The following is a 276,635-nucleotide window of genomic DNA, read 5'->3' as shown; positions in this document are numbered from 1 at the left end:
GAGTTAGAATCCTCCCAGAAAAATGAACAGCCAGAGATAACACGTTGTCCTCTTATCCCATGCTTGAAAACACACGAAAAGGGGCAGGCTGCTGCAAAATTCAAGCTTTGTACAGCGACCAGAAACAGCTGCTGGTCAGACGCCTAATATTCCCTGTCTGAGAGTCAGTGCCGTGTGTGTGTGTGTGTGCAGGAGTGTGTCTGTGACGCTCTTTGAGCTCCTGAATGAACGAGAGAGAGAGAGAGAGAGACAGAGAGAGAGAGAGAAAGAGAGAGAGAGGGAGTAGGGTGAGAGAGAGAGAGAGAGAGAGAGAGAGAGAGAGGCTTAAAGTAGATCACTGGGTGGAAAGGAAGTTAGACGGATGAAGAGAAAGTCAACAACAGCTTATTTCATTGGAGTAAGCCTCACAACATAGAAAAGTAGAAATAGAGGGAACAAGGATACTCCTTCAACATCCATCCCTCCCTCCATTCACCTTCATTCATTTGTTTTTTGCCGCATGTTTCTTGTGTAATATAGAGAAGAGAAGAGAAGAGAAGAGAAGAGAAGAGAAGAGAAGAGAAGCATTTACTAACACAGGAGATGGGGGGTTGATGTAGGGACTATAGCTGAAAATAGCCTGCCAGGGAGGAGGAGGAGCTCAAGATAAAAATAGACGAATAGAGAGAGAGAGAGAGAGAGAGAGAGAGAGAGAGAGCAGTAAGCCTACAGCTCTGGGTGGGGTGGAGGGGGCTGAGGGGGGGGTTGGGTAGGGAGGGGGGGGGAGGGTGCAGCGTTCAGCGCTGTCATGTTTCTGCACTGCACTGCCCAGAGATCACCTGTCAATCAAGCAGCGTGGGCGGGGACTGTGCCCTCTTATTCCGGTGATTTCGTGTTGATGCTTTTTGAGTTTGTGTAGGTGGAGATCATCCATATTTTAACCATGCTGGCTGTGACTGCTCATGATTCTACCTTGTCCTGTCTGTGTGCTATGTAGGATAAAATGCAACAGCCATGCTCTCGTTCCACTTTTTTCCTTGTGACACTAGGGATGGCAATGCTGGTCTGTCGGTCCACCACACTGGTTAGAACACAAATATCTCAACATCTCTTTACAGGATTTGGCTTGTCTTCTAGCACCACTAGAAGGTGAATGTTTTCACACTATCCATACTTGGTGGAATGGCACAACATGTTGACCAGGCATTGATGTTCCCTTTCACCAAACCTAATAAGGACATGGCCACAATCCTTTATCCCAATATGGATCATTTTAGTCAGTGGATGTTTAGGGGGGAGATAGCAGGTCAACAATAAATGCCACATCATCATCTGAAAGCTGTGAACCTGAAGATTAATTTGAGATGCAGCTCAGCAATGTGTGCCAAGTTGTTCTGGTCAAAAATATCGAATAAAAATGACTTAATAAATTATTTATTTATTTATTTATTGAAACCTATTATGGTGTATAAAGGGTCATAGCATTAGTGGGTGGCTTTCTTAAGTCCATTTCCATGTTCAACTACGGCCCATAAATTGTTGCAGCAATTTTTAGGTTGACACCATTTGTTACACACATTTGGTTCTGAATAATGCAATCGTATTCATACCAAGAATGGATAAAAATGGTCAGTAAATACAACAAAAGTATGGTCATGTAGTATGATTGCATCAAATATTCATAGTAATCAAAGTGTGCCAGGCAATCTGTGTTATCTGGGGGTGTATATGGCTAACCCATATATTATAACACAAACCATTGTGTTAATCCATCCTATACCTGTTTAATGTGGCTAAGAAAAAAAGCATGTTGTGTCGGTTAATGACAGCAGATGGTCTGCACTCCGAATATGCCTGTAGTGGGGACCAGCGTGTGGTAAAATTGATTTCTTTTGGTCCCTGTCCAACATTTTGAGGCCACACCACATCCAAACAACAGAAGTAGTTCCCTGTTTAGGTAAGTGCACTCATTGGACTGTTAGCACAACAGCATCACAGGATAAGAATGTAAACCATCGTTAGCATACCGTATTTAGTGCAGTGAAACACAGTGCTGCCACTGATTTTTGACACCACAGTAGAAACAACATTGAAAATACGATACACATGTTATGTTGTTATGATGATATATATCGTCATATTGCACAGCCCTAAATGAACATACTAAACAACTTTATAGTTCTTAAACATCAGCATGTGAACACGGTCACTGTGACAATATCATCATTTAGTTCAAAGCACCAGTGTGCTCTACAGCAGGTAAATACTGCACCATTGACTTTAGACCAGGTTGTAAATGTTCAACAGCATGTTTGCTTTCTGCTGCCTCAAGATTGCAATTTGAGAACAATGGACCTCATTTTAACACCAACCAGGGGTGTACCACATTTGCCACATACTCTTAAACTGGCTATGACAGTTGAGAAAGGGATATTTTTCTTTTTCATTAAATAGGGGAAAACAAACCTCTGAAATATTAGAGGAATTTACAGTAGAGTTTGACTGAAAATTGGCCCTGCCAATATATCAGCCAAAGTTATTGCAAAGCTTATTGCGGATATATCAGAACTAATAGAGATTTCAGTTACAAGTAATTACAATATAATAATGACAACTTTGAGAAACAGTGTCTCCATTACATAGTTTCTCCACCAGAGCACTGGTAAGTTGATTTTTACATTTGCTGAGAAAAATAAACCTAATGGATCCACATCAAGATTGTATCTTTATGTTTTGGCCAATATGTTGGTACCGGATTGTTGTTTTTTTTTAATCTATTTTCAATATTGCTTAACAAATACAGCATTGATCAGGCTATAATTCAGTGTCAGCACATGAGACATGACAGTTTTTTAATTCTAAATTTGAGAATTTTTTTTCGGTTGGGACCAAAAGGTATAATGGCCTTATACATATAACAAATTGAATAGAAATTCCAAAAATAAAATATTTGAAGACAAAACAACCAGTTAGCTGATGGTAAAGACTGGCAACAGGGGGAGCAGCTATCTTGGCTGCATCCAAAGGCAATAAAATCCACCTGCAAGCAACTCTGAAGAAGCTGTGTTTAATGTGTGCAAAATGTGTTCAAACCAACAAGAAGATTGGCAGAAGTAACTGCACCTGGCCAAAAAATAGTCCAATACATAACCCCCAGTAAAATCTCAATGTGTTATTTTTAAACTTGTGTGCACTTAACAAGAAATGTGAAGGAAAATCTCAAAAATACTGCTTTATAACCAAACCACTGCTCACTTTTCTCACTTGGCTGTCAGTGTGGATATTATTAATTGAAACTGCTTGCTGCTATTTATAGTATTTGTTTGTTCCATTCAGCGGCTAAGTGAAGCTGTGCTTTAAGGAATAGGTTCCAGTGTTATAATGGAGTGAAATGGTATGTCGCTGACTGCTGGAGTGCATGGATTACATAAAACAAAAGGTCAGAACGAATCAGCCTTTATGCAACCAAATCGAATATTTAAAAAAATGCTTGAATGGCCCCAGTACAGATCCTGTAGATCATCTTAAGACATTTCTTGTATTTTCAGTAAGGTGGATGATTTTAACTCCTCTGTATCAGCTGCTTAGCTCTGGGCTGATCACCACTGCTGTAATGACAGTTTCCTTTCCAGGAATGATAATATTTCATTGAATCATTTTATCATCACCTTCATTCCACCTCCTCCTCGTCACCCTCATCGTCCTCACCTCCTGTGTAAACAGGTCTGTGTGTCCTCAAGCAGATTCAGGGCTGCCTCAGTATGACTCACAAGAGACTTAATACATAGAAAGATGAGAAAATGTAAATACTGAAAACTAATTTGCAATGTCTTGTATTTTTTTTACATTGATTTGAGCTGTTCCATTGCTTTTCTGTTATCCAGTACTATGATTACATTTTAAAGACTTGTTCTGTTATCTTGCATCCTCCTTTCAAATCACTTTGTCAGAAAGAGAGAAAGATAGGAATGCGACTGACCAGGCAACATGTCTCACATCTTAATGGTCTCACATACTAAAAACATCAGCTAAAGGTGTGTGTGTGTGTGTGTGTGTGTGTATGTGTGTGTGTGTGTGTGTGTGTGTGTGTACTGCAGTAGCTCAGCGGATGACTCATCTCTGCGTTTCTATTTGAGGCGCATCAACCCCTGGAGTCACACTGCTGTCTGTGAGTCTGTGTGTGCGCGTGTGTATATGTGTGTGTGCTATGTACTATATCTGTATCCATGACAACCAAATTACAGTCAGTCATTCAACCAGTCACTCAATCTGAGACAAAGGTGTCAAGAAATACCAACAGAGGCCATACAGGTGTCTTGACTGTGCGCGCACACACACACACACACACACACACACACACACACACACACACACACACCAGGCTGTTCTCGTTATAGATGCAAAAACTGTATAAATGCATAAATATCCCATGTAATCGTGAGCCGTTGATGCAGTATAAAGACACAGAAAGTCCGTTTAGGGCAGGCTGGAGGGGTGGTAGATGGGCTGAACAAACCCTGGACCTGTGTTTGTTTTCTGTTTAAAAGTAAAAGTCAAGGTTGTTATTTCCACAATTAATTTCCGTTCATAAATATATATCACGTCCTATGTCACATTATACACCACCTAAATCACCAGCTTAGCTGCTTCTACTAGTTACATACTGAATGAGTTATTTTATTCCTTGTTCCTAACCTTAACCAAGCAGTTTTGAAGCCAAAACCTAACCAAGTACTTTTGTTTCACAACATTTACAAGCGACGGTGACGTCACATGTAAAAAGCAGTGACCATTTTACAACACTCAATAGAAAAGTGATATTTGGGTAATAACTTTGGTGATCCCTTTACTTTTCATCCAGCGCCATTGAAAGTAGTGGCGTTAAGTAGTGAAGTTAATAGTTAAAACCCTGTGGACAAGGCCAATGCTATCATCAAGTTTAATGTTTATCCATTGACTGCGTAAAATTTGTATAGTATCCATGACATCACCCACGGTTTTCTTAAGAGATATAATGAAGCTCAGTTTGGGTGGCTCTGGCTGTTGCCATCTTGGCATTGCATAACTCCCAGCTAATTAAAAAATGGGCAAAGAGGTCGAATGGGCCTGTGCAGAATGAAGTCTAATTGATGACACCCTGCTGTCACTCACAGTGGCCACATCCTTAATTATGGATAACATTACACCTTAGTAAAATTGTATTTAATTTTGTACCAGGCTTATTTCTGCTGTAAAGTTGGGCATTTCAACATGTGGGTCGATGGAGATTGAGACTGTAGACTATAAAGCACTTTGCAAGCTAGACAACCGCTAAATGAATAAAAATGTATTAACCCAATGCTTCATCCACACACTCTTGTCATAGCGTAAGAAAGCACATTGTCATTGCCAACTGTGTTCGGCTCATTTTTTGTAAACAGTCTGGCATGACAGGATGCAAACTAACTAGCCAGCCATCCACTAGTTTGCGAGCTTTCATGCCCAACATGCTGGGTCTAATGGTCCCTCTACTCCCCACTACCAGTAAACTACATGGCCAGGATGAGAGCGGATGGGCAGGTTACTAGCTAGCTAAATAGCCAATAAACAGTAAACATCACTCGTTGTTGAGGCTGCATCGCGGCTTTCATCACATGTAAATCGCCATGGTTTCATCTGAAATGGGTTGGAAAAATGATACCTGTTCCACTACAAAAGGCTGGCCTCTGGTGGTGTTTGCTCAATGCTACAAAACATCACCCCAATACAGCATCTCACCCAAGCATTTCACACACACACACAGACACACACGCACACACACACACAAGTAATATACAGTATGACGATACATCTGATACATTCTGTTATTGACTTCAGTTGGGCGAGCCATCAATCGGCTGGAAAGTGCTGCTAGAAATCTTCAAATATGTCAGTCCTTCTCAGACTATTTACCCCCGCCAGTAAAATGAGCCGCTGGCTCAATAAATGTCTCTTTATATAATTGACTGAGCTGACAAGTGCAACAGCAATTCTTACAACTTAAGTAACCCAACTCCAAGAAAAAAAAGGCTAAGCTTACACTGCTCATATGGGTTCATCTGGGAGGTCAAAACCTTGCCACAGTAAATACAGAGACCACATGATAGCATATAATGTATTAGTATAGTGTATACACCCAGCCCCAGCCAACACAGACCATTTACATGCTTCTTGAAATTTGACGGCCGAGGCATCTAAACTAGCAGTGTCCTGTCTCAAGCCAGTCCTAAATGTCTTAAATAACATTACCACTAAAATCACACTAGCCACTCAAGTCACACCAGTTCCTGTATTAACCACTTCAGGACTTCAGGAGCTAGAAAGACAGATTGATGTAGACTTACCTGAGGTGTGTGATGAATTCATGAAGGTTGAAACAGGACTTCCAACCAAAATCCTTTCACTGTGTGTATGCGTGTGTTAAAGTGGGTCCTCGGAGTCGGCCATGTGTTAGAGGACAGGCAATGGACAGCAATGTTGGCTTTTCTGCAAGAGAGAAAAAATACATTTTTCAGCACTTGCTATTCACCTGTTTGTTTTAATCTGCCTTTTGTACAAATGACGAACTGACTGCTTATTAAACCCCTCCCCCAAACAGCTATTGTCCAATCATGATTTGGCAACTGGAACCAGGCAAAGCAGGCCTGTCAAGCTTTTAGATTTGACCCCGTGTTGAAGCAGTGATAGTTGTTAGAATTTGTGTAGAATTTAGCACCTTGTGGTTATAAGCTGCACTTCATAATTAGTGTATGAATTATTGAGTTATGGCTTAAAATGCGTTTTGTGAGGTCGCAAGTGACCTTGATCTTTACCTTTCAAAATCCAATCTGTTCATCTTTTATTCTAAAAGAGCGTTTATGTCAAATTTGAAGAAATTCCCTGAAGGTGGTCCTGAGATATCGTGCTTACATTATTGGAACAGACGGACGGTTATACGGGCGGACAAACAACCTGACTATGTAATAAATAATGCCTTCAGCGAGGGTCATAAAAGACACAAAAGCAAAGGTTTAAACACATGGATTAGTGGGATTACCTGCTCTAGCATTTTTAACTACTACTGTAGCAACTAACTAGCCTTTTTCCAGCCAGTAACCAGCTGTACTTTAAGACCACACAACATTTAATTCTTTGTGGGGTTAAAACTTTCCTTTTTAAAAAGCCCCGGTCTTGATAGCACATCCTATTTTCTATTGGTTTTGTAGTATTTTATGGAAATGGATCCAAGATGCTACTATGTCAGAGTTGAGGTTAATGTTAGCATCTCTGTTTTGCTCTTTATTGGATTTGTTTTACACTCCAGTATCACCAATATCATCCATTGGTCCTCATCCTAAGAGCCTGTTCTCTTGTAGTGTTAAAAGTGAAGCATACCAAACCTCTTTTTCAAACCGTTTTTTCAAAGTAAGCTAAGCAGCCAAACAAGAAGCTTACCCTCGCTTCATTTTTTTTATTCATACAAGGGTAGATATTAGGGAAGGGTTTATAAATACTGTGATTATTGCTGCTAAGCCAGAATGTGTTTCCACTATAATGTGTGTCCTTACAAGAAGAAACAAGCCTGTTGAATAACCTATTGTAGAGAACTTCTTGAGAATGTCCAATATTCAAATATTCTCATCTTTCTGTGTGTCTGTCCAACCTATTATTTATATATTGTTTTGCTTTTTGAATAAATCATGCTACCCTGAATTGTGATAGCCTTTAGATTTAGTGCACTTTTGTTTCTTTAAATGAAGGCGTGTTTGTATTGACATGTCAGAGCAGAAAAGTGCATATAGAACTAATGAGATTAATGAAGATTCTGTCCCAGCATTTAGTGCAATGCAGCAGTCACTGTTTGGCTAGTCCAAAATGTTTGCTTTGAAAAAGGTCTATTAAAGTTAACTTTAACTTTATCGCTTGTGGTCTCCTTTGGTCTTGTCATTTTGAGAGCTATAGTAGACCTCAAGTGATGTCATTGTGGCATTCTGTGACAGATTGTGACAGCTATCGTTTATTTTCATTCTCAATAGATCTGTTGAATATTTTCTCGATTAATCAATTAGTTGTTTGGTCTATAAAATGGTGAAAAAATGGTGAAAAATCTAAAAATCAATGTTTCCCAAAGTCCAATATGTCTCCAATATATTTAGTTTACTGTCATAGAGGAGTAAACAAACCAGAAATATTTCCATTGAAGCTGGAGTAAGAGAATTTAGACTTTTTCTGAAAAAAGTACTCAAAACTATTATAAAATCAAAATAGCAATTATTTGTAAATGACAACTTATAGATTCATCATTGCAGCTCAATGCAATTCACCTGATCCCCTAGCTGGGGATCAATAATGTCATTTTAACTTGTCTGCCTTTTTGTATCCTATTTTTATATCCTGATCCTGCAGCCACTTGCATATTTTACCAGTATTTGGCAAGTGGCTGGAGCTAATTCCCAACCCTGTTTCTCACTGGTCTGCATTTATGAATGATTCCTCCATGTGTTTCGCGTGAACCGATATTGTGTTTAAACAGGAATTACATCACATAAAAAAAAAATAATAATAAAAAAACACAAGCTGCACCCTGTTGCTTACTGTGGCTCCCTGGTCTTCTGGCGCCACCAGCTGGTCTTTTACAGTACACTGTATGTGTATATAAGTGAGTGAGTGAGTGAGTGGGAGCGAGAGAGCGAGAGAGCGAGAGAGAGAGAGAGAGAGAACAGAAAGACGTCACGCACTCCGACATCCTGAATTATAGTCTCGAAAGAATATCTCCAGGCCTTTATGTGTGTCTGTGTGTCACAGGTGAGGCTCAGGCTACTTAGCTGTAATGTGATTTAAAGGAACATGTTTAGTTCCGTCTCTCCCACACACACACACACACACACTAATTTGGTCTTCACACCACACACATACACGCACACAGAAACACACAGCAGCAACAGCAGGTCTGTCTGGGGTCTGCTGGCTCTGAGCCCAAACTCAGATCCGAGTCATTTAAAGCTCTTACTGTGGGTGGATTCTGGATTCTTTACCACCATCATCATCATTGTCTTGTCACCACTGGCCACTAGATTTAAAATGGTTTTAATAAACTGGATAACATGAACAGTTCAACATCCATTATCAGTAATCGCTTATCCAAACTCAGGTCACGGGGGGCTGGAGCCGATCCCATTGGGTGAGAGGCAGGTACACCCTGGACAGGTCACCAGACTATCGCTGGGCATAGAGTGCAACAAACCAAATCAATTACTGATATGGCTGCCAATATAGTGAAGTTTTGGGTTGTAATTAGGGCTGGACGATATATCTATATATAAAAATATATTGATATATTTTTCAATGTGATATGGAATTATACCATATCACATATATCGATATAGTTTAAAAAAAAGTTCCTTTCTTTATATATAAATGCTGCCCTTACTAGGGTTTGTCATATTTAGTTCTTTTGTAATGTTCGTTATTCTTTTCTCATATATAATATATTTACTTCAGAAAAAAGATTGGCCTATTTTATTTCATAGGCTATTTTTATTTAAGATTTTTTTTTTATTTAAATGTGCACTTTGATTTTTTTTTTTTTTTTAATAAAGGTACTCCTGTTTTTATACAGTATTTATGTGCACCTAAATAAACGGTTTACGTTAATAAAACTACTTGTGACATGTCATATTTGGCTTTGACTTTGACTGAACATTTGCTCTCAGTTTGCGATAAAAATATTGGGATATATATCATATATAGATAATCAGCCTAAATATATCGGGATATGACTTCTGGTCCATAACGCCCAGCCCTTGTTGGAATGAATATTGGCTATGACTGTTCAGAAGGCTGCTTTCTTAAACAAATAACTTTATTATACATTATACATGTATCACATTGTGAACTATTTTATATACTGAAGACCGGTTTCAGTGAATTGCTAACAATTTTAACCTTTTACATTCCGCCCCCTATTAGAGGCCTAAAAGGGCCATATGGCCAAAATCTTCTATCCAGATATTGGTAATTTCACATCTCAATAACGATATATATCATGACATAGCATATTTTGTGCACAGGTGAATTTGGTTTAATAAGGTTAAACTGAAGGATAATCTGGTTTAGAGTTGAAACAAGATTGACAAGATACAAACTGATTATCTTGTTGGTTAGACAAAACAAACAATCAGAAGAAAAAACTGAAAAAAAACTTATTTGGCTATAGGAAATTGAGACAGGCGTTTTTCAACACTTTTTTTTCAACACCATTTTATGGACCAAAGTATTAACTACTATTAAGTATTAGTTATTGTAATTATCAGCAGATTCATAAATAATAAAAAAAATCATCAGTAGCAGCCCTAGACCAGTAAGTTAAATAAATAATGCACCAAGAAAGAAAGAAAAAACTGAATATTAAAATGCATGATCCAAAACTACTACAAAATTTACTTTATTATTTTACAGTTTTTTTCTTCGTTTTTTTTCCCACATTAACTGAAAATGCCATTAAAAAAAGGGAATTACTTTTATTACAAATATTAACCATAAAATGGATGATGAAATTTGTAAATTAATATAATAGGACATTATACATTTTTTACGGTATAATTCAATTGCTTAATGGTCTTGATATTAAATTACAATGCATTCTATGTTAAAAAAAATACAAATAAATATTGTTGAATGTAAAATTAAGGCAACTTTCTGTTTTCTTACAGTATGAAATTTAAGGGGAAAAAAATCATTAAATAATCACTTACGTCATATTAAAGTAAAAAAAAAAAAACTTTAGTTATTCTAAAGATATATATATATATATATATATATATATATATATATATATATATATATATATATGTGTGTGAATACAAATATTAACTGTATATCATCCATATTTTTAAATTAATTATCTTTAAAATAACTTACATTTGTTTACTGTTATTTGACGCAAGGTGTAAGTGCAAGTAAAAACAATAACTTTTACATTACATTACATCTATAATAAGCCTTGGTCCAGCTGGTCTGTCTATTTTTGTCATTTGCTGCCTTTACAGTATGTGGCTCTAATCCAACTCACCAAACTCTCTAAAGAAGTGACAGGAAGTCCGTGTCACACTGTCAGGGCTGAGATAATGGGATGAAATGCTGTGGGTGTGTGCATGTTTGTGTACTTCTCTGTGTCGGTACTTAGGTTGTGGAGCTAACTAGCTGTGACAGACTAACCTGCTGGCCAACTACCCCATTACCCTAATGACATGCACACACAAAGACACACACACACACACACACACACACACACACACACACACACACACACACAAAGAAAGACAAGAGGAGAGAAAGAGAACGCCTGTTTGAAAATAGAACAGCTACCACTTGAGTCACGTGTGTCTCAATTTTGCCAAAGCATCAAGAAATATAAAATCTCTCACTCTCTCTGCTGCCTCCTCCTCCTCTTCACACCAAAACTTCCTAAAATACCTGGCCCCTCCCATTCTGGAGAGGAGCAGGAAGTGTTGCCTGGCAACCAGGGAGCTGGCTGCCGTGGCAACAGTTCACCTGAGCACCTCTTCCATAAACAAACAGCAAGTGTGAGCGAGTGAGAGTGAAAGAACGGGTGTCATAGTCAGTCTCTTATTGGTATTTGTTTATAGTCTCGTGTTTCTTGCTCGATCTCACTGATTTTCTGTCACACGCATACACACTCAACTGCTCAACCATGACTATGTATAACATCAGCCCCCTCTCTCTCTCTCTCTCTCTTTCTCTGTCCTCCAGCAGGCTCAAGGAGAAAGGAGAGAAATCTGCATAGTCCAACACAAACATTAGCTGTCCCTATAGACATGACATCAAGACTGCATATGAAAGATTACTGTATATGTAGACAACTGTATATGTCACAACTGAGTAATGGATGTATTTTTATGAGGAGTTGCAAGAAAAGTAGATGGAGAAAGGGTGGGGAAAAGTATTTCTGCTACACCGAGTTTTGCTTTTTGTGAAGATTTTCCTCTAATCTTTGCATTACTGTGGTAAAGTAGACTGATTGTACTGAATTGACTGTTCGCAAAAGCTCCGCCCCCCCCTTAGTTACTGTTGCTATGTCCGTCAAGCTTCCAGGACCGTCAGCAGCCATGGAGTGGTTTTAGTTTTAGTTTTTTTTTTTTTAGTAATACCTCCACGAGGTAGGCTGCCCATTCACAAAATGCTACAAAGATTAAAATAAAATAAATTCATAATGGCCTGTTGGGATGTTCAACATATATACATTACAGGGGTGTACGTTAACTTCTTTTTCCCATAGCACAAGTGCTACAGAGGTTGATAGTTTTGTAGCACAATCCACAAAACCTCTAGCATTGGTATGTAAAAGAAATTGTCACTCCTACAAATAACATGAAATATCCATTCCAGTATTCTGCAGCAGCAAATAAAATAAGACGACAGTGTCTAATGTTTGGATGGATTCTGTGTTTTTGTGTTTGAGTATTTGGTTAAAACAGATCATTTTTTTATCTGGTGTAAAGTTTCTTTTTTAAGAGCTTGTCAGCAACCGGTTATATTTACACTTAATATACAAATTTTCTCTCTAAATAAGTGCAGTACAGTCAATCTAATGCCAATGAAAAAATTAATAAATGAAAAAAAAAGATTTAAAAAATCATCCAATTGGGGGCAGTAAAAACAAATACTTCAAACCTAATTAATGACATGTTATTACCTTTTACATTTATGTCAAACTAAATGAGGATGAATGAGTTTTTGGTTAGAAGCCTGATATAAGGTCTGTAGTTAAAACAAGCTGAAGAGAGAAAGCGTTTTGTTGTACGACATAAAATACATTAGTAAATACCCCACTTGAGAATTTTGGAGTTTTTATGTGTCCTTAAAATGGCGGTTGCTAACAAGTGGCTAAATGAGACTACCGTGGTTGTCTGGGAGGTTAAACTTTGTCTGTTATCTGTATTTTGAATTTGTATTTCTGTACTGTTGATAAATGTACTTGTAGTCACTGTAAATGAGGGAAACCTCAGTGCCTTATGACTTTAAATAAAGTGTTTAAAAGTCTTCACGCCAGACATGGACGGGAACTCTCTCACTAGTCTGCCTCTTGTAGATTTATTAATATGTTAATAAACAATTAATTAGGCTACAGTTTTGCTAGCCTGTCAAAACTGCTGGTTAGCTTGTCGGAGCTGTGATGTTTAAATCATGCAACCGTGGTGGAATTTCCATCCATCCATCCATTTTCCTCCGCTTATCCGGGGCCGGGACGCGGGGGCAGCAGGATAAGCAGGGCATTCCAGACGTTCCTCTCCCCAGCCACATAGCATAATGTTAGCTTTTTACTTTCATCTGAGTTATCAATCACGCTATTCATTCCTTGTGTCTATCCTGGCCATGAAGTGGTCCCGTCCCATCGATTGGGGGACTCGACTGGAAGTCAACTGGACACTCAACTGGAAGATAATTGGGTATCTTCCTCCCAGCATTTGCATTGCATGTGGGTTTACTGCTATAGATAAATAACCTACATCGGTGTGGGAAAAACTGTGTTTAACTAAATATAATTGTTGCAGAGTAATTTTACATAGTTGAAAATGTGTCAAGGGGGACATTAAAGAATATTCAACATTATTGAGCAGTATTATACATTATACATACAATGTATTACATTGTTATGAAATAATGACTGAAAAAAATAGCTAACACAATTTTTAAATTACCCCAAGCCTTGTTTTCTGATTTACATGATCTATAAAAAATATATATATATTGTCAGATAACATCATAAAATGCTGACGGATACCAATATGTCTGATATAAGCCAATGTCAGCAGATAAAATCGTCTCTCCAATATATCAAGTACTGAGTTGAAAGCACTACAAAAACAACTACTTTCGAGACAAAGAACTTATATAACCAAGAATAGAATACAATACAATAGAATAGAACAGAGCAAAACATAAAAGAATAGAACAGAACAGAACAGAATAGAGTAGAACAGAGCAGAGCAAAACATAATAGAATAGAACAGAATAGAACAGAACAGAACAAAATAGAACAGAATAGAATAGAACAAAATAGAACAGAATAGAATAGAACAGAACAAAATAGAACAGAATAGAATAGAACAGAACAAAATAGAATAGAACAGAACAAAATAGAACAGAATAGAATAGAACAAAATAGAAAAGAATAGAATAAAACAGAACAGAACAAAACAGAACAGAATACAACAGAATAGAATAGAACTGAACACAATAGACCAGAATAGAATAGAGCAGAATAGAACAGAACAGAACGAAATACAACAAAATAGAATAGAACAGAACACAAAAGAATAGAATAGAATAGAACAGAATAGAACAGAGCAGAATAGAATAGAATAGAATAGAACTGAGCAAAATAGAACAGAATAGAATACAACAGAATAGAATAGAACAGAACACAATAGAACAGAACACAATAGAATAGAACAGAACAGAATAGAACAGAACACAATAGAAGAGAAGAGAAGAGAAGAGAAGAGAACAAATAGAACACAATAGAAGAGAATAGAACAGAACATAAAAAAAGTAGAATAGAATTGAATAGGCATCACATAAAAAATGAAGTATTGGATGTGAGAGTCAGTGGCATGGCCTTTAAAGCTTTTACTAATGGAGTGACCCTTGACCTGTGAGGTCTGATCTCTGGGCTTTAGTAAAAAAAAACCTGTGCATGACAGAGCTGCATAATCCCTTTTCACTGTCCATACAGGCAGAATATCACCAGCTGGAATGATGTGGGTTCAGGCCCTTCAGGGAGGAGGACCATGGGTGTATTATTAAAGGAGGACTGGATATAATGTTTTGAAGATGATGCCCCATTCTCTCCTAAGAAAGTTCCTCAAATAAAACGTTCAGGCTTCTAAATTTTCGAGCTCATACAGTCCTTCTCTGGTTAAATCAACCGAGTGAGAGAAATATGTGGATGATTTACATATGTTCAATAATCTGATGCACTAAAAGGAAGGAGAGAAGGAAGTATCTTGAAATTTAAAGAAGGAAGGACAAAGGTAAATTGCAGGATTGCAGGGAGAAGGAGGAGGGAAAGAATGGTGTGGCGAAAACTTCTATAACAGCTGTCAGAACTATAAGAGATTGTATCCATTCATCAACTGATACATCACAAATATGTAAACTGTAAACTGCAGTGGCAGCTCCCTACAATTCCCAATTATTTAATGCAAGCTTACTTACTTACTTTCTATTGCTTTTGTCAACAATGTGTAGGAGTTGTTTCATAACATTAGTGGCCAATAAAACAAGTTTGGCAGCTAACACTGCTAAGTTAACTAACATGAGATAGACGGTAACACTGTCTAAGGGCTGTGGTGGCCCCAGAGAATAAAAACTAACTCAATCTACTAACTGTGGTGTTATGTGAAATATAATGTTAGTTGCTCTGTTACTGTGTTTTGGCGTATGATTTTATTAACCCTGTGTGTGTGGTTCATTCAGTGACTGCTTGAAAACATGTGGTAGGTTTCCTTATAAAAAGCCTTCAAATTTAGTAATATACATTTTAAATACATACTTATATGTCTTTACTATCTCTGCTAGCCATGTTTGTAAGTTATTACTGGCAACCACAGTTTAGTTAATTAGTCAATAGGTGGTGTAGTGGTTTGCCCTCTTGCCTGACAGCAAGAGGTCGCTGGTTTGACTTCGGCTTGCGGCTCTTCTGTGTGGTGTTTGCATGTTGTCAGGGACCATGTGTCTTTTTAAAGAATTTGGAAAATGTGACCAACAGTTTTCAGGGCATAAAACTTTGTTTGTTAAATCTTTACAAAGCAACACTTGAGACAAGACACTTCAGTGCTGAAAAAATAATTAAGTCTAATTGAATCATGGAATTGGAGAATCATCACACCTGTAGTTAATACTAGTCATTATTAGACATACATTTTATGCTGAAATTTATCATCACCTTGCTTCTGTCACTGTCAGCAGGCACCAACAGACATGATTTGCCCCCACAGTAATGGCGCCGCTGCCAGTGAGCAGAACTAGCTAGTAGAAGAACTCAAATAGAGATTCGATTTAGTGCAAATTCAGACAGAATTTCTTGAAAATTGTTGGGGAAAAATGTAAAATAGGAGTTCCCATTTAATTCTGTTAAATGTAATAATTGCAGAAAAAGAGGGCACAACAAGATGACTTATTAATCAAGCATCAGTCAAATCTCAAATTATGGAAAACACTGTAGAAATATGGCATTGATGTTTGTTTCATGTATAAATTTTGTGGAAGTTTACCCTTCCCCCATCACGCCACATAGAGTGGATGATTCACACATGCTTTATGTGCATCATTATGTATCTGTTAGTCGGTTTTAACAGCAATTGTCACATTTTGTTTGAATCGATACACTGACTTTTACACCTCAGCCAAATAATACTGTGACTTTTAATCTGCTGTCAGAAAGATTCAACACCTGCTGTAAAGAGCTGAGAATAAAAACCACCAACAGCAACCAAAGTCTGCAGACAGACAGCCTCAGAACACTAATGAAAAAATATTTTTCTCTCAATTTTGGCTTTCTAGCCACAATAAACTGACAACATTTCAAAATAACTCTCCCATATATGACTGATCTGTAGCATGGAGGCAGAAAACAGTTTTTTTCCCCCCACTTTTACTTATCAACACACACACGCTATCTAAATATCATACACTAAAGGCAGAGTCATGCCGGCAACGTTTCTTCTCTGTGTAAAAGGGGCATGAGTTACTGCTTGGGAGCCAAACCTTTACAATGCTGGGTGCCCAAAAGTATCTGACACCAAAGTTAGCCCTGACTGCTTTTGTCACATTTGAAAAGACTTTTTAGCACATTTTGTTAACAGATGGGTTTAACATATTGCAAGGGAGGAATGGTAAGAGACAAAGGCAAATCTACAGTGAACTTGTCCGATTGCAAACCACAAAACATTAAAAAGAGATGGAGGGATGAGACATATATACAACCAGTCCTATTTTAAAGCAACATTGTCAACCTCACAAAACTGAAAGGGACTTACAAAATGATAGGAGTGCAGCTACATCTTGTGCATAAGAATCTAGCCTTGTTTAATGGGAATGTCACTTGTAAGTACAGGTACAGGGTACCTACCAGCCTCTTTAGGTCAATTTGTATCATGCTGAATTACAATCAATGCACAAAAACATTACAGACAGAATGTTAAAGGGACAGTACACCACAAAATCAAAATTATGTCCTTCTTTGATTGTTTTGGCGTGAGTAAACGAATGTAGGAGATATCAGCTGTAGAGATCGATAGGTTTGCCTTCTCTCAAATATAATGGAACTAGATTGCACTTTGCTTGTGGTGGCCAAAAAAATACATTTTTAAAAAATAGTAATGTCTCTTCCCAGGTATCATGACCAGTTCATCAATATAAACCACAAACCAAAAAGTCCTTAAAACAATACGACATCATATGTTGTTTGATGCTTGCCTCAAGTACGACCCAAAGGTGAAATTTTAGAAATACCGTCTTTACCGGTTGCAGGAGATCAACGCAGCCTCATAGGTAAACATAATGTCCTCTGTTTTAAACACCCACATTAACGTTGTGAAACGGCCGCAGTGCAGTTTCTGAAGGTTAAGGCCAAAAATACTTCCCTTAGTTGAGGGCAAAAAAGCTCAGCATTAGGCATTATAAAAGATTGTTAAAAAAGTAAAATTAATGCAAGCTAATGCCTGAACTAAGTTGTTGAGTAGCTGACGCACGGAAGTTAAGTCATGTTACCTCAAATAACATCCTTTACCTTTGTTTTCCCACATGACACAAATGCTGGTCTCTAAATACAAACGAAAACATGGGTCAGGATAAGCTTGTGTAAATGACACATGGGGTCGTATTTTTGGGGATGAGTTTCATGGATACTAGAAAAATATATTTTCTACATGAAACTGCTCACAAACAAGGTCTGTTGATTATCTTTAGTAACTGGATCAGAATTGCTTACAATTACATTGCTGATGGGTTTTTACAAACCTATCATTTTTGGTGCCATATAGTTACATTATATATAAGGGCAGTACCCACCCTTGTTTTGTCCAATTTCTTATGGTTATTATCAAGAATATCATGGAAAATGGCTATATATCAGCTCTTACATTAAACTCTTATGAGCTATTTTTGTTGTTATTATTATTATTATTTATATTGTCCATTCAAGTGTACCTTTAGTTGTAAGACATTAAAATGAACAAGAAAGAGTGGTCTAATATATTTTTTTCATGACTGTATATATATATATATATATATATATATATATATATATATATATATATATATATAATTGATTTGGGGGTAAACTGACCATGACTATACAAAAGCAGGCAATTCAGGTAGGTGTCATGAGCCAGACAACATGAAGTTTAACAGCAAAATATACAACACTATGCAAGATATTTCTAGGCTGGGGGATAACATGGAGCATAATGTACTACAGTAAGAGTTTCTCGTGCTGATCAGTAGGAAAAGGTTGCTGTCCTTGCTGACAATGCAACTACTTTAATGCCAGACACCTTCAAGATTAGCTATGTGTGAGCAATGTAATAAGGAGCTTCATGTAAGTGTAGACTTGACGAGGTAGAGTGTAACATAATACTATTGATTTATGGCCACCTTTCAAGCTCTCAGAGGATGAGTTATGGTAATCTATGCTGCTACTAGTAGTAGCTGTTGTATTACTGGTTACTTGGGTGGATATTACCATGGTAGCCACTGGCTTATTATTCTCTATCCACTGCTTCACTTTGTAGTTGCTGTTCGTTGTACTCTAGTTAGCTGCTAGCTATTAAGTTTAACTCCCGGTCAATAACTTCCGGCAGACAGGTAAGTGTTGTGTGAAAGCAAGTATGCTGTAAAGTGTTACCTGTTTGGTAACTTAGCTAGTTAGCAGTGTGTGTCAGGTGTTTGTTAGCTAGCTATAGCAGCATGATTAATGTGTATAAGTTAGCCACTGTCACGTTAACTTATCGTAGAAGTCTAGGCAATGGCTTGGCAAGCACAACATGTCACCGCACTGCAAACCATTCTCTAAGAAACATTTAACTGTCTGTCCGTATATCCTTCTTGGACGGTCACGCACACGTACACACGCACGCACACTTTCTCTCATAAAGCCCACGGTACCGTGGATGTCGGTGGGTCCTCCTGGAACGCGTATTAGCGCAGAGGTCGCTTCTTCCCCGGCTTCAGTTTCCGCCGAGGCTCGGTGTGTCCTTCCGCGGAGCTCCTCTGCGCTTTTGATTCACAATTCAACGTGTAATTTAACAAGCGGGACGCGTTTCACCTCCTATCGTTTCACCTCCTCCATATTTACAGTCTGCCTCTCTCCCTCCCTCTCTCTCTCTCCCTCTCTCTTTCTCTCGCTCTCTCTCTCCCACCACCAACAACAACATTATTGACGTCCTCCTCTTGCCACGTGACCAGTCTGCTGTGGCTAAAAATAGACCCAATAGAAAGCAATGGAGGCAGACAGACAGGGCAGAGATAGACAGGCAGGCAGGCACGCAGGCAGACAGACACAACATTTAGTTGATCTTACCTTACTACTTCACCTTACTTTCTCATGTTACCTACCCATTTGGTGCCTCAGTACACAATAGAGTTGGCCTAACTGCTTAGTGTCGGACCTAAAGATAACACAAGCCCACTTGGAGTTGACACAAGACTGACACTTGAAGACACTTTTCCCAAGCTGTGCAATAGCCTACTGCTGAAACAATTGGTTGATTAGTCATCTGGCCAAAAAAAACCCAAACACAACACTTTCAATAACGCAATAAGTTGACTCTCATCCTATATATACAGTAATGGGAAAAAAACATTAGACCACCCTTGTTTTCTTCATTTTATTGTTCATTTTCGATGCCTGATACAACTAAAGGTGCATTTGTTTGGACAAATATAATGATAACAACAAAACTAGCTCAAAATAGTTTAATTTAAGAGCTGATATCTAGCCATTTTCCATGATTTTCTTGATAATTATTTTAGTTATTATCAAGAAAACCACTTTCAACTGCTGTTCACATGGAACCCTTCTCCACTTTGGCCTTCAAAGTTCTTGTTTGAATATTTGCTACTACCACCCACATCTGCACCACGCTAAATATGGTCGATCTTATGCAACGAAAAACAAAATAAGTGTTGACAGCGTCCAAATAACTCTAAATTAAATATTTATGACTCAGAATGTGTTCCCCATTCTAAAGTGAGTTTTGCTTGGATACTAATTCATTTGTTGTTTGACACTTGTTAACCCACACAGTTTCCCTATTCTAAAGTTTCACACTTAGTCATCCATTATAGCACTCAACTATTGCAAACAAAGTGATGGGTTACACCTTGGGAAAAAAATGGAGGACGTCTATTGAGATGCATAGGTTCTACTTCCATGCAGTGGTAGAAGAACAAAGCCAGCACAAGTAAAAATATCAATCTTATTAATGGACCACTTCAAAGACTTTCAAACTGAATAATAATTATTTCATTTTTAGAATGAATTTTAGAATGAATTAATATATATAGCTTATGAATTGAAACTGAAACTGAGAATATATATATGGAATCTTGAGAATATATATATATATAAGTGTGTGTGTGTGTGTGTGTGTGTGTGAGTGTGTGTGTGTGTGTATATAAACTTGAAATATATATATATAGAAAAGTGAAAATATATATTGAAACCTGAGAATATATATTGAAAGTCTGAGAATATAGAAACCTGAGAATATATATAGAAACCTGAGAATATATATTGAAAGTCTGAGAATACATATAGAAACCTGAGAATATATATAGAAACCTGAGAAGATATAACATGACAACAAGTCTGAGGACATATATTTATTTATGAGAATATATATAGAAACATAAGAATATATATTTAAAACCTAAAATAATATACATTTAAACCTGAGAATATATATAGAAAGTCTGAAAATATAAAATATATATAGAAACCTGAGAATATATATTAAAGCCTGAGAATATTAATAGAAACATGGGGGGGGGGGGGGGGGGGGGGGCGCACAGTGCACAGGCTTGGGGGGATGTTGATTAGCATTTAGCTTAAATATATATACATATATATATATATATATATGAGTGTTGCAGTGATTAGCACTTTCGCTTTACAGTGGGAGGGTCGCCGGTTCAACTCCGGCCTGCAGCTCTTCTGTGTGAGTTTGCATGTTCTCCCCGTGTCAGTGTGGGTTCTCTCTGGGTACTCCGGCTTCCTCCCACAGTCCAAAAACATGCAGTTTAGGTTTAATTGGTGAGTCTAAATTGTCCGTAGGAGTGAATGAGAGCGTAAATGGTTGTCTGTCTCTATGTGTCAGCCCTGTGATAGTCTGGAGACCTGTCCAGGCTGTACCCCGCCTCTCGCCCAATGTCAGCTGGGATCGGCTCAAACCCCCACACAACCCAGGTTCAGATAAGTGGTTAAAGATAATGGATGCATGAAGATCATCACTGACTTACTAGTGTGGCTGTAGCTGACTCTAAGTCTTATTCTATTATATAATTTTAGCATTTTCAACATTTAGATGGGCATGAATTTGAGCCCCCTGTATCATCGAGAAACTGTGATGACAGCAACTCACAGAGAGTCAGAAGGTGTAAACTGAGTAACAAACAGTCTTTGCTAATAAACAAAAATGCAAATGACATTGCAAAAAAACATTGTGGAACAGAGTCGAGCATAACAGAACTGCATGTGGTGGGACTTTGGCTTCATTTGGGAATAAGCCTATGGGGTTTGTTAAAATGAGGTACAAAAATATTTTTAATCATGATGCATACAGGGAAGATAACTGTTAAGGAATTTACAGTAACAAGGTTTAAGATGGGAAAAGAGGCAAAATCTTACTTTCATTCATCATTGTTTACAATATAAGGAGAGGAGAGGAAAAGAGAGGAGAGGAGGAATCATAAAGCTATAAATATCTTCACTCTTAGCACAATGTGACTGCAAAACAGATAGATGAGGAGGTGGAGGGAGCAGAAAAGATGGAGATTGGGAAAATGAGGGAGGGAAGAAGGTAAGAGAATGCGGCAGAGAAGGGAGGTTGGAGAAAAAAAGACGAAGGAAATAAGGAGAGAAGCAGGGAGAGAGATGGAGGGAAGAGGGGAGGGAAGTCAGGGAATAGGAGGATGGGGAAATGGAAAAATGGAGTAGCAGGGAGGGTAGAGAAACCCATGCACGAACAGAGGGAAAGAACAAGCTAGAAAAGATAGAGAGAGCGGGAGGTGGTATCAAAGGACGGAGAGTGAGAGACAGAAATAGAGAGAAAGAAAGAGCTATTCTGGTAATGATGTTGTTGCCATGGAGACGCTGTCCTCAGTCAGACTACTCCACAGGTGCCTCGTGGGTATTTTTAAAGGACGTTAGTGATTGGTGGAGGTCTTTGGAACAGAGGACTATTGATTGGTTGACATAGGTGAAGGTCAAAGGTCATCCTTTCACTCTCCAAATGCTTTCTCATCCCCTCCCTCTTTTCTATTTCCTCCTTCCATTGCTTGTTAATCTCTGATCATAAAATGAATTCAAACAAAGCTTATCAAATTGTTTCTTGATAATGATTTTGGTTATTATCAAGAAAACCATGGAAATGTCTAGATATCAGCTGTTAAACTAATCTCTTATTGGCTATTTTGTTGTTATCATTATATTTGTCCAAACAAATGTACCTTTAGTTTTACCAGGCATTAAATGAACAAGAAACTGAAGAAAACAATGGTCTAATAATTTTTCCCATGACTGTATCTTACATGTTACACACTGTCCTCTGTTTAAAGGGAAAGGTCTCTGTAACCTTCAATGTTCAATAACTCTTTATAATGAAGTCCGTGGTTTATAGTGTAATTTTGCAACAACTCCTCTTAAATAACAGCATTATAGCTTTGCATAAATTAAAACATCAAATAAGTACCAGTTTGTGTATAGGAACAAGGGAGAATTAATTGGGAATTTTAGAGGAAAGGGAAAAAAGTGAGACTGTAAATATTTTAGTAAGAACTGTGTACGGGGTATTTTAGAGGAAAGGAGAAATTATTTATACTATAAATATTTTGTAAGTCCTTGGTACTTTTTTGGAGGGATTCCTCAAAGAGCTGACCACGATAACATCCTGTGGTACCCTACTTTTTAGTTATTGTGGCTAAACATATGCCACAGTTGTGCATAACTATTAGATTAATAAATAGTAATACTAATAGATAAAACACAATAAAAACAAATTATTTTGCTCATGGCAGTTGTGAATGTCATTTCTTACCTTCTGCAGGCAAGCTCCACACATTAGGGAGTGAATATGCCTTCTACTTATTTTCTTCTTTGTCTCCTACTTCACTGTATGATTTGTAATTAAAGTTGAGAAATGGGTCTCTACTATCAAAGGGCCATTGGTCAGAGTAATAGACTGTATTAAAACCAGTGGTGGAAAGTAACTAAGTACATTTACTCAAGTACTGTACTTAAGTAAAATTCTAAGGTACTTGTACTTTAATGAGTATTTCTATTTTACGTAACTTTATACTTCTACTCCACTACATTTAAGGCAAATATTGTACTTTTCACTACTTTTACTCTACATTTAGCTGACAGCTTTAGTTACTTTACAGGTCAAAATTTAACATAAAAAACATGATCAATTAAAAGTTATTATATATTTTTTTTAAATCAAAACTCATAACCATATCTTAAGTAGTTGAAAACACTTAGAACACTTCTTACATCAATACAAAAAATCTCATAATATGTTGAGAATATACAAAACAAACAAGTGGGTCCATTCTGCATAACGAGTACTTATACTTTTAATATTTTAAAATAAGTACATTTTGATGCTGATACTTTTGTACTTTTACTTCAGTAAGTTTTGAATGCAGGACTTTTACTTGTAGTGGCATTAGTACTTTTACTTAAGTAAAGGATCTGAATACTTCTTCCACCACTGATTAAAACAACAAAATCACTGTGATGTCACCTCTTGGTTTGTGGATTCCTGTTTTAAGCATTTTGGGCTCAGCCATCTTGCCATACTGCATGCACAAGGAGCGTCTCAGAGGCAAGGAAGGATCCTCAAATGGCTTAATTTGAAGAATACTACGTCATCAACATCCACCAAAGGATTGTTCCGATGTCAAGGATCCTTAGAATTCTACCGAGTCCTTCTTTCAATGACTTTCCAAGAATGCCTTTGTGTATCCTCAGCGCGCTTTGTGCACCCATAATGCTTTGCTCAAAATAGTCTGAGTTTTAAAGATGGCGACCGATATTACAGAACACATCTCCAAGGAAAGTTATACGCTGTGAAACCCAGTATCAGCCCAAATTCAGCCAGGATGAGTGGAAAATCCTGGATTAATCCACTTTGTAGCTTTTGCTGGCTTAATTGTGTGGAGATTCATTGTTTATGCTTGCCCAAATGTTCAATTTATTTTTTTCTGACCTCTCCATGTCGTTGGCCATGGCAGAAACCTACTCCTGCAAGCAGACTGACACTGATGTTCCCTTTCTGTTTCTCCCTCCATTTCAACTAAGATGTCTGCCTGCACAATAAAACCGCTTCAGATTATCCAAAATGCGGCGGCGCGCCTGGTCTACAACCAGCCAAGAAGGTCACATGTCACACCGCTGCTCATTGAGCTCCACTGGCTACCTGTTGCTGCCCGCGTCAAATTAAAATCTCTAATGCTTTGCCTACAAAGTTGTCTCCTGCTCCTACCTACCTGAACGCCCTGATTCAGACATATGCTACCTCACGACCGTTGCACTCTTCCAATGAACGGCGCCTGGCTCTGCCCCCCATTGGTCCAAGACAATCCAGACTCTTTGCATTTCTTGTTCCCCGCTGGTGGAACACACTACCAGTTCCTACCAGAGCAGGGGCATCCCTCTCTACCTTTAAAAAACTCCTGAATACCCAGCTCTTCAGAGAGCATCTTCTCTCCTAGAACCACACGATAATTCTACTCCTCAAAGAATTGTCACTAGCACTTATTGATGCACTAATAGCTCTTATTGCACTATACCTTGATTGTTTGCTTTTATTCTTCCTGTAAGTTGCTTTGGATAAAAGCGTCTGCTAAATGACTAAATGTAAATGTAAATGTTGAAAAGCACTGTTGCCAAAAACACATCTATGTCGTGCACTTGTTTTGAAATTGTACAGCTGAATTGAACCTGCAATACACTGTGACGCACACCTGCACACTCACAAACCCGTTCCCTTTCCCATCGGTTGAAAAAGCAAAAGTGTCTCTGATCAGCTCACGCTGGCTCTCGTCGCATACACGTTTACCATGTGTAGTCCAGGCAAATGACAACAAACATGTCAGACTATTTCCATCAGTCAGACATTCAAGTTGCCCTAGCAGCTCTGATAACTATCCAGGAGTCATTTCAGCAGTTAAGCAGAATTATCACAGATAATATAACAGAACAGACATGGCACATTAATTATTATAGGACAATATTTTCTATTTCTATTCTATTTCGCACTACTAGGAAGAGAAGTACGAGAAGAGAAGTGTCTATGCATGCGTGAGCTCTTGGTGGTGTTGTGTGGCAGTGCTTCACAGTACCAGCTAGCCACCTGGTGTGCATACTGCATCGAATTTCACAGACTTTTGTGTCACAGTATGCACGCAGATTTCCCCCTAAAATGCTCTTCTAAACACAGAATAAAAAGTAAGAACGCAACGCCACTTTTGCGTTTATTGTCCAGATCGTCTCTATCTAAACAGGACCTGAGTCTTGCCTCTCCTCTGTAGGACCAGACGCAGGACCTGTCCTATCAAGGCTTTGAGACCTACAGAATGGATTGGGAGCCAGATAGAATAGGCTAACACTAGGGCTAGCTAGCTAGCTAGCTTGGTTAGCAAGGGGCGATTGTTTAATTCAAAGTCAAAGTAAACAGATGACTCCTCCATGTCAGTTTGTCCAACTAAACACTGAACAGTTCTAAGATGAAAACACGCAGTTCGTTGTGATAGAATCTTATCAGTCATGGGACCATAGTTTACCCTCCAGAGACCCAGCAATTCATATTTGACCTCTGTGGGGACATGATACAGAGTATAACTGAGGTCTTTATTCAATACATACACCATACATGCAGTCTATTTGAGTCCTAATGTAAGCTACTGTGTAAAGCACCCATGGCTTTCTCAAAGAGTGTATTAGGAGAAGAAGACACAGGGTCAGATGATGTTTTATTCTTGGGGTTTAGCATATTTAGCTGTAATGTTGGAGGGTTACAGCAGGTGGCGCCAGAAATAAAAAGATGAGCCTTAAGCCTTTTGGCAGGTGCAGGCCAGATTTTACTGCGCATGTGTTGCATCCCAATAATGTGACATAATTAGACCCTGTGTCTAGTGAAGTGACAACGAAGCTTCATGAACCATTTTCTTTATTTTCTGAGGCCACTAGATGGCGCTCTTTGTTCAACAAAGGGCTGAAAACCCACTCAATTATCATTTCTAGAGACGTTTTTAACCCAAGGTGCCATCTCGTGGGGTCAAAAAATAAAGCAAATGGTTCACAAAGCTTCGTTGTCGCTTCACTACCCATGTCTTCTCCTCTATCTACACTCCTCGGGCTTTCTATCAATGTAACAAACATGGGGGGTGACCAACAGAACATATCTTCTGTCTTCCTAAATATTGGGGGAATTGACACATTTTATGACTGAGAGACAAGAGAGAGAAGTGATAAAATGTATATAGATATAGTATTCCTAAGGATGTTGTGTTTTTATTTAAACTTAATAACTATAATGTTCAGTTTTTAGAAGTATTATGTTAATTTTAAGGCTTTCAAAATAAACATTTTAACCCAGGTCTTTGTGAGGGACAGTATGACTACATACTATAGTAAACAGGGAATTGATTGAGGCAAAAAATACAGTTGCAAGAAAAATGTATCTGAACCCTTTGAAATGACCTGGTTTTCTGCATTGATATGTCATAAAATGTGAGCTGATCTGCATCTAAGTCCCAGATATAGATAAAGACAAACCGTTATAATATTTCATGTTTTTATTGAACACATCCATTAAACATGCATAGTGCTGCTGGAAAAAGTAAGATATAGATGCAGATCAGGTCACATTTCATGACAAATAAATGCAGAAAACTAGGTAATTTCAGAGGGTTCACATACTTTTTCTTGCAACAGAACTTTTTGAAAATGATTGAGGGAGATTCAGATTATTAATCTTGAGTTCAAACATGCACACACATGCACACACACACACACACACACACACACACACACACACACACACACACACATACAGTGAATAACCAGTTGAAAGTGTGCACAATACCTTTATTTCATTTTTAAAATAGATGTACTCTACTGTAATGTGCTTTTCATGGAAAAGATTGTCCACTACAAAGCCAGTATTTCCTAGTTGTACAAAGAACATGCATTTTCTTTCAATTCACATCAGCTGAGTCTGTCATCAGTGTTTTCACATGCAGCAGACACCTGTTTTTAGCAAAAATGTTCAAAAAACTCTCCATGTCGTTGGCCATGGCAGAAGCCTACTCCTGCAAGCAGACTGACACTGATGTTCCCTTTCTGAAATTTGTTCAATTACACACCGTTCCTGTTCCATCCTGAAATCAGTGTTTCTTTAATTGTGACCTCATGCTGCACCAGTGGGTGGATATAAAATCTCAGACTAATAGAAGCGTCACAGGTTCAAACCTACGCAGGTGGAAACGTGTCCACTCCAGTCACACTGAAGAAGGGCCAGAGGCTGGAGGTAGAGAAAGTGGGCTTACTGGTGTCATTAAAAGTGATAAGACAATAAAAGAGGTAGACAGCGAGAGAAAGAGAGAGAGAGAGAGAGAGAGAGTAAGAGAGAGAGAGAGAGAGAGAGAGAGAGAGAGAGAATGATGATGAACGAATAACATGTCAATATGTAGCACTCGCACACACAGCAAAAGGAGCAGTGGTGAGTCAGCCTCAGTGAGTCACAGGAGAAATCAGAAATGTCAGACAGAAAAAGAAACACACACACACACACACACACACACACATGCGAGGCTATGGCCACCAGTTTCTGACATTAATGAAGATAGCCTTGCCAACTGTTCTCTTTTCACCTTGTGAGTTACAGTCTGAGGGGAAGGCTTGACTCACAAACACTCACACAGACAGAAACCTGTGAGTTTCCTGTCCCCCAGCTTCTCAAACCAGAAACACAAATCCATTTTCCAAACATGCTTCTGCCTATTTACATTAAAATCACACTGTAGCAGCACATTTTTTAGAAATCAAATCAAATTGTAACAGCAACTTACAGACTTTAGACGAGCATCTGATTGTGAAAGGAAGCTCCCCTGCTGTGTTGCACTTGTGACCCTGAACAATCCCAAATAGGTCCTCGAGCCACAGGGTGAACACCACTGATCCCCTGCTGCACTGAGTGTCGCACTTTATCCTGAGCATGAACTGAATAATATGAGGCTGCAGCGCCCTCAAGAGGAGAGGAAGGAAGGATGCAGGGATGGTGCTACATTACTCACTTAACGCATCTGCCTTTACAAGATTCCTTTACCTGGGTAAATGTACTTAGTTATTGTAATGATGCAGAAGTTATTCCTACTTTATTAGACTTTTTACTTTTTACTAGAAATTCACATGATAGCACCAGTGACAAGTTATGATGCAGATTCAAAAGTTATTCTTAACCAGCCGTCTGAAGCCCAAGCATTTTCCCCCTCATTTTTTCAAACTGTTCAAAAAGCCTCTTATCTGATCCAGATAACAATGCATTTTTTGTTTTTTTGTTTTTTTTGATGATTTTAGGAAACCATTGCAAAATGGCAGCAATGAGTCTAAGCTTAGCAGAAATCACCACTTTAATTTTAACAATGTCAACACATCAGGCGTTGATGATTTCCTAAATTTTAAATTTCGGTAACACTTTATATTAGGGAACACATATTTAACATTAATTAGTTGCTTATAAGCATGCAAATAAGTAACATATTGGCTCTTAATTAGTCATTATTAAGTAGTTATTAATGCCTTATTTTGCATGGCCTTATTATACAACCAGTAAGCCATTAACTAAGAGTTTTCCCTCAATAACCTCAGAATTATTGCTTATTGCTAGTAAGTAAGGAAGGTGTTGTATATGAGTTATGATCCTAATATGCTTTACTTTGTATGGACTTTATACGTCTCGACATAGCAGTGAATGAAACCATCGAAATGGCAAATAGCCACCTTCTCCAGACCTTTGACGTGACTGGTGGCTCCTTTTGGATGATTGGATGAGGATTGGTAGATTGTAATGTCAATCATTACTCCACAAAGTGACCCACTTTTGTAGAACCGCTATATAGAGACTTATAAAGTCCATACAAAGTAAAGCATATTAAGATCATAACTCATATACAACAACTTCCTTACTTACTACTAATAAGCAATAAGTCTGAGGTTATTGAGGGAAAACTCTTAGTTAATGGCTTACTGGTTGTACAATAAGGCCATGCAGAATAAAGCATTAATAACTACTTAATAATGACTCATTAAGAGCTAATATGTTACTTAATAAGCAACTAATTCATGTTGAATATGTTTTCCCTAATATAAAGCGTTACCTAAATTTCTATCTAAAAATTTAATTTTATTGTGTGTTTGTTACAAGACAATAAAAAGCAAATTACCTTGACTAGTTAAAATGGCACTTGTGATCCATGTCATAAGGCATTTCAGCATGATAAATAAAACTTCTTGTTCATGGAACTTTTGGTGTTTTATTTCTCACAGTTTTCTCCAATTTCTTCTTATTTACGTATAGCACTTTGCTTGAACATGAAGAGTTTGAAGAGGCTGATTTGGTGAATGCTATCTGTAGTGAAGGCTCTTATTTTTTCATGCTTCCCACAATCCTACCTCACTTCCTTTCCTCATCACACCTGAGCACTCCCTCTTAAGTCTTGCACACTCTTTTCAATTTTCACACTTTGTTTCTTTACTACTAAGTTGGACTGAGAAATGTATTTATCATTTAGAGATTTCATTTATGACATCAATGTCTAATGTTTGTTTTTTTCAGCTCCAATCTATATGTGTCCATATGTATGTCCTTATACTGTAGATGCCTATCAATGGTGGAAAGTAACTAAGTACATTTACTCAGGTACTGTACTTAAGAACAATTTTGAGGTACTTGTACTTTACTTCAGTATTTCCATTTTATTTAACTTTTTACTTCTACATAACTACATTTTAGGTAAATGTTGTAGTTCTTACTCCATTAAGCTGACAGCTTTAGTTACTTTTCAGGTCGAACATAAAAATGAAAATGATACATTTAAAGTGATTAGACTTTGTATTTATTTATTAAATCTTATAACAGTATATTAAGTAATTAAATGAGCCCTGACTTTACAAAATGAAAACACTGCTTACATAAAGACATCAATACAAATAATGTAATAATATATTTAGAATATATAAAACAGTCTGAGTTGGTCCATTCTGCATAAGAAATACTTTTACTTTTTTGTTACTTTAAGTACATTTTGATGCCGATACTTGTACTTTTACTTCAGTATGTTCTAAATGCAGGACTTTTACTTGTAGTGGAGTAATTTCACAGTGTGGTATTAGTACTTTTACTTAAATAAAGGATCTGAATACTTTTTACACCACTGATGCCTATGATGAGAATCATTGCCCTCTGAACCGCCAACTTGACATTATTCACTCAAGGTTTGGTTGGAAAATGTGCTAATACATTGCACATAAGGGAGTTACACTGTGCAGGCCTTTATTTATATTTTCATCGACATCCATTGAAGCTAATATGAAAAAAAGTAATTTAAAACTCATTCATGAGGTACTCAATATCCACTTAATCTCCTTTATTTTGGGATTCAGTAACAGGATGCCCCTCTCATCTCCCCTATGTGTCATTTTAAAATATGTGAGAAAATAATGAGAAAGAAGTGTTTTAAAAATAAAGTGTGTGCTGGAGATTTAAATGATCAATGAAGTCATGCTGTTGCACTTCCTGTAGATACACACAACGTCTCCCTTATCTCACTTACACTTACTGCTGTGGTTAAATAAGCAAAGCCCTGCCTATTAAAACAACAAAACATAAGCTGAGCCTGTCTGCACAAACATGGATGCCACTTGGGTAATTGCAATCATGCAAAACCACACCCAGCTGCAAAACCTGATGCGTGTTTGTTCTTTAATATCATTAATCATCATTAATCTTAAATTAGTTATTCCTTGAGAACAGACAGATTGTGTTAGCAAATCATGTGCAAATCATGGTGTTATGAATGTGCTGCAATCCACTCCTTGTTAAATCGCCCCATTGTGTTTTGGGGTATTTATATTTAAATTCAGGAATGCATGCATGATGTCCACAAAGCAATTTCAGAAAACAAATAAAGCCACACCTTTTGTTTGCGTTATGCAAGAGGTTGCATTAGTCATGTGAGTCATGTGTATCCTTGTTAGATATCTTGGATTAGCCTGGATTGAATATTTATTTATTTCCATTTCATTTCCCACAGCTCTGTACAGCACTTAACTTAATTAAACTTAATAACTTATAACTTAATGTTTGATGTCATTTGCTGTTTATAATGTTTTTAGCTTGTTTTTTAGCTGCAGGTTTAGTGTGGCAGGTGTACCTTGCTCTCATTTGTGGTGTGGAAATATATATATATATATATATATATATATATATTTTTTTTTTTTTTTTTTTTTTTTTTATTGTATTATTATTATTTTTTTGCATTGTTGTTTCAGGTTTGTCATGGTCCTTGATGGGATGTGGTGTGATGCCGGCTGCTGATCAAATTTCCTTCGGGATAATAAAGTCAAAGTTGAGTTGAGGTTATACAGTCATGGAAAAAAAATATTAGACCACCCTTGTTTTCTTCAATTTCTTGTTCATTTAATGCTTGGTACAACTAAAGGTACATTTGTTTGGACTAATATAATGATAACAACAAAAATAGCTGATAAGAGTTTAATTTAAGAGCTGATATCAAGACATTTTCCATGGTTTTCTTGATAATAACCAAAATCATTATCAAGAAAACCATGGAAAATGGCTAGATATCAGCTACCAGGTATTAAAACGAACAAGAAATTGAAGAAAATAACGGTCTAACATTTTTTTCCCATGATTGTATATGTGCATAACACTGCCCCTTCTTTAAATATTATTAGGAAAGTAACATGCCACGGACATAAACAGAGAACCCCATGTAATTATCCTTCTTACATTAGGGATAATCCAGCTCCATCACACTGTTTAATAAGGTGGAAAATTGAATGGAATGTTAATAGTAATTAGTGGATTCCATAATCAGGTAGAAATAGTCAAAGTAGTAGAAGTATTCGTCGTACAGTAACATTTTAACAGTAGCAGAAGCAGGTATGCCAGTATGAGGGATGGTTATCACTGGGGGACCCCTGTTGGTACCCCCAAAGTTAATAAAACAACAAAAGAGTGCCTGTAAATGGAGGAAACATTATGAAATGCCAACCAGGGTGATTTGGTGCTTTTTAAGTTGCCTCACAGTTGAATAAACATGAGTTGACTGTAATGTCAGTGATAGCAGCATGGATAGTTAGATTGATGAAGAATTTTCTCAGCCGATTGATAACAAATGTTCGTATAAAATATAGACCTTATTGATGGCTAAATGACAATTAACCTAGCATAGGACGGCCAGTATTTTTGGTTAGACGAGTTACTTTCAGCTGAATGTGTTTTAGCAGCTAAAATTCATATCCTAAACCGCTTATTCACACTCGGGTAACGGGGGGCTGGAGCCGATCCCAGCTGACATTGGGCGAGAGGCAGGTACACCCTGGACAGGTCTCCAGACTATCACAGGGCTGAAACATAGTAGAGACAGACAATCACACTCTCCTACGGGCAATTTAGAGTCGCCAATTAAACCTAAGTGCATGTTTTTGGGCCGTGGGAGGAAACTGGAGGACCCAGTGAGAACCCACGCTGACACGGGGAGAACATGCAAACTCCACACAGAAGAGCCGCAGGCCGGAGTCGAACCGATGACCATCTTGCTGTGAGGCAACCAACGTCTAGCCCACAGCTAAAATTGATAGAAAAGTTGCTATGGGTAAAATTAGATGCTTTTATGAGGACAGCCACATATCCTGTTAGTATCTACAACAGCTGCCATTAGGCTTTCAGCTGAGTGTCATCTGTTAGCGCGGTAACTTTCCCAAAACACTGGTCAACACTGGTCGGCTGTCCTAGTAAGAGCAACCCATTTTATATTTCACAATAACGCCACTGTTAGTTAACTGAGTTGATTCGGTGGGTCAGCTGCAGCCCCTAAAAAAGCGCAGTGCGACACTTTGTGCCGTGTCATCTCAACGTCATGAGTGTATCAGCTGATGGAAAATGTGATATAAAACAGCAGATGCAGAGATCTGCATTTCACTGTTTATTATCTACGCATTAGGCAAGGACATCGTGGAACAATAGTTTTTGGGGAATTGTTTGCTTCAGTTAATTGTAGCCTACTTTTTAAGATTTTTTTGGGCATTTTATAGCTTTATTGATAGAGAGATATTTAGAGTGAAAGGGTTCGAACCCGGGCCGCCAGCTCACGACTGAGCGAGGACTGAGCCTCTATGGTATGCGCTCTACCAGGTGTGCTACCGGAAATGCATCATTTAGTTGTACTTTTTACATTATCAGTCAAATAGCTAAGGCGCGTTAAGCTAGCTAGTAACGTTTAACATATAGTAAATTTAAAAGTAGGAAATTATACATTCCTCAGGACAGCTTGGATTAATTAATGTCATATTGTTGGGAGACACAATTGCAGTAAGAGCAAACTGGCCAACCACGACACCTCCAAAATATTGAGGATTCCATAGCCATAGTGGGGGTTTTCTGGAGGGGGTCATTAACCAGAAATTTGAGTTTCAGGGGTATTTCCTGCATCCTAGTGACTTTTAAAGAATGAAAATAACAAAATAATAAGTACACACTGCAACAGCATTTTTATTGTTAAAGACTTTTAATTCTCAGAAAATACAGCATTTCCTTTGAAGCTTTCAGTGAGAAAGGGGAACTCCTCCTAGTCTACGCTGATTGGATACGGTTGAGGCGGCGATTTTGCGCATGCGTGATTCATTTGCTGATGCAAACTGGACGCTGAGGGGTTAACATCTCCTACTCTGACTGCAGCTGGGAGAGACTGCTGCGGGAGGACTGGGCCGCTTGTGAGTGCTTTGGGATGGTGCCTGCTACTCCTCAAGGAGAGTAGGAACGAGTCTTCAAAAGTCTCCAATAACACCATAAAAAGTTGCTAGATTTGTTGCTAGTAGCTTTTTTGAAAAAGAGTCGCTAGAGGGGTCTGAAGAGTTGCTAAATATCACAACAAATGGCGCTAAGTCGGCAACACTGTTTGCCGCATCGGTCTGTTGTCACGTTCGAACTCCATTGGTTAGCCGCTACCACAGTACCTGTATGGGAACAGAGGCCGAGGGGAACTAACTAGTGGGCGGAGCCAAAACACTCAGCCGCTTTCCAAAACGTACTCAGGAAGTACTTGGTGGAAACACGCCTTCTGATGACTGAGACTTTTTTTTTTTTGGTTCACGATATCTCAGACTTGCATTCTGGTGCATGATGAATAGGACTTGCACATTGATGACTCTGATTGGATGTATGTTTTGGGCTTTTACACTGGGAGAGGGCAATGAAAGCGGGGTCTCCCTGGAAAATCAGGGGAGCTGGCTTGTATGGGTAAGTGCAACTTGAGTACTTCCATGGATTTGTTTATAGGCTGGCCTTCATGCAAAAAACCTTCTGCACACTGGTGCCCCACCTGCAGCTGGTGCCCTTTTTTCTTCTCTTTTTTTCCACCCCTGCCTCTCAGATCACCAGAGTCTGTTGCTAGTTACAGTGGCATATAGTGGTAACTGTGTGGTAGTTATAATGGTATGCAGTATTTGGAACATTATTTCAGGTGCTCATTGTCCCCCCTCTAATGAGCAGACTTGATGCACTGACAGTCACTGCCATCCTCCTTTTCCTCTCCACGTCTCATCCCTCCTCCACACCCCACTCCAGTGTTGTCACGGCAACAAACCTTTGGAGCTGTTAGTCATCAATCCAGGCAGTCTACCCCCACCCCTCTTCCCCGATGTTATTGTGACGTATCACGAGTCAAACTCAATGGTTCATTTCCATCATTAGATGTGTCTATTCTTGAAAATTCTTAAATCTGAGTTTCACTGCGAGATAGTCATTTTTATATAAGATTATAATGGTATTAGGCACATTAACACTGCATTTTGTTATTCCCTACTCATAGTCCCTCTGTCACATGGGTTGGGCTTGTTCAGGAGGGCATCCAAAACACACACACACCCACATACACGCACACGCCCACAGTGTGCACGGTCAGAGGGAGAAGGAAGGCGGATCTGTGAATCCAGACTCCAGGACTTCCTCGGCAGAGCAGAGCAGAGCCGACAGCGCAGTAAGTACTTTCTACTTTATTATTCCTGTTCCCATCTGGAAGCTGCCCTTTTAATGCTATTATCGTCATCAGAGCACAAGTTAAACAATATCATTCAGAGTCAAATATAGTGTAAATTCCTCACAGTGGCAGTCAGGTAACAGGTGACAGCGAAAACAAGCCTATAATCTTCCTGTAATTTTCTATAATATCCCTGGAGTTGTGGCAGTGTGTGTGTGAGGTAATAACATTATGATGAGTGGGGAGCGGCGGGAGTGATAATTGTCTTTAGTGAGCTTATAATGATGACTTTCAGCGGCCAGTAAGTGCCGTTTCGAAGAGGCTGCGATAATGAGGCGCGCAGGCAGGAAAGCTGTTTGATTTTTGTTCATTTCTGCTCGTGTCCTCAAGTTACTCCCGTCAGCGCGGTGCGACACTTCCTGCCGTGTTATCTCAACGTCATGAGTGTATCGGCTGATGGAAAGCGCGATAAAAGCAGCAGCAGATGCAGGTTTATTGTTTATTGTTAAAAAAGATCCCCATTAGCTGTCACCAAAAGTGGGACGAGCTAGTCTTCCTGGGGTCCACAAGACAAAACAAAAATCACTTAACAATTAAACATTGTAGACATTATTATATACGTCATCAGAAATCATTCCGAATAAGTTATAACATTCATATCTATTACATTAATTCTCACTTTCATACAGTAAATATGTTAATTCACTACTCACAAATTTAAATAGTGCATTCTCAAGTAATAATTAAAAGACACTTTACAATTCAGTTCACATATATTCAGTGGGCAATTATTCCAATAACTGATAGCACGATAAATAACTGTTCTCTTTAAGGCATTTGATTTTGGACATGGTAACATCATCTGACCACCATTAGCTGACCTTGTCACATAAGAATGAACCTGATCACATCTGACAATTTGGTTATATAAGAAAACAGGTTGAAAACTAAATAATGCAGGTGATCTGCGTATTACTGTTTATTATCTACGCAAGGCAAGGACGTATTAGAAAGATGGTTTTGTGGGATTATTTGCTCCAGTTAAATTTACTTTTGCCATCATCAGTCAGCCAGTCAAATTTGATTTGCAGTTTGAAGTGAATAAGCAGTAAATATACATCCATCCTTGTTTTCTTCAATTTATTGTTCATTTTAATGCCTGGTACAACTAAAAGTACATTTGTTTGGACAAATATAATGATAACAACAAAAATAGCTCATAAGAGTTTAATTTATTTTAAAGAGTTTAATTTCAGAGCTGATATCTAGCCATTTGCATGGTTTTCTTGATAATGATTTTGGTTATTATCAAGAAAACCATGGAAAACAGCCAGATATCAGCTTTTAAATTGAACTCTTATGAGCTATTTTTGTTGTTATCATTATTTTAGTCCAAACAAATGTACCTTTAGTTTTACCAGAACACTTTTGAGGTACTCTACTTGCCCTTGCTCTTGTAAATTGAATGAAAGCATGTTCTGATTAGATGAGAATAGAAAGATTAGACATTTTGGAGATTTTTATAAGAAAGAATCTGCATTTTTCAGCAGAATTCAGCTGTCGTGCAAGGGTACTAATGTTCTGTAAAACTTATTGTCAATAAAATTGGGCTTACTGAATGCACGAGAGTCTTAGCTTTCCAATCATATCCAATTTATGCAATATCAAGACTGTTTGGGGGCCTTGATATGCAGAAATATTCAAATGCAAAATGGGAATGGGAAATGGCACATTTATACTGTTCCTCTATTTGGTATTTCTGAAAAGGAGAGAGTGGTGGGTAGCTATCTAATTTTCATTCATATATCTTGAGGTCAGAGGTCAAGAGACCCCTTTAAAAATGACCATCTCAGTTTTTTGTTGTTTTTTAAAATGTTGAAAATGTTAATTATTTAGCCCCCTTGCCTGACAACATATCATGACATGGTTGTTACAAATATGTGGGTCTTCTAGTTTCATATGATTATGAAATTAGTATATTCACAGTATTGAATATGATCCCGCCACAGAAAGTTGGCTGAGCGGAGTCGAAGAGGTTAACTCAAATATTTCCATCTTATGCTACTCTCTACTTCATCAAGAGCGATGTTGTAAATTGTGAATAGAGAATGATAACAGTGCTTATGTATACATAGACGGGGGCGGCTGTTTGTCAGTTGGTAGAGCGGGTTGCCCCCCAACCGAAGGGTTGGTGGTTCGATCCCTGACCGTCGCAGCCTACATGTCGAAGTATCCTTGAGCAAGATACTGAACCCCAAATTGCTCCCGATGCTGCGTTCATCGGTGTGTGAATGAATTCCCAATGGTGGCAAGTGGCAAAGCGTTTTGAGTGGTCGCAAAGTGACTAGAAAAGCGCTATATAAGTGCAGGTCCATTTACCATATTAATAATAAACATTTTTATGTAGCACCTTTTAAAACAGAGTTTATAAAGGGTTTTAACAAACCAAAGACTACAGTAGAAAGACATGCAGAGCAACAGAAAGCCAAACGGTACTGCCAAACAAAAGCAAGATAGATAATTAGAAGGTAAAATTAAAACAAGATCTCTTCAGTCATTGTCCAGCAGTGAGTGTTGACCTGTAAACAACAATCTGATGGCCATGGGAGCAGGGATCTCCGGAGTAACTGGATCTTGTTGTTGTGGTGCTCCTGTGTTTGTCTGAAAGGAAGAAACCCAGAAAATGTAGTTAGACTGGAGAAACTATGCTAGACACCCTGATGAACGTGTTCTGTTGGTTTTCTGGTTAAAGAGATTTAAAAACGGTTGAACTGACCAAAATGCAAATACAAAATTCAATCGGGGAAAATAGGTGACATAGGGTTAAATTTCTGTTAAAGATACCACATTACTTTGCCATGTGAGCGTCTTTCCTAATTCAATACTTTTTCATTTAGCCAATCTGTAACCTTTCTGGTTGACTTTCTCAGATCATGGATGAGGCTGCTCCACGTCCTGCTCGCTCCATGTTTCCGTGGCTGGTGGGGGCGTCACAAGTGCTGGGCCTGGCATCGGTGGTGCTGACTGGAGTTTGGATGGGTCACTACCAGGGGGGTTTCGCCTGGGATGGGTCAGCACAGGAGTTTAATCTGCACCCTCTGTGCATGGTGCTGGGGCTGGTGTTCCTGCACGGCGATGGTGAGTCCACACTGATCAGTGCAACAATTAACCTATTTTAACTTAGACCTAGATCATACTCACTAGGTGAACTACAGTCATGGAAAAAAATATTAGACCATCCTTGTTTTCTTCAGTTTCAAATATAATGATCACAACATCATTGTAGACATTTTCCCTGGTATTCTTGATAATGGTTTTGGTTGTCATCAAGAAAAACATGGAAAATGGCTAGATATCAGAGCTCAGCTATCTTTGTTGTTATCATTATATTTATCCAAACAAATACGTTTAGTTTTAAAACCTTTAGTTGTACCAGGTATTAAAATGAACAAGAAATTAAAGAAAACAATGGTCTTATAATTTTTTTTCATGAGTATGTCTGCTAGATGTGTCAGAAATTATGCTTCTGTGTGGTGGGATTTTAATTCCAGTTTATTTTCTTATTCTATACTTCAACAGTTTAATCATCCCATAACTCATTTTCAGAACGTATGGACATCTTGTGGTCATCTTGTGTAACATTACCACAGATTTATAATATTGTATGATTTTGTCAACATACTTTCAACCATATCCCTTTGGTTTGGTTAGCCTTACATTTAGTTAGCATGTAAGCATGTTAATGCTACGTTAGCAATAATCTTAACATTAATCTTAATGCAAGGCTGAAACTTTGTTCTGTTTTGTTCATTTTGTATTGGCCTCCAAAAGCATTAGGGGCTAGCAGGTAATGCAGGATGACCAGCAATGCACAAAATGGTTGGAAAGCGTTGATACAAATGTAGTTGAAAAACAGGAAAAGGGATTTTATGAAAGGTTAAGTGCTGCAAAGTCACGAAAGCTGTTTGAGACTGCTGTTTAATGCCTTTTTATACAATGTTGTCTTTTTTTAATTACCAATTTTTTTATTGCGACACCAACATGTTACAGACAATCCAACAGCTTACATACAACAGTTTGAACCAGCTCTTTCCACTCCTCTCCACACAGATAGAGCATCCTTAATCAGAGAGAAGATACTTTAAATTAGATATTAAAAAATCCACATTAAAATTGTGTAGCACCAATTAATGCCATTGATATAATAATAATATAATGGCATAATAATGTAAATACACCCCTTGAAAGAACAGTTAACTTTTTATTGTGTGTGTATTTGGTGGAGGAACTGCTTATGCCCCACCCACAGTGAAACTCAGACACAGAGCAGAGGAGAGGAAGCAGCATTACTAGAAATCACAGCAAAATGTGTCTCAGTATACTTTTTTTGTAAGGTCTAACGAATTGTGGAGGTGTGACTAGCACAGCTGATCTCATGATGAATCTTGAAAGCCAAAATGTCCCTGACAAATCAACCCTGACGTCAGACACATCATGTGCAGCATCATCAGGAGACAGAGATACAACCTCACAATGAGGTTCACAAATCAGTCAACCTAACATTACCTAATGTTATCTGCTGTTAGCCCTGTATCAACATCACCCAGATGAGCTAGCTAGCTTGTTGGCTAGCCAACACAATTCATCAACCATCATTAAGCTAATGGTGAGCTGGCCAAACACAAAGCACTCAATACTCTGTTCAGCACGTTTTATTAGCACATTCGTATTCCATACACCGCAAAATCCCGAATGGCTCTTTTACAGTACAACAAAGTCCCGTACACCGCTCAACTTATATCTGTTGTAGTTCCCAGCATTGATTCTTTAGTAAGCCTCAATGTGGCCCTATCTTCCTGCCCTATACCTCACATCAGGACAGACCCCACTGGCCCACACATTCCCCCTCAGTCAAGGTGTTATCAGAGTTGAGAAGAGTGAGTTCCCCGGGAAGGCTTGTGTCTTGAATACCAAGTAGGTCGCCGCCTACTTCCCACCATGTCCCACCATGCAGGAAACACCAAATTTCCTTCACACCAGCCAACAATGAGTCCAATTACATTTGCTTTCATGAATTAACTGGCACATTTGTAGAACGATGTGCAGAAAATAGAGATCTTCAAACTTCGGCCGCAGGCTGCAGGAGCTTATCTAACCTCTGGCTCTGTCACCAAAAAAAAACTCCAAGCACAGCAGAGATAGCTTTCCAGGTGTGTGATTGAGAATTCGGCAATTGGATAAAGTGCAACTTTAAAAAAAAAAGTCCAAACCCTGCATTCTATGTAGACGTTGCATGTAAACACAACAGGTAACATCATGGAATATATGGACATGATCTCGGTAACTTTTGCTGAGCTCTATAAGTCCATATTGTAATCACTGTGACAGGCCTATGTGTATCCTTGACTCTTGCTGATGAAATTTCCGGATAGGATATCTCCAAAGCTATCGAATACTTGTAAAAAGGGTTGGGCGATGTCTAACGAATTGGTATATGGATAATGATATTGTAAGTGCAAGTGAACAGAAAACCCACACGGAGATTATTTTAAATGTTTTGTTTATGCTTATTATATCGTTTTAGTTGTATTAGTTGTTTCATTAGGTTTTATTTGTTTTCAGTCCAGTCAACTGTTAAAATTTGTGAGCAATCTGTGTGAGTGTAACTCAAACCAAACAGTAACTGTTTTAGAATTCTTTATGGGCTGGAAGAGTCAATAGCATTTCTATTCACTGTTGTTTTCCCCATCCATCCAAAGATGCACTTTATGGCTTCATCCATTGATCAGCATTGACAAAATATGTTGTAAACGAGCTTCGTCTTTGATCTCAATTCAAACCTGATTTCTTTTTAAGTTTGGATTTAAATTTTGTTTCATATTTATTCTCATTATTGTTGTCCCAAGATTTTCCTTGTTTGTCAGTGTTTCAGTTCATTTCATCAAAAAAAACACAAAAAAAACAACAGAAAAAATATTGTTGGTACATAATTTCAAGGGTTGATTGTAAAAAAAAAAATATAAATCCACCATTAGGAATCTATCATCTTATTATTTATTTCACCAGACACAAGTGCATAACTTAGACTGTAAAATACTGCATACTTAAAAGTCTGAATTAGTTTGAATGTATCTTCTACTTTTCTGTTCTACAATGCTGTGACAGCCCGTATATAGAACTGTCCTCTCTGCCTATCCTACCACATGGCTGACAGCACTGACATCTCACATTAACCCGGCTGGTCTTATCAGTTCGTAGTCATGGTAATGGTAAGCAATTTTCAGATTACATTTTGCAAATTCAGTAAAAAACTGGAAGCAGACGTCAGCATAACATGGATTTTGCAGTCACCCTGTCTGTGTCTGTGCTTCTAAGTGTGGGCATGTGTGTCTTAGCCTCCAGCGCTGTGCTGCTGACCTGTTGCATTAAGCTAACACTAGCCAGACACACATCAACCTTCCACCCCCCTACCTCCACCACCACCACCCAGCAAGTTTGATTTAAACAGAGAGCACAAGATATGGTTTGAATCATAAAAGCTCTCAGTTTGTGCGTGACGGAGCGGCACAGCAGGGATTTGATCCAGTGACACAAGAAATGCCAGTCAGCAAACAGAGCAGCATTTTTTTTTGTTAGCTTTAGAGCAGAAAGGTTCCTCTGAATTATTATTATTATTTTTTTAGCATTTTTTATTGCAATGTCCTAAAATAAAATAAAAATGAAATCCACAAATGAGTCAATAATTATAAGTGATTATTAGGCTATTCGAATGCTTTCACAGCTCCTCTGTGGATTGTGAAAATCCCTTTCTTACAGTGATGAAAGCCAATTTAGGTTTGTTGGTGTTTTTAGTGCAGTATGAGTAATTTTACTAAAGTAAATGGCCTGAGTACTAGAGGTGGGGTGAATAATCAGCATAGTATCCGATATTTTGCGTGGCGATATTATATCGATTCAAGGCCGTCAAGTATCGATATTTAGCGTTCCGGCAACCGGCATGCTGTCAGTATTTTTGCTGTAGCGGGTTCACTTTTAGGAATATACTGGAGATACTGGTATCATATGAAATGATGATGATATAGTGTTGGGAAGTTGTTGAAATAACACTGCAAAGTTAGGCTATTTTTCATGTTTTATTCAAAAAATTTCAGAGTAGTGAAGCTTAAAGTTGAGGAAAGTTTGATAAAATGCTGCAGTTGTTGTCGTCCATACATCTTTGGTATCAGTTCAGTTCAGTTTGACTGAATACTTTGTTGGTCAGTCTGTGGGTTTGACTCTCATTGTGGAGAAATAAAAAGACCGAAGTGAGATGAACAGATTGAGAATTTTCTCTTATTTATCCTGTTAACCTCTGTCATATTGTATGTGTGTTTAATACGTTTTGGACGAGTTGATGGCAAATTTTGTTGTACTAGTACTTGTTACTCTGTGCAATGACAATAAAGGCTTCTGATTGTGATTTTTTGACAAAACAATTCTTGATTGAATTTAATTCTGTGGACACACATTTGCAGTTAAACAGTTAAATTGCAATATATTGTATCACAATACTCACCTTATGGCAAAATACTGAAAATCGCAATAATATTGTGTCGTGACTCAAATATCGGGATAAAATCTTATCGTGGGGCCTCTGATGATTCACACCTCTACTGAGTACTTCCTCAGTGCAATACCATGAAGAGACGTGCTTTAATAACACATCATATAAACTAGTTCATTTGAAACAAAGCCCGGCCTAATCATGTAGTGTGCAATCCTCCAACTTAAAAATGACTGAGTGATGATTAGAGTAATGTTCAGCTCATATGTGAAAGCTTTAGGCAATAGTTAAGTTTTGGTAAAGCAGCTTGGCTTATGGTCTGCTTAGATGAAGTCTCTACAGCTGTTCTTCATGATGTATTGCTGCTGTCTCGCTGGTGATGTCTGTGGTCCCAGAAATAAAGACAAAGTGAGACGTTGTTGTTTTACAGCCTCTCTGCTCCATGCTCGCAGCCCTGTGTGCTTTTGCTAATGAGAGTAACCAGATTAGTTCAACTGCTTCACAGCTGTCTGTTACAGAGCTAGATCGCATTAGAGCGATAAAAGCAAAGGTCAGCCGGACATCACACGGGGCTAGTAAGAGATAGAAACACCCTGGGGGGCACCAACATAAATACACTTATACAAAGCTCATTTTCTTGTAATTAAATCTGTTTGTTGCCACAGGCTGCACATCCAATCTGTTTTCCACACTTAAATCTGCATCTTTATATTTTAACAGTGGACAAAAAGCTGTCTTAAAACCTCACATGATTGTCACATAATCAATGTATTGGAATTAGATGCACCGTGCTCACTCTGAAAGGAACAAATGGCACTTCACAGTGAAAATAATGTGACGCTGCTTCGTGGGAATGGTATAAAGCTGCCTGCTGGCACACGTGGCTGATTTAGGATTAAACTCAGCACAATTAGCAATTGTGTTCAGCTCAACCTTTTGCTTCACACATTGGTTCAGCATATATCTAGCATTTTTACAAAAAGTATAGACTATAAACTATAGACATTGTTGAGTAGATGACACAGTGTCCGTGTCTCCTAGAATACATGTTTCATTGTTTTTATACAGTGTTTTCTTCTGTAATATTTTTTAAATAAAAAGTATCTTTTTATTTAATTTCTTTTATTACTTTTATTTTTTATTTATTGGCATTTTAATAATTTTTGTTCTCATACAAAATTTTTGTCAGGCTATTTACTATATCAATCCAGAAACAACTGTTTTATTTTTATTATGATATTTTTCAAAAATGCATTACTTCAGTTTACATAGATTTTTTAGTTGCATATTTCTTGATTTTTATATTCCATTATCTTCATATTGATGTAATACTAATATATTTACTTATATTCATTTATTCATTCATTTATGTCTGATTGTGGATATAAAACTGGTTATTGTATGATCAGAATCATCTATCCCTCCTTGAACTTTTTTTTCTTGGTGATAAAAATCTTTTTTTTTTTGCATTACTCTTGTATTTTTGTTTTATAAAGAAAATTTTATTTCTACAGTTTGACATGTATTGTTACCCTCTCCCTCTCTCTCTCTCTCTCTCTCCTCCCTCTCTCTCTCCCTCTCTCTTTCTCCCTCTCTCTCTCCCCCTCTCTCTCTCCAGCCATCCTGGTCTACAGAGTATTTCGATATGAGTCCAAGAGGAATGTAAAGATGCTGCACGGCATCATTCACCTGCTGGCACTCATCCTCAGCATCATAGGTGAGAGAGAAACAATGCTTTTTTGGTCAACTGAGTCAAGGCCACCAGACACCTTTGACATAAACAATAATTTTACCCAGCTGTTGATCCATCCATACCTTGATCTGTTAGTTTGTTTGTCTTATTGTGTGACTTTCGCTCTTGGTTTCCGTTCGGGGGCCTCAATATGCAGAAATATTCAAATTCAATAGGGAGAAGAACATTTATACTGTTCCCCTGTTCGGCATTTCTGTAAAGGAGAGAGTTGGGGGTACCTGTATAATTTTCATTCATCTTGAGGTCAGAGGCCAAGAACCCCTTTAATAATGACCATGCCAGTTTTTTTTTTGTTTTGTTGTTTTTTGATTGTTTTATTTTTATTTTGGAGCATTATTTAGCCCCCTTTCCTGACAACATACCATGACATGGTTGGTAGGTACCAGTACTAGCGTCTGTGCCGGTACTCTGCTCCTTGCATGGTGTGTTCACTTGTGTGTAAAAAAAAAAGAAAAAGGATGGGTTAAATGCAGAGGTTGAATTTCCCCATTGGGAAATTGGGATTAATAAAGTAATCTTTCTTCTTCTTCTTCTTCTGTAATCAGTAATGTAGACAATGGATAAGGTGATGAAAAAAAATATTAGACCATTGTTTTCTTTAATTTCTTGTTTATTTTAATTCCTGGTACAACCAAAGGTACATTTGTTTGGACAAATATAGTGATAACAACAAAAATAGAACATAAGAGTTTAATTGAAGAGCTAATATCTAGCCATTTTCCATGGTTTACTTGATAATAACCAAAATCATTATCAAGAAAACCATGGACCAAAACCACTGTATATGTAGTAACGTCATCATCTAGAAATCTACGACAGGCCATGTGGAACAACATTTTTGGATGACAAAGTGGCTCATGACATTAAAACATATATACTTTTATACTGTGAAGGTTTGGAACTTCAAACAAAAAGAACACTACTGGGAAGCTACAGAATTAGAAAATAAGTAAATGAACAGATGAAAAAAGAAAAATAATGGATTTAATACCCATTTCTGTGTGTGTGTGTGTGTGTGTGTGTGTGTGTGTAGGTTTTGTAGCTGTATTTGACTTCCACAGAACAGCAAAGATCCCAGACATGTACTCTCTACACAGCTGGTGCGGCATGGCTACCTTAGTCTTATTCTGCATACAGGTACACACACACAAACACACACACACACACACACACACACACACACACACCCATACCACAGCTTAAGTGTAATGTGGATCAAACACTAAATTTTTCATCCCCCCATTTCTCCCAGTGGGTGATGGGTTTGCTGTTCTTCCTGTTTCCTGTTGCATCGTCATGGTTACGAGCCACGTACCTCCCCATCCATGTGTTCTGCGGTCTGGTTCTGCTCGTTATGGCTGTAGGGACCTGCCTGCTCGGCATCACAGAGAAACTCCTCTTCAGCATCATGTATGTCTGTCTGACTGTCTGTCTGTCTCTGTCTGTATCTGCCTGTTTTATATTCATCTACTTTCTCGTCATTGTTCAAATAAGCAAAAGCAAAAACTGGTATCAACATTTTTAGTTTTGGCTTTGGAGCTAAGGAGGTGACATGAATGTAATTTTTTTAATGAAGCATGTGCGTTTTATAACTAGTATGTGTGCTTTTGTAATTTGCACGCCTGCTTTACTAAATCGTACACATGGTTTATTATGTCACACGCACGATATAAGTAAATCGCATGCGCACTTTACTCAATCATACACGTGCTACATGGAAGTCCCAAGTGTGCTTTACTAAATGGCACATGCACTTTAACAGTGGTGGAAAGTAACATTTACTCAAGTACCGTGCTTAAGTACAATTTTGAGGTACTTGTACTTTACTTGAGTATTTCCATTTTATGTAACTTTATGCTTCTACCCCACTACATTTTGAGGTTAATATTCTAATTTGTACTCCACTACATTTAGCTGACAGCTTTAGTTACTTTTCAGGTCGAGATTTCACATGAAAAAACATGATAAATCTAAAGTCATTAGACTATTTTCTAAAATTAAATCTTATTGCAGTAAATTAAGTAATTAAATGAGCCCTGTCTTAACAATTTAATTCATTAAAACACTGCTTACATAAATGCATCAATACAATTAGTCTAATCATTTATTTAGAATATATAGAAGAGTCTGAGTGGGTCCATTCTGCATGACGAGTACTTTTACTTTTGATACTTTAAGTACATTTTGATGCTCATACTTTTGTACTTTTACTTTAGTGTGTTTGCAGGACTGTTACTTGTAGTGGAGTAATTTCACAGTGTGGTATAAGTACGTTTACTTAAGTAAGGGATCTGAATACTTTTTCCACCACTGCAATTGACTTTGCATACACATCTTATTAAGCATGCACACGGCTTTAAGTTAAGTGATAACACTGTATATTATTCATTCATATTATTCATTCATAGGCTTATATTCCTCTCCAGTATTTTGGATAAACTGGAATTAGGCAATATTTCTTCTTCTTCTTCATGTGCAACATCTGATTTGGTTAGATTGTGTGTTCTTGTCTCTGTACCTTTGAATCCCTGGTGATTCGTAACCTATCTATGAAAGGATTCAGGTGTGTGCCCTGTCCTCCTTTTGGCAGTATTTTACAGAAACATTTTTCTTTTCCTCATCCTTCACCCTTTTGGTGGCACTTGTTGTTTTCCACAGCACTATGGAATACTGAATGGTTGAGATTGTTGCATCCTTTAACCTCAGTGTGAACATTTTGTCCTGTATCAGTTAATAACCGTGTGTGAGCATTTATAACTTTATAAAAAAATTAACATCCCTGTCACCTCCTTGCTCTGTAAAATTGCGATGACTGGAATGTCCTCATTGTGTCTGTCTGTCTCTGTCTCTCTGGGCCCAGGCCAACCTACTCCCTGTTCGCCCCAGAAGGGGTGCTGGCCAACGTCTTGGGGCTGGTGCTGGTGTGTTTCGGGGTGCTGCTGGGCTACTTGATCACCAGGGAGGAGTACAGACGTCCACCAAACCCAGAGGAAGAGTCTCTGTCCGTCCACTTCAAGACCCTGACTGAGGGGGGGTCACCCTCCACGCCTTGACCTCAATGTGACGTCCTCCCTTAATGAATGGAAGAAACCTAGTAATCGTAACAATGCAGTGAAATGCTGCCTTGTCGAAAAATGCTACCTTCTGTGTTTTCTTGTGTTTCCGTAAGTATTATAACAGCTTTATGTATGTTTCGGATTGCAAACAAGAGTGACTGACTGTTAAAGTTGGGGAGCATATTTTGATACTCTATTATTATATCTTTATTTCAGGGTCTTAAATAGTATAGACCAATATCCCCCATCAAATAATGTCTCCACGATAGTAATTCATGAAAAATAAAGTTTTTTTCTTCAATTACTCAATTTTAATTGTCCTGTGCACATCTAATCTGCATTGCATATTTTCTGCCACTTTAGTTATTTTAACTTTGTATGCATATCCACATCCTTGGCACAAATAATAATATAAATATATGCGTATCTTACTGGACTCTGTATTGGCAGGTACGTAATATTAAAAGGACTCCAAAAGTCACAACCAATCTCAAACACTATGCTCACATTTGACCAGTGGTGGAAAATTATTTAGATCCCTTACTTAAGTAAAAGTACTAATACAACACTGTGAAATTACTCCACTACAAGTAAAAGTCCTGCATTCAAAACTTAAGTAAAAGTACAAAATTATCAGCATCAAAACCATTGTTTTATATATTAATTAATATATTAATGGATTATTATTATTGATGCATTAATGTCAGCAGCGGTCTAATTTTCTCAAGGTAGGATTATTTTACCTTCTTAACATACTGTTATGAGGTTTAATTTCAACAAATGTCAGATCACTTTACATTTATGTTTATGTTAAAATCTCAGCCTGCAAAGTAACTAAAGCTGTCAGCTAAATGTAGTGGAGTAAAAAGTACAATAATCACATTGTAGTGGAGTAGAAGTATAAAGTTACTAGAAATTGGAATACTCAAGTAAAGTACAACTTCATCAACATTGTACTTAAGTACAGTACTTAAGTTAATGTACTGAATTACTTTCCACCACTACATTTGACCATCTCCTTAATCTGCTAGAAGTGCCATAATGTCCGAAGTATTCCCATTAGACATGTTATGTCAACTGACTAAGTGACTACCCATAAATAATTTTTTATTAAACTGACGGATATGCTGTACATCCAGTCAGAACAGTACTGTTTAACCACAAACATATAATACATAAAGATAATATATTCCATTTGTCCTAAACGGTTTGTATTTAAATGTCATGTTAAAATATTTGTTCAGTGTGTATTCAGATGTATGTGATCAGAGTTTGGTTATGCAGCTGATGCATTTTCACTTAATCTTGTGTGAAATCATATCGAACATGTAGCTTTTTGGCTGGACTTCAGGACTCTGCACTAGTGCCTATATATATTTTACTGAAAAATTACTGGAAATTGTTTGTCCTATGTACTTGATGGTGTGATCTTTGAAAGAAAATCTCATTGAAATAACCTGAAATAAATAAATATGTGTGAAATGGCTGAGTTTGGTTTGGTTTAGTTGTGTTTTTCATCTGAATTAAACCTTATATTTACTTCTACGTGTTAACAATTGTCTTTAGAAATTGTGTGCAATTGCTGAGACCCAGAGTGTCTAACAATTGCTGTAGTTAACCACAATTTGTGAATGTAATATTTCTGACTTCTGCTGCTTTATACTTCTGCTACATTCCATTGGGCAACACTACTTTTTACTCTACATTTATGTCACAGTTATAATTATGTTATTTTTGCTGGATTTTATACACAAAACTAAGGATCAACAACTAAAATTATATATTTTTTAAGCCAAAATTGCAAAACTAAACATAAAGTAGTTAGTTAGTCCCACCACAACCAGTTGTAACAATAAAGTATTAGTTTGACATTTAGCGAAATATGCTTATTATCCAAGAGTTAGATGAGATAATTAATAGCACTCTGATTAACAACTGTCTGTTAAATATGAAGCTACAGCCAGCAGCGCTTTAGCCCTAATTTAGTCTAGCAAAGCCAGACCAGTATTTTTCCTTCATTTTACCACTACTTTTGCTGAAGTGAAAGTATTTTTCAAGAACTAAAGGAGAGTGGATATTTGAATTTGTTAGTTGGCCAGGGACATGATTACAAAAAAATGCAAATGATTCTGCAACTTTATAAGATGGTAATACAGTATTTTGTATGCTAAGGACAGGTTGTTATATTTAGACCTCCAGGTCTGAGCAGTAAGGCAAACCAGGAAGTGCCTTAATTTCAAAAGGGGGCACTGCCGGCTGCTGCAAAAGTATGTTGGTCCATTCATTTCAATACAAAATGAGAAAACTTCTCACTTGATTAATTACCTCAGAAAAAGTTCTCATGACAATGCTAAAGTCTCAATCGCGAGTTTCAAATATTGTTCAAGACAATATGATGGTAATGGTGTAAATAATGGCCCCATTTAGAGGAAAATAGATGATAAAGAATCATGTGATTTGGGGCGTGGCTACCTTTGACAGGCCACTAACAAGGCGAGCTGTCATCAGGGGAGAAGAAAAACAATGCATATCCACGCCACTTTGTACTTTTTAACAGCCATGAACGTTAGTCGTTGTCTGTGTTTTCGTCCGGTTTCATCTCATAACTTTGACCCTTCACACTGTATTTTCACTAATTGACAGTTTATTTACACATTATGTTCATTTAAAAATGTCTTGTTCAGAGTTTGGTTGGACTAATAGACACTCTGAAGAGTCGCTGTTCATTTTTTCAGGTAAGTAAAGTTGTTTTTTCCTAGCCAAAATTAGCACTCCAGTTAATGCTACAGTTTATGTTGTCACGTTAACAGCAGCGACTTCACTCAGTCAGGTTGCTGGTGTACAGTGTGTGTAGTGTAGTGTCGCTTGTCCACAGTCCAAATATGGTCTGCTCCCAGTTTCCGAAAACAAGATGGTGACATACGAAAAGAAAGATGGCGATAAGTGCAACGCCGAACTTGATTCTTCAAACGTGCAGTCCACAAACCAATGGGTGACGTCACGGTTACGTCAATCATTTATGTACAGTCTATGGTTTCATCGCCCCCAAGTGGCAGATAAATAAATATTGCATCTTTAAGTTGTTTTTCCAATTAGTGCATGACCACAAATATAAAAAATGAAGTACCCATTATCAGGTTAGTCCTATACTGTATGGCAGAAACACACCCATAACAGAGAAAGAGAGAGATCTTACTTTCATTCAGCTTTATTCCTTTTTGTAATGTTCACATGAGCTGACACATTCATGTTGTTTTAAATGTTAAATAATGATGTTCTTCTTATTGTTGTAACCATCCCGGGTTTTAAATATTAACTTATCTTACACAAGCCCACAGGAAACCACTAGTCGATGACCCCTCGTCTGTGGTTCTTTTGAACTTTCGGCTCAGGACCCCCAGGCAGGGGGGTCACATCCTACATGTACAGCACAACACATTGTTTTATTGTCAGAGAACACAGCGGTCATCTGTCTCACCTAGGATTTAAAGCAACATAGATGAATGATGGCAAGCTGTTTCCACATTTTCAAATTTTAAAACTAGTCTTGAACGTCCAATCAACTTGCTAATGAAATTTCATCACTCTAACTGGCCAGAATTAGATACCATACCCAGCAGTCTGGGTATATTGCCACATCTCCTCACAGCTGGAAACTCCTGAGCAGTAAGAAATAAGGGCAGTGGTCACAGACTGTTCCGTGATAGAGAGGTCAGAGGTTTCATCAACAACTCTGAAACCAAGCTGCTGATTCATTAGAAACATAAAAAGAAATGTACAAAAAACAGGCATTTATGTGCATAAAATACATTTAAAAAAAAATAAAAAGCTAAGTCCCACTTTGTGAATCCTGTCTGTTAGTTGCACCCCATCTGGACAAACACCCCTGGCATTGATTGTTAGCTAAACCCCCTGTCTGTTACAGCTTGATTTTATTTTATATTTCTAATATCTTAATCAGTGGGTCCTTAATTTCAGATGGAGGTAGATAAAAGCATTTTCCACAGACAACTCTAGCTTTTGCCATCTGAAATGAGAACTTTTCCTGGCTAATTTTATGAGCTGTAGCTAGCTAATCAAGCTAACATTAGCTCCACCTGACTTCTTAATGTTACGAATCTTGAAAAAAGGGCATTATAAATATGCACTTGATGGCTACGTATACATGACATGGTGCTTTAAAAAAAAGAAGGCAAATTTTGGTTTAGTTTTTAACCAGACAAACTAATGTAGTTGGTTCATAAAATGCTCCTTTGCTTTGGAAGCAACACTGGATTACTACTGAAGGAGTAAATACCAAGGCATGTTGCTAATGTTAGCGCAGATAAACACTGTTAAATCCATTCTTTAGGGGGCGATCACACAGAGATGCGTCACTGCAGCTGTTAGAAATAGAATCATTAGTCCAAAAACATTTGGAAAGTTTAAAGGGTTATAGAGGGTTTTCATGATGCGTCATCAGCACATCATCAGACCAGAAGTTACCATGTCGGAGGTACTCCGCACCACAGCAAAGCACAGGCACTGAAGTAGATCTGAACGTCACCAAGGAAAATGGTTAAACATTGCCGTGTTTTAGGTTGTGCCAATAGGTCAGACTGAGAAAAAGATTTGTAATATTATCAACTTCCAAAAGTTATTAAAACCAGGGAGAGGAATGCCAGAAGTTATCAGAGGAAAGGAGGCAAAGCTCACTTACTCTTGTCAGGTCAGTGAAATATTGACTGCAGTGGCTCATAACTAATTTTCTAGTGTAATAATATTTTTAATAGTAAATAGTAAAACAATTATTGCTTTCATTTTATTTTATTTTTTTACTGTTTGCTTATTGTACTGTAAAGCACTTTGGTCGGACACTGGCTATTTTAAATGTGCTGAATAAATAAAGCTGATATTGACTTTGACAAAATATAATTCATATCAAGCTACCGCATGTGGCATGAATGACTTAATGTTATTCTGATTGTTATTAAAATGTAGAGCTCAAATATACTGTATTTCATCGATCCAAGAAGAGCGAAGAGGAGCCAACTTCTAGGGATCTGCACCACCAATAAACAGTAATTTCTCAAAATATTGCGCATTTTCTTGTGGTCGAAGTTCTTCCCTATATTTGTATCATGGACGCGTTTTGATGAGCTTTTCTGTTGTTTAGACATGGCTACATTCACTTAAAGTATCCAAAGTGCACAATTCTCTATTGTACCCCGTTCAGTTGTTAACACAGAGTGCCTCCAATATGGCCGCGCATCCGGGTTACCGTTCAGAATGTGATGTTGGTGAAAACCCTCTATCAAAGTTGCCGAACTGGCTCAGCCACTGTAAGTCTCTCAATCGCTTGCTCTATAGGCCTCAACTTTTGCCTCCAACACTTATCTAGTTCTCATCTTATATCCATAGGAGTAACGTCGTGCCTAGTCTGTTTAGCAGGGCTGTTCTCTCAGCTCACTACTGTAGCTAGCTAGCATATAGCATAGCATTATATACTCATCGGAGAGATTCACCTGCTGCGCGTACAACTCCAGGTTTGGTTCACTGATTAGTATTTAAATAATGGACCTTGAAACACATAGTTCATTGTGTTATATTTGAATAATTATAAGAAGGCAGTAGCCAATGTGTGTAGCTGCACTGTAGCTTTTCTCTTTCTCACTGGCCTGAGACAGCGCAGTGTGTTCTCACATTATGTTATTCTATTTAGGCTTTGTAGCTCATAGATATGCGTCTGTAACAACAACACACACACACACATTTTGTATCACAATCTTCAAACGAGCTAGCATCTTCAACTTGGACAGCTGTTGGCCTGTCCATGTCATTGGTAACTGGCCAATAGAATTCGGTTAAGTCCAACTTCTGTACAAGATGAAATGTGAATTATTACAGAGATCAGGGCTCATTCTGACTGGGATCCTGCAAAGCGATGTCAGTCTGAGACCAGCGCTGCATAACTTTAACTTTTTAATGTCAAATATGACTGAGAACTTGAGAACTTGACAGGTTATGCTGGGCTGAGTTACAGTTGCTGATCTCCGATTGGACAATCACTGTTTTGGAGGGAGGGGTTTAGCAAATGGTCAGTTGGCTTTTATTAATATACTAACAGTACAAGAAGCCAATAGCAAGCTCATGGGGTATGTAAGCACATGTAAAGGGCACAGAGTTGGGATCCTTGTGGTTTGCATAAATTAGAACCTTTAAGACTACAGAATACAAAAGGCTTTTATAGAAAAAAAAAGAAATCTACCTGAAGCAAAAAAACCCAACAACAACAACCTTCATCTTTACAGGATGTTCATCGTAGATTAATGCCATCATCCACAAGCAGGAGATGTTAACCAAAAGCTGAACAAAGAAAAGAAAGGTTCCACTCCTGTGTTCTGTGTAAAAAAAAATCAAAACAAACATATAAAGGAAAATCCAAAAGGAATATACAGTTTTAAGAGAAACAATATTTGTACAGCTTAATACAGATATAACTTAAAAAAGATAAATATCCCTTTTTATATACAGCAAGCCAGTGCTTATTCAATAACAGCATCATCCTAGTTTCTCAAACTATGGCTTGGGACCGGGTCACTGACCAGCATCTGACTGGCACAAGTCTTAGAGCCTGGATCCTGCAGTGATTGTATCCAGGTCTTCGGCTGTATCATGTAAGCGATTCAGACTAGAGAGGAAAATCTTCATTAAAGGCAGCAGACAAAAGTGATCGTGGTGGTTTTGTGTCTCCCCTCTGACTTTATGTCACCATGTAGAGTTGCCTATGTGAACTTGGCAGAATAACTCTAGAGCAGTGCATTGTGGGCATTCAGAGACTTCAGTTTTGAAATGTACTCTAAGTCAGAGTTGAACAGGGAGGGAAGGGAGGATTTTTTGTGCTCCCTGATTCCTTTTGCTTATCCCAAATCTTCCTCTTCCTTATTGTGCTTTGTAACGGCAGGAGCTGTCTCATGTTGACTCTCCTCCTTCCCTTATTCCATTCGTCCTTGCTACTTTTCTTTGTCTATGGCTGGTTTATTGACAGACCTGACCTGTAACAGGAATTATGTTCCAACTCAAACGTATATGTTGAACTCTTCTGAACAATAAAGGAGTCATTGGGTATCAGTCTTTCCAAAACCGACAATCCAACAAGCATGGATGCTTCACACAGCCATTAGCCAGCTCTGCTGAAGTGAAAACGTAGGCAGGATTGAAACTTCTTCTCTCTCAAGCTCTCTTTTTCTTCACACAACATTTTCAATCACTTTTGGAGTTTATAACTGCATAAGTGCAACCATACACCATGAATGTCTTCGAGGAAGGTGCGTGATGTTACCCCCCTGTACCAACGTTTATTGCGCCTCGCCCCTCTGAACGTCTTACAAACTACATGTCGTACATTTCAAGCATAACCTGGAATAATAATTCCATAGCCCCGGTGAATATTGGAATATATGAGTGCACTCTTCTTTTTAACCACTCTTTATTAACACTCTTCCCTTGTCTTTGACCTCTACACCTTTCTCTATACATTGGACTCTACAAAGGGTCTTTTTGGTTTGACAGGAGAGGTAGGACCTGTCTGTCGGTCACTAGGTCTGTCTGAGCAGCTGTGGATCACCGGCAGCGTTCGAGCCAGCTTCACATCCAGGTAAGAGGGATTCTGACTGGCAACTTCACCCTGAGGATAGTAGTCCAGCTGGTTGTCGTTGTGGGCGTTGTTGTTGCTGCGGTTGTGGTAGGCGATGGAGGACGGCTGGGGGGGACCAAAGCCTCCTTGGTTGGTGGGGGTTTTGCTCGGTGAGGTGACAACCGTGTCCACTGAAGACACGGCCCAGGAGCGAGAAGGGCTGAGACAGGACGCAGAACTGGAAGGAGCTTGTTGTTGGAACTGCTGGTGCACCCTTGTGGTTCTGTCGCTAACGCCCATAAAAGGAGTGTTCCGAGATGAGCGTCCTCCCTCTCCGGGATAAGTCCCGCCTCCTACCATGCACATTTCTGACTGGGGAGAGGAGATCAGGTAGAGGTCATCATGGTAACCAGTCACCCCTCCCACAGAGGCCAGATCTGAAGGTAAATCCATGTGCTGTGCCGAGGCCGAGGTCCTGAAGCCTGGGCCCTGATTGGCTGGCTGCCCACCGGCAAGGCTGCTGCTGCTGCTGGAGAAACGGACGCTGATACTCTGGGAGTGGACAAGAGGCCGGGGGGGAGGAGCAGGGGAAGAGGTTGGGTGGGTACTGTGTGGGCGTCGTAGTCCTCCCTGATGGTGGTACTGATAATCGGCGCTATCGGGAGGCCTCATTGGCGCCTCGGTAACTTCCATGGGATAGTAGGCTGCTTTGGATTGGTTGCGACTGAACTGACGAGCCTGACCAAATCGATTCATCCCTGCCCTATCCCCTGCTCCTTCTCTCCCATAGGCAGATCCAGCTCTTGCCTGGCAAACAAAGTCAACATCTTCCTCATCTAGTGGATATGAAGATCCAGAGCTCAGACCAGCCTGGACCTGCAGACTAGGCCTGATATCTAGGGGATTCGGACAAATGCCTTCCCCAAGCTCAGCCAGTTCTTGTGGCAGTTGGCCAAACTGTGAGTAGACAGAACTAGCCAAAATCATGCTGGAGTGGGCCGAGGAACTGGGCTGACAGGTTCTGACGACCTGGACCTTGGCTGGTTGGAGCCACTGGCCTTGGAAGGATCTTTGATTGGACAGATGGTGGTGCTGCTGTGTTCCCTGGTTCTGGTCTGACATGGACTGCAGATGTTGGTGCAGAGCTCCACTTCCTGACAGCGTGGGCATACTTTCCGACACTGGGCTGGGTCGCTGCGGAGGACTGTAATGGTGGTAGGAGGAGGATGGAGGAGGAGGCGCAGAGTGACTGGGAGAAGAGGAGGAGGGGGAGTGGGTTGGGCTGGGGAGGTGGCGATACAGGTGAGTCGGGGAGAGGGAGGAGGGTGAAGGCACCCCAGGGCGGCAGTGGATGTCAAGACTTTGAACCACAGGTTGAGGGTTGAAGGAGGAGGAGTGAAGAGGAGCATCTCCTTCCCTATAACTCTCCTCCTCCTCTTCCTCCTCCTCCTCTTCTTCAGTAAGCCCCTCCCTGTCCTGCACCTGCAGACAACCTGAATCTCTGCACCTGGCCTCGTTGATGGACATGGCCACATTTTGTTGATAAACAGGATGTAACGAAGCAGGGGGAGAGTCTTGTTGTTGTTGTGCCACCTGCCGACACTCCTCCTTGACCCGGGACAGCAGGCGCTGGATCTCCCGGTTGGATGGGCATAGGCGGCTGGCCTCAATCAGGTCCTCCATAGCTGCATGGAACTGTCTGAATGGTGACAGAGTGAAAGCAAAAAACTGAATAAAGTTTTACAAAGGGAGATTGCTGCAATGATAGATGCAGGGAAGTTGCTGTCTGCGAGCACATAAAAAGAGTAATAATGGAATTCATGATGTCTTAGATAGTTTCTCTCATCCTGCCAGTGCTCCCAACTCAGTCTTCAGTCCCACACTGCTTCTACCAGCTGGTTCATATCATTTGTTTTCAAAAGGTGTTGACTCAAAAGAATAACTACACCCAGGATGCCATCTAGCTACTTCTGCAAGTTTTCTGTGTGACTATAGTACAATGCAGTGGTGGGCCGTCAGGGCCAGCAAGGCCTTCTCTGCTGGCCTAACATAACCAGAAATCATGATCATAATTATGATAAAGGTTAATTTAATTTTTAATTTTCTTTCCCTAAATAACTAAAAGTATTCATATTCTCTTCATGTCATATTATGCTCCTTCCAGTGCTGTTGTTTTTAGGTTAGAGTTTTTATCCAATCAGAATTCAGCTATCTTATGTTGCCAGGCTGTATGAAATCTGCCCGGGCCTTCAGAATCAACAATGCGGGCGTCTGTGCACTGTAAGTGAACGGGCAAATACAGTTGATAGATAGTTGCGATAGCCAATCAGATCACGAGTTGTGTCAGTAAGGCCCTCTAGCTGGCCTCACGTTGAACGTGACATTTACGCGTCCTGTGATTGGATATGGATACTTACTAGTTTGAGCCACGGCAGGGCTATGCAGATCAACAGAGTCACACCCGGCCGGGACTGTTAACGGCATGTAAATAATCTGGCGCATTGGCGCAGCTGTGTGGTTGTACTCAAAGCAACAGGTCACAGAAAGTCGTGATACGTCACGTTTTGACATGAAAACATTTTTTTACAAAGAGACTTGTGTCGCTGTCGCCAAAGTATGGCCGTCTTGTTAGTGTCTTTCTGATATTAAACTGCGATTTTGCAATGTATTGTACAATCTTGTTAAAGCTTGCATATTCTTTGTGGACTCATTTAATAAAACTTTTTGGAAAGATAATTTTAAAGACCCTTTTATTTTTAAGTTTTGACAGTAGCATATCAGATATGTCCATATAGCCCATTTTGTAAACAACTGAGATGATGCAATGCCTAGTAGTGCAAGTGTGTTTCTAACTACTCTCCAGTCCTGGTGTTATAAATGCTGGCAAAATGAAAGGTATTTATTGACTAAGTTGGACATCACTGAAGGCCTAAGTGTGAAATGCACCGCCCGCCACTGGTACAATGATAAGTTAAGAGTAGACCACAGAGCTCAGTGCAGCAATGTTTTTCCCCAATAAAAGATTTACTGTAGGCACATACACTCACCAGCCACTTTATTGTGTACACCTGTTCAACTGCTCATTAACACAAATATCTAATCAGCCAATCACATGGCAGCAACTCAATGCATTTAGGCATATAGACATGGTGAAGACGATCAGCATGGTTGTCATGGTTGTCGGTCTGAGTATTTCACAAACTGCTGATCTACTGGGATTTTCCACACAGAGCCATCTCTAGGGTTTACAGAGAATGGTCTGAAAAGAGAAACTACCCAGTGAGCCTTGATGCCTTGTTACTGGCAGAAGTCAGAGGAGAATGGTCAGACTGGTTCCAGATGATAGAAAGGCAACAATAACTCAAATAACCACTCGTTACAACCAAGGTATACAGAAGAGCATCTCTGAACACACAACATGTCCAACCTTGAAGCAGATGGGCTACAACAGCAGAATATCGCAGGAGGTGCCTGTTTATTATGTACACCTTGCTAGCTAATAAAGTGGCTGGTGAGTGTATGTTGCAAAAGAATGTCAGCATTCGGTTCTTACCTAAGAATACATCTTTAATAAGAAAACTTTGGTGAATGTCAGAATCTTAAAAATTGCTTAAGTGGGTTTTAAGAAGAAATTTCGAATGGCTGGTGAATGAGGGCCAGTCTTGACAATGCTGGAGGCCCCAACACAGAGGATGCTGATAGGGGTTCTTTTGCTCACAGACAGAACGGTTATCAAAGAATCTGGGGGTGATCACACTATGCCGGGTTGCTACACGTTAATGACTTTAAGCTGGACATTGCTAAAAAAGCCACTATGGTTATATTAATGCATAATTCATTTCAAGGATACCCTTCATGATTTCTTTATGGTAAGTTTGTTCAATTAAACCACTTGTCCCTTATGTCCGTATAGTTACCTGCGTCCACGTTTGGCGCGGGCTCGGGCATAAAAGGCTTCATAGGATTTAGATTTCAGCTCTAGCGCCTTGGTGGCAAACTCTTCAGCGAGGCCAAAATCCTGCAGGCAAATAAAAATAATTAATATCGGTAAGTCAAGACCGAGGACAGCAGACAGAATGACAAATTAGGTTGTGATTATTCCAATGTGTGCCTGTGTGAGTAGGAGAGATAGAAAGACTCACGTTCATCTTGCGGTGACAGCGAGACAGGTTGAGCAGCACACACACTCTCAGCTGTCGGAACGTCTTCAGCTCGTCCCCCGGAAACTTCTGGAGAGCTGACTGATAGGAGTGAGCAGCTTCCCTCTCTTTACCTTGCTACAAGTCCAAACACACGGAATACTTAATAGATGTGCATGCACCTTGTTGTGTGCGTCTGATTAAGTTGGTCTCTGCTTGTGCGGTTTACCTTGTACAGTCGGTCTCCCTCTTGGATCAGTTTACTGAGTAGAACCATCAAGATGTCTGGTTTAGAGGTCGCCATGGCCCAGGTTGCTGGTCCTACACACAAACACACATAAACACACACGTTTTATTACCACCGCAAAGTAGATTAATCCCATTTTCCTGTTTGTGTGTTAGCAGTTTTTCCACTGAAATGTTTGGTAGTCATGATTTTTTTAACCATTACTCATATATTTAAAGGAACATTTCAACAGTTTGGGAAAGACGTGTATTTGCTTTTAAATATCAATAAGTCACCATAAAAGTTGGTAGATATTTATATAGATATAAAATATTCCTTCGAGAAAAAAAAACATGGCTCTAAGACTATCTATCTATTCTTAATGCAAAGACCCATTTTATACCAAAATACCAGCAACTCTCTCTGCACTGCCTCATTTACATCCAACCTCATTAGGCCTATATTAGTCCTTCTGTATTTTTTTTCTATATTATATATGTCATATACCACTTATATATTTAAATATATTTATTCATTGATGTTCATACCACTACATGCAACAACTTATTTAACCTATTTAACATGCTAAAATATATTTTCTCCAATGTGCAATATCTGTAAAATGCAAGTACTTTCAGGAAAATAAACAAACACAAAACATATATTTTAATAATAAATGCCAAACAGCGGAATTGTATGAATGAATTTACCATCTGTTTAGTCCTCTTCTTCTACCTGTACACTGTGCGCTCTACACCGGGCACCATAATCACATACAGCTGGGCAAAGTGCATTTCACTTTGTCAGCAAAATACCAAATGTTGGCATGCTGCCTCCGTTGGTCATTGCACCTCCTGTGAAACCCTCTGACTCTCAAAACACACAAGAGCATGTTTTCTTTTCTTTTTTTTTAAATCACCAAAACTAATTAATTTTTAATTTATCACAGCCAGAAACTGCAAAAAACAAAACAAAACAACAGGCAGTATCATCAGACTGTCAACCCTCTGTTGCTCCTTGAATGTATTATATGTGACGCTTGTGCTTTTGTCAAAAAAGTAACAAAACAGAAGCTTAAAGTTGAGAAATTGAGACTTTGAAAAGACTTTATTCTACTCTTTTATTTCTTCAAAAATAAAGCAACTGCACCTACCACATTCAGTGTCATAAAATGTATTCTATGCTCCGACTCACGAATGACTCAGCTAAAAGAAACTGTCACATGACATTAATTCTGTAGGTAAAAGTTGTCGTAATGTAAAAAGTCCAATATGTCCTTTATTTTGCTTCATCTCTTTTTAATGTACTATGCACCGATTGGGCCGAGCACCCATAATTTTGTTGTACACTGTGCAATAACAATAAAGACTATTCTATTCTAAAATGTTGTTAATAAAGAATCCATTTTATTATTGTTTATTTTTTTATTTGAAAAATTAATATTGAAAGAAATTTGACTTTTAAAAAATAATTTTTTAATGGTATTGTTTCCATAGAAGTGCAATCCTTAGGGTGTAAAATATGCGAGGCCAAAAAACAAAAAAACAAAATGCCCCGAAACTACTCAAAATGAGCATATGAACTATTTAGGGCACAAATAAAGTAATTAAAAACCATGCCCTTATTTTTCTGATTAAAAAACAAACAAACATGAATAATGGGAATAGCATTACTGAGTCATGTCTCTACCTATCTTGGCTCCCTTTCTGAGCAAAGCGATGACTGCTGAGGTGTTTCTGCAGCCGACGGCCCGATCCAAAGGACGCATCCCACTGCAGTCCACATGCTCCACCGACGCACCATGGTCCACCAGGTGCTGCACCTGAAAAGGAAAATGTTGGTTTGTTGATTTATTTTCTAAAAAGGGAAGGACTTTTGTCACCAGCTTGTTAACCATAAAGTGCTAATAGAAGAAGAAGATAGAAGAAGAAGATTACTTTATTAATCCCACAATGGGGAAATTCAACCTCTGCATTTAACCCATCCTTTTTAACACACAAGTGAACACACCATGCAAGGTAGCTTGGCTAACACCAGACTAATCACAAATGAGATTAGTCTGGAAACCAGCCGTTCATTTCTCCGTAGAGGAGGCGTGGTTTACGATCCTCCGGAGCCATTTATTGGGCGCTTAGAATGTCTATCAAAAGCGTCTGTAGGTAGCTCTTAGCCAATCGTATCAGTTATACCAGATGACGTAGTAGAGCGACAGAAATGGATGTTTGTTGTGTGTGTCTGTGAGAGTGTTGCTTGCTGCTTTGCTTCTCCAGTTCTCGCTTTCTGCAAGATTATTTATTTTCACGCTTTATTCCCCCTCATGTCATTCAGCCACACACATCCACTGATTTTATGGGCAATAAACAAGCTGCTGCGGGTCTCTCGTCGGCTCCGCTGTCCCCCGGCTCGTAGCGAGATCACCGGCATTACGGTAGCGGGGCTAATAGCTTATAGCCCCGCTACCGTAACGCCGTAACAGTAGCGTAACGCTACCGCTATTAGCCCCGCTACCGTAACGCCGGTGATCTCGCTACGAGCCGGGGGACATTGGAGCCACCGAGAGACCTTTCGCCTTTCACTCTAAACTATTTAAAACACCATCTACAGCTAAAGAAAGTTTCGCGTCTGCTGCAGCCATGTTGGATCCGTAAGAAAACTACAAGCTTCCGTCTTCCAAGTAGTACGTCATCGTCTTGCCGTCCCTCCCCGTTATGTGATTGGATCCCTAAAACAGGGCTAAGAAACCTCTCTGGTTGCCAGACTGCCTGGAGGTTCGAAATTAAATTAATTAAAGTGGGCAGCACATACTACATACTACTACACATACTGCGCACATTACTAAGAACAGTATGTGCCCATTCAGCTTAGGATAAAATAAAGCATCTGTTTTACACACCACTTCTGGGTCGCCGCGGAAAGCAGCCAGATCCAGAGGAGTCCGTCCACTGCGGTCAGCGTGAGTTGTGGCTGCACCTCGGTCCACCAGCTCTCTGACCAATGGGAGCTGGCCTTTCAGACACGCCCAGCTCAGCGGTGTTAAGCCTTCTCTGTCAGTCTGGTCAAGAGAGGCTCCTGGAAAAATAGAAAGAGGCCAAGAGGGTCAAAGATAAAGTCAGGGTCAGAGGTCTTTATGAGATATTAGATCTAGATATTAGATTTATTACAAAATCCATTCATTTATACAAATCAAATCTGTTTTTTAAATCATGGCTAGGTTTCAAATAAAAGCAAGTACAAAGGCCAGTCACGAATAAAGAGGGTGAAATACATCACATGGTAAAATATAAAGTACATTTACAATCAGTATAGTACACCAACCTCTCTGCTGTTCTGTATGTTATTAACATAAATATTGTTTTCATTCATTAGTTATGTCCAAATCATTCTTTCCCCTTTGTTTTTTTAAATTTAACTATTAAGCTACTTTCAATGAAAATCCTTCTGGGCCCAATGGCGTCACATGACAGACCCAGAAATTGTAACTGTCACTAAAATGTCAAAACATTTTTAAAATTTGGTATACAAAATACATATTTTTTTTACAATTAAAAAAAGTAAGAATCGCTTAAGGCCTGCAGCCATTTATTCATTATCCCTAACCGCTTATTCAAACTCAGGTCATGGGGGCTGGAGCCGATCCCAGCTGTCTTTGGGTGAGAGGAGGGGTACACCCTGACACCAGACTATCACAGGACAGACACACAGAGACAGAAGAGAAACCATTCATACTCTCATTCACTCCTACGGGCAATTTAGAGTCACCAATTAAATCCATGTGCATGTTTGTGGACTGTGGGAGGAAGCCGGAGTACCCGGTGAGAACCCACACTGACACGGAGAAAACATGCAAACTCCACACAAAAGAGCCGTAGGCCGGATTCCAACCGGCGACCCTCTTGCTAACCACTACACCAGTAGTTCTCAACCTTTTTGAGTCGCGACCCCCAATTTAACATGCATGTTGTCCGCGACCCCCGCTCACTGAACACAATCTCACGCGCACAGTTCAGATCACCCAAAAAAAGAAACAAAATGACCAGAAAAAGGAAACAAAATGACCAAAAAAAGACTCAAAATGACCACAAAATGACCAAAAAAGTCACAAAATGACCAGAAAAGACACAAAATGACCAAAAAAGACTCAAAATGACCAAACAAAGACACAAAATGACCCAAAAAAGACACAAAATGACCCAAAAAAGAAACAAAATTACCCAAAGAAGACACAAAATGACCCAAAAAAGACACAAAATGACCCAAAAAGACACAAAATTACCCAAAAAAGGAAACAAAATGACCAAAAAAAGACTCAAAATGACCACAAAATGACCAAAAGAGTCACAAAATGACCAAGAAGACACTAAATGACCAAAAAGACACTAAATGACCAAAAAAGACTCAAAATGACCAAAAAAAGACACAAAATGACCCAAAAAAGGAAACAAAATGACCAAAAAAAGACTCAAAATGACCACAAAATGACCAAAAAAGTCACAAAATGACCAGAAAAGACACAAAATGACCAAGAAGACACTAAATGACCAAAAAGACACAAAATGACCAAAAAAGACTCAAAATGACCAAAAAAAGACACAAAATGACCCAAAAAAGACACAAAATGACCCAAAAAAGACACAAAATGACCAAAAAAAGACACAAAATGACACAAAAAAGAAACAAAATGACCAAAAAAAGAAACAAAATGACCAAAAAAAGACACAAAATGACACAAAAAAGAAACAAAATGACCAAAAAAAGACATTAAATGACCAAAAAGACTAAAACACATGAACACTTTAACACAGTGGAGACAGAGCTGACTTCCAAAATGATTTGGCGACCCCCAGAAATCATCTCGCGACCCCAATTGGGGTCCCGACCCCAAGGTTGAGAATAGCTGCACTACACAACCGCGTAGCCCTCGGCCTGCAGAAATGGGAAATGAAAATTCTCTTCCTAAGCCACTGGACAGCATGTGTCCCCAGAGCCACAGGTACAAACCCTTGTCAAGCAAGTTCACGGAATGCTGATTAAGCTCTTTGTGGTGTCTGGTGTCTGTGGTGACTCGCTCATTCTGGCACATTGGAACTTACTTACTGCTCTTGGACAGGCCGGTCTTTTTTATAGTGACTCTGATAGGGATTATTTGCAAATAAAGACCAGAAGTCAGTGCTGCTGGGGGTGGGCAGACGTGACAAGCTCACCATCAGGTGTTATAAAAATACTGTCATTACTCTCACTGCTAAATGGGGGGACAAAAATACAAAAATGTAAATACAATAATTGGAAATTCCTGAATAATTATAATCTGTTGGACCCCACAAAAGTGCCTTCAAGTCCTCATTCAACCCTCTTTGTCCAAAATGACACTATTATCAAGCTCTAAAAACAGACATTCTCATCCGATTTTCAATTTTTAGATGGCCCCAGAAGGGATCATGTGTGATGAACACTTCTGTCAGGAAAGTAAACAGATCAAAGCTTAAAATAGAGCTATATCATCATTTCATTCTATAACCCAGATACCAAAAACTTTGCAGAATGCTCAAACTGGGAAACATTTGTCCTGTGTAAATATATACACTCATTCTGAATGTGATGCATTCAGTTTAATAACATTTTACATTTAATCCAAACTTCTTTGGAATCAGACTCCATTTCATCCTTATTTTTGTTTTATCAAAGAAATTCAGCTTGCATTTTGTATTTCTTCAATGGCATTACAACTGCACAAAATTACAATTGTGTTACACTGTAGAGGGAACTCCAACACTGCATGTTTCCGTTCCCTCTACTTCAAATTCTGCTTGAACATAATTTCTTGAGTGCCAATAAACAGGTGATTACCGTGATCCAGTAGCAGCTGCGCGGTGGTCATGTGTCCCTCTGAGGCTGCCGTCATCAGAGCAGTTCGACCCTGCTGGTCGACCATGTTCACCTCCACCCCGTGACTCAACAGGAGCGCCACCACCTGAAACAAACAGAGACCAAGGTTATTATAGTTAACGAAAACTAACGAAATAACGAAAACTAGAATTGAAAAAACATTTTCGTTAACTGAAATAAAAATAAAAAAAGGAGTTTTTAAAAAAACCATAACTAACTGAAACTGTATTGTGTGGTTACAAAACTAACTAAAACTAACTAAAATTATAGTGAAAATGTCCTTAGTTTTCGTCTTTGACAACTTTTTTCATACGTAAAACTTTTTGGTTGATTTGAAATCTATTTCATCTATCTGGTTTTATGACTTAATAAATTTATTGGGGCTGAGATGGATCAGACAAAGGAAATAAAGTAAACATTTATTGTGACTTATTGAATCTGGCACCCAAAAAATACCCCATTACAAAAAACTAAAACTAATAAAAACTAAACTAAAACTAAGCATTTTCCAAAAAATAAAACTAATCAAAACTAGCAAACCCACTCTAAAAACTAATTAAAACTAACTGAATTTGAAAACAAAAATTGACAACGAAATTAAAACTAAAACTAATGAAAAATCCAAAACTATTATAACCTTGACGGAGACAGGAGCTCAACATTTCTGCAGCAGGAGCCAAACTAAAATTTGTTTCCCCTATATATATATATATGTGTGTGTGTGTGTGTGTGTGTGTGTGTGTGTTCCACCGTACCTGCCAGTGGCCACGTCTCACAGCGCTGAAGAGGGGTGCCACACCCCGCCTGTTGCCTTGCTCAACAGAAGCGCCCTGATCCAACAGCAGCCTGCACACAGCCAGCCTGCCACTTCCTGCTGCTGCTGTCAGGGCTGACAAACACACACAGACATGTGAAAACAGGTGTCCTCACAAGAACATGTTTACAAATTCACACTGTTTAATGTATTGTACACTACCATATGAAAAAATATGACAAATAATTCCAAAAAAATATAGAAGACTTCTATCCCAGAGCCCTGAATCTCATTGCAGAATGAACTTGCAACCTTTTAAAAAAAAAAATTAAACTAGAATAAGGCCAAACTTATTTGATCTATATAATAGTTTTGTTATTAGCTGGAGCTGTATCTGAATCAGACAAAAAGATAATAATAAATGCTATTAGTAATGTTGGTAGGCTAATTTAAACTTAATAGGCTGCGTTCTTCTTTGTAAGGCTCAAATAAAACTCAAACTGTTCTTTTGGCCAACAATGGCTCTTTGGTGGGAAAAGGCCTGGTCAGACCGAGGCTATTGTGTTTTGAGGAGATTGATAATGTAGTGGTCATTTTTCCTCCACTAGAGATCAGTGATGTGTAGCACAGCAGCCACCGACTGATTCCAACAAGACTAAGTCAAAACCTACAATATGGCTGACTGCATTTGGTCAATGTGATTTTGTGGGGAATGAATCATGAATCACAGAAATAGTTAATGGTAGTGTCTATGACGTGAATATTTTGGATATAAGTAGTTGGCATGCTTTTGTCCCTTACAGCCAGTCCCCACAGGACATGTTTTTTTGTTTTTTTTTTAACGTCTTACAGATCAAATAGAATTCCATCATATTAAACATATCAATACCCACTGACTGTGAGAGACAGAGACCCCCCTCCTGTGAGAGATTAGTCTGGACACCAGCCGTTCATTGCTCCGTAGAGGAGGCGTGGTTTACGATCCTCCGGAGCCGTTTATTGGGCGCTTAGAATGTCTATCAAAAGCGTCTGTAGGTAGCTCTTAGCCAATCGTATCAGTTATACCAGATGACGTAGTAGAGCGACAGAAATTGATGTTTGTTGTGTGTGTGTCTGTGAGAGAGTGTTGTTTGCTGCTTTGCTTCTCCAGTTCTCGCTTTCTGCAAGATTATTTATTTTCACGCTTTATTCCCCCTCATGTCATTCAGCCACACACATCCACTGATTTTATGGGCAATAAACAAGCTGCTGCGGGTCTCTCGTCAGCTCCGCTGTCCCCCGGCTCGTAGCAAGATCACCGGCGTTACGGCGTCTACCAATTAGTAATAATAAGTAAATAATTGGTAGATTAGTAGATTAGACTTTTCCCAAATCCTGTCAGAAGCAAGGCTAAAACATCCTTTTTCGTGGTGAAACAGGAGTGTAAAGTCAAACGTTGTTCTTCTTTTAAAATCAACTTTCGCTCTAAACTATTTAAAACACCATCTACAGCTAAAGAGAGTTTCGCGTCTGCTGCAGCCATGTTGGATCTGTAAGAAAACTACAAAACTACAAGCTTCCGTCTGCCGAGTAATACACGTCATCGTCTTGCCGTCCCTCCCCGCTCTGTGATTGGATCCCTAAAACAGGGCTAAGAAACGGCCCTGACTGGATTGCCAGACTGCATGGAGGTTCGAAATGAAATTCGAGCGTGCAAGTCAGTATGGGTATACCCAGGCTAGGTAAACGCTGTACATGGCCGTGAATATATTAATGCATAGTATTCTTGCAGCTCTAACACGTGGGTGTAGTTGTTGTAGTAAGTTGTTGTAGTACCTGTTTCTCCCCAAAGACTGTCAGGTGTGTTGATCTCAGGTCTCTCCTCCTCTTCTTCGTCCTCCTCTGGAAGATCCAGGAGGTACGACACGATCTACATACAACACAGTAACAAATGTCACAAACACATTATGAATAGAATTCATGGTTTATTGACACAAAATGTTCATGTTAATATTTGTGTGTGTGTGTTGTGTGTGTAGCTGACCTCTGTGTGGCCCATGCTGGCTGCTGCGATGAGAGCTTGCTGCACCGCCTGGCACCTGCTCGCCCCCCTTTGGCCGCAGCAGGAAGAGCAGCTCCAGTCTGCACGCTTTAGCAGGAAGCGCAGCACCTCGAGGTGGCCCCGCTGAGCCGCGTGGACAAACACACACCGTCCTGAGCTGTCTACATGACCCACCTGAGGACAGGGAAAAAAGTTTTAGGGCAGTACGCTGTGCACCTGGGACACTACAAAGCAGAGGCAATGGAGAACAGTATGCAGTGCCACCACACTTTAGCCTCATCTAAATGCCCACACAAGTATATAACTCATATTTATTATTTAGTGCTATAAAGGTTCTGACAGCCACATGCCAGTAACTATTATATGGACATTTTAAATTACACAAAAGAAAGTAATATGCATATGTATGTGTGTTTATACTAGGCGCCTCTCTGGGTTTATTACTTTATTTTATAAAACAGATTGTTTTAGTCCTTGACTCTGATTGGCTGAACAATGTTCAAAGCCATTGTAAAATACTCTATAAACACACAGCTGTGACCGCTTTCATTTCAGCATTACTGAACCAAGGACTAGAACAGTCAGAAGTGACTGAAAATAATACTGGTGGCAAGTGACAACAGGGAGAAAGTGAGGATAATGGCTGCAATAGTAGATATATACAATATGTGGCTATAATGTATGAGTGTGCTTTTTTTTAAAAACTTCCTCTTAACATTTAAGGTTTAACAGAGAGAGTCCAAGAGGGTAAACTTCCTTAGCTTCATGTTACCAGTGCTGGAAGAACTATTCAGATCTCTCACTTAACCCATAAGAACCCAGACTCAGTTATCCTTAAAGGAAAATTATGGGACTATACCACAGACCAAGTGGACCACATAGAACACATGTATGATGTTTAAAAAAAAAAAAAATTCTACTCCTAAATGTCAAAGATCTCTGATGTGACATAAACGGCGTTTATGATATTTCTTATTTTAAAATAAAAAAAACTAGACACATTTTCTGCTCACAGAAACACAAATTTGCCGTTTTCTTTGCATCTCCACAACATATATCAAAATTGTGACATTAATAGTGCTGTTTAACAATAAATTACTTGTCAGATTTGTTTAGTAACAAAATAAGAATAAATCAATAATAAATAAAAACCAATAACCATGTGCCTTTTTGTTTGCATCTCCATAACATATATCAAAATTGTGACTTTTTTTTTTTTTATTTGTTCAGGAAATATTTGTTCAGGAAATATGGTCAGAACAAGTTAGATGCAATACAGGACATCATATTAACGGATTAGAATTGTTAAATAAGTTTAAACTTAGCCTTGTAACAAAAAATATGTTTTTTGAAATTAGCTACTTTTTTCACATTTCTGTTTCCAGTCACAGCCACATTTTGGAGAAGTCACTTCTTGTCAAAGTCACATGACCACCACACCAGGGTGTTGAGTATACGTCACTTAGGGATTTAATGAGTTAATGTGAAGCATTAAAAGCTGAAAATGGGAGATTTCAAGTGTTTGTTACACGGGTGTCACCATGGGTTCTTATGGGTTAAGTAAAAGTACTAATACAACACTGTGAAATTACTCAACTACTAGTAAAAGTCCTGCATTCAAAACTTACTAATACTGTAATTTCTTTCTTTTTTTTTATCTCAATATGTTTTTATTAATTGTTTGCTGGCAAACCTGTTTATCTGAATTTTAACACTATTATTGTCTGTATACTTATTATTATTATTTGTTGTTGGAGATAAAAGGGCTGGGGAATTAATTGAGTTGAGAGAGTTGATTCTAAACTCTTGGTGACGGCGGCATTCTCAATACGACCACTGGATGGCACCAACATATCCTTTTCTTTAGATTCTGCATAGGGTGGTTTTAAATCTTGAGTCACAAAATCAACGACAGGCAGACAGCTACCTTCGCTGTGTGCTGACTCAGCATGGAGACAATGTCCATATGTCCAGCTGCAGCAGCGAATCCTAGCGCAGTCAAACCATCCTGTGACTGAGCATCCACCTAGAAAAACAACACAAAAGCCACAAGTTTGGTTCCAGAAAATAGGCACAATGTTCTCATGAATTCAGGAAGTGATAAGATAAGATAAGATAAGATAAGATAAGATAAGATAAGATAAGATTTATTCATCCCTAAGGAAATTCTGGTTCCACATTGCTCTAAAGTTACAAAAACAATTACAAAAACAATTAAAATATAGGATAGCATAAGACAACAATGTACAAAATAGGTAACAATAACAATATATAATAAAAATATAAATATGACAGTATAAAAATAAAAATAAAAAAATAAATACAATTTAAAAAATAATAATAACAATAAATAAATAAAATAAAAACAAAATAAACTGAATAAATAAAAGAAATAATATTAAATAAATAAATAAAAATAATATCAATATATCAATATCACATATCAATTTGTCAGTGACTTTTTACCTGAGCTCCAAGGTCGAGCAGCAGTGCCACAGCATCACTGTGGCCCAGGTGAGCGTGGACCCCCAACAGGGGGGCATTGTTGAGGACATCGCTACGGGAATCCACATCAGCCCCGCCCAAAATCAGCAGCCTGCTCACCTGGACAGGTAGGAAGCCAAGTTACAGTCCACCTGTGTTAGCAAGTGTGTTGCAGATGTGTGTGAGCAAAATTTTACCTTGATGTTGGGGGTGTAGAGGTTGCGCAGCGACGAGAGGGCAGGGCTCAGACCCTCTGTGCTGTAGGACAGCCACAGCCCCTGGAGAACTGAGGAGGAAACCCCTAGCTTCTTACTGAGACCCTGGAGACGAGAATCCATGCCACAGAAACAAGAAATCAGACAGGTAGATATACAGTGTATGGATATTGTCTGTATCAGTAAATCAAGTGGTTAATTTATATGTGAACTTTTCTTTACTACACATCACCAGCAGCTCCTCATCTAATAGCTCACTGCGGCTGCTCATCACTCAATGTATCATTTCAAACTGATCCACTGTTAAAAAAATGCTGATTAGCTTAATATGAAGCTATAGCAATATGTTCGGTTTGCATCAGCAGTAACTTAATGCTTCATTTTTTTACATGGCTACTTTAAAACTTATCATTATGCCCCTTTTTTTTATAGAGATGGGGTTGTGGTAGATTAGGCATGGTAGATTTTTAGGGGGAGATAGCAGGTCAACAATAAATGCAACATAGAAGTGGTATACATCATCTGAAAGCTGTGAGGATTGATTTGAGATTCAGCTCAACTAAAATCAAATCACCACTAAAAAGGACTCAAGTAATCAATTAGTTGAACCTGTTAGGGTGTAAAAGGCTTTAGAGCATTTATGTATGGCTTTGAAGTCCATTCTCATGTTCATCTATGTCTCAAGTTGTTGCAGCAATGTTTGGGTTGATCCCGTTTGTTACACATTTGGTGCTGAATTAGGCAATTGTTTTAAATTCAAGAATGGATCTAAGAATGGATCTAAATGATAAAAAAAACAGAATATTACATCAATGCAACAAGACCTTTGGAACAACATAGAAAAATCCATGCTGCCCATAAAATTGGGCTCATTGAATCTACAAGAGTCTCAGCTTTCTAGTGATGCCCAATTTATGCAAGCCTTTTTTTTTGTTCTGAGCTAAAAGGGATGTTTCCTTCTTATGGTATCAAACTTTTGTGATCCCTGCACCATCACAACTCCTCATGTTGGCACCCTGTCTAAACTCACCAATACTAAGCCTGACTGACTGTGTGTGCGTGTGTTAACCTTGTAGATGTGAGCCTTTAGGATGTGATGTCCGAGCTCCAGTGTCTGCTGTCGATTCAACTTTCCTTCCTGTCTGCAGAGCCAGAAGGCCAGCAGAGTGTGACCGCTCCTAGAGACAAGCAGATAGCTAAAGTGAGAACTCTTGTTCTTCTGCTGTCTTTTCCACTCTCACTCTCTCACTGTCCGTCGGCGTACCTGGGGTCGCAGAGGAACCTGTCGTCCTGACCCTCCTCTCTCCACATCAGCCACTCCCTGAAGGAGGCGTGGTTCAGCATCCTGCTGCCGTCGCTCCGCCGCAGCAGGAAAGAGGAGAGCTGCTCCAGACGGTGAACAAACTCTCCCCAGTGCAGCGTTCCTCCAGTCAGAGCGCCCGCGTTCACCACCTCGAATAGCTGGAGGGGGACAGGAACAGTCACAGCTTAAGTGTATTCATATTCCATTTGAAATATGTACCAACAAAACCATGTGTCAGACCAACTTCAACACCCACCAGACTTCTACAGACATGTTTACCATGTACCCCACCTTGTCTTATCATGGTAGCATTCATTCATTAGTGTAAAACAACAAAGGTTTAGTTTGTAGCTTTTTATAAAAATGCCTTTTTGACAATAGTACATGAGACAAGTAATCTGTAAAAAAATCAGGTTCCTCTTCCTTCTTCAAAAGTGGACACTGACGTATACAGACTTGAGACATCGGCAGACATCAGCAAGAAAAAAACTGTGCGACCCTGACACTCAGTATATTTAACGTTTAACGTAATCAGTGGTGGAATGTAACTAAGTACATTAACTCAAGTACAATTGTAAGATACTTGAACTTTACTAGACTATTTCCATTTTATGTAACTTTATTCGTCTACTTCACTACATTTTGTGGCAATGTTGCACTTTTTACTCCACGACATTTAGCTGAGAGCTTTAGTTACTTTATGGGTCAAGATTTAACATGAAGTTTGCGAAAACTAAAATGCTGCTTGCATAAATGCATCAATAGTCATAATCCTATAATTTAATTGGAATATATAAAACAATCTGAGCGGGTCCATTCTGCATAATTGGTACTTTTACTTTTGATACTTTAAGTACATTTTGATGCTGATCCTTTTGTAGTTTTACTTCAGTAAGTTTTAAATGGAGGACTTTAATGTGTGGTGGAGTAATTTAACAGTATGGTATTAGCACTTTTACTTAAGTAAGGGATCTGAGGTTTTTTTTTCCACTACTGAACGTGGTGCATTTTGTCACTAATTCAAATATCCAAAGTCAGTTTTAAGCTAACTATATTTCTGTAAGTTAAGCTAAAACATTTGACACTATGTAACTCGGATTGTAGTGAAATCTGGATGATTCACAAAATTATACAGTATTAAGTGCCTTAGCCTTCACATACTGCAAACATTAGATTGCTAAGAAGAAGAAGAAGAAGTCAAAAAGCAAGCAGTAATTGATGCTGTGTTCGAGACTCCTTCTGACTCTGATTAGATGTTTTCATTCAAATGCCATTAGGAACACTGGGACAGATTATCTGTCTCATAAGGCATGTTTCCATTGGGTACTTTTCCCTCTAGTGAGCCGCTATGGGTGTGGCTTGGGAGGGGATCCGCCCAAGATCCGCCCAACTTCACTGGTTAGCGGCTCAGAAGTACCTGCCTCGGGCTAGGTAAATTTTTTCAGCTGCTACTGAGCTGCTAACTAGTCAACACTGATTGGATACGGTTGAGGCAGCGGTTTCGCGCATATCTGATTCGTTTGCAGACTGGTGAAACTGGATGCATCTCCCGCTCTGCTGACTGCAGCTGGAGAGACTGCTGCGGGAGGACTGGGCCGCTTGTGAGTGCTTTGGGACGGCGCCTGCTACACGTTAAGAAGAGTAGGAACGAGTCTCCAAAAGTCTCCAATAACTCCAGAAAAAGTTCCTAGATTTGTCGCTAGTCGCTTTTTTGAAAAAGACTTGCTAGAGGAGTCTGAATAGTCGCTAAATATAGCAACAAAGTTACTAAGTTGGCAGCACTGCTTTGCTGCGTCAGTCTGTTGTCTCATTTGAACTTCGTTGGTTAGCCGCTACAATAGTACCTGTATGGGAACAGAGGCCGAGGGGAACTAACTGGTGGGCGGAGCCAAAACACTCAGCTGCTTTCCAAAAAGTACTCAAAAAATTCTCTGTGGAAACACGCCTTTATATTACTGTCATGGTTCCGGAAAAAATGGACAACAGCGGTGTGTACCTGCTGGTCGGTCAGTGGGTGCAGCGACGCCACAGTGACGTTGAGCAGTGGCAGAACTCTCTGGAAAGACGACTGGGTGGGAAACCGCATGTTGAGCTGCAGCAGATAGACTTCTGCCAGACTCACAGGGACCACCTAGACACACACAAACACAAATTTGCAGTCTTTCTACACACTGTATATCAAACTGCATACAGGAGACAATTAACAATGAATTACTACATTGAAATGAATAAAGTGAAAAAACTCAATTGGCAGATTAATTGCATTCGGAACCTAACCATCAAATGACTTTAATTCTCTCTGGAGAGTGTTAATAACGAATCAACTAACATTTCAACTCTTTTTCTTTTTCAAATCTTTTACGTGTTATTCTTCAAATAACAGGTCAACTGCTTTCAGTTTAGCAGCTGTCATTGCTTACATACAAACTGACACTATTTTCAGTGCAAACACTTCAGCTATCTTTAGCATGAACTGAGATTTCAATAACATTTGTTGTTTATGACTCAAATGATGTTTCAATTACTTTCATCAATTTGAATAACAGTTCAACTGATTTCTGTGCTTTTTTTAATTAAGTGCTGACTTGGTTGCTTAGATATGGACTGACTTTTAATTTGCGTTCATCTCTTTGTCAGCTGTCAGTTTGCCTGCTTTTAGCTCTTACTCTTCATCTGCTGAAAGTGTTTTCATGCAAGCTCACAAATCAACCTCTGACAGGGCTTAATCATAATAGAAAGACATCCACTGACACTTCAAACCCTTTCAGTGGTTCAACTTAAACTGCCTCTTCAACTGCTTTTAATGCTTAAGCTGCAACTCAGCTCACATGATATTTTCTCTGAGTATGCCAGATTTAGCTATTTCCAGTTTAGAAGTAACAAATTGAAAAAGAAAGTAAATAACCAAAAAACGCATAAAAAGTAGGCAACTATCTATTACAACTGAAAGCCTGACTAACATAATTTCTAACCAACTTACATCCTTCTTCACCACTTCCTCACCTTGAAGCTAGAACTCTTTAGAACAAGGTATCCTCCCTCTATCAGGTCCAAGGTCAGTTTCAGATAAAGGTATGAGCCCCTGCTGAGGCTCTTGAGGTGGCTGATCAGCTTGGCCAGTGCCGTGTTATCAAGTCGACCATTGCTCAGCGACACGTTGCTCTGGATCTCTGAACTACTGTGGATACGCTGCATCAGGTAACCCTGAGAAAAAAATAAACCCAAACAGATTTAAATTTACAGATAGATGGAGAGACAGACGGATAAACAGAGACAGACTGTGTGCATGTTACCTGCAGGTCCTGGTCTATGTTGTTGTTTTCTTCCATCTTGTCGAGAGAGATGCAGTGGAAAGGTAGAGAGCGAGTGATGTCCTGATTGAAAAAACAACAACAACACAGAAACAGGTATGGTTCAGCAAGCTCTCCTCTTTGATTTGTGTTTAGCTTTGTGTGTGTGTGTGTGTGTGTGTGTACCTGCTGGCCGGTCCTGACAGTGGTAATGACCTTCAACCAGGTAGGAAATTTCTGGACGTTTCGGGATAGGAAGGAAGTCAGTGTGTCACCGTAGTCCGGCCGGTGGAACTCTGCCTCGTTCAGCCCATCGATCAGTATAATAAGTCCCGCCCCCTCTATGTGCAACTTCCTCTCTGGGGAGAAAAAACAAACAAACAAAAGAAGCATTATGGAACAGGGCAGATTAAGTTGTGTCCATGGCTTTACAGAGGAAGGCTAACAGAATGCAGTACCTCTGTAGAGAGCGTCCAGCGGTTCTAGTATTCCTCTCTGGAGGGCGGAGCTCGGATCCTGGATGCAGGAACGCAGACTAAGGGTGCTCTGTAGCTGTTGTGATCGGTGCAGCAACTCCCGATAGGCCGACAGCTGAGGGGCGTCACTAAGCATGGCCGCCATGTTGTGAACAAACTCCGGAACGAGACATGTGTGACAGTTATCAGCCTGACAGAAATGATATGAGACCACCTGCAAAGACAAACAGGAGGAAAATGATTTGAGGAAAAAATATACATGTGTGAGGAAGCATCAACTCCCTCACTAGCTGTTGCTTAAACCCCCTTTTTTTTTCTTTAACAAAAGTGCACAGACTCATACACAGTTTTCTTTGTTTCCTTTATTTTGTATAAAATCGTTAGATGAAAAATTTAGAGATACAAATTATTTATTTTGCATAAAGCTCAGTTTTAAGTTAAAGCCATAACCTGTCCTTTGAGTCCTTTGTGGAGATAAAACAAACAAACCCAAAATACCTTAGAATTAGTCAATTCTAACTAATAAAAAACAAATTTTTTATTGTTGTAGTTAAATGTTTCATGTTAAATGTTTAAATATCAAGTGTCAATTTACAGCTATATGCCAATGTACTAGTTAATTACATACATAGTACACAATACACACTTCTATTGTTTCATTGATAATAAAACAATTGATTCCATCTGGCTGCTTGTTTTAAGTATGTGAAAAGGTAAAATTATGTCAAAGTTATGATTTCTTAGTTATGCTTGAGATAAGAAAATATTACTTTGAAATAGCAGTTTTATACTTGTAAGTGTTGATGAAACAGCTTTGTAACTTTTGATATTATAGTTTCAAGCATGTATTTACTCAGTATAGGTCATAAAATCTCAGTAACATGCTGTAATATCTTATTGAGATAATTAAGGACCAAAACACTTAAAACAAGTGAAACAGTCTAACAAAAAATAAGCATATATCCCCTTGATCTAAGATATTTAATCTTACTTAGATTTCAGTTTTTGCAGAGGCTGATAGAGGGAGAGCGGCGTCTGAACCGTTTGAGCTGTGACCAGTTTTTTTTTAAACTCATATCTTACTTTGTCTTGTTCTATTTTTTTTTAGACTAAAGATTAAAGTCTGAATTATTTTTCAGCATAACTCCTGGCTATTGTGATGATTTTTTGTCCTCCCCAAGTCTCACTATGTTTCCCTGCACCTCACATTGCAACAACATGCTTTCTTATATTATTCTATGCTCTCTTCTTGCAGAGAGTTAAATAAGAAGAATGATATCACATTTTATATCTATACAGTAATTCTGTAGCTGGAGCTAGCAGCAAGTCGGCTTAGTTAATTTTCAAAGTCAGTCGGGTAAGTAGTAGAAAGTAGAAAGTTATTCATGCCAAAAGTGAACAAATAATAATAGCTATGCGTTTCCTGCACAGATCGAGGTAACAGATCGATTGCAATGTATTGGAAAAAGATCAACAAACACATTGGATTAAACAAATGCTTATAACCTTTCCTTTAGAAAGAGTGACATATATACAAAAGAGAAAACAGTATATGTTTGAAAAAAATTGGGGACTATTTATAGTTTTTGTGAAAGGTATGGATTTATTTGATGATGAAAAAGGGGAATGTATAAATATATAAATATCTGTCTAGGCCTTAGTGTGTGTTTTGACTGGCGAGGCACTCAATTTTTTGTTTGTTGTTGGTGTATCCTGTATATATAAGTAGAAGACAATCCTAATGAATAAATTGTTATTGTTGTCCTTGAAGTGAATCTATTTAATTACTTTAAATGACTAATTAAATCTACATTAAGAAAAGTGGGGATCCTACGTACCTGCCCTGCGAGCCTCCTCAGGGCCTCCTCCTGTCTCCTCCTCATCTCCGGAGTCCCTGGACAACTTCCTCCCCCTCCTTCATCTCCCCCTCCTCCTCTTCTCAGGGAGTCGTGGGAGAAAGAAGCAGCCTCTGCCACTGGAGTGAGGGCTAGATGTAAAGGAATTTCACACACTTTAAATTTCAGTTAAGATGTAAAGACGCTCTCTACATTTCTGTGGCTGCTGCATTCTTAATTCTACTACATTTGTATTGCTTTTGTGTATTTTTTGTATGATTTAATGGGGGTTTTGGCAGTTGGCTCCACTGTGTTGCTGGTTGTGAGTCTGGTGGATTTTATTGGGTTCTGCATGATGACTCAGCTGTCTCTTATAGAATGATTAAGGTTGTCTCCGTGGCTGGAATAACTCACTGGGGGTCCCTTGGCAAGTATGTGAAATGGGCTCCTGCCAACAATTTATATATGGCCCCTTCAAGTGTCTACCGAGTGCCGGGTATACTCTATAAAATAAAGCTAACAATAAAACATTTCTAAAACGACACCTTTTTATTCCATTTTCTCATTTATTATTTCTTATTTAAGTGCATGAGCACATATTATTACAGATGTCCAGTCTAAACTGACTGTAAATAAAAGCTATTTAACTGTTATTGAATAATGGAGATAGAAGAGGACTTTTGAATCAGAAGGTGCAATCTGAGTTGCATTGGGCTATTTTGCATGAACTGGAGCTGGCTCTATAATGAGAGGAAGTTCTAGCAGCAAGTGGACAATAATAACTTATTTGTTCTCTCGTTTGAATGTGCACTGCCCCTAAGCTGCGAGGAAATCAATGTGCATTGCAATAAGCCACATGAGCCTGCCATGCCTGTGACCACCAAGCATGCCAAGGCAGATGGCCTTGTCATGGGACAGGAACTAAGTATTTTATATATCTGAAATCAGAAAAAGGGTTATTGTACAGTGTACAAAAAAACTTTTTGGTTTGTTTTTCAGGGTAATTATTTCTGTTTTAATGTGTAATTTTTTTTCGTTTTTCTGACACATTTTTTTCATGGTAAATTAAAATAGAAAAATTGACAGCTCGATTACAAATTCCACGTGATCGACCAAATTCTTAACGACCGTTAATCGATCATCGATTAATTATTCCCATCTCTATTTCCGACAGTAAAAACAACATAGGTAACTTGATAACCTCTCACTCTGCTTACGTTTAGGCATGGTCTGGTTGCTGGTAGTGGTTTGCGACGTGCCGTTTCCGTGGCAACTAAGCGCCACCAGACGGGAAATGATCGCTGTTTTGCCAAAGCCCATGTTGCCAATGATCACCACCCCTCGAGTGTTTGATGGGTCACCGCTGCGAAGGCAAGCATCCACCTCCTGGAAGAGCCACTCCCTGCCAGTAAACAGCCAATCAGACGAGAGACCGGGAACTTCAAAGTGGAGGCGCTTCAGGTTGAGAGAGGGAGTGAAACGAACTGCAAGAGAAGAGAGGAGGAGGACAGGAGTGTTGTAAAAATAGTGTCTTATGTCTGAAAAACATGTATGTATTGGTAAGCATTTACCTCTGTGGTCCTGTTGACTACGACTCCCAGAATTCTGTCTGGGCATTCTGAGGGACGTTCTGGAAGGGATGTGCCTCTGCTGCTCATCCAGATAGGCTAGATCTTCAAGGTGAGCAGAACTAGTGGCTAGAGAGAGACAGAGAGAGAGAGAGAGAGAGAGAGAGAGAGAGAGAGAGAGAGAGAGAGAGAGAGAGAGAGGTTTTGGATATGCATGAAAATTCTTTGGTTGAGTCATAAGTACACAAGATGTTATCTTTGTACAGGTACATAAAATACACCAATATGTATAAAAACATGCATACATGGGCAAAATAAAAGATATATATACAGTGCAAAAGCCTGTTTTGATAACGGACGCTTTTATTTTGAAAGGATAAAAAGGGACTTCCTGTCAATAGTAACACTTACTCAAGTGAGATTATACTGTAAAGATAATGTCAAGGAGTTCAATATATTCTGGTTAAATTTTGAAATAATTCAGCAGATATGATCCATTGTTTTGTTCCAGTGTGTCTGATTGGCTTTTTTTCTCACCAGTATTGTAGAATTTAGACCCATCACCCATGCAAAACTGACTGAAAAAAAAGATGTTTGTTAAGTTGAATTAAAAAAATAATCTTCAAATAATTTAAACTAATAGAGTACGACCAATACAGATCACGATACTGTCAATACACGATTTTAAGATACTGATATTGATATCAAAAAGTGTTTAAAACTGGTGATGATTTAATTTTTTGCATAATCATATAACATAACAACATTTCCGATATATAACTATTTTTGTGTGCAGCAAAAATAGTACATTAGATAGTAGAGGTGTATGAAAGTGATTTTTGTCTTTCTGCAAAGCTAAGCTAAACTGACAGTCACCCAACTTTTGTTCTTTAAGTAATAATTAAATAGAGTTAGACGAGAAGATTGATAACAATCAGGTCTGTATGATCAGTGTAAAGCTACAGCCAAGAGTCGTTCACCCTACATTTAAACAAAGTTGTGGTTTTGGGGTGTAATGTGCCTGACTAGTTCCTGGCCTTGAGCAGTGACTTCCAGGCCTCTCTGATGGTTGCCCAGCAACATCTTATTGTTGACAATTTTTTCCAAAGAAGCTTGCAGTGGTGGAATGTAACTAAGTACATTTACTCAAGGAATGTACTTAAGTACAATTTAGAGATACTTGTACTTTACTTGAGTATTTCCATTTTATGTAACTTTATACTCTACTTCACTAGATAAAGAGGTAAATATTATACTTTTTACTCCACTACATTTAAAGCTGACAGCTTTACTTACTTTACAGTAACATAAAAAAAATGATACATTTAAAGTGATTAGAGATTTTATTTAATTAAACCTCATAACAGTATATTAAATAGTTAAATGAGCCCTATCGTTACAAAATGAAAACACAGCTTACATAAATGCATCAATACAAATAATGCAATAACATATTTATAACATATAAAACAATCTGAGTGGATAATCTGCATTATGAGCACTTTTACTTTTGATACTTTAAGTACATTTTGATGCTGATACTTTTGTACTTTTACTTCAGTAAGTTTTGAATGCAGCACTTTTACTTGAGAAAATTTCACAGTGTGGTATTAGTACTTTTACTGAAGTAAGGGATCTGAATACTTCTTCCACCACTGTTAGCTTGCAATTTGCTGATGTTATTGGTTGTGTCCAGAAGTCGTCCAAACAAGATAATTTCTGAAGCCTGAATAACAATATCTAATATGACCACAAAAATCCAGGTTTTGAAACACTAAAAGGTTAATGCAGATATGTGGTTAAATATTAAGATATCCTTCATTTTCTTCATTTTCAATATCCTCTATTGTTAATGAAGTGAAGAGCAGGCAGGATTTATGGGATATTGTCCGAGGAGTGCAGTGTCGTGTAGTTCACCACAGCCACTACAAATCCGATTTGAAAGCTAACAAAGCATGGATAAATGTTGTTAAAACTCTGACTTCTCAACTCCCTACAAAAACAGACAGAAACCTACCCTAAGTTTGATCCAATCAATCCAGTTTCACTCCTCTAACGCCACAGTGCTGCTCAGGGCTGGCTGTGCCTCGTATCCTGTGTCTATATACGCGGGTGTGTTTTTTAGAAACGTCATACATGTCACTTCCTTCCTTTTGATTTTTTATGAGACACGGAGAAAGGAAAAGAGGAAAGGGAGGATGAGATGTGAACACGCTGCCCCGGCATTGTCTTTTGTTGTTTTTCTTCTACATGGAGCTTATTATTGCCTTGTTTAGGAAGAATTTCTTTAAATCTGGACAAAGCTGAGTTTTACCCTCCTGTTGTGTTGCGGGTCAAATTGATCCATTTCAAAGTTTAAAAATCTAAAATCTAAAAAAAATAGTTAAAAGTATTTTTTCGGGATGAAACTTCTTCTGCTTGGCTTAAATAGTGTAATCAAAATATCAAATGAAAATGGTTCATTTCACATATTTGCATGTTTATATTACATAGATACTGTTGAATGGTCAATCTGACCCTGAACAGAAGAGGTGACTCCTGTAAATGTATCAACTCACTCCATAAAAGAAAAAAATTAAAAATAGTGTAAGTTTTTTCCAGTGTACATTAAAAATGTGAGAAAAGAAAAGAATGGTAAAGAACACCATTGCACTAAATATTGACTGAGGTGGTAAATAATGGAGTTAATCATGAAACACTTTTGGAAAATTAAACATGCCCCGGGTCAAATTGAACCAGTAACATTACTGCTTCACCCCCTGGAATCTGTTAGTAACGAAAGTGAAATTAAATTTGAGTGTAGTTTTTATGCAATGCCTGTATAACTGTCACTCATTAGGCTGTTAATGTGCTACACTTGTCTGTTTTGCAGGAATGGAGGTATAACTATCATGAAAGCAAGGGCATGTTTTCTCACTATCACAAATGAACTCACTATAGTTGAGAAAGAGTGATGTATTTCCTTCCTAACAGGAAAGAGTGTGTGGGAGCGCACTGCAGGACTGGAAACCCCTTGAGACACACACACACACACACACACACACACACACACACACACACACACACACACAGATCATCCATATGGCACTTACCAGCGACAGAATTAGGGCGGGGCATGAGGTAGAGAGGGATGGAGTGGGTGGAGCCTGATGAGCGGGCGGAGCCAGGGCCTCGGTCTGGGTGGAGTTTGTTGAGGCTGTAAGTGGAGGAGGCCATCATGTCCTCCACCCTGTACAGGAAGCCGTCATTGGCGCTTCCTGCTGCTATCATACTGGAAGAGGAAGTGGAAGCCACCACCTGCCGCCCCCCCTGCTGCCAGAGATTGAGGCTGCTGCCACGGTAACCGTCGCCGGGATACTTGCAGCCGTCATCCCGCTCTGCTGCTGACTCAGCAGAATAGCTGGTCAACGTGGCTGAAAGAAGGAGAGAGGGAGTTAAGGATTTAAGCAATAAAAGTTTGGAAGACGAGCTCTCGCTACAGTATGTCACCTATGATGCCGCTGTCTCTGCTCTCCAGTGTTGAGGTGGGGGAGGTGACGGTGGCGTTGCTGGAGGATGCGTGTTTGTTGCTGATGCCCTCCCCTCCAGCAGGAGGCTGCAGTGTGGAGCAGGGGGAGGTGCTGCTACTGGCCAGACTGGAGGAAGGAGAGATCCTCTGTAGGGAAGAGAACAGATTGTATTCGTATAGTCAGTGTGTGCAGTAACGGCTTTTATTATGCAGGTATACAGAAAAAAAAGCATGTTTACATTTTGAAAGAAACAGAAGGAATATATATGACATATTAAAAACAAATAATGTTTTTACAATGTTCTGCCCTCTGTACAATGGGCTCATCGGCACAAATTTTGATGACACATGAATTTTTCTATGGTGTTCCAAATGTCTTGGTATATCGATGTAATATTTTGGCCATTTTTATCCATTCTCAATATTAAAAAAAAACAAAAACGAATTCAGCACCAAATGTGTGGAAGAAATGGTATCGGCCTAAAAACAAGTTATGGGACATAGTTGAGCATGGGCATGGACTTGAAGGGGACTGAATGGGAGAAACAGTATAACAAGAATACTTTACAGAAAAATTACAATATGGTTGAATCCACTTCTGAAATATGAATTGTCTTCATTGCACCAAACCTTTTCTGTTTAAAAATGTTTTGCAAGTTCGGCAGCACTGAAAACAAGCCACTTGTAAGTGAGTAATTACCTGTCCATCATCCTGGGTGTGGTACGGGGAACCTGGCTCTCCACCCATTATCTTTTCCCCCAGCAGGAAGCCCAGTCTGGTCATCAGAGCATCGGCCGCCTCATCAACTGAGGGCGGGGGTCCAAGCTCCTCATCCTCAACTGGACAGCAAAAGAGTGAAGAAAAGGGGAAAGATTTCATTTAATTTCCCTTCAAGACCTCAAAATGTACCATCTGAGCGTGTACCAAATAAAATATTCTGTAATAACAACTAGTATTGTACAGTAACTGATTTTTTAAAAACATAGATTAGTATTATTGATGTTTTTCCCTTACTTAAGAATATTTCACTGAGTGCCCTTACATTCTAATCAATAACAAAAACATTTAAGTAACAATACAATAAAGGGACACAGGCAGACAGACAGACAGACAGACAGACAGACAGACAGACAGACAGACAGACAGACAGATGAAACAAAAACCCCAAAACTTGCAAGGCCCATGACTGTCACTTTGGACAGAGCTAAGCTAGCTGTTTCCAGACTTTAAGCTAAGCTAACCAGCATCTTCATATCACACAGATCACCATAATTGAAAGTGCTATCAATCAACCTTAAACAGAAGCTTTGCCAAGTGTATTGGTGCAACTCTCATTATATAAGTGTATAAGTGCCATCTTTGGGTCCAATATCCAGTTCTTAAACATGAAGAAGAGTCATGGGACAGTAAACAAAATATTTTTTCTATGTAATGGACAATTTGGTGTGTTTCACATAAAGTTAATTCCAGTAGCGAACAAAACTTGCTGCTGCAGCTGAGCCGTTCTTGGATCTGTCCATCAAATGAAAATATGCTATAAAGCTGAGAGGAGACCATGAAAACAGAACAAATTGCAAAAAAAATAAAAAAATACTTGAGATGCACATGCACGCGCACACACACACACACACACACACACACACACAAGCATGAACTCTGAAGAGAATGTGTGTGGAAGTAATTGATCTCCATATTAATATATTCACTATCATGATATAAATACGCTATGGGTAGACACACAGACATACATATGTATGCGTGTGTGTGTGTGTGTGTGTGTGTGTGTATAAATACACACACAGAGAGTAAGCCACAGCATGAAAGCTCATACTCTCTGTCTCTCTCTCTGGCAGTCTATAATTACAGCTATAAATTGCTGACTCTTGGACTAAATACTAGAGAAGCACACACACACACACACACACACACACACACACACACACACACACACACACACACACACACACACACACACAGCAAATAAAACCAACGCAATACAAAAAGCAGTGGGAAGTGTGTACATACGCACATACATGCACATGTGTGTGGTCAGTCAATGACAGGGTGTGTGAGTCTTTTTTAGGAGAAGAAAAATAAAATGGAAAGATCAGATACAGAGAGCACAGACTTTTCCATTTCTGCCTATTTACTCTACTTTCTGATTCCTTCTGTCCTTCTTTCCTTCCCCACCTCACAACAACGATAAATGCCTTTGAGGACTGGACAACACGCTGTACAACCTTGTTTGTTTAAGCATACCTGACTTCCTCTCTCTCTCTAGTTTGTTTTCAGCTCTGAAAATAGTTGAGCGGGATACAGCACTACAAAATTCTGAGTGAAAAATCGGCTGAGACAAAGGAATATGACATATGAAAAAATGTGTTGTTTGCAACAAAGGCATGTTATTTTTACACATGCATACGTGGAAAGGACTCTTCAGTGAATTTGCTCATCAATTTGTAGACCAAGCATGTTGAGCTGAAGTGCTGACCTTGTAGAGATCAGAGAAAAAGCGAGTATGGCCACGTTCAAATGAGATCAGGCGGTGTGGCGACTAGCAGCAGGGTTGTGTCATTTAAATAGCCTATTTGTGTGACGTCATGTTGTTAACTGTAGCCCTACAATGTATCACAAGTAGACTTTAGATGTCAGAGTAATGGGTTCCACCAGAGCATTTTTAAGATCCCGACATTTTGAAGCGCACTTGAAGGCAGCTTTATTAAATCTATAGCAGTTATAGGCAAGAAAAGACAGAGGGACTGGAGCTTGCTGCAGGAAACATAGTAGTGAGGATAAGTGCTAGTGTTTCTTTTTTGTACCCTGGTAGTTTTTCAGTTTTCAGCCCCTCTCATGGCAGGCAGGGATGTATACTATACTCTCTTATTGACTCGCTGGTTACATGATCAGATCCGGTCTGAACGCAGTCTAAACCTGGCAAGACGGCTAGCTCGACTCATCCGTTAGAGCCATTTTTGACTGGCTGCTTAAAGTATGATACAGCTTAACTTAATAGCATCTAGTAATCGGGAGGTTCCCCGATTCCAAGGTTCCAACCTTCAAACACCTTGCATGTTTGAAACAGTGGTGGGAATTTTTATTTATTTTATTTTTATCCCACGATTTTGTAACCCATTTATTTATCACCGAATTGCCTATATCATGATCCTGGGCGCCCTGTCAGTCTGGGGAGAGCTTCATGCTTCTTCCGAGACATGAGCAGTTAGCAGACCGCTTCTTGTCACCTGACAGGGGGAGTTTCCCCTGTAGCGTGTGGGAGGATCACGTTATTCCCACCGGTTCCTCTACCTCCCACCAACCAGATGGAGGCACTATAGGGACCAGAATCATTGCATGTTTTTGTGGGTGGGGGGGGGGGGGGGGGGGGGGGGGGGGGGAATGGGGGTAATGGGAACCTCAGGGGAACATGCAAACTCCACACAGAAAGGCCCTTTTGCTGACACCGACCAGCCCCACAGGCGTCCTGGCGGGAATCAAACCCAAACCCTTCTAGCTGTGCGGCGAGAGCGCTACCAACTGCGCCACCGTGCCCCCCTCAGATCCCTTATTTAAGTAAAAGTACTAATGCCACACTGTGAAATTACTCCACTACAATAAAAAGTCCTGCATTCAAAACTTACTGAAGTGAAAGTACAAAAGTATCAGCATCAAAATGTACTTAAAGTATCAAAAGTAAAAGTATTTCCTATGCAGAATGGACCCACTCGGATATTCCAAATATATTATTGGATTATTAATATTGATGCATTTATCAATGACGTTAAGGGCGGGCTCATTTAACTACTTAATACACTGGTATGTGGTTTAATTTATAAACCTGTGTTATCCCTTTAAATTGATATATTTCTTCATATTAAATCTCGACCTGAAAAGTTACTAAAGCTGTCAGCTAAATGTCGTAGAGTAAAAAGTACAATATTTGCCTCAAAATGAAGTGGAGTAGAAGTACAAAGTTAAATAAAATGGAAATACTCAAGTAAAGTACAAATATGTCCAAATTGTACAGTGTATGGTACTTGAGTTAATGTACTTTGTTATATACAAGCACTGGTTTGGAATCAAGTCTGGCAGCATCTGATACCTACATATGAATGTATGTGTAAAAAGTAAAAAAATAGTGGCTACTCATGGTATTGCAGCAAGAAATCCCCCTGTGGCTCAAAAGGCATTTTCCCCATTGACCACAGCAGTAAAAGAGATGTCGGTTGACAGGACACCTCAAGCACAACAGTCTATCATGACCCGGTTTTGTATTTGTAACTCTTTCCTCCAACCAAGAAAAGCAATTTTAAAATCAGTGACGTTATGAAATATCATGGGCCAGCGGTTGAAACTGTACTCGGTATATTCACTGGGCAACATAAAGTGGAAGGAAACCCGGAAGCCAGAAAAGTATTTTTTTCTGAAAATACGAACCAGGAAAGCAACTCTCATTGGACTAAATAGGCACCATCTTTGGGTCCAGCATCTGGTTCTTATACGTGAAGAAGAATCATGGGACAGTAAACAAAATCATTTTATCATCTCTGCTGGAATGTAATGACAGGTCATTAACATCAAGTCTGACTCTCCACATCATCAATCAATCTATTTCAGCCTTCAAGCTGCCAGGTATAGCTTGAGAATGTTGTTTTTGTATTTTTTGTTAAAAAGAGATATTTTATTGAAGTATCCCTTTCAATGAATAAATGGTTAAAGTACAGTGAAGAATGTCAGATACTTTTATCTAGTTTTCTGTGCTTCAACCAACAAGCAAACAAAAAACCTGACACTTGGATATTTCGTTGTGACAATGAAGGCCACACAGGTCCAACTATGAAAAGGTAGAATTTACTATCTAAGAAGGTATTTGACCATAATGGTAGACTGCTACTCCTAACACTGTCTTCACTTTAATGTCAGATGTCAAATTAAAAGGCTGGCAATCCTTTCTCTGGATTCTTTCTTTTCATACTAGTGTTGAGTTGATTTTCAGTTTTGCTGGCCAACTGTAGGAGCTGGTTTGATTTCAAAGCTTTTTTTTAACCAACATTTCTTATTATGACCACGTTAAAGCAAATTAAAAAGTAGCCCCCATCAGCAACCTGTACTGACTGCAAAGTGTTTCCTTTGTTATATTATTTATATGTCACCCATATTAAGGGTCGCCAAAGACTTTTTGGCAAACCACTGTAGCTTTTTATTTTGACAATGATATCCGCAAACCATTGATTTTTTCTCCGGTACTACGTTAGAAGATGCAGACATGGTGAAACACGCCAAAGTGATTAACATAATATTATGTTTATTTACAAATGGAATAATAGGCGTGTTTCCATTAGGTTAAAAAGTGGCCGTTTGGAAAGTTTCAGGCCACGCCCTCTCAAATGGCCACTCACTCGGCGTGTCTCCATTACAAAAAGAGGCCTCATAGGAATTCTCCTACTCCGACTCCGGAGGTGACGTATGGTTTTCGATCGTCACGTAATCTCTTAGCGACAGTTTCAAACGTAACGGCACATACACAATGGATTTAACACGAGAGACGGGCCAAACGTAAACAATAAGGAAGGAGACGCTGAGATGAAGGAGCAGAGCTTGCTGTGTTCATGCACATGCCGGCGATGATTATGGACGAGAGGAGACGAATCCTCAAAGTGACGACTTACGCTACTTCGCCGGCTTCTAAAAATGGTGCGGGTTGTTGTGGTGTCGAGTAATGTGTCAAATTCCGCTTAGTGTTGTATCCAATCAGCAACCAGGCTTTTTTCTGGGGAGAAAAATTGCTCTCTTTGACATGGCCAAAAAACAGCCAGTCAAACGGCCGCTTGGGACGGTTCACATTCAATTTAGGGGCGTTTCAGCGAGGGAGACCCACCTCGTTCCGGGTATTCGACTATAGTAGAAACGCACCTAATGAAGCCAAATGTCCAACAGGCCGAGGCCAACAATACCATTAAAGGTAGGAGGGGGAAGATGGTTGAGTTACGTTTTTTGGGGTGATGTAGACGCGAAATGTTAAAGTTCAAAGGAAACAACTGTAATCGCTACTTTCTCATTATGTTCCACTCGGGAGCAGCTGGTGAGGTAAGTGCATCACCTAGTGGTGGAATTCTGTATAGCGGTCTGATACGCTGTTTGGTCTGAAAACTGGTTAATTTTTTTACACAGACCCATACTCACAATACACATTGCCCTGAATATATACACAAGATAACATTCATTCTCATTAAGAAATATGAAAAAGCCCCAAAGACTGACACTAACATTGTAAGCTTTGAGCCTGATAGAGACCTGTCGGCCTGAAAGAAGAACATCAGTACAGAGAGAGAGTCTTTCACTCTCACCTTCTTCCTCACTTCTTCCTCCTCTCTGTGCTCCACTGTGACGATTCGCCCACTCCCGACACAGCTCAGACCTGTCCTCATGGGACGGGCAGCAGCAGCTGTAAAACAGCAAGCGTCGCAGGAGGGACGAGGCATGGCTGATGACCCCTGCTGCCGGGACATCTCTGCCGTCTGCCGGTCTCCACGGCCGACGCACGCAGGACCGCTCATGCCGACACCATTTGGCTCTGGAGCGGGCGCAAGCTTTCAAAATAGCTGCAGTGCAGTCCATAGCGAGCTGGGAGTTGGGTTCTGACTGGTTCAGAGTGGTTCCATGTAGAGTTAAAAAATTAAAGTGCTGTTATTGCCCCCAACACACCTTACTGGGATGAATGAGAGCAATGTCTTTAACTCAAGTTGGTTGAGTTGTTGTTTGTCCTCTTCATCAAGATTTCTTAGTGAAAATTTTAATGCACATGATGACATCACTATCCATTCCTCTTCTTTTTGGTCCTGAGCTCCTCCTTCTCCAAAGTACACAAAGGATAGAGAGAGAGAGGTAGGAATGGAGAGATAGAGGAGGAAGAGGCTCTCCAGGGAATGAAAGAAAAAACACTAGTGGCACTGTAACTTCTGAAGCAGAACGACTGCAGACAATAAGCAGGCTGGTCAAACATGCAAACACAGTGTTAATAGCCAAACTCCTCATGAGTTTGGTTCAGGTACAGAATCCACACGCTTTTAAACTTGACCGCAGCAGTTTTTGACGATGTAATCCACCGGTTATTGTGCTTTGTAGCTGAAGAATGCAACTCTGCTCATTCACAGGTAGAGTCTCCTTGAAACTATGCAAAAAGAGCCAACAACAACTAAAGCATGAGGTGGAATGAGAAAATCTCCTGCCAGATGATATCCCCTTTGGTCAGAAGCACAATAAGTAAAGTTTCCAAGAGTTAAGGAGTTTTTCTTTTAGCCTCCATATCTGGTCTGAAAAACGACCTCCCTCGTCTGACTGCACAGCAAATCAGATCCTCCCCTCCTCCAACCCAAAAAAACCACACACACACACACACACACACACACACACACACACACAGGAGAGAAAGGGAAGGACTGCAGGAGGAGCCGAACGGAGAGAGTAATCTGTTACATGTCGAGAAGTGCAAAGAAACTTTGGAAAGACAGTTCAGACCTCTTCTTTCTAACAGAAGAAAAACAGCCAGGGAAAATCCTGAAAGAGGACTTGGAGGAAGGTCGGCAGACCAAAGAAATGCTGCAATTAAAGTGAAACTCCTTTTTCCAAGAACAGAAAAGAGTCTGGCCGCAAATCACAGTGAAAATGGAAGGTTGTCATCCACTTTAGTCCAGAAAATGTGAAAAATGTCGAAAGACAAGTACTGAAAAAGTTAGACTGAATAAAATCAGTTCAATGATGCTTGGATGTTGGCTGATAAAGACATCTGTCAAAAAATGCATCTTATAATGTGAGTTGTTTTCAAAGAAAACCTTTTCAATAAGAAGAGGAAGTCGTAAAAAAAAAGGAGTTTTCAGACTGGCTGATAAACTGTGTAGCAAAAACAATATATTCTGTCTTTGTATAATATTCAGAAAATGAAGGCGGAAATGCAATATCAAAATGTGATCTATCAGCTTTCTTGCATTTCAGTTTTGCTGCTCGGACACCATTCTTTACTGTATCCCAAATCGGACACAATGCCGCACTTTCTGGTGTTTTCACGGTCATTTCGAGTAAGATCACCACCACCAGTGTAGGTATAAATGATTTATACCTTTTTTTTTACAATCTACATTTGAAATTTAGTTTATGTTCATGGAGATTTACATGTCTAATTACAATACGAAAGTAACTCTGATTAGATTAATTTTTATTTTTACTGTGCTGTATTTTATTGTGAAGGACAGAAGTACGGTCCAGGTGTGTTGATAACGATGGTTGTTAACGGTGTTAATTATTTGGCTTACCGAGAAACATCCAATTTCCCCTGAAAAACTCAGCAGCCCCCAGTATTTTACATCGACGAGATCCAAGTGTCCGATTTGGGATACAGTTAGCGCACGGCTAATTCACTGGCGTTAGCGTCCTTTTGCTGACTCTGGTAAACCCGAGGCTAATATACATGATTCAAACAATATACGGTTCGAAAGATAAGAAGTTAGACTGTAGTTTCACACCATTTAATTAATTGGAAGAGCATGATCATTTATATTAGTAGTTAATGTGAAATTTTGATAGAATCTTAGCAGAGCGGTGTCCCATTTGGGATTAATATTAATATTAAAAACCAATAAAATAAATTAATAAGAATTTTCATGTCTCCAACCAATATCCAGGTCTCTTCATTCATACATGTGCAGTAACTAAAGTGCAGTTACTGTTTGGTTCTTAGTCAAGCAGTAGTGCTTTAGTGCTGCATTCCTTCTAATGTCCACCAGGGGGCGACTGATTGTTGTGTCTGATTGTATGCAAGTAAAAAAACAACAACCCTACTTCTCACTTGATTTGTTACCTCAGTAAAACCTTTTCTAATGAGTTGATGGTCTCCTTCATTATTTTCAAGTCTTCAATACAATATTCAATATAAATTATGGTCCCATTTAGTGTAAAATAGTTGATAAAGCAGGGAATGTACTGGACAGGTCACAACCACAGGGTGTTTTTATCTTAGAACTTTGACTCTTTCGTTGTTCATTACAGGTAATTGTATTATTTTACTCGCTTAAAAATGTCTTGTTCAGTGTTCGATTAGACTAAAAGACACTCTGAGGAGTTGGCTGTTCATTCAGCATTATGGATGCCCCTTGCTAAACAAGCAGGCTAATTAGTGTTAGCGAAATCTGATGATACAGCATTCTTGCCGTCCTCCAATCTGTTCTGCACATGTGCTGGTTGCAAAAAAAAACACACACACATGGAAATGCTCAAAACCCTAAAAAGACAGCCTAAATGCCAAATTTGAGGTTTCAAAAATGGAGGTTAGGAACCAATGGGTGACATCAGGGTGACTACCACCATTATTTCTCTACAGTCTATGTTTCTAGTTTGTTTTGTAGTTTTCATAGGAATAATGCATAACATAGTAATTTTTCATAGATTCAGGTCTTAATCCAATATGTGATTACAGTGTTTGCAAATGGAAATGACAGAAGAATAGGGAGGAAGGAGATGAGGAAGGGAGGCTAAAAACACAAAGAAGAAGTAAAGGAGTGAATTGTAATTAGAGCTTGTGTATGTATGCGGGCATGGTGTACTGACTCCAAGTTTGCCTCAGCGTCTAATGTTTCTGTTTTGACAGAGCGAGTGGTAGAGATACAGAAAGAGAGTTGGAGAGGGACTCCACATGGTAATGTTTAGTGTGAGTCAAATCAACAGAGAGGAGAGGAGAGGAGAGGAGAGGAGAGGAGAGGAGAGGAGAGGAGAGGAGAGGAGAGGAGAGGAGAGGTTGGCAGGGCTTGGGTTACATTTCTGTGTTTTCTCTCTCACTAAGGCACAGAGGGACGATCAAATGCAGGGTCAAAGGGCAACCCCCCTCTGCTGCCAGACACAGTTTAACAGGTCACAGCTGTGTAAGTGTGTGTGTGTATGAGACAGAGAGAGAGAAATAGAAAAAAAAACAACAACCCCAAAACAATTCTAGTTGGTTGGTGGTAGTTTTTCCATTATTCTCTCTTTTCTTTCAACCAGTAGCTACACTCAATGGGGGGTATTCATAAAAACCATAAATAATAACATCACAATATAATCTTATTGCCTGAAAACACATACTTTCTTATTGTGCACACTTTATGCTATCTATCTATATCTATTTACACATATCTTAGTATTTCACAAACTGCTGATCTACTGGGATTTTCACACACAACCACCTCTAGGATTTACAGAAAAAGAGAGAATATCCAGTGAGCCTTGGTGTCTCGTTGATGCCAGAGGTCAGAGGAGAATGGTCAGACTGGTTTCCAGACAACAGAAAGGCAACTGTAGCTCAAATAACCACTTGTTACAACCAAGGTATGCAGAAGCCACTTTTTTAGCTAGCATGGTGTACCTAATAAAGTGGCGTTGTGGTCTTCTGCTGCTGTAGCCCGTCTGCTTTAATGTAAGATGTGTTGTTCAATCATCATATGATTGAAAGGGTCCAAACAACCCACTAACTGCATTGGATTTGGATTCAAATGTTTTTAAATCCTGATTGGTGCAAAGAAATGCAAGCCCACCCACATCAAAATAGTGAGATTTTGTCAGAAAATAGTGTATTTATTTATGATCACATTACTGATAGGAAGACAAAAAAGAAAGAAAGCCTAGTCTGAGAAACAGATCCATGATGGTGAGCCCACAGCCCTGCACAGTGGCTTATTATAACGCTATGAGAAAGCATTCTACAAGCTATGAAAGTTAGCACTAGCATACATGCTGCAGTGCTAATGTCCCTCTGAATGTGGCCCTGCTCGATTGTTTGACAACAGGAGCTATGGTTGAGAGAGCAAGCAATGATCTGATCAGGTTACGCCCATGCTCAAACATTTGTACAGTCACAGAACAAAGTGTGTCACTGGCACACGGCCATGTTTGTTTTGCTAATGTTAGCATCATAGCTACCAACATTTTAACCACAGAGAGATTGACGTCTAGAGACAGACAGACAGACAGACAGACAGACAGATAGACAGATAGATAGATAGATAGATAGATAGATAGATAGATAGATAGACAGACAGACAGACAGACAGATAGATAGATAGATTCCTACCTGTTCTTTTCACCAGACGAAGGTTGAGAAGGGGAGAAGAGGGAAGTGAACGAGTAAATCCCTCCATCATCCTGACCTCTGACCCCTCTGACTCTAGGCCACTGCCACCTGTTAAAGGACAGAGATAAATCAAATTGTTTGGAGATTGAGTTTGATTGATGGATTGACCACCAGAAGGACATACATGCTAGCATAGCATATACTGCTAACTAGAGATCACATTTATAGGTATTATTTCTCTTTTAAATAAACATGGTTTCTGACATGACTGTATTTATATGATCAGACTACAGAAAATAGTTTATAAATACAACACAAGAACATACTGTATGGCCTACAAGATAATGACAATTTACATGTTTCAAAGAGGTACTGACCACCATTGTTCTTGCGGGTTTTGCCTCCCAGCAACATCTTCAGGCTGTTTCGGAACATGATTGCTCACAATGACACACACACAGACACACAAACAAACACAGGCGTCCTGTCAACAGCCCCTAAGGAGAGGGAGAAAGACAGAGAGAGAAAGAGAACTATCATTAATCATATTCATACAGTTGAACAGCATTTAGAAAGGTTCCATTAAAACCTGCCACTTCCCACTATTACTCTGCATTTACTTTCATACCTTTTTTGCTGTGTATTGGCAAGAATCTGGTGATACAATATATGTAGACTGTATATAAATAAGACAACATGACAGCTCCCCACAAGTTAGGTTAAAAAAATAAAGTCTCCCCCTGGTGACGGGCTGGAGTATCGGTCATAAATCCCTCCCCTCCATGTTAGCAGATGGGACACAAGCCAAAATGAAAACTCAAAGTACAGGTCAAATACAGATAAGTTTGGTTTTAATTAGTGATTTCATTCTATAAAGCCGGTGTGTAACGTCATGATTGACAGCTTTAATTGAATGTAGTTTTCATCAGGAACTACCGTAGGCTCCATTTTTTGTCGCTACTGTGTCTGGGATATTTTGGCTTTACTGTACAGCGATGGAGACCTCAATTGTCCTGCGTCCTCAATCATTGATCGTATGTATCATATATATATAGGTGTTAATTTAGAATGGCGAACTGACAGTTTGACTGGAACTACTTAGTTGTCCATTTACGGGTTTTTATGGACACCCTGGAGCCTCTCAAAATTAAATATTTTCCCAGACTATAGTATTACTAAAACTGTAAAAAAAAATAAATAAATAAAAATTTATGAATGGAGAATTAATTCTCTGCTCAGGTTTTTAAGACCTCCCTTAAAGATCGCCTAAACTCCTATAACACTGCTGTACTGGTTGGACAGTTAAAGTTGATCAAAATTGATGCTGCAGAACCAGAGAATACATTTTTTTAAAATTGTATTTAGAGCCAGGTTTTGACGGCCACATTACACACTATGAAATTCAACCGCTGACGGTTTGGTCAGAGATTTGGTAACCAGCAGCTAATGTAACCTTGAACCTCAAGCAGTGATGATGAGTGTGCAGGTGTAGTAAGCTCACCTCTTTGCACCCCCAGATTTTCATCCTGTTCATATCAGATGGACCATATAACCTTTGAACAGAGCCTTGCTCTCTGTTCAACTGTGTCCAGTCTTTATGCTAAGAAGTATTCCTTTAAAGTTAACTTTTGATGCTATATATTATATGATGATAAGTACATATTTTAACTATTTTGAAGACAATAACCTTTCATTTGTGGAAAATTGAGACACTCCTGTCAGTGGTGCAGTCTGTGGCTTCTCAAAAGTGAAGCGAAAACGATGACTCGAAAATGACTAATTTCACAATCCAAATTTAATTTTTTCTGTCCATTAACATTTCCAAAGTCTAGAAGAGCCATACAATTAAGTAATGGTGTCCCTATTCACATAGAAGAGTGCTAAACTGGAAGTAGCCGGCTCTGCCAAAGGAAATCTCTAACGCACTTCCTTTACAGATGCAGAAGAGCCATAGAAAACGTGGGTATTTTTATCCACTGAACAACTTTCATGAAAAGGGCCCCGCCTCTTACATTATATCCAGTTCTCTTTATACTGTACATCCATGGTTCGTTCACAAACCACACAGCAAAACTTTCTTGTGCAACTTTCTGATGTGACCAGGTCTTTATTTATCTGTTTTTATGATGTTCTACCTGGTAAAAGAATGATCTATACAGAATCTAAACTGGTTTTTACCGAAGCAGTAGGTCAGTTGTATGTGTATGACCATGCTTGTTTTAAATACCTACTTTATGAGTGTTCTCATGAATGTCTCAGAATTATCTGTTACTGGCCAAGTATGTGTACGCAACCGAGGATTGATTCTGTTTTGTTATTTTGTTCTTTTTGCTCTAAATATTCTTAAAACGCACACAGAAGTGAGAATCATTACTCTCTCTTTCTCTCTCTTACACACACACACACACACACACACACACACACACACAGAAACACTCCCCCTCCCTGCTTTTACTACAGTGTGACTTCTGAACACACCCAACTTGCTGGCTGGCAATGTTGTTGCTAGGCAACCATCTGCCGTTGCTAAGCAATCCATTAATGAGTATGCGTATTGGAATATAAACCTGTTCGCTTGCCAGTGTATGCTTCTGTGTGTGTGTGTGTGTGTGTGTGTGTGTGTGTGTGTGTGTGCGTTTTAAAGACTACAGGACTTCATATATGAGTCATTGTAACAACAACTGACCAAAAGGTGATTTAATTAGAGAAACAAATAGATTTACACACTCCAACAACTACATCCTCAACTTAACTCAGGACAGCTACGGAGTGAATGTCATGAGGATTTAATGCTTGATTTAAAGCCTTTTGGTTCAGCCATACAACTGTATATAGTGTGTAACACCAGTACAGCCAGTGATGATATTATTATGTATTTGTCTGTAACTGATCATCTATTTTGCTCTGTCTACCTCCTCGTCTGTCACATGGAGCTGATTTAAAAACAATATTGAGCAGTGAGCAGATGGCAGATTAAAATAGAACAGACACTTCCTCGTTTCTGATTCACACATGGAGATGTGAACACACACACACACGCACACGAACACACACACACACACACACACACACACTTTAGTGTCACAGGTTAAGATTAAGACTTGGTTTCAGGTTGGGTTTAGGTTATGAAGCGGGTTAGCATGTGATGGTTATGGTTATGGTTATGGTCAGGTAATTGGTGGGAATGTTGCAGGCTATTCATGAGTTTACAGATTTAAATTATTATAGATGATTATTTTTTTATTTTCATATTAAGTGTCTTTTAAAATGAATAATACTGTATTAACACTTAGGCATGAATCATGAATGCACATGAAACATGAATCATCACTTTCATTACTCATCACATGTCAACAATAGATCATCAATATTATTTTTTCTCTGTTTCTGATTGGTACATTGCTCTTAAGCTGTTTTAGGACCTCTGTCCCCACATACTACTAATGTGTTTTACCACCAGTTCTTCTCCACTTCCTCTTAGCTGTTATTAATGTAAGTGAACACAATTTTAAGGTCATGGGTGACATAGCTGCGCATCAGTGTCATATTCATATCAATGTGGATGGTCACAAGAGAAAAATACTCACTCTCTTTGCCACATTGCTCTTTGATTTCACAAGCACATTATGGAAAATGTATTACTTTAATCCTCAACCTATAATTAGCATATGTGTAGCATATATATATATAATGTTAAATTAATGTAAAATGTATTTAATTTTAATGTAAAACGTTTTTTTACAGATATGTTTTTAATAAAATAAAGGTACAGTATGAGGATGTGAAAATATATTTCACAACTAATATATATGCCAATATTAAATCAGTGTAATGCTTTGAAGACACAACAACTGCATTACCAAGTTTAATTAGAACACACATTTGCCAGGAATAAACCACCCCTACTTATACAGTACAATACAGATACAGATCATTTTGCGTAGATAATGATGTCTCTGAACACCTCTAATAGAGACATGCAAATAATGCAGGAAATACCAGCTGCAATAAGAAGTCTTTCTCAATGCGTCATTTCTGTAAGCTGATAAAGCTTTATGTAATGAAAAATATACTGTTATTCTTCCATCTAATCAAGTTCCTTGATCAAGAAAAAATCTGCAGAGAACAGTTTAAAGAAACACACACACAAACAGTAGAGATTGTGTAAATTACTCACTGGCAGAGCCACCCATCAGAGCATTACATTTGTTAAATTACTGAGAGAAATGTTGAGAAAAATCTCTTGTGTCTCTGCGACTGTGAGCTAAAGATACAGAGAGAGAAGCTGTTCAAAAAGTGAACGGTGGCACATATATCAGCGAAAATACACCAAGTGTTGACATTTTAGGCAGCACAAGTAACCACGGACCTCTGTCCCCCTCTGTCGACCCCTGATGATTACAGCAGCATGCTTATTAACTCTTTTCCTGTCTAAGTCTCGACAGTACTAGTGTTTTGCTGCTTTAGGCCAGACATCACTCAACCCCAGTGGTGGAAGAAGCATTCAGATCCCTTACTTAAGTAAAAGTACTAATTACACACTATGAAATTACTCCACTACATTTATTGGAGTCAAGTAAAAGTCCTGCATTCAAAACTGGTACAAAAGTTTCAGCATCAAAATTTTCTTACAGTATCAAAAGTAAAAGTACTCGTTATGCAGAATGGACCCACTCAGATTGTTTTATATATTCAAAATATATGTTTACATTATTGGTATTGATGCTTTAATGTAAGCAGTGTTTTATTTTGTAAAGACAGGGCTCATTTAATTACTTAATATACTGTTGTAAGACTAAAAAAAGTCTAATCACTTTAAATTGATCATATATTTTATTTTAAATCTTGACCTGTAAAGTAACTAAAGCTGTCAGCTAAATGTAGTGGAGTAAAAAATACAATATTTGCCTAAAAATGTAGTGAAGTAGAAGTATAAAGTTACATAAAATGGAAATACTTAAGTAATGTATAAGTACCTCAAGATTGTACTTAAGTACAGTACTAGAGTAAATGTACTTAGTTACATTCCACCACTGCCCAACCCTATATCTTATGAATTTATGGTCTCAATCGCTACATTTGTCTATAGTCTGCTACAATACAGCATGATAGGGCGCTATGGGTGTGCTGTATCATTTTGTTCATGATAATACAAGCATATTTTTTATAGATCTTAAAAAAGGCATATCGCCATAATGGCAACATTCCTACTTCTTGATGCAGTGATGTCAAATCATTGCCTTCAAAACTTACTGAAGTAAAAGTACAAAAGTATCAGCAACATTATATTATCATTCAATCCTGGCTGTTCATTAACACCCTTAATCAATATCTCTGCATGCTCCAAGACCCCTTAGTTAATAAAAAGAAGGACAAAGAGGAAATGCCTCCAGGGCTATCATGACAATTGCTATCATAGAATTACTATTAGCATTTCTGTTAATATTACATTATTACCATTACAATTACTTTACATCATTACATGGAAACTGCCTTGTGCTGCTGTATGTTATTTTTCTCTCTGTCTCTCTTCCTCTCCTTTCTATGGCTCTCTCTATCTATTACAACCCAACCGGTGGAGACAGATGGCCGCCCACTCAGAGTCTGGTTCTGCTCTGTTTCTGTTCAAGGCTAGTTTTTCCTTGCCACTGTCACCAAGTGCTTTCTCATGGTCCAAATTGTTGGGTCTCTGTAAATAATATTATAAAGAGTACACTGCAAAAAAGCCAACTTGTGTTTTTTGGCCTAAAACAGTGATTTAAGTTGGTAAAACTTGGAAATATAAATTATTGACATTTAGGGCAATAATGTAAGTTAGCACAACAAAGGAAGCCAGCTGTCTGCTCAAAAACAAGTTTGTGAGTTGTTGTTACTTATATCTTTAAGTTGGGGTTCACAACAATAGTTCTGCTAACTCTTATTTCTTTGTTGTGAAATACTGGAAAGCGGTGAAATTTGGTCAGTAGTGAAAGCTAGCGGCTAACTGATGCTAGCGGCGCTGCTTGTTACAGTTACAAGAGTAGCCATTAGCGTATCAATGCTAACTCCAAATTGTAGTCGCAACATTAGCTGACATTTCATAGCGGCGTTACAATCGTGCCAATTCAGCACATTGCAGAAGTTAGCAGAAGTAAGGATTAAAAGTTATTACAATGTAAAATTATAAGTTAAGTTGACAAAAATCTGAATTCAGAGTTGAGCAAACTCAAAAACAAAACTTAAAATATTAAGTTTAATTGTCCAACTTAAAATTTTATCGAAGTTTGTTGCCTTGAAATTTTGAGTTCACTCAAATTTTCTTTTTTTGCAGTGTATATACTAGATCTGCTGTATATGAAAAGTGCCCTGAGATTACTTCTGTTATGACTCTGTGCTATAAATAAAATGAAGGTTCTTCCAACTGATCCACATCAGCAAGGTTTTCCAAGAGTCATTACAAACCTGTACACAATAATATCTATCATCATTATTTAATATCAGAAAGATGATCAATGATTTACTCATCAAGCACAAAAATAGTGCTTCAATATTGAGGATAAAATGACAATTTCATTAACACAGAAAAATAACAGCTCCAATGGAAAATAAAATAATTTCACTACTCAATAATAATAATAATTTAAAATTGGCCTGGGCAATTATTTCAATTGCATCTTCACTTCCAATTTTGGCTTCTAATGATGATATGAAAACAAGATAATTGAGATAAAGCAATTATTTTGTCCCATTCCATTTGTCAATGAAGCTCTGTTTTGTCTTGTATTATTTTTTTAATATTGAATACTTATGTTTAATCATTTTCTAGTATAATAGCATGTAGTATTATTTACAGGCGTAATAGTATTTACACATTTTCAATGCAGACATGACAATATAGTTGATCTTATTCCTTATTCTTTATTATGTATGTATGTATGTATGTATATATAATTTTCTATGTATGTAATTTTTTTTATTTCTTTTTATTTATTACAGTTGAATAATAATTAAAGTTCAAAAGAATCCGCCATTAAAACGTTTTTTTTTTCTTTTCTTTTATAAAGATCATTACGTCTCACTTTATATTTAGTCTGCTCTTCATCATTTCACTCACAATCAGCTTTAGAAAATATGTGAATACCTAGTTTGAGATCTGCCAGAGGTACATTCTCACCAATCTGACCCCAGACGTGTAGTGCAATGTAGGTAATGTACAATGTACCTTACAATGAAATGCACATATTTCCGGTTAGCATGAAAGGTTTTTAAAACTTTAGGTATTTACAATTAAAAACAAGAAATGCTTCCTCCTCTTTTGCGCCCAACAAGCTGGTGGCGCCCTGGGCTATGAGGTGGTATAACTTATTCCTTATTGGTCTTGGCCCACCCCAAACCATTACAACAACAAACACTGTTCTGCCTCAGACTTAAATAAAATGCATTGTCATACAATGCATAATACATTATATTTCAGGTTTTTGCTGCTTTCTTACATGATAGATGAGGTAGATCATTTATCTTTATCTTTTTTCCATCTCTTTCTATTCCATTGTGCACAACATTTTCTCTTTGGAGAAACAATAGATCATTTTGTGTGTGTGTGTGTGTGTGTGTGTGTGTGTGTGTGTGTGTGTGTGTGTCCATGGGACAGTGATCAGGTGCTTTGAAACTTAACCACCAGGTGCAGAGGGAGGTGACTCCACAAGGACAAACCCAATCATACCGAGATGCAATGTGTGTGTGTGTGTGTGTGTGTGTGTGTGTGTGAGTATGAAAAGGGACACACACACACACACACACGCAATGATCTATGGTTTAATTACTCATATACATAGTCATATGTCTCTGTCCTATTTTACATAATCTTTCAAGGCTATTTATGTGTCCCTGAACTATTTATGCATCCCACAAAAGCTTCTAGTTGCAGCAATTACACGTCATCTGGCTCTTTAGATGTGACTTGCACATAGCAATAGCTAACTCAACCCTGCATGTGTGTGTAATGTGTGTCAGTGTGCTAATCCTTGATGACAAGCCGGCATGACTTAGTGAATGAATGTATTAACCTATAATGATTGCGCTAGAGCTGCGATGTTCAGCTTTGCACTTTATTGTGGTGTAGCCTACAGACAAAGTTAAACTTAAAAAGCAGACTTATGGTCTCACCTGGCAGAGCATGTGCCGTACTAAAGGCTGAGTCCTTGCTGTGCGATTCCAACCTTAGTCAAACAACATTACTGCAGCTTTAAAAATAAAACAAAACTAGTTCCCAGAACTGTCTCGAATGTATCTAACTGTATTTGCATATCTGTTTATCATATCCATCTCTCTCTCTCTCTTGCCAACTCTTCTCCAATGAAAGCAGCGCAAAAAAGTAGCCAGAGTTGTCATACATTCGCTTGCATATTGCTGACATCATCATGTATTAATTTGCATAAAGCTTAGTGGTTGTGTCAGTTGCAGGAAAGGACAGAGGTGAAGGAAAAACCATGAGCCAGAATTTACTGTATTATATTACACAGGTTGCAAATGGCTTAACTAAAAAGGTTAATTGTAATCATTTTTGATACCCATTTTATAATAAACATGAAGTGGAAGTTAAAAACTGTAAATTTGGAGATTTTTACAGTATTATGTAAAATTACAGTGAATTCTATGTAAATATACAAAAAATATACATCCTGAATGTAAAATTACGGCAACTTTCTGTCTTTCTTACAGGTAAACTTTAAATGTAATGTTAAAAAAGAAAATAAGTGTCGTAAGTACCGTCTTTTTTTTTACTGTGATAAAAATTATAGAAAATATACCATATTTGAATTCCCTTGGTCCCGATGCACTGAGTGACCAACTGGCGCTTTTGAGAAATGCATTCATTAAGAGGGATCTGAAAAGTCGTTAAATCCACCAAGAAAGTCACCAAGTTGGCAACTCTTCAGTTTAAAAGTTTAAATGAAAGACTAAATTATTTATTTTTCTTTTTTCTCAAGCAATATCTACATATGGTGTCAGCAATTGGAATTTTAACTTTTGTACTTGTATGTATTGAACATGATTCCAAACACAGGAAACAACAAACTGTCAAACATACAAAATTAAAGAGAGAAATGGGAAATGAAGAAACTGAGTCATGGCAATCTGCAACCAGTAAATGTGACTCAGCGCTGACACAGGGAAAAGCTCATTCACATGAGTGTTTGTCTGTGTGTGTGTATGTGTGTGTGTTTGTGTGTGTGTGTGTGTCTCTCTCTCTCTCACACACACACACGCATGCCATCTGTCATCAGTTAATTCTCCATCTGACCTCCTCTAACTTTTTATGTCTTGAATACACAAACAGAGGAAGGTTTTATGTAAAAGCAACATAACAGAAAGAGAACAGTAAGCTGGACTAAACCCCACATTTAGTGATTAGCTTGATGCTACGGTTTAGCACAGCTAACTGTTGATGCTAAAAACTTAACCCTTACATCTTTAAATGACACAGGATTTATTTTACATTCTTCAATGGCTGTTCCTAAAACAAAGTATTACCCTATAGCTCACACGCCAGCCCAGCAGAACACAAAGTGTAGGTATGACAAGTCAGAAGAATGTTACCCTGCACATTCAATTCTTATTGCTCAGAAGTGAACGAGTCATGTTACAACCCCAAAGTACTACGGCTGTCATGCTAGCACATTTATTTCTGCAAGAGCACACGCATAAACAGCACAGATGGACGACCCAATTACTGCCCGACATGGTTGTTAATATTGACATCTAGTTTACCATTGTGACCATATGATTAGGCTACAACTGTCTTTATAGACATTAGCGTAGCATCAGTTCCAATGTATTAATTTTTAACTACTGAAATTACAATAAGTCCTCTTAAAGTAACTTCCATTGAGTCCAATAACTTTTATTAAGAATGTATGCTACAGTAAGTTATTCATAAGTCAATGACATTATGGCTCGATTGACTTTAAAACAAAAGAATATATATATTTTTTTGCAGGTAGATGTTGATCACTATAGTGTACACTGAACAAAGTTTAGTGTCAATTCCATTAACTTTGGTGGCCCCGTGACATTTTCTGGTTTAGCACCACAATGAGGTTGACAGTTCAGGATTTTAGTTTAATGTCTCTAAATAATGCTCCAAAGTAAGGCTTACTTTAAATGAGGGGAAAGGACATTTTCAAAAGGAGACCCTTGACCTCTGACCTCAACATATCTGAATGAGAACTGGTTCTGTAGGTACACACACATGCCCACTGGATGCTAATTCCATGTAGTTTTCAGTTTTTCTATAAATTCAATGAGCCAAACCTTATTCATGTGTGATGAAGATGGTCCCCATAGTAGCATTTGATTCTAGTGAGAGAAGTTTAAAACTAGACCTCACTGTATAAAATGACCAATATAAACACTAACTAGAGACCTAGAGCATTCAGAGGATGGGTGGCTTTACTAGGTATATTGACAATAAGCAGTTCCCAGAACAGAAGCGCTCGCCATCCAATCTGCAAAAAATTCTTGCAAAAATCTCTAAAATGTCACAAGATAAATCATAGCATGCATTTCTCTACGGTGTTCCTAAAGGTCTTAGTGTCTTAATGTGTTATTTTGGAAGGATTATTGACCAATTTTAACTATTTTTGAGGTGTCAAAAATGGCCGAATTCATTCATTATCCTTAATCGCTTATCCGCTCTCGGGTCGCGGGGGGCTGGAGCCAATCCCAGCTGAATTTGGGTGAGAGGCGGGGTACACCCTGGACTAATCGCCAGACTATTACAGGGCTGACACATAGAGACAGACAATCACGCTCTCATTCACTCCTAAGGACAATTTAGAGTCCCAAATAAACCTAAGTGCATGTTTTTGGACTGTGGGAGGAAGCTGGAGTACCCCGAGAGAACCAATGCTGACACAGGGAGAACATGCAAACTCCACACAGAAGAGCCGCAGGCCGGAGTCGAACCGGCGACCCTCTTGCTGTGAGGCAAGAGTGCTAACCACTGCAACATCATGTAGCCCGGGCTGAATTCACCACCAACTAAATTAAGATTGTGAACATGGTTTACCATCCTAACTACTAAACATCAGCAGTATTGTCATTGTGAGCATGTTAGCATGCTCATGTTACAGTAGCATTTAGCTCAAAGCACCATTAAGATAAAGTGCAGTGTCACAAAACTGTTAGCGCAGCTCTCAACTCTTAGTTGTGAAGTTGGTGTGTAGTTGCAATGGGTAGTAACTTCAAAATGAAAAACATGCAAATTTAATTCAAATGATTCTACATGTTCTACCTGCTCCCAGATAAAATCTATTATCTGTGTTTGGTGTCCTTTTTTCACTGCTTCCTCATTGGGATTTTATAGAGGCATGGCGGGAGATGCTGTCCAGTGTCCACCTTGGACACTTATTGTTCTGTCCTCCAGAATAGGGACTCAGAGGGACTTCCCCGACCAACAAAACACACAAAGAGCTGCTGCTGCTTGCTTCGAGCACAGCAAATAGCCAGTATCACTCACACAACTTATCTAGAAACATACTTGAACACACTAAACCCAAAGTACACATACAGGACTGGTTTGTTTGACTAGGCTCGGTTGTGTAACTGTACAGTATGTGTGCTTGTTATTAGGAATAGCTGAGTGCAGATGGCCTTGCTTGCAGCTGTACCCACACATAATCACACACACGCATGCACACTCTACCAGACTCTTATCGCTCTTCCCCAGAGAAGCCAATCCTGACTTCCTGTAATCGTTCAGGACTCCCACAGCTTGCCCACATACAGGAAGGGAGAGTGTGTGAGTGTGTGTGTGTGTGTGTGTGAGTGTCAGAAAAACTTCACAAACAAAGGCCCAGCTGATATGCTCACCCTTTACTCATGCTGTAAACTTTGTTTCACTCTTTAAAATGATGTAAAGCTTGATGAGGCCACTTCACTGGCGGCCCCTAGTGGCTTTAAGTGGAAATAATTTGAGGAACTTACTACTCAGAATCAATGCCTTCCCATATGCTGCCTCAAAAAAAAAATCATTACTTGTGCAAGGATTGTCTGAGAGGGGGTCAAATGGGCTAAGGCTTCTCAAGGGGGTCACTGTGAAAGCTGCTCTTAACAAAGGTGGATATCACAAAATGATACTTGAGGCATCAAAACAGTGGTCTACTCCACAACCAAAGGGTGACTACTTGCGCTTATTTTATACAGGCTATGGCAAGTATTGAGTGGAAGTAAATAAATCAATGTTTTATTAATGTGTGGATATAGCGTGCAGTCTGCCGTGTCATATATTTTGGGCTGCATGCAGACACTGCACCATCCTGACACACATGCCACAAGTCATCTGCTGTGTGCTGCTTGTCTGAGTCCAGCTCTGTCCAGCTTAGGGTGGAAAACAGAAATATAAATACAGTGGTGCAGTGTACTAAGTAGTGTAGTTAAGTACATTTTTGAGGTATGTACTGTATGTACTTTATTTAAGTATTTTCATTTGTGTAACTTTATACTTCTACTTCACTACATTTAGAGGCAAATATTGGACTTTTTACTTCACTGCATTTAGCTGACAGCTTTAGTTACTTTACAGGTCGAAATTTAACATAAAACATGATCAATTTAAAGTGATTTGACTTTTTTATATATATTAAACCACAAAACATGATATTAAAAATTGAGCCCTATCTTTACAAAATTAAAATGCTGCTTACATAAATGCATCAATACAAATGATCCAATAATATATTTAGAATACATATATGGGTCCATTCTGCATAACAAGTACTTTTACTTTTTAAACTTTAAGTACATTTTCATGCTGATACTTTTGTACTTTTACTGCAGTAAATTTTGAATGCAGGACTTTTACTTGAGTGGAGTCATTTCACAGCGTAGTATTAGTACTTTTACTTCAGTAAGGGATCTGAATAATTTTTCCACCATTGTACAAATACCTCTTCTATGTAATACAGTGCATTGCAATAAATTACAGTTAATCCTGTTATTCTACTTCGGTTGTTTGTGTAGTTGACTCTACAAAGTTAAATTAACTTTTGAATATGTATGTATATTTGGTGGTGCTGTAGTGGACTGTACTCTATGAAGAGGTGTTTCTGATATTTTTGTCTGGGTCACAACCTCACTCACTACTGCCATAACATCAACACAGAATCGGATCCGACTTGAGGTCCTAACCAATATACAGATATGATGATAGTTCTGAAATGGTGGACATAATTATAAAACATTATGCATGGATTGCAATGCCTATTTATCTGTACATAAAATGTGTAATCAAATCCCTTTTAACGAATTGTTTGACATGTGCCGTATGGGTGATGATTTTTTCTCAAGGTGGGTTTTGGTGTGCAGATAACAAAACCTATGGTGGTGAAAAAACATACTCAAACAGGTAATATTATGTTTTTGGTATAGTGAAGCAGTATATTAGAATGCATCAATTACAAACAAATATATAATGCTTAGTTTATACAGTGTTCAATTCAATTTATGTCAAAAAGGATTAGCAAATTATAGATTTCAGTTTTATTTACATTTAAAAAAACATCTAAATTGTTTGTGTGTGTGTGTGTGTGTGTGGTGGGGGGGGTGTAGATGGTTCCTTGGTCACTTGATTCTCATCATCGTTCAAAATTGTTTTTGAATAAAAACGCAAAAGAACAAAACAGAGATTGGAGCTTCAGAGCTGTCTATATCTTATTCTCGTGAGGTATTAATCGCTAGTTAATGTCAGTTTGTTTACTTTGAGCAGAAGTTAAACTGCATGAACATGGAGAATAACGTTGCGGAGGAGGAACACACCACATGTGGCAGCATGAGGAAATGCTGGGCTACGTTCATGCGGAATATATTTCTGGTTTCAAGTCTAGCAGCTGTTGCCCTGGGTAAGTGATGACGTAGCATACTTTGGTTTGAAAAATATGCAATTAGCGTTAGTTAGCCGGTAATGCTGACTAGCTGTTAGCATCACCGGCAGTACATCAGTATGCTAGCAGTCCGAGTCTGAAATTAAATTTTAATTGAAAATTAAATCAAACGATATTTAAACATATTTATATGACGAAATCACTAAGCTAACTCGAACCAGATATAAGAAACTTTTATGTAAATATCCCAGGATACAACTGAATAATTTTGTTATGTTGTCTAATTATTTAAGTTTGAGTTTTAATTAGCGTTAGCCTACACCAATATTCACTGTCGGCCACAGTATCTTACTATCTTTAAAGGTCTACAAACATATATATTCATATATAGCTATAATATAACGATGTATATTTAAAATTTCCTTGCGTTGCGCAGATTAACATGTTGCCAGGGCAACGACGTCATAATTTCATTTCACTTATATTTGAACATGTTGCAAGAAATTCAGTGTGTCTAATTAGATTTTATTCATACTTCATCACATGGGCATACTTTAATTTAATAGCAACTGTCGCTTATATGGTGTCTAATAGCGTTAGCTTACACCAAAAAAAAATTACTGTCGGCCACAATATCTTGCTTCGCTTTTAAAAGTCTATAAATAACTTATTATTATTATTTTATAGTTTCCTTGTGTTGCGCTCACATTAACATGTTGCCAGGGCAACTACGTCATCATTTTTTCTGCTTATATTTGAAAATGTTAAAGCTAAATTTAGTGGAGAGTTTTATACAATAGTTGATTCAAAAGACTGAACACAATGATAACCCAATACCAAAATCTGATAATAAAATTATAGCTGATAAAATATAATATATATATATGTATGTAACATTATGTGTGTGTGTGTGTGTGTGTGTGTTATATCAGTAAACATGACAATTAAGATAACAAGTGATTAATTATATATTTAAATACCTTTGCATCTAGTGTAATTATTTAATAGCCCGATCAGTTTATCACTCAGCCAATTATATGGGTAAACATTTTGATATTTCCCTATGACTCAAGCCCCCTTTTCAGCCAGTGAATACCTGTGGGGTGGACATGGAGGTGGTGCCAAGTTCTAAGTATCTAGGTGTATACCTGGATAATAAGTTGGACTGGTCCCTAAACACTGACGCTCTCTACAAAAAGGGGCAGAGCCGCCTCTTTTTCTTAAGGAAGCTCAGATCTCTGGACATGTAGTAAGATGCTGCAGATGTTTTATCAGTCTGTGGTGGTAGTGTGTTGTTTTCTGCTGCAGTCTGCTGGGGAGGCAGCATCAGACACAGAGATGAAGGCGGTTGGACAGACTGGTCTAAAGAGCTGGTTCTGTGGTTGGAGCCAGGTTGGACACACTGGAGGAGGTGGTGGAGAGATGACCTGTCAACATGTTCCATCCTGAAATACCCAGATCATCCACTTTACAAAACCTTTATGGACAAAAAAACAGCAGTGGACGGCTCCTCTCTCTCCGTTGCAGGACGGAGAGATTCAAAAGATCCTTCTCTCCTACAGCCATCAGGCTGTCTCATTCTAACAGAGATTCTACCAGACTAACTGGATTTGAATAAGTAATGAATAAAGTAATTTTGATTTGAATTTTTGATTGATGACAGAAATATCAATATCTATCAGTTATGGTGAATGTTTTCTGATATGCACTGATATGAAAACCGTTTTTACAGAAAATATAATGCATAAAACAATTCTTGATTTAGAAATTGTGTCATAAAGCTATTTATTTAATTTTTATTTATTTGATATTAAATTGGTCAGCAATTGACTGATAGTGAATATACTGTACTGATTGTTATTAAACTATTTATTTTAATTTAATTCTTTTTTTCATTGTGTTTATTTGTAGTACTTATTGACAATGTAATAAATGTGAAATGTAGAATAATTTTGAAATATTCTCTATTAAAGTAATTTGTTTAATTAACCTTAAAAGAGTTCCATTTCACAGTCATATTGATACAGAATTAGTGCGCAATCCACCAGTCTATAATCAAAAATCCCAAGCTCGGTAGAACTCTAGTTTTAGCCTTAATATGACATATGTTCTTAGTGGTCATTGACTTTCACCATATGTTTCATAGTTTCCAAAATTGATAAACACCCTTTTTGTGAAAAGGTTTGGGTTTTAGTATTACACTGCATCCCTATTCCCAGCGATTTAAAATATTTTCTATGTTGAATCTCTAAAAATGTCCTTTTTTGTCTCACAGGTATTGCCCTGGGCTATCTTCTCAGGATATTTTTCCAGATGTCCGAACTTGACCAAGTCTTCCTCAGCATGCCGGGAGAATTACTTATGCACATGCTTCAGATTGTTACCGTTCCTCTCATTGTTACAAGTGTAGTAACAGGTAAGCCACGGAGAATTTCTCACACTCTTTCATTAGGTGATGTACAATCAATAAACCGACTCAGTGATGTCAGTTCCACAGAAGCATCTACCTACAGCTTGCTAACATTAGCCACCATAAGCTTCTGGTTATATCAGAATAAGTAGTATAAGTTAGCTGCAGCAGCAAAATCCCTGAACAAACGGAGGACAGGTGCACTTAACTGCTTATGATATTAACTCTTTTTAGGTAAGAGGAAAAAGCTGTTACTGTTATGTCCTTACAACCAAAAATTAATGTAACTTAACTGTATCCCAAATCGGACACCGTTCGGCTAAGATTCTATCAAAATTTCACATTAACGACTAATATAAATGATCATGTTATGCTCCCAATTAATTAAATGGTGTGAAACTAGAGTCTATCTTCGAACCGTATAACGTTTTAACCATGTACGTTAGGCTCAGGTTTACCAGAATCGGCAAAAGGACGCTAACGCCAGTGAATTAGCCGTGCGCTAACTGTATCCCAAATAGTACACTTGGATCTCGTCCCTGTAAAACACTGGGGGCTGCTGAGTTTTTCGGGGGAAATTGGATGTTTCTGGGTAAGCCAAATAAATATCACCGTGATCAACCATCGTTGTCAACCTACCCGGACAGTACTTCTGTCCTTCACAATAAAATACAGCACAGTAAAAATAAAGATGTACTTTTAAGATCCTTGCATAAGCGTCGCCCAGGCGTTCTTACTGCTTTCTCTCATCAGATTTACTTTCGTATTGTAATTAGACATGTAAATGTAATTTCACACGTAGATTGTTAAATATGTATAAATCAATTATACCTACACTAGTGGTCGCGTGGTCTTATTCAAAATGACTGTGAAAACACCTGAAAGTGTGGCATTGTAGATGTGTCCGATTTGGGATACAGTAACGAACGGTGTCCAATATGGGATACAGTTTCTATATTTTCTATCATTTAAAAAACCTGCAGAGACCTATTTGAAACCTACAACACAGGCTTAAGGCAAAATGGTAATTTGCAGACAGCTAATTTTAATATCAGTGCTCTGTGGATTATCCAGAGAGGAACACTGTTTTAGAGAGGATGAGGTTGTGCACGGGGTAGCACCAGCTATGCATTCAAAAGAAACCTAGATTTAGTGTAACTTCTAACTGAGGGGTTCACTAACATTTTAACGGTTGCAACAGCTGAAATTGTTCCAACGCTGGAAAAAGTTACAACTTAGATCTTACACCAAGCCCTCAGAAGGTGTAAAGTTCTCCATAAAATATCTGTTTTGCAACATGTTCTCCATGTAACATATAAATATGTTTGTACTAATTTATGACATGAAAATATCATTATATGCATTTGTTATAACTTTACAATTTCAATGGCCCAATAATATGGTACCGTTTTATTACCCTGCGTTGTTGTTGAAGATTTCACCACTTCGTGTCACTGTTCTTAGTTCCCACTTAATATTAGGTTTTATTTTTATCACTTAATCATAAAGATTTACCCTTGTTTACGTAACTTTTTGTTGTTGTTTGGTGATCAAGGGCAGCAATCTTTAGTGGTTTTCTCTCAATATGTGCCATCTATCGAGATGTGCTACTCACTGTACAGGTGAGCTCGGCTTAGGTTAGAATAAGAATACCAGGGTATGCTTATCAGAGGCAAAGTATGGCAGGTCATGTCTTCACTATCCAAGGATTTAAACTATGGTAGATGTTTTTGCATTATTCAACAGAATATATCTATCTTTGACAGAAAACTCTTGTGTTATTATGCAAACACTATATGGCTAAAGATTACAAGTCAATATATTTGACAGTTTTATATAGTATCTGTTCACAAAGTGTATAATAATAATTATAACCATAATCTGAAAGAAAACTATATATGCATTTAATCATGCCAAGATTTACATATGAAACAGACAGTATCTCAATGAAAACAGTAGTTAACATTTCTTTAGCAATGACACACTGTATGTCTCCTCACAGAGGTTTTATAGTGCATATCTAAACTATGTCACAATCATATATGACCTTACTGACCTGTAGTCTGCAGACCATAACTTATGATGTTGTTTTTCCTAGGTGTTTCTGGCCTGAGCGCAGAAATTTCCAGAAATGTGGCTCTGCGTGCAGCAGGATACTTCGTCTCAACCACTCTTCTGTCTGTGACTACAGGTAAGGGAAATATTGTGCATTTGTTTCATTAGGAAAGATGCTATTTTTTTTACTGATAAACACACAGCATAAGGCAATTTAACCCCCCCCCCCCTTTTTTTTTTTTTTCCCATTTGCACATGTACATTTAGATTTAAAAGACTTTCCTGTGTTGTAGCTGTGCAAACTTTGACCAGTCAAAATGTTTTCAAGTGTTTTCACTGAGGGGCTCATTAGGTTGCTGCTCAGGCTGAGGTATGGCAGTATCAGGCTGGATCATATTATGTGATATCACCAAACTCTGTGAACCAATAAAAGTGATAAAGGTGTTTCGTTTCTAACATTAACAACGAAAGGCAACATAACCTCTTTAACTCAGCAGGTATCCTCAGCCAACTTTAGGTCTTCCATAGATTGAAACAGGCTCACAGTGAAGATAATGGTATCATAAGAACTAGAAGACCTAAGAAATCTTCATGTCATGACATGGCTCTAAAGTATGGCTAAAGGTCCCTTGACCTCTGACCTCAAAATAGCTAAATGTGCAAGTCTCCCCTTTACAGACATGCCCACTTTATCCTGATCAAATGCAATTTGGGACCCAAACCATACAGTTTATCTCATGCAGTATTAATGTGTTATTTTTGCCTATTGTATTTGAATTATTATTTTATATTTCTGCATACTGGGGTCCCTAAATGTGGTATAACTGGTAAAGCTGAGACTCTTGTGGATTCAATAAGCTCAATTGTATTTATGTGTGATGATCTTAGTCCCCATAGTAGCAATTTTATTGTAAAGAGAGCTTTTTTTTCAAACTACATTACTGTATAAAATGGGCTTTTGTGACCTCGTGAAACTTTACAACCACAAACTAGAGACTTAGAACATTCAGAGGCTTTCCTAGCTAAATTAACAAAACAGGCACCATGGAAAAGAGCAATTCTTGCAGAAATCTTCAAAATGTCAAAAGTCTTTGATACCATATCACCGCACAGATTTTTCTATGGTGTTTACCAAGGTCTTATTGCTTTAATGTGATATGTTTGAGGAAATTTTCAATCATATTCTTTCATCACAATGTCTAAACCCATATACAAACTAAGATTTAAATAGGTGCCTAACCATAACATTTTTTAAAACATATTTCATCTCCAGGTTCCCAGTTTTCAGATGATGTACACTGCTTCTATGTGGCATCTACTGTTGACCTGCTTTCTCCTCCTAAAAACCCAATCCCCCACTTATAAAAATGGGACAAAATGGGTCTATGGTAGGGAGGGAGATCTGTTCTGCAACAAATATAAGTCTCCCCCTTAGTGGAGAGCTTACCCAACAAATGTAACACAGATACATTTAAAGTCTCTAAATCATGTGATATCCTTTCAATCAAGAGAGTTGTGAACATTTAAAAAAAGTATAATAGCAATTTTTCTGATTGCTTTTCACAGTTCTGTATCATGTAAACTGTGTGTAGCACTATTGAAACAGATGTTTGAAATTGGTTTTAGAGCCCAACCAATATGGAATTGCTGAGACAATGATTTTTGGATAGAGAAAATTCATTACTGATGCAGCCGGTACCGACCATTTAAATAAAGAACACATGAAAATAAATGAAATGACTAACACAATTTCTAAATCTCTGCTGTGCATTTGTTTCATAAGGAAAGATGCTATTTTTTTTTACTGATAAACACACATGCAGCATAAGGAGTGTTGTATTCTGCATTGTATGTTCTGTCACAAACATTTTCAAATCTGCGCATATCGGACAACATATATGGCAATAAGATAAATACCAATATGTAGTAATAGGCCAATATCAGCAGATAATATGGGTCGACTAATAAATCGGAGAGGCTCTAGATGATCTACAGTAGTATTCTCAGTCTGCCTTTTTGAATCAAAATGCTGTGTATTTTTGTGCTCGTACAGAGGGCAAAGAGCTATAGCAGACTCTGTGTTTGTGCTTCTAATATTCAACCGTGGATTATGTGTGGTAGGGTTGATACTGGTTAAGCTGATCCAACCAGGAGAAGCGTATGCTGTTAAATCACACGATGCAGAAGATGAGGAGTCCTTCTCCACAGTGGATGCCTTGATGGATCTCGTACGGTGAGCAGAATTTAGTTTCCGGCTTCTCTGCATATTCAGCTCTATGCATATGACTGGAGAATTCACAATTGTGTTTTTTTGAGCAGAACTAATTTGGTATTTTATATAATCTACAAATGTATGCAAACACACAGCTAGTGTCACATTGTGTCGTTAATGAAGCTGCACTTCTTGAGTGGTTGCCAAATTTTCAAAACTTAACAATGTGGCTTCCATTTATTGATTACAGGAACATGATCCCACAAAACCTGATTCAGGCTTGCCTCCAACAGGTATGCTTTTCTTTAATGCATACTAATCGTTTTCCTCACTTTTCATGTAATATTTATGATGTGAAGACTAATTACTTTCTCTATTATAGTACAAGACTGAGAGGTTGACGTTTGAAGACCTGGAGATGGTAAATATTGTCCCAATTGCAGTGATTATCCTTGATACATGAAGCTGCTCTCTGGCAATTGTTTTTTCTGGTCTTCTACAGAATGAAACATCAGTGCGACTGGTGGGGCGATATGTTGAAGGAGCAAACGTACTGGGACTGATTGTCTGGTCTTTTATTTTTGGCCTGATATTCAACAGGATGGGAGAAGAGGCGAAAGTCATTGTAGAGGCCCTGACTGCTATCAATGACCTCACAAAGCGTTTGGTCAAATTAATACTGTGGTAAGGTGAAACGACATACCATAAAATAAATGAATTTCCCTCCCCATTTTATTTAACCCTCCTGTTATGCTGCAAGTCAAATTGACCCATTTCAAAGTTTAGAAATCTAAAAAAAAAATAGTTTAAAGTGTTTTTTTCGGGATGAAACTTCTTCTGTTTGGCTTAATAAGTGTAATCAACATATGAAATGAAAATGGTTCATTTCACATATTTGCATGTTTATATTACATAGATGTTTAATGGTCAATCTGACCCTGAACAGTAGAGGTGACTTTTGTTAATTTATCAACTCACTCAATAAAAGAAAACATTTAAAAATGTAAAATAAAATTTTCAATAAATCAATGTCATGTAAAACTATTATATACAGTATTATAAGTAGGTCATTCCAATGTACATAAAATATTTTAATGTGTTCCTGAGAAATGAACATAACAGGAGGGTTAACATCTATTTATGTTTCACTTATTCCTATGTTAATATGTCATTATGCAAAACTGTTTTCATTATTTGAGTGGATAAAATTGAAGTAAAAAGAGAAATCTTTCACTCTTAAACTCCTGTTAAATTAAAAAAAAAAAAGAATTCTGAAATTAGAAACATACAGTTCCTGATTTCTTTTAGACCATTATGTTAATGATATTCAGACAACTGCCACCGTTTGCTTATTCATTCAGTATTATCTTCATTTTTTTGCTTTTCTTTCCAGCTACTTGCCAGTTGGAGTGCTGTTCATGATTTCAACCCATGTGGTTGAGGTTCACGACTGGGAAACTACTGCCAAACTGGGAATGTTCATAGTAGTGGTTCTTCTTGGGTATGTTCACCTTTACCGCTTCAGCACTGAAATAACAAATTTACACATGGAGTTCAAATTCATCAGTAAAACTAAGAGCCCACATAAGCTCCTGCTTTTACTGATGTCAGCTAATGTTAGAAACGTTTAGGGAGATTTTGTTTTTTCTATTCTATTTTCTAAAATGGACATTTTGCTCTCTCAGTTTTTCCTCTTGACTAACGTTTATGTCATTACATTATGTCATAGCATTACGTCACTGATTGTATTTAATTAATGGGTGTTGTGTGCGTTCATTATGCGATGCAGGCTCTTAATCCACGGGGCGATCGTTTTACCACTGATCTATTTCCTGTGTACGAGACGTAACCCCCTTGATGTTATCAGGGGGGTTTCTCCTGCCTTACTGACCGCACTGGTCATCTCGTCCAGGTAAAATGATGCAACACAGTAGTAACACAGAGCTGTGAGTGTACGTCCACTGCTTATCTGGTACATTTGTGAGACTATATTGTTATACGAGTTGTGCATTAACAGAGGATTGTGTTTGATCCAGCTCTGCCACGCTACCACTCACTTTCCAATGTTGCGAGGAGCGACTCAAGATCGACAAAAGAGTCACTCGCTTCATGCTGCCCATTGGGACCAACATCAACATGGATGGGACTGCTCTTTACGAAGTGGTTGCAGCAGTTTTCATTGCCCAACTCAACCACATCCCTCTGGACATCAGCCAGTTGGTTACCATTGCGTAAGCTATTCTCCCTGTTCCTACATATCTTGTGTGAATATTGGCTAAAAGTGCATAATATGAGGCTGTTCATAAGTGGAAGTGGCTTTAAACATGCATGATACAGTTTTTTGAGTACAATATCTGTTTGACCTGCAGTGTGACAACAGCCGTGTCCAGCATCGGAGCAGCAGGGATACCAGCTACTGGAGCAGTGACCACTCTATTCGTTTTGACGGCAGTTGGTTTACCTGGAAAGGACGCCGCCATTCTGGTGGTTGTAGAATGGATCCTGTAAGTTTAATCTGTTGTTCAGAAATCGAATGATATCTCAGGCAAGCATTTCTACCTCTCCTCTCTCAGGTGAAAACTACAAACTATTTTATCAGATGTGCCTATTGTTTAGACGGTGACAGTGTTTTTGGGGCTTTAAACGCAAAAAAATGAAACAACCCTCCAGGGTGGAAATCTTAATAACGCTCCATCGTTGCGTTTCCGCCTAAAGGGTTGGAAGTGAAAAGTGTCTCTGATCAGCTCATGCTGGGACTCATCTTGTATGCGTTTACGTAACATCCATGTGTAGTCCAGGCAAACGACAACAAACATGTCGGACTATTTCCATCAGTCAGACATTCAAGTTGCCCTAGCAGCTCTGATAACTATCCAGGATTCATTTCAGCAGTTGAGCAGAATTATTACGGATAATATAACAGAACAGAGAAGGTGCATTAATTACCTCGGGCATTTTTCCTATTTCTATTCTATTTTGCGCTACTAGGAAGAGAAGTAGGAGAGAAGTGTCTATGCCTGCTCAAGCTCTTGGTGGTGTTGTGTTGCAGTGCTTAACAGTACCACCTATCCACCTGGTGTCCCCCTAAAGACTCTCGTCTAACAGAGAATAAAAACGCCACTTTTGCGTTTTTTGTCCAGATCGTCTCCATCTAAACAGGGCCTCAATCATTTGTCCCTCTTCTCTCACTTAAGCTGAACTACTGCAGTGCCTGGTGTCAAAACAGACAGCACTGCTGCCTGGGCAGCAAGTCCAAACTCAGAATATGTTGTTATTCACATGCCCTCCCAGCGTCTGCTCCATTACAGTAAAAAAAAATGCAATTAAACGTTTAAATGGATGGTTTTTGAGGCAGTTATGTGACTAGGTTAGGCTTGTTTTAGATTTTGCTGCACGCCTATGTTTCAGTTTAACAAGTGAGGATTGACCGCCTTAACGTTTGATTTAATGAATAATGTTTCAAACCACAGCTGTCCTACCATGGCATGCAAATCAAGAACAATTTCCAAGTAACACCAATGTAAATAGAGTCAACCAACTGTAACGTAACTGCCTATGTTGACATTAGCTGAAAGAAGATTGTCCCTAACCAGAAACAAGATTCCAAACTGAAGCAGTTGTTGATCACTTTTGGTACCTACCGGCTGGTAAAGAGAAGTGAGGAGTCAGCAGTCAATGTTCAATATCAAAAATTATGAATCAATGCAACTATGAGTGGTCCTTGAGCAGACAGTCATGAATATGCAAAATATACAAATAAAAATCTTGCTGACCAAATGCAATATCCCCTCTAGGCCTGTCAGAGATAAATTAAGATCATGAATAGATTACATTTTTTTTTTCAGCTTTTTGATTGATTTGTTCCAGCTATTAATAATCCATCACTACGTTTGTGTATAAAGTCCTTCCTGACCTCTATAAAGTAGTATTTTTTTTAGTTGTTCCATTAAAACTTCAGAATTGTCTGGACTGATGAAGATTTTTTTTTCATTAAACCATGCAAACATGTTCTAATAGAAACCCAAAATAAGTCTCAACCTAAATATGAGAAATTTTCGTAGTTAAATTTATTGTTGAACATTTTAATCATGTGTCTGGTCAGATGTGTTGACCAGTTTATATTATCTCTCCTATTATTTAAGTGGTTGAATGATTGACAGCAGAGGGGGCCATTGGGAAATCAGTCAACAAAAAATAAATAATAATAAAAATGAAATAACTGGCCACCAGACCCAAAAGACCTGATGGCCAGTCCAGCCCTGGCTTTCATACTCTGATGTTTGTGCCTTTCAGAGATCGCTGCAACACTGTAATCAATGTGATGGGAGACTGCATTGGTGTGGCACTTGTTCAACAGGTCTCAGAACATGAACTGCGAGAGACGCAAGAAGAGGAAATGACAAGGTACAAGTCTAGATCGTCTCAATGAGGTTTTTTTATTTTCATTTTGACCCAGTACATTTGCAGAAAGAATAAGGTCAATTTTGAATGCAAATAATTGTTCCACAAGAGGAAGAGTAGAGTGGCACAGTAATTGAGTTTATTGGTCACATCATTGATGACCATGTTGTTCTTTTCCCTACAGTGCTGCTGAGGGCACAACCTCAGATGGGATCCAGGTCAACCTCAGCAGTGAGACCTCTGATAACACCATGTACACCGCAAGAGAATACCCATCATACGAAGATCAGACTGGTACAGAGGAGAGCCCTCAGGACAAAGACTTTGGTGTCGAGATCAGGAGCACCCCACCAGATGTGGCGAACATCATATGAAAGCTAAGGATATGAGGATATGTCAAACTGTTCTTTTCATAAATCTCTAATAAAATGACTTAAGTAATCAATTAATCAACTCTTTTAAGGGGTATAAGTGTTAAGAACATTAATTGATAGCTTTTAAAGCCCATTCTCATGCTCAACTATGCCGCATACAATTTTTGTGTTAATACACATTTGGTGCTGAATTGGGCAATTTTTTTAAATTTCGAGGATGGAAAAAAATGGTCAGAAATCCCTCCATATTATTGCTACAACAATACACCAAGACAAGGAACAACACTGAAAAAAATCATGCTGGGATTTGGGCTTATTGAATTCACAAGAGTCTCAGCTCTCCAGCAATACTCAATCTATGCAAGTCACAGTGACCCCGGTATGCAGAAATATTCACATGCAGTATGCGAAAAATAATGCATGACAGAAACCATGTGGTTATTAGGGTTGTCAAAAGTATCGATACTCAAAACAGTATCGATACTAAAACGTTGTATCCGGATAAGATACTCATTTTCAAAAGTATCGATACCCCCCGCCCCCCTTATTTTTTGCACTACTTAGACCTGAAACTTGTTATCATAGTTGCAGTTTCTTTTTGCACAACTGTTTTTTATTATAAACATTTAACCTGTGGTTCGGTTCATTTTTACATGTTGCATTTTTCTTGTTAATAAAAATGTTTCTGTTAAATTTTGGGGTCTTTTTTTTTATCCTTGTGGTATCAAAAATGGTATTGAGTATCGAATATTTTCCTGCTCGGTATCGAGTTGAAAATTTTAGTATCGTGACAAGCCTAGTGGTTATTGCCTTGAACTGCATCTTATCATCATAAAGAAGGTATGTATATAAAGACGATTCTCGTGGCCACCCATAGAGCCTATTTTAATTCACATATCTTGAAGTCAAAGGTCATAGGCCCACTTTGAAAATTGCCATGTCACAAAGATAGCGTGTTATTTCACCTCCTTCCCGACATAATATTACGACCAGAGATTACATTAGACTCTTCCGTTGTATCATCCTTCCGTGTCATTTTACCAGACAGGTTCATAATAAGTATATCATCTATTATTATGTTATTTTAATATGTTTTTTTTTTTTCAATTATAAGACTTATTTAATAGCATCTTTCATTTTATTATAATAAATAAATACAAATATTAGAGGCCTACATCATGCAGTTTTTAGGTCACAGGGAGAAAAGATTTCTTAATGTCAACATCACAATTATGTAGTGGTATTTACATTTTTAATCTCTCTTGCATTCTCTAATTTTGCAAATTTATACTAATTTTGAACTTTATTCTATTGTATTTTATTGTATTGGTGTTGTGCTGCTGCTGGAAGTGCAATTTCTGTCTGTCTGTCTATCTGTCTGTCTGTCTGTCTGTCTATGCCAAGAAACAATAAACTGAGAAGAGGTGAAACAAGCTTATCCTTCACCGCCCACCACACCAATCCCTCATTTTTTAATTTACCTTATTTATGAAGCGCACAGAGCCGACAAATGTGTTAAAAATACGTCAATAGCGACCACTGATCATGACATAGCTGGATTCCTTAGATCAGCCTGCTAGAAGGAAAAAAATGCTATAGAGTGTTGAAAGGAAGGGTGATTTGATTTATTTTTGCTCTTGAAGAAAATCCTCAGTTTTTTTAGTCTTTTGACGATTAATAGTTTTTGTCTGGCTTTATTCCACAAGAACTTAAAAACAATGGGCTCACTGGTCTTTGTAGTTATTGTTGTCAATCTAAAATAAAACTATACAGATACACATTGTACTTTGAAATATTTTATAGACTTGTTATCATAGAAAAAATTCTAAAATGTGACAGTATTACCGAATTGTTGTGTTTTATACAAGATGTTAAAATACATATATAAACTCATCAGTCTGTTCAAAGTACAATCTTGAAACCAGGAACACAGTTTGATAATCATGTTTTGCATCATTTCCTTCTGAAAAGGGCTATAAAATAAAACGTACCATCAAATGTAAACTCAAGTACTTCAAAATTGTCCTAGTATATGTACTTCCACCTCTACAGCCAAAAAATCTCTTTTAAGCATCATGCAGCTCAAACATGTAATAAACTTCAGTATTTTTGTGTCTTTGTTTTTGTAAAATTATGCAATGCTGAAACTTGGAGCCTGCGAAAATTCCCTCTCTCACAGCTTCTGAATGTTTCATACGGTTTGTGAATGAACAGTCTGAGCACCATGAAACACGTGTTTGCCTCTGGGAATATTTTAGTATCTTCATCGTGAAGACATTCAACGACAGGGTCTGCATTCTCCTACAAAGACTCAAGAGTAAAGGGAACTGTGGCTTGCATGACAGGAATATAAATGCCTTTCACATTAAAAAACTCCAAGTAATGTTAAGCTATGCGTCTTAATAAAAACGATGTTTAAATCTTCCCAATAAATGTGCGAGGCTTTTGTTTTTACCTTGCAGACATGACACACTATAACGATGATTACATATTATGTTTGTTTATGAATGGACTAACAGAGTCACGAGCAGGGATTTTCACTAGGACATGGAGAAGTCAACAGGTGGGGAAAAGTAGCAGGGTAAGTGGGTCCAGAGACATGTTGGACACAATTTTTTGCTCTAGAGGCCAAATTTGGTGGCCTCTTCTCCTGTCTCTATTCCACCATATACAGCAGGGATGGGCAACTGGAGGCCCGGGGGCCACATACGGCCCGCACCCTCACTTGAAGTGGCCCTCAGTACAACTACATGCATTTGAGCATGAAATCTTAAAAGTCCAGCGTAAAAATGCGCAAAATTACTTCTTGCAATTAATGTTGGTCTGCTGTTCTTGCACTGAAAAAAAGAAATCGCAGGAAGTGGTTATTTTTTATTTGCTTCAAACCTTTTGTATTCCTGTTTATACTGTTATTCGTGCATTTGAGCATGAAATATGTTAAGTTACTGCACTGTAAACATATTTAAAATTGCAGTTTCATCATATCTGGTTAAGTGCACGGTCCTATATGTGGCCCTGTGGTAGTGTCAATGAAAAATTGTGGCCCCCTCCAGCTAAGTTAGGTTAAGTTGCCCATCCCTGATATACACTGATCTTAATCATTGTTTGAGTTTGCCTTCCTGATTGTAAGCATGAATTATTGTAAAGGAGAATAAGGCTTCTTGTGGGTTTTCATTTAAAACCATGCCAATCCCTGACTGATCAGAACTTTTGTAATTAAGACACTATCATGCCATTAATGTATTGTTTTACAGAGACATAAATTCACTCTTATTCAATTAAAATAAACAAGTTTATTACTTATAACATAAACCTGTGCCAAAAACTGTTACCTGTAAAATAACAAAACATGTGAATGACTAGAGTCAAGTCATTCATGTAATGCTGAGTCAGTGGTTTAACCTCGCTGCCACATTCATGGCAGCACACCTCAGGTGCACCGCGTGGATGCATTTTGGATTTTACTCCATTGATGGCCAAATTATCTATAAAGATAATAAAGGTGGGGGAAAAAATCGATGCAGCATAATAAAGTGATATTTTGCATGACAATATTGTACCAATTTATAAAGTATCAATATCTAGTTTTTATTTAGCGTCAGTATTTTCATCGTAGCAGGCTCACTTTTAGGAATTTACTGGAGATACTGGTATCATATGAAACTAGAAGATCTGAGGAATCATGGGCACCATGTTCGTCAGGATATCGGGTCGGGAAGTTGATGAAATAATGCTGCAAATTTACAAGGGTTTTAGCTACATGCTAAAGACACTGGAACCAGGTTTGTGACTCCGTGGCGACATTATTTCACAGACACAGCCGTATTGAAGCTATACAGAGCAGTGAAGCTTAAAGTTGAGGGAAGTTGAAAAGAAAATGCTGCAGCTGTTGTCGTCCATACATGTTTGATATCAGTTCAGTTCTTTGGGCGTAGCCAAAACACTCAGCCGCTTTCCAAAAGTACTCAGTGGAAACATGCTTTAATTACGATGGCTGTTCAATCAAGTGCTGGTAAAATCCAGAATACAGGTTTGATGTTTGGCTTAATATCAGAGTGGTTTAAACATTTTCACTGGAGCCCAACTCTAACGCATTAAACAAGTGCATATTGGCTGGACTGCAAACTGCCAAGACCAGCTTCAGCAACAATACGGCACAGGATAGCTGCAATATCTCCTGCAATGTGGAAAGCTCAAAAGATCATCAAGGACACCAGTCAGGCAGTCCACACTCTATTCTCACTCTGGCCATATGGAAAATGATACCGCTGCATTAAATCAAACACTGCCCTTTTCCTCCCGCAGGAACTCAGAATGATGAGCTGTGCTCACACAGCCACTACACACTAACACAGTGGATTATTTTCTAGTAGTTATTGCACTATTTTGTGATAAATATCGTATTTCTAATGTACTGAGGTCAAGATGGGAGTGAATCAGGTTTGAGAGAGTATTTATTTTGGTGTCACAATTAATACATAATTTGTGAAGGTGTTGAGCAAAAAGTTGGCACCTAATCAAGTCCTTATGTTTTGTCTTCCTTTAATTAGCACTAGTGATGCTGTGTGGGTGATCTCATTAACCTAATGACTGACATGGTGGGGGGGCTATTAATCAGGGCAGTGTTAAACCCAGACTATGAGCTACAGGGTTAGGCAGATTAACATAGGATTACACCCATCTGCACCGCTACTGTCTAGGAAAAGAAGCCACAGGGGGGCAGGGAGGAGACAAAATATAACAAAGAGACAACTTGGTCAGAGTGATCTACTTCTGTACAAACTTTTAAACAGATTTCAGACAATAAATGAATAGGGATGGCAGAATAACTCAATAACAATGCAAAACTATCACAATCTATTGTCTATTGATACAGTGATTCTGTGATACTATATAAATTGCAAGACAATCATCTATGAAACATCAAGTTATTAGTGGAACTGAAGAAGAGAAAATAGCCCTAAAAATGCAAAAAAGCAGGTATTATGTATTTATTCATAGCTTTGTGGTGTCAGTTGACAGAATTTGACAACAGAGATAAAAGGATGTTCAACAAAGTTTAATTAATCTTAGCATAGTGGCTCTGTAACACACACACACACACACACACACACACACAGTGGCTGCAACTTCAAATGATTCCAGCTACCATGTAAAAAATAGCCATAAAATGGTAAACTGTCAGTTAGCTGTAAGCAGTTTTGGAATTCAAATGTTAAAGGGAAAGACACAACTATGCCTCACCAAAATATTTTCAATCTGTGTCAATCGAGTTTTCAGAAAACTAAAAAAAGGTTCCTCTCTGATTTGTTTTCCCTGGCTGTCCACCATTTTTTCCTGTGAAATTATTTTCTTTTCATTGACGTTCACCCTCATTCATTTGATTAGTGACACCAGGAGGAGTCATGATGTAGTCACTCTGGTAAGCCAAATTCCAGCTAAATCTCTTTAGAGAGCTTGCATGTTTTAATACAAAATATCAATATTTGGCAGCAGTGTATTGCAACTGTATGAGGAAGCAATACGTAATATTGTTGTATGGAATTTTTTTTTGGTTCCACCTCTAATTATAATTGCAGATCTATACTTCTGGATTGATGGATGGATGGATAACACATTTTTTGGCTCTGTGCCATTCTGTGCCATTCCTGTGTGAGCATACAATGGCAAGATGTCATCACAGCTGAGTGTCCAAAGTTTCTTTAAAAGCCAGTTATTGTGTTGACGTTTGTAGGCATGGATGGATGGATGGATGGATGGATGGATGGATGGATGGATGGATGGATGGATGGATGGATGGATGGATAGATAGATAGATAGATAGATAGATAGATAGATAGATTGATAACGCAGTCTAGCTCGAGTAGTTGTGCCTATGTTTATATGCGTTGTAAGACGGGCATTGGCAGGACTACTTTGCTTTTTCACTGCAGTAAAAAAAAAAAAAAAGCCATACCGTCACGGCACTACCTAACAGACCTTTTTTAACGTGACTTCTCTGTATTATCGGTAGAGGTCCAAACTAGGGTTGAGAGGTGGGGACAAAATCCTCTATCCCAATATAGGTTCATATCTTGCAACAATTTATATCACAATCAGATGGGTTTTCTGTTCTATGTTAAATAACCAGCAAGCCTATTCTTGTATCCTACAAACTACAGGTTAGTAGGACAGCACCTATACAGTTCGACCAAGCTTTGTGCATGAAACATAACATATCGGTCAAATGATGTAGCTAGATAGCTAGCTAGCTAGATATCTAGATAGCTATCTGCGATGATAGTTTGATAGAAACAATACAGAAAAATGTATATGATTTTAACATCGTTGATAATGTAATATATCAGCAATGCAGAACAATAGCCTAATACATTCAGAAAATGTGAGGAGGAAAAATTGCATTCTGGTATTTTGCATAATGACGTTTCACAGTTTTTAACCATCACTCCTCAATGAATGTTATGATCTAGTTATCATGTCATCACCAGTCAAAAGTTTGAACACACCTTCTCATTCAATGGTTTTTATATTATTTATTTATTTATTTATTTATTTATCATTTCAACATTGCAGATTTATTTATTTTTAAATCTGAGCTATGATGGAACACATATGGAATTATGTAGTAAACAAAAACGTGTAAAAAAAAAAAACAGAATATGTTTTATATTTTATATTAAAGTAGCTTTTAACCTTTTTGCTTTGATGGTCTCAAACACATGAAGAAGGCAAGAAATTCCACTAATTAACTCTTGATAAGGTGCACCTGTTAACTGAAAACCATCCAGGTGATCAGCTCATGAAGCTGACTGAGAGAGTAACAGAAGTGTGTAAAGCTATCAACAACAAAAAAGGTGAATACTGTGAAGAATCTCAAATATAAAACATATTCTGGTTTGTTTAACACTTTTACTATAAAATTCCTGTTGTTAATTCTTTAATTGATAGGCTAACTAGGCATAAACACATCATATTTTCTTCATTTGGAAAAAAAATTAGCTGATGACACCTGTAGTATATCATCAAAATGCCCAAACCTACTCTTAATAAATAAAAGTATGGTACTTCCAACTACATTCGTAGAATAGATAGATAGATAGATAGATAGATAGATAGATAGATAGATAGATAGATAGATAGATAGATAGATAGATAGATCTGCCTGCAAAGCCAATGCACACACACTCAAAGCCAACAGAATGATATAGATTAATAATGGACGCAGCATTGTGAGAGATAATCCCGTCACTTCCACACAAATGCTTTCAGTTTCCTGCCAAAACAACTGTTTATCACCAGCTGGCGTAAACAGACATCCAGCTCAAAAGAAGCAATGGAAATTTAAAAAGGGGACCAAAATGTGGAGGAAAACAGTGCGGAAACGAGAAGAGGAGACAGCTAGAGAAGGGCGGGAAAAGTCAAATCCTTTTCACACCCACACACATATTCATACACACATTTCTCCTAAGGGTTATTATCCAGTCTACAGCCACACTCGCTGCTTTTACTTCACCAGTCTGTACTGGTACGTTCTACTTTTTTCCCACTCTTCCACTGTTCAAGTTGTACTATCGTCTGGTTTACTATCACTCTTAAAATGATCAAAAACTGTCAGCTGCAGCTTGCATTATACAGGGTGCCTGCAATATCTCCAAGACAAGATGGAAATGTGGTATTTAAGGATAATTTATATATATATATATATAATACATATATAATGTATTACTTGTATTTATAATGAAAATAATAATAATAATGAATTGTTATAAAAAATAATAAAATCAACAATTTAATAATTTTAATATAATAATTAAAATATAATTATAATAGTTTTATAATGACAGTGTTATTATTATTATTATTATTATTATTAGGAATACTACTACTCATAATAATAATAACAATATGTATTACTATTTATAATAATAATAATAATAATAATAATAATAATAATAAATTATTATTATTATTATAAAAGAATAATAAAATAATCATCATTATTATTATCATTGTGATAGAAATACGTGTGGAGCATTATAATTCAAATTATTCTATTATACATCATATATGTTATAGATTTCTTTGATGTTATAGCTGTGCTGTTCGACACACACACACACACACACACACACACACAAACACACACACACAATCTTACTACAATATCTATGTCTCCTTTCCTTCGCTCACACACGCGCACACACATAAGCACCCGCACACACACACACAGACACACAGGAAACAATAAACCTACCTTGGCTGTTTTTTTGTCCCTCAATACGCCGGCGATAAGGACAACGTCAGACCGACAGATAATAGGTCGGTCACGGTTGGGTTAATATCAAGCCCTCGGTGTGTTGGCTACTCCTCCGTAAAATCCCCGGTAGAAACCAACGGAGTCGGTGTGTGTGAGGCGGATTCCCACTCTGCCCAATTCCCCGTTCATTACCGGTTTGTATCCCGTTTTCAATAGTCGGGCGGTGATATTAGTATGACCATTATTCTCCTTCCTCCGGTGAGCACGAGCTGACGTCTGAAGAGCTCCGGAGGCACGAGTCTCCTCCGGTCGACGGGAGGTGATGCATTATTCACGAGAGGGGCGTGGCCTATGAGCTCAATGTGCTTATGCGTGCGGGTGTGTGTGCGTGCGTGCGTGCGTGTGTGTGTGTGTGTGTGTGTGTGTGTGTGTGTGTCACAGACAACAACAGAGTCCCTGGCTACAGTTGAACCAGCAGCTGTCATGATGAAGCGGTCATAAAAAGCAGGAGGACATCTAGCGGTAAAGAGACACCTCGCACCTAGAAACAACCAGAAACCTGCAGACAACATGTAGCAGGCTGTATCATGGAGGAAAAAATAAACACAAATGTAATTAAAAATAAATACAAATTCAACCATGACAGCAGTGAGGTTGAATAAAGGTTAGCACAACTCAGATATTAGCATTAAAAAAAATCTGATATTCTACAGTCATGGAAAAAAATATATTAGACCATCGTTGTTTTCTTCACTTTATTATTCATTTTAATGCCTGCCTGGCTTGTTTGGACAAATATAATGAAAACAACAAAAACAGCTCATAAGAGTTTAATTTAAGAGCTGATATCTAGACATTTTCTATGGTTTTCTTGATAATTATTTTGGTTATTATCAATAAAACGAAGGAAAATGGCTAGATATCAGCTAGGTTTTGAATGCTTAAATATCATCTTTGGCGTTTTTTAATGTGCCCCTCTGATTACACACTTGCCCCAACTTGGCCCGCACAATAAAATTGGCGGATTATCTGCCATGTACACTGCTGAAAAAAATCAAGGGAACGCTTTCATCTCATGTCAGATCTTGATCAGCAAATTATTTACGGTGAGAATCTAACTGATGTACATTGTATAAGTTATTGAGATCAAAATGACATGAAAACTGTTTAATGAAAACCAAAATCATTAATCCATTGAGGGCTGGATTTAGTATGCACTCTCAACAAAATCTAAGCAGCTCCTCATGAGTCGGTGGATGGTTTCCTGGAGGATCTTCTCCCAGACCTGGATCAGGGAATCAGTGAGATCCTGGACAGGCTGTGGCAGAACTTGGCAGTGTGAGATGCACCTATACATAATGTCCCATAAATTGGATCTAAGTCAGGGGAACGAGAGGGCCAGTCAATGGTATCAATGCCTTCATTGTCCAGGAACTGCCCACACACTCTGACCACATGAGGCTGAGCATCTTCCTGCACCAGGAGGAACCCAGGGCCCACCGCCCCAGCTTAAGGTCTGACGATTGGTCTGAGGGTTTCATCCCGGTACCTAACAGCAGTCAGGGTACTGTTAGCTATGACATGGAGGTCTGTGTTACCCTTCAAGGATACTCCTCCCCAGACCACCACTGACCCACCACCAAGCCGATCATGCTGGATGATATTACAGACAGTATGGCATGGTGTCTCCAGACTCTTTCACGTCTGTCACATGTTTTTTTTTTTTTTTTCAAACTTTATTGCACAATACTATAATTACAAGTTCAATCAAGAATCTCCACTATGCATTTCCCCAAAAATACAAAGAACAAAAACAAAAACAAAATTCTGCAAGGCAAAGAGTTAAATAAACAACAAAACTATCATCTCAGTAAGTCAAGTGGACACAGACACAAACTCCAATAGAGATATAAAAGTATAAAAATAAACTATGACATTAGAAAATAAAATATATAATAAACACAGGCAACAATACGGACAGATCCTCTTCAGCGCTGAGACAACCCCTCTCACCACACCACTCACATTCCGACCCCATGAAAAGGTGCCCAAAGACACATCATCACGTCATTTAAGACCTTGACACTTCATCCAGCCAATCATCAAAAAACTTTGATAAATCATTGCAAAGTTTTTGTATTGGTCCATATTTTTCAGCTAAAACTAATAGAGAGGAGTAAAATATTTTAAGTTCACGTCTGTCACGTGTGCTCAGTGAGAACCTGCTCTCATCTGTGAAGAGAATCAGGAGCAAATGGCGGTCTCTCACAAACGCCAATTGAGATGCGTAGTGCTGGGCAGTGAGCACAGATCCCAGTAGAGGACATTGGGACCGTACACCACCCTCATGGAGTCTGTTCTGACAGTTTGGTCAGAAACATGCACACTGCTGTTGGTCATTTTGTGGGGCTCTGGCAGTGCTCCTCCAGTTCCTCCCAACACAAAGGAGCAGATATTGGTCCAGCTGCTGGGTTAATGCCCTTCTACCGCCCTGTCCAGCTCTCCTTGTGTAACGGCCAGCCTCCTGGTATCTCCTTCATGCCCTTGAGACTGTGCTGTGAAACACAGCAATCCTTCCTGCCAGTAGTTGTCAACCTTTTTGAGTCACGACCCCCAATTTAACATGCATGTTGTCCGTGACCCCCGCTCACTGAACACAATCTCACACGCACAGTTCAGATCACCCAAAAAAGAAACGAAATGACCAAAAAAAGGAAACAAAATGACCAAAATAAGACACAATTTGAGCAAAAAAGACACAAAATGACAAGAAAAGACACAAAATGACCAAAAAAAACAAATGTACCTTTAGTTGTGCCAGGCATTATAATGAACAATAAACTGAAGAAAACAAGAGTGGTCTAATAATTTTTCCATGACTGTATTGTGATTTTCTTTTGTGACAGTACAGTTGTATGATTCTGCTTTTGTTGGATGTCTGACTGGATAATTGAGCATGTTTTCCAGGTGATGGCAGTGTTCACTAACAGACCTGAGCTGTTGCTGCTTCACTGCTTTAAATGGTTCCACACCACCTCACAGGAGTCATTTTATCAAGACTTTAAGGACCTAATGGTTTGTTGACTGCCATATCTAGAGAGCAAATAATGCAGAAAAGACACAAAATGACCAAAAAAAGACACAAAATGACCAAAAAAAGACACAAATTGACCAAAAAAGACACAAAATGACCCCAATAAGAAACAAAATTACCAAAAAAAGACACAAAATGACTAAAAAAAGACACAAAATGTCCAAAAAAAGAAACAAAATGACCAAAAAAGACACAAATTGACAACAAAATTATCAAAAAAGACACAAAATGACCAAAAAAAGACACAAATTGACCAAAAAAGACACAAAATTACAAAAAAACCCCACAATGACCAAAAAAAGACATTAAGTGACCAAAAAGACTAAAACACATGAACACTTTAGCACAGTGGAGACAGAGCTGACTTCCAAAATGATTTGGCGACCCCCAGAAATCATCTCGCGACCCCAATTGGGGTCCCGACCCCAAGGTTGAGAATAGCTGCTTCTTGCGACCGAATGGATGTGCCATCCTGGAAGAGCTGGACAACCTGTGGAACATGATTGGGCTGCAGGTGCCGCCTCATGCTACCAGTAGTGACAAGGACACTAGCAGAACACAAAACTAGAGAAGAATCAGTCAGGAAGGATAAGAAGAGAGAAATTGTTTGTTGCTACCACATGCAAAACCTTTGGGTGGTCTCGTTTTTGCCCCTCCATTGCAGCTATTGTCACTTTCATTTGCACCAAAGCAAGTGAAATTGATTCACAATCCCTTTTTATTCCTAAATGGACAGATTGATGTCCCTGACGTTTAGCTGACTTGGTGTTATATTGTGACGATTAAGTGTTCCTTTAATTTTTTTGAACAGTGTAGTTGAAGGCCTGGGTGACCTCAAGGTAGGAATTCCAAGCCACCCACGCTTAATTATTCCCCTTCCTGCAGAATGCTGATGTGAGCTCAGGAGTATATTTTAGAAGAAGGCAATAAACAAAATATAAATAAATTAAAATAAAATAAAATAAAAATATATATAACCACTGTTAGAATGACAGAATACCATTTTTAATACCATTTAATACAATTTTAATACAACACAGATTGTGTGGTAAATTTGACTATTTCTAGCTTCTAGCTGCTTGAAATTTCATTATAATGGTCAAAAAATGACACCAAAATACCTCATTTAGACACCAGGACCTCATGGAACATTATAGAAAAATGATTGCTGGGATTTGGTATTTAAAAACTTTTGACATTTTGGAGATTTTTGCAAGTATTGTTTCTTTCGTTGACCAGAATGCAAGCACTTCTGTTCTTGAAACTGCTGAGAAATACTCTTGTTGTAAATATACCATAGAAAGACATGCTGCCTGTGGAAAAAACTGTATGTTTTATGCCCTTACCTGCTTCGGATTTGTTTTTTTGTGAAGGGGAGACTCATGTGAATCCATAGAACCCATTTTTATTCATATGTCTTGAGTCAGAGGTCAGGGGTCCCTTTGAATATGGCCATGTAGAGTTTTTCCCTTGCTGTATGTAAGGGCCTAATGTATGTAGCCTAGCTTTGGCGGATTATGTTGCCACCTTCATGACAAAGATATGACATGGTTGGTACCAATAGATTCCTTAGATCTTCTAGTTTTACATCATACCAATAGCTTTACAAATGGATCCACCACCTCTGAAAAAAAAAAAGTTGTCTGCGGCTGCAGGCAGGCCTTTTAAAATGCTAAGTTATTTACTGAATGCACCAAGCACTGTTTATATTTGACAGGCCTTCAGTTAAGGTATTTATTTATTACATTTATTTTTACTAATGAATAGACTGGTCTTAAGGAAATCAATTCAATTATTTATTTTTGTCTGTCTAATATTGTCATAAGGAGTCAGGTTGCTTACATGTTCCAAAACTTTAAATAAATGTAACATGTAAACTTCAAATGTCTTTTGTTAATGATGATGCAGTCTTGGAAACAATTATTAGACCACCCTTATTCTTTTCTTTCCAAGGTTTTCTTGATAATAACCAAAATGATTATCAGGAAAAACATGGAAAATGGCTAGATATCAGCTCTTAAATTAAACTCTTATGAGCTGTATTTGTTCAAACAAATGTACCTTTAGTTGTGGCAGGCATTAAAATGAACAATAAACTGAAGAAAACAAGAGTGGTCTAATCATTTTTCCATGACTGTATTGTGATTTTCTTTTGTGACAGTACAGTTGTATGATTCTACTTTTGTTGGATGTCTGACTGGATAGTTGAGCATGTTTTCCAGGTGATGGCAGTGTTCACTAACAGACCTGAGCTGTTGCTGCTTCACTGCTTTAAATGGTTCCACACCACCTCACAGGAGTCATTTTATCAAGACTTTAAGGACCTAATGGTTTGTTGACTGGCATATCTAGAGAGCAAATAATGCACAAGTATTCCTTGGGTTAATGATAATGTGACAAAGTAATTTGTCTTTCATTTTCTTGGACCATTTGCATTATCTCTGTAAGTTTTTGAATGGACAAGGTTTAATTGGGGTTCTGGCTGTTGTCTAACAGTTCTGTCTATTGGTTAGATTCTGTGTATCGATTCTGATTCTTAATTCAATATTCTTATTAATTATCATTTTTGTGATTTAGAGTTTTCTACTGTCTCTGTCACAGATCTCCACCTTGGTAAGTCGTGGGGAACAGAGCTTATTGCTGTATATAAATGAATGTTTTTATTTTATGAGTGATGATGAAGAAGGAAACTTTAAAGTATACTTTAAACATAGTTTTTATTTCACAACTAACACTCAACAAGAAGGAATAGATAACTATTTTATTACCGGACAAAAATGTGACCTTATGTATGGTTGACGAGAACAATTTTCTATGCGATATAATGTTTGATATGCTGTTACTAAAAATAAGAGTTACTTCCAAACATGACAAACACATGTTAAAAGTTTAAAGCTTTCAGTTTCATTTTAAATCATTCTGACCAACCCATATACATTTTTAAGCTAAAAAATATTAACCTAAACCACTGTTGGTTTAAACTCTGCCCATTCACAGTATAGACAAGGATAATTAGGTGCTTGAACAGACACAGATACAGATTATTGTGTAATTTCTCATCCGAAGTTTTGAACCATTGTCGAACATGATGGAAGAATGGGTTATTGGGAAAAGACCAGTGCAGAGAAACAGCTTGGTGTCAACAGCCAGGCTATTACTCACAGATGAGCTGACATATCTCAGTGTGAACACAGTGTATATCATATATATAGAAGCATCGTTACCAGATCATCAATGGATGTTATTGATGTCAAAATTGTTCAAGGCGTGCCATGTTTCAGCTGTTACAACAGGGTAGACTTGTGCCCTTTCAAAGCCATTGAAGTCGGTGGCTAAACAAACAGAGTAAGCACCCATGTTGTCAACGAAGAGCCAGTCCCCCACTTGCAGCTCAGGAATCCAGAAGTTGTCGATCACTTTGTCGATGCTGTCACAGGTTGGACCCCAGATCACAGACCGGTATCTCTGCTCACTGCTCTCAACAGTCTGTGTGGAGCACAAACATTGAAATATGAAATCCACATCACCTAGTTATTTTATTCTCCCACAAACTATCCCTTTAAATCTTATGCCTGACATCATGTTTAACAGTTCTCTCAGGCCAGAGGGTAAGTGACAGCCTCCGACGTGCTGTTCCACGTCTTATTTTAAATACACAATTCCTCTGCATGAACATTAGATCAGGTTGGGTCATTTATTTAGAGCCCAGGATCCCAAATTTTATTTTATGCACACTTGTACTTCTTAGTGTGTAAAATGTGCTTCTAAAAAGCAAGCTATATATATATATATATATATATATATATATATGATCATATATCATATAGATATAGATATCATGATGCTGCCATTTTTATAGACCTGGCTGCAATCGCAGCTGTGTAAATAACTCTTTTTTTGTTATGAGTAAGTCATTTTCTCTAGATGGCTGCATCTTTGATGTGATTTAAGATGACCCATTTTTGATTTATTTAAAGCAGTACATGCTTGTGTGTATAAACCGCATATTTTTTCTCTATATGCTGTAGTAGTAAAAATGATCAATTCCAAGGCCAAAAGCCCAGATTGACACCAAGATTTAATAAAATGCATGTATTATGCTTTAACATAAGTGAGATCAAAAATTGCATTTTGAATGGGTTTCAACGGCGCGTTTTACGCGCTCAACTATAAGAGTGTAACTATTGTTTGTACACATATGTATTTTAGCCTTACTGCAGGAGCTGAGCTGGAAATAACAAGATCAAATAAAAATATACAATCTTGCCATAATTAATGCCAAATGCTAGCCTGGCTAACACCAGACTAATCTCAAATGAGCTTGTAGCGAGATCACCGGCGTTACGGTAGCGGCGGTGATTAGCGCCGCTAGCGGCTAAGGCAGTATGGGTATACCCAGGCTAGCCAAATGCATGAACATGGACAAAACTATTAACAAATTAAGAATGAAAAGCACGTAAAATGCGCTCAACCTGCCCTGAGTTAAAAGTGCATATTTACTAAACAAAAGTCTATCGGTGTTTTGAACATTAACCTCTTAAAAACCCACCTGGATCACTAACGTCACTGTGAACTAAAGGCTTTAGCTTCTCTTTATCGTTTTAAACTGTTTTAGCTGCTGAAACAGTATTTTTTTTGCAGCAAAAATCCATCCATATGGAACAATTCTGCACCACAAGATTAATGTCAAATGCTAATGTTAAGTGCTAATGCAGGAAGTAGCATCCTCTTTAAGAGAATAGAAACGTACGGTGGTTAGTCTGGCTGTGTTCTTTTCTGTTGACCATTACCACAATCTTTTCCTAACCATAAAGAAGCAATGCAAAGCAAAACAATATTGGTGACCTAAACCTCACCACACCTTAACCATATTTTGTTTGTACAACTGTGAACTTAACAAATGAATCATCATGTTGTTATGTAGTGATAGGGTTTATATTTACTCTGTTGAGGTATGGCTCAACCTCGGAGTGGGCAGCATCATTGATCAGGCAGCTCAGGGAGCCATACACTCCGTCATTAAGGTAGTACATCATCACTCTATCAGGGCTGCTTTTCTCAAAGTCTGGAAAAAAATACATGCAAAATAATGAAGGTTACCGAACTGACAAGTATACAATAGTTTCACATCATGTTGAAAATGATACACAAATTATAGTAGATTATCTATGGCCCCTCTGCTGCTCTGCACAAAGTTTGCAGTTTGAAGTTTTTTTAAATTTTGCACAATAATAAGACAAAAAGATAAAGAAATAACAACAAAAGAAAGCTGCAAGGTAGCGGCAAGAAACCCAAAAGGGCTTATACAGAGTCTCTACCTATATTAAAATTCACAAGTTAAATTAAAAAACAACTATGAGATAGAAAAATAATGATTACACATACAAATAAAGCAAAATTATAATAATAATATTAAAAATTGAAATAAAAACTTAAGTGTAGAAATGAGTGTGTGTACTACTTATAGTGACCTGGGCAATCAGAGCAGCCACTAAACTGATCTTGTACAGTCATGGAAAAAAAAATTATTAGACCATTGTTTTCTTCAATTTCTTGTTCATTTTAATGCCTGGTACAACTTTTACTACTTTATTATCAACTTACTTGATAATAACCAAAATAATTATCAAGAAAATCATGGAAGATGGCTAGATATCAGCTCTAAAATTAAACTCTTATTTTTGTTGATCTCATTACATTTGTCCAAACAAATGTACCTTTAGTTGTACCAGGCATTAAAATGAACAAGATATTAGAGAAAACAAGGGTGGTCTCATATTTTTTTCCATGACTGTATGTGTTCAGAGAGGAAAACTGTATGGAACTATTAAATTGATCATACCAAAGTATTGTACCACTGTATTTTAAGGGAAATTGACCAAGGGTAGTACGACAGTGAGGAGGGTAACTTGTCTGTTGTCTAGCATTGTAATTATGAGTTGACTTGGAAATATTCACTGAAAGGTTTAGGAATGGAATTTGGACTATACATATACTTAAGGATAAAAATGCATATTTGGTATATATTGATCTGAAAAAATGTAATTATCTTGAGTTCTTGTGAGTGTACCCCACTAGCCATGCTCAGCTTTCTTAGAAGCTGAGCATGGCTAGTGGATGTTGAAATGATGTAGTGGTGTATTGCCATGTAGTGCCATCAGACAGCTACTCATACACTGTAAAAAATTATTCTGTAGTCATTTCATTTTACTTAACATATTTGATCAAATGTATTAAATATAAATGCGTGCTTGATTTTGAGGCAGTCGTTTAAGTAACTTTAATATAAAAACGTTTGAGATAGAATCTACTTATTTGGATCACATTAAATATAATCTTTATGTGTCTGTAATTCTAAATCAAGAGAATTTTTGAATGAATCCAACACAATAGATTTAGTTTGTTTTTAATTGACAGGCATTTCCTGTTAAGTTGTTATTAACTCAACTTGTAACGTAGTTAGATTTAATAAATAATATTGCGTGCAATCTATTGCCTCAATTTTATTGACTAGCTATTATTTATCTTTTTTTACAGTGTAGCTCATATATTTAAAATCAACATCCATTGAAGTACAAACACACATTGTATAGTTTTGTGTTAATACTTGATAATGAACATTCATGTGGCTGCAAAAGACATCTATACAATACCGTTGTGTTCGTCCACATCATCTAAGATCGCTCTTTTGGCAATGATGCGCGATGCCAGTGTGAAGGCTGAATCCACATAGTATCGGCCGGGTTCTGCAATAATCTGCACCTTGCTGTCAGGAGGGAAGTATTCCTCCAGTGCTCCATTAATGACTTCTGAAAACTAGAGAAACACAATGGGTGAAAGGCATATTTCACAGGTATTTCACCTTTATTACTATTCAAAATACTTCTATGACAGTTTAATACACTTGGCCTAAAGTAACAACACTGACACTGAGATTACAATCAACATACGTAAGGTTTCTCAATTTGGTTCTATGTGGTAGGAGCCATTTATTTAGAGAGCCTGGATAAAAATCCAGTGACCAAGTTTTTTTTTATCAAAGTCTCCAACATTGCATTAAAGATAGATTGTAGGATTGCAACATAAAAACATTTATAACATTCACATCCTTGCCAAACAAGTTCACAGAATGCTTATTGAGCCAATAGCCACCAGAGAAAGCTCTCTTCATTACTCAGTATACAGGAGCCTGCTAGATATAGCTTGGTTGTAAAGCCCAACTGTTATGGGATTTTTATGTCCGATACAGATTTAGAGATTAAAACATTTACGGATTGCCAATACACTGCAAAAAAAAGCCAACTTGTAATTTTTGGCCTGAAACAGTGATTTAAGTTGGTAAAACTTGGAAATATAAATTATTGACATTTAGGGCAATTATGTAAGCTAGCACAACAAAGGAAGCCAGTTGTATGCTCAAAAACAAGTTTGTGAGTTGTTGTTACTTATATCTTTAAGTTGGGGTTCACAACAAGGGACAATAGTTCTGCTAACTCTTATTTCTTTGTTGTGAAATGCGGGAAAGCGGTGAAATTTGGTCATTAGCGAAAGCTGGCGGCTAACTGATGCTAGCGGCGCTGCTTGTTACAGCTACAAGAGTAGCCATTAGCGTATCAATGCTAACTCCAAATTGTGGTCGCAACATTAGCTGACATTTCATAGCGGCGTTACAATCGTGCCAATTCAGCACATTGCAGAAGTTAGCAGAAGTAAGGATTAAAAGTTATTACAATGTAAAATTATAAGTTAGTACAACTTACAGTTAAGTTGACAAAAATCTGAATTCAGAGTTGAGCAAACTCAAAAACAACACTTAAAATATTTAGTTTAAATGTGCAACTTAAGATTTTATCAAAGTTTGTTGCCTTGTTGCCTTTCTTGCCTTTTCTTCTTTTGCAGTGTGTGGCTGCTAATACAGTGAAATTTTGAGCTATAATGAAATTATATCTTTTCTATGCAGATGTGCACTGAGTTTGCAATGACTATGCAAATGTTTTTTAAAACAAATAACTATTTAAAAGAATGTTGAACATTTGTATGCTCAGGTCTGGCTCTACTTATTTGAAGTTTATTAACTCCACAACAACACTGTTACATTAGTGCACAAAATACTGTCAGCCTTACTCAATTACAGCTTATTTATTTCTGCTCTGTAATTGGTTACATGGCCTGTCATTAGACCTGTATTACCCCATACCTTGACAGGTAGTAAGGACAGATACCAGAAGATAGCGGAAAATCCTAAGAAGTGTCCGGTGTTTATGTCTAGGAGTTCTGCACTCCAGCTTTAAAGGTTGTTATGCTATGGAAGTTTTTCAAATTCAACTGCAAAAATTTGACTGCCTTTTTTGCAGTTGAATGTTTGAACATTTCATTTTTTAACATTTAAGAACATTCAGATACGTAATTTCAATGCATAAATATTCAGCGCTAGAAATTCAATGGCTTTTTCATTTCAAAATCCGATGACACAGATTTACTTCCATATTATGCTTGCGTAACCATAGTTATTATTTGTTTTATAAGAATGCTGACTTGCACAACAATGTATTTTACCTCTTCAAATTTGATTTGAAAGTCCTCTCTCCCAGAGAACCCTCCACCAATATCCAAGAGAGTCATCTGGAAGCCTAGCAGCTTCTGCAACAAAAAGCCCCACACAAAAACCCCACATCAATACCAACATCTAAAGGCCATTAATAATCAAGGATTCACAAGTTTGGACTTCCAGTGAGAGTGGTGTATAAAACTAATTACAATGAACTCCCTGAATACCTGCAAATTCCTGTGCATATTTTTACGGGCCGTTCATTAGAATGCCCCTTCTGGTTAGGTTTAGTCGACCTTTTTTAAAATCTTTGATCTACAGTCATGGGAAAAATGATTAGACCACCCTTGTTTTCTTCAATTTCTGGTTCATTTTAATGCCTAGTACAAGTAAAGGTACATTTGTTTGGAAAAATATAATGATAAAAGCAAAAATAGCTCAGATTGATATCTATAGCTCAGCTGATATCTAGCCATTTTCCATAGTTTTCTTGATAATGATTTTGGTTATTATCAAGAAAACCATGGAAAATGGATATCAGCTGTTAAATTAAACTCTCGTGAGCTATTTTTGTTGTTATCATTATATGCGTCCAAACAAATGTACCTTTAGTTGTACCGGGCATTAAAATGAACAAGAAATTGAAGAAAAAGGGTGGTCTAATCATTTTTTACCATGACTGTACCTTAGGAGATGCAAAGCAACGTGTTTCAAGAATGGCCTGCTCCACACTCATACACACATTAGCACAAACTGTTCAGTATTATCACACGACTGATCTTATCACCCATGAGCCAATCTGCTGAAGCTGAGCCTTCTCTTGTCTCAGTCGTTAGGCCAATTTAAACCACCATGGCAAATCATCACAATAAAATACATCAAAGGCTCTACCTCTCAACATGTGAATGTTACTGTAGTTTTGTAATCTTCTATTACTTTGACAATGACTTACCCCCATGTCAAAGACGCTTCTGGCATCTGCGATGGCCTGCTTGAACGCCCCACTCTCAGTGCACCCGCTGCCTACATGAAAGCTGACCCCAATGACCTCCAAGCCCAGCTCTGCAGCACGTTCCAGCAGCTTACCGACTGACGCCAGTTTGGCTCCAAACTTTGCACTGAGTTGTAGCAGTGAGTCAGAGTCATCCACTGCGATGCGGAGTACAAGTCTGGAAAGCAATTCAGAGGTTTTTACCAGTAAACTAAGAACAATAGAAACATAGAAGCAACAATATAAACAGCTGTTCACTTACTTGGCTTTGGTGTGACAGAGAGAAATTTTTAGGAGTTCTTCCTCGCTATCAAAAGTCATCCGATTTACTCCATGAGCACGGGCATATTTGATGTGTGACAGTGGTTTGGTTGTATGTGCGTAAATGATCTTATCAGGTGTCACTCCGTGGGACAGGGCTGTCTGGATCTCACCCTGTGACACCAAAACATGTTAAAAAATGAGAAAACTCAGAAGGAAACATCATTGCTTCATAACACAGACAACAGAGAGGGAGAATATATTTGAAATATTTCATCAGTACCTTGCTAGCACAGTCGAAACCTGTGCCCAGAGCACTCAACATCCTCAAAACTGCTGCTTCGTTGTTGCACTTCACCGCATAGAAAGGCTTGACTCGAGGTAAGTTTGTGAGCCATCTCAGGTGTCTTTTAAAAATATTATCTAGATTTGCCACAAGGAATGGTCCTTCATTGCCCTGAATGAATAAAGCAAAGTTATTATTTAATATAGAAAATGCAGATCTCAAGAAGAAAGACTATCTCAGTTAGATTTCACACAATTACACAAAGATTTAGTGACATGATGCCTCTGGTACTCACCACTGAACTAAGCTCTTTTGTTTTGTAGTCTATGAAATCCTTCACAGTCATTTCACTCTCTAAAATGTCAATATTACAATTCTCAAGGGACCAAACATGATTGCCTGATCCATTTGTAGTTTCCGGTGCTGCTGTAAGGGATGACAAGAAGTAAAAGACAGAAGCATAAACTTCAACAACAAATACTGTTGACTTAAGGCCAGATCACAATGAAAATTAGGTTTTTGTCTATAGCTATATTATGGCCTCACACATTACATTGCGTTAAATATCACCCATATTGTTTGTATCTTACCACAACCCATGTGTTTCTCCATAAGTTGAAACCCTGAAAAAAATCTCAAATGTGACAATCCAACAGTTAGCTATGACAGCATTTCTATGAAACAGAACTGGAAGTAAGTTTGACATTAAGTACTGACACTCAACTAACACTGATGAGTAAGCAAAAACAAATTTATTTGCCTTGAGAAAACATTTTCTACAGACTCCACACCTATTTTACTAAGACACACATCAGTTCAACAATCTGCCAGAGGGGAAAAGATGTTTATTCTGTCACAACATGCTAGTGGTTACAGGAAAAGCAATGAATGACACAAACCATTGCTGTCACAGTCAGGCAGTTAAAGAAACACATAACTTTATTGTGTATATTGTCTTATTTTTTATTTTTAAACACTCGCTTATTAATATTAATATTTTGTACACTATTCTATATTCTGTATTCTATACTTAAAAAAAATATATATTGACAACTTTATTCTTGTAATTACTTAAATATTTACAACTTTCTTCTCGTAATTAATTCAGTGTTTACAACTTTAATCTCGTTATTAAATGTTTTTTTTTAAAATGTGGCCGCAATACTCCATCGTAATTGTATATGTTTAACATTTTAAGTATTTTTTTGTACTTTTTTTTTTTTACATTAAAGATTCTTTATTTGCAGTACTAGTCCGTTTTTTTCTTTTCTCCTACTATGTTTAGTCTGACTGTTATGTACCAAAATACCAAGGGTTAGCTCATATGTAAAAACATACTTAGTAATAAACCTGATGTTTTTCCGAAGTAAATAAAAAAATCCAATGGTATATTGTTCCTACTGCAAACTGTCTTCAAACCCTAAATATATTGTTCTGTGTTATAGCTGACCCATGGACGGTTAATTTTGTTGTTTCAGGGGTGCTCCTGCTCATTTGGAACAAAAACCTGCAGCCACACAGGCCCTTTCAAGGATCAGTTTTACACCTCTGGTTCATGCAATTTGCCGCAAGAAGTAGCTCTGTGGCACTAATACACCAGCCGATTTTGGTGAAACTGGATCATATTTTATGGGGAAAATGGTTTCTATTATTTCTGTGATGGCATCTAGTTTGGAAGAAGTATTCAGATCTCTTACTTAAGTAAAAGTACTAATACCACATTGTGAAATTACTCCACTACAAGTAAAAGTCCTGCATTCAAAACTTACTGTTAAAGTAAAAAAGTATCAGCATCAATAAAGTATCAAAAGTAAAAGTACTCTTTATGCAGAATGGACCCACTCAGATTGTGATATATATTCTAAATATATTATAAAATTATTATTATTGGTGCATTTATGTAAGCAGTGTTTTACTGCTGTCAATGTAGGGCTCATTTTAACTATTTCATATACTTCATAAACATGCATAATCACTTTAAATTGATTATATTTTTATGTTAAATCTCCACCTGAAGAGTAACTAAAGCTGGCAGATAAATGTAGTGGAGTAAAAACTACAATATTGGCCTAAAAATGTAGTGAAGTAGAAGTATTAAGTTACAAATGTGGACATAGTCAAGTAAAGTAAAAGTACCTCAAAATTGTACTTAAGTAACTTGAGTAAATGTACTTTACATAAGTAAAGTGGAGCCAAGCAAGCAGACAACAGACCCTGTTTAGCATATGAGAAAGTGAGAAAGAAGAGAAAAAGGAGAGAATGACCAAGCAAGTGGCCGCTGGAGAAGTGTAAATTTCAGACTTGCTTATAGAGAACTTCCAGAAATAAAAGGCTACATTGAGCTGGTCTTCTTGCTGTTGGACTACTAAGTGATATTAGGTGGCTTTGAGTCATTCAAGTGATAATAAAAGTATAATATTTTCTGCTCTGAGATATAGTGGAGTGGAGAAAATAGAAATACTCAAGTTAAGTGCAATTTACTCAGTGACTTTCCACCACTGGCAATTTAACTTAGATGCTAAATATAATGTCCCTTCCAGATAATTACCGCAAACCTCCTAGTTGAGTTAAATACGTTTTATGCAAGTTCGAAAAAACCTTTTCAACTGCCGATAATCACAAGTCAGTACAAGAGCCTCTCGGGGCTGTGTTCTCTCCCCTGGCTATTTTCACTGTCCACCACTCAAATACAGGTCTGTAAAAACATTTATATATGCAGATGACACAACCAATGTATGACTCATCTCCAGTAATGATAAAACCCAGTACCTCACTTAACTGGCCCAAGCAGGCAAACAACAACTTCATGAATTCATATTAAATTAAGAGGATGAATCTTCTGGCAATCTAGCAAACTAAAATAAGAAAGCAGCATTGATAAACACTGTGGTCCAGCTTGCTATTTCTAGTTACATGGTGCACAATCTTGGCGAAAAGGAAGGTCAAAGTAGAGGTGGGGGAAAAAAATCGATATAGCATAGCATTGCAATATTTTGCGTGGCAATATATCTTTTCGTGGCCGCAAAGTATCACATATATACCATATGATATGGTATCATATGAAACTTGAAGATCTAAGGAATCAATAGGCACCATGTGCATCAGGATATCGTATTGGGAAGTTGTCAAAATAACGCTGCAAAGTTAGACTTTTTTTAAATGTTTCATTCAAAAAAATTCAGAGTAGTGAAGCTTAAAGTTTTTGAAAGTTTGAGAAAATGCTGCAGTTGTTGTCGTCCATACATGTTTGATATCAGTTCAGTTCAGTTTGACTGAATACTTTGTTGGTCAGTCTGTGGGTTTCACTCTCATTGTGGAGAAATAAAAAGACTGAGAATTTCCTTTTATTTGATAAAACGATTCTTGATTGAATTTAAATTTGTGGACACAAAATGCAGTTAATGATAAAATCGCAATATATTGTATATTGCAATACTCCTACGAAATGCTTAAAATTGCAAAAATATTGTATCTGGACTCAAATATTGGAATTAAATCGTATTGTGGGGCCTGTTTGCTGATTCACACCTCTAGTGCAAAGGGCAAGGAGATTGTATTTAGCAGCACTTCTTCTTTGATGAGAGACTACCAAGTTCCTCCTGACATATTTGCTAAAGGAAGTTATATACTAGTTATATACACTATGTACAAATTACTTTACTATATGGACTATTATTTACACTATTCATAATATGAAGATAGTTGTGTTGCCACTGACCCAACAGAGTGTCTGTCACCCCGTCAGTCATATTCCCTGACCCCCCACCTCTTCTTCCTCCTCTGGTCAGAATTGATCCAAACACGCGTTCGGTAGCCGCACGCTAACAATTAAAGTTGTTTTAATCCTGAAAAGCTCAACTCTGTACACTGTTAGTATTAATTATTAACAATCTGAATTACTTCCTGATACTAAACACATGCTTTCAAAATAAGAGCACATGGATGTGTTAACAGAATCCACCAAAGAATTTACAAGAATACGGTCGAAATATGATGCCTTAAATAAAACACACAAAAAGCACACACGAAGCCTTATTCTCATTTGCAAAAATCACCTACATGTTTACAATCAGGTAGGCAAACTCATTAAAATATGTAGTGATTAAGGTCAGTGTATATGATGGAATAGCGGCATCAGAATGTGCGAGAGGCCACCAAATTTGAGCTTTTATGGCAAAAAAAATGAACAATGCTCCCATACCATCAAAGGGGGGCTTGACAGAAAAAAATTGGGAACCACTGTGCTACATAAACCTCTCCAACTTTGCTGTTTTGAACAGTCACCTTTTTGTGTCATAACAAGCATGTAGCTGCCATTAGCTCCTCACAGGAGGCTGATTGGTCAGAACATTTAGTTGTGTGACTCATATGCATTACTTGGAGCCCGGCAAGATGGTTTTGTAACCTTGTGATCCTGCGATTCTTGTGCGATTTCATGATGTCGTGAGAACCTTGCCATGCAAGTTATGGATTGACTTACCACAGGGCAACCCATCCTGTTAACCTAATGCAAACAAATGCAACAGCTGAGACACAATACACAACCCTTAGGGGAGGACGATGTGTCAACGCAAAAACCAAAGAGTAGTTAGTAGTGTACACGGTTTGTATTTGTATATTGTATTTATTTAGACATAATCCAAAAAACAAACTACACGACTGAAAAAAGTGGCTTTTCTTTGTTCTAAATTATGTATTGTACTATACTATCGGTTACATGTTTTGCAATCTCCTGTCTCTTTATGTGTATGTGGTCCAGATACCTTGGGAGCTGCAGCCAATCGCAGCTGACATAGGGCGAGAGGCGGGTACACCCTGGACAGGTCTAGTTAAATAAGCTACTTAAAATAATAGTTATTATTGGTATTATTAGCATACAAGGGTATGGCTTCTAAAGCCTGATTTCCACCGGGCGCGTTACTGCAGCGTAACGTCAGCGTCGCGTATGACGTTGCAAATAGGTAACACTCTAATCAATGAGAGCATTTCCACCGGGCGCGTAGCGTAACGTTACTGCAGCGTCGCGTCAGCGTCTCTACGCGAGCATTAGGTAGGACTTCTATTTCTCCGCGAGACGCTGCCAAATCGCGTGAATCTCAACAGAGCAGATCGCACCAGACAGGAAGTCCGACTCAGAATCAGCGTAAAACACTTCCGCCCCTTTCAAAATAAAACACAATACGCAGTTCATGCATACTTCACATCAACATTATGTTATGACCGGGGCACCAGATCGGCAATCAATCAATCAAAGGGTCTCAGAGGATCGGCGACACGGAAGACAAGAGACTGATTGTTGAAGTGGAACATCATACAATCATTTATGACATAACATATTGTTTTTATAAGGATAGATGGTCAGATCAACATATCTTTCACCTCAGAGAAGCAAAGTAAGTTGGTTTTTGTTGTTGTTTACTTTATACACACAGTTTATCCATAGACTGTATAAATAGAGTTTAAAGTTTATCACGGGATCTTGCGGTCTCCCGTATGGTCAGGATTATCGCGTGATCTCGTTATCTCGCGTGTATACGGCCGGCTCGCTAAACTGACGTGCTGCTGCTGTAACGCGCCCGGTGTGAATTGACAGACGCAGCAAAAACGCTGTGGAGACGTGCTGCTGCTGTAACGCGTCCGGTGGAAATCCCCAGTTAGAAAGAACAGGGAAAAGAAATCCTTCCAAGGTTTTCCTGACATGTTAACTGAAGAAATTAACCAGTTTGTGTGGCCAAGAAAAGCCAAGTATTGTGTACTGATACAAATGGAGCCTGCGGTGGTTGTTGTAATCAAACAAAGAGAGAATAAAGAGGTAAAAGAGAGAAGGGAGTTAGATGGGAGGGATGTGAAAACAGAGTTAGAGGGGAAGGCAATAAATCAAGTGTTCTTAAATAGCCTGCTTTTGTGTAGTTTTATAAAACTTCATTGCACTAACAAAGACCAAACCAAATAGATTTGAGTTCAGAAAAAGGTAATGCATATAGAGGATGGAAAGCTGAGATGATATGGGCAGGGTGAAGGGATGAGGGTCAACTGATGAAGGGATGGTGTCAACGGGGGAGGGAAAAATTACACAGTCAGTACGTTTTCATGACACTTGAGAAAAACAAATTATTGCCTTAATCAGACTATAACTGGATAACTGAAGTGCATGTAAACGTGTTAGTCCGACTAATGTCGGAGTTCTCCAACTCCGATAAGACACTCACATAATGCGATTGGAATATGATTTTTGCCAGCATGTATGACAATGCATCTGCTCCCACTCCTTCTTCCTCTTAATTTTAGAGGAAGAATCTTCTGGCAATATGTGAATGTGAGTATGTTAACACACTAAAATAAGGAATCATCATTGATAAACATTATGGGCTCTGTGTCCAACTCACTATTTCTAGTTTCAAGTGCACACAGCAAATATTACTTGCAAGGGTCAACAAGGTTGTTTTTCGCTTCTTAGTAAGTCGTAGGTGAGTTTTGGGCATACTATAAATGGAACCAATGAGAGTGTTATGAATGAATGAATGAATGCTTTATTTCAGTTACAAAAAACAACAAAAAAACAAACAAACAAAGACAACAAAATAAAATCATGTTTTTACAAAAGAATCCATCAGACAGCAAACGAAAAAGGAATAGGCTAAAGCCCCAAGGCTTATTTTTGCCTCTCCTGTACCATCTACATGCATATACATTATATACATTACATTAACTGAGTAATTCACATTGTTACAAAACACATGATACCTTAAACTGAAAAATCAAATTCAATCAAATTTCATTGTAACCCTTGATAATTTTAGATTTTAAAGTCTTCTTGAAAACTAACATGGAATTACACATCTTTATTTCATCATTTAGTCCATTCCATAATTTTACACCCAAAACTGACACACATCTGTATTTGAGATTAGTTCTGACTTTCTGAGTTTCAAACATTAGCAACCCCCTTAAGTTATAAATCCCCTGCCTTAATTTAAATTTTTTTTGAATACAAACAGGAATTGACATGTTTACCACTCGAAACATAATTTCTAATGTTTTTGAATATACAATGTCCTGAAATTTCAACGTGTGTGATCTTATAAAAAGCTGATTTGTAGAATCACGGTGTCCAACTTCATTTATTATCCTGATAGCTCTTTTCTGCAGTTTAATTATTGGATCTAGGTTTGTTTTATATGCATTTCCCCAAATTTCAACACAGTATGTCATATAAGGCAACACAAGTGTTATCTCCCAGTCCCTTTAATAAGCCATGTGCTCCTGTTACAGTATTTACATGACTGAATCGGCAAATTGGAGAAAGGTTTCTGTCTCCACTGTCACCCAATCCTCTGTCCATCAATAAAACCATTTGACTGCATATGAACAAATACACCTATGAGTAGGCCTGTCAAGATAATTACTATCTACTAATCGTTTGATATATATACAATGGAGATGATAGTTATCTATAATTTTTGTTTACGTGTGTTTGTTTACACAAGCCATCAACATTTAAGCTAGTCTCACTGCTTCTTTCCGTCTCCTGTCAGTCAGCCTGCTCTCTGTGGGAGGCGGGGCTCACACACACACACACACACACACACTGCCCTGCCTCTTAAAGGAGAGACGCGTTATAACACAGACTTTTTGTGTAATACTGCAAATGTTTGACAGGCAGTAGGAATTGCCCCAAAAAAATCTCCCAAGCAGCTGTTTATATATGCTTTACAATATATAATAATATATATTTATCTCAGTACAATTTTAACCTGATCGAGCCCGATAATATATTATGTTTGTTTTAATTATAGTTTATTTATCTAAGATGTTTTAATTCTTTTCCACATTTCAGTTCCAATTTTTTTTTTAAATGAATTGCTGTGCAAAGGTATGTACTTGGATTATTATGCTCTTATATCAGCTAAATGACTAAATGTATATATCATTATATCAGTCGCATAAAATGGTCCTAAAACGACATCGAAACTCTAGTTTATGGTGACAATTTCTGGGAAAATATATTTTCCTAAAAAATGTGTTATTGTGACAGGCCTACCTATGAGAGACTACCAAAGGAAGTTATATACTAGTTATATACACACTGTGATTCGCTACATAAACCTCTCCACCTTTGTTGTTTTGAACAAACAGTCACCTTTTTGTGTCACAACAAACATTTAGCTGCCATTATAGCTCCACACAGGAGGCCGATTGGTCAGAACCTTCAGTTGTGTGACTCAAATGTATTACTGTGAGCCTGGCAAGATGGTTTTGTAACCTTGTAACCATCCTTCGATTCTTGTGCGATTATTTGATATCTTGAGAATTTATTATTTATTACGCTATATTGAGAATTTAGCTGCTGAGCAAGGTTATGAATTGACTTACCAAAGAGCAACCCAACCCGTTAACCTAATGCAAACAAGTGCAACACCTGAGACACACAAGCCTCGGGGCGGACAATGTGGTGGCTCACAGTGTCAACGCAGAAACCAAAAAGTAATTAGTAGTGCACACAGTTTGTATTTGTATTTTACATTTATTTACATATAATTAAAGAAACAACTACATGACTGAAGAAAGTGTCCACATGCACACACAGGAGACTTCATTAGGCACACCTGTTCAACTGCTTGTTAATGCAAGTATCTAATCAGCCAATCACATGGCAGCAGCTCAATGCATGTAGACATGATGGTGAAGACCAGCTGCTGAAGTTCAAACTGAGCATCAGAATGGGGAAGAAAGGTGATTTAAGGGACTTTGAACGTAGCACGGCTGTTGGTCTGAGGATTTCACAAACTGCTGATCTACTGGGATTTTCACACACAACCATCTCTAGAGTTTACAGAGAACGGTCCAAAAAAGAGAAAATATCTAACAAGCCTTGATGCCTTGTTGATGCCAGAGGTCAGAGGAGAATGGTCAGACTGGTTCCTGAACACACAACATATCCAACTTTGAAGCAGATGGGCTTCAGCAGCAGAAGACCACACCACCACTTTATTAGGTAAAACTTGCTAGCTAATAAAGTGGCTGGTGACTGTGTGTTCCATTGGTGCTCTCCTTTTTTTGTCTTCTAAAATATGTATTTGTACTGTACATCTGTTACATGTTTTTAAAACTTGTATCTTTTATTTTCTATATGGTGCAGCTATCTCGGCCATGACAAGTGAGGCCCTCTCCTAGTCAAATAACTGATTAATAATAATAATAATAATAATAACAACAACAACAACAACAACAACAACAATAATAATAATAATAATTATTTGTTTCTTGTTGGGCCTCAATTTGCCATGTTTTGCTTTCAGCATATTTTGGAGCATGCAGTACCTTTGAGGTTATCCTGGACAATATTTTTCATTCTTTTTGATTGTTGCAATAGTAATAAACATGCATTAGCATAAAGCAAGCATATGTGTCCACTCCTGTGTTGATAAGAGTATTAAAAACTTGAAAAATATCCCGTTAAGATACATTTAGAACAGGTGTGCGGAAATGTGCGATTAACTTGCGATTAATCGCGAGTTTACTATGGACAATCAATATTTTAATCGATTGACAGAAAAATATATAATAACAAGCAGGTTTACCAAGAAAGACATACAACAAGGAAAAGGAAAATATATAAAATGTCATAATTGCTATGGGGAGAATGCTTAGTAAAATACATTTAAAAAGTCAATACCAAATGCAAATATTGAAGAGCAGAACACTACATCAATATTAAAAAAAATGCCATTTAGGACATGTTTCAAACTTGTGGATAGGTATCACTGCTACCCATAGGGCCATGGTGCTACTGTGGGGTTTTATGAAGAGTAAAATTGTGGTTTTCCATACTGGGAATTGTAATGGAAAGGCTAAGAATACTTGAAATGAATCAGCATATTGTGTGAATCCAAGGTCTGACTGGGCTTCATTCATTTCCTTTCAATGTCGACTGGAACACAACGAAAAACAATTAATGAAGTAATGCACCCATCACAAAGTTTTGTATAAAGTATATATAGTATAAAATGTATCTGTTCAAACAATTGTTACTGTTGTGCTTTTAATGTTTTTTCTCACCATTTGTTCTTCTCTCCGAGGTGGATTGAAAAGGAAGATACAGAGTGGAGCAAAAATGATATTTATTGTTCCAATTATGGCCATGAGCCAGGGAAAACCAATCAATGCCACTATAGGTCCGGCAGTAGCTGGACCTTTGGACAGAAAAGACAATAATCAGCTGCAGTTTAATTTTTTAAGGTGGGTTTAACATGCAAACCAAGTTAAATGGCCATGATCTGAAGTTTAAGTAAAACATATTACAGACCTAACTTAACAAAGGTTCAACATCCTATAATTCAATGTAAGGGCAGATTTAAAACCCTAATTCCAAAAAGTTGGGATAGCCATTTTCCATGGTTTTCTTGATAATGATTTTCGGTTATTATCGAGAAAACCATGGGAAAAGGCTAGATATCAGCTCTTAAATTAAACTCTTATGAGCTATTTTTGTTGTTATAATTACATTTGTCCAAACAAATGTACCTTTAATTGTACCAGGCATTAAAATGAACAAGAAATTGAAGAAAACAATGGTCTAATATGTTTTTCCATGACTGTATTACAATATATCTAATGTTTTACCTTATCATCCTTCATAAATATACGCTTATTATGAATTTGGTGGCAGCAATACATTTAAAAAAAGTTGGGACAGGCGCAACAAAAGACTGAGAAACGTGGCTCATAAAACACCAGTTTGTAAAATTCCACAGCTTAATTGGTAACAGGTGAATTTTAAATGAAGTTATATATCTCTCTCAACAACATTCTGTGTTGTTTTGTCACTACATGCGACTGCTGTGCTTACCAATAGAGAATCCAAGGCAGACTTCAACATCAGCTATAGCATAAACTGAACCATACACAGGCACATATCTCAGGTCTACCAAGTGAGCCATGAGAGGCATTACTGAGGAGTCCACTGCGCCTGGTAGAAACAAGATAACCTTGATTATTCCAACCAACAAGTTTATTAGTTTGAACAACAAATAGAAGTGATGACTTACCAACTGCAAAGCCAGAAAGTGCATTCAGAACTAGTACATGATAGATGTTCTTGGAAAATCCAAACTGAAAGATGAAACAGAAATATGTATTGAAGCCTAAATCCTTTTTTTTTCTTTCTTTTTTATGTGTACGAACATGTAAAATGACATAACAGTCACAATAGGACTTTTACATAATGGAATGTATGATAGTTTAGTTGCTTTAGATTACAGCCTGCAAATTACAATGTTGATTAAATTCATATTGAGAGGTAAGGTGATGAGGGGGGGACACGTGTCTAAGAGGGACTTAGAAATAAAAAGTTACGCTACTTATTATTATGGACGACAGTACTAATATTACTGAGTAACAAGACGGGACATTTTGATATAGTTATGTACTGTTTTAAAAAGATTCTAAAAATGAACAGTAATGTAGTTTTTGTATCCAATGTAAGATTCATCTGACAGTACAAATAACTAGCAAGCTTTTATGCGCCATATTATCAGATCATAAATATAGTCAGCTTAGTCTCAATATTAATTAAAGCTGTGAGCAACAATAAACAGGCACTCGCACTTTACCGCACGTCAGGTTTAGTGGTGAGATCATAGACTGTATAAATAATGGACTGCCTGTTTGAGGCATTGAGTTCAGCATTACACTCTTCGCCATCTTGCGTCGCCATCTTGCGTCGCCATTTTGTTTTCCCAAACGGAGAGCAGACCATATTTTTTACAACATTGACTACACGCCTCTCTATACCATCAACCTGACTGAGAGAAGTTGCTGCTAATTCATGTTAGCATTAACTGGAGTATTAATTGGGATGTTCATTTTGGCTAGCAAAAAAAAAAAAAAGAGCAGTGACTCCTTGGAGTGTCTGTTTGTCCAACCAAAAGCTGAACAAGAATTTAGTCATTTAGTGAAAATACAGTGTGAAAGGGTCAAAGTTATGAGACGGAACCGGTGAACGTACTTTTAAAAATATATATATAACTTTATTGACACGTTGCCGTCTATACGCATTGTTCTGGTGCTCTTGTGGTGACGGCTCACCTTGTTAGCCCCCTGTCAATCAAAGCCATCTTCTATTTTCTTCTAAATGGGGCCCAACACTATTAACATCATATTGTCTTGAAGAAGATTTTTTTGATAACGATTGAGACCATAGTGTTGTTTTGAGGTAATATATCAAGTGAGATTTTTTCTCATTTTGTATTGAAATGAATGGACACAAATGCTTCTGCAGCTGCCATCAGCGCCCCCTGTTGGAATTTTTGGTAGAATGCCGCTTAAGGCACTTCCTGGTTTGCCTCACTGCTCAGACCTGGAGGTTGCCGCCTGGGTGAGATGACGGTTGGCACAGATGTGCATTTTCATGAATATCAGTCAGTGTAAGGTGCTGGAGATGATGTATTGCAAATTTTGGAAAACTTCCTGTGTCCACTATGTGACATTGTAGAACACACTATTTTTGCTTTATATCAAGTGTAGACCACACTATGTAGATTTTGTGTAAATTGGATGTTGTTTGTCACATAAGACTTAACTTCCTGTTGCCAGTAGTTGGCGCTCTGACTATGAGTTAATTTAGAGATGGAAATGTGCTCAGGCCTGGACTTTTATCAAGCATGTGAAAGTTGGGGCAGATTGGACAATGTCCAGTAGAACATGCATACAACACTTTTCATGTTTCATGTCGGCAAGTGCAAAATGGCCACCACAGCAAAATAATTCCATGAAAACTCTAAAGCTTAGCAACTTATTAATGTAAAGGTCCTTGATTCTTTTGACCAAATTTTAAGTCCATCTGATTTATTCTTTCAGAGGAGTTTGTATAGCGTCGATAAATAGCAAAAAAGTGCCTTAAATTTGCACAGCTAATTTGAAATGAGTGACACAATTGAGCATGGCATTCATATCCTCATATCATTGTGCGCTTAAAAATTGTACACTTTCATTATTTTAATTGATTAGTTGATCAACTGATACATATTACAGATTCATGACAAGAACACCTTGACACGCAGTGTTGAGCTGCATCTCAAATTCATCCTCATGTTCCCAGCTCTCAGATGGTGTACACCCATACACATCTACTGCTGACCTGCTATCTCCCCCTAAAAATCCCCTGTCTTTTCCCCCAATTCTTAAAATGCTGTGCAACTTTAGGGGGTTTAGAAAGTATTTACGGAGTACTCTATATCCCTGACCTTGTAGTAGATTTTCCAATGTAAAATACTTACACTGCATTTGGGGGCTGTAATCTGTGATTTACCTAATCTGTGAGACTCACCAGAATGGATGTTATTCCTGCCAGGATAATTCCAATACAAGCATATAGCCAACTGTGAGAAGAGAATGTCAAGATAGTATAGACAGTATTTTTACACTCTGTACCAAAATCATAAGAAAAAAACAGGTTTCTTCGCAGATCAACATACCTTCTGCTGTATTTCTGTGACAGGTGACCAAATATGTTTGATGCAATTAGGTAGGATATGCTGTCTGGCAAGAAGACTATGCCTGGAACGAAGACACAGTGAGATTGAACACGACAGCACAAGAGAAATACACAAATACAGTTTAACTTAGATATTTTATAAAGAACCTTTTACAGGAAATCAATTTAACGCAAGTGTATCCCAGATTGGACACAGTTTGGCTATTTTTCTATCAAGATTTCACATTAACTACTAATATAAATAATCATCTTCCAATTCATTAAATGGTGTGAAACTAAAGTCTAACTTCTTATCTTTCGAACCGTATATTGTTTTAACCGTGAACGTTAGCCTTGGCAAAAGGACGCTAACACCGGTGAATTAGCCGCGTGCTAACTGTATCCCAAATCGAACACTTGGATCTCCTCGTTGTAAAACAGTGGGGGCTGCTGAGTTTTTCGGGGGGAAATTGGATGTTTCTGGGTAAGACAAATACATCACACCATTATCAGCCATCGCTGTCAACCCACCCTGACCGTACTTCTGTCCTTCAAAATAAAATACACTACAGTTAAAATACAGATGTACTTTTAAGATCATCGCCCTATCGTTCTTACTGCTTTCTCTCATCAGAGTTACTTTCGAATTGTAATTAGACATGTAAATCTCCATGTACATAAATGCAATTTAACACGTAGATTTTTAAATATGTATAATTAATTTATACCTACACTGGTGGTGGGGATCATATTCGAAATGACCGTAAAACACCGGAAAGTGCGGCATTGCATATGTGTCCGATTTGGGATACAGTCTTATCATGACAAAGTATTGCATGTTTAGATCACTGCAGATTTTCTGCAGCTTAGCATGCTCTTAAATGATTGGTGAAAAGCTTCAGTTGTTACCCTCTTGATAAATAGTTTCTCTGGCAGACTCCCATGGGGATCCTAAGCAGTAACCTCTAGGGCTGAAAAATAATGCAATGGATAATATCAAACACGTTTGATATGATTGTAAACCCAAGACTAGGAAAAGACTGATATGAAACAGTAAAGATTACTACCTTAAACTTAACAATCAAGATGACGGGAGCGCGCCGTGACTTCAGGAAAACTCCTAGATTTAAGATTTTTTAAGACTTTCAGTTTTTAGTCTGGGACTGGGAAAATGTTTTGGTGTAAACCCAGCATAAGAGAAATGAACATCTTCAGACCGGTTGCATTAAGATCACTTGTGACGAAACATTTTGAGAAACTTGATTGATGGCAAACTAGATCCATTACAGTTTTCTTATCAAGCAGGGACAGGTTCCGCCTCTGTGACTACCTCTGGAGGCGGAAAATCCTGCTTCGGGCCCGTTCATAGTGCAGGCGAGACCGTAAATGTTCCCATTAACGGCACTATGAAAGGGGCTACTGTGTCACGTAATAAAAAATATATATTTGCAGGTTAAACACAAAAAAGAGTACATTCCCTTTAAACAGTTCCATGCGCCAGTGTAAATACTTGTGAGTATGGGCTGTGAGAACAACACTGGATATTTTTTAAATACCTAGCTGCCAATTGCTAGCACACATGGTCTTCATCATCCAGATAGGGAGGGCTGTCTCAATTGTGGCAACAACCAGAGTTGTAAAACATATGGCTCCTAAAGAGAAGAGTTAAAAGAACGCATTTAGTAATTTCTTTGCTGGAAGAGGATTAGGGCCAGTTTTAGGGGAAGAAAAATAAAGAGAGAAGGGGGGAAAAAATTCCTTATGCACTTCGAGAGAAAAGTCGAAATACAATGTCGAGAAAAAAAGTTGAAAAATAAACTTTTTGTGTTGAGTAAAGTAGACCACTATACGCCTAAAATATGTCAAAAAATTTCACATAAATTAGATAAAAGCAGATTTTCCCAAAAACAATAGTTGTAGCCTACCACCAAGAATATTTAATTTATGTGTACTACTTTTAGCACTACTACACCCATAAATATTGTAGTTTTTGCTCATTTTATGACATTGATGAAAATCAGGTTGTAGCTTGCAGTCTACCTAACTATTCGGATAGAAAAAAAATTACAAATACTCTGATGACTTATTGACACAGGAACAACCAATTCCTCCTCTCCTCCTTTTTTCTCCCACCTGGCCCAGATCCTCTTCCGTACATAAGCCATTACATTCTGTCACAATTCTTTTTTTTTAACAGGCAATGACACTTGTTTGGCCACATGGGGGCAGCAGAAACAAATTGTGAACTTGAAGTTTAAAAAACCCCCAACAATCTACATTCTGACTTATGGATGAGTGGAGTGCTGAGGAACAAATGAAAAAACATTTTGAGTTTTGTAACATGTCTCTGATGTGGAGACAAGCATAGAGGGTTCAGAGCATATGGGATGACACCAAACTGTATACTGTGGGCCATTTTTATTACCAGCACCAATGAGAATGTATGGATCCTTCAGGAGAATCAGCAACGGAGTCCCTTTGTTCATCTGTTGAGAAGAATGAGACAGTTTGAAAAATTAGGTTTGTAGTTTTTAAGTTTAATTAAAATAATGACAATGGAATTAGCTGCTATTGCATAACTAACTAACTAACTAACTAATAAATAATTTAATTAAATTTGCTTTAATTTTTGTTTGTGTGTGTGTGTGTGTGTGTGTGTGTGTGTGTGTGTTTTCAGGAAAATATTATAAATTGTGCATTGACCCTACAAGGGGTCAATGTTTCAGTTTAAAGCAGTTTCCAGTGAAGTGCTTCATAACAATAATGTGTCTTTGTACCTCTGTTTGCACCTGCGACGGTTTAAAGATGAGAACATGTAAACCTGTGTGTGGATGGTGAAACAGAACAGTCTGATGCACAAACAACACCACATACAACAGTTTTATGCTGATACTTTTAAGAATGATTAGGTGTTTCATGTTATATACAACATTAAATCATACCTCCACCCAACACAGCAACGGCAGCCAGGACCAGGAATGGAGCCATCTTCCCCACAAACTGATACATCACACTGCCAAATGGAGCACCCGCTGCAGTATATGAAAGACATATTTACAGTGAACATTGAACTAGAAGCATGATTTAGTAAATAGAAAAATCTCCCTTAAATTACATGTCTAAGGGCGCTTTTCACAACCAATTAGTCTGAAATGGAGCAAAAATTATACTTTTGATTTGTTTTGTATTTAGTCTGGCTTGCTTTCACAGTGCAGAAATGTAAGAGGACCAAGTAAAAAAAAGGTAATGTATTTTTTTTTATTGGTTGGAAAATTGATGTTTGAAAATGTGAATGTAAATAAACAAAGCAATATTGGAGCCGAATGCACCATGAAATATTTTATTTTGGCGGTCAAGAGGTGTTTTAAACTTACATTCTTTCTCACTGACAGCAGGGGGCGACTTCGCTGATTGCAAAAATAAGTCTTTTCTCACAATAACCTGAAAAACATTCTCCTCATAATTAATTACTATTTTCAAGTTTTCTTCGATACAGCACGATACTCATTTTGTAAATGGTGGTCATATTTAACGTAAAATAGACAATAAAGCAGGGTATATGTTTGAGGGTGGGGCTATGATTAACACGTTGCTAGCATACACGTGGTGGGTTTTTGTCCTCGAACTTTAAACATTTCATATAATGTTTTGACTTCATAAAAGTTAATTCTAACATTTTGGTAAAACTGTCCTGTTAAGTGTTTGGTTGGACTGAAAGAAGCTCTAAGGATTTTGCTGTTAATTTGGAATTGCAGATGCACCTTGCTAACCAAGCTAGCTAGCTAGTGCTAGCTTTACCTGATAACATAGCATCCTTCCAGCTCCCGATCTGTTCCGTGCATGAGCTGGTTCCACAAAAAATAAAAAGTTCTGACAGAGATCACCTAGTAGCCTACCTGATTATCTATATCTGCATCTTTATCTGTTTAACCAACAAAATTATATATCTGTTTCTTTACCTGAATGTTGGATATAAACTGGAAGTAGTTGACCGAAAAATGGGTGGGACTTAACTTATTATATTAACTTAGAATATTTTAAGTCTGAATTTGATATGTGTTGATCAGAAATGTTTATATTTATTTAACATTATTTAGAACTACTATAAGGAAGCTTCCCAGTGACAACTTTCCTTTGTCAAAAGTTAACAGACCAATGGATGACATCAAGGTGGCTACATCCACTTCTTTTATACAGTCTCAGCTTAGCTTTTTTGTGTGCAAGTGAAAGGTATTTTTTTCTGTATAATCGAACAGATTTTAAAAATAATTTATGTGCACTTATATCTTCTTTTTAACCCAATGTCTTTTTTGTATGCGTCTGGAAGCTGTCTGTACACATACCTATCAATCCTAAGGCCAAACCAGTGAATGATAAACCCATTGCACGCCCTCTCTCCGTGTCATCTTTGTATGCATCAGCCAGCATACCCAATCCTGCAAAACAGAAGTAAAACTCATCATACTAAGTGATTATAAACGTGATTGTATATTTTCTTTCAAATCTATTTGAATATCACCATGAAAGTCAGGGGTTTCTTTTTTTAATTCACTAAATTGTAAGTGTTGATTTTATGGATTAAATCCAATATTAAATTATATATTATAATTTATTAATCATAATTATAATTATAATTATAATTATAATTATAATTATTATTAATTAAATATTATGTCTGACCTGCCACGGACAAGCAGGATCCACCCACACCCTGCAGTGATCTGGCGAGAAGCAGCAAGATGTAGCTAGATGAAAAGGCAAACACTGGCAAGAAACAAGAACATAGAGATTTAGATTGATAATACACAAGAAATAGCTGCTTGCTTTGTGCAGCAACTGTTGTAAAGAACACACACACACACACACACACACACACACACACACATACACACAAAATAAGTTTTGAATTAATGAAAAGCCAACTCCTTTCAGTTCAACATAAAATTGCTATGTGACCAAAATGTTACAGTTAACTTTTATGAAGTGAGTACATGTTCTAAGACACTGTTATATTGACCTGTCAATCATAATAACTGCTCGTTATCATCTATTTTACTCTAAATGTGATGATAATTCACAAAATAAGCATCATGCAGTATTGAGAAAGACTTTAAACTAACCATTAGGACCATAAACTCATTTAGAGAATATTTACTGAGGTAATAAATCAAGTGAGAAGCAGCTTCATGTTCCCATTGACTTACATACAACCTGTCAATGGAAATTTTTTATGCAGTTGATGCAACTGTATCAACTGTACGACCCTGCGTTGTTCTGCTGGGTCCTTCTGAATTGGCATCCCTCTTATGCGTCAACAAGATGGCCTCATTCAAGTGAATGAAATTTCTTTTATGCCGAACTGTTTGTATGCACTCTCATACTTACAAGTCGTAGCAATGATGATTATGCAGAAACCCACACACATTGGCATGTGGTATCCAATCCTGTGCAATATACGGAACACAGGTAAGGTAAACTGAGTCATGTTTGTGAGCTTGATAAATGACTATCTATTTCCCACAGATCATAGTAACTCACCTGTCTGTAAGTGGCCCAATGAAAGGGTTAACAATAAGCTGTATGGAGGACTTGGAGGCCAGCAGCAGTCCTACTTTAATGTTAACCTGGTCCAGCTGATCATCTGCATGAGAGCAGTTTGACTCAGGGAATTTCTGAGCCCCAATGGGATCCGTAGAGAGACCTGGGTTCTGATGTGGAGGTGCAAATGTGGAGCTCAAAATTCCTGATCTGTTACTGACTGACTTGATGATAGGCAGATCAACTTTTAAGTCAGTGCTGTTCCCAGAAGTGTTGGTGGTAGCCTGGTCAGTCCTGTACAGGTAACTTGGAAGGATTGGCACTGTGAACAACATGAAGCACAATAGAATCTTAATGTCGTGCTTTAAATATCATGAGATGTCATCAAGCAGAATGCCCCAAAATGACATACAGATTTTATTTTTAGATGACCATGACACGTTTTCCCTTGTTTGAGTTTTTTAGTAAATGTACTAGATTAGCTCTAACGATAGCTAATTCTACATTAAATATGACATGTCATCTCTTAACCTGTAAGGTTATTCCTAATTTAAGCTGTCAATGCGGTAAAATATATGATATTTCCCCCTGAAATGTAGCTTAAATGCTTATGTCTATACAAAATAGAACATTAGTTACATACTGAGACTCAAGATACTATGAGTTTAGGTGCAGCCCTCTAAGATCTGGGCCTCACTGGCTCCATAATGGCTGAAGAAAAAGCTATTTGGGGAGCCGATTGTCTGGACTCACTGCAATTCATACGCATATGTTCCATACTGTTGCACCTCCTCACGAACGTGTCCGTGTGGCGTCTGTGGTGTGTTGAGGTTCCTTGACAAATACAAAACACTATTTTTCCGACTTTTTTACTCCTTAGTCCGCAACATTTTTCTCGCAAATGTGCAATTTTTAATCTTGTAAATCTGCAAAATTTTTTCTCTTAGATTTGCCACTTTAATTTAGTAAATTTGCGACTTTTTTCTCGAAATATTACCCCCCTCCCTCCTTTTTAGTTTTTTTTAATACTTGGCCCTAATGCGCTGTTGTACAGATCAATCACACTGCAGTTAAACAAATATAATAAAAGTGATGATGCACGTTTTCGTAGGTATGGAAGCACAAGTATACTTTATTTAAAGGTATAAGGATATGCAGGAATTTCCTAAAAAAAAAACAATGTATAAACTCATCCAAAAATAATCCCTCTCAAGTGTTACTTATGACTCACTGGATGTATTTCGGGACGTGTATGGGATGACTTTTGGTGTCAACAAAGAGCCTTTTGGGCCTCACAGTGGCCCCAGCCTGTTCCCATCTTGTCAATTATTGCTGCTTCATCACGCCCCTTGGCATCTGATACCAATGTAAAACGTGAGAAACATGGCACAAAGCAAAGGCATTCCTGGAGTACAGGGCCGGTTCTAGCCCATTGGCTGCCCTAGGCGATATTGAGATTTTGCGCGCCCACCGCCCCCCGAACCACATCCATTCCATGTATTCATTCTGATATAGGTACACTATGTTATATGTATTATGCTGTACACTAATATTTGATACATGAACTACAAGCAAGGTAATGGTCTCAGAACATTTTTATTTTTAGAAACTTTGGAACTTTACCAACAACAACTGAATTGAAAATACGAATAAATAAATAAGAAAACACAGATCTTCATCAAATTAAGAATGGCAAAGACTGAAAATAAATAAAATGTAGACATACAAATGCAATAAAAATAAACATAAAGAAAACACAATTTTAATTAAACTTTAGAACTAATGTCCGAGATGAAAATACATACCTCTATACTGTGCTTTCTTCTCCTCCTCCTCTTTTCTTCGTTTTCGCCCCTGTGCACCAGACAGTTTGGTCCTTTTCATTTTGCTAGTTGACCTTCTACGACCGTTAGCGTGATCTAGTTCTAGTGTTTTGTGACTTGCAACTGCATCGTCATGACGAGTGACGACACCCATGCACGTATCATATTTTATATAATATAATATTACATTTTCATTCGAAATATGGGTTGGGGCATGTTCATTTAATTCAATGAGGGTTTTATTGCCCATGCAATATGCTATGCTATATGCTATGCTTAAGGGCGCCACAAGGGGGCGCCCCCTGCCAATTTGGCGCCCTAGGCAGCCGCCTTGGTGGCCTGTAGGAATAACCGGCCCTGCTGGAGTAGAAGGTACAGGACTACTGTCAAGTGTGTGCCAGGATCACAGTGTTTCTCCTTGTTTTCACTTCCCTTTTGTGGGCGTGTCTTGTCTTGTTTTCCTGTCTTGTGTGTGTTTGTCTGGAGCTGGGCGGAGCTGGAGTTTACCACTGACCTGGACACCATCAGCCATCTTCCATCAAGCCACCTGCCAACAATCAGCCACTTCCACTCTTCCTTGTTTTTTTTTGTCTTGCTATATATTTCTTTAGTTTTATATTTTTTCCCTGCTAAACCTGACTGTGTTCTCTGTTTTCAGTTCCTGCCTTTGCCTGCTTCCCCCTGGACTCCACCCCGCTCCAGCTCAAGCTCCTGCCTTTCAACAAACATTAAAGACTTTGTTATTGCAACAACTTCTTTGGGTCCTGTTGTCTGCATCATAGGTCCAGTTCTCGTCAATCATGACAGTGTGTCTGTGTGCCAATCCACACCACCCAACCTGCACAAATATACACTTATAGTTCACCCGTAAACTGATGGAAACTTTTAGCACTTCCCATGTATATGTATATGTATATGTATATGTATATGTATATGTATATATATATATATATATATATATATATATATAACATGTAAAAAATTATCCTACATTCCCCCCACATTATATATATATATATATATATATATATATTTACACAGGATTTTACAACATGGTGATGAATCATGTCCTGAAGGACAGATGATAAGGCATCTGAGGTCATACTGTTAATTTGCATTATAAGTATGTGACTGTTCTGCATTGTTTGAACACCTGATGCTTTTGTTTGTTGATGCTTTTGTCACTGTCCTGTAACGTTTGATCACTGTTTGTTTTTTTTACTTTAAGGTGCGAGGGCATCCTGTAACTGCTTTTGGTCATGTGAATAATGATTTGCTGTATATAAGTGGAACAGTTTCTGTGTTTGGGAGAGAATGCTTTTTTTGTCATCTCTCTATGCTGCATGAAGAAATACTGGCTCTGTATTTTCTTCAGAGAAATAGCTTCTTCTAACTCTCAACATGTTAGCAGAAGAAACTGCTCTCACAGGAACTGTCAGGCTTTCCATCTTTATAAACAGATACCCCTTTTCAACCAAGGAAAACCTAGTTCTTTTGCTGGGCCGGTGCTGGTTTGCAGTTGGTTCAAGTTGCTTTTTCACAGGCTCGAGAGCCACGTCATTATGTCACTGTACATTTCTGCGTACATCTTTGACACTAGCCCGTATCAATCACATTGCAGTTAAACAAATAAAATAGAATTGATGATGCACATTTTCATTGGCATTGTTGGTCACGCCCCTGACATAAGCGGTCCATGGTTTGAGACCAGCAAAGAGTTGGTGCCGCTCTGGGGTATAAGTGGGGGAGGAGGGGCCCACTTTTAATGCATACACCAAGAAGACATTCCATATTATACCTCTAAGTAAGTGCACTTTACATTCTACAAGTCCATTACTGGTTAAGTATTGAGACAAAGTGTTGTATGAACCTACCAACCACTGACAGTAGCATGTGATCCAGAAACAAGGCGATGAACACAATAACCAGGACCATCTTCTTCTGCTGGGCCTCCTCTCTCACCCAGGTTAGCCAGTCTATGTCACACAGCAGACATGCACAGTGTTGTCTTCATATTCAAAGTTCAGTAAGTCTAGGTCTCTTTCAGACTGCGTTTCTGCAAAAGTTTCACCATAGGACATTCATACTGATGCCACGATGGCGTTATATTGTCGTCCATTCACATTACAGTCCGGTATCATGAGAGGTAGTGGCGTGTATCAGAGCTACTGTGCTGCACAATTAGAAGCTGCAGCAGCCTATGTGTACAATAAGCGGCATTTTGCTTAACATGATTCGATGACCGCTGGACTCAAGTGAGAGGCGTGTTTCTGATGATACGGTCCACTTCCTTTCTTATTACCCGAGTGTTGGTAAATAACGTACGTCACATGTTTTCTGTCTTGCCGGCTCTGCTGCTTCACATTGATCCTGCCTCAAACTGTGGCAGTACAGAGCCGGGATCACTTGGTCCCCCCATTGCATCTCTAGCATTCAGATTGCAAGCAATATGTCGCAGAGGTGTAAATATCATGGCTTGAAATGGTAGTCTGAAAAGCGCTGTTAAAGATTCATATATTTTGATATTAAACATTATAATATCCAGCATGAAAAAACATCCAAAAATCTGCTCAGAAATCACACAACATTTTTTTCACTATCACAGCAATCCAGTGATATTTATCTGGACATCCTCAGATATATTGCAAACAGTAAATGGCTACTCTGACATATTAAAAGTGCCAATTTACCAAAATGTAAACAAATATAGGTTAAAAAGAAGTTGTAGCCCCCAGGTTACTCCAGGGTAATATGTATCTCCCTTTCCCACATTCAAAGCCCCTTAACATTGGGAGCCAAAGCTTAATACATGCTTATGCCCAGTAGTTAGACAAAAAACAATTAATATAACCTGTTTCATGTTTTACTACTGACATTATTAAGGCTTAGAATGTTCACTCTCGTGTTTCTTATTAAAGATTAAAGTAGTAAATAAATTGAATTACTTACAAATTAATTACGAGAATAAAGTCATAAATATTGAATTAATTACGAGAATAAAGTTGTAAATATTGAATTAATTACGAGAATAAAGTCGAAAATACTTAATTAATAACGAGAATAAAGTCGAAATTATTTAATAATTACAAGAATGAAGTCGTACATAATTGGCTGTTCTACTTATAATTGCCGCCAGAGACGCCGTGCTCGCCGCAGTTTGACTCCCTCTGGATCAAAAATCTTAATTATCAGTCTGATTGTTACTTGAGTCACCACAACACCCCTCTGAATGGCCCGCTGATGCATCTACCGATAGCCTGACTTTATTCTGGTAGTTAATTAAATATTTACAACTTTAATATCGTAATTACATTTATATTTATTTTTCTAAATGCGGCCCTAATACTCCGACGTAGGATAACTTAGAAATTTGATGATAATTAATATGTTTTATCAGATGTTTTCCAAATACTAGGAACTATGCCTGTTGAAATGGAAATATTGAAAATATATGCTATTTGCTGTGTGATCAGTGGAGCTGCTAAATTCAGAAAGAAAGTTTCTAAGTTATCCTTCCCACTCTACCTCCTGGTATCAATAGATTGCAATGGCACAAAAAATTTTTTTGCTGGATCTGAGAGTGAATTTTTGACTAAATTCAAGTAATAGTTTTATTTAACAGCCCTCACTGCTGATTTATATTTGTTTCTAATCTCTAAATGTCAATTACATTTATCTGGCCAGATCCCTGGCTATCTTCCTTTCTCTAAATAAGGATGACAGTTTACCAAGGGGTTAACTCTGTCCTTTACTCTGAATTTCTTTAAAGGTGCATGTTTATCCAAGATTGTGAGTAAGGTTTTTAGGAAGAATTACCGAGCCAATTCTACATCAGGGATTTCAGATTTGTAGCAGATAACACTATGGAGCTAGGAAAGCTTGATCAGTGAAGTTCCTTAGATTTCTTTTGTTGATAGTGTGAGAGTGAGATCTCTTTTGTTTAATTTATTGGGCAGTGATCACAAATTTCAAATAGTCATTAGTTCAAATAAATCTCTGGCAACAATTATCTCTTTTCTACTGGAGAAAATGAAATAAATTAAGGAGGATGTAGAACATTTTTGTATTTGGCCTAGTGGGATTTCATTTAGTTTTGGTATATTTTGTATGTATGTTTTTTAGGTATGTATGATGCACATCTATATATGTATCTGTATATATGTGCAATTAAAAAAAAAAGTGTTGAGCAATTGCTTCCATTGGTCACACTGACCCAAGACAATTCCAGATACATCAAGATTTCACAGTCAAATCTACACATAAATACAATGACAAAATATTCAGTAAAAAATATGTATTTCACAATACTAATTAGTCTAAAAAGTAACATAAGAAGTTGGAATTGAAACTTACCCATATTTTCAGTTTTTACAGAGAGCAGAGAACAGTGTGCAGCCAGCCATCAAACAGCAAAGCAGGGACATTTACTAAGGGCAACACCTTATTCAGTTGCATATGCATGAAGAATAACATAAGCATTTAAGATTGACAAGTGGAACTGGTTTTATTACCTGAGATAATCTTTGAATCTTTGCTATAGTGGGACTTTCTGTCTTGCATTTGCACACTCCTAAAAAGTTGGCACAGCTCCTTCCCTCATTTAAATAACATTGTATTTGTACATATTGTTTATATTTTTGGCTGACAGTCAGGGCACTACTGTTATATATATATATATATACAGCAGGATTGTATATATATATATATATATATATATGATATATATATATATATATATATATATATATATATATATATATATATATATATATATATATATATATATATATATATATATATATATATGAACAGTCATGGAAAAAATGATTAGACCACCCGTGTTTGCTTCAATATATTGTTCATTTTAATGTCTGGTACAACTAAAGGTACATTTGTGTGGACAAATATAATGATAACAACAAATATATCTCTTATATCTCTTAATATATCTATTAGAGCTGATTTCTAGACTTTTCACATGGGTTTCTTGATAATGATTTTGGTTATTGTCAAGAAAACTATGGAAAAATCAAAACAAATGTACCTTTAGTTGTATATATATATATATATATATATATATAACATGGCAACATGCGAACATGGCAAGAAATCGAGCTCTGGTGAACAACTTTACAGCTAGGGGAGGCAGAGACATTTGGCATTGTTAGTCAAAAGTTCCACAATAATTTTTTAACATTATATAATTCAAGTGGTTCAATTGTCCTAAGCCCTTCCAACTAGGCGAACATGCACATGCACCTCCTCAGTACAGTAACCTGTAGGAATAGATGTTTGTCATCAGTAACTGCATCAGTGTTCATCACTTTTGTTACATAACACCGTGATGAAAAAAAGTCTCCCACACAGCCACAGACCTACATACACTACATACTACTTACACTTCCTTGACACTAAACTCAGTTTGGCTCCTCTGTATACTGAGCTACACTGTATACAGATGGATTACATTAATGTCTCTCTTAGTTTAGCTTCGAATCAGCTGCAGCTAAGTTCAGAAGGCTTAAAGGCTCTACCAACCCAAGGCACACCTGTGTAATAATAATCCTGTTTAATCAGCATCTTGATATGCCCCACCCTTCAGGTGATGGATTATCGGCAAATGAGAATAGCTCACAAACTTTGTGTACATAGATAAAAGTCTTACATATTTTGAAAAGACAAAAAAACAGTGATGAGCCTAATTAATGGCACTATAGGACATTATTGATGAGCATACATGAGGTGATGATGAGGTGGACTCCTCAGACACAGGGGTTGGGGCGACGGTGTCCCAGCGATGCACGGCTGATCAGAAATTCCATCCCTGTGCCTACATCTCCTGCTGCTTATTGCCGGCTGAAAGTAACTATGATGTGGGTAACCAGTTGCGAGCCATTGTGCTAGTTTTTCAAGAATGGAGACACTGGCTGGAGTGTTTAAATACATATGACATTGGTCCTATGACATTGCACCGAGTCTTAGAACGAGGTCTGTTTGTGACACAAAGTCACTCAGCTGGTAACTGGTTGACTCAGATTTTATTCTGTGAAACTAAAAGTCAAGAAAACGCTGATTACTGCAGTTTACAGTAAAAGAGGTATTTTAATGAGAAAATGAGAACGGACAGAGGAAATGAATATTATCTCCATTTAACATGTCAAATAAAAAATATACTCATATTTACACTTTTTAGATTATTCTCTTGAGATAGTTTTCTGTCATCTCAATTTATTGAACATGCTTTTTTTTGCCTTGTTAATTATAGCTAAACATTCATCCCAGAAAATCATTATCACAATATTAAAAAACACAGTTGTCACTGAGGTAACAGTGTTGGCTTCTATTTGTTTTGCCTGAATAAAAAAAAATCAAGGTACCACAGGTAATACTTTCTTCCAAAGATCATTAGACTTGAAACAGTTAATAGCATCCCACTGACGACTGGTTCACCAGATTTCAAACCGCTTGTCTTTCTGAAAGGAGCTTCTGTCCACAATGTTGTTTCTGAAGAGTCTAAAAACAAAGCAGAGAGAGCAGACGTCACTCAGACAGACAGTGTTCATTGAACTGATGGAAGAGAATGAATGACTATGAGTAGAAATGTCTCAATAAATGAATGGAGCACTAATTAATGTCTGCTCACCGCACAGTTTGAATGCCGGGGTTGATGGAGACCAGTTGGAGTAACGTGTCAGTCAAAGCATCAGTGATGTTGTTGTGACTCAGACTGCAACAAACACAAACAGTTATTAGTTCACATTATTATATCAGCCCAAAGGTGCTGTTGAAACACACAGGATAATCACTGTAACATTATGTTTTGCTTTTTTTCTTCAGTCAATCAAACACCTCTGGTCATCAGCAGGCGTGTGCACCGAAGCAGCAGATACCAGCTGGATATCTTCATTAATAACTGAAGCTTTCTGACACTGCACTATAACTAAACACAGAGATTTAAAGGTTACACAGCGAGATCATTTGCAGTCAAGTCATCCTGAAGATTCATCATGAACTCCACCAGAGATCTCACAACTATTTTACTTTAAACAAATCAGCAAAACTCCATTTTCTCTTGAAAGTTAGGAGAAAGGTCTCTTGTGTCAACAGCAGCGGTGGAAAAAGTATTTCAATCCTTTACTTCAGTAAAAGTACTAATACCACACTGTGAAGTTATTCCACTACAAGTAAAAGTCCTGCACTCATTACTGACTGCAGTAAAAGTACAAAAGTATCAGCATCAAAATGTACATAAAGTATCAAAAGTTCTCATTATGCAGAATGGACACACTCAGATTGTTTTATATATTCTAAATATATTATTAGATTATCTGTACTGATGCATTTATGTAAGCAGTGTTTTGGGTTCATTAGGGCTCATTTTAAAGGCTAAATATACAGTTATGAGGTTAATTTAAAAAATCACTTTGAAGTATAATTTTACATCAAATGGAAATCCTCAAGTAAAGTATGTGTACCTTAAAGTTGTACTTTAGTACAGTACTTTAGTAAATGTACTTAGTTACATTTCAGCACTGGTCAACAGGATTAATTTGAGTTTTCTGTTCTCAGCTTCAGTCAGACTTTTTGTTTTCTGGAGGATTACAGAGATGCACAGTTGTGCACATTTTTATTTTTTATTGACATGCTATTTAACCTGCATTTTATTTAGTAATTTCTATAAATGAACCTGCCCCTCTGGTTTTCTTAGTACCTATACTTTGTGCAATCATTTTAAAGTTATTCTATTGACTAAATGAAAACTACTACACTTTAGATTAAGACAGTTCAATAGAAGTAAAGCATGTTTATTGTCCTGCAGCTTTCTGTAGAAATAGCCATGACTATATAGATATAATTGTCTTCTGAAGTAAGTTTGTCTGCATCATATAGACACTGACATGAACTCAAATCTCTCATGAAATATAATCCAGCTTCATCTGCATAGAAATCAACTCAATAATAATGTTAAGGGTGCAGCCCCCCCCCCCCCTATAATTGTGATTGTTACTGTTTATGTTTTAAAGAGCATTTTCTCTCGTCTCAGCTCATCAAACTGTGAGCAGCTGACATTACCAGCTGCTTCTGATCCTCACACAGTCTACCTGCTGTAATCTTTCTTTTATAAATGGTTACCTCCACCTGGGCTCTAGCCCACACTGCCTTATAAACATTGTAGCCACATGAAGACATTTCCAGTGCACACTCACTCCAGGACTTGTACTTTGTGCAGCTGTGAGCAGAGTGAGAGCAGCTGCTGGTCTGTGAGCTGACAGTGACTGAGGTCCAGCTCTGTCAGCTCTGCACAGAAGTCCAGCATCAGGGCCAAGGCTTCACAGGTCCTCTGATCCAGGGAGCTGTGACTGAGGTCCAGCTCTGCATTCAGAGCTCTACAGAGGGACTCTGCCCGTCTCACCGAGTCCCTCTCACTGTTCACAGGGACCAGAGACACCAGCTGGAGGAGGACAGCTTTACTGGCTCTAAACAGGAGAAACAGAGTGTTCTGATGCATTAACATGAAAGAAACAAAGCTTCTTCTCTCCTTTCACTCAGTTTATGTTTTTCCCACCTGAGGCAGACTCTGTCTAGGACAGAAAACAGCAGGTCCAGTCCACTGTCCTCCACCTCACAGTCCTGCAGGATGAGCTGTGTGTCCCGGCTGCTGCTGTGTCTCAGGATGGTGGAGACGGCCCTGCAGTCATCAGCAGTCAGACTGAGAGTGTCACTCTGATCCTGGTCTAACAGCTCCACACAGGAGGAGCAGGACAGATCCAGTGTGTGCTGCAGAGACCTGAGCAGGACGACCGCTGCCTCCTGCTGGACGTCAGAGGAAGCACAACAGTGGACCAACCTCAGCAGCAGCTTCCTGTCAACACTGGCAGTCACATGTTTTCCAGACAAAAGAAACACATACCACTCATTAAAATGATTGTCTTTTATCATAATTCTGACTGATATTGTGTCTCAGTATTTATAACATAGAGCCCTTCAGGTTAATAGATAAACTACTGGAGCATGCAGACATCACTTAGAAGCATTCTGATGGCTCAAGAAACAGAAGCAGTCACACCATCAGAAAGGTTAAAACAAACCTTCACATTACACAAACTAATTCAGAGGAGAAACGGTGAAATGATGACCCAAACTAAAAGAAATTTCAGTCTCAGTTTAAAGACCCACTTCCTATTTCAACTTTGTCCCACTCCTCACTGGAATATATAGTTTTCCTGTGCAGTGAGAGATTATTACAGACATTAAAAGGTTCACTTTCAGTCTGACCTCAACAAGTGGAAAAACAGTTGTCTGCTGGTGTTTCCACACCCATCAGACCTATTTTCATCCCCGTGCTCACAGCTCTCAGTTGTTAACTTGGTGAGAACAATGTGATTATTACTGACAGAATTCATTTGTCATATTTATATAAATTTTTCAGCTACAGGTGAATTATATCTTGTGTGTTGGAGAGTACTGATGCAGGTACAGCTTTGGGAAATGAGCAGTAATGTCTGACCTCAGTTGAGAAACTTTGTCCAGCATCAAGATGATGGACTTTACTTCCCCTGCTGGTATGGACGTCCAAATGAGGTTCAGTTTAACTTTGTCACTGTGTCTGAGGGTGAAGATCAGAGCAGCACAGTCCACAGAGTCCATCTCTCTGCAGGTCAGGCTGATCACATGATTCAGTGACCTCAGTAAACTGGGTATACTGGGACTGGCACCAGCATGATAGATCTCTCTGACGACAGTCAACACAAAGCTGGGACTGAGCCTGGAAGCACAAAGTGTATTCACCAGTTTGTTTAGTGGAAACAAGCCACAATAACAAATATAGAATGTTAAAAAACAGATTGTTCACCTTTTTAACACAACCCTGTCCAGGAAGGGAAGCAGACGTGTGATGCTCTCCTCTAAGAAGCTGTTCTTCTTCAGGTTCACAGTGATGGTCTGAGCTGACGACTGCTGCAGCAGAAAGTGAAGAAGCTCCCAGTTCAGACAGCAGGAGCTCAGGTCTCCACCAACCTTGATCAAGAAGGACCGAGTCAAGTCCCCGTCCTGGTTTTCATGGAGGAGGAAGAGGAACTGCTGGACAGTGTCCTCACTCAGTCTGAGGATCAAAATATGTCAATATATGTTAGGAAATGATTCATACATTTTGCATTTTTGCTAATTGGTGTGTTTCTGAGGCTGAGGAAAGACGTGAACCTGATTGTTAGAGAGCCATCATGAAGCAGCAGTGGAATGAGACTCAGAGCAGGAACACAGAACTCAGTCAGGTTTAACCGTCTGATTTTCCAGTAGCTCAGCAGGGACGCCAAACCACTGACAACCTTCAACGACACTTTCTCAGATGGACGGGCTGTCTGAGGGGAGAGAGAAAGCTCTTCAATAGTCACTGAACAGGCCACTCTCCCTTTTTTTACCCATCCACACAGTAGCAAGGCGTTGTCATGGGAAAGCCTGAAGATCAAAGAGAGAGTAAAAGGCAGTCAGAAAATAAATTATATTCTCAATCTGGTATGACATTTAAACTGGAAAAGACGGTGCTATAAAACAGTAAAGATATAAACATTTACGTCAGACTGTGCAGTTGTACTGTAGAACTAAAGAGGAGGGAGGCTTCTCCGACAGACATCTGTCCTGGTTTGAGGATGAGATCCACATCAGAGCCACAGAGTCCGAGAACTGTCCCCACCGACCGGCAGCATGTGGTGCTTAACCCTCCTGTTAACAGCAGGGTGAACCCCAGCAGCTGCAGCAGAGAGACCAACTGCTCAGCCTCTTCTCTGGATCTGACAGAGATGCATGAGCAGACACTCTGGAAGAACTTTGGATCACAGCTGAAACACAATATGGAGGAAATGTAAAACAGCAAAGCTACAACACATTCTGCATTGAAAACCATCTCATGTAAAATATATTTTATTCAGGATGAAAGTTAGAGAACGAATGCAGCAGGATGAAACACGGTTTTATTAGCAGTGATGATAAACTGTATGGATGTATTTCATGTCTTTATTTGTAAATGACAGCAAATTTATTTCAAAAGAGTGGAGATTAATTAATCTGATTTACCTGAGCTGTGAGATATAAGGCAGACACTGTAGGAAACTCCTCACTTCACTCTCTTCACCTGAGAAGCCTCTCAGCTTCACTTGTTTCTTCTCTGGTTGGAGTTTCAGCACTTCCAGGAGGATGGAGGTCTTTCTCTCTGAGAGGTTTATGGTCCAGACTGCAGGAGCTGACTGGAAAACTGACTGTAATGATGGAAGGACACTCAGGCCTGTTTTAGTCTCATAGTCCTTCAGGTGGGAGAACAGATCCAGCAGGAAATCACACCTGACATCTTTTAGAGGTTTTCTTTTATATCTGCACAGTGATGATAACAGCTCCAGTATCTTCTCTCCTGTCTGCTGTTCTCTCTCTGCTGCTGCACAAAACAGATTCCCAAAGAACTTGATTTCTTCTGAAGGTTCTGATGACTGAGGCACAAAACTGAAATCATAAAGATTGATAAGGTCATGTGATGTCAATTTTTAAATATTAACTAGAATTTAAAGTTTTCTGACTGAACTGACTGTAACTTGAACTGTAGTAAAAAGAAATAAAGTTAGAATAATTGAAACTGCATATGCAGACTCGAGAGTAGATGAAACAGCTTCTAGTGAAAACACAAGTAATAAAAATAATTTAATCTTCATGGTCCAGACTGCAGGAGCTGACCGTAAAACTGACTGTAATGATGGAAGGACACTCAGGCCTGTTTTAGTCTCATAGTCCATCAGGTGGGAGAAAAGATCCAGCAGGAAATAACACTGATATTGCTGATCATAACCCAGGTGATGAAAAGGGAATGTTTCATATCTGCACAGTGATGATAACAGCTCTAGTATCTTCTCTCCTGTCTGCTGTTCTCTCTCAGCTGCTGCACAGAACAGATTCCCAAAGAACTTTGCTTCACCTGAGTGTCTGAAGGACCAAGATAAACTGGAAGGAGAATTGAACATTTTGTTATTTTATGATGTCAACAGCTAAAAATGAGCCATAGATCACTGATATGGATCCATCTGCTAACAGTCTACAAAAACCCACTAATGAGCCAAATACAGTGAAATAAATCCAACCTAATCTCAAGCAGCAATGCCTTTAACAGGGCTTTAAGTGGATTCTGGAAGACTTTTACTGAATGAAATGATTCACAAAATGTTGGAGGAACCATCAAAGTCAGGTCCAAAGTTGTATTGTCACCTCTGTATTAAAGATTGTATGTTAGACTGCAGTACCACTCCTGAGCCAACAGGAGGTTGATACAAGAAGGTTCCTACTGAACAGAGCTTGCTCTGGTTAGGTTTAGCTATGAGGACTGAGATTGGTTAAGGTCAAGGTAAAAATATCAATATCATGTTTTAAGACTCTATAAACTAGTGACAGTACTAGTGTAATATTATCATGAGTTCTAGAGGTGAACCTATCACATCCTAATGACATGAAGTTTCTTTTTAATATTGCTGAAAAATCACATTAAATCAAATCCTCTCATTCACTCCTCTTAATTATTTATAATTCAAACATCTTGCTCACTTACAGTCAATGAATTGGCTGAAAATCATTCTTTCCACTTAATTTATGAATCAATGAGCTCCAAAGCCTAAAGTCATGGACCAAAATTTAGTCCCTGCATAATTCTGTAAAAGTCTAAAACCTTAATAAAGTAGCAGTGAAGCATCATTAGGATCTGCAGAGGTAAACTAATACTTCAACATTATTTCAATGGTTCAAAAAAGACACTTGTGAATAATCCCCTCATTCACTCCTTTGTGTAATTCACTGGTCAAACATCCTGCTCAGTCACCGCTCCTCATAATATCTTATATAGCAAAGAAATGCATCTTGCTGAACTGGAACCAGCAAAGACCCCCAACATTCAATCTGTTCAAACTAATTCTGAATGAAACATTACAGCTGTTACAGAGCTCTTGTTGATATTTTAAAACAATGTGGGATAACGAGCTAAAAACACGGCACCATTGGAAATGTGATCATCTGCCCGGCCAGATGTGCTTTGATTTTCTGCAGAAGAAATATATAAACTGTGACCATAGCAGAATCTGTTTGTTTTCTGTCTTCATTAAAATATTAAATGCTGTTCAATTTGTATTTTATAAACAGTTGATCCAACACAACAACACAGATGTACTTAGAGGGGAACCATTGTGTGCAGCTATCTTCAAATGCAGGAAACTTCATGTTAGTGTAAAGCAGTAAGAAAGAACATCACTAGTCCTGAAAAGGAGAACTAAACTCCTCATCATTAACACAATGCTGATGGTCTCTGTTGTTACATTGCTGGAGCTTGTTGGATCACATCATTATACTGTAGCTGAGTCTGCTTTGACTTTTTACTGAGTCCATAGATGACTGATGAAATGTATGTATTTAGGAATGGAGAGAAATTAAGCAATAATATATTGGGTGCATGGAAAAAAACATCATGACATCTCTACACACTGGCCACTTGCTCAGTCATTCTCTCCTTTTCTCTAAACACAACAAAAGTACAATCCATTTACCTGAGCTGTGAGATATAAGGCAGACACTGTAGGAAACTCCTCACTTCACTCTCTTCATCTGAGAAGCCTCTCAGCTCCACTTGTTTCTTCTCTGGTTGGAGTTTCAGCACTTCCAGGAGGATGGAGGTCTTTCTCTCTGAGAGGTTTATGGTCCAGACTGCAGGAGCTGACTGGAAAACTGACTGTAATGATGGAAGGACACTCAGGCCTGTTTTAGTCTCATAGTCCTTCAGGTAGGAGAACAGATCCAGCAGGAAATCACTCTGATAATATTCATCATCATCATCATCCAGGTGATGAAAAGGGAATGTTTCATATCTGCACAGTGATGATAACAGCTCCAGTATCTTCTCTCCTGTCTGCTGTTCTCTCTCTGCTGCTGCACAGAACAGATTCCCAAAGAACTTTACTTCATCTGAGCATCTGAAGTAGAGAGGTAAACTGGAAGGAGAATTGAACATTTTGTTATTTTATGATGTCAACAGCTAAAAAAGAGCCATAGATCACTGATATGGATCCATCTGCTAACAGTCTACAAATACCCACTAATGAGCCGAATACAGTGAAATAAATCAAACCTAATCTCAAGCAGCGATGCCTTTAACAGGGCTTTAAGTGGATTCTGGAAGACTTTTACTTAACGAAATGATTCACAAAATGTTAAAGGAACCATCAAAGTCAGGTACAAAGTTGTATTGTCACCTCTGTATTAAAGATTGTATGTTAGACTGCAGTACCACTCCTGAGCCAACAGGAGGTTGATACAAGAAGGTTCCTACTGAACAGAGCTTGCTCTGGTTAGGTTTAGCCATGAGGACTGAGATTGCTTAAGGTCAAGGTAAAAATATCAATATCATGTTTAAAGACTCTATAAACTAGTGAGAGTACTAGTGTTACATTATCATGAGTTCTAGAGGTGAACCTATCACATCCTAATGACATGAAGTTTCTTTTTAATATTGCTGAAAAATCACATTAAATCAAATCCTCTCATTCACTCCTCTTAATTATTTATAATTCAAACATCTTGACTTACAGTCAATGTCCTGGCTGAAAATAATTTTTTCCACTTAATTTATGAATCAATGAGCTCCAAAGCCTAAAATCATAGACCAGAATTTAGTCCCTGCATAATTCTGTAAAAGTCTAAAACCTTAATAAAGTAGCAGTGAAGCATCATTAGGATCTGCAGAGGTAAACTAATACTTCAACATTATTTCAATGGTTGAAAAAAGACACTTGTGAATAATCCTCTCATTCACTCCTTTGTGTAATTCACTGGTCAAACATCCTGCTCAGTCACCGCTCCTCATAATATCTTATATAGCAAACAAATGCATCTTACTGAACTGGAACCAGCAAAGACCCCCAACATTCAATCTGTTCAAACTAATTCTGAATAAAACATTACAGCTGTTCCAGAGCTCTTATATAAAAATAAAAAAAAGTGGGATAACGTGTTAAAAACACGGCACCATTGGAAATGTGATCATCTGCCCGGCCAGATGTGCTTTGATTTTCTGTAGAAGAAATATATAAACTGTGACCATAGCATAATCTGTTTGTTTTCTGTCTTCATTGAATTAATAATTGTTGTTCAATTTGTATTTTATTAAACCGTTAATCCAACACGACAACACAGATGTACTTAGAGGGGAACCATTGTGTGCAGCTATCTTCAAATGCAGGAAACTTCATGTTAGTGTAAAGCAGTAAGAAAGAACATCACTAGTCCTGAAAAGGAGAACTAAACTCCTCATCATTAACACAATGCTGATGGTCTCTGTTGTTACATTGCTGGAGCTTGTTGGATCACATCATTATACTGTAGCTGAGTCTGCTTTGACTTTTTACTGAGTCCATAAATGACTGATGAAATGTATGTATTTAGGAATGGAGAGTAATTAAGCAATAATATATTGGGTGCATGGAAAAAAAAATCATGACATCTCTACACACTGGCCACTTGCTCAGTCATTCTCTCCTTTTCTCTAAACACAACAAAAGTACAATCCATTTACCTGAGCTGTGAGATATAAGGCAGACACTGTAGGAAACTCCTCACTTCACTCTCTTCATCTGAGAAGCCTCTCAGCTTCACTTGTTTCTTCTCTGGTTGGAGTTTCAGCACTTCCAGGAGGATGGAGGTCTTTCTCTCTGAGAGGTTTATGGTCCAGACTGCAGGAGCTGACTGGAAAACTGACTGTAATGATGGAAGGACACTCAGGCCTGTTTTAGTCTCATAGTCCTTCAGGTGAGAGAACAGATCCAGCAGGAAATCACACCTGACATCTTTTAGAGGTTCTCTTTTGTATGTGCACAGTGATGATAACAGCTGCAGTATCTTCTCTCCTGTCTGCTGTTCTCTCTCTGCTGCTGCACAAAACAGATTCCCAAAGAACTTGATTTCTTCTGAAGGTTCTGATGACTGAGGCACAAAACTGAAATCATAAAGATTGATAAGGTCATGTGATGTCAATTTCTAAATATTAACTAGAATGTAAAGTTTTCTGACTGAACTGACTGTAACTTGAACTGTAGTAAAAGAAAAAAAGTGAGAATAATTGAAACTGCATATGCAGACTCGAGATAGATGAAACAGCTTCTAGTGAAAACACAAGTAATAAAAATAATTTAATCTTCATGATCCAGTCTGCAGGAGCTGACTGTAAAACTGACTGTAATGATGGAAGGACACTCAGTGTTTTAGTCTCATAGTCCTTCAGGTGGGAGAACAGATCCAGCAGGAAATAACACTGATATGTCAACTTAAGATCATCATCCTTGTTGCTGTCATCTAAAGGGAATTAGTGATGGTGTCTGTGAATTGGACTATTTTTTATATGAGGCTCATTTGCATAGAAAGGAGACGATTTTGCACCAAATGTATACCCATTACGACGCAGTTTGCAAAACTTTTTTTTTTTTCACTGTGCAAAGTAGGAATGCACCAGTACAAAATGTTTCAGTCCTGATACTGATTCTGATACCTGGGCTCTTGGTGTCAGTTGTTACCGAGTACTGATCTGATACCAGTGTTTCATTAATAAGCTTTATGCCTCACTGTGTGGAAAGACCATTCTTTTTTGTGTAAAGCAACATCAGATGACTTTAACATCACTTCCCTTACTTTGTAAAACAAAATGTAAAACAAGGACATAGAAATTTACTGATTTGTTATTTAGTAAAATAATAAATCCAGCAACATGGTGGAGAAAAGTCCTCAAATTTAACAGGAATTTAATTTTATTGTTTACCTTTTAACTGCAGCAACAAAATGTGTTCAAAACTTGGAATTCAAATAACAAAATATCAAACTAACTGAATAAAATTAAAACAAATGCAACTGTAAACACTCAAATAGGGATTTAAACTACTATAAATAATGGCAGCTTACAATTAGAAATGCACAAGTGACAGAGGTAATTACGACAGCCTCTTGGAATTAGTGTTTTACCCTTTAACATTCAAAAGAGAATAGCTAATCTGATTATTTTTTACTTTTTAATGAAAACCAAACAAAGAGGTCAGCTTCAATTTGATTCTCTGACTCCAACGGCTGCGGTCACTATGACAACACACAGACGCTGTGATTTTGCATAAAGTCTCCAGTTGACTATGTCACTCATTAATCCGTAACACTAAACTCGTCAAATTCTTCAATATGATTCTTCTGGAGGTGTTTGATTAAGTTTGTTTTGTTATATTTTATGGAACAAGAGCTTTACAAGCATGACAAGTAGTCGTAGAACTTGTTGCTGTTGCAAGAGTGAAATGCCTCAAAATTGCCGACATGTTGCTGTTAGCTTCCTTTGCTAATGCTGTCGACGGGCTTGCTACTGAAGCGGCACACAGCTGATGTAATACGCACGCGCGTGACAATCAGCTGATTTTAATATTGGAATGTGCATAGGCTCAAATTCCCCACTAAGTTTAATTATGTTTTCTTTTTCATTTTATTAATTATTTGTAACATAAAGTATTAAAGGCAGTGATAGCAGCATTAAGTTCCTTTCTGTCTCTGTCTGTAATTTCAACAGTTTTATAAAAGGATAAAACTGAAAGTATGTGGAGTCAGCATCACACAAAGCAACAGCTACATACCTGAGTGAGCGGATGTGTGGCAAAGCCTCAAAGAAGAACCAGCACAGACTCTGGCAGACTGGAGTTTCCCTTTCCCAGTGGAGGCAGACATTAACCTTTGTCGTTCTCTTCTGCATGAATGTTGCTGCTCTTTCAAACAGATGTCTTTTACCCTCAACTGGAAGGTGCAACTCATTTTCATCAAGGCCAGGTAAGCTGAGGTGTCTCATCTGGCCTTCATTGAGAAGGAAGATCTCCCACAGCTGCCGTGGCAGAGGGCCACTCCTGCAATTGAAAAAGTATTGTCATATCCTTATTATAGTAAGTAAAGTACCAGAAAAGTGTGATTTAAAAAGGCGTTTTTGGCCACATATGCACCTGAAATGTAATCTATGCAAAAACCTTCCGGTTCAATTTTTTCAGCAATTATTAGTATGTCTGCCATGTGTTTCCCATTAATAGCCTAGACTGTGGCAGGCTTCCACAGTCTAACTTGCCCTGCTAACATTACATTTTTATAAGGTGCTGAAATTTTAATAGGTCTTCCATAACAGCTCGTCTTAAATTTTTGCTGGTGCGCCAAACTTTTTGAAGGTAGAGTAAATAAGCTGATTTCGAGTCTTGAAGAAGCCACAGCAAAAGCACCAATCTTTATTTTCTCCTAATATTTTTCATATATTTCTACACCCACTTATCCTTTTCAGGGTCACATGGGTCATTCTACTTTGTCATCCTTATTATGTCTTGGATTAAACTTTAAAAAATAAATAGCTGCACTTAAAAGGACCAATCTATCTTACATGATTGAATATTTTGTTACCTTAGCAGTAATTTTAACACTTTAAAAACATGCTCACCCGTACCATTGGGCATTTTTAAGGCATCCAAATAGTCGTCTCATTCCTTGTTCTGATACCATTACGTCTTCAAGGTTCAGATGTATTTTCCTCTCCTTTAACTGAGTGACCACATAAGCCACAGCACAGCAAGGGTAAGGGTCGAGACTCTCTCCACTGAGATCCAGATGGTAGTCCAGTTTGTGCAGAAGGTCGAGGCATGCTTCAGGACACTGGGACTCATACAAGCACTGGCATAGGAACAGAATGTCCACATCAAGCTCACTGTCCTCAGGATCAGCGTCATCTTTCTCACACAGATGAGGGGAAAGTGTGCTTATCATCTCCTCAAAGAACCAGTTGGAAGTATTCTTGAGCTCCTCGGCTGGAATCAGACACTTCATCAAGCTAGGGCTCTTCTCATTCAACAGTCGACACATGAAAGGGATCAGATGTTTCATGTGTTTCTTCTCCTCAGTGAGGCACTGCTGAAAAACATCCTTGATCTTATCTGGATTCTTCACGAGCCACACTGCTGCAAAAAACTCCTGCATAGTGTAGTGGAGGAACGCGTATGTGGTTATCGTCTCAGTCGGGCCAACTTTGATAAAAAGTGGTTTCAGGAAGGAAAGGACACAGCTGTCTTCACAGGGACATTCTGTCAGGTTCACACTTTTACCTTCAGTTGCATGAAAAGCAACCTCAGCCAAAGACAGTAATGCCTTCCTCTTTGTTTTGATGAAGGAATTGAGATGTTTGTTTTTTGTGTTGTTGCTGTTTATTTGGAGGCAATGACGAACAATGCTGATGTAGATCTCAGTCATGGTACATGGCTGTGGAGAGTCTTCTGGTGTCTCGTATGAAAAGCAGGCAGCCACCATCAGTGCATACATTGGGACGTGACAAAGAGTTAACAACTCCACGTTCCTCAAAACCTTCTCCTGTTCTTCTCCGAGCATTGCAGAGAGGTATGTTTTTATGGTCTGCTCACTGAAGCCTTTTACTTCCACTCTGAGAAAGTCCTCAGAAGAGAACTCGTCTTCATCATCTGGTCTACATGTCACGATGATCTTGGCATCAGGTAGCAGGTCCTTATCAACAAGTCTCTTCACCACTGATGAAGACAGATCTGTGATTCCATCAAAAATGAGTGTAACATTGTCAGAGTTACTCTTTATGTCCTGCAAGACTTCTTCTTTGCTTTCATCTGGTTCACTGAACACACTGAAGAGAAGATCCTCCAAGCTCGAGTCATCTCTGATGTGGGCTGTTTCTCTCATGTCGAAGTAAAACATGTAATCAAGCTCCTTGTTCTCTCTTTCTGCCCAGAGTTTTAACATTTCATGAGCAAGTGCTGTTTTTCCGATTCCAGGCTTACCACCCAAGAGTATGTTTCCATCTCTTTTCAGCAGATCACTGGGGGAAGTTTCTGCTTTGACCTCTGGGATGTATTTCTTTAGCTTTTTGCGGCGACTCAGCTTGCTTTTCTTGCACTTCAATTTCTTGGTTTTAGATGGAGAAACACTTCCTTGTGTGTCTAATACAAGTGTCATGTAGGGCAGATCAGGCATGTTGTTTTCTTTAAACAGATTTCTGTTTGCCATCGAAAATTTTTTTTTGGATATTATTCTTGCTTTTAACTTTAGCTTTTCCTGATATCTGTGGCATGGTGTTGAGCCTAGAATAAAATAAAATAAATTGCATGAATTAACTGCCGTGATCTTACACCAAACCAAGAAGATAAATATATGGACAAAGACACATTAAAGTACATTATATAAAATCTGCACATCATAGATAAATTCATTCACCTTTATTTAACCAGGCAGGTCATTAAGAACAAATTCTTATTTACAATGGCGGCCTGACAATAATACACCACAATCAGATTTGTGCTTTGAAATACCTTGGAAGTGGTTTATATCCATCTGTGTGTCTTCACTGAAAGGAAAGCTGAGGATCCAGTAGTGCAGGTCAACATCTAAGGTCCTCTTTCTGGTCAAGTAAATGACCCTGAGGAACTCGTAGCAGGCAGCTTCCCCCTGTTTGATGACTCTGTCCACTATGTCTCTGATTTTATCGTCATCATTTGTCTTTGCCTGTATTTCTCTGACCGCTGCATCAATTAAAACTCTTTGCTGCTTTGAGTTCTCCTGGTTCAAGTTGTCCAGAATCACTGAGAGATTCTTTAATTTTCCCACAAGGTACTTTCTGGCATTCCTGACGTGACCTAAGGCCGACTGTCCTGTAGAAGCCATGTTTGGAGACTTCTCTACGTTCTGGATGCAGACACAACTTCAATGATCTGGAGAATAAAATAAGGTCACATAAAGTGTTTATTACAACAATAAGTCTACCTGTGATGTATGTGGAACATGTCTAAGATATTTCACAGTAACAGAAATGTTTTTCTGATGGCTTTCAGTTTGATGGGCTTTAGTTACATGCAGATAAAATGTCTGTGTGGAGAGCAAACCTATCTCCCATCATCTGACGATGATTTAGCTTTAATGTATCTGCAATCACATGTAGAAGTTGTCCCACAACTCAAACATTTTCGCATCTCAAGTCACCAATCAGACTGTAGACAATGACCGGGGCACAACAGAGGAAGTCTTTACCCACATTTACCGTAATTTCCGGACTATAAGCCACGCCTTTTCCCCCATTTTTCGGTTCTGCGGCTTATATAACGGTGCGGCTAATCTATGGATTTTTACAGCTAACGGCCACTAGGTTACCTCCTAAATCTATGGATTTTACAGGTTACAGTCCACCAACTTTAACTCTATGGGCTCTATGACCGGTCCGCGAGGAGCGACGGGCTCCAGCAGGAAAAGCTGGAGGCAGGTGTACGTACCAGATCGGCTCGGGGTCCTTCATATACTTTTAAGCTATTTTTCACTTGTCTGTGTGTATTTGTGTCGAAAGCTATTTAGTTTTGTCGGAGTCGCCGTTCCGTAATCAGCGGCAGACGAAGGACCCCGAGCCAATCTGGCAGGGCACCGGAAAAGAGTGAAACAGGTAGCGCGCAAAAGTAAAAGTGAAACCGAGAGTGGTACGAGAGACAGAACGAGACAGAACGAGAGACAGACCGACATTACGAGAGTGAGATAGTTTGTGCAAAGGAAGTTTTCATGCACAAACCGTCATTATGGAAAACAAACGTAGAAATGCATATGATGCAGCTTTTAAGTTAAAGACAGTCAATCTGGCTGTAAAAGAAGCTTCCTCAAGCAGCCATCTCTTTCCCGACAATCCCCTCTGTGCACGAACCCTTACATATGGTAATTAACCATTAAAACACCTGCGGTTTATAGTCCAGTGCGGCTTATATATGTACACATCATTCAATTAAGCTGCTGCGGCTTATACTCCGGTGCGCCTTATAGTGCGGAAAGTACGGTAAATGATCTGTACATCCATTAGCTACACAGAAATATTGTCCCATGCTCCCAGAAGCTGATCTATTGTAACTATCTATTTATTGAATAATAATCCATTCTAATAAGCTGCCTTTCTCTCTCTCTAACTCTTGAAAAGTAAGATAATCTAATGGACAAAATATATTCAGATCAGATGAGAACAGCAGGGGAGGAAAGTTGTGCAGTGGCCCTTAAGGTCAACTGAAAAAATATTTTACAAAATGTCAAAAAAGTTCTTGACACAAAAAACATTTCACAATATCCAAATACATTTAACAAAATGAGAAAATAATAAATGAAACGCCAAAACATTTTGCAAAATGCAAAAATAACTCACAAAATGCAAAAATATTTAATGAACTGAGGAGACGGGGTGGCTATTCTTCTGTCTTTTGCCTGATTCAAGAGTAAAGCATTGGTAAACTTGATATAGATTACTTTTAACTTTTCTCCTTCTATCTCCCATTTGTACTTTTATTAAGACCTCTTCAATTTGGGACTCTATTCCACTCTTTATGCTTTATCAGGAAGCTTCTTAACTGTAAAAATCTGTGTTTAGCAATGCAAATTCTGCTATATTTTTGCATTTTATAAAATCTTTTTGCTTTTGATTGAATATTTTGTTAAATGTTTGAGTTTAACAAAAACTGATCAACGTACAATTGGCATCATTCATGTTTATTGAACATAGTATTGATTCATTTTTAGTGATAGTCTTGCAGATGCAGCTTTGACCTCCCTGGACAATTAAAGGGAGAAGTCACCACCTTTTATATGGATGTTCAATCAATGTTGGTGGTCAATGTAGTCAATTGAAACAATAATTTCCTCAGTGCGTGCTATAGTGAGACGAGAAAGCTGCGTTGATGCGTCGAGCTGAGTTGTTCATTTCCTGATACAGTGATCACGTGATGATTATAACCATATTTTGTTTTTCCTTTATTTCTCATGCAGATTACCATCACATTGACTTTTGTATAGTAAATACATGACAGCTTTGCTATGTACCGGCCCACTGCGGATCCCTACGGAGTTATTCCTTCACAAAAAGTCTGTCTGTGTCACAAATCATTTTTAAATGTCTTTTCTATTTCTCTATGGTTTTTACTTTTTCTGTGTTATCATTGGCTTGCAAATAATCTATGAAAAATTTGAACTGCACTAACCTGTATGAAAGGTGCAATACAAATAAAGTTTAATTGACTATTTGATTGATTGATTGATTGATTGATTGATTGATTGATTGATTGATTGATCCCACCAGCTGATGGCAGCGAGAAATTATTGGTCATAATCAATCCACTTGATGATGGCGGCCTCAACCACAGGAGCTTTTTCTTTGCACATTCGCTTTGAACTGTCTGCGTCACGAGCAGACGTGATGTTTTTTTCCTGTTTGACTGCATCTTTTTGTATTAAATGTGTAAATGGTATTACTTTAACAAACTAAAAAGTGAGGGCAAACTAAACCATGTTGATTCTGCAATCTAATAAGAAGACAGACAGTTAAACAAGTAAGAATTATCTGGCACATTGTACACAAACACATGCAGTCTATACATTAGAGAGGGATACTTACACAGACGTCTCAAAGTCTCCTCTGATGATGGACTCCATGAGCTGCTCAGTGCCTTTGGTACCTGATATTCATGTTGACAGGGGAAAAAATCAGTCAGTAAATCAATCACATTATGTCAAAGACACAACTCAAATACCTTCATCTCATGTTCTTTTTTTAAGGTAAAAAACAAAAAAACATTAACCAAACATAGAACAGGACAATCCTCTTTTAAGTAGAGCCCAACCAATATGGGATTTTTGAAAATGATTTTAGAGGCTGATGTAGCATTTTTTTTAACTGAAGAAAAAATAGACGTTTTTATGTGAATTGTGAACTGTTTTTGTGCAGATATGACCAAGTTCTGAAAAGGCTATTTTCTTAAACAGACAAATATTAAATAGAATAGAAAATGATGAATAAATAAAAGTTATGTCTAAATAATATTAAATATTCTTTTGACTGCATTCCATTTTGTGTTAAAATATGTTTTCATATTGGCGTATATTGGACAACATATACACCGATAGCAATAAATATGGATATGCCTTTAATGGGCAAATATCTGAACATATCCATCAACAGATATATCTGTCAGGCTCTACTTTTTAAATAAAGACGTACAGTGCTTAACAAATTTATTAGCCAACCTGTCATAAAAACGAGAAAACAAACTAAAAATGTTATTGTTATTCATTTGGCAAATAACAAACTGAATCCACCTTTTTATACCCAAATTATTTATTATTATATTTAAGCATTAAAGATATAATTTCAGTTCAAAAGCTCATACATAGGCTACTGCTGAATTAACCGTTACAGAAACATAAAAAAACTAGAACATTTTTTGAAAGGGCCACGGGGCTACTGCCGGTGTTTGTACACTATGATGAGATTCTTCAGAGATTTCAAACTATGCCCTTTAACCTCAAAATGTGTGTGTGTTTGTGTGTGTGTGTGTGTGTGTGTGTGTGTGTGAGAAACATGTATGTGGAGGAGTGTGCACGCATACACGCGCATTTGTGTGTGTGTGTGTGTGTGTGTAGCGAAAATCGCATAAAGTTACCTGTATGTGTGTGTGTGTAATTAAAATCACAAAGTTACCTGTGTGTGCGTGTGTGCGTGTTTGAAGCATGTGTATGCATTTGTATGCATGTGTGAGGAGTGTGCGCGTTTACGCGCATGTGTGTGTGTGTGTGTCCGTAACTGTAATCACATCAAAGATCAAAGGCAATCAGATCAAAGCAATCAACAGAATTAATTGACACCTGTTACGGCTTAGTAACAGCAGAGGTGGACAGACTGCAATTTCTGGCCTCGAACAGAAAGCATTTTTGGCAAAACCATAATACCTATCATTGATCCGACTTCACTTTGAGCATCCTGAGTTCTTCCTGAACGTCTACATATGTTTTGTTTTAAAGATAAATGAAAAAATAGCTTTGTTAGAGCGATCTCAAAAGAACTTTTTTTTCAGAAATCTTCCTGCGTTTTTAATATGGGAGCCAATGAGGCTGTTGATGCGTGTTTATGGCACATCTGTGCGTCGTACGCCCAAACTATAACTCTGACAGCTTTACCAGAGGATTTGTTTGTGAGAAGACAAATTTTCCTACGTTTCTATGTAAAAATTATTTCTGTAGAGTGGAATTTGCGGCCTGGAGCGCAGTTTTAAAATTCATTTTTTGACAATTTTTTCTCTCCCTCTACACTCTGGCGATGATGTCACATAATGTGACACAAACATTTCGTGCAATACACACCCATTATAATCTCAGAATTTCTCCAAAAATGATCATGGTCATTGAACAGGGATTGATAAAAAACTATATGACCTATCGAAACGTGGATTAATACACCGATCCACAAGACTTGTGTCTACTGTTTAAAGTTTAAATGGAGTCTCTAGGTGAAATTATGCTGAAGGAGTAGACATTTAAAAATCTCCAATTATTGTTCTTTTTCGCTCATTTTTTTTCAGCCGTCCCATTCATTTCAATGCAAAATTTTGGGCAGTTTTTCGCGACTTACGGCGCGAAAAATTCGTATTCTGTAGAGAAAAGTAATAGCACACCGATCCCGATCAAACCACACGTTTTGATATATAATTTGTCCTGCAACTCTTCAAGTTGTAGGACTCGTAACGGGACGAAATTGCGTCCGGAAGAGGAATAAGAAAAAATCCACAGTATAACAGTAGTGCTCGGTGCGATTGCCCCGAGGCCCTAATGATTTCGCTAAGTAGGCTACTAATGCTGTTAATTTAGGACAGCTGTAGCATTAACTGGTGGTCTAATACATTTGTTAAGCAATGTAAATATGAAACATTTTTCATTACTACAGATTGTTATCCCTCTCTGCTTAGCACTAGAGCACATTAACAACGCAACAATTGGCACCTTCAACAATATTACATAAATAGTTTGTTTAAATAAAACAGCAAAGCTAACAGTTATAGCCGTTAAATTACCGTTGATGTGCCAGCTCTACGGCTAACGTTTATTTTCCGTTCTAGTCAATTAATGAAGAGTTGGTCTAATTAATTTATTGTTTCGTTCCTCAAAATGTATTTAAACTAACATTAGAGAAATATAATGTGGGTGTATTATAGCCCACAACATTTTTTAAAGACGTTTTCACAACCCAATTCCGTTCACTGCGGTCAAGTGAGCCGTCATTCGCTTCTCCGTAGTCAAACCAGCCGTCCCTATATTATGTAGTGCGCCCGTATTGTGATATTTACGGTAAATTCACTGAAACTGCTCCAAGCGAGCTGACATGTAGGATATACACTTTAGTGTCATTCTTTCTCACTTTTTTCAGTATAAAACTCTTACCCGCAGGAAGGAGATAAGATATTAACCATGTGAAATAATTAACCTGCGTCGCGCCGAAAATGTATTTGTTGTGTCGACGTGCGGTTTTCAGTTTTCAGAATAAAGTGTTACACAACCAGGCCCAACTATCAGATAAATATTGAAATAAGATTAATTGCATGATATTCACCGAACTGTTCACTGTGGATTTTTTCATAAAACGCCTTTAGACTGTACAGTAGCTAAAATATTACATTATATTATAATTAATTAAAATTAAACGGTCTGTTTCCAGTCACTAATTCCACTTCAGCTACATTCTACAGGACCTCAGACTGCGGTCAAACCAGCATCCACTTCGGAAAACACAGTCCAGAAAGCCTCGACTTTGTTTTCGTGGTGCGTGTATTTACAAGGCGTTACGGTACGAACGTGCTGTAAGGATCTTCAAAATAAAAGCAATGTTCCGGTAAACTTTATTTCAGAAGCACAAGCTTCTAGATGAGACTCTAGCATTTGAACGGTGAGTAGCCTTGTCAGAGTTTAATAATAACTACATTTATGGAGGCCAACTTCAAAGAGAGTACACGTTCTCAGAATGTCAATCTGAAATTATAAGGAAAATAGCGGATTATGTGAGAATTTAAAAGGCTATAATATTGTAACGAGACATTAGAATGTCCTGTAATCATGAGGGACACCCTGAGGACCACCTGATGTTGAATGAGTCTCTGATTATGGACGGTTTTATTTTAATTATAATCTGTTAACAAGTTGAATTTAGAAAGAAGATAGCTCTTTTTTAAATGTATGATCATTACAATTTTATGTAGGCTACATTGGTTGACAAATTTATTAGACCACCTATCATAAAAAACAAGAAAACATAAATATTTTGGAAATCTTTCAAAAGCTTGATAAACTAAAATGTTATTGTAAAATAACAAACTAAATTCACCTTTTTATATCTAAATGTGTGCTGGCTCACTGGGCTTCTCTGAGAAGTCAGAAATGAATCAAGCATAACTTTCAACCACTAAAACTATTTTTTTCTGTTCAGGTATGTGATTAAATAACTATAATTTGAATAATAATAACAATAACAATGTGCTTTAGTATTTTTTAACAGTTTTTTTTTATAAAACAGTAAATTTGAAAATTCATGGAAGACAAAAATTATCAGGCTATGTTTTAGCATTACAAATATCATTTCGGTTAAAGAGCTTCTACATACTGCTGTATTTACCAATAGAAAAACATTTAAAATGATTTTAGTAATTACAAATGCTGTTATTTTAGGACAGCTGTGGCATTAACCGGTGGTCTAATAAATGTGTTAAGCAATGTATATGTCGCTTTGAAGTTAGCCTTTTAAATGTAGTCTATTAAAGTCTGACCAAGCTACTTACAGTAGAAATACTGGGCTTTCCCCCCTTCATTTATTTATTTATTCATTCATTCATATTTTACTTGTTCGTTGATTTTTTTATGTGCTTCCATCCGTGTCTACAAGTGACGCACTATTTGGGGGGAATTGAAAAAAAAAAGTGAAATAAAGTTTACCGGAAAATTGCTTTAATTTCAAACACGTACTTACCGTAACGCCTAGTAAAGACATGCACGGCGAAGGCTGGCTTGACCTCAGTACAACTTTTGAGAGAAATGCTCAGAACGAGCTCCTGTTGACGCTCCTGGTCGTCAATAATATGTTGATCAATAACTTTCCGAGAAGGCGAGCCTTGATGCGCTTCTACCATGATCTGCTTCTACCAAGAAGGTAAATATGACGTTGTTTTGAGCAATATGTTGATAATTCTGCAGTGAGTCATTCCTCTCCTCGTCATGTTGCTCCTGTTGCTCTGTGCATCTCTTAAAATGCCCCCGCAGGTCGCCCACAATCCGCTGCGTTATGGTTCATTTCCTGTCATTGGGTCGGATTATGTCCACGGTGCAATCGCATGTCGTAAATCAAATGTATTTTAAAATAAATCTTAAATACAGTGGATTAGTCGAGTTACTAAAGTAATGCTACACTGGAGTCACATTTACAAAAATGTTATCATCCACAAATTCATAAAAGCCAAAGTCTTTGTGCAAAGTGAAAGCAAAATGATATCCCTCCATGGTCTCTACTTCTCTTATTCTTAATATGTTTTTAAAAACGCTGTTCTCTTCTTCTTCCTGACACTTACCTCTGTGGCACAGTGATCATTATTATTCTTCAGTGAGGTTTAGTGGGTTTCTCTCTGTGAGGACTGAGTTTTTTAGAAAACCAACCGTACAACAATGTCTAAACACTTCCTGCGTCTACCTGAAGGACACGCCTTATGAGATACACACCTTGTATGATGAGGAAGTCTCAGCTCTGGTGATGTTCTCCAACATCCACAAGATGTCACTAGTAGACCAGAAAACACAAACTGAGATGAAATCCAGACTCAAAAAATGACTCCAAGGTAATTCATGTCCTCATATTATCAGCAAACAAAAGTAAACTCAGCTGACACAACAAAATGTATTGATATGAGCAGTTTGTGTGCAGAAACCACAAGTGACTTGATTCAGCTGTGAAACTGGGAGGAATTCAAAGCACAGACCAACTTTAATTCTGTATGGAGGTCAATGTCTCTGGCAACAATTTCTTTTTTTTCTCTGCCTGAGAATCAAAGTCTTAAAGTTACTTAAGTTATTAAAGCTTGAAAATGCAAATTTCCAACAAAACATTAAAGAAAACTTTGAACAAAACAAATGGCCCACAGTAAAAGACTTGAATTAAAACAGTGAATTATCTCAGGCAGTTTTCTCCATTTAGCTAAACCCTTAACAAGTATTCTACATTTCTTTTTGTGACATAAATTCAAATGTTTTCATATGGTCTGTGATCCAGAACCCCAAACTTGAGCCACCGGTACAATCTGGGGGAATAATTCTCGTAGTGATTTTTGGCACGGTTACACCCCTAGTGCTAGAAAATCTGTGATGGCATTGCAGTAGAGGTAGCTTTCAGTGTGTTTTCACTTTATGACCCCATGCAATAACACACATTTCAAAGCTAGAACACAACACTTTAAAGTGATGACTTCTTTTTTCTTTCTGAAACTTTTCTCTTTGTTGTCTCTAGATTTGTGGGAATATAGTTCAGACTAGATGTTTTTCAGGTAAATTGTGATAATCAGCATCCTTGGTAATGTATCTATGACTGGCCGTGACTAGCAACAGTTATAGTAGCAGGATGCCATAGCTAGCAGAAGAAGATATTATAATGTTCAAGAGGCCGTGTATTATGTTCACTGCTGTACTAAGAAGCAGATGGCTGCCTACGTCTCCATGCTGACCACCAGAGAGGGAGACCAATCTGTAGATATCTGCTCTGAACACACACATGTCTTCATCATGTGTTTGGCATTCTGTGACAATATTGATGCCCTTTAGTTACAAAAGTGTGGCACTAGAACCATTACAAGGCTTGTAAACATCAGGAAGGTTGCTTCCACTGTTGGCTTAGTGTTTTAAAGTGTTTTTGTTCCCTTGCAGCCAAAGGAAAGACAAGTGCCTAAACACTTTTGACCAGCAAAAGGGACATTCAGGACACATTCTTATAATTTGGCCAGAAAAGGGAAGTCTCCCCAGAACAAAAGCATCAACCACCAAGGTCAATGAGCTCAGGTTTCAACTTTCCTGTTCCCAAAAAAGGTGAAATCTGAAGTCATGAGCTCCCACCATGCAAGGACTGCTTCACAAAACATGCACAGCAAGCCAACTACCAGGCTGGGGGCTGAGACTGTGTTTCAGTATTGAAGTGTGTTCAGGTCTGGAGTCTTTTTACACATGAGAAATTTGGGGCAGATTGGACGATGTATGCTGACATTAGAGCGACTTCCTTTTTTTGACAAGTCCTCAAAATTCGCCGTGCTGCCATAGCAACACCTACACCGTATCCTGAAAACACACAGTCTCCGCAATTAAACATCATCAGCATTTGTGTGTGTGTGTGTGTTGGATTGTTACAGTAAGACAAACCACTGGGGAAAGGCTTAAACACCTCAGTACCAATAAACAGGCCTTTCTGCAAACTAGTTCCTATTTGCATGTATCTTTTCAAAAATATACACACTTTCATACATATTTTGTGGTCTGTCAAATATGTGATAGTCAGTGTCGTGCCTTTTTTTAAAAATTTTTTAGAGTTTTTGGCACAGCATTAAATACATGAACTGTAGCCATATGACAAATTGTAATGGCATCGAAAACCCTTAAAGTGTTGGTATTCATTTGATGGTTCTTGTATCTATAAAATATTGAGACTGGCATTGTCAGTCATACATTATAATTAAACTTACAGTAAATAGAGGGAGCAAACTGACCTTTGATCTTCCAATGACCTTCAGCAGATTCAATTAATCCTAATTTCTGTTAATCATGTGACCTGTATTATGGCCTTATAGTCTTTAGAGTGGGAATGTGTCAGGGTAGCAGAACATGAATTTCCAATGAAAAAAAACAGCACGTTTTATGTGCAACTTGGATAGTGTTATGACCAGGGGTCATAAGGTCCTATGTTTTGTTCATTGCAGTGCCTGGTGCAGGTGTTCCTCCCTGCCAGAGGAGGTGCTGCTTCTTTTCTTTGCCTCTCCTTTCTGTTTCCCAGGTGGTGGTGGTTGGAGGCGGCTGATTGAACATCTTTAATAGGACTGCTGCTGAGGACGCCTCTCTCTCTCTCTCGGCCCTTTGTCTGACTCCCAGCCAGACGCACTAGTGGGAAATGTTTGTCGACTGTTGTCAGTAGTGGTTGTAATCTTTGTTATCTGTTGTATTATTTATAACAAAGATTCTTTAAGTTAATTGTTGCAGTCCTGGTAGGTAGGGGTGGGTAACCTTTTGTTTTATGAATCTTTTCTCCTGTTTTTGTTAGGGAGTTCAGGTAAGAAACCTATATTTTATTTTACACATCTTTATTTTCAGGTCAGTTAGATTTAAAATTAGAAATGTTTTGTTTGTTGTTTTGGCTATTTGGCTATTGCTCACCCTGAAGCAAAATATTTATTGTTGTGAACAATAAATCATATTGGACTGCTTATCGGTTTACGCTGGTCTCTGGGAGTTGGGAAGGGGGCAGAGAGCATTTATGCTGCGCACTGGTTACCCTAGGCCAGGGCGTAACAATAGAGAGTCACACAATAACCCCAAAAATGGATTTCAATCATTACATTTCATGGTAAAGACCAGTCCAGGGTGCACCCCACATCTCACCCAGTGTCAGCTGGGATTGACTCAAGCCCCCCATGACCTGAGTTTGGTTGAGCAGTTAAGGATAATAAATGAATGAATGAATGAATGAAATTTCATAGTAAAGTGTTGTGCTGCGAGACTGGGGAGAGGCTAAAATCATATTTGAAAATAAGCTTTATAGTTTTTTTTAAATTCAGGGTAGACAGGAAAGGCACATTTAATAAAGTGGAATCTTATTTTATCCGTGATATGCACGAGTGACAGACGTGTGGTTTATTATCACTAATGGTATCATTACTTGTTTGTATTAAAGGGATGAAAGCTTATTAACTATCCAAAATACTCACATCATAGACACTACCATTAACTATTCCTGTATCATATTAACCACAAAATCACAGGATTGAATTGACAAAACACTGTGAGCTTTATACTAGGTTTTAACCTAGTGTTATATTTGAATATTTATAAGAAGGCAGATAGCCAATGTGTTTTTCTCCACTGTAGCTTCTGTGTTTACCACAGACAGACGTGACACAGCGCAGTTTGGTTTGTGTTCCCACAGAAGTTATCATGTTTAGGCTTTGTAGCTCATAGATACGCGCCTGTAGGAACAACACACACACACACACACACACACACACACACACACACACACACACACACACACACACACACACATTATTACAACCTTCGAACGAGACTTGGACAGCTGTTGGCCTGTCCACGTCATTGGTAACTGGCCAATAGAACTCGGTTGTGTGTAAGTCCAACTTCTGTAGAGGATGAAATGTGAATAATTACAGAGATCGGGGCTCATTCTGACTGGGATCCTGCAGAGTGATGTCAGTCTGAGACCAGCGCTGCATAACTTCACGTGTAATTTAAATAAAGCATTGAGACCAGTCTTATTTCTCCGGTTGTGTTTATTCTTGGGCTTCCAATCTCCGAACCTGAGACCTTTACTCTAGTCCTGTTTCAACTTACTCACATTCAAATATAATGTAATTAATTCCCAAAGCTGCTCAGAGTTATCGTGGTACATGGCTCTCCTGCCAGCAGTCAGTTGTGGTTAAACATGCAGGGACTCACTGAATGAGAATTGTTTTCTGATAATTCATTTATCTGATAATGTGTTAAACTTACAGTTGTTTTCTGCTTTAAATAAAAGACTGCAGGTTATGTGACAACAGATTCATGTGTGTATGATATAGATAGAAGTGTGCAATATTATGCACAGGAAGACTCTTATCACTGTCATGGAAAAAAACCCATCCCTCCAGATGCTATTTCTTTTCCTGTGTTCATTATATGTGATATTTTCAGAAAGCATGATGTTTTGGCTGGACATATTGAATGCCAATACCAACAGCCTTGGTATCATTTGCATCCCTAAATCACAGATGGGGGTTCCTTTATTTGGCAGCTACCTGTGAAACAATTACCAACAGCAGCCAGCAGGAGGACAGGAAGCACAGTTCATCTGATACCAGATTCAACTGCGTTCCATAAAGCTCACAAACCACATCAAGGTGGCTACATCCACTTCTTTTATACAGTCTCAGCTTAGCTTTTTTTTGTGCAAGTGAAAGGTATTTTTCACATACCTATCAATCCTAAGGCCAAACCAGTGAACGATAAACCCATTGCACGCCCTCTCTCCGTGTCATCTTTGTATGCATCAGCCAGCATACCCAATCCTGCAAAACAGAAGTAAAACTCATCATACTAAGTGATTATAAACGTGATTGTATATTTTCTTTCAAATCTATTTGAATATCACCATGAAAGTCAGGGGTTTCTTTTTTTAATTCACTAAATTGTAAGTGTTGATTTTATGGATTAAATCCAATATTAAACATGTCTGACCTGCCACGGACAAGCAGGATCCACCCACACCCTGCAGTGATCTGGTGAGAAGCAGCAAGATGTAGCTAGATGAAAAGGCAAACACTGGCAAGAAACAAGAACATAGAGATTTAGATTGATAATACACAAGAAATAGCTGCTTGCTTTGTGCAGCAACTGTTGTAAAGAACACACACACACACACACACACACACACACACACACACACACACACACACACTCACACACACACACAAAAAGACGTTTTGAACTAATGAAAAGCCAACTTCTTTCAGTTCAACACTAAACAAGAAATTGCTATGTGACCAAAATGTTACAGTTAACTTTTATGAAGTGAGTACATGTTCTAAGACACTGCCATATTGACTTGTCAATCATAATAACTGCTCCTTATCATCTATTTTACTCTAAATGTGATGATAATTCACAAAATTAGCATCATGCAGCACTGAGAAAGACTTAAAACTAACCATTAGGACCATAAAGTCATTTAGAGAATATTTACTGAGGTAATAAATCAAGTGAGAAGCAGCTTCATGTTCCCATTGACTTACATACAACCTGTCAATGGAAATGGAATCCACTGTTCACACACAAGGAATGTCTGTCATCCATCAAAAGCTTCTCCAGAGCTTTACACAGTCCAAGTGAAACAGCAGAAAAGTAAACTATCACGTATCAAGTCAAATACAAGACAGAAAGTCTCATGATGGTAAAGATTTAAAGATTATCTCATCAGGCAATAAAACCAGTTTGACTTGTCAATCTTAAATGCTTATGTTATTCTTTATGCTTATGAAACTGAATAAGGTGTTGCCCTTAGTAAATGTCCCTGCTTTGCTGTTTGCTGGCTGGCTGCACACTGTTCTCTGCTCTCTGTAAAAACTGAAAATATGGGTAAGTTTCAGCTCCAACTTCTTATGTTACTTTTTAGACTAATTAGTCTTTTGAAAAACATATTTTCTATTATATATTTTGTCATTGTATTTTCATGTAGATTTGACTGCTGAAATCTCAATTTATTTAGAATTGTCTTGGGATCAATGGAAGCAATTGCTCAACACTTAAAAAAAATTGAACATATACACAGATACATATAGATGTGCATAATACACACTTCAGGATAACTTAGAAACTTTCTTTCTGAAATTAGCAGCTCCACTGATCACACAGCAAATAGCATATATTTTCAATATTTCCATATCAACAGGCATAGTTCCTAGTATTTGATAAAATGCTTATATTTCTCCATTATATAAAGGTGGGAATAAAACAGACCTTATTTATTATCAAATCTCCAAGTTATCCTATGATGAAGTATTAGGGCCAAATTTAGAAAAAATATATAAATTTGATAACAAGATTAAAGTCGTTAATATTTAATTAATTACCAGAATAAAGTCAAGCTATCGGTGGATGCATCAGCGGGCCATTCAGAGGGGTGTTGTGGTGTCTCAAGAAACAATCTGACTGATAATTAAGATTTTGGGTCCAGAGGGAGTCAAACTGTGGCGAGCACGGCGTCTCTGGCGGCAATTATAAGTAGAACAGCCTACCAATTATCTTCAACTTTATTCTCGTGATTAATTAAATATTCATGACTTTATTCTTGTATTTAATTCAATATTTACAACTTTAATCTCATTATTATTATTATTTTTTTCTAAATGTGGCCCTAATATTCTGTCATTATGTCCTGGCTTGCTAAACTCCTGGAATACTTAGTGAATAACCAACTCAAAGCATTTCTCTTCCCTTTACATTACAAAAGGCGTTCCGCAAGGGTCTGAAATCCTGGGGCTCATCATATTTATGTCAGTGATGTTACGGCTGTCATGCTCATCTTTATGCAGATGACACTACTATTTATTGCATTGCGGGCTCTGTAAAATTAGCTGTTGACAGCCTGCAGCTCTCATTTAACGCCCTGCAAGATGCATTGGTTGGTCTCAAGCTGGTACTTAATGTAAGCAAAACTAAATTTATGATATTCTCTCGGGCCAGAAATAATATTAGTCGCACTAATCTGCATCCATACAAAAAATGGTTCCAACATAGAACTGGTTGCAGAATATGAATACCTTGGAATCTGGCATGATGACAAATTAACATTTAAATGCCATATTGATAGACTTGCCATTGAACTGAGGCAAATAAATTGGCTTCTTATACAGGAACCAGCTTCCCATTAATATGCAGAAAGAGGGTTGTGGAGGCATTTTTTCTGTCAGTTCTCTATTAGAGAGCTATAACAATGCATTAGTGTATGCAATAACATTACAGATTAGAGCGTTCCATCACTTCTCAGACCGCTTATTTTCAATGGCATTTTTTTTTGTGTCAAAGATGTACTGGTGAACAACTGTTTAGCTGGTAAATGTTAAAGTACTTTCTCTATGGGATGTAAGCCAATATATCTATATATATCTATATCTATATCTCTATCTATCTATCTATCTATCTATCTATCTATATATATATATATATATATATATATATATATATATATATTAGCACAAGCACAAGCAAATAGAAGGGGAGGAGCTGTGCCAACTTTTTAGGAGTGTGCAAATGCAAGACGTATAGTCTCACTTTAGCAAAGATTCAAAGATTATCTCAGGTAATAAAACCAGTTCCACTCTGAATAAGGTGTTGCTCTTAGTAAATGTCCCTGCTTTGCTGTTTGCTGGCTGGTTGCACACTGTTCTCTGCTCTCTGTAAAAACTGTGAAAATATGGGTAAGTTTCAGCTACAACTTCTTATGTTACTTTTTAGACTAATTAGTCTTTGGAAATACATACATAAATATCAACAAAGATAAAGCTAATATTTATTATGACCTAGCAATACATTTTAACAACATTTGTAAGTTAATTTTGTGCTTTTATCTTAATTATTTTCATCCCTTGCAGCAGCAGCAGCAGCAGCAGCAACTACAAATGAATCAGTCATGAATGTTTGGTACCTGGAGAATTGTAACATTGACATTTTAGACAGTGGAAAGACTGTGAAGGATTTCATAGACAGTAAAACAAAAGAGCTTGATTCAGTGGTGAGTACCAGAGACATCATGTTGCTAAAGTTTTCCTAACTATGAGTCTTTGTGAGTTGAGAGTTCTTGAGATGTGCATTCCCTATGTAAACAATTCAATTTGCTTTATTCATTCAGGGCAATGAAGGACCATTCTATGTGGCAAATCTAGATAATATATTCAAAAGACACCTCAGGTGGCTCACAAACTTACCTCGAGTCAAGCCTTTCTATGCGGTGAAGTGCAACAGTGAAGCAGCAGTTTTGAGGATGTTGAGTGCTCTGGGCACAGGTTTCGACTGTGCTAGCAAGGTACTGATGAAAAATTTCAAATATATTCTCCCTCTCTGTTGTCTATGTTATGAAGCAATGATGTTTCCTTCTGAATTTTCTCTTTTTTTAACATGTTTTGGTGTCACACAGGGTGAGATCCAGAGAGCCCTGTCCCACGGAGTGACACCTGATAAGATCATTTACGCACATACAACCAAACCACTGTCACACATCAAATATGCCCGTGCTCATGGAGTAAATCGGATGACTTTTGATAGCGAGGAAGAACTCCTAAAAATTTCTCTCTGTCACACCAAAGCCAAGTAAGTGAACAGCTGTTTATATTGTTGCTTCTATGTTTCTATTGTTCTTAGTTTACTGGTAAAAACCTCTGAATTGCTTTCCAGACTTGTACTCCGCATCGCAGTGGATGACTCTGACTCACTGCTACAACTCAGTGCAAAGTTTGGAGCCAAACTGGCGTCAGTCGGTAAGCTGCTGGAACGTGCTGCAGAGCTGGGCTTGGAGGTCATTGGGGTCAGCTTTCACGTAGGCAGCGGGTGCACTGAGAGTGGGGCGTTCAAGCAGGCCATCGCAGATGCCAGAAGCGTCTTTGACATGGGGGTAAGTCATTGTCAAAGTACTAGAAGATTACAAAACTACAGTAACATTCACATGTTGAGAGGTATCACTCCATCAGTGAAGTTATGTTGATTTGCCATTGCGATGTAACTCACCTCAAGAAGAAGTCAACTCGTTTGACAGTTTAATCTCAGTTTTGTGAGTTGCACTGGATCTAAGTTTTTTCAAACCCACCTTATATGAGATAACTGGCTGATAGGCTCATTCAGGTCGGGAGGATATGTTTGAATGGGAAAAGTATCAGGCTCATCTTCCAGAGCAAACAAAACAGAGCAAAGCCAGTCTAGCACAAAAGTGTACAATACATTTTGTTCACAAAGGAAATGTGATAATACCTAATGTGAGACTTTAAACAATGTCATGAAGACGGTAATGTCCGCGACAACCGCTTTACTCTCACTTAACCACTTGCTAGCAACCGCCTTTTTTAAGACATGTGAAAGCATCAAAATCCATGAGTGGAGTATTTTCTGATGTTAGTTATGTCCTATAACAAAATGTGAAATGCTTTAATTCGTGTTAAGCACAGACCTAATTTTGAGTGTAACCAAAGCCTGTGCAAAAGCAACATTGACTATTATAATCTAAATATATCCAAAAATCTATTATACAGTTATTTTCGGCCATGTTATTTGATTGGACAAAAGGCATTCCTTAAATACTAATATAGAGTACAACATTACTGAGACTTTTTTCATACATCACTCTGCTTTAAAGCTATTTGTAAAGCTTTATTTACATTTATGGTGGTTATCTAACGCCACTTTTCATTTAAGTTGATAAACTGAGCACTGACTTTTACAAATGAAATTACATTACTGGTCAAAAACTAGTCAACAGGTGCATCAAGTGCAACAACACAAGACACACCAAGCCAGTTAATAGCCAACCTACTATTCTAAAAGCACAAAGTCCAGCTTGGTATCTGTCCACAATCTTTCATTTCTAAAAGTTCTCTGAAAGCTATCCAAGATTAACTCCTGTCTGGTGGCCTCACCTCTGTCAACGTCCTGTTCCCTCTTGTCACCTCTGCCATGATATCCGTAAAGGCTGCTGAACATGGTTGCCCGTTCCCATAGCTCAATTTAAGGCACAACAACAGTCCCCCACCATCTGTCCTTTATGAATGATGCCTATTAGTCAATGGTACTGATGTGTTATTTTTTTCAGAAACTGCGTGGCTTCCAGATGACTCTCTTGGATATTGGTGGAGGGTTCCCTGGGAGAGAGGACTTCCAAATTAAATTTGAAGAGGTAAAACCACATTCATTTGTTGCCTAAAGAGTGAGTGATAGTGAAGTGCACAGAAGTGTCATGGGAATGTCTAGAATATTAACAGAGATGAAATATCCTTTTTTACCTATACTATGTTTTTCCCTTCCCTAGTTTTCAGAAGTCATTAATGGAGCACTGGAGGAATACTTCCCTCCTGACAGTAAGGTGCAGATTATTGCAGAACCCGGCCGATACTATGTGGATTCAGCCTTCACACTGGCAGCAAACATCATTGCCAAAAGAGCGATCTTAGATGATGTGGACGAACATAACGGTATTGTATAGATGTCTTTTGGAGCCACATGAATGTTATCTATCCAGTATTAACCCAAAACTATGGTGTGTTTGTATGTAAATCGATCTTGATTTTAATTATAAAATGTATAAGTAGCATACAGCAGTCAGATATGTCTGATGGCACTACATGGCAATACACCACTACATGAATTTTAGTCAACAGCCATGCTCAGCTTTTGAGAAAGCACAATTCTGACTTGTAGGGTTGCACTTTGTGCAGAGCCCCTGAGGGGCCATAGATAATATACTATAATTTGTGTAATATTTCCAACAATAATGCAAAAATATTGTGTACTTTTTAGTTCAGTAACCTTCATTATTTTGCATGTATTTTTTTCCCCAGACGTTGAGAAAAGCAGCCCTGACAGAGTGATGATGTACTACCTTAATGACGGAGTGTATGGCTCCCTGAGCTTCCTGATCAATGATCCTGCCCACTCCGAGGTTGAGCCATACCTCAACAGAGTAAATATAAACCCTATCACGATACAACATGATGATTCATTCACGAAGAATTGATTCAGGAAGAGGCCGACGGAAGGGTCTAATATTGTAACGGGTATTGTGCGAACCCAAACGCAGTACAAACAAGGCCCAGAAACAAAGGTCAGTTAATGGTTTTATTAACTGCAATCCGGCAAACACACAGTTCAATGGCTTGGCAGGTGGCTTGGTCAGGACGGGCAAAAGTTCGTAAACCAGAAGGCAGGCAGTCCAGGCGAACAATCCGAAGGGGGGCAGGCAGAGCTCGTAGTCAGGAACAAAGGGTAGAGGTAATTTACCAGGCGGCAGGCAGAACAGGCAGGTCGAAGTCAGGCAGGGTCGGAACCGGGAAGACAGGCAGATGAACGCTGGAAAGTCTCGCATGGCAAAGAACAATCTGGCACTGAGTGAGTGTGAGGCTGGAGAATATATACTGAGCAGGCAGGAGGGGCTGATTGGTGAGTGAGGGCAGGTGTGTGATTAGTGAGTGTGAGCAGGTGTGTGATCAGTGACTGAGAGTGGGTGTGGTAATCAGTCAATGGGTGTGGTGAGAGTAGAGCAGTGGAAAATTACTGAGTCCATGGGGAAAGGCTGGAGCAGACTATGACAAATATGTGTTTGATGGACATATTTAGGATGTCCAACCGATTCAGCAGCAAAAACAGGTTAAAAAAGATGTAGAAGAAGATAGAAGATAGAAGCTAAAGCCTGCAGATCAAAGTCTAAAGGTGCACCCCTACATCATCTAAAGTCCCAGGCAACAATGAAACACCCTCCGAGTGTGTGGATTGCAAGTCACTGATGGCATGGTAGAGAACACTAAGAGCTTGCTTGGTGTTAGCGCTGGGTGGGATGTAATCAGCTACAGTTATGATGGAGGTGAATTCCTGGGGGAAGTAGAACGGTCTGCATCTCACAATCATAAACTCAATGTCTGCAGAGCAATGACCAAGTGGACATGGAGTAAACGCCACCCCCTCGGGATTTACCTGGGAGAGTGTGGCTACTGTCGGCTCTGAATGTTATAGCCCGTCTATGCTAATGGTGACATCAGGGACAGATAAGTTTAGCCACGTCTCAGCGAGAATGAGGAGGCAGCAGTTTCTAGTCTCCAGCTTCAGGCAGTTGAATTTGCTCTCCAGGGAACGTACAGGATAATCAGGATGGATGGAAGCTGCGGACGGAACGGGTTAGCCTTCATCTTAGCTGTAAGTCCACCGCAGCAACACTGCTTCTGTTTTCTCTGGCACCGCCTCCAACGCCTCCGTGGGCGGGCTGTGCTGGTAGGAAACTCCTCTGCTCTGTAGGCCGCTGGGTCTCACCGGTATAGCAGACTAAGGCTGAGTAGAGTGGTCCACGTAACCGGGTTTAAAAAACCCAAATCACTGTAATTTCGCAAACCTAACACAAGCTGACGATCATTTACTGTTCTGACGTGCTACATTGAGCTATTGGTGCTAAACTTATTGAACTAGATGGCGAATTTAACCATGTGTTGGCTGTGTTGTCGGGAGCCAAAGCAGCCACAGCCAACCACGGCACCACCATTCCATAAAACGGAAATAATCAAGTAAAAGAAAACATTTTAAGGGATAGATTGTGGGAGAATAAAATAACTAGGCGATGTGGATTTCATATTTCAATGTTTGTGCTCCACACAGACTGTTGAGAGCAGTGAGCAGAGATACCGGTCTGTGATCTGGGGTCCAACCCGTGACAGCATCGACAAAGTGATCGACAACTTCTGGATTCCTGAGCTGCACGTGGGGGACTGGCTCTTCGTTGACAACATGGGTGCTTACTCTGTTTGTTTAGCCACCGACTTCAATGGCTTTGAAAGGGCACAAGTCTACCCTGTTGTAACAACTGAAACATGGCACGCCTTAAACAATTTTGACATCAATAACATCCATTGATGATCTGGTAACACGTCTGTTGGACGATGCTTCTATATGATATACACTGGGTCATCTGTGAGTAATAGCCTGGCTGTTGACACCAAGCTGTTTCTCTGCACTGGTCAACAAGCAATTCTGCTTTGTTCTCTTCTAAATAACCCATTCATCCATCAATCCACTTCCTTCTGCCTATTCTGGGCCGAGTTGCGAGGGCAGCAGGTTAAACGAGGTATTCCAGATGTACCTCTCCCAAGCAACGTTTCCAGCTCTTTACTAGGGGACAATAAAAAATATATCGTACATATTATATCCTTTATATTGTTTTTCTTGCCTGAAAAAAATCATGTGGTGAAACAATCACTGTAAGAGGAGATGCATTTAGAAATGTTGAGTTCCATAGGGTTTAAGGATGCAGCTGTATTGTAAAACTTGTGCATATCAAAATATCTGCTGTATAATATAATATGGCATTCAAGGAGGATTTCCAAAAGAGGATTTTTAAGTTCTTTAATGACATATTGTAGGTTGATGGAGTAATTAAGATTTTTGAATATTAATAACGGTTGGGTTATGCATTATATTCTCTTTATTTTTATTGAGGGGATGAGGTGATGGAGTGTGCCAGAGGGCAGTAGAGGGCCCAGTGGTCACTGGGTGATTGTGTTCAGAGGGAGAGCAAGAAGCACTAGGGTGATTAACCTTGGGTGAGCACCTGGGAGGCCCTTTGTCTTCCCTGAGTGTGTTAGGGTTAGGGTATGTATCACTTTCAATTTCCCTACTTATGGTTTTGTTAAGACATGATATGGTATATATTTGAATCTGATTTCTGTTTGTTCTTCTCTTGAGGTTATCAACCTGCTGACAATCCAAAAAGTGGCTATAGTCAAATCAAATAAAAGGATTAAATTGAACGAGTTGACTCCTGCGTCCTCTGTGCCAAGCATGGTCTAGTTCAGGCAGATGAACCGCCCAATAACTCGACAGTAACAAATAATGTTCTCTAAGTAAATGTCCCCTACATTAGAAGTCCTTCTACATTAGTAATACACTGACAGAGACTGTAATATAGCACAATAATTTACAGCCTGAAATTATGACATTTTATAAGCAGAAATCATTTTCATCAGCATTCATTTTGATCTGGGATCAATTCAACATGATAATGCTCGAGCCAGTATTAGGACACCACATTTGAAAAAAAATATACAAAAATATTTTTAAATCGTTAAACATAACATGTTATGTATTTTATGGGGTTTTTAAAACGTTTTTAAAGATGTATAAAATATACAATAATGTCTGCAATTTTTTTTAAATGGATAAAAACATTCTTAACTTTACAGAAATGTATTCATAAAAGTGCGTTAAAAAGCCTTTAGAAAGAAATGTGCATTAATGTGCCGGCTAATGTTTTTATATAATTACATTTTTCTGGGCAGCTTGAAGGCCTTATGGACAGAATTATACAATTAATTTTATTGATTACATTGTGTGTTATTAATCTTAATCAGATAAATGAGGTGAAGAAATACTTGTGGAGTAGAAGTATAAAGCAGACACATTCAAGTAAAGTACAAGTGGCTAACATGTGTACTAAAGTAGTATTTAGTAAATGTACTAAGTTACTTTCCCCCTCTTGATATGCAGAGGCCTCCTGAAGGTAGAACTAATGTCTGATGAGACTCTGATATCATTCCCAGTTACAGGATACAGAGCAGCACACATTGTACTGTTTAAACCTGCAGGGCCAACATCAGTTCAGCTCCTACACATGTAATCACATACACATAATATTTACTGTTAACATTACTAGTCCAAACCACACACAGAGCTGTGAGTAGAAATGGTCAGACTGGTCATTGTTACTGGGAGGTTAACAGGGAAAGGATGGATCTATTTAGTGCTGACTTGCATAAAAATGATGGCTGCAGCCTGGAGAGTTCTGATGGCAGCAACAGTGAACCTGGACTTGTACACGGTGTCCTCTGATCCACCACCACGCCTTCAGCTGCACCTTCCCTGAGCCTCTCCTCTGTGTTTGTGCTCTGCTTTGGGTTACAGTGTGGTTCCTGTGTAGAGAAACACTGGAGAGAAAAGACAGCAGCCGTTTCACAAGAACATCTGTTCTCACATACAGAAAATGACTGATGAGTCACTGTGAATGTCTCCCTGATTCTGTATATATACTGAAATATGGACTGCTGTTTTTCCACTTTACTGACATATAACTTCATTGTTTTTTGTACTACACAACTGTTTCCCAAATTAAAAGTTAATCATTTATAATAGAAAAAAAAAACAATTATTGATAACTTTTCATGCTATTAAAGTGCTTTAAATATAAACCAGTAGGTTTCTGTTGTAAAACTGTAATTTAGACAAACATCTAAAAATAATGCATTAAGTAAATAACTTTGACTCCAGTTTGAGTCTTTTATGTCATTTGTTTATTGAATATATTTACAACTGTCCATTTCACAACATTTTAAAATAGCTGTTGCATTACAAGAAAATATGACATTGGTCCTATGACATTGCACCGAGTCTTAGAACGAGGTCTGTTTGTGACACAAAGTCACTCAGCTGGTAACTGGTTGACTCAGATTTTATTCTGTGAAACTAAAAGTCAAGAAAACGCTGATTACTGCAGTTTACAGTAAAAGAGGTATTTTAATGAGGAAATGAGAACGGACAGAGGAAATGAACATTTTTTCCATTTAAAATGTCAAATAAAAAATATACTCATATTTACACTTTTAAGATTATTCTCTTTAGATAGTTTTCTGTCATCTCAACTTATTGAACATGCTTTTTTTTGCCTTGTTCATTATAGCTAAACATTCATCCCAAAAAATTGTTATCACAATATTAAAAAAAACAGTTGTCACTGAGGTAACAGTGTTGGCTTCTATTTGTTTTGCCTAAATAAAAAAAAATCAAGGTACCACAGGTAATACTTTCTTCCAAAGATCATTAGACTTGAAACAGTTAATAGCATCCCACTGACGACTGGTTCACCAGATTTCAAACCGCTTGTCTTTCTGAAAGGAGCTTCTGTCCACAATGTTGTTTCTGAAGAGTCTAAAAACAAAGCAGAGAGAGCAGGCGTCACTCAGACAGACAGTGTTCATTGAACTGGTGGAAGAGAATGAATGACTATGAGTAGAAATGTCTTAATAAATGAATGGAGCACTAATTAATGTCTGCTCACCGCACAGTTTGAATGTCGGGGTTGATGGAGACCAGTTGGAGTAACATATCAGTCGAAGCATCAGTGATGTTGTTGTGACTCAGACTGCAACAAACACAAACAGTTATTAGTTCACGATATTATATCAGCCCAAAGGTGCTGTTGAAACACACAGGATAATCACTGTAACATTATGTTTTGCTTTTTTTCTTCAGTCAATCAAACACCTCTGGTCATCAGCAGGCGTGTGCACCGAAGCAGCAGATACCAGCTGGATATCTTCATTAATAACTGAAGCTTTCTGACACTGCACTATAACTAAACACAGAGATTTAAAGGTTACACAGCGAGATCATTTGCAGTCAAGTCATCCTGAAGATTCATCATGAACTCCACCAGAGATCTCACAACTATTTTACTTTAAACAAATCAGCAAAACTCCATTTTCTCTCGAAAGTTAGGAGAAAGGTCTCTTGTGTCAACAGCAGCGGTGGAAAAAGTATTTCAATCCTTTACTTCAGTAAAAGTACTAATACCACACTGTGAGGTTATTCCACGACAAGTAAAAGTCCTGCACTCAAAACTTACTGCAGTAAAAGTAAAAAAGTATCAGCATCAAAATGTACATAAAGTATCAAAAGTTCTCATTATGCAGAATGGACACACTCAGATTGTTTTATATATTCTAAATATATTATTAGATTATCTGTACTGATGCATTTATGTAAGCAGTGTTTTGGGTTCATTAGGGCTCATTTTAAAGGCTAAATATACAGTTATGAGGTTAATTTAAAAAATCACTTTGAAGTATAATTTTACATCAAATGGAAATCCTCAAGTAAAGTATGTGTACCTTAAAGTTGTACTTTAGTAAAGTACTTTAGTAAATGTACTTAGTTACATTTCAGCACTGGTCAACAGGATTAATTTGAGTTTTCTGTTCTCAGCTTCAGTCAGACTTTTTGTTTTCTGGAGGATTACAGAGATGCACAGTTGTGCACATTTTTATTTTTTATTGACATGCTATTTAACCTGCATTTTATTTAGTAATTTCTATAAATGAATCTGCCCCTCTGGTTTTCTTAGTACCTATACTTTGTGCAATCATTTTAAAGTTATTCTATTGACTAAATGAAAACTACTACACTTTAGATTAAGACAGTTCAATAGAAGTAAAGCATGTTTATTGTCCTGCAGCTTTCTGTAGAAATAGCCATGACTATATAGATATAATTGTCTTCTGAAGTAAGTTTGTCTGCATCATATAGACACTGACATGAACTCAAATCTCTCATGAAATATAATCCAGCTTCATCTGCATAGAAATCAACTCAATAATAATGTTAAGGGTGCAGCCCCCCCCCCCCCTATAATTGTGTTTGTTACTGTTTATGTTTTAAAGAGCATTTTCTCTCGTCTCAGCTCATCAAACTGTGAGCAGCTGACATTACCAGCTGCTTCTGATCCTCACACAGTCTACCTGCTGTAATCTTTCTTTTATAAATGGTTACCTCCACCTGGGCTCTAGCCCACACTGCCTTATAAACATTGTAGCCACATGAAGACATTTCCAGTGCACACTCACTCCAGGACTTGTACTTTGTGCAGCTGTGAGCAGAGTGAGAGCAGCTGCTGGTCTGTGAGCTGACAGTGACTGAGGTCCAGCTCTGTCAGCTCTGCACAGAAGTCCAGCATCAGGGCCAAGGCTTCACAGGTCCTCTGATCCAGGGAGCTGTGACTGAGGTCCAGCTCTGCTTTCAGAGCTCTACAGAGGGACTCTGCCCGTCTCACCGAGTCCCTCTCACTGTTCACAGGGACCAGAGACACCAGCTGGAGGAGGACAGCTTTACTGGCTCTAAACAGGAGAAACAGAGTGTTATGATGCATTAACATGAAAGAAACAAAGCTTCTTCTCTCCTTTCACTCAGTTTATGTTTTTCCCACCTGAGGCAGACTCTGTCTAGGACAGAAAACAGCAGGTCCAGTCCACTGTCCTCCACCTCACAGTCCTGCAGGATGAGCTGTGTGTCCCGGCTGCTGCTGTGTCTCAGGATGGTGGAGACGGCCCTGCAGTCATCAGCAGTCAGACTGAGAGTGTCACTCTGATCCTGGTCTAACAGCTCCACACAGGAGGAGCAGGACAGATCCAGTGTGTGCTGCAGAGACCTGAGCAGGACGACCGCTGCCTCCTGCTGGACGTCAGAGGAAGCACAACAGTGGACCAACCTCAGCAGCAGCTTCCTGTCAACACTGGCAGTCACATGTTTTCCAGACAAAAGAAACACATACCATGAATTAAAATGATTGTCTTTTATCATAATTCTGACTGATGTTGTGTCTCAGCATTTATAACATAGAGCCCTTCAGGTTAATAGATAAACTACTGGAGCATGCAGACATCACTTAGAAGCATTCTGATGGCTCAAGAAACAGAAGCAGTCACACCATCAGAAAGCAAACAAACCTTCACATTAAACAAAACTAATTCAGAGGAGAAACGGTGAAATGATGACCCAAACTAAAAGAAATTTCAGTCTCAGTTTAAAGACCCACTTCCTGTTTCAACTTTGTCCCACTCCTCACTGGAATATATAGTTTTCCTGTGCAGTGAGAGATTATTACAGACATTAAAAGGTTCACTTTCAGTCTGACCTCAACAACAAGTGGAAAAACAGTTGTCTGCTGGTGTTTCCACACCCATCAGACCTCTTTTCAGCCCCGTGCTCACAACTCTCAGTTGTTATCTTGGTGAGAACAATGTGATTATTACTGACAGAATTCATTTGTGATATTTATATCAATTTTTCAGCTACAGGTGAATTATATCTTGTGTGTTGGAGAGTACTGATGCAGGTACAGCTTTGGGAAATGAGCAGTAATGTCTGACCTCAGTTGAGAAACTTTGTCCAGCATCAAGATGATGGACTTTACTTCCCCTGCTGGTATGGACGTCCACATGAGGTTCAGTTTAACTTTGTCACTGTGTCTGAGGGTGAAGATCAGAGCAGCACAGTCCACAGAGTCCATCTCTCTGCAGGTCAGGCTGATCACATGATTCAGTGACCTCAGTAAACTGGGTATACTGGGACTGGCACCAGCATGATAGATCTCTCTGACGGCAGTCAACACAAAGCTGGGACTGAGCCTGGAAGCACAAAGTGTATTCACCAGTTTGTTTAGGGGAAACAAGCCACAATAACAAATATAGAATGTTAAAAAACAGATTGTTCACCTTTTCAACACAACCCTGTCCAGGAAGGGAAGCAGACGTGTGATGCTCTCCTGTAAGAAGCTGTTCTTCTTCAGGTTCACAGTGATGGTCTGAGCTGACGACTGCTGCAGCAGAAAGTGAAGAAGCTCCCAGTTCAGACAGCAGGAGCTCAGGTCTCCACCAACCTTGATCAAGAAGGACCGAGTCAAGTCCCCGTCCTGGTTTTCATGGAGGAGGAAGAGGAACTGCTGGACAGTGTCCTCACTCAGTCTGAGGATCAAAATATGTCAATATATGTTAGGAAATGATTCATACATTTTGCATTTTTGCTAATTGGTGTGTTTCTGAGGCTCAGGAAAGACGTGAACCTGATTGTTAGAGAGCCATCATGAAGCAGCAGTGGAATGAGACTCAGAGCAGGAACACAGAACTCAGTCAGGTTTAACCGTCTGATTTTCCAGTATCTCAGCAGGGACGCCAAACCACTGTCAACCTTCAACGACACTTTCTCAGATGGACGGGCTGTCTGAGGGGAGAGAGAAAGCTCTTCAATAGTCACTGAACAGGCCACTCTCCCTTTTTTTACCCATCCACACAGTAGCAAGGCGCTGTCATGGGAAAGCCTGAAGATCAAAGAGAGAGTAAAAGGCAGTCAGAACATAAATTAAGTTCACCTCTGGTGAGACGTTTAATCTAAAAAATACAGTGTTATAAGAACACAAAACAGTTAAGATATAAACATTTACGTCAGACTGTGCAGTTGTACTGTAGAACTAAAGAGGAGGGAGGCTTCTTCGACAGACATCTCTCCTGGTTTGAGGATGAGATCCACATCAGAGCCACAGAGTCCGAGAACTGTCCCCACCGACCGGCAGCATCTGGTGCTTAACCCTCCTGTTAACAGCAGGGTGAACCCCAGCAGCTGCAGCAGAGAGACCAACTGCTCAGCCTCTTCTCTGGATCTGACAGAGATGCATGAGCAGACACTCTGGAAGAACTCTGGATCACAGCTGAAACACAATATGGAGGAAATGTAAAACAGCAAAGCTACAACACATTCTGCATTGAAAACCATCTCATGTCAAATATATTTTTATTAAGGATGAAAGTTAGAGAACGAATGCAGCAGGATGAAACACTGTTTTATTAGCAGTGATGATAAACTGTATGGATGTATTTCATGTCTTTATTTGTAAATGACAGCAAATTTATTTCAAAAGAGTGGAGATTATGAGATGATACTTTTAACAAATATAGGGAATTAATCTGATTTACCTGAGCTGTGAGATATAAGGCAGACACTGTAGGAAACTCCTCACTTCACTCTCTTCATCTGAGAAGTCTATCAGCTCCACTTGTTTCTTCTCTGTTTGGAGTTTCAGCACTTCCAGGAGGATGGAGGTCTTTCTCTCTGAGAGGTTTATGATCCAGACTGCAGGAGCTGACTGGAAAACTGACTGTAATGATGGAAGGACACTCAGGCCTGTTTTAGTCTCATAGTCCTTCAGGTGGGAGAACAGATCCAGCAGGAAATCACTCTGATAATATTCATCATCATCATCATCCAGGTGATGAAAAGGGAATGCTTCATATCTGCACAGTGATGATAACAGCTCCAGTATCTTCTCTCCTGTCTGCTGTTCTCTCTCTGCTGCTGCACAGAACAGATTCCCAAAGAACTTTGCTTCACCTGAGCTGAAGGAGGGAGATGAACTGGAAGGAGAATTGAACATTTTGTTATTTTATGACGTCAACAGCTAAAAAAGAGCCATAGATCACTGATATGGATCCATCTGCCAACAGTCTACAAATACCCACTAATGAGCCAAATACAGTGAAATAAATCAAACCTAATCTCAAGCAGCAATGCCTTTAACAGGGCTTTAAGTGGATTCTGGAAGACTTTTACTGAATGAAATGATTCACAAAATGTTGGAGGAACCATCAAAGTCAGGTACAAAGTTGTATTGTCACCTCTGTATTAAAGATTGTATGTTAGACTGCAGTACCACTCCTGAGCCAACAGGAGGTTGATACAAGAAGGTTCCTACTGAACAGAGCTTGCTCTGGTTAGGTTTAGCCATGAGGACTGAGATTGGTTAAGGTTAAGGTAAAAATATCAATATCATGTTTAAAGACTCTATAAACTAGTGACAGTACTAGTGTAACATTATCATGAGTTCTAGAGGTGAACCTATCACATCCTAACGACATGAAGTTTCTTTTTAATATTGTAAATACACCACATTAAGTCAAATCCTCTCATTCACTCCTCTTAATTATTCATAATTCAAACATCTTGCTCACTTACAGACAATGTCCTGGCTGAAAATCATTCTTTCCACTTAATTTATGAATCAATGAGCTCCAAAGCCTAAAGTCATGGACCAATATTTAGTCCCTGCATAATTCTGTAAAAGTGTAAAAACCTTAATAAAGTAGCAGTGAAGCATCATTATGATCTGCAGAGGTAAACTAATACTTCAACATTATTTCAATGGAACAAAAAAGACACTTGTGAATAATCCTCTCATTCACTCCTTTGTGTAATTCACTGGTCAAACATCCTGCTCAGTCACCGCTCCTCATAATATCTTATATAGCAAAGAAATGCATCTTGCTGAACTGGAACCAGCAAAGACCCCCAACATTCAATCTGTTCAAACTAATTCTGAATGAAACATTAAAGCTGTTACAGAGCTCTTATATTAAAAAAAAAAAGTGGGATAACGAGCTAAAAACACGGCACCATTGGAAATGTGATCATCTGCCCGGCCAGATGTGCTTTGATTTTCTGCAGAAGAAATATATAAACTGTGACCATAGCAGAATCTGTTTGTTTTCTGTCTTCATTAAATTATTAAATGCTGTTCAATTTGTATTTTATAAACCATTAATCCAACACGACAACACAGATGTACTTAGAGGGGAACCATTGTGTGCAGCTATCTTCAAATGCAGGAAACTTCATGTTAGTGTAAAGCAGTAAGAAAGAACATCACTAGTCCTGAAAAGGAGAACTAAACTCCTCATCATTAACACAATGCTGATGGTCTCTGTTGTTACATTGCTGGAGCTTGTTGGATCACATCATTATACTGTAGCTGAGTCTGCTTTGACTTTTTACTGAGTCCATAGATGACTGATGAAATATGTATTTAGGAATGGAGAGTAATTAAGCAATAATATATTGGGTACATGGAAAAAAACATTATGACATCTCTACACACTGGCCACTTGCTCAGTCATTCTCTCCTTTTCTCTAAACACAACAAAAGTACAATCCATTTACCTGAGCTGTGAGATATAAGGCAGACACTGTAGGAAACTCCTCACTTCACTCTCTTCATCTGAGAAGCCTCTCAGCTCCACTTGTTTCTTCTGTGGTTGGAGTTTCAGCACTTCCAGGAGGATGGAGGTCTTTCTCTCTGAGAGGTTTATGGTCCAGACTGCAGGAGCTGACTGGAAAACTGACTGTAATGATGGAAGGACGCTCAGGCCTGTTTTAGTCTCATAGTCCTTCAGGTGGGAGAACAGATCCAGCAGGAAACCACTCTGATATTGCTGATCATCATCATAATAACCCAGGCGATGAAAAGGGAATGTTTCATATCTGCACAGTGATGATAACAGCTCCAGTATCTTCTCTCCTGTCTGCTGTTCTCTCTCTGCTGCTGCACACAACATATTCCCAAAGAACTTTGTTTCACCTGAGCGTCTGAAGGACCAAGATAAACTGGAAGGAGAATTAAACATTTTGTTGTTTTATGATGTCAACAGCTAAAAAAGAGCCATAGATCACTGATATGAATCCATCTGCTTACGGTCTACAAATATCCACTAATGAACCAAATACAGTGAAATAAATCAAACCTAATCTCAAGCAGCAATGCCTTTAACAGGGCTTTAAGTGGATTCTGGAAGACTTTTACTGAATGAAATGATTCACAAAATGTTGGAGGAACCATCAAAGTCAGGTACAAAGTTGTATTGTCACCTCTGTATTAAAGATTGTATGTTAGACTGCAGTACCACTCCTGAGCCAACAGGAGGTTGATACAAGAAGGTTCCTACTGAACAGAGCTTGCTCTGGTTAGGTTTAGCCATGAGGACTGAGATTGGTTAAGGTTAAGGTAAAAATATCAATATCATGTTTTAAGACTCTATAAACTTGTGACAGTACTAGTGTAACATTATCATGAGTTCTAGAGGTGAACCTATCACATCCTAATGACATGAAGTTTCTTTTTATCATTGTAAATACACCACATTAAGTCAAATCCTCTCATTCACTCCTCTTAATTATTAATAATTCAAACATCTTGCTCACTTACAGTCAATGTGTTGGCTGAAAATCATTTATTCCACTTAATTTATGAATAAATGAGCTCAGATGCCTAAAATCATAGACCAAAATTTAGTCCCTGCATAATTCTGTAAAAGTGTAAAAACCTTAATAAAGTAGCAGTGAAGCATCATTATGATCTGCAGAGGTAAACTAATACTTCAACATTATTTCAATGGAACAAAAAAGACACTTGTGAATAATCCTCTCATTCACTCCTTTGTGTAATTCATTGGTCAAACATCCTGCTCAGTCACCGCTCCTCATAATATCTTATATAGCAAAGAAATGCATCTTGCTGAACTGGAACCAGCAAAGACCCCCAACATTCAATCTGTTCAAACTAATTCTGAATTAAACATTACAGCTGTTACAGAGCTCTTATATTTAAAAAAAAAAAGTGGGATAACGAGCTAAAAACACAGGACCATTGGAAATGTGATCATCTGCCCGGCCAGATGTGCTTTGATTTTCTGCAGAAGAAATATATAAACTGTGACCATAGCAGAATCTGTTTGTTTTCTGTCTTCATTAAATTAATAATTGTTGTTCAATTTGTATTTTATAAACCGTTAATCCAACACAACAACACAGATGTACTTAGAGGGGAACCATTGTGTGCAGCTATCTTCAAATGCAGGAAACTTCATGTTACTGTAAAGCAGTAAGAAAGAACATCACTAGTCCTGAAAAGGAGAACTAAACTCCTCATCATTAACACAATGCTGATGTTCTCTGTTGTTACATTGCTGGAGCTTGTTGGATCACATCATTATACTGTAGCTGAGTCTGCTTTGACTTTTTACTGAGTCCATAGATGACTGATGAAATGTATGTATTTAGGAATGGAGAGTAATTAAGCAATAATATATTGGGTGCATGGAAAAAAAAATCATGACATCTCTACACACTGGCCACTTGCTCAGTCACTCTCTCCTTTTCTCTAAACACAACAAAAGTACAATCCATTTACCTGAGCTGTGAGATATAAGGCAGACACTGTAGGAAACTCCTCACTTCACTCTCTTCATCTGAGAAGCCTCTCAGCTCCACTTGTTTCTTCTCTGGTTGGAGTTTCAGCACTTCCAGGAGGATGGAGGTCTTTCTCTCTGAGAGGTTTATGGTCCAGACTGCAGGAGCTGACTGGAAAACTGACTGTAATGATGGAAGGACACTCAGGCCTGTTTTAGTCTCATAGTCCTTCAGGTGGGAGAACAGATCCAGCAGGAAATCACACCTGACATCTTTTAGAGGTTCTCTTTTGTATCTGCACAGTGATGATAACAGCTCCAGTATCTTCTCTCCTGTCTGCTGTTCTCTCTCTGCTGCTGCACAAAACAGATTCCCAAAGAACTTGATTTCTTCTGAAGGTTCTGATGACTGAGGCACAAAACTGAAATCATAAAGATTGAAAAAATCATGTGATTTCATCTTAAAAGAATATCAACTGGAATATTAACTTCTCTGACGGTGAACTGACTGTAACTTGAACTGTAATAATAAATATGTTAGAATAATTAATTCTGCATGGACATGTGAGATAGAGGAAACAGTATTTAGCCAAAAGAGAAATAACAATATCCAATAACCTTTTACCTGAGCTGTGAGATATAAGGCAGACACTGTAGGAAACTCCTCACTTCACTCTCTTCATCTGAGAAGCCTCTCAGCTTCACTTGTTTCTTCTCTGGTTGGAGTTTCAGCACTTCCAGGAGGATGGAGGTCTTTCTCTCTGAGAGGTTTATGGTCCAGACTGCAGGAGCTGACTGGAAAACTGACTGTAATGATGGAAGGACACTCAGGCCTGTTTTAGTCTCATAGTCCTTCAGGTGGGAGAACAGATCCAGCAGGAAATCACACCTGACATCTTTTAGAGGTTTTCTTTTATATCTGCACAGTGATGATAACAGCTGCAGTATCTTCTCTCCTGTCTGCTGTTCTCTCTCTGCTGCTGCACAAAACAGATTCCCAAAGAACTTGATTTCTTCTGAAGGTTCTGATGACTGAGGCACAAAACTGAAATCATAAAGATTGATAAGGTCATGTGATGTCAATTTCTAAATATTAACTAGAATTTAAAGTTTTCTGACTGAACTGACTGTAACTTGAACTGTAGTAAAAGAAAAAAAGTGAGAATAATTGAAACTGCATATGCAGACTCGAGATAGATGAAACAGCTTCTAGTGAAAACACAAGTAATAAAAATAATTTAATCTTCATGATCCAGTCTGCAGGAGCTGACTGTAAAACTGACTGTAATGATGGAAGGACACTCAGTGTTTTAGTCTCATAGTCCTTCAGGTGGGAGAACAGATCCAGCAGGAAATAACACTGATATGTCGACTTAAGATCATCATCCTTGTTGCTGTCATTTAAAGGGAATGTTTTATATCTTAATGATGATGCTGACTGAACAACTGAACATTTCCCCATAACCTTAAAACTAACAGTGAGCTGCTGTCCATGTACAAACACAACTCTACACACTGGCCACTTGCTCAGTCATTCTCTCCTTTTCTCTAAACACAACAAAAGTACAATCCATTTACCTGAGCTGTGAGATATAAGGCAGACACTGTAGGAAACTCCTCACTTCACTCTCTTCATCTGAGAAGCCTCTCAGCTCCACTTGTTTCTTCTGTGGTTGGAGTTTCAGCACTTCCAGGAGGATGGAGGTCTTTCTCTCTGAGAGGTTTATGGTCCAGACTGCAGGAGCTGACTGGAACAGTGGCCTTAGTTTTGGAATGACACCTGGAAAATCTTCCTTCTTGACATGTTGATAAAAATCAAGAAGGATGTTATGCAGCTCAGTGTTAACAGAAAACAATGAGAGGAGGTTAATCACTACATCATGAAAGTTTTCTTCTTTGTAAAGTGCTGCTTTCAGGCATAAATCCAGCAGCAGCTGCCTTTCTTCCCTCTGCAGTGTCCCAAGGCATTGCTGCTGGTCCTGTAGTCCTGAACCTCTGCAGGGCATCCTGAAGCTGTTTGACAACAAACAAATGACTCAAAGTGCATGTTCTGTAGAACAATTACAGAATCAAATAATATGTAGAGGTGCTATTAGGTGCAACTGTTATATTTATTTTTCCACACCTTTAGCAGACTTTCTGACAGTGTGCAATAGAGAAAGGGGTAAAGCATCTTGGTTGAAATGCAAATTCAGATTTATCTAACACAATGAGCTTATTACTCATTATGGCAAGTCTAATTATCAACGTCATTAGTAGTTTACCATTTCTGAATCAATGTACTGTACCTGATCACTGAATAGCCATGCTGTTTTAATTGAGAACTGATATGAGATCTGAAATCTAAAGTCTGACATGATAACAAGAAGGCATGAAAATAAATGTAACTCTAAGATTGGTACTTTATTTTATTCATGCAGCTTTTTTTTAAACAATCTCAGCCGTCTGGTTTCTGGTGTCCGTTGGAAGGTGTGACATCACTTGCAGTACTTTCACGAAACAATACTTCATGTGAATGTGCTAGAGGTTAAAGAGTGGGTTGTGAGGGGTGAAACCCTGAATAACTCCCAATCGAACACATACTTAGGCGTCTCGTTTAACCATAAAGGTAAGTGTCAAGTCAAGTCAAGTCAATTTTATTTATATAGCCCAAAATCACAAATCACAGATTTGCCTCAAAGGGCTTTACAGACTGTACATGGTACGACACCCTCTGTCCTTAGACCCTCACAGCGGCCAGGGGAAAACTCCTCAAAAAACCCTTTTAACAGGGGAAAAAGCAGAAGAAACCTCAGGGAGAGACAGAGGAGGGATCCATCTCACAGGACAGACAGACATGCAATAGATGTCGTTGTACAGGGCAGATCGACAGAGTAGAATAGAGTAGATAGAGGTTGAAGGGGGAGAGGGAGAGAGGATAGAGAGACGGTTGAGAGGGAGAGAGACAGGGAGGAGCAGGAGTTCTGGGAGGGCCACAGCAGTGTGTCTTTAGATATACGCACAAGGCACGACAGCGGGTCTCTGTTGATTATTTAAATCTCCAGTCATATTTGCGATTGGACAGTTCTGTGTTGTCTACACATCCAGAAGATAACACACAAACAGTCCAATTTCACACAGTGAGTGTATGTGAAGGCATCAACTGTGGACATCATGAGAGTCAGACTTATTCCTTATTATATTCTCATGTATTTTCAAAAATGACACGTAGGGGAGCTGAGAGTCCCGTCACCGAATCCCAAAATAATAATAAAGTTTTAGTCAACCTTATATTTGTTCATAAAATTGCACTTAATTTAACGTCTCTGAGGACAACTAATAATTTTACTCTGTGTGTGGTATTAGTGATGGTGTCTGTGAATTGGACTATTTTTTATATGAGGCTCATTTGCATAGAAAGGAGACGATTTTGCACCAAATGTATACCCATTACGACGCAGTTTGCAAAACTTTTTTTTTTCACTGTGCAAAGTAGGAATGCACCAGTACAAAATGTTTCAGTCCCGATACTGATTCTGATACCTGGGCTCTTGGTGTCAGCTGATACCGAGTACTGATCTGATACCAGTGTTTCATTAATAAGCTTTATGCCTCACTGTGTGGAAATGACTAAGACCATTCTTTTTTGTGTAAAGCAACATCAGATTTGACTTTAACATTACTTCCCTTACTTATTAAAACAAAATGTAAAACAAGGACATAGAAATTTACTGATTTGTTATTTATTAAAAATAATAAATCCAGCAACATGGTGGAGAAAAGTCCTCAAATTTAACAGGAATTTAATTTTACTGTTTACCTTTTAACTGCCGCAACAAAATGTGTTCAAAAGTTGGAATTCAAATTACAAAACATCAAACTAAATCAACTGAATAAAATTAAAACAAATGCAACTGTAAACACTCAAATAGGGATTTAAACTACTATAAATAATGGCAGCTTACAATTAGAAATGCACAAGTGACAGAGATAATTACGACAGCCTCTTGGAATTAGTGTTTAACCCTTTTACATTCAAAAGAGATGAGCTAATCTGATTATTTTTGACTTTTTAATGAAAACCAAACAAAGAGGTCAGCTTTAAATTGACTCTCTGACTCCAACGGCTGCGGTCACTATGACAACACACAGACGCTGTGATTTTGCATAAAGTCTCCAGTTGACTATGTCACTCATTAATCCGTAACACCGGCTAAACCCGTATAATTCTTCAATATGATTCTTCTGGAGGTGTTTGATTAAGTTTGTTTTGTTATATTTTATGGAACAAGAGCTTTACAAGCATTACAAGTAGTCGTAGGACTTGTTGCTGTTGCAAGAGTGAAATGCCTCAAAATTGCCGACATGTTGCTGTTAGCTTCCTTTGCTAATGCTGTCGACGGGCTTGCTACTGAAGCGGCACACAGCCGATGTAATACGCACGCGCGTGACAATCAGCTGATTTTTAATATTGGAATGTGCATAGGCTCAAATTCCCCACTAAGTTTAATTATGTTTTCTTTTTCATTTTATTAATTATTTGTAACATAAAGTATTAAAGGCAGTGATAGCAGCATTAAGTTCCTTTCTGTCTCTGTCTGTAATTTCAACAACGGTTTTATAAAAGGATAAAACTGAAAGTATGTGGACTAAGCATCACACAAAACAACAGCTACATACCTGAGTGAGCGGATGTGTGGCAAAGCCTCAAAGAAGAACCTGCACAGACTCTGGCAGACTGGAGTTTTCCTTTCCCAGTGGAGGCAGACATTAACCTTTGTCGTTCTCTTCTGCATGAATGTTGCTGCTCTTTCAAACAGATGTCTTTTACCCTCAACTGGAAGGTGCAACTCATTTTCATCAAGGCCAGGTAAGCTGAGGTGTCTCATCTGGCCTTCATTGAGAAGGAAGATCTCCCACAGCTGCCGTGGCAGAGGGCCACTCCTGTGATTTAAAAAGTATTGTCATATCCTTATTATAGTAAGTAAAGTACCAGAAAAGTGTGATTTAAAAAGGCGTTTTTGGCCACATATGCACCTGAAATGTAATCTATGCAAAAACCTTCCGGTTCAATTTCTTCAGTAATTATTAGTATGTCTGCCATGTGTTTCCCATTAATAGCCTAGACTGTGGCAGGCTTCCACAGTCTAACTTGCCCTGCTAACATTACATTTTTATAAGGTGCTGAAATTTTAATACGTCTTCCATATCAGCTCGTCCTAAATTTTTGCTGGTGCGCCAAACTTTTTGAAGGTAGAGTAAATAAGCTGATTTCGAGCCTTGAAGAAGCCACAGCAAAAGCACCATTCTTTATTTTCTCCCAATATTTTTCATATATTTCTACACCCACTTATCCTTTTCAGGGTCACATGGGTCATTCTACTTTGTCATCCTTATTATGTCTTGGATTAAACTTTAATAAATAAATAGCTGCACATAAAAAGGACCAATCTATCTTACATGGTTGAATATTTTGTTACCTCAGTAGTAATTTGACACTTTAAAAACATGCTCACCCGTACCATTGGGCATTTTTAAGGCATCCAAATAGTCGTCTCATTCCTTGTTCTGATACCATTACGTCCTCAAGGTTCAGATGTATTTTCCTCTCCTTTAACCGAGTGACCACATAAGCCACAGCACAGCAAGGGTAAGGGTCGAGACTCTCTCCACTGAGATCCAGATGGTAGTCCAGTTTGTGCAGAAGGTCGAGGCATGCTTCAGGACACTGGGACTCATACAAGCACTGGCATAGGAACAGAATGTCCACATCAAGCTCACTGTCCTCAGGATCAGCGTCATCTTTCTTACACAGATGAGGGGAAAGTGTGCTTATCATCTCCTCAAAGAACCAGTTGGAAGTATTCTTGAGCTTTTCGGCTGGAATCAGACACTTCATCAAACTCGGGCTCTTCTCATTCAACAGTCGACACATGAAAGGGATCAGATGTTTCATGTGTTTCTTCTCCTCAGTGAGGCACTGCTGAAAAACATCCTTGATCTTATCTGGATTCTTCACGAGCCACACTGCTGCAAAAAACTCCTGCATAGTGTAGTGGAGGAACGCGGATGTGGTTATCGTCTCAGTCGGGCCAACTTCGACAAAAAGTGGTTTCAGGAAGGAAAGGACACAGCTGTCTTCACAGGGACATTCTGTCAGGTTCACACTTTTACCTTCAGTTGCATGAAAAGCAACCTCAGCCAAAGACAGTAATGCCTTCCCCTTTGTTTTGATGAAGGAATTGAGATGTTTCTTTTTTGTGTTGTTGCTGTTTATTTGGAGGCAATGACGAACAATGCTGATGTAGATCTCAGTCATGGTACATGGCTGTGGAGAGTCTTCTGGTGTCTCGTATGAAAAGCAGGCAGCCACCATCAGTGCATACATTGGGACGTGACAAAGAGTTAACAACTCCACGTTCCTCAAAACCTTCTCCTGTTCTTCTCCGAGCATTGCAGAGAGGTATGTTTTTATGGTCTGCTCACTGAAGCCTTTTACTTCCACTCTGAGAAAGTCCTCAGAAGAGAACTCGTCTTCATCATCTGGTCTACATGTCACAATGATCTTGGCATCAGGTAGCAGGTCCTTCTCAACAAGTCTCTTCACCACTGATGAAGACAGATCTGTGATTCCATCAAAAATGAGTGTAACATTGTCAGAGTTACTCTTTATGTCCTGTAAGACTTCTTCTTTGCTTTCATCCGGTTCACTGAACACACTGAAGAGAAGATCCTCCAAGCTCGAGTCATCTCTGATGTGGGCTGTTTCTCTCATGTCGAAGTAAAACATGTAATCAAGCTCCTTGTTCTGTCTTTCTGCCCAGAGTTTTAACATTTCATGAGCAAGTGCTGTTTTACCGATTCCAGGCTTACCAACCAAGAGTATGTTTCCATTTCTTTTCAGCAGGTCACTGGGGGAAGTTTCTGCTTTGACCTCTGGGATGTATTTCTTTAGCTTTTTGCGGCGACTCAGCTTGCTTTTCTTGCACTTCAATTTCTTGGTTTTAGATGGAGAAACACTTCCTTGTGTGTCTAATACAAGTGTCATGTAGGGCAGATCAGGCTTGTTGTTTTCTTTAAACAGATTTCTGTTTGCCATCCAAAAGTTATTTGATATTTTTCTTGCTTTTAACTTTAGCTTTGCCTGATATCTGTGGCATGGTGTTGAGCCTAGAATAAAATAAAATAAAATAAATAAATTGCGTGAATTAACTGCCGTGATCTTACACCAAACCAAGTAATAAATATATGGACAAAGACACACTAAAGTACATTCTATAAAATCTGCACATCATAGATAAATAACACACAACAATCAGATTTGTGCTTTGAAATACCTTGTAAGTGGTTTATATCCATCTGTGTGTCTTCACTGAAAGGAAAGCTGATGATCCAGTGGTGCAGGTCAACATCTAAGGTCCTCTTTCTGGTCAAGTAAATGACCCTGAGGAACTCGTAGCAGGCAGCTTCCCCCTGTTTGATGACTCTGTCCACTATGTCTCTGATTTTATCGTCATCATTTGTCTTTGCCTGTATTTCTCTGACCGCTGCATCAATTAAAACTCTTTGCTGCTTTGAGTTCTCCTGGTTCAAGTTGTCCAGAATCACTGAGAGATTCTTTAATTTTCCCACAAGGTACTTTCTGGCATTCCTGACGTGACCTAAGGCCGACTGTCCTGTAGAAGCCATGTTTGGTGACTTCTCTACTTTCTGGATGCAGACACAACTTCAATGATCTGGAGAATAAAATAAGGTCACATAAAGTGTTTATTACAACAATAAGTCTACCTGTGATGTATGTGTAACATGTCTAAGATATTTCACAGTAACAGAAATGTTTTTCTGATGGCTTTCAGTTTGATGGGCTTTAGTTACATGCAGGTAAAATGTCTGTGTGGAGAGCAAACCTATCTCCCATCATCTGACGATGATTTAGCTTTAATGTATCTGCAATCACATGTAGACGCTGTCCCACAACTCAAAAATTTTAGCATCTCAAGTCACCAATCAGACTGTAGACAATGACCGCGGCACAACAGAGGAAGTCTTTACCCACATTTAAATGATCTGTACATCCATTAGCTACACAGAAATATTGTCCCATGCTCCCAGAAGCTGATCTATTGTAACTATCTATTTATTGAATAATAATCCATTCTAATAAGCTGCCTTTCTCTCTCTCTAACTCTTGAAAAGTAAGATAATCTAATGGACAAAATATATTCAGATCAGATGAGAACAGCAGGGGAGGAAAGTTGTGCAGTGGCCCTTAAGGTCAACTGAAAAAATATTTTACAAAATGTCAAAAAAGTTCTTGACACAAAAAACATTTCACAATATCCAAATACATTTAACAAAATGAGAAAATAATAAATGAAACGCCAAAACATTTTGCAAAATGCAAAAATAACTCACAAAATGCAAAAATATTTAATGAACTGAGGAGACGGGGTGGCTATTCTTCTGTCTTTTGCCTGATTCAAAGTAAAGCATTGGTAAACTTGATATAGATTACTTTTAACTTTTCTCCTTCTATCTCCCATTTGTACTTTTATTAAGACCTCTTCAATTTGGGACTCTATTCCACTCTTTATGCTTTATCAGGAAGCTTCTTAACTGTAAAAATCTGTGTTTAGCAATGCAAATTCTGCTATATTTTTGCATTTTATAAAATCTTTTTGCTTTTGATTGAATATTTTGTTAAATGTTTGAGTTTAACAAAAACTGATCAACATACAATTGGCATCATTCATGTTTATTGAACATAGTATTGATTCATTTTTAGTGATAGTCTTGCAGATGCAGCTTTGACCTCCCTGGACAATTAAAGGGAGAAGTCACCACCTTTTATATGGATGTTCAATCAATGTTGGTGGTCAATGTAGTCAATTGAAACAATAATTTCCTCAGTGCGTGCTATAGTGAGACGAGAAAGCTGCGGTGATGCGTCGAGCTGAGTTGTTCATTTCCTGATACAGTGATCACGTGATGATTATAACCATATTTTGTTTTTCCTTTATTTTCATGCAGATTACCATCACATTGACTTTTGTATAGTAAATACATGACAGCTTTGCTATGTACCGGCCCACTGCGGATCCCTACGGAGTTATTCCTTCACAAAAAGTCCGTCTGTGTCACAAATCATTTTTAAATGTCTTTTCTATTTCTCTATGGTTTTTACTTTTTCTGTGTTATCATTGGCTTGCAAATAATCTATGAAACAATTTGGACTGCACTAACCTGTATGAAAGGTGCAATACAAATAAAGTTTAATTGACTATTTGATTGATTGATTGATTGATTGATTGATTGATTGATTGATTGATCCCACCAGCTGATGGCAGCGAGAAATTATTGGTCATAATCAATCCACTTGATGATGGCGGCCTCAACCACAGGAGCTTTTTCTTTGCACATTCGCTTTGAACTGTCTGCGTCACGAGCAGACGTGATGTTTTTTTCCTGTTTGACTGCATCTTTTTGTATTAAATGTGTAAATGGTATTACTTTAACAAACTAAAAAGTGAGGGCAAACTAAACCATGTTGATTCTGCAATCTAATAAGAAGACAGACAGTTAAACAAGTAAGAATTATCTGGCACATTGGACACAAACACATGCAGTCTATACATTAGAGAGGGATACTTACACAGACGTCTCAAAGTCTCCTCTGATGATGGACTCCATGAGCTGCTCAGTGCCTTTGGTACCTGATATTCATGTTGACAGGGGAAAAAATCAGTCAGTAAATCAATCACATTATGTCAAAGACACAACTCAAATACCTTCATCTTATGTTCTTTTTTTAAGGTAAAAAACAAAAAAACATTAACCAAACATAGAACAGGACAATCCTCTTTTAAGTAGAGCCCAACCAATATGGGATTTTTGAAAATGATTTTAGAGGCTGATGTAGCATTTTTTTTAACTGAAGAAAAAATAGACGTTTTTATGTGAATTGTGAACTGTTTTTGTGCAGATATGACCAAGTTCTGAAAAGGCTATTTTCTTAAACAGACAAATATTAAATAGAATAGAAAATGATGAATAAATAAAAGTTATGTCTAAATAATATTAAATATTCTTTTGACTGCATTCCATTTTGTGTTAAAATATGTTTTCATATTGGCGTATATTGGACAACATATACACCGATAGCAATAAATATGGATATGCCTTTAATGGGCAAATATCTGAACATATCCATCAACAGATATATCTGTCAGGCTCTACTTTTTAAATAAAGATGTACAGTGCTTAACAAATTTATTAGCCAACCTGTCATAAAAACGAGAAAACAAACTAAAAATGTTATTGTTATTCATTTGGCAAATAACAAACTGAATCCACCTTTTTATACCCAAATTATTTATTATTATATTTAAGCATTAAAGATATAATTTCAGTTCAAAAGCTCATACATAGGCTACTGCTGAATTAACCGTTACAGAAACATAAAAAAACTAGAACATTTTTTGAAAGGGCCACGGGGGCTACTGCCGGTGTTTGTACACTATGATGAGATTCTTCGGAGATTTCAAACTATGCCCTTTAACCTCAAAATGTGTGTGTGTTTGTGTGTGTGAGAAACATGTATGTGGAGGAGTGTGCACGCATACGCGCGCATTTGTGTGTGTGTGTGTGTGTGTGTGTGTGTGTGTGTGTGTGTGTAGCGAAAATCGCATAAAGTTACCTGTATGTGTGTGTGTGTGTAATTAAAATCACAAAGTTACCTGTGTGTGCGTGTGTGCGTGTTTGAAGCATGTGTATGCATTTGTATGCATGTGTGAGGAGTGTGCGCGTTTACGCGCATGTGTGTGTGTGTGTGTGTCCGTAACTGTAATCACATCAAAGATCAAAGGCAATCAGATCAAAGCAATCAACAGAATTAATTGACACCTGTTACGGCTTAGTGACAGCAGAGGTGGACAGACTGCAATTTCTGTCCTCGAACAGAAAGCATTTTTGGCAAAACCATAATACCTATCATTGATCCGACTTCACTTTGAGCGTCCTGAGTTCTTCCTGAACGTCTACATGTTTTGTTTTAAAGAAAAATGAAAAAATAGCTTTGTTAGAGCGATCTCAAAAGAACTTTTTTTTCAGAAATCTTCCTGCGTTTTTAATATGGGAGCCAATGAGGCTGTTGATGCGTGTTGATGGCACATCTGTGCGTCCTACGCCCAAACTATAACTCTGACAGCTTTACCAGAGGATTGTGAGTGAGAAGACAAATTTTCCTACGTTTCTATGTAAAAATTATTTCTGTAGAGTGGAATTTGCGGCCTGGAGCGCAGTTTTAAAATTCATTTTTTGACAATTTTTTCTCTCCCTCTACACTCTGGCGATGATGTCACATAATGTGACACAAACATTTCGTGCAATACACACCCATTATAATCTCAGAATTTCTCCAAAAATGATCATGGTCATTGAACAGGGATTGATAAAAAACTATATGACCTATCGAAACGTGGATTAATACACCGATCCACAAGACTTGTGTCTACTGTTTAAAGTTTAAATGGAGTCTCTAGGTGAAATTATGCTGAAGGAGTAGACATTTAAAAATCTCCAATTATTGTTCTTTTTCGCTCATTTTTTTTCAGCCGTCCCATTCATTTCAATGCAAAATTTTGGGCAGTTTTTCGCGACTTACGGTGCGAAAAATTCGTATTCTGTAGAGAAAAGTAATAGCACACCGATCCTGATCAAACCACACGTTTTGATATATAATTTGTCCTGCAACTCTTCAAGTTGTAGGACTCGTAACGGGACGAAATTGCGTCTGGAAGAGGAATAAGAAAAAATCCACAGTATAACAGTAGTGCTCCGTGCGATTGCCCCGAGGCCCTAATGATTTCGCTAAGTAGGCTACTAATGCTGTTAATTTAGGACAGCTGTAGCATTAACTGGTGGTCTAATACATTTGTTAAGCAATGTAAATATGAAACATTTTTCATTACTACAGATTGGTATCCCTCTCTGCTTAGCACTAGAGCACATTAACAACGCAACAATTGGCACCTTCAACAATATTACATAAATAGTTTGTTTAAATAAAACAGCAAAGCTAACAGTTATAGCCGTTAAATTACCGTTGATGTGCCAGCTCTACGGCTAACGTTTGTTTTCCGTTCTAGTCAATTAATGAAGAGTTGGTCTAATTAATTTATTGTTTCGTTCCTCAAAATGTATTTAAACTAACATTAGAGAAATATAATGTGGGTGTATTATAGCCCACAACATTTTTTAAAGACGTTTTCACAACCCAATTCCGTTCACTGCGGTCAAGTGAGCCGTCATTCGCTTCTCCGTAGTCAAACCAGCCGTCCCTATATTATGTAGTGCGCCCGTATTGTGATATTTACGGTAAATTCACTGAAACTGCTCCAAGCGGGCTGACATGTAGGATACACACTTTAGTGTCATTCTTTCTCACTTTTTTCAGTATAAAACTCTTACCCGCAGGAAGGAGATAAGATATTAACCATGTGAAATAATTAAACTGCGTCGCGCCGAAAATGTATTTGTTGTGTCGACGTGCGGTTTTCAGTTTTCAGAATAAAGTGTTACACAACCAGGCCCAACTATCAGATAAATATTGAAATAAGATTAATTGCATGATATTCACCGAACTGTTCACTGTGGATTTTTTCATAAAACGCCTTTAGACTGTACAGTAGCTAAAATATTACATTATATTATAATTAATTAAAATTAAACGGTCTGTTTCCAGTCACTAATTCCACTTCAGCTACATTCTACAGGACCTCAGACTGCGGTCAAACCAGCATCCACTTCGGAAAACACAGTCCAGAAAGCCTCGACTTTGTTTTCGTGGTGCGTGTATTTACAAGGCGTTACGGTACGAACGTGCTGTAAGGATCTTCAAAATAAAAGCAATGTTCCGGTAAACTTTATTTCAGAAGCACAAGCTTCTAGATGATTGAGACTCTAGCATTTGAACGGTGAGTAGCCTTGTCAGAGTTTAATAATAACTACATTTATGGAGGCCAACTTCAAAGAGAGTACACGTTCTCAGAATGTCAATCTGAAATTATAAGGAAAATAGCGGATTATGTGAGAATTTAAAAGGCTATAATATTGTAACGAGACATTAGAATGTCCTGTAATCATGAGGGACACCCTGAGGACCACCTGATGTTGAATGAGTCTCTGATTATGGACGGTTTTATTTTAATTATAATCTGTTAACAAGTTGAATTTAGAAAGAAGATAGCTCTTTTTTAAATGTATGATCATTACAATTTTATGTAGGCTACATTGGTTGACAAATTTATTAGACCACCTATCATAAAAAACAAGAAAACATAAATATTTTGGAAATCTTTCAAAAGCTTGATAAACTAAAATGTTATTGTAAAATAACAAACTAAATTCACCTTTTTATATCTAAATGTGTGCTGGCTCACTGGGCTTCTCTGAGAAGTCAGAAATGAATCAAGCATAACTTTCAACCACTAAAACTATTTTTTTCTGTTCAGGTATGTGATTAAATAACTATAATTTGAATAATAATAACAATAACAATGTGCTTTAGTATTTTTTAACAGTTTTTTTTTATAAAACAGTAAATTTGAAAATTCATGGAAGACAAAAATTATCAGGCTATGTTTTAGCATTACAAATATCATTTCGGTTAAAGAGCTTCTACATACTGCTGTATTTACCAATAGAAAAACATTTAAAATGATTTTAGTAATTACAAATGCTGTTATTTTAGGACAGCTGTGGCATTAACCGGTGGTCTAATAAATGTGTTAAGCAATGTATATGTCGCTTTGAAGTTAGCCTTTTAAATGTAGTCTATTAAAGTCTGACCAAGCTACTTACAGTAGAAATACTGGGCTTTCCCCCCTTCATTTATTTATTTATTCATTCATTCATATTTTACTTGTTCGTTGATTTTTTTATGTGCTTCCATCCGTGTCTACAAGTGACGCACTATTTGGGGGGAATTGAAAAAAAAAAGTGAAATAAAGTTTACCGGAAAATTGCTTTAATTTCAAACACGTTCTTACCGTAACGCCTAGCAAAGACATGCACGGCGAAGGCTGGCTTGACCTCAGTACAACTTTTGAGAGAAATGCTCAGAACGAGCTCCTGTTGACGCTCCTGGTCGTCAATAATATGTTGATCAATAACTTTCCGAGAAGGCGAGCCTTGATGCGCTTCTACCATGATCTGCTTCTACCAAGAAGGTAAATATGACGTTGTTTTGAGCAATATGTTGATAATTCTGCAGTGAGTCATTCCTCTCCTCGTCATGTTGCTCCTGTTGCTCTGTGCATCTCTTAAAATGCCCCCGCAGGTCGCCCACAATCCGCTGCGTTATGGTTCATTTCCTGTCATTGGGTCGGATTATGTCCACGGTGCAATCGCATGTCGTAAATCAAATGTATTTTAAAATAAATCTTAAATACAGTGGATTAGTCGAGTTACTAAAGTAATGCTACACTGGAGTCACATTTACAAAAATGTTATCATCCACAAATTCATAAAAGCCAAAGTCTTTGTGCAAAGTGAAAGCAAAATGATATCCCTCCATGGTCTCTACTTCTCTTATTCTTAATATGTTTTTAAAAACGCTGTTCTCTTCTTCTTCCTGACACTTACCTCTGTGGCACAGTGATCATTCTTATTCTTCAGTGAGGTTTAGTGGGTTTCTCTCTGTGAGGACTGAGTTTTTTAGAAAACCAACCGTACAACAATGTCTAAACACTTCCTGCGTCTACCTGAAGGACACGCCTTATGAGATACACACCTTGTATGATGAGGAAGTCTCAGCTCTGGTGATGTTCTCCAACATCCACAAGATGTCACTAGTAGACCAGAAAACACAAACTGAGATGAAATCCAGACTCACAAAATGACTCCAAGGTAATTCATGTCCTCATATTATCAGCAAACAAAAGTAAACTCAGCTGACACAACAAAATATATTAATATGAGCAGTTTGTGTGCAGGAACCACAAGTGACTTGATTCAGCTGTGAAACTGGGAGAAATTCAAAGCACAGACCAACTTTAATTCTGTATGGAGGTCAATGTCTCTGGCAACAATTTCTTTTTTTTCTGCCTGAGAATTTAAGTATTAAAGTTACTTAAGTTATTAATGCTTGAAAATGCAAATTTCCAACAAAACATTAAAGAAAACTTTGAACAAAACAAATGGCCCACAGTAAAAGACTTGAATTAAAACAGTGAATTATCTCAGGCAGTTTTCTCCATTTAGCTAAACCCTTAACAAGTATTCTACATTTCTTTTTGTGACATAAATTCAAATGTTTTCATATGATCTGTGAGCCAGGACCCCAAACTTGGGCCACCGGTACAATCTGGGGGAATAATTCTCGTAGTGATTTTTGGCACGGTTACACCCCTAGCGCTAGAAAATCTGTGATGGCATTGCAGTAGAGGTAGCTTTCAGTGTGTTTTCACTTTATGACCCCATGCAATAACACACATTTCAAAGCTAGAACACAACACCTTAAAGTGATGACTTCTTTTTTCTTTCTGAAACTTTTCTCTTTGTTGTCTCTAGATTTGTGGGAATATAGATCAGACTAGATGTTTTTCAGGTAAATTGTGATAATCAGCATCCTTGGTAATGTATCTATGACTGGCAGTGACTAGCAACAGTTATAGTAGCAGGATGCCATAGCTAGCAGAAGAAGATATTATAATGTTCAAGAGGCCGTGTATTATGTTCACTGCTGTACTAAGAAGCAGATGGCTGCCTACGTCTCCATGCTGACCACCAGAGAGGGAGACCAATCTGTAGATATCTGCTCTGAACACACAGATGTCTTCATCATGTGTTTGGCATTCTGTTACAATATTGATGCCCTTTAGTTACAAAAGTGTGGCACTAGAACCATTACGAGGCTTGTAAACATCAGGAAGGTTGCTTCCACTGTTGGCTTAGTGTTTTAAAGTGTTTTTGTTCCCTTGCAGCCAAAGGAAAGACAAGTGCCTAAACACTTTTGACCAGCAAAAGGGACATTCAGGACACATTCTTATAATTTGGCCAGAAAAGGGAAGTCTCCCCAGAACAAAAGCATCAACCACCAAGGTCAATGAGCTCAGGTTTCAACTTTCCTGTTCCCAAAAAAGGTGAAATCTGAAGTCATGAGCTCCCACCATGCAAGGACTGCTTCACAAAACATGCACAGCAAGCCAACTACCAGGCTGGGGGCTGAGACTGTGTTTCAGTATTGAAGTGTGTTCAGGCCTGGAGTCTTTTTACACATGAGAAATTTGGGGCAGATTGGACGATGTATGCTGACATTAGAGCGACTTCCTTTTTATGACAAGTCCTCAAAATTCGCCCTGCTGCCATAGCAACACCTACACCGTATCCTGAAAACACACAGTCTTGGCAATTAAACATCATCAGCATTTGTGTGTGTGTGTGTTGGATTGTTACAGTAAGACAAACCACTGGGGAAAGGCTTAAACACCTCAGTACCAATAAACAGGCCTTTCTGCAAACTAGTTCCTATTTGCATGTATCTTTTCAAAAATATACACACTTTCATACATATTTTGTGCTCTGTCAAATATGTGATAGTCAGTGTCGGGCCTTTTTTTAATTTTTGAGTTTTTGAGTTTTTGGCACAGCATTAAATACATGAACTGTAGCCATATGACAAATTGTAATGGCATCGAAAACCCTTAAAGTGTTGGTATTCATTTGATGGTTCTTGTATCTATAAAATATTGAGACTGGCATTGTCAGTCATATATTAGGATTAAACTTACAGTAAATAGAGGGAGCAAACTGACCTTTGATCTTCCAATGACCTTCAGCAGATTCAATTCATCCTAATTTCTGTTAATCATGTGACCTGTATTATGGCCTTATAGTCTTTAGAGTGGGAATGTGTCAGGGTAGCAGAACATGAATTTCCAATGAAAAAAAACAGCATGTTTTATGTGCAACTTGGATAGTGTTATGACCAGGGGTCATAAGGTCCTATGTTTTTTATCATTGCAGTGCCTGGTGCAGGTGTTCCTCCCTGCCAGAGGAGGTGCTGCTTCTTTTCTTTGCCTCTCCTTTCTGTTTCCCAGGTGGTGGTGGTTGGAGGCGGCTGATTGAACATCTTTAATAGGACTGCTGCTGAGGACGCCTCTCTCTCTCTCTCGGCCCTTTGTCTGACTCCCAGCCACACGCACTAGTGGGAAATGTTTGTAATCTTTGTTATCTGTTGTATTATTTATAACAAAGATTCTTTAAGTTAATTGTTGCAGTCCTGGTAGGTAGGGGTGGGTAACCTTTTGTTTTATGAATATTTTCTCCTGTTTTTGTTAGGGAGTTCAGGTAAGAAACCTGTATTTTATTTTACGCGTCTTTATTTTCATGTCAGTTAGATTTAAAATTAGAAATGTTTTGTTTGTTATTTTGGCTATTGCTCACCCTGAAGCAAAATATTTATTGTTGTGAACAATAAATCATATTGGACTGCTTATCGGTTTACGCTGGTCTCTGGGAGTTGGGAAGGGGGCAGAGAGCAGAGTTTGGTTGAGCAGTTAAGGATAATAAATGAATGAATGAATGAAATTTCATAGTAAAGTGTCGTGCTGCGAGACTGGGGAGAGGCTAAAATCATATTTAAAAATAAGTTTTATAGTTTTTTTTATTCAGGGTATACTTTACATACATACACAATAAACCTTCAATATGCAATCAGGATCAAGTGGAGGACACCTTTCTTGATATGTATTATACAGATACTTGCATGGATATTTATGCATGTAACGTCCTGGGGACGGAAAAGACAGAATGGCTCGAATCCTGACCTATAAAGTGTTGATTGAAGCTGACTGGCTGTCTTAAATCAGCAATGCACAGGACATGTCTCCACCACCAAGATAAGGACAGGAACGTCTAATAATTCAATACATTGTACACATTTTCTCCTGGACAGCTTTCCAGGCTCACAGATCCTTTCCTGCTGTAATCCCTGTGAACATAAGGGCAGGACAGAAATACATAGAGATGTTAGAACAGATTACACATTAGCTGTACAAACTCATCATCATCATTATCACAAACTGATGCAAAGCAGTCATCATGTGCACGCAAACATTGTTAAAAGAAGTATATCTCTGGACTAACTTTCTTCCACCCGTTCCGTACTAATAGATAAAGAGTTTATTTCTACCTGCTGAGTGCCTTTGTCCCGATGAGACATTTATTAAACACTCCAGTTCACGGTATCACATCCAGTCTGGGAACATACGGCCTCCCCCCTCTCCCCCTGGATTCGTCCCGAGGGGGATTGGTAGGCTTGCTGGGTGTTGTGCTGGGCGGTGGGCGCTGCTCACAGGTGGCCTGGGGATGGGTGTGCCACGTCCCGTCTCGGTAGGTGCAGTAGCATACGGTCTGCTCGTCAATGTTCACACGCTCCCCTGCTGGAATCACACGGTTCCCAGCAAAGCAGTTGGGACCTACAATGACAGGAAAGACACATTTAATAAAGTGGAATCTTATTTTATCCGTGATATGTACGAGTGACAGACGTGTGGTTTATTATCACTAATGGTATCATTACTTGTTTGTATTAAAGGGATGAAAGCTTATTAACTATCTAAAATACTCACATCATAGACACTACCATTAACTATTCCTGTATCATATTAACCACAAAATCGCAGGATTGAATTGATCAAACACTGTGAGCTTTATACTAGGTTTTAACCTAGTGTTATATTTGAATATTTATAAGAAGGCAGATAGCCAATGTGTTTTTCTCCACTGTAGCTTCTGTGTTTACCACAGACAGACGTGAGACATCGAAGTTATCATGTTTAGGCTTTGTAGCTCATAGATACGCGCCTGTAGGAACAACACACACACACACACACACACATACACACACACACACACACACACACATTGTGTATTACAACCTTCGAACGAGACCTGGACAGCTGTTGGCCTGTCCACGTCATTGGTAACTGGCCAATAGAACTCGGTTGTGTGTAAGTCCTACTTCTGTAGAGGATGAAATGTGAATAATTACAGAGATCTGGGCTCATTCTGACTGGGATCCTGCAGAGTGATGTCAGTCTGAGTCCAGCGCTGCATAACTTCACCTGTAATTTAAATAAAGCATTGAGACCAGTCTTTTTTCTCCGGTTGTGTTTATTCTTGGGCTTCCAATCTCCGAACCTGAGACCTTTACTCTAGTCCTGTTTCAACTCACTCACATTCAAATATAATGTAATTAATTCCCAAAGCTGCTCAGAGTTATCGTGGTACATGGCTCTCCTGCCAGCAGTCAGTTGTGGTTAAACATGCAGGGACTCACTGAATGAGAATTGTTTTCTGATAATTCATTTATCTGATAATGTGTTAAACTTACTGTTGTTTTCTGCTTTAAATAAAAGACTGCAGGTTATGTGACAACAGATTCATGTGTGTATGATATTGATAGAAGTGTGCAATATTATGCACAGGAAGACTCTTATCACTGTCATGGAAAAAACCCATCCCTCCAGATGCTATTTCTTTTCCTGTGTTCATTATATGTGATATTTTCAGAAAGCATGATGTTTTGGCTGGACATATGAATGCCAATACCAACAGCCTTGGTATCATTTGCATCCCTAAATCACAGATGGGGGTTCCTTTATTTGGCAGCTACCTGTGAAACAATTACCAACAGCAGCCAGCAGGAGGACAGGAAGCACAGTTCATCTGATGCCAGATCCAACTGCGTTCCATAAAGCTCACAAACCAATGGATGACATTAAGGTGGCTACATCCACTTCTTTTCTACAGTCTCAGCTTAGCTTTTTTTTGTGCAAGTGAAAGGTATTTTTTTCTGTATAATCAAACAGATTTCAAACAATTTATGTGCACTTATATCTTCTTTTTAACCCAATGTCTCTTTTGTATGCGTCTGGAAGCTGTCTGTACACATACCTATCAATCCTAAGGCCAAACCAGTGAACGATAAACCCATTGCACGCCCTCTCTCCGTGTCATCTTTGTATGCATCAGCCAGCATACCCAATCCTGCAAAACAGAAGTAAAAATCATCAAACTAAGTGATTATAAACGTGATTGTATATTTTCTTTCAAATCTTTTTGAATATCACCATGAAAGTCTGGGGTTTCTTTTTTTAATTCACTAAATTGTAAGTGTTGATTTTATGGATTAAATCCAATATTAAACATGTCTGACCTGCCACGGACAAGCAGGATCCACCCACACCCTGCAGTGATCTGGCGAGAAGCAGCAAGATGTAGCTAGATGAAAAGGCAAACACTGGCAAGAAACAAGAACATAGAGATTTAGATTGATAATACACAAGAAATAGCTGCTTGCTTTGTGCAGCAACTGTTGTAAAGAACACACACACACACACACACACACACACACACACACACACACACACACACACACACACACACACATACACACACACACACACACACAAAAGACGTTTTGAACTAATGAAAAGCCAACTCCTTTCAGTTCAACACTTAACAAGAAATTGCTATGTGACCAAAATGTTACAGTTAACTTTTATGAAGTGAGTACATGTTCTAAGACACTGCCATATTGACTTGTCAATCATAATAACTGCTCGTTTTCATCTATTTTACTCTAAATGTGATGATAATTCACAAAATTAGCATCATGCAGCACTGAGAAAGACTTTAAACTAACCATTAGGACCATAAACTCATTTAGAGAATATTTACTGAGGTAATACATCAAGTGAGAAGCAGCTTCATGTTCCCGTTGACTTACATACAACCTGTCAATGGAAATGGAATCCACTGTTCATACACAAGGAATGTCTGTCATCCATCAAAAGCTTATCCAGAGCTTTACACAGTCCAAGTGAAACAGCAGAAAAGTAAACTATCACGTATAAAGTCAAATACAAGACAGAAAGTCTCATGATGGTAAAGATTTAAAGATTATCTCATCAGGTAATAAAACCAGTTTGACTTGTCAATCTTAAATGCTTATGTTATTCTTTATGCTTATGAAACTGAATAAGTTGTTGCCCTTAGTAAATGTCCCTGCTTTGCTGTTTGATGGCTGGCTGCACACTGTTCTCTGCTCTCTGTAAAAACTGAAAATATGGGTAAGTTTCAGCTCCAACTTCTTATGTTACTTTTTAGACTAATTAGTCTTGTGAAATACATATTTTCTACTGTATATTTTGTCATTGTATTTTCATGTAGATTTGACTGCTGAAATCTCGATTTATCTAGAATTGTCTTGGGATCAATTGAAGCAATTGCTCAACACTTTAAAAAAAATTGAACATATACACAGATACATATAGATGTGCATAATACATGCTTAAGGATAACTTAGAAACTTTCTTTCTGAAATTAGCAACTCCACTGATCACACAGCAAATAGCATATATTTTCAATCTTTCCATATCAACAGGCATAGTTCCTAGTATTTGATAAAATGCTTATATTTCTCCATTATATAAAGGTGGGAATAAAACAGACCTTATTTATTATCAAATCTCCAAGTTATCCTATGATGAAGTATTAGGACCAAATTTAGAAAAAATATATACATTTGATAACAAGATTAAAGTCGTAAATATTTAATTAATTACCAGAATAAAGTCAGGCTATCGGTGGATGCATCAGCGGGCCATTCAGAGGGGTGTTGTGGTGTCTCAAGAAACAATCTGACTGATAATTAAGATTTTGGGTCCAGAGGGAGTCAAACTGTGGCGAGCACGGCGTCTCTGGTGGCAATTATAAGTAGAACAGCCTACCAATTATCTTCGACTTTATTCTCGTGATTAATTAAATATTCATGACTTTATTCTTGTATTTAATTCAATATTTACAACTTTAATCTCATTATTATCATTTTTTTTTTCTAAATGTGGCCCTAATATTCTGTCATTATGTCCTGGCTTGCTAAACTCCTGGAATACTTAGTGAATAACCAACTCAAAGCATTTCTCTTCCCTTTACATTACAAAAGGCGTTCCGCAAGGGTCTGAAATCCTGGGGCTCATCATATTTATGTCAGTGATGTTACGGCTGTCATGCTCATCTTTATGCAGATGACACTACTATTTATTGCATTGCGGGCTCTGTAAAATTAGCTGTTGACAGCCTGCAGCTCTCATTTAACGCCCTGCAAGATGCATTGGTTGGTCTCAAGCTGGTACTTAATGTAAGCAAAACTAAATTTATGATATTCTCTCGGGCCAGAAATAATATTAGTCGCACTAATCTGCATCCATACAAAAAATGGTTCCAACATAGAACTGGTTGCAGAATATGAATACCTTGGAATCTGGCATGATGACAAATTAACATTTAAATGCCATATTGATAGACTTGCCATTGAACTGAGGCAAATAAATTGGCTTCTTATACAGGAACCAGCTTCCCATTAATATGCAGAAAGAGGGTTGTGGAGGCATTTTTTCTGTCAGTTCTCTATTAGAGAGCTATAACAATGCATTAGTGTATGCAATAACATTACAGATTAGAGCGTTCCATCACTTCTCAGACCGCTTATTTTCAATGGCATTTTTTTTTGTGTCAAAGATGTACTGGTGAACAACTGTTTAGCTGGTAAATGTTAAAGTACTTTCTCTATGGGATGTAAGCCAATATATCTATATATATCTATATCTATATCTCTATCTATCTATCTATCTATCTATCTATATATATATATATATATATATATATATATATATATATTAGCACAAGCACAAGCAAATAGAAGGGGAGGAGCTGTGCCAACTTTTTAGGAGTGTGCAAATGCAAGACGTATAGTCTCACTTTAGCAAAGATTCAAAGATTATCTCAGGTAATAAAACCAGTTCCACTCTGAATAAGGTGTTGCTCTTAGTAAATGTCCCTGCTTTGCTGTTTGCTGGCTGGTTGCACACTGTTCTCTGCTCTCTGTAAAAACTGTGAAAATATGGGTAAGTTTCAGCTACAACTTCTTATGTTACTTTTTAGACTAATTAGTCTTTGGAAATACATACATAAATATCAACAAAGATAAAGCTAATATTTATTATGACCTAGCAATACATTTTAACAACATTTGTAAGTTAATTTTGTGCTTTTATCTTAATTATTTTCATCCCTTGCAGCAGCAGCAGCAGCAGCAGCAACTACAAATGAATCAGTCATGAATGTTTGGTACCTGGAGAATTGTAACATTGACATTTTAGACAGTGGAAAGACTGTGAAGGATTTCATAGACAGTAAAACAAAAGAGCTTGATTCAGTGGTGAGTACCAGAGACATCATGTTGCTAAAGTTTTCCTAACTATGAGTCTTTGTGAGTTGAGAGTTCTTGAGATGTGCATTCCCTATGTAAACAATTCAATTTGCTTTATTCATTCAGGGCAATGAAGGACCATTCTATGTGGCAAATCTAGATAATATATTCAAAAGACACCTCAGGTGGCTCACAAACTTACCTCGAGTCAAGCCTTTCTATGCGGTGAAGTGCAACAGTGAAGCAGCAGTTTTGAGGATGTTGAGTGCTCTGGGCACAGGTTTCGACTGTGCTAGCAAGGTACTGATGAAAAATTTCAAATATATTCTCCCTCTCTGTTGTCTATGTTATGAAGCAATGATGTTTCCTTCTGAATTTTCTCTTTTTTTAACATGTTTTGGTGTCACACAGGGTGAGATCCAGAGAGCCCTGTCCCACGGAGTGACACCTGATAAGATCATTTACGCACATACAACCAAACCACTGTCACACATCAAATATGCCCGTGCTCATGGAGTAAATCGGATGACTTTTGATAGCGAGGAAGAACTCCTAAAAATTTCTCTCTGTCACACCAAAGCCAAGTAAGTGAACAGCTGTTTATATTGTTGCTTCTATGTTTCTATTGTTCTTAGTTTACTGGTAAAAACCTCTGAATTGCTTTCCAGACTTGTACTCCGCATCGCAGTGGATGACTCTGACTCACTGCTACAACTCAGTGCAAAGTTTGGAGCCAAACTGGCGTCAGTCGGTAAGCTGCTGGAACGTGCTGCAGAGCTGGGCTTGGAGGTCATTGGGGTCAGCTTTCACGTAGGCAGCGGGTGCACTGAGAGTGGGGCGTTCAAGCAGGCCATCGCAGATGCCAGAAGCGTCTTTGACATGGGGGTAAGTCATTGTCAAAGTACTAGAAGATTACAAAACTACAGTAACATTCACATGTTGAGAGGTATCACTCCATCAGTGAAGTTATGTTGATTTGCCATTGCGATGTAACTCACCTCAAGAAGAAGTCAACTCGTTTGACAGTTTAATCTCAGTTTTGTGAGTTGCACTGGATCTAAGTTTTTTCAAACCCACCTTATATGAGATAACTGGCTGATAGGCTCATTCAGGTCGGGAGGATATGTTTGAATGGGAAAAGTATCAGGCTCATCTTCCAGAGCAAACAAAACAGAGCAAAGCCAGTCTAGCACAAAAGTGTACAATACATTTTGTTCACAAAGGAAATGTGATAATACCTAATGTGAGACTTTAAACAATGTCATGAAGACGGTAATGTCCGCGACAACCGCTTTACTCTCACTTAACCACTTGCTAGCAACCGCCTTTTTTAAGACATGTGAAAGCATCAAAATCCATGAGTGGAGTATTTTCTGATGTTAGTTATGTCCTATAACAAAATGTGAAATGCTTTAATTCGTGTTAAGCACAGACCTAATTTTGAGTGTAACCAAAGCCTGTGCAAAAGCAACATTGACTATTATAATCTAAATATATCCAAAAATCTATTATACAGTTATTTTCGGCCATGTTATTTGATTGGACAAAAGGCATTCCTTAAATACTAATATAGAGTACAACATTACTGAGACTTTTTTCATACATCACTCTGCTTTAAAGCTATTTGTAAAGCTTTATTTACATTTATGGTGGTTATCTAACGCCACTTTTCATTTAAGTTGATAAACTGAGCACTGACTTTTACAAATGAAATTACATTACTGGTCAAAAACTAGTCAACAGGTGCATCAAGTGCAACAACACAAGACACACCAAGCCAGTTAATAGCCAACCTACTATTCTAAAAGCACAAAGTCCAGCTTGGTATCTGTCCACAATCTTTCATTTCTAAAAGTTCTCTGAAAGCTATCCAAGATTAACTCCTGTCTGGTGGCCTCACCTCTGTCAACGTCCTGTTCCCTCTTGTCACCTCTGCCATGATATCCGTAAAGGCTGCTGAACATGGTTGCCCGTTCCCATAGCTCAATTTAAGGCACAACAACAGTCCCCCACCATCTGTCCTTTATGAATGATGCCTATTAGTCAATGGTACTGATGTGTTATTTTTTTCAGAAACTGCGTGGCTTCCAGATGACTCTCTTGGATATTGGTGGAGGGTTCCCTGGGAGAGAGGACTTCCAAATTAAATTTGAAGAGGTAAAACCACATTCATTTGTTGCCTAAAGAGTGAGTGATAGTGAAGTGCACAGAAGTGTCATGGGAATGTCTAGAATATTAACAGAGATGAAATATCCTTTTTTACCTATACTATGTTTTTCCCTTCCCTAGTTTTCAGAAGTCATTAATGGAGCACTGGAGGAATACTTCCCTCCTGACAGTAAGGTGCAGATTATTGCAGAACCCGGCCGATACTATGTGGATTCAGCCTTCACACTGGCAGCAAACATCATTGCCAAAAGAGCGATCTTAGATGATGTGGACGAACATAACGGTATTGTATAGATGTCTTTTGGAGCCACATGAATGTTATCTATCCAGTATTAACCCAAAACTATGGTGTGTTTGTATGTAAATCGATCTTGATTTTAATTATAAAATGTATAAGTAGCATACAGCAGTCAGATATGTCTGATGGCACTACATGGCAATACACCACTACATGAATTTTAGTCAACAGCCATGCTCAGCTTTTGAGAAAGCACAATTCTGACTTGTAGGGTTGCACTTTGTGCAGAGCCCCTGAGGGGCCATAGATAATATACTATAATTTGTGTAATATTTCCAACAATAATGCAAAAATATTGTGTACTTTTTAGTTCAGTAACCTTCATTATTTTGCATGTATTTTTTTCCCCAGACGTTGAGAAAAGCAGCCCTGACAGAGTGATGATGTACTACCTTAATGACGGAGTGTATGGCTCCCTGAGCTTCCTGATCAATGATCCTGCCCACTCCGAGGTTGAGCCATACCTCAACAGAGTAAATATAAACCCTATCACGATACAACATGATGATTCATTCACGAAGAATTGATTCAGGAAGAGGCCGACGGAAGGGTCTAATATTGTAACGGGTATTGTGCGAACCCAAACGCAGTACAAACAAGGCCCAGAAACAAAGGTCAGTTAATGGTTTTATTAACTGCAATCCGGCAAACACACAGTTCAATGGCTTGGCAGGTGGCTTGGTCAGGACGGGCAAAAGTTCGTAAACCAGAAGGCAGGCAGTCCAGGCGAACAATCCGAAGGGGGGCAGGCAGAGCTCGTAGTCAGGAACAAAGGGTAGAGGTAATTTACCAGGCGGCAGGCAGAACAGGCAGGTCGAAGTCAGGCAGGGTCGGAACCGGGAAGACAGGCAAGTGAACGCTGGAAAGTCTCGCATGGCAAAGAACAATCTGGCACTGAGTGAGTGTGAGGCTGGAGAATATATACTGAGCAGGCAGGAGGGGCTGATTGGTGAGTGAGGGCAGGTGTGTGATTAGTGAGTGTGAGCAGGTGTGTGATCAGTGACTGAGAGTGGGTGTGGTAATCAGTCAATGGGTGTGGTGAGAGTAGAGCAGTGGAAAATTACTGAGTCCATGGGGAAAGGCTGGAGCAGACTATGACAAATATGTGTTTGATGGACATATTTAGGATGTCCAACCGATTCAGCAGCAAAAACAGGTTAAAAAAGATGTAGAAGAAGATAGAAGATAGAAGCTAAAGCCTGCAGATCAAAGTCTAAAGGTGCACCCCTACATCATCTAAAGTCCCAGGCAACAATGAAACACCCTCCGAGTGTGTGGATTGCAAGTCACTGATGGCATGGTAGAGAACACTAAGAGCTTGCTTGGTGTTAGCGCTGGGTGGGATGTAATCAGCTACAGTTATGATGGAGGTGAATTCCTGGGGGAAGTAGAACGGTCTGCATCTCACAATCATAAACTCAATGTCTGCAGAGCAATGACCAAGTGGACATGGAGTAAACGCCACCCCCTCGGGATTTACCTGGGAGAGTGTGGCTACTGTCGGCTCTGAATGTTATAGCCCGTCTATGCTAATGGTGACATCAGGGACAGATAAGTTTAGCCACGTCTCAGTGAGAATGAGGAGGCAGCAGTTTCTAATCTCCAGCTTCAGGCAGTTGAATTTGCTCTCCAGGGAACGTACAGGATAATCAGGATGGATGGAAGCTGCGGACGGAACGGGTTAGCCTTCATCTTAGCTGTAAGTCCACCGCAGCAACACTGCTTCTGTTTTCTCTGGCACCGCCTCCAACGCCTCCGTGGGCGGGCTGTGCTGGTAGGAAACTCCTCTGCTCTGTAGGCCGCTGGGTCTGACCGGTATAGCAGACTAAGGCTGAGTAGAGTGGTCCACGTAACCGGGTTTAAAAAACCCAAATCACTGTAATTTCGCAAACCTAACACAAGCTGACGATCATTTACTGTTCTGACGTGCTACATTGAGCTATTGGTGCTAAACTTATTGAACTAGATGGCGAATTTAACCATGTGTTGGCTGTGTTGTCGGGAGCCAAAGCAGCCACAGCCAACCACGGCACCACCATTCCATAAAACGGAAATAATCAAGTAAAAGAAAACATTTTAAGGGATAGATTGTGGGAGAATAAAATAACTAGGCGATGTGGATTTCATATTTCAATGTTTGTGCTCCACACAGACTGTTGAGAGCAGTGAGCAGAGATACCGGTCTGTGATCTGGGGTCCAACCCGTGACAGCATCGACAAAGTGATCGACAACTTCTGGATTCCTGAGCTGCACGTGGGGGACTGGCTCTTCGTTGACAACATGGGTGCTTACTCTGTTTGTTTAGCCACCGACTTCAATGGCTTTGAAAGGGCACAAGTCTACCCTGTTGTAACAACTGAAACATGGCACGCCTTAAACAATTTTGACATCAATAACATCCATTGATGATCTGGTAACACGTCTGTTGGACGATGCTTCTATATGATATACACTGGGTCATCTGTGAGTAATAGCCTGGCTGTTGACACCAAGCTGTTTCTCTGCACTGGTCAACAAGCAATTCTGCTTTGTTCTCTTCTAAATAACCCATTCATCCATCAATCCACTTCCTTCTGCCTATTCTGGGCCGAGTTGCGAGGGCAGCAGGTTAAACGAGGTATTCCAGATGTACCTCTCCCAAGCAACGTTTCCAGCTCTTTACTAGGGGACAATAAAAAATATATCGTACATATTATATCCTTTATATTGTTTTTCTTGCCTGAAAAAAATCATGTGGTGAAACAATCACTGTAAGAGGAGATGCATTTAGAAATGTTGAGTTCCATAGGGTTTAAGGATGCAGCTGTATTGTAAAACTTGTGCATATCAAAATATCTGCTGTATAATATAATATGGCATTCAAGGAGGATTTCCAAAAGAGGATTTTTAAGTTCTTTAATGACATATTGTAGGTTGATGGAGTAATTAAGATTTTTGAATATTAATAACGGTTGGGTTATGCATTATATTCTCTTTATTTTTATTGAGGGGATGAGGTGATGGAGTGTGCCAGAGGGCAGTAGAGGGCCCAGTGGTCACTGGGTGATTGTGTTCAGAGGGAGAGCAAGAAGCACTAGGGTGATTAACCTTGGGTGAGCACCTGGGAGGCCCTTTGTCTTCCCTGAGTGTGTTAGGGTTAGGGTATGTATCACTTTCAATTTCCCTACTTATGGTTTTGTTAAGACATGATATGGTATATATTTGAATCTGATTTCTGTTTGTTCTTCTCTTGAGGTTATCAACCTGCTGACAATCCAAAAAGTGGCTATAGTCAAATCAAATAAAAGGATTAAATTGAACGAGTTGACTCCTGCGTCCTCTGTGCCAAGCATGGTCTAGTTCAGGCAGATGAACCGCCCAATAACTCGACAGTAACAAATAATGTTCTCTAAGTAAATGTCCCCTACATTAGAAGTCCTTCTACATTAGTAATACACTGACAGAGACTGTAATATAGCACAATAATTTACAGCCTGAAATTATGACATTTTATAAGCAGAAATCATTTTCATCAGCATTCATTTTGATCTGGGATCAATTCAACATGATAATGCTCGAGCCAGTATTAGGACACCACATTTGAAAAAAAATATACAAAAATATTTTTAAATCGTTAAACATAACATGTTATGTATTTTATGGGGTTTTTAAAACGTTTTTAAAGATGTATAAAATATACAATAATGTCTGCAATTTTTTTTAAATGGATAAAAACATTCTTAACTTTACAGAAATGTATTCATAAAAGTGCGTTAAAAAGCCTTTAGAAAGAAATGTGCATTAATGTGCCGGCTAATGTTTTTATATAATTACATTTTTCTGGGCAGCTTGAAGGCCTTATGGACAGAATTATAGAATTAATTTTATTGATTACATTGTGTGTTATTAATCTTAATCAGATAAATGAGGTGAAGAAATACTTGTGGAGTAGAAGTATAAAGCAGACACATTCAAGTAAAGTACAAGTGGCTAACATGTGTACTAAAGTAGTATTTAGTAAATGTACTAAGTTACTTTCCCCCTCTTGATATGCAGAGGCCTCCTGAAGGTAGAACTAATGTCTGATGAGACTCTGATATCATTCCCAGTTACAGGATACAGAGCAGCACACATTGTACTGTTTAAACCTGCAGGGCCAACATCAGTTCAGCTCCTACACATGTAATCACATACACATAATATTTACTGTTAACATTACTAGTCCAAACCACACACAGAGCTGTGAGTAGAAATGGTCAGACTGGTCATTGTTACTGGGAGGTTAACAGGGAAAGGATGGATCTATTTAGTGCGGACTTGCATAAAAATGATGGCTGCAGCCTGGAGAGTTCTGATGGCAGCAACAGTGAACCTGGACTTGTACACGGTGTCCTCTGATCCACCACCACGCCTTCAGCTGCACCTTCCCTGAGCCTCTCCTCTGTGTTTGTGCTCTGCTTTGGGTTACAGTGTGGTTCCTGTGTAGAGAAACACTGGAGACAAAAGACAGCAGCCGTTTCACAAGAACATCTGTTCTCACATACAGAAAATGACTGATGAGTCACTGTGAATGTCTCCCTGATTCTGTATATATACTGAAATATGGACTGCTGTTTTTCCACTTTACTGACATATAACTTCATTGTTTTTTGTACTACACAACTGTTTCCCAAATTAAAAGTTAATCATTTATAATAGAAAAAAAAACAATTATTGATAACTTTTCATGCTATTAAAGTGCTTTAAATATAAACCAGTAGGTTTCTGTTGTAAAACTGTAATTTAGATAAACATCTAAAAATAATGCATTAAGTAAATAACTTTGACTCCAGTTTGAGTCTTTTATGTCATTTGTTTATTGAATATATTTACAACTGTACATTTCACAACATTTTAAAATAGCTGTTGCATTACAAGAAAATATGACATTGGTCCTATGACAATGCACCTTAGAAGTCTTAGAACGAGGTCTGTTTGTGACACAAAGTCACTCAGCTGGTAACTGGTTGACTCAGATTTTATTCTGTGAAACTAAAAGTCAAGAAAACGCTGATTACTGCAGTTTACAGTAAAAGAGGTATTTTAATGAGGAAATGAGAACGGACAGAGGAAATGAACAATTTTCTCCATTTAAAATGTCAAATAAAATATATACTCATATTTACACTTTTAAGATTGTTCTCTTTAGATAGTTTTCTGTCATCTCAACTTATTGAACATGCTTTTTTTTGCCTTGTTAATTATAGCTAAACATTCATCCCAAAAAATAGTTATCACAATATTAAAAAAACACAGTTGTCACTGAGGTAACAGTTGGCTTCTATTTGTTTTGCCTTAATAAAAAAAAATCAAGGTACCACAGGTAATACTTTCTTCCAAAGATCATTAGACTTGAAACAGTTAATAGCATCCCACTGACGACTGGTTCACCAGATTTCAAACCGCTTGTCTTTCTGAAAGGAGCTTCTGTCCACAATGTTGTTTCTGAAGAGTCTAAAAACAAAGCAGAGAGAGCAGACGTCACTCAGACAGACAGTGTTCATTGAACTGATGGAAGAGAATGAATGATTATGAGTAGAAATGTCTTAATAAATGAATGGAGCACTAATTAATGTCTGCTCACCGCACAGTTTGAATGCCGGGGTTGATGGAGACCAGTTGGAGTAACGTGTCAGTCGAAGCATCAGTGATGTTGTTGTGACTCAGACTGCAACAAACACAAACAGTTATTAGTTCACGATATTATATCAGCCCAAAGGTGCTGTTGAAACACACAGGATAATCACTGTAACATTATGTTTTGCTTTTCTTTTTCAGTCAATCAAACACCTCTGGTCATCAGCAGGCGTGTGCACCGAAGCAGCAGATACCAGCTGGATATCTTCATTAATAACTGAAGCTTTCTGACACTGCACTATAACTAAAGACAGAGATTTAAAGGTTACACAGCGAGATCATTTGCAGTCAAGTCATCCTGAAGATTCATCATGAACTCCACCAGAGATCTCACAACTATTTTACTTTAAACAAATCAGCAAAACTCCATTTTCTCTTGAAAGTCAGGAGAAAGGTCTCTTGTGTCAACAGCGGCGGTGGAAAAAGTATTTCAATCCTTTACTTCAGTAAAAGTACTAATACCACACTGTGAAATTACTCCACTAGAAGTAAAAGTCCTGCACTCAAAACTTACTGCAGTAAAAGTACAAAAGTATCAGCATCAAAATGTACATAAAGTATCTCATTTAAAGTTCTCATTATGCAGAATGGACACACTGAGATTGTTTTATATATTCTTAATATATTATTATGTTATTTGTATTGATGCATTTATGTAAGCAGTGTTTTGGGTTCATTAGGGCTCATTTTAAAGGCTAAATATACAGTTATGAGGTTTATTTAAAAAATCACTTTGAAGTATAAAGTTACATCAAAAGGAAATCCTCAAGTAAAGTACATGTACCTTAAAGTTGTACTTTAGTAAAGTACTTGAGTAAATGTACTTAGTTACATTCCAGCACTGGTCAACAGGATTTAAATGAGTTTTCTGTTCTCAGCTTCAGTCAGACTTTTTGTTTTCTGGAGGATTACAGAGATGCACAGTTGTGCACATTTTTATTTTTTATTGACATGCTATTTAACCTGCATTTTATTTAGTAATTTCTATAAATTACTCTGCCCCTCTGGTTTTCTTAGTACCTATACGTTGTGCAATCATTTTAAAGTTATTCTAATCACTAAATGAAAACTACTACACTTTAGATTAAGACAGTTCAATAGAAGTAAAGCATGTTTATTGTCCTGCAGCTTTCTGTAGAAATAGCCATGACTATACAGATATAATTGTCTTCTAAAGTAAGTTTGTCTGCATCATATAGACACTGACATGAACTCAAGTCTCTCATGAAATATAATCCAGCTTCATCTGCATAGAAATCAACTCAATAATAATGTTAAGGGTGCAGCCCCCCCCCCCCCCCTATAATTGTGATTGTTACTGTTTATGTTTTAAAGAGCATTTTCTCTCGTCTCAGCTCATCAAACTGTGAGCAGCTGACATTACCAGCTGCTTCTGATCCTCACACAGTCTACCTGCTGTAATCTTTCTTTTATAAATGGTTACCTCCACCTGGGCTCTAGCCCACACTGCCTTATAAACATTGTAGCCACATGAAGACATTTCCAGTGCACACTCACTCCAGGACTTGTACTTTGTGCAGCTGTGAGCAGAGTGAGAGCAGCTGCTGGTCTGTGAGCTGACAGTGACTGAGGTCCAGCTCTGTCAGCTCTGCACAGAAGTCCAGCATCAGGGCCAAGGCTTCACAGGTCCTCTGATCCAGGGAGCTGTGACTGAGGTCCAGCTCTGCTTTCAGAGCTCTACAGAGGGACTCTGCCCGTCTCACCGAGTCCCTCTCACTGTTCACAGAGACCAGAGACACCAGCTGGAGGAGGACAGCTTTACTGGCTCTAAACAGCAGAAACAGAGTGTTATGATGCATTAACATGAAAGAAACAAAGCTTCTTCTCTCCTTTCACTCAGTTTATGTTTTTCCCACCTGAGGCAGACTCTGTCTAGGACAGAAAACAGCAGGTCCAGTCCACTGTCCTCCACCTCACAGTCCTGCAGGATGAGCTGTGTGTCCCGGCTGCTGCTGTGTCTCAGGATGGTGGAGACGGCCCTGCAGTCATCAGCAGTCAGACTGAGAGTGTCACTCTGATCCTGGTCTAACAGCTCCACACAGGAGGAGCAGGACAGATCCAGTGTGTGCTGCAGAGACCTGAGCAGGACGACCGCTGCCTCCTGCTGGACGTCAGAGGAAGCACAACAGTGGACCAACCTCAGCAGCAGCTTCCTGTCAACACTGGCAGTCACATGTTTTCCAGACAAAAGAAACACATACCATGAATTAAAATGATTGTCTTTTATCATAATTCTGACTGATGTTGTGTCTCAGCATTTATAACATAGAGCCCTTCAGGTTAATAGATAAACTACTGGAGCATGCAGACATCACTTAGAAGCATTCTGATGGCTCAAGAAACAGAAGCAGTCACACCATCAGAAAGCAAACAAACCTTCACATTAAACAAAACTAATTCAGAGGAGAAACGGTGAAATGATGACCCAAACTAAAAGAAATTTCAGTCTCAGTTTAAAGACCCACTTCCTGTTTCAACTTTGTCCCACTCCTCACTGGAATATATAGTTTTCCTGTGCAGTGAGAGATTATTACAGACATTAAAAGGTTCACTTTCAGTCTGACCTCAACAACAAGTGGAAAAACAGTTGTCTGCTGGTGTTTCCACACCCATCAGACCTCTTTTCAGCCCCGTGCTCACAACTCTCAGTTGTTATCTTGGTGAGAACAATGTGATTATTACTGACAGAATTCATTTGTGATATTTATATCAATTTTTCAGCTACAGGTGAATTATATCTTGTGTGTTGGAGAGTACTGATGCAGGTACAGCTTTGGGAAATGAGCAGTAATGTCTGACCTCAGTTGAGAAACTTTGTCCAGCATCAAGATGATGGACTTTACTTCCCCTGCTGGTATGGACGTCCACATGAGGTTCAGTTTAACTTTGTCACTGTGTCTGAGGGTGAAGATCAGAGCAGCACAGTCCACAGAGTCCATCTCTCTGCAGGTCAGGCTGATCACATGATTCAGTGACCTCAGTAAACTGGGTATACTGGGACTGGCACCAGCATGATAGATCTCTCTGACGGCAGTCAACACAAAGCTGGGACTGAGCCTGGAAGCACAAAGTGTATTCACCAGTTTGTTTAGGGGAAACAAGCCACAATAACAAATATAGAATGTTAAAAAACAGATTGTTCACCTTTTCAACACAACCCTGTCCAGGAAGGGAAGCAGACGTGTGATGCTCTCCTGTAAGAAGCTGTTCTTCTTCAGGTTCACAGTGATGGTCTGAGCTGACGACTGCTGCAGCAGAAAGTGAAGAAGCTCCCAGTTCAGACAGCAGGAGCTCAGGTCTCCACCAACCTTGATCAAGAAGGACCGAGTCAAGTCCCCGTCCTGGTTTTCATGGAGGAGGAAGAGGAACTGCTGGACAGTGTCCTCACTCAGTCTGAGGATCAAAATATGTCAATATATGTTAGGAAATGATTCATACATTTTGCATTTTTGCTAATTGGTGTGTTTCTGAGGCTGAGGAAAGACGTGAACCTGATTGTTAGAGAGCCATCATGAAGCAGCAGTGGAATGAGACTCAGAGCAGGAACACAGAACTCAGTCAGGTTTAACCGTCTGATTTTCCAGTATCTCAGCAGGGACGCCAAACCACTGTCAACCTTCAACGACACTTTCTCAGATGGACGGGCTGTCTGAGGGGAGAGAGAAAGCTCTTCAATAGTCACTGAACAGGCCACTCTCCCTTTTTTTACCCATCCACACAGTAGCAAGGCGCTGTCATGGGAAAGCCTGAAGATCAAAGAGAGAGTAAAAGGCAGTCAGAACATAAATTAAGTTCACCTCTGGTGAGACGTTTAATCTAAAAAATACAGTGTTATAAGAACACAAAACAGTTAAGATATAAACATTTACGTCAGACTGTGCAGTTGTACTGTAGAACTAAAGAGGAGGGAGGCTTCTTCGACAGACATCTCTCCTGGTTTGAGGATGAGATCCACATCAGAGCCACAGAGTCCGAGAACTGTCCCCACCGACCGGCAGCATCTGGTGCTTAACCCTCCTGTTAACAGCAGGGTGAACCCCAGCAGCTGCAGCAGAGAGACCAACTGCTCAGCCTCTTCTCTGGATCTGACAGAGATGCATGAGCAGACACTCTGGAAGAACTCTGGATCACAGCTGAAACACAATATGGAGGAAATGTAAAACAGCAAAGCTACAACACATTCTGCATTGAAAACCATCTCATGTCAAATATATTTTTATTAAGGATGAAAGTTAGAGAACGAATGCAGCAGGATGAAACACTGTTTTATTAGCAGTGATGATAAACTGTATGGATGTATTTCATGTCTTTATTTGTAAATGACAGCAAATTTATTTCAAAAGAGTGGAGATTATGAGATGATACTTTTAACAAATATAGGGAATTAATCTGATTTACCTGAGCTGTGAGATATAAGGCAGACACTGTAGGAAACTCCTCACTTCACTCTCTTCATCTGAGAAGTCTATCAGCTCCACTTGTTTCTTCTCTGTTTGGAGTTTCAGCACTTCCAGGAGGATGGAGGTCTTTCTCTCTGAGAGGTTTATGATCCAGACTGCAGGAGCTGACTGGAAAACTGACTGTAATGATGGAAGGACACTCAGGCCTGTTTTAGTCTCATAGTCCTTCAGGTGGGAGAACAGATCCAGCAGGAAATCACTCTGATAATATTCATCATCATCATCATCCAGGTGATGAAAAGGGAATGCTTCATATCTGCACAGTGATGATAACAGCTCCAGTATCTTCTCTCCTGTCTGCTGTTCTCTCTCTGCTGCTGCACAGAACAGATTCCCAAAGAACTTTGCTTCACCTGAGCTGAAGGAGGGAGATGAACTGGAAGGAGAATTGAACATTTTGTTATTTTATGACGTCAACAGCTAAAAAAGAGCCATAGATCACTGATATGGATCCATCTGCCAACAGTCTACAAATACCCACTAATGAGCCAAATACAGTGAAATAAATCAAACCTAATCTCAAGCAGCAATGCCTTTAACAGGGCTTTAAGTGGATTCTGGAAGACTTTTACTGAATGAAATGATTCACAAAATGTTGGAGGAACCATCAAAGTCAGGTACAAAGTTGTATTGTCACCTCTGTATTAAAGATTGTATGTTAGACTGCAGTACCACTCCTGAGCCAACAGGAGGTTGATACAAGAAGGTTCCTACTGAACAGAGCTTGCTCTGGTTAGGTTTAGCCATGAGGACTGAGATTGGTTAAGGTTAAGGTAAAAATATCAATATCATGTTTAAAGACTCTATAAACTAGTGACAGTACTAGTGTAACATTATCATGAGTTCTAGAGGTGAACCTATCACATCCTAACGACATGAAGTTTCTTTTTAATATTGTAAATACACCACATTAAGTCAAATCCTCTCATTCACTCCTCTTAATTATTCATAATTCAAACATCTTGCTCACTTACAGACAATGTCCTGGCTGAAAATCATTCTTTCCACTTAATTTATGAATCAATGAGCTCCAAAGCCTAAAGTCATGGACCAATATTTAGTCCCTGCATAATTCTGTAAAAGTGTAAAAACCTTAATAAAGTAGCAGTGAAGCATCATTATGATCTGCAGAGGTAAACTAATACTTCAACATTATTTCAATGGAACAAAAAAGACACTTGTGAATAATCCTCTCATTCACTCCTTTGTGTAATTCACTGGTCAAACATCCTGCTCAGTCACCGCTCCTCATAATATCTTATATAGCAAAGAAATGCATCTTGCTGAACTGGAACCAGCAAAGACCCCCAACATTCAATCTGTTCAAACTAATTCTGAATGAAACATTAAAGCTGTTACAGAGCTCTTATATTAAAAAAAAAAAGTGGGATAACGAGCTAAAAACACGGCACCATTGGAAATGTGATCATCTGCCCGGCCAGATGTGCTTTGATTTTCTGCAGAAGAAATATATAAACTGTGACCATAGCAGAATCTGTTTGTTTTCTGTCTTCATTAAATTATTAAATGCTGTTCAATTTGTATTTTATAAACCATTAATCCAACACGACAACACAGATGTACTTAGAGGGGAACCATTGTGTGCAGCTATCTTCAAATGCAGGAAACTTCATGTTAGTGTAAAGCAGTAAGAAAGAACATCACTAGTCCTGAAAAGGAGAACTAAACTCCTCATCATTAACACAATGCTGATGGTCTCTGTTGTTACATTGCTGGAGCTTGTTGGATCACATCATTATACTGTAGCTGAGTCTGCTTTGACTTTTTACTGAGTCCATAGATGACTGATGAAATATGTATTTAGGAATGGAGAGTAATTAAGCAATAATATATTGGGTACATGGAAAAAAACATTATGACATCTCTACACACTGGCCACTTGCTCAGTCATTCTCTCCTTTTCTCTAAACACAACAAAAGTACAATCCATTTACCTGAGCTGTGAGATATAAGGCAGACACTGTAGGAAACTCCTCACTTCACTCTCTTCATCTGAGAAGCCTCTCAGCTCCACTTGTTTCTTCTGTGGTTGGAGTTTCAGCACTTCCAGGAGGATGGAGGTCTTTCTCTCTGAGAGGTTTATGGTCCAGACTGCAGGAGCTGACTGGAAAACTGACTGTAATGATGGAAGGACGCTCAGGCCTGTTTTAGTCTCATAGTCCTTCAGGTGGGAGAACAGATCCAGCAGGAAACCACTCTGATATTGCTGATCATCATCATAATAACCCAGGCGATGAAAAGGGAATGTTTCATATCTGCACAGTGATGATAACAGCTCCAGTATCTTCTCTCCTGTCTGCTGTTCTCTCTCTGCTGCTGCACACAACATATTCCCAAAGAACTTTGTTTCACCTGAGCGTCTGAAGGACCAAGATAAACTGGAAGGAGAATTAAACATTTTGTTGTTTTATGATGTCAACAGCTAAAAAAGAGCCATAGATCACTGATATGAATCCATCTGCTTACGGTCTACAAATATCCACTAATGAACCAAATACAGTGAAATAAATCAAACCTAATCTCAAGCAGCAATGCCTTTAACAGGGCTTTAAGTGGATTCTGGAAGACTTTTACTGAATGAAATGATTCACAAAATGTTGGAGGAACCATCAAAGTCAGGTACAAAGTTGTATTGTCACCTCTGTATTAAAGATTGTATGTTAGACTGCAGTACCACTCCTGAGCCAACAGGAGGTTGATACAAGAAGGTTCCTACTGAACAGAGCTTGCTCTGGTTAGGTTTAGCCATGAGGACTGAGATTGGTTAAGGTTAAGGTAAAAATATCAATATCATGTTTTAAGACTCTATAAACTTGTGACAGTACTAGTGTAACATTATCATGAGTTCTAGAGGTGAACCTATCACATCCTAATGACATGAAGTTTCTTTTTATCATTGTAAATACACCACATTAAGTCAAATCCTCTCATTCACTCCTCTTAATTATTAATAATTCAAACATCTTGCTCACTTACAGTCAATGTGTTGGCTGAAAATCATTTTTTCCACTTAATTTATGAATAAATGAGCTCAGATGCCTAAAATCATAGACCAAAATTTAGTCCCTGCATAATTCTGTAAAAGTGTAAAAACCTTAATAAAGTAGCAGTGAAGCATCATTATGATCTGCAGAGGTAAACTAATACTTCAACATTATTTCAATGGAACAAAAAAGACACTTGTGAATAATCCTCTCATTCACTCCTTTGTGTAATTCACTGGTCAAACATCCTGCTCAGTCACCGCTCCTCATAATATCTTATATAGCAAAGAAATGCATCTTGCTGAACTGGAACCAGCAAAGACCCCCAACATTCAATCTGTTCAAACTAATTCTGAATTAAACATTACAGCTGTTACAGAGCTCTTATATTTAAAAAAAAAAAGTGGGATAACGAGCTAAAAACACAGGACCATTGGAAATGTGATCATCTGCCCGGCCAGATGTGCTTTGATTTTCTGCAGAAGAAATATATAAACTGTGACCATAGCAGAATCTGTTTGTTTTCTGTCTTCATTAAATTAATAATTGTTGTTCAATTTGTATTTTATAAACCGTTAATCCAACACAACAACACAGATGTACTTAGAGGGGAACCATTGTGTGCAGCTATCTTCAAATGCAGGAAACTTCATGTTAGTGTAAAGCAGTAAGAAAGAACATCACTAGTCCTGAAAAGGAGAACTAAACTCCTCATCATTAACACAATGCTGATGTTCTCTGTTGTTACATTGCTGGAGCTTGTTGGATCACATCATTATACTGTAGCTGAGTCTGCTTTGACTTTTTACTGAGTCCATAGATGACTGATGAAATGTATGTATTTAGGAATGGAGAGTAATTAAGCAATAATATATTGGGTGCATGGAAAAAAAAATCATGACATCTCTACACACTGGCCACTTGCTCAGTCACTCTCTCCTTTTCTCTAAACACAACAAAAGTACAATCCATTTACCTGAGCTGTGAGATATAAGGCAGACACTGTAGGAAACTCCTCACTTCACTCTCTTCATCTGAGAAGCCTCTCAGCTCCACTTGTTTCTTCTCTGGTTGGAGTTTCAGCACTTCCAGGAGGATGGAGGTCTTTCTCTCTGAGAGGTTTATGGTCCAGACTGCAGGAGCTGACTGGAAAACTGACTGTAATGATGGAAGGACACTCAGGCCTGTTTTAGTCTCATAGTCCTTCAGGTGGGAGAACAGATCCAGCAGGAAATCACACCTGACATATTTAAGAGGTTCTCTTTTGTATGTGCACAGTGATGATAACAGCTCAAGTATCTTCTCTCCTGTCTGCTGTTCTCTCTCTGCTGCTGCACAAAACAGATTCCCAAAGAACTTGATTTCTTCTGAAGGTTCTGATGACTGAGGCACAAAACTGAAATCATAAAGATTGAAAAAATCATGTGATTTCATTTTAAAAGAATATCAACTGGAATATTAACTTCTCTGACGGTGAACTGACTGTAACTTGAACTGTAATAATAAATATGTTAGAATAATTAATTCTGCATGGACATGTGAGATAGAGGAAACAGTATTTAGCCAAAAGAGAAATAACAATATCCAATAACCTTTTACCTGAGCTGTGAGATATAAGGCAGACACTGTAGGAAACTCCTCACTTCACTCTCTTCATCTGAGAAGCCTCTCAGCTTCACTTGTTTCTTCTCTGGTTGGAGTTTCAGCACTTCCAGGAGGATGGAGGTCTTTCTCTCTGAGAGGTTTATGGTCCAGACTGCAGGAGCTGACTGGAAAACTGACTGTAATGATGGAAGGACACTCAGGCCTGTTTTAGTCTCATAGTCCTTCAGGTGGGAGAACAGATCCAGCAGGAAATCACACCTGACATCTTTTAGAGGTTTTCTTTTATATCTGCACAGTGATGATAACAGCTGCAGTATCTTCTCTCCTGTCTGCTGTTCTCTCTCTGCTGCTGCACAAAACAGATTCCCAAAGAACTTGATTTCTTCTGAAGGTTCTGATGACTGAGGCACAAAACTGAAATCATAAAGATTGATAAGGTCATGTGATGTCAATTTCTAAATATTAACTAGAATTTAAAGTTTTCTGACTGAACTGACTGTAACTTGAACTGTAGTAAAAGAAAAAAAGTGAGAATAATTGAAACTGCATATGCAGACTCGAGATAGATGAAACAGCTTCTAGTGAAAACACAAGTAATAAAAATAATTTAATCTTCATGATCCAGTCTGCAGGAGCTGACTGTAAAACTGACTGTAATGATGGAAGGACACTCAGTGTTTTAGTCTCATAGTCCTTCAGGTGGGAGAACAGATCCAGCAGGAAATAACACTGATATGTCGACTTAAGATCATCATCCTTGTTGCTGTCATTTAAAGGGAATGTTTTATATCTTAATGATGATGCTGACTGAACAACTGAACATTTCCCCATAACCTTAAAACTAACAGTGAGCTGCTGTCCATGTACAAACACAACTCTACACACTGGCCACTTGCTCAGTCATTCTCTCCTTTTCTCTAAACACAACAAAAGTACAATCCATTTACCTGAGCTGTGAGATATAAGGCAGACACTGTAGGAAACTCCTCACTTCACTCTCTTCATCTGAGAAGCCTCTCAGCTCCACTTGTTTCTTCTGTGGTTGGAGTTTCAGCACTTCCAGGAGGATGGAGGTCTTTCTCTCTGAGAGGTTTATGGTCCAGACTGCAGGAGCTGACTGGAACAGTGGCCTTAGTTTTGGAATGACACCTGGAAAATCTTCCTTCTTGACATGTTGATAAAAATCAAGAAGGATGTTATGCAGCTCAGTGTTAACAGAAAACAATGAGAGGAGGTTAATCACTACATCATGAAAGTTTTCTTCTTTGTAAAGTGCTGCTTTCAGGCATAAATCCAGCAGCAGCTGCCTTTCTTCCCTCTGCAGTGTCCCAAGGCATTGCTGCTGGTCCTGTAGTCCTGAACCTCTGCAGGGCATCCTGAAGCTGTTTGACAACAAACAAATGACTCAAAGTGCATGTTCTGTAGAACAATTACAGAATCAAATAATATGTAGAGGTGCTATTAGGTGCAACTGTTATATTTATTTTTCCACACCTTTAGCAGACTTTCTGACAGTGTGCAATAGAGAAAGGGGTAAAGCATCTTGGTTGAAATGCAAATTCAGATTTATCTAACACAATGAGCTTATTACTCATTATGGCAAGTCTAATTATCAACGTCATTAGTAGTTTACCATTTCTGAATCAATGTACTGTACCTGATCACTGAATAGCCATGCTGTTTTAATTGAGAACTGATATGAGATCTGAAATCTAAAGTCTGACATGATAACAAGAAGGCATGAAAATAAATGTAACTCTAAGATTGGTACTTTATTTTATTCATGCAGCTTTTTTTTAAACAATCTCAGCCGTCTGGTTTCTGGTGTCCGTTGGAAGGTGTGACATCACTTGCAGTACTTTCACGAAACAATACTTCATGTGAATGTGCTAGAGGTTAAAGAGTGGGTTGTGAGGGGTGAAACCCTGAATAACTCCCAATCGAACACATACTTAGGCGTCTCGTTTAACCATAAAGGTAAGTGTCAAGTCAAGTCAAGTCAATTTTATTTATATAGCCCAAAATCACAAATCACAGATTTGCCTCAAAGGGCTTTACAGACTGTACATGGTACGACACCCTCTGTCCTTAGACCCTCACAGCGGCCAGGGGAAAACTCCTCAAAAAACCCTTTTAACAGGGGAAAAAGCAGAAGAAACCTCAGGGAGAGACAGAGGAGGGATCCATCTCACAGGACAGACAGACATGCAATAGATGTCGTTGTACAGGGCAGATCGACAGAGTAGAATAGAGTAGATAGAGGTTGAAGGGGGAGAGGGAGAGAGGATAGAGAGACGGTTGAGAGGGAGAGAGACAGGGAGGAGCAGGAGTTCTGGGAGGGCCACAGCAGTGTGTCTTTAGATATACGCACAAGGCACGACAGCGGGTCTCTGTTGATTATTTAAATCTCCAGTCATATTTGCGATTGGACAGTTCTGTGTTGTCTACACATCCAGAAGATAACACACAAACAGTCCAATTTCACACAGTGAGTGTATGTGAAGGCATCAACTGTGGACATCATGAGAGTCAGACTTATTCCTTATTATATTCTCATGTATTTTCAAAAATGACACGTAGGGGAGCTGAGAGGAGAGTCCCGCCACCGAATCCCAAAATAATAATAAAGTTTTAGTCAACCTTATATTTGTTCATAAAATTGCACTTAATTTAACGTCTCTGAGGACAACTAATAATTTTACTCTGTGTGTGGTATTAGTGATGGTGTCTGTGAATTGGACTATTTTTTATATGAGGCTCATTTGCATAGAAAGGAGACGATTTTGCACCAAATGTATACCCATTACGACGCAGTTTGCAAAACTTTTTTTTTTCACTGTGCAAAGTAGGAATGCACCAGTACAAAATGTTTCAGTCCCGATACTGATTCTGATACCTGGGCTCTTGGTGTCAGCTGATACCGAGTACTGATCTGATACCAGTGTTTCATTAATAAGCTTTATGCCTCACTGTGTGGAAATGACTAAGACCATTCTTTTTTGTGTAAAGCAACATCAGATTTGACTTTAACATTACTTCCCTTACTTATTAAAACAAAATGTAAAACAAGGACATAGAAATTTACTGATTTGTTATTTATTAAAAATAATAAATCCAGCAACATGGTGGAGAAAAGTCCTCAAATTTAACAGGAATTTAATTTTACTGTTTACCTTTTAACTGCCGCAACAAAATGTGTTCAAAAGTTGGAATTCAAATTACAAAACATCAAACTAAATCAACTGAATAAAATTAAAACAAATGCAACTGTAAACACTCAAATAGGGATTTAAACTACTATAAATAATGGCAGCTTACAATTAGAAATGCACAAGTGACAGAGATAATTACGACAGCCTCTTGGAATTAGTGTTTAACCCTTTTACATTCAAAAGAGATGAGCTAATCTGATTATTTTTGACTTTTTAATGAAAACCAAACAAAGAGGTCAGCTTTAAATTGACTCTCTGACTCCAACGGCTGCGGTCACTATGACAACACACAGACGCTGTGATTTTGCATAAAGTCTCCAGTTGACTATGTCACTCATTAATCCGTAACACCGGCTAAACCCGTATAATTCTTCAATATGATTCTTCTGGAGGTGTTTGATTAAGTTTGTTTTGTTATATTTTATGGAACAAGAGCTTTACAAGCATTACAAGTAGTCGTAGGACTTGTTGCTGTTGCAAGAGTGAAATGCCTCAAAATTGCCGACATGTTGCTGTTAGCTTCCTTTGCTAATGCTGTCGACGGGCTTGCTACTGAAGCGGCACACAGCCGATGTAATACGCACGCGCGTGACAATCAGCTGATTTTTAATATTGGAATGTGCATAGGCTCAAATTCCCCACTAAGTTTAATTATGTTTTCTTTTTCATTTTATTAATTATTTGTAACATAAAGTATTAAAGGCAGTGATAGCAGCATTAAGTTCCTTTCTGTCTCTGTCTGTAATTTCAACAACGGTTTTATAAAAGGATAAAACTGAAAGTATGTGGACTAAGCATCACACAAAACAACAGCTACATACCTGAGTGAGCGGATGTGTGGCAAAGCCTCAAAGAAGAACCTGCACAGACTCTGGCAGACTGGAGTTTTCCTTTCCCAGTGGAGGCAGACATTAACCTTTGTCGTTCTCTTCTGCATGAATGTTGCTGCTCTTTCAAACAGATGTCTTTTACCCTCAACTGGAAGGTGCAACTCATTTTCATCAAGGCCAGGTAAGCTGAGGTGTCTCATCTGGCCTTCATTGAGAAGGAAGATCTCCCACAGCTGCCGTGGCAGAGGGCCACTCCTGTGATTTAAAAAGTATTGTCATATCCTTATTATAGTAAGTAAAGTACCAGAAAAGTGTGATTTAAAAAGGCGTTTTTGGCCACATATGCACCTGAAATGTAATCTATGCAAAAACCTTCCGGTTCAATTTCTTCAGTAATTATTAGTATGTCTGCCATGTGTTTCCCATTAATAGCCTAGACTGTGGCAGGCTTCCACAGTCTAACTTGCCCTGCTAACATTACATTTTTATAAGGTGCTGAAATTTTAATACGTCTTCCATATCAGCTCGTCCTAAATTTTTGCTGGTGCGCCAAACTTTTTGAAGGTAGAGTAAATAAGCTGATTTCGAGCCTTGAAGAAGCCACAGCAAAAGCACCATTCTTTATTTTCTCCCAATATTTTTCATATATTTCTACACCCACTTATCCTTTTCAGGGTCACATGGGTCATTCTACTTTGTCATCCTTATTATGTCTTGGATTAAACTTTAATAAATAAATAGCTGCACATAAAAAGGACCAATCTATCTTACATGGTTGAATATTTTGTTACCTCAGTAGTAATTTGACACTTTAAAAACATGCTCACCCGTACCATTGGGCATTTTTAAGGCATCCAAATAGTCGTCTCATTCCTTGTTCTGATACCATTACGTCCTCAAGGTTCAGATGTATTTTCCTCTCCTTTAACTGAGTGACCACATAAGCCACAGCACAGCAAGGGTAAGGGTCGAGACTCTCTCCACTGAGATCCAGATGGTAGTCCAGTTTGTGCAGAAGGTCGAGGCATGCTTCAGGACACTGGGACTCATACAAGCACTGGCATAGGAACAGAATGTCCACATCAAGCTCACTGTCCTCAGGATCAGCGTCATCTTTCTTACACAGATGAGGGGAAAGTGTGCTTATCATCTCCTCAAAGAACCAGTTGGAAGTATTCTTGAGCTTTTCGGCTGGAATCAGACACTTCATCAAACTCGGGCTCTTCTCATTCAACAGTCGACACATGAAAGGGATCAGATGTTTCATGTGTTTCTTCTCCTCAGTGAGGCACTGCTGAAAAACATCCTTGATCTTATCTGGATTCTTCACGAGCCACACTGCTGCAAAAAACTCCTGCATAGTGTAGTGGAGGAACGCGGATGTGGTTATCGTCTCAGTCGGGCCAACTTCGACAAAAAGTGGTTTCAGGAAGGAAAGGACACAGCTGTCTTCACAGGGACATTCTGTCAGGTTCACACTTTTACCTTCAGTTGCATGAAAAGCAACCTCAGCCAAAGACAGTAATGCCTTCCCCTTTGTTTTGATGAAGGAATTGAGATGTTTCTTTTTTGTGTTGTTGCTGTTTATTTGGAGGCAATGACGAACAATGCTGATGTAGATCTCAGTCATGGTACATGGCTGTGGAGAGTCTTCTGGTGTCTCGTATGAAAAGCAGGCAGCCACCATCAGTGCATACATTGGGACGTGACAAAGAGTTAACAACTCCACGTTCCTCAAAACCTTCTCCTGTTCTTCTCCGAGCATTGCAGAGAGGTATGTTTTTATGGTCTGCTCACTGAAGCCTTTTACTTCCACTCTGAGAAAGTCCTCAGAAGAGAACTCGTCTTCATCATCTGGTCTACATGTCACAATGATCTTGGCATCAGGTAGCAGGTCCTTCTCAACAAGTCTCTTCACCACTGATGAAGACAGATCTGTGATTCCATCAAAAATGAGTGTAACATTGTCAGAGTTACTCTTTATGTCCTGTAAGACTTCTTCTTTGCTTTCATCCGGTTCACTGAACACACTGAAGAGAAGATCCTCCAAGCTCGAGTCATCTCTGATGTGGGCTGTTTCTCTCATGTCGAAGTAAAACATGTAATCAAGCTCCTTGTTCTGTCTTTCTGCCCAGAGTTTTAACATTTCATGAGCAAGTGCTGTTTTACCGATTCCAGGCTTACCAACCAAGAGTATGTTTCCATTTCTTTTCAGCAGGTCACTGGGGGAAGTTTCTGCTTTGACCTCTGGGATGTATTTCTTTAGCTTTTTGCGGCGACTCAGCTTGCTTTTCTTGCACTTCAATTTCTTGGTTTTAGATGGAGAAACACTTCCTTGTGTGTCTAATACAAGTGTCATGTAGGGCAGATCAGGCTTGTTGTTTTCTTTAAACAGATTTCTGTTTGCCATCCAAAAGTTATTTGATATTTTTCTTGCTTTTAACTTTAGCTTTGCCTGATATCTGTGGCATGGTGTTGAGCCTAGAATAAAATAAAATAAAATAAATAAATTGCGTGAATTAACTGCCGTGATCTTACACCAAACCAAGTAATAAATATATGGACAAAGACACACTAAAGTACATTCTATAAAATCTGCACATCATAGATAAATAACACACAACAATCAGATTTGTGCTTTGAAATACCTTGTAAGTGGTTTATATCCATCTGTGTGTCTTCACTGAAAGGAAAGCTGATGATCCAGTGGTGCAGGTCAACATCTAAGGTCCTCTTTCTGGTCAAGTAAATGACCCTGAGGAACTCGTAGCAGGCAGCTTCCCCCTGTTTGATGACTCTGTCCACTATGTCTCTGATTTTATCGTCATCATTTGTCTTTGCCTGTATTTCTCTGACCGCTGCATCAATTAAAACTCTTTGCTGCTTTGAGTTCTCCTGGTTCAAGTTGTCCAGAATCACTGAGAGATTCTTTAATTTTCCCACAAGGTACTTTCTGGCATTCCTGACGTGACCTAAGGCCGACTGTCCTGTAGAAGCCATGTTTGGTGACTTCTCTACTTTCTGGATGCAGACACAACTTCAATGATCTGGAGAATAAAATAAGGTCACATAAAGTGTTTATTACAACAATAAGTCTACCTGTGATGTATGTGTAACATGTCTAAGATATTTCACAGTAACAGAAATGTTTTTCTGATGGCTTTCAGTTTGATGGGCTTTAGTTACATGCAGGTAAAATGTCTGTGTGGAGAGCAAACCTATCTCCCATCATCTGACGATGATTTAGCTTTAATGTATCTGCAATCACATGTAGACGCTGTCCCACAACTCAAAAATTTTAGCATCTCAAGTCACCAATCAGACTGTAGACAATGACCGCGGCACAACAGAGGAAGTCTTTACCCACATTTAAATGATCTGTACATCCATTAGCTACACAGAAATATTGTCCCATGCTCCCAGAAGCTGATCTATTGTAACTATCTATTTATTGAATAATAATCCATTCTAATAAGCTGCCTTTCTCTCTCTCTAACTCTTGAAAAGTAAGATAATCTAATGGACAAAATATATTCAGATCAGATGAGAACAGCAGGGGAGGAAAGTTGTGCAGTGGCCCTTAAGGTCAACTGAAAAAATATTTTACAAAATGTCAAAAAAGTTCTTGACACAAAAAACATTTCACAATATCCAAATACATTTAACAAAATGAGAAAATAATAAATGAAACGCCAAAACATTTTGCAAAATGCAAAAATAACTCACAAAATGCAAAAATATTTAATGAACTGAGGAGACGGGGTGGCTATTCTTCTGTCTTTTGCCTGATTCAAAGTAAAGCATTGGTAAACTTGATATAGATTACTTTTAACTTTTCTCCTTCTATCTCCCATTTGTACTTTTATTAAGACCTCTTCAATTTGGGACTCTATTCCACTCTTTATGCTTTATCAGGAAGCTTCTTAACTGTAAAAATCTGTGTTTAGCAATGCAAATTCTGCTATATTTTTGCATTTTATAAAATCTTTTTGCTTTTGATTGAATATTTTGTTAAATGTTTGAGTTTAACAAAAACTGATCAACATACAATTGGCATCATTCATGTTTATTGAACATAGTATTGATTCATTTTTAGTGATAGTCTTGCAGATGCAGCTTTGACCTCCCTGGACAATTAAAGGGAGAAGTCACCACCTTTTATATGGATGTTCAATCAATGTTGGTGGTCAATGTAGTCAATTGAAACAATAATTTCCTCAGTGCGTGCTATAGTGAGACGAGAAAGCTGCGGTGATGCGTCGAGCTGAGTTGTTCATTTCCTGATACAGTGATCACGTGATGATTATAACCATATTTTGTTTTTCCTTTATTTTCATGCAGATTACCATCACATTGACTTTTGTATAGTAAATACATGACAGCTTTGCTATGTACCGGCCCACTGCGGATCCCTACGGAGTTATTCCTTCACAAAAAGTCCGTCTGTGTCACAAATCATTTTTAAATGTCTTTTCTATTTCTCTATGGTTTTTACTTTTTCTGTGTTATCATTGGCTTGCAAATAATCTATGAAACAATTTGGACTGCACTAACCTGTATGAAAGGTGCAATACAAATAAAGTTTAATTGACTATTTGATTGATTGATTGATTGATTGATTGATTGATTGATTGATTGATCCCACCAGCTGATGGCAGCGAGAAATTATTGGTCATAATCAATCCACTTGATGATGGCGGCCTCAACCACAGGAGCTTTTTCTTTGCACATTCGCTTTGAACTGTCTGCGTCACGAGCAGACGTGATGTTTTTTTCCTGTTTGACTGCATCTTTTTGTATTAAATGTGTAAATGGTATTACTTTAACAAACTAAAAAGTGAGGGCAAACTAAACCATGTTGATTCTGCAATCTAATAAGAAGACAGACAGTTAAACAAGTAAGAATTATCTGGCACATTGGACACAAACACATGCAGTCTATACATTAGAGAGGGATACTTACACAGACGTCTCAAAGTCTCCTCTGATGATGGACTCCATGAGCTGCTCAGTGCCTTTGGTACCTGATATTCATGTTGACAGGGGAAAAAATCAGTCAGTAAATCAATCACATTATGTCAAAGACACAACTCAAATACCTTCATCTTATGTTCTTTTTTTAAGGTAAAAAACAAAAAAACATTAACCAAACATAGAACAGGACAATCCTCTTTTAAGTAGAGCCCAACCAATATGGGATTTTTGAAAATGATTTTAGAGGCTGATGTAGCATTTTTTTTAACTGAAGAAAAAATAGACGTTTTTATGTGAATTGTGAACTGTTTTTGTGCAGATATGACCAAGTTCTGAAAAGGCTATTTTCTTAAACAGACAAATATTAAATAGAATAGAAAATGATGAATAAATAAAAGTTATGTCTAAATAATATTAAATATTCTTTTGACTGCATTCCATTTTGTGTTAAAATATGTTTTCATATTGGCGTATATTGGACAACATATACACCGATAGCAATAAATATGGATATGCCTTTAATGGGCAAATATCTGAACATATCCATCAACAGATATATCTGTCAGGCTCTACTTTTTAAATAAAGATGTACAGTGCTTAACAAATTTATTAGCCAACCTGTCATAAAAACGAGAAAACAAACTAAAAATGTTATTGTTATTCATTTGGCAAATAACAAACTGAATCCACCTTTTTATACCCAAATTATTTATTATTATATTTAAGCATTAAAGATATAATTTCAGTTCAAAAGCTCATACATAGGCTACTGCTGAATTAACCGTTACAGAAACATAAAAAAACTAGAACATTTTTTGAAAGGGCCACGGGGGCTACTGCCGGTGTTTGTACACTATGATGAGATTCTTCGGAGATTTCAAACTATGCCCTTTAACCTCAAAATGTGTGTGTGTTTGTGTGTGTGAGAAACATGTATGTGGAGGAGTGTGCACGCATACGCGCGCATTTGTGTGTGTGTGTGTGTGTGTGTGTGTGTGTGTGTGTGTGTGTAGCGAAAATCGCATAAAGTTACCTGTATGTGTGTGTGTGTGTAATTAAAATCACAAAGTTACCTGTGTGTGCGTGTGTGCGTGTTTGAAGCATGTGTATGCATTTGTATGCATGTGTGAGGAGTGTGCGCGTTTACGCGCATGTGTGTGTGTGTGTGTGTCCGTAACTGTAATCACATCAAAGATCAAAGGCAATCAGATCAAAGCAATCAACAGAATTAATTGACACCTGTTACGGCTTAGTGACAGCAGAGGTGGACAGACTGCAATTTCTGTCCTCGAACAGAAAGCATTTTTGGCAAAACCATAATACCTATCATTGATCCGACTTCACTTTGAGCGTCCTGAGTTCTTCCTGAACGTCTACATGTTTTGTTTTAAAGAAAAATGAAAAAATAGCTTTGTTAGAGCGATCTCAAAAGAACTTTTTTTTCAGAAATCTTCCTGCGTTTTTAATATGGGAGCCAATGAGGCTGTTGATGCGTGTTGATGGCACATCTGTGCGTCCTACGCCCAAACTATAACTCTGACAGCTTTACCAGAGGATTGTGAGTGAGAAGACAAATTTTCCTACGTTTCTATGTAAAAATTATTTCTGTAGAGTGGAATTTGCGGCCTGGAGCGCAGTTTTAAAATTCATTTTTTGACAATTTTTTCTCTCCCTCTACACTCTGGCGATGATGTCACATAATGTGACACAAACATTTCGTGCAATACACACCCATTATAATCTCAGAATTTCTCCAAAAATGATCATGGTCATTGAACAGGGATTGATAAAAAACTATATGACCTATCGAAACGTGGATTAATACACCGATCCACAAGACTTGTGTCTACTGTTTAAAGTTTAAATGGAGTCTCTAGGTGAAATTATGCTGAAGGAGTAGACATTTAAAAATCTCCAATTATTGTTCTTTTTCGCTCATTTTTTTTCAGCCGTCCCATTCATTTCAATGCAAAATTTTGGGCAGTTTTTCGCGACTTACGGTGCGAAAAATTCGTATTCTGTAGAGAAAAGTAATAGCACACCGATCCTGATCAAACCACACGTTTTGATATATAATTTGTCCTGCAACTCTTCAAGTTGTAGGACTCGTAACGGGACGAAATTGCGTCTGGAAGAGGAATAAGAAAAAATCCACAGTATAACAGTAGTGCTCCGTGCGATTGCCCCGAGGCCCTAATGATTTCGCTAAGTAGGCTACTAATGCTGTTAATTTAGGACAGCTGTAGCATTAACTGGTGGTCTAATACATTTGTTAAGCAATGTAAATATGAAACATTTTTCATTACTACAGATTGGTATCCCTCTCTGCTTAGCACTAGAGCACATTAACAACGCAACAATTGGCACCTTCAACAATATTACATAAATAGTTTGTTTAAATAAAACAGCAAAGCTAACAGTTATAGCCGTTAAATTACCGTTGATGTGCCAGCTCTACGGCTAACGTTTGTTTTCCGTTCTAGTCAATTAATGAAGAGTTGGTCTAATTAATTTATTGTTTCGTTCCTCAAAATGTATTTAAACTAACATTAGAGAAATATAATGTGGGTGTATTATAGCCCACAACATTTTTTAAAGACGTTTTCACAACCCAATTCCGTTCACTGCGGTCAAGTGAGCCGTCATTCGCTTCTCCGTAGTCAAACCAGCCGTCCCTATATTATGTAGTGCGCCCGTATTGTGATATTTACGGTAAATTCACTGAAACTGCTCCAAGCGGGCTGACATGTAGGATACACACTTTAGTGTCATTCTTTCTCACTTTTTTCAGTATAAAACTCTTACCCGCAGGAAGGAGATAAGATATTAACCATGTGAAATAATTAAACTGCGTCGCGCCGAAAATGTATTTGTTGTGTCGACGTGCGGTTTTCAGTTTTCAGAATAAAGTGTTACACAACCAGGCCCAACTATCAGATAAATATTGAAATAAGATTAATTGCATGATATTCACCGAACTGTTCACTGTGGATTTTTTCATAAAACGCCTTTAGACTGTACAGTAGCTAAAATATTACATTATATTATAATTAATTAAAATTAAACGGTCTGTTTCCAGTCACTAATTCCACTTCAGCTACATTCTACAGGACCTCAGACTGCGGTCAAACCAGCATCCACTTCGGAAAACACAGTCCAGAAAGCCTCGACTTTGTTTTCGTGGTGCGTGTATTTACAAGGCGTTACGGTACGAACGTGCTGTAAGGATCTTCAAAATAAAAGCAATGTTCCGGTAAACTTTATTTCAGAAGCACAAGCTTCTAGATGATTGAGACTCTAGCATTTGAACGGTGAGTAGCCTTGTCAGAGTTTAATAATAACTACATTTATGGAGGCCAACTTCAAAGAGAGTACACGTTCTCAGAATGTCAATCTGAAATTATAAGGAAAATAGCGGATTATGTGAGAATTTAAAAGGCTATAATATTGTAACGAGACATTAGAATGTCCTGTAATCATGAGGGACACCCTGAGGACCACCTGATGTTGAATGAGTCTCTGATTATGGACGGTTTTATTTTAATTATAATCTGTTAACAAGTTGAATTTAGAAAGAAGATAGCTCTTTTTTAAATGTATGATCATTACAATTTTATGTAGGCTACATTGGTTGACAAATTTATTAGACCACCTATCATAAAAAACAAGAAAACATAAATATTTTGGAAATCTTTCAAAAGCTTGATAAACTAAAATGTTATTGTAAAATAACAAACTAAATTCACCTTTTTATATCTAAATGTGTGCTGGCTCACTGGGCTTCTCTGAGAAGTCAGAAATGAATCAAGCATAACTTTCAACCACTAAAACTATTTTTTTCTGTTCAGGTATGTGATTAAATAACTATAATTTGAATAATAATAACAATAACAATGTGCTTTAGTATTTTTTAACAGTTTTTTTTTATAAAACAGTAAATTTGAAAATTCATGGAAGACAAAAATTATCAGGCTATGTTTTAGCATTACAAATATCATTTCGGTTAAAGAGCTTCTACATACTGCTGTATTTACCAATAGAAAAACATTTAAAATGATTTTAGTAATTACAAATGCTGTTATTTTAGGACAGCTGTGGCATTAACCGGTGGTCTAATAAATGTGTTAAGCAATGTATATGTCGCTTTGAAGTTAGCCTTTTAAATGTAGTCTATTAAAGTCTGACCAAGCTACTTACAGTAGAAATACTGGGCTTTCCCCCCTTCATTTATTTATTTATTCATTCATTCATATTTTACTTGTTCGTTGATTTTTTTATGTGCTTCCATCCGTGTCTACAAGTGACGCACTATTTGGGGGGAATTGAAAAAAAAAAGTGAAATAAAGTTTACCGGAAAATTGCTTTAATTTCAAACACGTTCTTACCGTAACGCCTAGCAAAGACATGCACGGCGAAGGCTGGCTTGACCTCAGTACAACTTTTGAGAGAAATGCTCAGAACGAGCTCCTGTTGACGCTCCTGGTCGTCAATAATATGTTGATCAATAACTTTCCGAGAAGGCGAGCCTTGATGCGCTTCTACCATGATCTGCTTCTACCAAGAAGGTAAATATGACGTTGTTTTGAGCAATATGTTGATAATTCTGCAGTGAGTCATTCCTCTCCTCGTCATGTTGCTCCTGTTGCTCTGTGCATCTCTTAAAATGCCCCCGCAGGTCGCCCACAATCCGCTGCGTTATGGTTCATTTCCTGTCATTGGGTCGGATTATGTCCACGGTGCAATCGCATGTCGTAAATCAAATGTATTTTAAAATAAATCTTAAATACAGTGGATTAGTCGAGTTACTAAAGTAATGCTACACTGGAGTCACATTTACAAAAATGTTATCATCCACAAATTCATAAAAGCCAAAGTCTTTGTGCAAAGTGAAAGCAAAATGATATCCCTCCATGGTCTCTACTTCTCTTATTCTTAATATGTTTTTAAAAACGCTGTTCTCTTCTTCTTCCTGACACTTACCTCTGTGGCACAGTGATCATTCTTATTCTTCAGTGAGGTTTAGTGGGTTTCTCTCTGTGAGGACTGAGTTTTTTAGAAAACCAACCGTACAACAATGTCTAAACACTTCCTGCGTCTACCTGAAGGACACGCCTTATGAGATACACACCTTGTATGATGAGGAAGTCTCAGCTCTGGTGATGTTCTCCAACATCCACAAGATGTCACTAGTAGACCAGAAAACACAAACTGAGATGAAATCCAGACTCAAAAAATGACTCCAAGGTAATTCATGTCCTCATATTATCAGCAAACAAAAGTAAACTCAGCTGACACAACAAAATGTATTGATATGAGCAGTTTGTGTGCAGAAACCACAAGTGACTTGATTCAGCTGTGAAACTGGGAGAAATTCAAAACACAGACCAACTTTAATTCTGTATGGAGGTCAATGTCTCTGGCAACAATTTCTTTTTTTTCTGCCTGAGAATTTAAGTATTAAAGTTACTTAAGTTATTAATGCTTGAAAATGCAAATTTCCAACAAAACATTAAAGAAAACTTTGAACAAAACAAATGGCCCACAGTAAAAGACTTGAATTAAAACAGTGAATTATCTCAGGCAGTTTTCTCCATTTAGCTAAACCCTTAACAAGTATTCTACATTGCTTTTTGTGACATAAATTCAAATGTTTTCATATGATCTGTGAGCCAGGACCCCAAACTTGGGCCACCGGTACAATCTGGGGGAATAATTCTCGTAGTGATTTTTGGCACGGTTACACCCCTAGTGCTAGAAAATCTGTGATGGCATTGCAGTAGAGGTAGCTTTCAGTGTGTTTTCACTTTATGACCCCATGCAATAACACACATTTCAAAGCTAGAACACAACACCTTAAAGTGATGACTTCTTTTTTCTTTCTGAAACTTTTCTCTTTGTTGTCTCTAGATTTGTGGGAATATAGTTCAGACTAGATGTTTTTCAGGCAAATTGTTATAATCAGCATCCTTGGTAATGTATCTATGACTGGCAGTGACTAGCAACAGTTATAGTAGCAGGATGCCATAGCTAGCAGAAGAAGATATTATAATGTTCAAGAGGCCGTGTATTATGTTCACTGCTGTACTAAGAAGCAGATGGCTGCCTACGTCTCCATGCTGACCACCAGAGAGGGAGACCAATCTGTAGATATCTGCTCTGAACACACAGATGTCTTCATCATGTGTTTGGCATTCTGTGACAATATTGATGCCCTTTAGTTACAAAAGTGTGGCACTAGAACCATTACAAGGCTTGTAAACATCAGGAAGGTTGCTTCCACTGTTGGCTTAGTGTTTTAAAGTGTTTTTGTTCCCTTGCAGCCAAAGGAAAGACAAGTGCCTAAACACTTTTGACCAGCAAAAGGGACATTCAGGACACATTCTTATAATTTGGCCAGAAAAGGGAAGTCTCCCCAGAACAAAAGCATCAACCACCAAGGTCAATGAGCTCAGGTTTCAACTTTCCTGTTCCCAAAAAAGGTGAAATCTGAAGTCATGAGCTCCCACCATGCAAGGACTGCTTCACAAAACATGCACAGCAAGCCAACTACCAGGCTGGGGGCTGAGACTGTGTTTCAGTATTGAAGTGTGTTCAGGTCTGGAGTCTTTTTACACATGAGAAATTTGGGGCAGATTGGACGATGTATGCTGACATTAGAGCGACTTCCTTTTTATGACAAGTCCTCAAAATTCGCCGTGCTGCCATAGCAACACCTACACCGTATCCTGAAAACACACAGTCTCCGCAATTAAACATCATCAGCATTTGTGTGTGTGTGTGTGTGTGTGTGTGTGTGTGTGTGTGTGTGTGTGTGTGTGTGTGTTGGATTGTTACAGTAAGACAAACCACTGGGGAAAGGCTTAAACACCTCAGTACCAATAAACAGGCCTTTCTGCAAACTAGTTCCTATTTGCATGTATCTTTTCAAAAATATACACACTCTCATACATATTTTGTACTCTGTCAAAAATGTGATAGTCAGTGTCGGGCCTTTTTTTTTTTTTTTTTTTTTTTGAGTTTTTGGCACAGCATTAAATACATGAACTGTAGCCATATGACAAATTGTAATGGCATCGAAAACCCTTAAAGTGTTGGTATTCATTTGATGGTTCTTGTATCTATAAAATATTGAGACTGGCATTGTCAGTCATACATTATAATTAAACTTACAGTAAATAGAGGGAGCAAACTGACCTTTGATCTTCCAATGACCTTCAGCAGATTCAATTCATCCTAATTTCTGTTAATCATGTGACCTGTATTATGGCCTTATAGTCTTTAGAGTGGGAATGTGTCAGGGTAGCAGAACATGAATTTCCAATGAAAAAAAACAGCATGTTTTATGTGCAACTTGGATAGTGTTATGACCAGGGGTCATTAGGTCCTATGTTTTTTTTCATTGCAGTGCCTGGTGCAGGTGTTCCTCCCTGCCAGAGGAGGTGCTGCTTCTTTTCTTTGCCTCTCCTTTCTGTTTCCCAGGTGGTGGTGGTTGGAGGCGGCTGATTGAACATCTTTAATAGGACTGCTGCTGAGGACGCCTCTCTCTCTCTCTCTCGGCCCTTTGTCTGACTCCCAGCCACACGCACTAGTGGGAAATGTTTGTAATCTTTGTTATCTGTTGTATTATTTATAACAAAGATTCTTTGTTAAATGTTGCAGTCCTGGTAGGTGGGGGTGGGTAACCTTTTGTTTTATGAATATTTTCTCCTGTTTTTGTTAGGGAGTTCAGGTTAGAAACCTGTATTTTATTTTACGCATCTTTATTTTCAGGTCAGTTAGATTTAAAATTAGAAATGTTTTGTTTGTTGTTTTGGCTATTGCTCACCCTGAAGCAAAAATATTTATTGTTGTGAACAATAAATCATATTGGACTGCTTATCGGTTTACGCTGGTCTCTGGGAGTTGGGAAGGGGGCAGAGAGCATTTATGCTGCGCACTGGTTCCCCTAGGCCAGGGCGTAACAATAAAGAGTCACACAATAACCCCAAAAATGGATTTCAATCATTACATGTCATGGTAAAGACCTGTCCAGGGTGCACCCCACATCTCACATCTTACCCAGTGTCAGCTGGGATTGACTCCAGCCCCCCATGACCTGAGTTTGGTTGAGCAGTTAAGGATAATAAATGAATGAATGAATGAAATTTCATAGTAAAGTGTGCTGCGAGACTGGGGAGAGGATAAAAAGTTTTATAGTTTTTTTTTATTCAGGGTATACTTTACATACATACACAATAAACCTTCAATATGCAATCAAGATCAAGTGGAGGACACCTTTCTTGATATGTATTATACAGATACTTGCATGGATATTTATGCATGTAACGCCCTGGGGACGGAAAAGTCGCGATTCGACAGAATGGCTCGAATCCTGACCTATAAAGTGTTGATTGAAGCTGACTGGCTGTCTTAAATCAGCAATGCACAGGACATGTCTCCGCCACCAAGATAAGGACAGGAACGTCTAATAATTCAATACATTGTACACATTTTCTCCTGGACAGCTTTCCAGGCTCACAGATCCTTTCCTGCTGTAATCCCTGTGAACATAAGGGTAGGACAGAAATACATAGAGATGTTAGAACAGATTACACATTAGCTGTACAAACTCATCATCATCATTATCACAAACTAATTCAAAGCAGTCATCATGTGCACGCACACATTGTTAAAAGAAGTATATCTCTGGACTAACTTTCTTCCACCCGTTCCGTACTAATAGAGTTTATAGATAAAGAGTTTATTTCTACCTGCTGAGTGCCTTTGTCCCGATGAGACATTTATTAAACACTCCAGTTCACGGTATCACATCCAGTCTGGGAACATACGGCCTCCCCCCTCTCCCCCTGGATTCGTCCCGAGGGGGATTGGTAGGCTTGCTGGGTGTTGTGCTGGGCGGTGGGCGCTGCTCACAGGTGGCCTGGGGATGGGTGTGCCACGTCCCGTCTCGGTAGGTGCAGTAGCATACGGTCTGCTCGTCAATGTTCACACGCTCCCCTGCTGGAATCACACGGTTCCCAGCAAAGCAGTTGGGACCTACAGTGACAGGAAAGGCACATTTAATAAAGTGGAATCTTATTTTATCCGTGATATGCACGAGTGACAGACGTGTGGTTTATTATCACTAATGGTATCATTACTTGTTTGTATTAGAGGGATGAAAGCTTATTAACTATCTAAAATACTCACATCATAGACACTACCATTAACTATTCCTGTATCATATTAACCACAAAATCACAGGATTGAATTGACAAAACACTGTGAGCTTTATACTAGGTTTTAACCTAGTGTTATATTTGAATATTTATAAGAAGGCAGATAGCCAATGTGTTTTTCTCCACTGTAGCTTCTGTGTTTACCACAGACAGACGTGACACAGCGCAGTTTGGTTTGTGTTCCCACAGAAGTTATCATGTTTAGGCTTTGTAGCTCATAGATACGCGCCTGTAGGAACAACACACACACATACACACACACACACACACACACACACATCGTGTATTACAACCTTTGAACGAGACTTGGACAGCTGTTGGCCTGTCCACGTCATTGGTAGCTGGCCAATAGAACTCAGTTGTGTGTAGGTCCTACTTCTGTAGAGGATGAAATGTGAATAATAACAGAGATCGGGGCTCATTCTGACTGGGATCCTGCAGAGTGATGTCAGTCTGAGTCCAGCGCTGCATAACTTCACCTGTAATTTAAATAAAGCATTGAGACCAGTCTTTTTTCTCCGGTTGTGTTTTTCTTGGGCTTCCAATCTCCAAACCTCCAAACCTTTACTCTAGTCCTGTTTCAACTCACTCACATTCAAATATAATGTAATTAATTCCCAAAGCTGCTCAGAGTTATCGTGGTACATGGCTCTCCTGCCAGCAGTCAGTTGTGGTTAAACATGCAGGGACTCACTGAATGAGAATTGTTTTCTGATAATTCATTTATCTGATAATGTGTTAAACTTACTGTTGTTTTCTGCTTTAAATAAAAGACTGCAGGTTATGTGACAACACATTAATGTGTGTATGATATTGATAGAAGTGTGCAATATTATGCACAGGAAGACTCTTATCACTGTCATGGAAAAAAACCCATCCCTCCAGATGCTATTTCTTTTCCTGTGTTCATTATATGTGATATTTTCAGAAAGCATGATGTTTTGGCTGGACATATTGAATGCCAATACCAACAGCCTTGGTATCATTTGCATTCCTAAATCACAGATGGGGGTTCCTTTATTTGGCAGCTACCTGTGAAACAATTACCAACAGCAGCCAGCAGGAGGACAGGAAGCACAGTTCATCTGATGCCAGATCCAACTGCGTTCCATAAAGCTCACAAACTAATGGATGACATCAAGGTGGCTACATCCACTTCTTTTATACAGTCTCAGCTTAGCTTTACCTGAACGTTATAATTTGTGCAAGTGGAAGGTATTTTTTTCTGTATAATCGAACAGATTTGAAACATAATTTATGTGCACTTATATCTTCTTTTTAACCCAATGTCTTTTTTGTATGCGTCTGGAAGCTGTCTGTACACATACCTATCAATCCTAAGGCCAAACCAGTGAACGATAAACCCATTGCACGCCCTCTCTCCGTGTCATCTTTGTATGCATCAGCCAGCATACCCAATCCTGCAAAACAGAAGTAAAAATCATCAAACTAAGTGATTATAAACATGATTGTATATTTTCTTTCAAATCTATCTATACACCATGAAAGTCTGGGGTTTCTTTTTTTTAATTCACTAAATTGTAAGTGTTGATTTTATGGATTAAATCCAATATTAAACATGTCTGACCTGCCACGGACAAGCAGGATCCACCCACACCCTGCAGTGATCTGGCGAGAAGCAGCAAGATGTAGCTAGATGAAAAGGCAAACACTGGCAAGAAACAAGAACATAGAGATTTAGATTGATAATACACAAGAAATAGCTGCTTGCTTTGTGCAGCAACTGTTGTAAAGAACACACACACACACACACACACACACACACACACACACACACACACACACACACACACACAAAAGACGTTTTGAACTAATGAAAAGCCAACTTCTTTCAGTTCAACACTTAACAAGAAATTGCTGTGACCAAAATGTTACAGTTAACTTTTATGAAGTGAGTACATGTTCTAAGACACTGCCATATTGACTTGTCAATCATAATAACTGCTCCTTATCATCTATTTTACTCTAAATGTGATGATAATTCACAAAATTAGCATCATGCAGCACTGAGAAAGACTTAAAACTAACCATTAGGACCATAAACTAATTTAGAGAATATTTACTGAGGTAATAAATCAAGTGAGAAGCAGCTTCATGTTCCCATTGACTTACATACAACCTGTCAATGGAAATGGAATCCACTGTTCATACACAAGGAATGTCTGTCATCCATCAAAAGCTTATCCAGAGCTTTACACAGTCCAAGTAAAACAGCAGAAAAGTAAACTATCACGTATCAAGTCAAACACAAGACAGAAAGTCTCATGATGGTAAAGATTTAAAGATTATCTCATCAGGCAATAAAACCAGTTTGACTTGTCAATCTTAAATGCTTATGTTATTCTTTATGCTTATGAAACTGAATAAGTTGTTGCCCTTAGTAAATGTCCCTGCTTTGCTGTTTGATGGCTGGCTGCACACTGTTCTCTGCTCTCTGTAAAAACTGAAAATATGGGTAAGTTTCAGCTCCAACTTCTTATGTTACTTTTTAGACTAATTAGTCTTGTGAAATACATATTTTCTACTGTATATTTTGTCATTGTATTTTCATGTAGATTTGACTGCTGAAATCTCGATTTATCTAGAATTGTCTTGGGATCAATTGAAGCAATTGCTCAACACTTTAAAAAAACAGATACATATAGATGTGCATAATACATACTTAAGGATAACTTAGAAACTTTCTTTCTGAAATTAGCAGCTCCACTGATCACACAGCAAATAGCACATATTTTCAATCTTTCCATAGCAACAGGCATAGTTCCTAGTATTTGATAAAATGCTTATATTTCTCCATTATAGGTGGGAATAAAACAGACCTTATTTATTATCAAATCTCCAAGTTATCCTATGATGAAGTATTAGGGCCAAATTTAGAAAACATATATAAATTTAATAACAAGATTAAAGTCGTAAATATTTAATTAATTACCAGAATAAAGTCAGGCTATCGGTAGATGCATCAGCGGGCCA

At 38.3% G+C, this 276,635-nt stretch overlaps 10 protein-coding genes and 2 long non-coding RNA genes across 12 annotated transcripts; 5 read left to right on the top strand and 7 right to left on the bottom strand.

Annotated features, from left to right (window-relative positions):
* Positions 1 to 35,507: 35,507 nt before the first annotated feature.
* LOC131984147 (transmembrane ascorbate-dependent reductase CYB561) lies at positions 35,508 to 49,409 on the top strand. The gene is made up of 6 exons (XM_059349037.1): positions 35,508 to 35,571; positions 38,502 to 38,709; positions 44,733 to 44,831; positions 45,901 to 46,004; positions 46,120 to 46,277; positions 47,728 to 49,409. The coding sequence occupies exons 2-6, from the start codon at positions 38,505 to 38,507 to the stop codon at positions 47,918 to 47,920; spliced, it is 759 nt and encodes a 252-aa protein (XP_059205020.1). The 5' UTR covers positions 35,508 to 35,571; positions 38,502 to 38,504; the 3' UTR covers positions 47,921 to 49,409.
* A 4,579-nt stretch (positions 49,410 to 53,988) lies between these two features.
* LOC131983047 (protein TANC2-like) lies at positions 53,989 to 128,166 on the bottom strand. Its single transcript, XM_059347615.1, has 29 exons — positions 127,922 to 128,166; positions 94,731 to 94,850; positions 94,354 to 94,461; positions 83,961 to 84,100; positions 83,242 to 83,407; positions 82,845 to 83,165; positions 79,756 to 79,881; positions 79,402 to 79,668; positions 78,188 to 78,336; positions 76,332 to 76,563; positions 76,060 to 76,232; positions 75,877 to 75,957; positions 75,587 to 75,787; positions 74,580 to 74,714; positions 72,545 to 72,741; positions 72,350 to 72,458; positions 71,263 to 71,385; positions 71,048 to 71,185; positions 70,509 to 70,607; positions 68,564 to 68,755; positions 68,356 to 68,449; positions 66,542 to 66,675; positions 65,748 to 65,871; positions 62,797 to 62,972; positions 61,593 to 61,725; positions 59,907 to 59,998; positions 59,681 to 59,815; positions 59,456 to 59,556; positions 53,989 to 57,237 (listed from the first exon to the last, which is right to left on the bottom strand). The coding sequence occupies exons 2-29, from the start codon at positions 94,786 to 94,788 to the stop codon at positions 55,434 to 55,436; spliced, it is 5,808 nt and encodes a 1,935-aa protein (XP_059203598.1). The 5' UTR covers positions 94,789 to 94,850; positions 127,922 to 128,166; the 3' UTR covers positions 53,989 to 55,433.
* LOC131983048 (excitatory amino acid transporter 3-like) lies at positions 107,982 to 119,742 on the top strand. The gene is made up of 13 exons (XM_059347616.1): positions 107,982 to 108,233; positions 110,491 to 110,631; positions 112,724 to 112,816; positions 114,802 to 114,913; positions 115,143 to 115,185; positions 115,275 to 115,313; positions 115,395 to 115,576; positions 116,286 to 116,393; positions 116,682 to 116,804; positions 116,929 to 117,123; positions 117,262 to 117,396; positions 119,186 to 119,296; positions 119,478 to 119,742. The coding sequence occupies exons 1-13, from the start codon at positions 108,113 to 108,115 to the stop codon at positions 119,665 to 119,667; spliced, it is 1,593 nt and encodes a 530-aa protein (XP_059203599.1). The 5' UTR covers positions 107,982 to 108,112; the 3' UTR covers positions 119,668 to 119,742.
* Positions 128,167 to 133,796: 5,630 nt separating the features above from the next.
* LOC131984044 (ornithine decarboxylase-like) lies at positions 133,797 to 141,466 on the bottom strand. The gene is made up of 8 exons (XM_059348907.1): positions 141,400 to 141,466; positions 141,102 to 141,275; positions 140,820 to 140,992; positions 140,519 to 140,735; positions 139,575 to 139,658; positions 137,669 to 137,834; positions 135,962 to 136,086; positions 133,797 to 134,504 (listed from the first exon to the last, which is right to left on the bottom strand). Exons 1-8 carry the CDS (start codon positions 141,448 to 141,450, stop codon positions 134,250 to 134,252), a joined length of 1,245 nt encoding a protein of 414 aa, XP_059204890.1. The 5' UTR covers positions 141,451 to 141,466; the 3' UTR covers positions 133,797 to 134,249.
* A 12,947-nt stretch (positions 141,467 to 154,413) lies between these two features.
* Positions 154,414 to 166,296, bottom strand: LOC131982948 (synaptic vesicular amine transporter-like). Its single transcript, XM_059347545.1, has 12 exons — positions 166,293 to 166,296; positions 163,814 to 163,915; positions 160,117 to 160,438; positions 159,964 to 160,022; positions 159,259 to 159,342; positions 158,922 to 159,014; positions 157,521 to 157,610; positions 157,356 to 157,399; positions 157,004 to 157,064; positions 156,135 to 156,230; positions 154,580 to 154,661; positions 154,414 to 154,483 (listed from the first exon to the last, which is right to left on the bottom strand). The coding sequence occupies exons 1-12, from the start codon at positions 166,294 to 166,296 to the stop codon at positions 154,414 to 154,416; spliced, it is 1,107 nt and encodes a 368-aa protein (XP_059203528.1).
* Positions 166,297 to 167,950: 1,654 nt separating this feature from the next.
* Positions 167,951 to 182,027, bottom strand: LOC131982937 (uncharacterized). Its single transcript, XM_059347537.1, has 13 exons — positions 180,451 to 182,027; positions 179,609 to 179,872; positions 177,526 to 177,945; positions 175,505 to 175,927; positions 173,010 to 173,429; positions 172,511 to 172,774; positions 172,140 to 172,394; positions 171,793 to 172,041; positions 171,448 to 171,705; positions 170,506 to 170,811; positions 170,147 to 170,416; positions 168,583 to 168,666; positions 167,951 to 168,452 (listed from the first exon to the last, which is right to left on the bottom strand). The coding sequence occupies exons 1-13, from the start codon at positions 182,025 to 182,027 to the stop codon at positions 168,386 to 168,388; spliced, it is 4,857 nt and encodes a 1,618-aa protein (XP_059203520.1). The 3' UTR covers positions 167,951 to 168,385.
* A 29-nt stretch (positions 182,028 to 182,056) lies between these two features.
* On the bottom strand, positions 182,057 to 190,455 carry LOC131983698 (uncharacterized). Its single transcript, XR_009395489.1, has 4 exons — positions 190,415 to 190,455; positions 185,428 to 185,488; positions 182,330 to 182,728; positions 182,057 to 182,101 (listed from the first exon to the last, which is right to left on the bottom strand). It is a non-coding gene; the product is annotated as an uncharacterized LOC131983698 (long non-coding RNA).
* Positions 190,456 to 198,006: 7,551 nt separating this feature from the next.
* LOC131984054 (ornithine decarboxylase-like) lies at positions 198,007 to 203,482 on the top strand. The gene is made up of 9 exons (XM_059348923.1): positions 198,007 to 198,058; positions 198,233 to 198,372; positions 198,490 to 198,663; positions 198,775 to 198,947; positions 199,032 to 199,248; positions 200,437 to 200,520; positions 200,653 to 200,815; positions 201,182 to 201,303; positions 202,983 to 203,482. Exons 1-9 carry the CDS (start codon positions 198,055 to 198,057, stop codon positions 203,235 to 203,237), a joined length of 1,332 nt encoding a protein of 443 aa, XP_059204906.1. The 5' UTR covers positions 198,007 to 198,054; the 3' UTR covers positions 203,238 to 203,482.
* A 2,502-nt stretch (positions 203,483 to 205,984) lies between these two features.
* Positions 205,985 to 222,849, bottom strand: LOC131982910 (uncharacterized). The gene is made up of 16 exons (XM_059347499.1): positions 222,253 to 222,849; positions 220,438 to 222,085; positions 219,596 to 219,859; positions 216,515 to 216,949; positions 215,562 to 215,981; positions 214,939 to 215,358; positions 212,913 to 213,338; positions 210,896 to 211,333; positions 210,367 to 210,630; positions 209,989 to 210,243; positions 209,642 to 209,890; positions 209,297 to 209,554; positions 208,354 to 208,659; positions 207,995 to 208,264; positions 206,431 to 206,514; positions 205,985 to 206,300 (listed from the first exon to the last, which is right to left on the bottom strand). The coding sequence occupies exons 1-16, from the start codon at positions 222,602 to 222,604 to the stop codon at positions 206,234 to 206,236; spliced, it is 6,156 nt and encodes a 2,051-aa protein (XP_059203482.1). The 5' UTR covers positions 222,605 to 222,849; the 3' UTR covers positions 205,985 to 206,233.
* A 6,243-nt stretch (positions 222,850 to 229,092) lies between these two features.
* LOC131983986 (uncharacterized) lies at positions 229,093 to 232,410 on the top strand. The gene is made up of 3 exons (XR_009395518.1): positions 229,093 to 229,143; positions 229,684 to 229,822; positions 231,941 to 232,410. It is a non-coding gene; the product is annotated as an uncharacterized LOC131983986 (long non-coding RNA).
* Positions 232,411 to 237,870: 5,460 nt separating this feature from the next.
* On the top strand, positions 237,871 to 243,312 carry LOC131984062 (ornithine decarboxylase-like). The gene is made up of 9 exons (XM_059348930.1): positions 237,871 to 237,888; positions 238,063 to 238,202; positions 238,320 to 238,493; positions 238,605 to 238,777; positions 238,862 to 239,078; positions 240,267 to 240,350; positions 240,483 to 240,645; positions 241,012 to 241,133; positions 242,813 to 243,312. The coding sequence occupies exons 1-9, from the start codon at positions 237,885 to 237,887 to the stop codon at positions 243,065 to 243,067; spliced, it is 1,332 nt and encodes a 443-aa protein (XP_059204913.1). The 5' UTR covers positions 237,871 to 237,884; the 3' UTR covers positions 243,068 to 243,312.
* A 2,177-nt stretch (positions 243,313 to 245,489) lies between these two features.
* On the bottom strand, positions 245,490 to 269,764 carry LOC131982909 (uncharacterized). Its single transcript, XM_059347498.1, has 18 exons — positions 269,552 to 269,764; positions 264,413 to 264,473; positions 262,098 to 262,496; positions 260,283 to 261,930; positions 259,441 to 259,704; positions 256,355 to 256,789; positions 255,402 to 255,821; positions 254,779 to 255,042; positions 252,753 to 253,178; positions 250,736 to 251,173; positions 250,207 to 250,470; positions 249,829 to 250,083; positions 249,482 to 249,730; positions 249,137 to 249,394; positions 248,194 to 248,499; positions 247,835 to 248,104; positions 246,264 to 246,347; positions 245,490 to 246,133 (listed from the first exon to the last, which is right to left on the bottom strand). The coding sequence occupies exons 3-18, from the start codon at positions 262,447 to 262,449 to the stop codon at positions 246,067 to 246,069; spliced, it is 6,000 nt and encodes a 1,999-aa protein (XP_059203481.1). The 5' UTR covers positions 262,450 to 262,496; positions 264,413 to 264,473; positions 269,552 to 269,764; the 3' UTR covers positions 245,490 to 246,066.
* Positions 269,765 to 276,635: the final 6,871 nt, after the last annotated feature.

The sequence above is a fragment of the Centropristis striata genome, chromosome 13 (assembly GCF_030273125.1).
Source record: "Centropristis striata isolate RG_2023a ecotype Rhode Island chromosome 13, C.striata_1.0, whole genome shotgun sequence".
NCBI lineage: Eukaryota > Metazoa > Chordata > Actinopteri > Perciformes > Serranidae > Centropristis > Centropristis striata.
Note: the sequence above shows the minus strand (reverse complement) of the source record. Positions and strands in the feature narration are given on the sequence as shown.

Excerpts from the sequence above, each read along its gene's own strand:
- LOC131984147 (XM_059349037.1), top strand. The coding sequence starts at position 38,505 with ATGGATGAGGCTGCTCCACGTCCTGCTCGCTCCATGTTTCCGTGGCTG. Across the intron at positions 38,710-44,732 it reads GGTGTTCCTGCACGGCGATG|CCATCCTGGTCTACAGAGTA; the intron begins GTGAGTCCACAC and ends CTCTCTCTCCAG. Across the intron at positions 46,005-46,119 it reads TAGTCTTATTCTGCATACAG|TGGGTGATGGGTTTGCTGTT; the intron begins GTACACACACAC and ends CATTTCTCCCAG.
- LOC131983047 (XM_059347615.1), bottom strand. The coding sequence starts at position 94,788 with ATGTTCCGAAACAGCCTGAAGATGTTGCTGGGAGGCAAAACCCGCAAG. Across the intron at positions 75,788-75,876 it reads ACATAGACCAGGACCTGCAG|GGTTACCTGATGCAGCGTAT; the intron begins GTAACATGCACA and ends TTTTTTTCTCAG. Across the intron at positions 59,557-59,680 it reads GCTGTCACCGCAAGATGAAC|GATTTTGGCCTCGCTGAAGA; the intron begins GTGAGTCTTTCT and ends ATTTGCCTGCAG.
- LOC131983048 (XM_059347616.1), top strand. The coding sequence starts at position 108,113 with ATGAACATGGAGAATAACGTTGCGGAGGAGGAACACACCACATGTGGC. Across the intron at positions 112,817-114,801 it reads TCTTCTGTCTGTGACTACAG|GGTTGATACTGGTTAAGCTG; the intron begins GTAAGGGAAATA and ends TATGTGTGGTAG. Across the intron at positions 114,914-115,142 it reads GCCTTGATGGATCTCGTACG|GAACATGATCCCACAAAACC; the intron begins GTGAGCAGAATT and ends TATTGATTACAG.
- LOC131984044 (XM_059348907.1), bottom strand. The coding sequence starts at position 141,450 with ATGACTGTGAAGGATTTCATAGACTACAAAACAAAAGAGCTTAGTTCA. Across the intron at positions 137,835-139,574 it reads TTCAAATCAAATTTGAAGAG|TTTTCAGAAGTCATTAATGG; the intron begins GTAAAATACATT and ends GTGTTTCTCTAG. Across the intron at positions 136,087-137,668 it reads TGTGGACGAACACAACGGTA|CAGACTTTGAGAAAAGCAGC; the intron begins TTGTATAGATGT and ends TGTATTTTTTTC.
- LOC131982948 (XM_059347545.1), bottom strand. Across the intron at positions 159,343-159,963 it reads AATCATCATTGCTACGACTT|TGTTTGCCTTTTCATCTAGC; the intron begins GTAAGTATGAGA and ends GTTTCTTGCCAG. Across the intron at positions 154,662-156,134 it reads TGCTAGCAATTGGCAGCTAG|GCATAGTCTTCTTGCCAGAC; the intron begins GTATTTAAAAAA and ends TCTTCGTTCCAG.
- LOC131982937 (XM_059347537.1), bottom strand. The coding sequence starts at position 182,027 with ATGGCAAACAGAAATCTGTTTAAAGAAAACAACATGCCTGATCTGCCC. Across the intron at positions 175,928-177,525 it reads CCTTATATCTCACAGCTCAG|ATGCTCAGATGAAGTAAAGT; the intron begins GTAAATGGATTG and ends TCTCTACTTCAG. Across the intron at positions 173,430-175,504 it reads CCTTATATCTCACAGCTCAG|TTTTGTGCCTCAGTCATCAG; the intron begins GTAAATGGATTG and ends TTATGATTTCAG.
- LOC131984054 (XM_059348923.1), top strand. Across the intron at positions 200,816-201,181 it reads TGATGTGGACGAACATAACG|ACGTTGAGAAAAGCAGCCCT; the intron begins GTATTGTATAGA and ends TTTTTTCCCCAG. Across the intron at positions 201,304-202,982 it reads TTGAGCCATACCTCAACAGA|ACTGTTGAGAGCAGTGAGCA; the intron begins GTAAATATAAAC and ends TGCTCCACACAG.
- LOC131982910 (XM_059347499.1), bottom strand. The coding sequence starts at position 222,604 with ATGGCTTCTACAGGACAGTCGGCCTTAGGTCACGTCAGGAATGCCAGA. Across the intron at positions 219,860-220,437 it reads TGCCTTAAAAATGCCCAATG|GAGTGGCCCTCTGCCACGGC; the intron begins GTACGGGTGAGC and ends TTTAAATCACAG. Across the intron at positions 215,359-215,561 it reads CCTTATATCTCACAGCTCAG|TTTTGTGCCTCAGTCATCAG; the intron begins GTAAAAGGTTAT and ends TTATGATTTCAG.
- LOC131984062 (XM_059348930.1), top strand. Across the intron at positions 238,203-238,319 it reads CAAAAGAGCTTGATTCAGTG|GGCAATGAAGGACCATTCTA; the intron begins GTGAGTACCAGA and ends TTATTCATTCAG. Across the intron at positions 238,778-238,861 it reads CTCTGTCACACCAAAGCCAA|ACTTGTACTCCGCATCGCAG; the intron begins GTAAGTGAACAG and ends ATTGCTTTCCAG.
- LOC131982909 (XM_059347498.1), bottom strand. The coding sequence starts at position 262,449 with ATGGCTTCTACAGGACAGTCGGCCTTAGGTCACGTCAGGAATGCCAGA. Across the intron at positions 248,500-249,136 it reads GACAAAGTTTCTCAACTGAG|TGTTGACAGGAAGCTGCTGC; the intron begins GTCAGACATTAC and ends TGTGACTGCCAG. Across the intron at positions 248,105-248,193 it reads CTAGACAGAGTCTGCCTCAG|AGCCAGTAAAGCTGTCCTCC; the intron begins GTGGGAAAAACA and ends TCTGCTGTTTAG.